Source organism: Gallinula chloropus (genome assembly GCF_964237585.1).
Source record: "Gallinula chloropus genome assembly, chromosome: 3".
Classification (NCBI taxonomy): Eukaryota; Metazoa; Chordata; class Aves; order Gruiformes; family Rallidae; genus Gallinula; species Gallinula chloropus.
In genome coordinates this window covers 31,197,479-31,485,836 of record NC_140087.1, presented here as the reverse complement: position 1 = coordinate 31,485,836, position 288,358 = coordinate 31,197,479, and the positions used below count along the sequence as shown (strand labels likewise).

Below are 288,358 nucleotides of genomic sequence, written 5' to 3'. Positions count from 1 at the left end.
TTTTCAGGTGATGAGACCTATGGATATGCATGTGGGTTATGGAGAAGGGGTCTCTTCCCCATGGACCTGTGTGCTGTTTCGATAAGATAGGAGCTGTGCCTGCTTTTCAGGAAAGAATTCTGGAAAAGTAGACCCACGCCTGTCTAGTTTGCTGTCTCCAGAAGAAAAGCTGGTCATCCTCCTTTGTCACTGAAGATCTGTTGCTTTCTAGTCTCTTTCATCTCTAGGAAGCAGTGCTTCCATACATACCCGACAGATTTGTCTGCCCACCCTGGCTGTCTGTGTGACACAACTGTTGGAGCTTCCAGGAGATTATGGGTGCCAGGGCTATTTGAAGGCCTCTCTGTTGCTGCTCAGTTGTAGCGATGAGTCTGACCACTATATGGTTCTTTTTTTTTTTTTCTTTTGCTTGTCTCTAAATCAATTTTTGTGCTGCACAAAGAGGTGGGATTTTTTGTTTGTTCGTTTCTTTAATAGAGGATTAGTGATGTCTGTCTTCTGGCAATTTCAGAAAAATGCACTAGGCTGGTTTCTCTTATTTGTTAATTATAAATGTTGAGTCATATCACCAGGTGATTAGTTCTGGTACCTGGGTTAAAGTTACCTGTCTATGCCCATACTTGTCCAACACTGACTTCTTTCCTCTGAATGATTTGAGGTCATACCAGGGATGGACTGGAGGAGTTCAAGCAAAGATTCGCTCTTAGCTGTTGACCTCGTGCAATACAGCCTTTGTGGTGTTCACTGTTGTGAATAGGTAGAGTGAAGAAAACTCTAGGGGTGCTGTGGGTACTCTAGCCCATGAATCATATCAAATAGTCTTACTTTAGTCCTTGTCTCTGGTGATTAAACCTGCACAGTGGTTTGCTGTCTGACACATGAACTTCTACTAAGAATCTTATTCATAGCTTTTCTTAAAGGATCCGTAAGGGGAGTTGTTTGGCAAAAGTATTTATTTAAAAGTACCTCAGTATTATGTTGATGCTGTTTTATTGCATCAAATACACAGCATGATCCAAGCTGTAAGGATGGAGATGTCTGAATGTGATTTAGTATGGTTGGGGACCAGATAAGACTAGGGGTGACAGTGAATGGAACAAGTGTCTTGATACTCTGCTTGTAATTTCAGGAAATTCCTACTTGTAAATCAGTGGAACACAAGTAAATCTAGTTGGGTGGCTTTGGGTTATTTTGGCTTCTTCCCCTAGCAAGAAAGAGCAGAGGGAAATTCTTAAAAAGCAAAGATTGCAAAGATTTCAAAACTCAGACCCATGGTTTGAAGAAACCAGTTTGTTGGAGTAAAGTGGTAACGTTAGCTTTTCATCGGAAAGACTGATAACGTGACAGTGTTAGCCTGAGCACCTTGGCCTGGGACTGTTAGCATGGGGCATGGAAAAGTCATGTGTCACTTTTTAGGAGAAGTGAGGTGAAGATGATCTGAAAGACTCCTCAGAGGATGACATAAACCACTCATCCTGTTACCAAAAATTATTTTGGTTCCGCCCATACAGGGTATATCCAGAAGAGAACCTTGATTTTACTGAGTTTTGAAAGATAATTTTCAAGTTTCTGGGCTTTTTGTCCAACGTAACAGTAAATCTCCACGTGCCAAAATGTTTGTTTTTTTCTTGGGACAGCCAGTCATTATGGTTCAAGTCAACTTAAATATTTGAATGTAAGTTTCTTTGGGGTTTTTGCATCATGAACTGTTACTTGCTTGATGTTTTAATCATATACGCTTTCTAAAAGTGATCAAGAATGTAAAGCTTTATTTATAACTATGATATATTTCTAGAATAACAAAGGCTATTTTAAAACATGCAAACTTTCTAAAGATAGAACAGGAATTGTAGGACAAAGGACAGTATATTGATTAATAATTTTCTTTCAGTGGACATGCACATAATTTGTGATGTGTTCCCAGTGTAAGAGCGCGAAGTATTCTTACATTGATGTTTGAGAAATTAACTGTCTATTCAGGCAAATTGGTCAAAAAATTCAGAGAATGAAAAATTAATTTTCCTTATGGATTTTTCTGTTATATAGTGTGATAGTAGCGAGGTCTGTAGAAAACTTTATTGAAAGCGTTAATGAAAATGGATAGAAGACAACTCTGCAGCATCCAACAGCTTGTGCTTCATGGATTTGGGTGTGTCTATAGGACCCTGTCTGAAGTCATTGATCCAAAGGCTTTGTAAGGCCATTGGGTGCTCTGGGAATTAAAAAATATCACTTGGCTTTAGGCCGATAATTTTACTCTGGAACTAAGAAACTGTTACTGATGAAGTCTCAATCAAACAAGTGTGCCTCTATAAAAAGAATTCAGGCTTCTTCAAGATTGGCTTCCTAATTTTAATTTATTTACACATGCATACATCATTTATGTACACGCATACATGAGTACACATACATACCTATGTATACACATTATGTATGTTTAAATACAGTTATGGTTGTGTTGCCAATCTGTTTCTTTCTCGAGTTCTTAGAAATGGCTTTCTTTAGCAGCTGAAATGGAGTCCTTTGTCTTGGAAGGATTTGAGGCTAAGGAAACCTGCACAGGCTAAATGGAAAGAAGGATGGTAATTACAGCTCACTTTGTATTTTTGTTTCGCTTAACTTACAATCTGAGGTACAGTCAGGTGGTTGGGCATTTGAATGTTACAACTGTTGCAGTCTAATCATGGAAACCTGGTAAGATTACTCACTTATTTCCCCCTTTGGATTTGTAAAGATGTTAGTGGGGGCTATTCTGTGTATCCAGTTATGAATAGGGGAGAACCAAAGCAGCCAATAAAATTATTTTATAATTGTCACTCAGTGATACCAAAAAGGAAAAAAAACCAAAACCAAACCCACTCTCTTGATCTATGAAATTGCCTTGTTGTGTTGACTTATTGCTGTAAATATAGCAACTGAAGTTTTTCATTTATAAAAAAAATCAGATAGTTGTTCATGTATTTAAGTCATCTGTAGCTGAGCATTATGCCACATTAGAAAAACTGAATTAATTGTATTACGGTTAGAGTTGAACACAGACCGATATTTTATTTTTTTTTAACTGGGTTTTTGAAATATAAAATCTTGCCTGTTTATGGTTTGGTTCCCCTAGACCAAATTAACTTGGACACTCAGCAAGGATTCTATTTATTCTGGCATAAGAACAAGCATGGGGCAGAGCTTCCTGGTCTCAAAAAACTGGTGATGGTAAGAGACCTCTGTAGTGTTCCCAGCCAGCTGAATGCCTGAGGTATTTTGCCATACAGGAAATCAATTGCAGCTGAATGTGCGCTGTTTTCACTCCAAGTATATAAACAGGCCTTATGGTGATATAAAAAAAAGAAAGAAAAAAATTCTATCTTATGTTCAATATCTTCTTGAAAGTTCAGAGCAAGAACATTTGATGTTTGGTTTCTGTGGATTCTTTGCTGTCCTGTTTGGCTGAGTTCATAGTACAGAAATAGCCAAGTAGGAGAGGTAAATTAATCTCAGGGTCCTCTAGAACAGGCAAATGTAAAGCAATGGCTTAGAGAAATGAAAATAATAAAAAAAAGTATCCTTGTTCAGTTCCTGGGTAATGTTCAGGTTGATGTTCTGAAGCTGTGAATTTAGCAAACTTAGCAAAGAACTTTCTTGATTTAATAAGGGAAAGAACTAATTGTGTGTGGTTTAGGCTTCAAGGTAGAAGGTAGATTAATAATTTGCACTAGAAAAAGATGCACCCCAGTTGTATCTAAATAGCTGTTTCTTTGTGAAGTGGATGTTTATCTAACTTTGATCTTGTGAAAATATCCAGATCAGATGTTGGTACCAGAGAGATTACAGTGACCCGTGGCTCTGATTTGCTTTAGCAGCTAGAGATGTGTCGTGCTGTTGCTCACCGGGAAATTGAGGGTTCATTTGGATAGAGGTTCCCTGGGCATTTAAGATAATGAAGTTTAAAATCAGGCCAACGATTTCCAGAAGGAACATGGCCTGAAGCTGTTGGGGTTTACAGCCTGGGAACCCCACAGCACTGCCCCGTTCTTTCGTAGATGTACAGTGCAACCATAGGCAAGCTGTCTGGTCTAGATTTTTGAATCTAGGTAGTAGGTAGGCACTCACAGAGGTGGTAAGACTCTTAATGGGATTTTCAGAATCACATTAGTGTCTAATTCCTATTAAAAATCTGACCCTTTAGCCTGACAGAACCGGATTCAGCCCATGCTATGTTTTATTCAGCTGCTCTTCAAGGCAGAATGGGCAGGCAGTACAGCAAGCGTGGTTTGGAGGTCATAAACTGAGGTGAGCACAGCCGTTGTGTTCCCTTTCATCCTTCCTCTAATTCTGTAATTTCACCCTCCTTTCTGCAGGATGCCAGAGATTCAACAGAGGAGAGAAGTGACTCTGCTTTGCCTCATCTAACAGTGATTTAGTTGGTGAGTACTCTACCAGGTAATTATTTTTAATTGTTATTTTAACTTTTATTTATTTTTTTGTTAGATAGGAGTTGATGTTGGCTGTGCCTCTGGCTGAGGTGATTAGCGTTGGTGTTCAGAGAACATACCTCAAGTAACCGTGAGACTGCTTAGTATGCAAATCCACCATAGTTCACTACGATTTAGGCCTGAAATGCTGGCTAGCAAGGATGGTAGATTTTCTTGATGTACAGCGGGGTTTTATGCTAATTAAATTAAAATTTTGGGGCACCTAAGCAGTTAGGTGAAGCTAAGTCTTTAGTTTTAGTGTGTTATTCTGTAGCTGAAACTTTGTTTTGTTGCTTGATTCCATCCTTTTGGAGGTAGAAGTGCAACTTTCATGAGGAAACAATTGTGTCTCTATGGGGTTGGGGAGATCTGGGACTTCTGTGTTCTGAGATTTCTTACATTACTCATTATGTCATTTTGAGAAGAAATTGATCTTTAATAGTTCATTGTTTTTAGGGGTTTAAATTTGTTTGCATACTCTCGCTACCTGAAAGTCTTGGGAGAACCTGGGGAACTTGAGAGGGTAGAAAAAGCAGGTTTAGGTGCAATGAAAATGAGTTGATTGCAATAACTGATTTCACTTGATTCTATGATTGTCTGAAACAAATTGGCACCCCAGAAGCTTTTGTGATAGGTCTGGCAGAAGATTCCACAGAAAATACTAAATAAGAAGAGGACTTTAGACAAGGTCCCCTCCTCCCTCCTCTCCTCCTCACTCCTGGTGCCAACCCAAAGGAGTCCTTTCTTCTCTCTGAAGAAAGCTGGCGTTCAGTAATGGTGCTTTGTGGGTAACAGCACAGACACTGCTATTTGGAAAAAATGGCCTATAAATAACCTACTTCCAGTGCTGATGCTGAAAGCAGCATAGCATGGACTGGTTTTAAATAACAACAAAAAAAGTAGTATGTTACGTTAATTGTCACTCTGGCTTCTGTGACCTGCAGAGGAAATACTATATGCTGTATTAGAATGCTAATTATTAATATTTATTACATTACTGATAGTGGGGCTCGTAATATAATTTTCTATTATGTATCAATGATCCAGGGGTGTTCAAACGTTTATAAAATTTTGGGAGAATAGCAACATTTGTTGGATCCAGTGCTTTGAGATTGCATAGCTTTAATGGACACTAGCACATTTGCACAGTGTTGAGTCGAAGCTTACATCTGAAAATCATTAACGAGATCTTACTTTCTCTTGGATCCAAGGGAGAACAGCCTCTGGAAGTAGGAAAACATTTTGCAGAGGCCGAGAGAAAGACAGACCAGAAATTCCTCTTCAGTGTTTTCTAAAAATAGGAAGATTTGAATAAGGTTGTGTGTGTGAAGATACATTAGAGAAAAATAATTGGCACGACCTAAATTCAGTACAGTAGGTGTCTGTGTTATTTGGAGATAGCTAATCACTAGCATATTTTTTGTCCACAAATGTGGAGGAGCTGTACATTCCCAGGTTTCACACAGCAAATGATTTTATTTATTTAGCTTGAAATTTGTGCATATCCAAGTGCATGGGAAGTATTTACCTAGTAGACCTTAGAAAGTGAATTACTTGCACAAATTCCTCCTCCTCTCTCTGATTTCCATTTCATTTCAAATGTGCTTCTTGGCCTTGGTTTTGAGTTGCAGTTGTCTTAATGCGTTTTTCATGATGAACAGAAAAGCTAAACCAGACCGTCAGACTCAAATAACCTCTTCTCTGCAAGCTGAGATGACATGGCCTGTGCATGTGTCCTTAGAGGCAGAGGATTTCCTAAGATTCTTTGGGATCCTTGGCAAAAAGTGTTCACTGTGAAATGCTTTAGAAAACTGTTGTATCAACAAAGCTGGAGTGTGTGGGAATGTATCAACTAACAGGAGAAGGCATTTGAGGGGTAGATGAAGTGCATTTAGAAAGGAATTAATTTCATGGGGGAAAAAGGAAGAAACCTAAAATACGTGGAGTGCTGTTCTGTATAAAGAATAGCTTAATGGTTTGGGCAGATACAGCTTTGAGGGACGGATGTTAAATTTATCCTGAACAACCACCAGTAATTTTGCCAAACTTACTTCATGTGCCAGACTTAAATCTGGAGGTTTTAAGAATAATTTTGTTGTGCAAATCTTCTGGGGGTGGTGGTGGAAATATTTTATGAAATGTGTTAATGCTTTGCTATTATCCATATCACTTTTAAATAAGAATATTGTCCAGTGTAATTGTTTCAATAAGTTGGTGTTTAGAATAAGCTAATCTTTGGAAAGAATGAAAATGGGCTTCAGCAGCTCTTAAAATCGTGACATCTGTTGCAGCAGAGAAGGAAATATCAGAGCAATATACTTTGTTTTGACAATTCAGGATGAGTTTTGATACGCTGTGTATTTATACCAAAAGTCACTACACAAAAAAAAAAAAAATAATTCCTGGAGCATCTGTGCATCACTGACTGCTTTGTTTAGGCCATGTCTTTAATGGTATGAGGGTTTGCAAATCTCTGTGGGGGTGGAGAGGAATGATGCATGCCTATGTGTGAGCTTTTCTGTAAGTCGGTTCTATTTTAGGTATGCGATGGAGCAGAGGTACAGGGCAAAAATAGGGGTTCAGTTGTGATGTGAAGGCCTGTAAGAGCTTTTCTATTGCAGGAAGTGTCTATCAGACCCATAGAACAGTTGCATATCTATGGGAATATTCAGGGTTTAATTTAGTGTCTTAGATAAGGGCCTTAATCAAGGCTAACAATTTTTAATACGGTTTCCCCCAGACCATTTGTGGCTAACTGTAGTCAGCCTGCAACAGGCATAATACAAAGGGCATCTCTAGGGTTTTCTGCTGTTGATGATTTTTTGAAAGCTGTCGTTGTACTTCAGCAGTAAACCTGATGGGTGAATATGATCTTTAACAAAAGGATCCACAAATCTGGCTAGACTACTTAAATTAATACAAAGAATTTATGCCACTGACATACTGAAAGTCATTAGTACTTAGTACACTTAGACTAACAATTTTATAGAAAATCACGACAACTGTTTAAAAAAGGGGCTTTGTTAATTGATAAAGCAGCATCTGGAAAGCTGTTTTACTCTCATCAGTATGCACGTTTGGGATTTTCTACTGTAAGAATAATTAATTGGGTAAATTCTGGAATAACAAAATTACCGATTTTTATAATCTATAGACAACATGTTTTATTTCTTAAGCACTTATATATTAAGGTGTTGAATAAAAAAAAGATAATCTTTATTTTAAAAAACCTCCAAAAAGACAAGCTCCCTCACCCCTGTCTTCCCCCTCATGCTTGCTCAGAGTGGTCAGTCCTTTCCCGCTGCCATCTCCTATTGTTATGGTCAAATGACCAAGGAGAAGTGTACACTTCCTTTTGTGTCCAGTAGATAGGGGTTCTTAATTGATGACTGCTGCTTTCCTTCTGACAGAAAGGAAATGAATGGGCAGTAGTGATTATAGCACATCTGTTGTTTTCTGGTGAGCATCCTGTATGGCAGAGAAACTGTCTTGAAGACTACTTTTTTCTTTTTCTCCTGTTCAGGACTAGTTATCAGAGCGGGGTGTGGGTGACATGTATGACAGTGCTGTTCCTTTCTCACAGGTGTAGGCAGAGCAGAAAAACAAATTGCATGCTGGAACAGAGCAACTTGTTTATATCTTCCCAATTAAGTGTATTTTGAAAAAACAAAAACCAATAACATTAAGACCTCAGGAATGTACTGGGATTTGATCGTGTCAGGTAGGTAGTGAGCCCTGTCTGCAGAGCAGAGTCCTTGTATTGTAGGTGTAACACTCCAAAATCACACTGACTACAGCTTCTATGGGTGAAGGTGGGTGGGGGGGAGACGAAACGACACAAAATAGCTCTCTTACCAAGGACCCAAAAGGTGAAACATTCACACAGCTCTCACTACAGTTTCTAGGATGCAGTTTCTAAGTCTGTGATGGAGTTGTCCGTCTCCTGCTTGAACATCCTGTGCTTGATGTGTTGCAGCATAACCCTGGGAAGTGCTGAGGGCTCTGTGGTGTCCTCCTGGCATCTGGGAGAGGGGCTGGAGCCAGGAGAGCTCCTTACCTGGCTTTGCAGGTTGCAGAGAGGGAGGTTTTTAGGCACAGATAAATGATCAAGTATAGGAGAGGGTCTGTTATGAAGGAAGAAGGGGACTTGAAGCTGGGGAAGACGTTTGCCTGGGGAAATAGCTGAGAGAAGCCTGTGAAGTAGGTAGAGGATGGGGAGATGTCTTGTACTGGGGACCCCAGAACTGGATACAATAATCCAGATGGAGTCTCATGTGAGAGTAGAGGGGGAGGATCACCTTCTTTGACCTGCTGGTCATGCTTCTTTGGTTACCACCCACATAATAGAGGAAAAAACACAGAATCAGTTGAAATCTATTTGCCTGAGTCTTTGTAAATTCCACTTTCTGGATCTCTTAATGCGTTGTGGTAAGTTTTCAGAAAGACAGTAAATTGTTCATTTGAGATTTTTGCAATTCTAAGTACTACCTTGATGCATTGCTTACATGTATTGCACCTCTTGCATAACTCATAAGAAACATTAGAATGTTTGTTTGACTTATGTATTCAAATTACTATTCGAAGTTTGCGGAAATGTTTTCTTATGAAATCCTGACTTTGGGAACAGCTGTGACTTCTTTCATCCTGAGCTAAAGATGCTCAAACAATCTATAGTCCTGCTCTACAGGTTTTTCAAAGACAGGTTTTTGGGTATTGGTGCATTGATGACTGTGCACAAACCAAAATCCAATTAAAAATGTAAAAATACTTATTCTGTTCTGGAAGATATTCATTGAAACGTGATACATAGCTGTCCAGTAAAAGGAAACACCATTGAGAACTTCAACTTCTAAAAGAAAGATTAGCTACTGCTTTTATCAGCATGGACATCGCTTTGAAGATATTAAACATCTGTTTTCCTTCTGGGAGAATTCTGTCCACTTGACCCTTTGTAAAAGTAAATATTTTTATTAGTTACATTATGTAGGAATTTGAAAAAATATTTAATACATAAAAAAAAGCAACACTCTGCATACTTACAGTTGCATAAGTACAGTACATCGAATGGTGTTTTGCTCTTGATTCATGAGTTTCTTTTATAATTAAAAATTATACTAGTATGGAATTCAGTAGGAGACATAATTGATTTTCCTTTCTTTCATTGTTTTTCTTTAAAGCAGAAAATATTCCTCTTTCCCTTGCTCCCTTGTCACCTCCCAAGAGTGTTTGTCATCCCCATGGACATTTCAGCCCAAACTTCTTGCCTTCAGCTGTGGCTGTAAACTGTACTTCAAGGGTAAATCCAGCTTGGATTATATTTGTTTACTATGTAATTCTAGATGTGTTGAGGTTATTTATTGAAGGTAATTGTGTATTTTGTGTTTGCATATTGCAGTCTTCTGTCATCAAATGCAGGTTAAAGATTGCTGGAGATGTAGCTTCAAATCCTGTTTTCAAGGTAGAATAAAAAAGACCTTAAAATCGTAGTGGTTACATTTGTTTCTTTCATGTGGGAATAGATTACTTAGGAAAATTGTGTCAGTATGGGAATGAGTGGACATCTTTTAAAATGCACAATGTAGCCTTTTAAGTAAGGAAAGGCATTGGGCTTTTAAAATAATTTCTGAAGTGGAACATTTCATAAAGTGAAGCCAGTTAGAATTTTTTTCACCCAAAAGTAGTTTGTTGGAAAATAACAATTTATTGAAAACAGAACATTTTGCATGGTTTTCAATGAAAATTTTGTCAAGAGAAGTTTGAGATACAGGATTGCAAGAAAATGCAGTTCTATAGAAAAACAAGAATTTTAAACTGAAGTCAATACTGTCTTTTTGAAAAAAATCTGGGTTTTTTAATTTTTTTTTTTTTTTTAGATTACAGTCCTTCAGTGGTCTCTACCTCTTTTTCAAAATATGTGGAAATTTTCAAAATTCTACTTTTTATTTTTCCCTAAATTGGAAACATATTGCTAATTGCTTCTACTGTACCTGTGTTCAGTTTTGCAAATTTCTATGAAAAAGTTTCTTCTGTTGTTTTCATGTGAACAGGCTGACAAATGCCAAGTACCACACGGCTCAAATCATGACAAATTATTTCCTCTGTTCCTTTTTGTTCCCCATTTGATATCCATTAAAACTCTTACTGATGACTCACCAATGAAGTTAAGACCTATTCCAGATTCTTCCAGATTTGATTTGTCCTACCTTTTATTAGTCTAAATTGTGTTGCTTATGTGATGGGCACCATGATTTCTCATCTCTTTCTTGGATGTACCAGTGTTGATGGTTTATTAATCTTTGGGGTGAAGTGAATCCTTTTGGGAAAAAAAAAAACAAACCAAACTAGGTGCCACTTTTAGTCTCAGAGTTGAGAGCTTTTCATTCAGTACATTGCGGGATAATTGAGGACACTAGTGTCAAATCTGTTTAAAATCTGAACCAAAACCACAGAGTTTTCTGTGTTTAGTTTGGGAATAGCTTTGTGGTTTTAAAGTTTTCTCATAAATATTGCTGTGAGGCAATGACACTGAAATGGACTTTAAACAGTAAATAGTAATTTGAAATGTTATTGTCTCTCTGAAGCACGTCTGGTAACGTAAGATCTAGAGCTATTAACTTGGCCAGGACAATGAGTTCTTTATGAATTTGAGCTAGCCCATTGAAATGAGTTTGCTCCTGAATTAATGATGATGGAGGGTGGGGAATTTGGAGTAATGACCATCTGCTGGGTTGTTAAAGTCCAGCAGACTTCGAGATGCTGTGACTCCAGTGGCAACATGCTTGCACTAACCTTAATGTCTCTATTGGTAGTATGCAAAGAACAAGGAAACAAAACCTGGTTGAAAGTATAAAATTCATGTAACTTACTATTTGTGTGTGTGCGGTGAGTGTCATCCAGGGTGGGAAGCTTACTGCTCATCCGGTAGACTGAGAGTGTTCACCAAAAAATAAAGTTAAAAAAATCCCCGCTAAAAAAATTTACCATTCAGTGTTAGTTTCTGTTTTCCAGTTATTCTCCATCCCTAAGAACAGTTGGATTTGATTCCCCTGCTCCCCAGGAGGACTGGAGGAACCCCACACAAGTGCTGTTGTGGAACAACAGGGTGTGTATGACACTGAGATGAGTCCCCAGCTCTTTTTTCTTGTTGCTACTCATTTCATGTGCCTAGATTCCAACCCAAGACATGATTTAAAGTCCTAAAAGGGTAATTCTCATCAAGCCACTTTACAGTGAGCTCACATTTTGTTTTCTCATACCCTTAACAAATGTAAGGATATAGATACTTCAGTAAATCCTGTAGAGTAAATAACCATACAAAGGAGAGGCATGAAATTCCCCTGCATGAGCAATTTCCTTCCCTACTTGCTTGGATATTGGTCCTCAAGGTGTGACACAAACCTGCTGCATGCTTGCTGGAAGTTGATACAGATAAGTAGCTGGGGAGTTTCCCTTAAAGTGAATTGGCACTATTGATAGAAAAATACGTGCTTCATTCTGTGTATGTGGAAAGCATGATGAAAACATAGGTTTATTTATAAATACGCATATAATACAAATACTTTAATATCTCTGTAGTCTTGTACTTCCTCCTGTTGATCTTTATCATTAGAAGTAAAACAAAGCTTTTTGCCTTGATGATTCTTACGTGTTAATCTGGGGTTGCAAACCTGTGCTTCCAAAGGCATTGTTCACAGGAGATATCCTGAAGGTGCCAGTGTCCGCAGTGTTTTGGTACGATGGGATGAATTAAAGGGTGGAAGATTTCCAAAGTGTGTTTCATCTTCCGTAGAAAGTGTTAGTGTGTGACTCATGATGTTTGAATACACTGCAGTTACAACAGCAGGCTCACATTTAGGAATCAGCAGGGTGCATGGGGTCTTTTTAGTGTTCTTCCTAAGTCATGTATTTTTGCTCCCAATTGTTTCAGGGGAAGGGTTGAAAACCTCTATTTCACCTGGTGTCATTTTATAGTCTGGCCAAACAAGCATTCTGCTGTATCTGTTAAAGTAGATCTTTAAGTCCTGGCAGAGCAGCTAAAAGAACGTATATATAAATTCTTATATAGCTTCAATAAAAGCCCACAAAATATGTATGGGGCTGACATGGATTTTATTAGCTATTTCAGTTTTAATACATGCTTATACTGGAAAGCAAAAGTAATTTTTTTTGTAATTACTTTTCTGAAATGGGGAGCAGATCACTTCCTTAGAGAAGTATATGCTGAATCTTCAGCTTCAGAGATTGGGAACTGGTAGTTTTACAGGTAAACTGTTTTATGTGTTTTAAAAATTACTGGCTAAATTAATCTAATAGTTGAGTTTGTGTGTAAATTTTGCTGACAGAGAATGCTGGAAAAAAGACAAAATCATTCTAGACACAGTATAAAAGTTATATTAATTTAACCCTCCAGGGCTTTTGTGATCCAAGCCTCATTCCTTGTTTTTGTTTGGGGTTGAGGACACACACACACACACAACACAACAATTTATTTTGCAAATAAAGCCAAATAGTAAGAATGACTTGGCCGATGCACCACATGTGTGTACGTTTTAAAGATACTTTTCTTGTGTTTAGGTGTAAGCCTCTCAAAACTTTGAAAGATAACAGATTATTTTGAAGTTTGGCCGTTACTTTAATGTTCACTGTAGTTAATTATGTCAGGTTCCTTTTTTTTCCACAAATTAGGGGTAGATGCTAAAATGACTAACCAGTTTTGAAAAATTTGGCCTTTCTTTTGTAATTAAGATTTATTGCAGTGTCTCCCCAAACTTTAATGGCTTTTGCTTAAACTGTATTTTAGTTGGATTTAAAGAGCAAGCCCCAAACCCCCAGAAGAGCCCCCAACCTACAAAAACCCTTCCCTTCTATTAAGGGCTTACTTTACATTTCATGCCGGTGTCAGCCTGCTGGCATCATGGGGATGCTCAAACCTTAGGCTTGTGTCTTGTACAGCCAGAAGAGAACACAGCTGAAGGAGGCATCCACCAGACCTGAGAGGTTACAGAGAAAGGTGTCCACAGGTAGAGAGAGAGAAAATGATGCTTCTTTTTTAAAGGTTGAATCTGATCTGCTTTAAAGGTCAGTACTGAAAGGTAGAAGTGAACCCTGCCAGTGCATGTGCACCAGGGAAGAGTAGTTCAGTTGAAAGTAATTATACTTTCTGCTTTCCAGAGAGTATGGTTGGGTTTGTTGTGGTGGTGTTGGTTGGTTGGTTGGTTGGGTTTTTTTCCCCCATCTGCTCTACTTTTTATGCCAGTGTGTGTGTGTCTGTCTGTCTCGGGCTCTCCATTCTCAGTCCTTTAAAAATGTGGAGCTTCTGATGTAATTCAGTTAAGAGAAAAATATGCCCAAAACTATGTTTCAGAAAATTTGTGAGGATAGGTGGCCTGTGAGGGGTGTCCCTGTAAGGTTTTATCTATATTAAATTCAAATGGGCCTATAAAAGTTGCCAGGCCTGGAAGAAGATGGTCTATGATGGTCATGTTCACTGGTAGGTTTCTGGGGAGTTGTGTCAAGCATTCTCCCAAGGTTTGGCTCAGTCCCTTGACCAATTCAACCATCACTCACAAAAGATGTTTTTCATGTCCCCTGTTTTGGAGTCTAAACTTATTGTGGGCTTTTCTGTCACAGCTTGTCTTTGTGCCCAGGAATGCTTTTCAGGTACATCTAGTGCATTAATGTAAGTATAGTCTTTATGATTCATCAGAGAATCTGTAAGTTGGTCTTGTGAATGTCTTCACTGTGGGTAAAGTCAAAGTTTGCTTTTTATTTGATGTGAGTGTATCTATCTGCTCCTCAGTCAGTGTTTTTCTGCTGTGCAGACTTATTAGTCCTTTGCACTGTGTAAGCTCACTCTGTCACATCGATATAATTTATTTTAAATAACTTATAAAGAAACAGCAGAATTTGAAACTGGCTTGGTGCTCATTAAATTAACATGTCCTGGTGGGTCAGCGCATAGCGGCAACAGTTGAGCGGAAAATCGGCAGTGGTTTGATGGTACCCCTGGGAATACCACACAGCCCATAGGGACAGTGAAAAGGGTGGAGAGTTGTAGGAGCTGTCATCAGACCTACAGTGAGCAAATACATCTTCCTCCACTTACTCCTGTTGCTTAAATGCAGCAAGCCTCAGAGGGCTGGAGCATCTCACTTGCTGAGGAGATGCAGCAGTTTCCTGCTTTTTGTGGTAATACACATGGCCCTTTATGTGTGTCCCCAGCAGGGACTGGTTGTTTAGGTTTGGGTCTTTTTTTCCCTGGTCCCTTGCTGAATAGGCTGACATCATCTCCGAGCAGAGGCAGGGCCAGGTGGTGTCCTCTCTTAGCAGTCCCTCTCGCCAGATCCAGTGGAAACTTGGTGTCGTTAGTATGCACCCCGTGTGCCCGTGTTCCTCAGAGTACAGAATGTGGGCTAGGCAGCAAGAATAGAGGAACTGGGTTTTTTATGCACCAAAGATGGAATTACATAACTTGAAACAGCATTATTGGAATACCTTTGTGTTTTTTGGTTCAGTATTTAATGTTTGAATAAATGGTTAAGGTTTATAAATGCCTTGTTGCATGTCTTGGCAGTGCTTTAGGTTTGTTCCCCAATTGCTAAACTTGGGAGGCTGTTTTGCAGAAGGTTCACCTAAATTATTTCTTCCCTTAAAAGTGGAAGAAAAGGAACTTTCATCAGAATTCACTGGGCTTAGCTCAGAGAATTCAAAAGGCTTTGGAAACTGGCTGAAACTCTCGGTACTGACTTGAGTGATATCCCCTTGAATATTTACTTTAGTCAAGCCTGTTCAGAAATCCCCCTCCCACTCTGTCCTTATTTGCATTTATTTCCAGTACTGCATCAAATGACCAATGAAATAGAAAACTTTGCCTCTTAAAACTGGGTTCTTCAGGAGTTGCCAGTTGTATTCCTTTGGCCAGACCTTCTGTTCTGTGTTCATCCCAAATTGCAGAAACTGGAAAGACATACCCATCTGTATTTAATATGGAGTGATTTGTGAAGTTAACTTAATTGTGTCCCTCCACACTTCTAATACAGTGCATGCTATTTGCCTGTCTTTTGAAACTTCTTGACATAATTTCAGGAATTATATTGGTTTTAACTTTCTTGAATTAAGGAGAACTGGATTCCTTTATGAAGCTGTTTGCTCTTTTTCATAACCTTTAGTTTCTGTCTTGAAAGTGCATACTTCATTACCCTTCATGCCTTCTAGTGTTGCTGAAGTACATGTGATGCATCTTTCACTCTAAAAAAAATTTATTTGGTGAGAATAGGGACATGGGTTAGTGGTGGACTTGGCACTGTTAGGTTTACTGTTGGACGTTATGTTCTTAAAGGCTTTTTCCAACCTAAATGATTCCTTGAATAGATAGGAAGAGAGACAGCCCTTTATCAGTAATTCTGGCGTCCTAGCAAAAGCAGGGAAAGCTGACTGCATGATTTATTTGTGATTCTCTACTAAGCTTACAGAAGAAGAAAAAGCTGCACTGTTCTGTGTAGTTAAAATGGTAAGGTAGGAAAGGTGTCCTTACTGGTGCAAAGCATTTTGGGCTGGAGAAGGTGAAGAGAGTTTGGACTCCTTGTCTAGGTGAAAACTATCAAGTGCAGAAATTGAAAAGACCGTTGTAATCTTAATACCTTCTATACTATAAGGTAAAGTTAGTGGAAACAGATTATTGACCACTGTTTAATAACGTATGTTCAGACACCACAACATGGTGTTTCCTAAAGATCACTGTCCTTGAAATACCTTTCAGTCTAAAACACTGCTGGTTTCAGCTGGGATAGTTAGTTTTCTTCCTACTGTGGTGCTGTGTTTTGCATTTGGTAGGAGAATAATACTGATAACACGTTAATGTTTTAGTTTTTAGTAAGCAATGTTTATAACAAGTCAAGGAATTTTCAGTTTCCCATGCTCTGCTAATGATGAGGTGCACAAGAAGTTAGGAGGGACACAGCCAGGATATCTGACCCAAACTGTCCAAAAGGATATTCCATACCATATGACATCATGCTCAGCATATAGCTGGGAGGAATTGGCCAGAGGGAAGGGAGGATTGCTGCTCGAGCAATTGGTGAGTGAGTGGTGAGCAATTGCATTGTACCTCTTCTGTATAGTTTTTTTTGTGGGTTTCTTTTTTTTTTTTTTTGCTTTTCTGTCCTATTAAACTGATTTTATCTCATCCATTAATTTTGCTCCCCTTCCTCCCCCCACCATTCTCTCCCCTTATCCCTCTGTGGGGGTGGAAGTGTGAGCCGTGCGGGTTTGGCTGCCTGCTGGCTTAAATCACAACAGCACCAAGGCATTTTGGGATCTTTGTCCTGTCTTACTGAAAGTTACAAAACAACATGCAGTTCACCAAAAAAAAAAAAAAAAAAGCACAAGTTATGAATTATTAGAATCTCAGAAATCTGTAAGGGATTTCCAACAATTGCATACGCTTTTGTAAGCTGTCCATAAGGTAATGTCAGACGACTATTATTTTAGTATGAAATAGGTGTTTCCTTCTTTCTGTGTTTGAAAGCAAAGTCTAAGTTTTTTCTTTCCTTTACTCTCTGAGAAGTTGAATGGAAGTCTTGTCAAAATGCACAATGACTCAAATTCTATGCAGATGTTGAGAATTACTTATAAACAACTAATCTTTAATTTTTGCTAAAACCACATCTCTCAGTCTGATGTAGAAAGGAGAAAAACGTTCAGCTGGAGGAAATCGCCTTTCCAACTATAACATTTATAAGTTAAGTTATTTTTTCCCCATGTTTTTTTGGTTGGTTTTTTTTTTCCCCTGAATGGAACTAGTGTTCGCACATGGGGCCAGTAAAGGTTTGTGTTTGGCGATACAATGTTTAGTAGTAACTCCAGCTTTTCTGAGAGCGCCTGTTGGAGATAAGAAGCTTTGTACATTTATGGCATTACGGAGGGAGTTTCTCTCTAGAGAATACTGTATTTTAACCCAAAAGAAATGTTTGTTTAGCAGTCTGTCAGCTTCTTTATCAGAAATGGCCATGCAGGTTCCTTTGGAAATTGTGGCAGGTTAAAGGTTGTTACTGTGTGTGGTTTCCCATTTACCAGTTTTAGTCTCCTGCGCACTGTACTTGTGTTGAGGGTGTGAAATAGTATTTCCATTCTCTTTCTATTCGTATATACTATCCCATATTCTTTATAGTTTGTCTATGTGTAAGCATGCATTTATGGACATATGTACAAAACCTATGATTTGCCGGAAATTAAGCATGACTGTAACTTTAAACTCTATAGTTTCTCTAAGCTCTGCAATAAGGCTGTGCATTTCAGTGCTGCAGAAGGTAACAGGACTGAGCTTGCAGTTATGGACCTCCGCTGAACTGGGGACATAGTTTTTTCAAAGCCAGCGTACAGTGAGAGGGCCCTGGCCTCTCCATCATGATTAGTCAGGCTGCTCTGTAGATAACTGCAAATTCGGCTCTGGAAGATAGGTTGTTTGCAAGCTGTGCTTCAACAGTTACAGCCTGGGGCGGCTTGATCGATAATGTAGTGTTTTTAAAGGAAATGCCCCAATCTGAGTTAGGAGTCCGTTCATTCAGACACGTTACAAGTGAATGTGCACAGTGCTGTTTAGTTTGTTACTGATTTCCTTTGTCTTTTCTCCCCATGTGTATGCAGTATCTCTGTATGTGTGTGTGTATGTGCACACAGATGTATGTATCCTCAAAGCAGGGAGGAGGAAAAGCTGGAGGAGTAAGTGGTTCCCCAGTCTGCTCCCTGAACCAGGCCCAGGGCGCAGCCAGGCTCAGCATTTGGGTGACTGGAACATGTCAGGGTTCAGAAAGCTTTGACAATATTTGCTGTGTTGGCTTCCCAATGTTATGTACTTTGTGATGAAAACAAAAGCCCAGAAATTTGCATTAATCATACTCAAGTGTAGTCAGAAAGTGTGGGCTTTTTCTGATGGCTGTGGGGGAAAAAGCATTTCATGGGGTCTGTGTAAGTAACTTCATGCACTTCAAATGCAGCTTCTGGAAAAGCCAACTGAATCTCACTTGTCTAATAATGGTAAAGACCCTGTCTAAACCTCTCATTTCAGCAGTAACACCATGCTCCAGCAATTGCAGTTGCAGGGAGCACACAAATGGGCTTTGAAGGAGCCTTTCTCCTGATGGTGAATCTGTGCCCATTCCTTTCCTTGCAAAAACTAACAGAGTACCTGAGCGTTACAGAGAGAAAAGCAGTGAAGGATCCATGTGTGAAGTGATAATTCTCCTTATCCTGGTTTTCCCTTTTCTGAACAAGTGTCGGCAATGCCAAACCAAACATTCTTTTGTATCTCTCTTTTTCTTTCCAGCTCTCCAAAAGCGTTTACAGTTGAGGGGAAAAATATCTTTCCCTTTTGTTTACTTGGAATGACTGTTGTTTAGGAAACATTTTAACAAAGTAAATGGACCTTCTAGACAGTGCCGAGGTCTTTGTCTGTCTTCAGTATGATCTTCTTTTGGAAGGTCTGTGGGTTTTTTCTTTTATGAGATCTGAAGTTATCGCTTTGAAAAGCCAAGCATGTTGTAGGCATTCTTTACAAGAGGTAGAACAACTGATTAGAGTTGTTGTGTACCAATTGCTCATCTGGTGCAGAGCAGCATTTTGTATTTTTCCTTTTTCTTTCTTTTTTTTTAGGGGGCTTTCAGAAAGGTGTATTTAAGTAGCGAGAAGAGATACCCCTAAAACAGCTGACTGAACTAGGCTTGTCTGTATTTATTCTCTTAAAAAACATTGGGCAGTTCTGTATGTAGTCTTTGAATATTTACTCTTGGATGTACCTTATCTCTTTGTCAAGTTATCCACGAATGTGGTTTCAAGGTTTGTATCACATACTGGTTATGTGAGTTTCAGATGTTATTCCTTGTCTCAGTGTCTTGACTCTAGCCCTACACAAAGTTAAAATACATAGAAATTTTGTTTGTCCCATAGCCAGTATCTTTTCTATTGACCTTAAAAAAAAAAAATCATGTTTTTGTATAACATGGCTCTAAAACTTTCATTTGTAACAAAATAAACCCCAGAAAAGCCTCCATTGTTATCATAATTCTGTGATTTTGGGAGAAACTACCCTGTAATACGCACAATCTGAAGTCCTTACTGAGCAACAGCAAGGTTATTTCCCTTTGTCTGGAGAGTAAGTCTGGCAGCGTTAGTGAACTCTAGCTGGGTGTCAAGAAATTTCCCGTAACAGAAATGGAAATGCGAAAGGGAAGTGTCAGGAGGTGAAATGGGCACAGGCACAGCAAAGAGGCTTCTCTCACACTAACAGAACTTTTCAGACGCGTTTGAATCCATCGGTACGTTATCTGTCGCTGTAATATTTATTCAGCACATAGGACTAGTTTCAAGTTCATTTAAGGCTTTGTGTGTTGTAATTCACTTTCACTGTTTGACTTGCCTGCTGTGATTGGATTCCTTCTGCTTCAGCAACAGCTTCACTTCCTCTCGGTCTGTTTCTATTTTATTTCCTCCAGTACTTGAACCTCTGGTGAAATGATGAATTTGGATGGCAGTGTTTTTTTTCTGAGCCGGTGTGTAGTGATAGTTTAAGCACAGGCATGAAGCAAAATGAGATGTATCTTAAAGTCCTACTGCACATCATCTCTAACAGAAGAGTGATTTTGCAGGACACTTAAAGCCTGTGAAAACAGGTATGCCTTTACTATGCATACAAGCCACAGAATTCTGAAGGGTGTTTTGGTCTTGCTTGTTCTGAAATGGGATTGCAAAATCACTGCTAAGATGCTAGATGGGTTATTTCCCTTATTTGTTTTTTTTAATTGTTGTTGGGTTTTTATTGGGTTTTTTCATGTCCTAGAGGGACATGGAGCAGCAGCAGCAGCCCCTTGCCCTCAAACAGCAATGTAAAGCTGCAGCTGCAGAGCACCACAGGCTCGAATGTGGAAAAGGCAAAGAGGGAAGCTTTGCGTGTGCATCAGCGTGATTGCTCGTTAGCCAAATCAGCATCTCTTGCAATTGTAGCAAAGTTCAGAGCTTTCAAAAGGAATTTGAGTAATTCAGAGATCAACACTGCTGAAACTCTTTCCTCTTCAGTTTCCTTTCCTTACCCATGTGCACTATAAAAGTAACTTTTGTTATTGCTGAAGTTTGACAGGTTCATATCCAGCTGTGGAAGGTTTTTCTAATTTATGAAGTTGGAATTTTTAGCCCAGTAGTGAGGTTTATGTTGTGCATTTTACTAGAATTAAATCTACTGGAAGGGGATTCCTAATGCATCTGTAGTTGTTTTTCTTGAAACTTTTCTCATGAGAAAATATATCCTGTAAGAAGGGGAGATGCTGGTGACCAGTGAAAATACAGAATGCAGATTAAAAAAATAAATATTCTTTAATTTTATCCTTTTTTTTTAAAGCAAAGCCAAGACACCAGTGAGTGTTTGTTAAAAGAGTGAATGGTGGGCTAAGTAGAAACAGAGCTGTAGAACTGATGGGTGGACACTGTATTTGGCTGTAACTCCCTGAGGTGACACCAGCAACCCTGTAAGTTCTTACGCTGTTGGAGAACTTGTCAAGGAAAAACTTTCATGCTGCTAAATGTCATGTGGCCTCTTCTGGCAGCTGTCATGGTTCTGGATATGGGTTTGACTGTTTTTGCAATGTGAAGACTTGTATCTTAAAATCCTTTAAGTCTCTTTGGTGCTGTAGCTAGTGTATGTGCATGAATCCTTTTTGTGCTGGTTTAGCCCTTTGTGTGAGCAGTACTGAAGAGTCACAATTTAATGGTACTGGAAATAAAGTCTTCTAGTAAAGAAAATACTGACCTGTGTGTTCTTGTGTGTGCTGAGCCATTTGAATGGTTTTCTGTTCAAATGGTTTTGTCTCAAAATTAGTTTTATTTTTTGTGGTCCTGTTAGCTCTTAACTGTACAACTAAGATCATCTAAAAAGTGAAACAATGTAACGGTTGCACAATTAATTATTAATATGCACCTTTGTGAATTTCAATAATGAAAATTATGCTGTTGGTTGGTTGCTGCGTAGTAAGAAGTTGTAATGTGTGACATTATTATTCCTTAAATCACCCCGGAAATGGCTTGCATAGAATACATTGCCTGTTGCTGCTCTTTGTTGATGAGCTGATTTTGTTGGGTACCTGACAGCAGTTATTTCGGCATACCATAGCCATGCTCAGCATCTATGACTCGCTATACTGGAGCTTGCCTATAGGTAGCTAAGTATCTTGGGACTGACCTACAGCCCTGCTCTTCTTGCTTTTCTTCAGAGTGTGAGGCACTTTACCCAAGTCAGACAGTTTGTTCAAGCTTAGTTTAAAAAGATGGTGTCCAAAGCATCAGGCCTACTGTGTGGAAGCAAACCAATCTTTTGAAGGATTTTTGTTTGTTTGGTGTTTTGTTGTGGGGTGTTTTAACTTTTGTGAAGACCTGGGAGGGCTGCTGAGATTACCCAGGCTGAGCAAGGGCCCAAGAGTGTCAGTGTACATGCGTGTGTGTTTTTCAAAATGCCCGGGGGTTTAGAAGAGACCTGTGATTTATTTTGATGATACCAAGTTTTTAAATAAGCAGAACCTAGAGTGTCTTTGCTCTTAGACTGTCCAACCCCCAAATCTGGGTAGTACTACTACCAAGGTACCTGGAGGTTAGAAGGATCTGTACAGTGCTTGGCACGTTTGCCAGAAGGCTTGGCAGTTTCTGCTGTGAGTGCTTGGGTTTGTCTGCAGGCTGAGTGGCACCGTGGGGAGCAGCTGGTGCCACCTGCGGGACCTTGGCTGGAACAGGTGGTGTCAGAGCTCAGAGAGGTGTCATCGTTGTGGGAAAGCACTGATTTTCTATCCCCACGGGGGAGAGGTGTTGGATTGTTTCCTGTCACCTTCCCTGTAGTACAGTGTGGTGATGGGCAATGCAGGGCTGATCCAGAGCAAAGCTGTGTGTGTAACAGGGGTCATCTTCAACACTGCCCATTGACTATTCATTTTTGCAGAGAGAAAAATAACAGTGGTTAATTATACTTACTAGTGTTGCACAACCTGTACTGGAGTGGCTGAAGTTTGAAAGCTACTGCTGCTTCTGGGCTGGTAAATTGCTGTGATCAACACGGGGGTTAATACATAGGAGTAAATACATGTACTTCACCATTAAAAACTGACATCTTTCCGTCCAAGCTTTGAACTTGTGCTTCACGAGGGTCTCTGGGGAGTGTCAGTTGAGGTTATGATCCCTCCTCCTCCCCCCAGAAGACCCCGTGGGGAAGGTTTCCGCTTTGTTTCACTTGGCATAGTAACAGCATATGTTGTTAAGTAAGGAGCCTTGCAGCGTGGTTGGACACTGCCCAAACCTTGAGTAAATCTCATTGTTTGAAGAGGTTCATTCTATACAAAGTTTGAAGAAGATAATGTGTTGTGGTCCCTCCTAGACCTGGTATCCTGTGTTACTTTGTAAAAAGATGTGCTGTCTTGACTTTCAGGCTGAAATACAGTGATTAGTTGCTGAACTTGATCTTTTAGTGGGTTTGGAAAACCATGACCAAAGCTGTGGGGTAGCACTGGGAATGGATTCAGAGCTGTTGGAGAGGCTGGAGGAGGGTGAAGATGCGTGTGGAGCCGTTAAACCACAGAGCAGCCAGACAGCTCATTCCTTATACTAGAACATTTGTGATGTTTTTCACATTCAATCACAGTGAATTACAGTAAGCCAGAATTAAAGTGACAAAGGGGTTCTGTGATTTTGTCTTCGATGGGGGCAAAAGTTAGGGGTTGCTTTTTGGGGTTTCATTGCTGGGTTTTTTCTTTTTTAGTTTGCAGCTGCAGTATGGATGATTAGCTCCAGAAACTATGCAGAAGATGCTGTAGATTTATGTTGTTTTAAAGAAGGGGGCAGGAGAGGGTATGATTTTCGCTATGACTTTAATTGATGTGGCGGGCAACTTCATGCCAATATAGCTCAGATGATCTTGTTTGGACCAGCTCATCTCTCAGGGCATGTGTCTTAAGTGCCACTGTTACTGTCATTTCTGTGGAAAAGAAGGTATAAGGATGACCTTGCTGGGGAAAAGCAGGAAAATATGTAGCATCCTAAAAAAAAAAAAACCAAACCAAAAAAGGAAGGAAAAATTAAAGAAAAAAACTTGGAACATTTTGGTATGTGTGGATGTGCAGGGGAGAAAGGCTGAGAGATTTTTTGTGGGACTTTGAAGGAGAAAACTGTTGGAGAAGGGGAGGTGTGACTCACCCACTTCCAGAGCTCTTCTGGAAGGGAATGAAAGGAGCCATTAGACGTCTGTGCAATTTTGAGGGATTCAATATTAATTTGAAATAACACCTTAAACAGGAATGGCTGTGTTTCTTAGAAGGGCTGAGGGGTGGTGATGCATAGGAGCAGCAATGAGGCCTGAGGCCTTGGTGTCCTCCTAACGTCTGTCCTTTCTGTCCATGTTATTTAGTGTCGCTTCTTGGTTCATGTGAAAGAATTGTGTTAGTGTTAGTGTATGAACTTGTGTTTATGGTTTGTATGACCTGGGATCAAAGCTATTCTCAGGGGGTTGAGAGTAGCAATGCATCTGGTCCAGAAGGGGCTTTGTAGGCAAACAAATGGCAAAAACTGGATCTGGGACAAATGTCTCTACTCTCTTAAAAAAAAGATGTATGCTGTATCTAACAGCCACATGTCAAGTTCTGGCCATGTTAATGTGGATGAGAATTTTGCCGTAGCTTTCCTTTGGAGTCTGGAGTTCATCCTGCAGCCTGAGACTTTGAGTGCTGGTTTTGGGGCTCTCTGAGCAGTTCTCATTCAGAAACACAATGTCTGATACCATCCACCTAAGTGTGACAGTCTGTCCAGGCTGCCTGTGGGCACCTGTGTGTCCTTGGTTGTTTGCAAAATATTTTATGTCGAGAAAACTACTGATAGGCATTTTCTCCCCACCCACTCTTATGCTATGTTTTTTTTTTTAATTACAGTGGGAAGAGCTCCTTCAAACACTGTTTGAAAATAAACTGGCAGAGGGTTCATTTATAAACAGCACAGTGTGCAACGTGGAACTTCAGGGCTATGTGTATTGATTTGTATTCGTAAAGCACTGGCTGTGTAATTTGCAAAAGCCAGCAATTAAAAATGTAATACAGTGTTTTAAAGGAATGCTTATGTTGACTGTGAATAAACCAGCTACAGCAGGAGCAGCTCTTAATGTTGCTGCTAGTTGTGCCTCTGGAATATGAGATGGAAATGCAGTGTCTGTTTAAAGCACTGTATGTCAAGAAGCTGCTTTTTTTTTCTTTTTTTTTAAGGAATCCAACCAACTTCATTAAATATGATCACTTCCAGCTATTTGGAACAGATGTAGACTAGGAGTGAGGGATTTGACACAAAAGAGGAGGTTCAGGTTAGATTTTGGTTAGTGATGATCGTTGTTCAACATAAATACATACTTGGACTCCATAGTTACAACTCCAAACAGCCCCATGATGAACAATAGTTTCTTTCACACTGCTTGAAGCTTTTTTAGAGTACAGCGATAAATTGCTGAGAGAACAAAAATGGAACAGAAGTCTTTTCTCCAATTAAGATGTTTCCATAAAACTTTAAAATTGAAAATTGTGATACTTCAATTACTACCTAGTTTGAATAATTGGAATCCTAATTTATTTTTTTTAAAGTACAGTACAGTTAAGAGGCAAGGTTTGTATTTGTCTGTGAAATGCAGGTAATCCATATTTTTCCCTGAGCATGCCTTTTTCTTAAAGTATTTTTTAGCCACTAATGGTGCTGTACTTTTGAATGTTTTCACATTAATTCAGCTCTATTGTGCTATTGATTTAGATCCTGTGTTTAAAGGAGCTGAAATCTTATTTCAGTTTCAGAGGGGTTAAAGCTGCTTTGTGTTTTTAGCAGCTCAGGATTTTAAAGGCAAAGCAACCTACTAGAAGAAATGACCTTGAACCAGGACCTCCCAGTATGCCCATTTGGGTGGCCCTGGCTGATTATGGCCTGTGAAAATGCATGGCCATACATCTGAATGTTTTTAGTTACTGCTGAAGAGTTTTGCTTAATTATGAAATGTAAACACTAGGGCTGTGTTTATTCATAATTTATGAATGCACATGTATTTCAAGTTCTCTTATTGGGATGCTCTGTGAAAGAGAGCTTAGAGGAGTAAGCAATAGGTAGGAGTGCAAGGAAGAGCTTGGAGTGATGAATACTGTCTACCCCATGGACACTAGAATAGCTGAGCCTAAGATGCGTAAGCAATTTAAGCTATATGAATAATTATATTGTGAGAGTCTAACAGGACTGGTTTCATACCATTGATCTTGAAATTAATAGCAGTAGTATCCTAAAGTTTGAAAAAATATTGTTTGGATAAGTGGAGATTATTTGCATAGAAAACAAGCAAGAATTACTTTTTTTTACACCTTCCTAGCAAGCTTATACCCTAAATGCTGCTTCTCTGCTGGGTTTACCATGAGTCCTGCTTAGCTTTACTGCAGAGAGATATTTACTTTCCCAGTCTGATTAATAGTATTTGTCACAGATTTCCTTCCTAGATTAAAATTAGGAACTTTATAAATAAATACATGTTGAACTTTGATTTCTGGTGTTGGGGTTTATTTTGTCATTCAAAACTTGGTCTGTAACAGAAAACAAGTGTATAGTTCTATATTTTGTTTCTTAAATCTTTTCTCCTTCCCCTGGCTATGGTTATGCCTCTCAGAGAAGAAAGGCAAAATAAATTTAAGAATTAAGTTTATCAGTGTTACATGAAGAGAGATCTTAATTACTTGTTGATAGGACTAGGACTAATGAAATGGGCCTTTTTAAAAGTGTGGACCTTTTTGAATAAAGTTTAGTATATCCTTCAATTTCTACCAACAGTATGGAACCAGTTTGCACTAATGAGAGAGAAACTGTAGTTTTAAAATTTTGTAATACATGGATTCCCATGCTTTATAAAAGAAGTCACTTAAAATACTATTCTGTGCCGTGTAACTGGACCTTAGTAATTAGGTGCGATTTCTTGAATTGACAATGTTATGGGGAAATTTTGAAGGCTCTGTACTGGTCCTGTCGTGTTGGCACCTGGTTGAGCTGTCCCCGTACTATGAACCTGTGAGACTTAGAGAATGCTAGGAAACAGCAACACTTTTCACAGGCTGTTTTGTTAGTGGAAACCATCACGGAGGGTGACGTGTTTCTGAAGGTGAGCTTTTCTAGGACCGGAGGGTGACTTTCTTCTGTCTGCTATAATTATGTTCTGCTTCCCTTGTTGTAATGCAGAGCAGCTAGATTTGTAAATTCTGTGCAAAACCATTATGGGGACAGTAGGGTTTTTTAATTGCCCTGGAATATCCAATTGAGTTCTTGAAACAGAGGTGATGTAACTGTGGAAAGCCCGAACCTGTTCAGTAAATAGCCTGGTGTGTGTGCAGTTATTGAGTGATCCAGCTTACAACTTACCGTTCCAATTGTTAAAAATGCCAAGGTCATTCAAGACCCACTTGAATTCCATTTGGTTTTTGTGCTGGGAATGCCAATTGGCTGTGCTCCAGCAAGAGGGATGAGCACAGGCACTCTAATGTTAAATTCCAGTGAAGTGACTGTTGGTAGGGCTCTGCCTGTAATTGTTATGCTTTCTGGTGCTGAGTGTTGGTAACACATAAACAAGCTTATCACTTCTTTAGAAGGTGAAGGAGAAAGAAATATTGGCTTGTTTTAGACAAGAAAAATTGGACTATAAAAATAAGGGTGGAAGAGGCCAGGAAAAAAAAGTCGTCTTTTCTTGCTTGTGTTTTGTTGATATTTACAAAATGTCAATAAAGAAACCTAAAATTATCTGAGTCTACCAATTTCATGTCACTAATGTGTGACATTGTGAGTTACTTCATAAGCATTTTCATGGTGAAGTTTACTTACCTATTTATTTTAATGCTGTGCAACTTCAGCCAAAACTGGAAAACAAATACATGGAAATCCATGTTTAATTATTTTGCACTGTAGTTCCTTGAATTTACAATCTCTAATTATTTATTTAAATGGCAAGATTTATAGAAAACACTTTCTTGGATTTTGAAAGGAATCACAGAAGTATTGCATTTATTGATGTAATTTCTTGATTCAAATGGACTATGTAATTAACTTGTTCCTATCCATTTTACTAGTAAATGACTGTGTAAGTGGAATTTTTTTTTATTCAATTGGTACAATGTTCACAGACAATATGTAGAGCATTATTGAACACAGAAGGCTGATGTGAGCTTGCTGGGTTTTAGAACTGGCCAGTGAGTTTATTCTAGCCAACTGTTTTGTGCTGATAAGCACAGGTAGTTGTCTGAGTAATCTGTTTGAAGAACAAATTTTTCTTTTTAAATGTCTTCTGGAGAATAGTTATGTTTTACAGCAAATTCAGAAAGTATTTTGGAGAGTGTTCAGTGTTTATAGTTTAAATCCCATGTCGAGGGCATACTTGTTTGTTCAGTTTGTGACACCATCCAGCTGTGGTTTATGAACTCATGGGCACAAGCTTTCAGGTGGATAATTGTTGTCACTGTTAATTTTAGGGAGTTGAGAGAAGATTTTCTGCTACTTCCAAATCTTCAGTGTATGTAATGTTGTGTGGATGAAACATCTATGTTAAGGAACAAAATAATTCCTGAGTGAAGATCTGGTGGATTTTATCTTGAGTCGAGATGAATTGGTTGATGTAGGAATTCGTATGTAGTAAAGTTTCCATCAGGTAAATAAGGATTGCTTTGTGCCCCAGATTGTGCTAGTGGATTGTACCTTCTAATGTGTATTTGTAAGACTGTTACATAGATGTCAATAAATATGACAAATGTGCTTGCTCTGGATAGCACACCTGAAATACTTTTTGAGACTGAAAATCCTTGAGAAAAACCTACGTATTTTGTATATTCTGGTTTTAATGTAAACAAAGCCTTTTATTGGATGCTAGGGCAAAAATTCTACATCCAATGATAGGATTGAAAACAAGCCGTGTGAATTTGAGAGCAAAATAATTTAAGAAGGGGGAGAAAAAAGGCCATTTACTTGTGTTCGGTCTCAATTCTATTCCAGGGTGAGACAGTGAGGGATCCCATAACTCTGGGTCTGCTGACCATCTGATACCTGCATGCCAAATCAGCTTTTTTGCCTCAGTGTTGTTAGGAAGAAGATGATTTGGTGACTTCATTAATAATTAAGCCTGTACTGTTAATACTTCCAGTGCTGTGTGCTCTGTATAGTGCTATATGCAGCACTGTGTGACATGACTTGTCAACTGAGGTGAAGTCCCTGCCCCGCTTGGTACACAGTCTTCTTTGGGCAGAGAATCCTGCTTTTGCAGCGCTGTCTGTTCTTGATAAATCCTACCCGATCTTGAGGCTTAAAATGGAGCCAGCCATTCTGTAAAGTCCAGCTGGTGATTGGCAAATACTCAGAGGTGCTAAAAAGAGGATACAAAATCCATGTCAGTGTGTGTTGGCCACATGTTGAGCATCTGCCAGTACCACAAAGGGTACGTAACACTGCTGTAAGAGGAGATGGGCTGAGTGCCTTCCTGAGAGACCTTTTTTTTTTCCCCCTTCTGCCCACTGCTGTGGTGAAAGACATGTTGGTGCTATACAATCCAATAAAGCTCTAAGTGAATGGGATTTTGTTTAATGTAGGCTGACGTGACTGTCAGCACGGCCACTCTGTCCTTAACTTCAGCAGAATATGAATGTAATCAGCTCTTCCAGCCTAGTTCATAGGCCTCTCACTAGAAATTCACAACGGGGGCAAAAGTACCCAAACTCAAGACAGGAGTTCAGCAGATGTAATTAGCACTTTTGTTCCACTGCTGCAGTTTACTAGAGGGCCCTTTTGTCCCTGCCTGCCTGTGGCAGTACATGCAGGCGAAGGTCTACCGAGAGGTGTTGCAGTTCATCTCCAGGGAGTTTTGATTGTTTACATAGCTTGCCTACAAACACGGAAGTGATGAAAGCTCAAAACCCATCCTTTGCAGGGGTCATGGGGCAGAGGAGTGTCCTACTGAAGCATACTGGTTTTGATGGAGAACGCTGTCTTTGCTTTGTGCCCATTAGGTTTTACTAAGCCCGTGGCTGCGGAGATGCCAGATAAAACATCAGGTGGTGCAGAACCTGTGCCCGGGAGTGAAGGTTAGTATTTTGCTTTCATTCTTTTTTAATAACTATTGAAGAATAAAAGCATTGTGATTTCTTTGGTGAGGAAAGTTTTGAGTTAAAAAATTGAGTTTCCCTTACTTAAGGCAGACCTGAATTAATTTTATGTGTGCATACTTATTTAAATAGCAGGAACTTGCCACTTTTTCTTTTGTCTGCGTGTAACCTTTTCCCTTCTCCCTAGCCCACCATCCATGATAGCACTGAAATATATAATGAGGGAGGAAGACCAGTGGGCTGCTAGGATTTTAGCTTTGGAGAAGATGTTTTGTCCCCTTTCAATAAAGATAATTTGTTTACTGGGGCTAGTTTTTCATATTTTGTATTTAAGCCTCATAGAACAAAACCTGACGTTTAAGATGTGGGGTGAGTGATACAAGGGGCAATTGAATATGTGGGATATCCACTAAAATCAGTGGAATCTTGAGATGCTCAGTGTCTCTGAAAATCCGACTGTTTTATCTTCCAGGTCCATTACCTGTAGATTCCCACATCTGAAAGTTTTGTGCTTGTTTTCAGGGCAACTATGTTTGGATTTTTTGTTAAACAATTGTAATCCTGCTAATTTGAGTCCTCCCTCAGAACCACTACTGAAACACTTTATAAAAAAATTGCCATTTCACATACAGGTTGTGAGGTGTTCATGACAGTTTTGTGGCAAAAATTGTATTAGCTCTTGGATACTCTTGCTTTCTAGATTGTTGCTGTCCTCCCACAAGGGCTGTATTCATTCCATCGTGTGTTTTGAGTGAAGCTTGCAGCTCAGTCTGGTTTATACTGCTTTGTCCTTGAAGTTATATATCTCAAAATTTAGTTTTAAATAATTTTGTTGTTTTTCACATTTAAAAGGCATGAAGGAACTTTACTGCAATTAATAATAGTTTCAAAAGTTCCTCAGTAACAGCAGAGAAACAGCTTTCCCTGTAAAGGGTGTTAACTGCAAAAGGCCTTTCTGTTTATTTTTAAATTTCGCTGTAAAGCTTAATACATGTTAAAATGGAGAAGCTGTTACAGTGAGTCCTTCAAGGACTGAGCGCTCTCTGATTCACGTGTTGTGTACCCCTCCTCCCCATCAATAAATCCTGACGCTAAAAGCGCTGTGGTGAAACCAAGCCTATGCTTGAGCTGTGGGTTAGGATGTGGAGCAAATTGTCACGTACCTTGCTGGTTGCTTCTCTACAAGCATCCTACATCATCGCATCTGTGGCTTTCTTGGGTATTAATGAGGGCTAAATATGTTAAAATTGCACTGATTACATGTTTATTGAATTTCTTCTCTGGCTATGGAACAGTGGCAGATATTGTCACATTTCAGCACTGGTAAATTGAGTCATAGGGATGATGCAAAGTTTTCAGATTAAATCCAGGGAAAACTCACTCTGTGAAAGGTAGCTTTATTTTCTCTTGTTGCATTTTAATTTACTGTGTCAGCAACTTCCAGTAGGTGAGTTATAAGGTTTGCTTTGGCTTTGCATTAGGAGTTGGAGAGGGTAGGACTTATGGTTGGACAGAGTTGTAGATGGGATGGGAGCAGGGGGAGGAAGGGGAAGGAACGGAAGATTCCTGTGGAGCATCATTAATGTTGGAGCCATTGATGGCATCACATGGCCATCAGACATAGATAGATTCTCCTCCTTATGCTCGTGATTGGAGACTGATGCCTGCGAAGAGGGATGGGTGAGGACTGTGTGTTAGTATGTGCTTCTGTTAAACACCAAAAAGACAACAGTCTGAGTTTAGGATGTCCCAGGTACCATTTTCCAAATATTTTTCCTGCTAGCTCCATCTCAAAATTCAGAGAGTGAAAACTGAGCACAGGATTGTTCATGTCTAGGTACAGGAGAGGGACGCAGGCAGCGACTAGTTTCATTTAGTTTTTGGAAGACTGATGAAGCCTTCACTGTCTCTTTGCTTCTGTAAATGTGACTTCATTTCACCAGACAAAGAACAGGTTAAAAGAAAAAAAAAAAAAAAAGCATTCCAGAAATGTTTTTACAATTAAGCAGGGATCCAGAAACTGCCCTGAGGATCTTGTTCAATACATTCAAGGTCTTTGTGGGTTTTTTTCAGAACCTTCTGATGTCTGTCTGATCAAGCAGACACATACTGTAGTGTTCTACACATGAGCAAGGAAAGCTGCAACTGGAAAGTCTTCAGGCCTCAAATTTGACTAGAGCATTTAGGGATACCACAACTGAAAATCTTCTCCAGTTATGCTTTGTCCTATGTTTTGAGGGTGTTGGCACATGAAAGCTGACAGTCTGGGGCACTAAGGAACTGCGCATATGAAGCTGTGTAATGGTTTATGTATGCTCACACATACAGTATATAAATGTATATACGCATGTAGAAAAACATGGACATGTAGCCTTAAATCATGAAGTATAAGGGAACTATTCCCATGGTGAGTGCCAGCCTCCTGAGGTGTGCAGTGTTGGGGGTGGGCATGGATGTGGCAGGGCCTTCCCTGGGATGCTGTGCTTCAGCTTTCCTGATTGGACTTTGGAAAGAGCCTAACTTCTCCACATTATTCTTTTTGCTTCCAGATAATACTGACCTTCCCTCTCTAACCTAATTTGTCAGGGTTTTGATCCAGGTAGGAGGAACCTGAAAAATAGATACATTTTTTGCCTCTGGAAATGAGCTCTGTAGGTTCTGAGGTGCAGCAGGCACTTTAAGTGAAGCTTGCTGCAGAGTGTTGGGTTTCATGACACTTTTATATACCACTAGCATGAGGAAAAGAAGCTAGATAACTACTAAAAACTTGAAACACTTCTCTAGATTGTAGCCACACATCCTCAGGTGCTTACATGGATTAGTAGTGATGTTGGCGAAGACAGAAATTCATACGATAAAATACAGCTAATAAAGATTATGAGATAATGCTGAGCCTTCATTGTCAAATTACAGTTGTCATTGTATTCTGTTGCAATAAGAGCTTATGAAGGTCTTAAACCAGTTCATTAAAAATATGCTGCAACAGATAGGAAGTTTATAAAACAAAACTTGCTTCAATGATTGCTTTGTTCTTAGTCACTCTTCTGAAATTATTTTTTTAGATGCTAAAAAAATGTCTAATCATGAATACAAATGAATCTTCACTTAGAGATCTATTCTTCTGTCTTGATGAAAACATTCTACTGAAGACAGAACATGGTACTGGTGTTTTCTAGTGGTACTAAATCCTTTGTGCTGGAAGTTAGAACTTTGAGATGTTTTGTTGGTTTATTCTCACAAATGTTCTTACTTTCAAAAAACATAAAGGTAATGTTTACTGGAAAGAATTGTCAGGCACATGCCAGTGATTGCTCTAGCATCATTTATAAGCTAAACCTCCATGCATATCTCACGGTTTATACAGTTTACTGCTACATAGAAATGTTTCACTGATATGACGGAGTCCAAAGCAAGTGTCTAATTTCTTATGTTTAAAATACTGTTGCTACTTATGTGCACAAACATGTATGTGAACTTTCTTAATTATTTCCAGACATCTTATTGCTGCTTTTGGTTGGTTGGTTTTTTTTTTTTGGTTTTGTTTGGTGTGTTGTTATATTTTCCCCCCAAAATAAATACTCTTGATATCATTAATTTTTTTTAAAAAGGTTTATTTGTTGTTATGAACTTGTAATAATTAACTTTTCATGTTTATAAAGTTTGAGCTGGATTGAGCAAAGTGTTGGCAAGATAACTGATTATCTGGAAACTTTTAAAAATCAGTGTTGGTCTAACCTAGCAGTTCCCCTCTCTGCCCCTCACCCACTGACCCACTGCTCCATATACTGGAGTTAGACCATGAAGCACATAGAAGCAGACAATTGAGAAACGAGTTTCCTGTAATTAAGTTACTGTAACTTTAGTCCTTGACTCAGGGGTCCCCTGTGAGCAGGCAGTCTATTTGCTTTTCTGCTGCCTCTTCTGTTGAACCCCTTAGAGCCAGCAGCTAGACTTATAAATGTCCCTGCCTGCTTTGTGCAAGGGTCAGGGGGGAAGACATAAGACCCGGAGAATAGGTTGTTGCAAAGATGCAAGTGTGTGTGAGTATGGCACACATGAAAAACATTTTTCAATAAGCTTGTGTAGCTATCGAGGAGTGGTAGACAAACAAATTAAAACCCTGACCATGATCCACATATAACTGCTTCTTAACTGTTTTCCTACGGCAAGGCTATTATGTTCTATTTACAATGGATGCATTTAGAACAATGTACTGTGTCAATACCAGGAAGCGGATTGAGTGTATTTCTGGTTTAGCTTGCAAAGGAATTAGCATTTGTTCTGCTCATGTTTGCTGAAGAGTGACTCTTAAACTTCTAGCATAGTTAACCACTGGAAATAGGGCTGTGCCGGGAGTATCCCATCCACTGGGGCAAATTCCTCCTCTCTCTTGCGGAGAAGACTGCTGTGGTTCACAGCGACCACACCTGATGGTATCTGGAGCTGGGAGGTTGCCAATTTGCAGAAATTTAGGGGGATGATTGCAGATTTTTTTTCAGTATGAATTATCTACTTTATAAGATTAGAAAAAAAATTTTTTTGATAGCTTACCAAAATTTTGATGATACTGCATTTTCATAAAAACCAGGTGCTTCATCCTGTGGATTGTTGATTAATTTTTTGGCTGTGATACCTTTGGACTGCTGTTCACAACATAGCCAGGCTGGACTGAAAGAAACCAGATGATGTTTACCTTAGTAGCCATTTGGAAGGCTCCCATACTCAAAATTTTGGGGGTGTCAGCCAAGTGCTACTTTAGCAGTAGCTTTATGTAAAATGCTTAGAAAAAGTGTACAGATGCAGGAACCCCAGTCAGCTTCCCCCATTGTTTTTCTGTGCCTTAAAAAGCATAAGTCTTTGAAGAGAAACACGTAAGGGATTTAAACTCCTCCAAACTCTTCCTCCTTTCCCCCTTTCTTCTCCATCTTCTTGCACTAAGCAAGAGCCGTGACTTCCTCCAGCTGGATCCTCCCTTACTGACTTGGTGCTTCACACTCGCATCCTGAAGGAAACAAATGTTACACCTGGGCTTTATAAACAGCCACTGACAAATCCCAGTAGGCACGCTGATGTCATTGTAAAATATCCTATAGTAACAGCAGTGTTTTTCCTTGCATTGTGTACCTGCTGGCACTAGTGGGAGCCTACCAGCTGTTACTGTTGTTTGTGATAGGACTCATTTAGCTTTATAATTCCTCTGAACTGTGTTTGCATACTATTTCTGATGTAATAATAAGTAATGCTGCACACAAAAACATGCCAGTGCAGCCATGTAGATCTGTAGATTGCCCAATGGATCAAACCCATCAGATGCGTTGAAGCATCAGTATTTATACCTCCGAATTCTTATTTTTGCCTGCAAAGACTGTTTCTTTCGTGCCAGGAGTGCCAGGTACAGGTGTTCTGGTTAGTAAATGTTGTGTGCTGCCTTCTGCAGAGGGCTGTGGGGGCTTGCAGCAAGTAGATAGCAATGTACTGTCATGTGCCTTGTTTATGGTGAAAGTTATTACACTGTATTACTTACTACACCCCTTGTAAAGAAATGTCAAAGTAGACGAGAAAATGAAACATCTTTTCTAAAGCTTTTTCAGATCTTAAGTGCTTGTGAAGTCACCGATAAGTCTAGTAATAGTGTACCTGTGGGCTTAATGGGGTATCATTGGGTTGAGATAGGTGTCAGGAGAATGGGGTCAGTCTTTTCTCGGTGGTGCCCTGTGACAGGACAAGAGACATTGGACAAAAACTTGAATATAGGAAGTTCTGCCTAAAGATGAGAAGGAACTTCTTTACTGTGAGGGTGGCAGAGCACTGGGACAGGCTGCCCAGAGACGCTGTAGAGTGTCCATCTCTAGAGACATTCAGAACCCACCTGGATGCTGTCTTGTGCAGCCTGCTGTAGGCAGGGAGGTGAGACTAGATGATCACCAGAGGTCCCTTCCAATCCCCTATCATTCTGTAATTCTGTGTGCTGAGGGATGATGTTTGCATACTTCGTGTATCTGCTCCTGTTCCTCAGCACTAGTTTCTTGCTCCAGTCTGTTTCCTGCAGCTTTTTGCTGCCGAACTGGAGGGAAGCGATACCGGGAATAAACAGTGTGTGTGAAATGTGCTGTTTTATGGACAAGAGCTTGTGGCTGTCAGGTGACACTAGATGCGTGAGATTCAACATAAAAGGTCTTGGCTATTTATGCAGAAGTTGGTAGACATTGTGGCCTTTGCTACCAAAGGATATTGTGAATGTAAAATAAAAAAATCACGTGACTAGAAGGGGAGACCAGAGAAGTCTCTGGAAGACAGCTCCAAATAAATGAACCACTGCAAACCAAGGAAAGCCCTTGAGCTGAAAATGGTTGGAAGCTAGAAGAATGTGAGGGAAAAATATAGCACATGCTTGGTATGTTTTCACTGTCCCCAGTACTACAATCTTCCTGTGCTGGGTTTCTTCCTTTCTTACTAGTCTTAGCCTAGTTTTGTAGCTGCTTTTAATCCTCAAAGATTCCTCTCTTGAAGGAGGGGGAAGTGCCTATATAAAGATGGTATCTGAAATTCTTAACCCTAGTACTTAAAAGAATATGGAAAAGCCTAAGCAGACTTGAAATCTGATTGTAAATGTGAGAAAAGCAAAGTGAAAGGGTGGTGAAATTGGATATTCTGACACCTAGCCTAAACTTGTTGGACCCAGCATACTCTGAGAAGTCTTTCTTTGAAACGCTGTTTGTAGGCTGTTGTCATAATGCATGATGACTCTCATCATAACTCTCTTGAGAAGTTCAGGCTAGCTCCAGTCCACCCAAGCTGAGTATCAGCAGTAGCCTAAGCAACTGTTGCACCGTGCAAGGGCAGCAGAGCAGTACTTGCATAGGACTTGATTTGCTGCAGCCCCTGTGCTCCGCAGCGCGGCTCAGCTTTTCTGATAGTGTTGTGATGCACAAAACTCCAGTGTTGAATCAGTTGGGTTTTTTTTCTGACGGCATTTTGAAGAACCACCATCGTCACTGGGCTGCGATGGTTGGGTGTCACTTCCTTTCTTGGTTGCCCCCAGGCTGTTAACTGGATGGGCTTTTAATCTTCCTTAGCTCAATGGAGGAGGGTGGTGGCGGTGACTCCCTGGATCCAGGGCAGTGAAGGGTGGTGAAAGGAAGACTGTTCTGGACATTGTGATATGTCTGAGTACAATAAACCCTGCTCCTCATCAGAAGTGAAGATGTAAGTGCTGTAATGTAGTTGTGCTGAAGTCACAGATTACAAAGGTTGGGCTATTAACAGGTGGAATAACTTGTTTTTTAAATGCCAGTCACTTTCCCTTGTGTGTTCGCTGGCTGGTGTCCTGCCAGAGATCAGCGTTTCAGTCATCTGTAAGTTAAAGAGAGCTTATGTGGCCTGAATTGCTTAAACTTGAGGAAAACTATGGAGCTTTTCTGTATTGATGATCCTTTTAAATAACTAGTTCTGCTTTTCTGTCTGTGTGGTAATTAATTCTTAGTTCTGAAACAAGAAGTGTAGTACTTGAGTTTTACACACACTTTTGGTTTTGTATAGATAATTTTTACATGATACAAAATTCTAGGTATAAATAATAAATAATGTGCATGTATTATATGACCAGTTATGTGTAGTGCAAAATAGGGAGACTAAATTTGGCTTGTGTGAAGCAATCAAACCTGATATGTCTTGATGAAAAACAGCTTGCTTCTTTTAAAGCACTTCTGAATGCTAAGAGTCTAATTTATTTCTAAATTGATGTTCCAAGTTGGGAGAAATCTAAAACAATTTGAATATTTCTGGAGGAGTTGCTTGTTAAAGCAAAGGAGCAAGTGGTGTAGTAATCTTCTGTGTATTCTAGTGTAAATATTCCTCTCAGTTGGATGCTGTTTAAAACTGGTTGAAGATGGCCCTCTCCTAACCATGAACTTTTTCTAAAAAATTGTTTACATTTTAGCTGCAAACTGTAATTTGACCATCAGCCTGACTTAGAGCTGAGCTTGCTTATCCAGAGCAAAATATTGCTAGTGAAATTTTTAACTATATGATTCTCAACTTTATCACATTTACATAGGAAACAACCCCACCCCAAAATTGCTCTACAAACAAGGCCGGAAAGTAAAACACAACAATGCCATAAACTACTTCCCAGTGTTTGCCTTTCTGATAGGAGCAGAAATTTTAGAGCTCTGTTTTGTATTGCTCACAACTGCTAGTTGAGGCAGCAGGGAGCTGTGCTGGGGCACAAATGATGTGAATCTGGGCAGGAGGTCCCAAGCCTACCCCAGCTTTCTTCTAATGATGGCTCACCCAGGGTGCCTTCCAGGTGGGATGGGAGAGGAGGGAGCAGTTCCCTTTGGTTGGACCAAATGATCTCTCGAGGTCCCTTCCAACCCCTGCAATTCGGTGATTTGTGGTGGATGGCCATCAGGAATGATAAATGGTGTCCAATTATGAAATGTATTAATTACTTTGCACTTAGCTACATATATAGAAAACTTTAAATCAAATGATTGATCAAATACTCCGTTATAAATAGTGCTGCTTTTCTTAATTTGTGTCATGCTCAGCATCTGTCTTGCCCACTGTCTCAGAAATGTGCTGTGATCCTAAGAAAGCTGTTGCAGGTTTAAATTGTTTTCATGTTCAAAAATAATTTTGAGTACTGTAACAATAGTACTTGGAGAAGAACTCGGACAGCGGGTGTGCTCTACTACCTCTGTAATATGGTAGTCCTAGTGCTCTACATGACCTGGAGTGAAAAACACAGTACTAGTCTCTGACTGCAGATGTTTATGGTGTCCTTTACTTACACTTTTTCCATGTAGGAAATTATAACCATTGCTTCTCTTGAGATTTTGTCTTTGTCACCAAGCAAAATGGTTGTTTGTGTTAACGCAGTTACTCTGGATTAAATTACTGTTCAGCAGTACTTAGAGCATCCTAAAAAGATGTGGTTAGGGTAAAATTTGTCATGTTTGAAATCATTATTTAAGTTAACTTCTTTTCCTTAACTTCCTGGTTTCATGGTGGGTTTGGGTGGTTGGGATTTTTTTTTCTTCTTTTCTTTTGCCTGTCGTATGTTCTAGGGTTTTTGCTGTTCCCCATGTTTGTTCTGTGGAAACACAGACAATGGCAAGAACTCCAGACTGCGGCTAACTGTACAAAGTTAATATGCAGAAAATAATAACAGTTAATATTTTTGTCAGTGTTAATACAAGATTTTGCTTACACTAATAGGCTGTAAAATACATTTAAGTACTGTAAAGTCAACAGTTTCTTAAATTTAAATCAGCTTTCATTCCAAAAATTGTGGGTTTTTTTCCCCTTTTTATCTTGCTGCTTTGTTCAAGTGACATGCCAGAAATCTGTTTTCAGATTAATTGACTCCCCCTCCTCCCTGGCCATATTTCTTCCAAAGCAACCTAAAGGACACTGAAGGATAAGAGGCAGAAATTGATTACTTACCAGCAGTTTAAATAAGTTACAGTTCTTAAGATAAATTAGATTCTCAAGGTTACGTTATTTCATCGTGGGCTGACCGCAGCCTTTAAACCAAAAGATCCAAAGCGGTAAAAATAAAGATACAGAGACTTTTTGCCCTTTGAGTTGCTGAGGTGTGCAGCAACACAGATACCTCCCAATTAGTCGCCACTTAGGCTCTGAAGAACTTTGACAGGTACTATACAGTAGCAGATTCAAGCCTGCTAATATTAATTATCACTCAAGAGTTGTAGCTGTCTATATTTCTGTCTTTGAGTCACCTAATTACATGTCTAGCAGTAATTTCAGACTATGCTGCTGACATTAGAAGTGAGCCAAGAGGCCTTGATATATTCTAAATTTAGGTACATTAATAAAGAGGTTTTGCTTTTGTAATGGGCTCCCTGTAGTTTAATTTTGCTTAAAAAAAGGGGAAATTGCTGCTTGCTGATAAACCAGAAGGAGAAGTAGCTTTGATGTTTTACAAATGATAAAATATTAATAGAAACTTTCTACGTGTTTTTGAGCAATATGTCAATCTACTGGAGTCAGCTTCTTGAAGAGTCACCAAGAGCGGGAGATGAAGGGAGTAAAGTGGGAGGTTGCTTCTGTTGTGTCTGTACCCAGGTCCATTAGCGGCCCAGGCAAACAAACCTTGGAGACCTTGGAATTTAGCATGTTAGGAGGCTTTTATTCTTTAAATTAAAACTACATTATGTTCTGGTAGTCTCTTTGGTCAGAGCATGCTGTGAAACTGATCGTGCAGTTCAGGACATTAAAAGTTACCAAATCCTTTGAAAATAGTAGAAAATAGTAGCTGTTCTTAGTTGTGGGTTTTGTGGAACAGGGCTTAATATAAATTCCATTACACACAACTTGGCAGTGGTCCCCATGACGTATATTTTATAGGGTAATTAAAAATGGACACAACTTCCAGGTGCCATCTGCAATTTTCTTCCCATATGCACACTAAGTAGTTTGTGCTTCAGATGATGTAAAGACAGAGAGATTGTTGGAGGTGGTAGGAAGTTGAATATAACTTCTATTCTGGCAAGTCTGTACTTTCCTCATTGATCGAGAAAGTCAGGCAGTCCAAGTTATTTGGGTTCTGTTATGTCTGTTTTCTTTCAAGATAGTTAGGAACCACATGCTTTCTTTCAACTGCCCTTCTTAGAACTGCAGGCTTATCAGTTTGTATATTTGTAGTTTTCACTGTATAAAAATTTCATGTCAGTGGTTAAGTCTTATCTCCTGAGAGGGGTGTATCTTTCATGGTGGAAAGCAATCTTTGAAGAACCAATTGAAGTAGGAGGCTAATCATGAGGGAATTTTGCCTGATGTCTGGCCAGGAGGTGGTTCTGTCTGGTCAGGTCTGAAGTAAGCCAGCGTTTCTAAAGATGGGATGTCCTGTCTTGAATGTTCTTTTTCTTAAATACACAGTTAGTAGGCAACAGGAAATCCTTTAGGAAGATATGTCTCTCCCAGAAAGAAGATGGCTGCATTTCAAGGTTTGTGCCTGATTAGGATCCCTACCCGGTGGGACAGTCGTGGTATTAGATGCCAGCCCTAGGAGCTCTGTAATCATTCACAGTGAAACACAGAGCACACCTTCTTAGGACTGTAAGTATAGGCACATGTAAATGGAATGTTTTATCTTGTGTCTCGCGTCTTTAATGATTCCCCCCCCCAGCAATTGAGTAATAGTAAAATAAGTTACTTTGATTTATTAAAAACTGTGTAAAGTTTTTAGAAACCATAGGCTTTCAATTTTCAAATTGAAAATTTCTGTAGCTCCTGGCACTTCAATATGAAATGGAAGGTGCCCCAAAGCTGCCCTCCTCAACCTGACCACACAAATATTTTGCGACCTGCTAAAACAGGCAGAGTATTTAAAGGCATGTTCCACTTACAAATGCTAGCTAGAAAATCCTTCCAGTGACAGAAGATTTTTTTTGAGTGTGAAGCCTGCCATGAACTTGTTGCTCAGTTCTCTCCCCAGAAAAATTTCTGAAGAATGTCCTAATTTTATTATAAACCCATACTTGTTATTAAAGGTAATTTTTTCAGTTTTGCTACTTGTCATTCCCTCTCACCTCCACCTCTCAAGAAAAAAAAATTCACACCTATGTTTTCTCATATACCTGGACCCAGTTCTCCAGACTTTGGTGTTAGGAGAGCACTGTGCTACCAGCCTGGAAGGACATACATTCTTGTGATTTATGGAGTAATGGGTGGGTAGAAGGAGCTACATGCTTGAGTTGTGTTACAGGACTGAGGCTTTAGGTTGCATCTTGAAATGATGATTTTGGGATATATAGATAAACTTATTTGGTGAGTTAAATATGTCTTGTCAAAATTGGGCATTTAATGAAGTGCTCAGAGTTGTTTTAAACAGAGTGTTTCATAAGAGAACTGTTGAAGGAAAATAATGCCTGTATTTCATACAGCTGAGACTGCTAATGCCATTGAGAACTGGCGTTCTTATGTTTGTGTCAGAGTTCCGCAACTCTTGCTGTGAGCCCTGGCTACAGCTAGAGTAGCAGGGGCTGAGGGCTTTTGAACAGGCCTTATGTTTATGCCTACTGTTTTCTAACAATAGTGTTTATCTACGATGCAAGGTTGCTGGTTTGGAAGTGTACTGAGAGTATTGAAATTTTGACCTACGCCCAAAGCTAAAGGGGCTCATGATGATGTGAGAAGCTTCATCTGATTTGGAGAAGCAGCGATGGGAACTCACAGTGCATCCTTTGTGGCAGTTCTGAGAAAAACGCGCTGTACACCACTTCTGGAAACTCCTATGTTGGGACTGGCTTTCTCACGGTGAACAATTGCTTCTAAATACAGCTGTGTCTCTGCAATCTTTTATCGCCAGCTAAACTTTTCTAATATATACGGATGCCCTGTGCATCATCAGGATGCCTTGAAGCTCATCGCTTCAGGCCTGGCTGGAGTCCATGTCATTAATACAGCAGGTCCAGTCTGTTTTGCCACACATCTTTCAGACAGATGAGAGCTCTGGACATGGTTCAGACTATGCCTTTGGAGCCATTTTGTGCTCTAAAAATGACCGTACCAGTGTGTTACTATGACTCGTGCTGCACTGAGCTCTCCTGGCCAGGGAGAGGAACTGGACAAGCCAATGGAGCCAGCTTCGGCTCCAGCTGGGCTTGTGTAATCAGGGCCTGGGAGAGTGAGCCAAAACCACCCGAATTACCATGCATTTTTAAGCACTGAGCCTTCCTTTTTGTAAACAGGCTGAAGATGGTGGTTGAGAGTTTATTGGAAGGCAGGTAGGTTCTTCCTGTCTGTGCTCTCCCCAAGCTTTGATGGCTTTTGATTATTTTTGGGTTTTGGTTGGATGGGGTTTTTTTATGAGCTCTGCTGGGGAGGACCTGACTTACATTTTTACATTCTCTAGGAATGTACTTTAAGTAACAAAAAAAAAAACCAAACCCAACAAAAAATCCCCAAACAAAGTTTGTTTCCTTGTGCTTTTTTTTTTTTCCTTTGCATTTTTCACTTTTCATACTCTTCAGACGTGCTGAGCCTTTATTTAGATATTTCATGTTTTTGGAAGATAGCTTTAAAGTGGATTCTGTGGGCTCCTTCTTTGAGAGGTGGGGAAATCAAAGCTTTGCTGAGAACAAAAATTGGTGTACAAGCTTTTAAAGTTCATGAATTTAAAAGCCATAGAATTACAGCTGTGACTGAAGTGTACGATACCCAAATCCAAGTTTGCACTTTACCTATGGTGGGAAAATGTGGTGGTGTTGCGTCTGAATACAAACAACTGCCTTTTATGAAATTGTCAAAGTTTATAGCCATATTTACTTTACAGCTACTTTTATAATTTGCCCACACCCTTCTCTACATGTGAATAAAAGAGCTGGAAAGGCCACACTGATAATGTCATACCAGGAAATCTTTAATGTAAAATACAGAGAATGGGGGGCGGGGGGAGGGAAGCTAGATAGAGAGGAGGGAAGCTTGGGGTTCAGGGGAGATCATATTGAAGGTAGTATATGGAAGGGAAACATAATGCTTTTACTTATCTGCTTTTTTCTTTCTTTTGGGTTTAAAGACATAAGCCAACAAACATGTTTGTAAACACTGATACACAGGGAGACTCCTTGGTTCTATGTTTGAGCCTTTTTTAACGCTTCTTGAATGCAAAGTAAAGAAAAAACCAAAAATTCTGAGTCTTGCAGAGCTGAAAATACTGCTCGTTGACCAGACTAGATCCTGCTTAATCTTTTTCTGCCAAGTTAGATATTCTGGCAAGTTTCCTCAAGTCTGGATGCATTCAAGTACTGTATTTGGCAGACTTAGTTTGTTGCTAAGTAAAGATGTATGAAAATCCCAGTTCAAACATTTCAGCTTATAGTTGTTTTTACTATCTGTCAAGAAGCACAACTAATTGATATTTCACTTTATACAACGGATATAATTTTTCTTGCACTATGATACGTATCTGGAAGTAGATTTTTTACTTAAATAGCAAGTTGTGTTACTGTGTATTTCATCTGAAACACTTCATAACATGTAAAGTTTTACAGAATATGTGCTTTTTCTACTCAACAAAGGTTACTATACATTGCTAAATCACTGATGAAAGCTTGTCACATTTTTTTTCAACTTAATAATATCTTCCTAGTCTTGGATTCAAAGTGTTTAACTTAAATGCACAGCCTGTCCCCACAGAGGTGACATCTTCTGTGTCTTGAGTTTATGGAGAACTGCAAGATAATTACATGTGAGACATTTTGTATTGGAAGGGGATTGTTTGAATACCATGATACTTTTGTATCTAGTTTGCAGCTAAAATTGAGACAGAAGTAAAACTAAGCTTTCCATAGTTTTGATTGTAAATGTTAATTGGTATTTCTTCAAAATCCATTGCTAGATTTTGATCTTCACAGCAGTAATTCTGCTTGCCAATACAAGTATTACATTCTGGATTTGAAGCATGGGAAGAAAAGTGGACTTCTGGTTTTAAATGAGTTCTGGTTTAGATGGGGAAAATATGTGGACTTCCTGACAGGGAGAGTAACCACTAAATCTGCCCCTAATGGGGCAGTCACCAGAACTTGCTAGAGACTGGAAGGATTTCAGTAGGTGTTGAAGCTCATCCTCTTGAGTCTTTGGATGCTGAAGGCCTGAGTTGCAAATGGTTTGCTTCTGATATGTCATCCTCTTTAGAAAGGGATTTACTCTTTAAAGCAGGAACTTATGTTGGAGAATCAACCACAGCAAAGAGACTTTATCCTTAATTATGCCAGCAGTTCAGTCCTGTTTCTAGACTGAACATGTCTGTGTGCTCAGTTCCCAACATTAAATGTTTGTTTGACTGAAGAAATGGTTGTCATTCTGAGAGGTACCTATGGATTGTGCAAGGTGAATAGATCAAGCCTATTTTGTCTGTTGATACAACTGTAGGGTTTCTGACAGCAAATGATTCTTCTGCCTTATTTTGCAGTTTTCATAATTTCTTCAGTGATCTTTTGGAAGTGTGTCAGGACTTGGCTGTATTTGAATCCTGCACCTCTTACTCATCTAAAAGTAGGCATTATTTCCCTGGTCCTACTTGATTTAAACATGATTATTTGTAAATAAGGGAAAACTGGCCTCCCAACAACTTAGAATTAAACAGGTAGAAACCCGATGCGTTTAAATATTGCTTTGTTCCTAAAATAACTTGAAAGGCTCTATACAAGAGGCACTGTCTCATTAGTAGATTACACAGTGTTACACATAGGCACCCAAATAAACCAAAAGTTGATTTTCTTTATTTCTCAAGAAATCCTCTTGAACAGCCTATTTTGTCCTTGTAATTGATTCAGATGTCAGGAATTCTTTTCTGCTGACATCGAATAAAGGCTAATCCAGGTCAGTCAGTACCTTGTAATTAATGCACATTCTTTTCTTTTTTTCCTCCCTCTCCTTTTTTCTTTTTATCTTATGTAGGAAAAAGGGAGCAATCCTTGGTTTAAAGCTCTGAGCTGGTCCAAAGTGATTCTAAAGGTTTTGAATGGAATGCGGATTACAGAGCAAAACTATGCTAAACTACTAAATAGCAGAGAACACTTAAATCCAGAGGTGTTTTTCTAGGGCTTCCTTTTTTTTTTTTGCTTTGTTTTGGTTTTTTCCTGTTTCCTTTTTCTTTTAGCAGCTTGCAGACAAACAGTATATAATGCCACTGTACATTGGCTGTCGCGGGGTATTTGAAGGGTTAAGGGGAAAGGAAGATAAAAGCTGCTTTGAGATCACTTTGTTACCTTGAACTTTGGATGCTGTTGAATAGGGCAGTCATCTGTGATCGCAGGTATTGTAGCAGCTGTATAATCAAAAACTGTAAATGTCCAGATAGGAAATGATCCAGTAATTAGAGGAAACAGTGCTGAACCTGATGACTTAAAGTCACTTTCGTTCTTAAATCACAGGGTTGGAGCTGTTAGACTTTATCCTGTGATCTTTTCTCAGTACTTTGGCAGAGCACTTGCAAACCCTGATAATCAGATTGGCTGAGGGTTAGAAAGGAGAGAAGGATTCAGTGTTTCTGCCTTGCTTTTTGTAGCTTCCCACCAAAGAAATACCTCCTGGCTGAGAGGTGTTGCTGAAGTAGCCTGGGAGGAGGGTGGTAGAGGCTGGTTTCTGTCTGTCTTTCTTTGTATGCATTGCATTTCAAATATTAGTAACGATGCAAGGGGTGGCTCCTGAGTGGTTTTTTTATATATGCCACTGAAAATTAATCACCAATGTTTGAAAAAGAGCTCAGAATTTTAAGTCGGTGGGGTTTCAGAAGGAAAAAAATCTGTGGCCTACTTACTGAACAGATGGGAAATCTGTGTTTAGTTCCTGTGTGTAATATAACCTTGAATGTTGGGGTGGTTTGTGGTTTGTTGTTTTTTGTGGGTTTTGTTCCCTGGCATGAGAACTTTATGAAGCTTGTTCAAAAGTGAAATGGGTTTGTCTAAAATTAAGTGGGATTTTGAGGGTTAGGTTTAGAAGTAATCAGTGAAGGAATTCCCAAAAGAGTATCAGAATCACAGAATTATATGGGTTGGAAGGGACCTCTGGAGATCATCTAGTCCAACCAGAACTCTGTTTTCAGAAACACAGCTCCCTCCCCACCACTTCGGTAATGTGGAGTAGTTGCTTAGTTATATGTACACATTGTGTTATCTACTTAAAAATATTCAAGTGTGTTTTTGCATGCCATGTCTATGTTAATAACCTTGTGCATTTGACTTTGTGATCAAAGAAATAAGTTAAAATAACGGCTCATAAATTTGCTTGTTGGCTCAGTCCTAATTATGACTTCTGGTGCTGGAAGCTCCCTTGTCATCTCTTTAGAGTCTCCAAAGAGATTATTCCTGCTAAAATGTCATGATTCCTCTTTATCAATATTGGATAGTGAAACCAGTGTAGTGTTCAACAGTTTGTTGCAATAAAAGTTGATATATAGTGTTTCATGGGCTTTATTTACCGATGTGGTAAATAATCACTCAAATTTTGATAAAAAGTTCTGAGGACACTGCATTGCATTTGTAATTTCTTGTTTAAAAGGTGTCCCTTTCAAAGGATTAATATGTTGCTTTGGAAGCTGAGTAATTTAGGCTGATCTGATAGGTGGGCCACCACCTTTGAGAACAACAGAAGGGAAAAAGGTGTATTGGAGCAAATGAACACACACAAAAAATTATTTTTGTCTATATTGGGTCATTAAGCAGCTGGTAAGCCAATTGAAAATGGGCATTTCACAGAATCACAGAATTGTAGGGGTTGGAAGGGACCTCAAGAGATCATCGGGTCCAACCCCCCTGCCAAAGCAGCTCCCCAGCTCATATTGCACAGAGAGGTGTCCAGACGAGTCTTGAATATCTTCAGAGAAGGAGACTCCACCACCTCCCTGGGCAGCCTGTCCCAGGGCTCTGTCACCCTCACTGTGAAAAAGTTCTTCCGCATGTTGGTGCGGAACTTCCTGTGCTCCAACTTGCAGCCATTGCCCCTTGTCCTGTCCCCACAGACAACTGAAAAGGGGCTGTCCAATTCCCCCTGCATCCCATACTTAAGATATTTATAAACACTGATTAGGTCCCCCCTCAGTCTTCTTTTCTCCAGGCTGAACAGCCCCAGCTCACTCAGCCTTTCCTCATGGGGGAGATGTTCCAGGCCCTTAATCATCTTAGTAGCCCTTCTCTGGACTCTCTCCAGGAGGTGCCCATCTTTTTTATACCAGGGAGCCCAGAACTGCACATAATACTCCAGGTGGGGCCTGACCAGGGCAGAGTAGAGGGGGAGGATCACCTCCTTAGACCTGCTGGCCACACTCTTCCTGATGCATCCCAGGATCCCATTGGCTCTCTTAGCCACCAGTGCACACTGCTGGCTCATGGCCAACCTGTAGTCAACCAGGACCCCCAGGTCCTTCTCCATAGAGCTCTTTTCCAGCAGGTCATCCCCCAGCCTGTACTGATATGAACGGTTGTTCCTTCCCAGGTGCAAGACTCCACACTTGCTTTTGTTGAACTTCATCTGGTTTCTCCCTGCCCAGCTCTCCAGCCTGTCCAGGTCTCTCTGGATGGCAGCGCAGTGTTCCTGCGTGTCAGCCACCCTCCCAGCTTTGTATCATCAGTGTACTTGCTGAGAGTGGATGCTATTCCCTCATCAAGGTCGTCAATGAAGATATTAAACAGGACTGGACCCAACACCGAGCCCTGGGGAACACCGCTAGTCACAGGCCTCCAGTCAGATTCTGCTCCACTGATCACCACCCTCTGAGCCCGGTCCAACAGCCAGTTCTCAACCCACCTCATTGTCCACTCATCTATCCCATGCTCTCTCAGCTTTGCTATCAGGATGTCATGGGAGACAGTATTGAAAGCCTTGCTGAAGTCAAGGTAGATGATGTCCACTGCTCTCCCTCCATCCATCCAGCTGGTGATGAGATCATAGGTCATTTACATTTGTCTATATAGAACCTGTTCTATTTTCAGTCTTATTCAGGTGATTTTTGAAGGTTATATAGAGGACCTGAAGGTGTTTTGTGTGGAGCAAGGAAGCTTTTGCTGTGTTCATCTGCTTAAGATTGGGGCCCTGCCTAAAACCATGTATAGTGCTTACATTATTGCATCCTGTACTTCCCTCCTCCTGTATTCAGTAACACACTCCAGTAGCACAGCTGGATTTTGCAGAGGTACTGTCATGGGCGAGGAGACATCTGAGCTGGTGCTGAGTCACAGCCCGGGCACTTGGGAGGCTCAAATGCTGGTGGGCAGGCAAATGATGCCTCCTCCTTGTGTGACCTTGGCACATCATTTAATATCACTCTGCTGTGTCCTGGTACCTGCAGTATAATTGTGACTGGTATCATAGAATAGTCGTCTGAAGTTTATTTGGTGTATTTTTTTGAGATCTTCATGTCAAAATGTTACAGCAATGCTTTGTATTTAATCTGCTTAAAAAAATACCAAAAAAAAAAACCCAAAAGAAGAGTTTTGAAACACGTCCCCTATGTTCTGTTGCCAGTAACAGTGATTCTAATGTTAGCATAGAGAAAATAAAACTGCAAAGTGCTTGTTGCAACATAAATCAGCGTATTTGGACTCAGTACTACAAAGTTCTTGGAACAAAGCATTTAAACAAGCGATTTACTTTAAATGACGTGCTCATGGCTAAGTTCTGTGTTATCATTTCCACCTTTTAGGAGAAGAGCTATGATTTTGTGGTACAGCTAAGCAGATTTATTATTAGTACCATAAGAAGAGGACAGTTGTGTCCTCTCTCTAGTTATATATTCATCTACCTATGCTTGCTCTCACCCAGCATGTAAACCATGATGTTTCAGGAGCATGACAATCAGGAAGGTAATTTTTTTTTCTAGGTTTTGAGTGGAGGTTTTTTTGTTGTTTTGGGGTTTTTTTTTGCATCTGAACTGTTTAACCATCCCTGAGCCAATTTACTGTGAAGTCTTGTTGCTAATCATCCATGTTACGTTATCAATATTCTGTAGGGAAAATAATACTTGGGATTTGCCCAACTTTATGCAATGTGAAGGCTGAATTAGAGTTTAAATCAGCATTTAGTGAGCTTTTCTGCTCTGTGCATGCTGAAGGAGGGACTGTAGCTCATTTTCTCTCCTCTGTGGTGTTAACTCCATGCTAATGAAATAATGGGGCTTACAGACTCAGCAATAAAATCATACTTCACCTCTGAAGTAAATGAGGGGCTGTTTCTCTTCCAGTCAGGGCAATATGATACTTTGAGCCTCAAGTTGGGAAAGGATGTAAATGATATCTTTACACAGAGCAACTAGCACAGCTTGCAGAGGGAAAGCGGGGTTTTTGTTGGCTCTGGTGTAAGGCTTTGAAATCTGTGTCTGTATTTCCTTGCCCGTAATACTTCAACACACCCCTGACTTGCCTAAGGAATGTGATAGGAACTTGACTGTGTTCTGGGCAACCCATAGGTAAGAATTTTAACCTGTTATCTCAAGGTAGGTTTTCTTTCTTTTTTCTTTTCTTTTTTTCTCCCACTCTCTGGTTTAATGGTGTTTCACTGCCCACCACCCTTCTCTGTTCCTCTCCTCCCAGATTTTCTACCAAGGCAAAAAAAAGAAGCTTGCTGCCAATCATATCTTGATAAAGTAGTAACTATCCGTTTGTGTGGCTCTTTAATACCTGTTATTAGAGGGCATGGTTGTTTGCAGTTGGAAGGAGGTAAGTTCTGCCTGGAGGAACTGAGGCTTGGTGACTGGGTCTTTTTCAGGTAAAGTTTTGCTTGCACTGTAACACAGTGAGTTTTTCAAAACCTTGTCAGTTTTGGTTGAGAGATTAAATTGCAGTCTGTTGTTTCGATGGTAGTTGCTCTTTAATTATGTATTTACAAAAGGTGGTCTTCATACACAAATATAACATTTTAAATATTTTTACAACAGTGACAGGATGCTAGAGTTCTCAAGCCCTCACAGGTCTCTTCCACTTGGATTTGAGGGATGTAGCATCGTGCTACAAGAATTCAGAAGGATCTCATGTACTGCAAGTTGCAATTCAAAGCAGAAAGCATGAAACCTACTGGATTTTTTTAAATAATAAAAAAGACTCCTTATTATGACCAGCAGAAAGGCAGGTGTCATTTTATTGACCAATTAAATTATCCTGGTTTGGAGATGTCAGTGTGCAAATAAACACCAAGGAGACAAAGAAAAAAGTCTCTGGGGGGTTCCTACCATATCTGTAAAGAGTGGAAGAAAGGAGACCCTGCCCTTACTTTAAAGATTGGGAACTGATGTAGAAAAAGGTATTTGCCTGTAAAATTCAAGCACAAATGTGTGGCTAGCTTGTTCTTTGTAAAATGGTAATTAAATAAAACCTGTGATTATGGCCTGTGTTACCCAATCTCTATTCTGTATGAAGCAGAGCAAACAGAAGCTGTGATTTTAAGGTATATTCTTGGCAGACTTTCATTTTAATTTTTTTTAACAGTATTTGCTCAGTGGTTGGTATAATCCTGTTTAAAAGTGTTTTTTTGCTTACTGGAACAAGTTCTGTCTGGCTGCCATTGTGTCATCCCTCATTCATAACTGAGTAACTTAATGCTGAAATCAAACAAGTTCGAGTTTCGAACCCAGACAAGGTTTTTTGTCATTCCATTTTCATTTTACTTTGTGCAAACAGGTAGTACTTTTGTTGGCTGATCTGTAGCTAGCAGTCGTATTGAAAGCATTTGAAGCCAACTTTTGTAGAGAGTAAATATTCTGTGGTAAGAATGGCTTAATTAGCTCAGGTGCCTTTACTGCTGGTATATATCTGCTTATCTTGAAAGTGGTATCCACCAACTAATCCTTTATTTATGTTGAGCTTTGGAATTTCCTATGAAATGCCTTTTTGTAACTTCTCCCAGTATAAATGGGAAGTGACCAGACTGTCGGGTAAACAGTGAGGCTGCAGGTAGGCAAATTAATAATACACATGAATGGAAGTTTCTTCTCACTGGTGGCAGGTTGGATGCCGGTGGTTTAACTTCAGAAGAGTGGCCGTGGCATGCTTATTCCTGCGATATGGTTTGTTACCTTTTGTTGTACCATTTTACAAAGGAATCTTTTCTTGTGTTTATGCATGGAAGGACTGAATTTGTTAATCAGATGTCCAAGGCTATGTTTTCAGCGCTCAAAAGAAGGGAATTGTTAAACCACAATAGCTGATTTGCAATAGCAATCTCAATGTGAAATCCTAGTGGGCAGGTAGACTTTTATTTTTTTCCCCCCCTCTAAAGAAAGCCGAGATCACAGTGTATTCTCCAGTTCAGTGTGAACAAAACAGTAGCCTATTTCCATTTTACAATGATTGAACTGACTCAACTTTACTCCCTTGGCATAAAAAGGTATCGTTTTAGTTTGGTTTTGGTAGATTCTTAGCCCCATTGTGAAATTGTCTTTCTGATTACAGGATTAAAGGTAATCCTAGAGAGTCCTGATAGAGTTGACAGAAAAAGAAAATCTGTAAACCCACAGCATTCTGTTTCTCAGGTTTCTGGTTTTATAATAGTGTATGATTGCACTGACAACTGGTTAATTGAGAGTATCCCATCATAGGAGAAAATGGAACGTGGCAGAAGTTACTGTTTTCTCCTCTCCCATATTGAGAGTAAGTGTCCAGTCTGACCATTTTTCAAGGTAATAGTGATGGGAAGATGAATCAGCCAAAAGTAAAGATACCTTAATTTTGCCTTAGCTGTACCATGTATGGTAAGAAAGGCTTGTTTTTTCATCATAACTGGAAAAGCTGCCTGTCTATTCTTTCTTTTGGCTTTTTTCCCCAAGAACCATGTGTCTTGCCATTTTGGATTAGCTCATGATGTATGCCTTGACTATAAGAAGAAAATGAATTCTGGTTTGGTTTGTTTTTCTCACCCAGGATACTGCAGCAGCAGCAGTATCGCTGTTAGAGTGCGATGGAGAAAACTGGGCAAGACTTAGATGTTATTTCCCTTGTGCAACAGAGGATAATTGCCTCTGTTTTTTTCTCTAATACTCTTTGCACTCAGGGTCTGAGGGAAGCATTATGTATGCCCATATTCAAAGACTTTTTCTGAGCTTTAGGGGGATTGGTGGGAATGGACCCTCAGGCAGGTGTCGTGGTCACGGCCGCAGATGTTTGAACTGCAAGTGATCATCCAGGCTCCAGCTGGCAGACGAGCGCAGGAAAAACGCTACTTCAGCCCCAACAAAAGCAAGAGCTCATGAATATGTTATTTCTGCTGCGAGGTTAACATGTAACGGTAATACAGAATACGCCCACTCAGAGGCATGGAACACAGAATTCAGGGTTGACTTGTTTAGATCAAAGGGGGAATTCAACCGAAAGACTCACTCAGATTTTGGGAGATCAACATGGAGGGTTTGGGGGGGAAATTTTTTTTTTTTTCTTAAAGAATTTAACAACCCACAGATATGAATGCAGTGCTGATTCTGCCCAAGGACAGAAATCTTGTTAAGAACAAACCCAATTCCAGGGGAAAATCTGAAGCGTTCATTATTTACTCTCTTGAGGAATGGAGACAGATCTTTATTTTTCATCAGAAAAGGAGTCATAACTGCATCAAGTATTCTTCCATCCCTTCCTCATCACTCCCAAAAGGTGCAGTGCTCTTAATTGCTTTTGGCAGAGAAAAGTTACGAGGAAGTCAGGGAATACTGTTTTATATAACTGTCTTTAGTCTGAACTAGTTGCTAGCCTAAAATTACAAGACATTGTTTTTAAGAATATATCTACTGTAGTTTCTGTTTGTTTCTACTCCTCTAGGTTGTGTAAGGCAAACAGCTGAGAGAGCTGGTAGTCCTCCTGATGCTGCATTTGCTCCTGCATGTTGTAAATGCATGCTAGGTAATCAATAGCTAAGCTTTGGGGGTTGGACCCGATGATCTCTCGAGGTCCCTTCCAACCCCTGTGATTCTGTGATTGTCACGTGACTGTATCTGTCTCTTCCTCCATACGTCAGTAAGTGCCGCCTTTTAACATGCTGGCCTCTGGCCTTTCTGTTTATTTTGGGGAATCTGTTTTGTATTTTTACTCGGTAACATTACCCTGTCAAAATGAATACTTAGAAAAATATGCAGTCTGCAGTAGAACGGTGATATAATTGCAGTCTGGGTGAGCTGTGTAATTGTGATGGAAAATCTTTTAATTAAAAAGAAAAGAGTAGAAGTGTCACATGTGAATTAATGAACATATAACTTCTAAGTAAACTCATGCAGGATATGTTTAATATTAAAGTGAGGAACTCTGCTTAAGGAGGAAAGTGAGATTGCTCTGACCATTCTTTGCTCACACGAACATAGTTGAGTGTGTGTGACAAAAGTGTGCCTTGCTGTTTACTGAATTGGGTCCATTATCAATATTTGGATGTGGTGGCTAATTCCAAGACTGTTAAAAATAGATGAAACTTGGAACCTAGCCAGGTATTACCAGACAAAGGTTCTTCCCTTTTTCCTGTGCACAGTTAAAGTGCAAACCCTGCTTCCTCCAAAATACTCTTTAGGTGTGTTAAAAGGCTGCATGAAATATGTCAACTTGTTTTTAAACAAGTGTGATATAAACTCTCCAAATTCTTGGATGCAGATTACAGTAATGAAAGGAACAAATCTTTTACGGGTTGTAGAGGAAGGAGCTGAAAACACAAACCCTGTATATACTTGTGAATTTGTGTTCAGGAAGATGTAGCTCATTTGCTTAGTGCTGCCTGAGGGAGAGAGCTGGAAGATGATTAAATTAGTTTTCTATTTGTTTGTACAGAGGATTGGAGTGTTATCACTGGGTCAAGTTTATTTTTCTCTTTTGATCAAAGTTAGGTGAAGAATTGAGAAGTTAAAAACTGCTACTCTGGCAGTGAGGAACAAACTGCCTCCTTTGCTCCTTCCTCTTTGCTATCCTGTCTCCTTTCCTTGCCATCCAACCTTAAAACCTTCAATAATTACTTTGATGATTGAAATTATGGAAATGTTCCCAGTGGTCCAGACCTGCCAGGACTAATTAAACCTCGGGATTTGACAGGTTTTTTTCAGTTTCAAATTGAGCTTTGTAAAGCCTATCTGAAGACATGATTTCCATTATCTCTCTAGGGGCCCTGACTCACTTCATACTTTAATACGATTTCTCGGGAGTAATCTTACTTTATCTTTAATTCACACGGCTCTGAAGTTTAAACAGAGTTAGTGAGCAACCTGCATTAATTAGGCTTTTGCCATTTGCAGCTTCTTTGTTGCAGACTCTGGCCTAAACCATGAAAGGATGAAAGTGTGGTTTTCCTGAAGCTTAAATGAGCAGGGTGCTGGCCTCCACCCGTGGAGTATTTTACTTGGGTTTGTTGGCTGTGTTTTCATAAACGTGGGGAAGTGCATAGCTGGTGATGTTCATAGCTGCTGTAGTCAATTCACTGCATTTTCCAGGAGCTTTCTCTTGAGTTTTACTGTTTGTCATGCACAGAATGACATAGGTGCTGCTTGACAAACGTTGATGAAGCAGTAAATTGTAGCTGTTACTCAGCATAGCGCTTAGGGGTACAGCTCCATCATAGCTAGAACTTCTCTTCTAATGCTAGGATAATTTCAAGTCACATTTTGACTTTTTCCTGAATGTTTTACTTGGGTATGCATCATACTAAAATTAATATAAGCTATAATGAACATGACCAGTGATAGTGAGCACTAGTAGGTGTTTTAGAATATGCAGTAATTGCACATCTTGGTGTGCCTTGCCCACTGAATAGCTAATGCATGCTTCTAGGACCTCAACCTTGGGCTTTTTAAAGTTTTAAATTCTATTTATTGGAAAGGTCAGTGTTTATTATTGCCATGCATTCAGCAAATGCCAGTGTCTGGTTCCTTATTATGCACAGCTCTCTACCCATGCTTTATTGACCTAATGCAATAACCATGAGTTTGTCTTTGCTGGCAAGGAGTGTTATGTACCATCGGGATTTCCTCAGTTAATTAAGATCTCGCTTTTGTTACAGAGTTAACACTTTGCTCCAGATTGTGGCTCACATTTAAATGTTGCTTTTGTTCCAAATAGTCTTAGGAAAAAAGGAAAAGACTCTTGCTTGTGTAGCAATGTTTTCTTTTTCTTCTGGTTTCTGTTCTTTCTAAAGATTTGCAAGCTTTCAATTTTGGGTTAGGTAAAATAGTACAATATTAATACACCAAAAACCAGAAAACATCTCTGTCTTTCCAGAACTGTGTTGGGGGACGGGGGGATGGGGGGGGGGGGGGGGACGGGGGACGGGGGAGGGAGGGGAAGAAGAAAAAATAGTATTCGTACATACCTTGGGCAAAAATATTAGGCTGGTGTATTCTACTCAGTTTTTACTAAAGAGATATCCATGTACATGGCTTCACTAGTCAGGTTATGTCAGTCGGTGTAAGTTAGTGATGCAGTGTGTGCGTGGTGGTGAGGATGCTACTATTTTAAGAAAGTCTTTTCCATCAGTCCTTTATGCAGTCTGTACAGGGAATTGGAGTCCCAGCCATAGTGCAAATTTGCCAAACATCACTTCCCGCTATGGAAAGCAATTCTGGAGGATTCCCAAACTTAAATAGCTGAAAGATACTGCTTGGTGTGCCTGCAGCTCTCTAGAACTGGAATGTAAAACTGGCAGTGGAATAAACGCGCTCCCCAAGGAGGCGGAAGATGCTGCAAAGCAGCAGATGGGGAAGAAGAATTTTCCCGAAAGACACTTGGGTTTTTTTTAAGCCATATTCCTGTTTGAGGCCTGCAGTGATGGCAGGTGTCCAGCTGTGGTATCAAAACTGCAGTTTTAAAATTGGAACGAGAGGATGGCTCTTAGCCACTCATTAATCCTGCGCTGAACGTCTCCAAGAGAGTAACCAGTTACACGACTTCAGAAGAGCAGAAGTAATCACTAGGGGTGTGGGGTGGGGGGGAAGGAACTCTGCCGGCATGTTTCTGGACAATGTTTCTTGAACGTCTGAAAACAGCACCAGCTAATTAACTGTTATTTGTTGGGCTGAATGGGAAGCATAGTGTGTATAGAGCTATGCCTCCAGTGAAGAGGAAGCTGTGTTTGCTGTAAGTTTCTGGGGTAAGCCTTTCCTTTTACCTTTTCCATCTTTCTCACTTTTGCCTGCTGCTTCTAAAAGCTTTTACCAATATTTAGAGCTCCTATATGACCCTAAAACCAAGTAAACCTTATTTAAAAAAATTCCTGCTAATGCTGTTCTGTAAAAATGATATATGGCATATTTTTGGTTTGTCATTTTTGGTTATGGGTCAGCTGTACAATGTAATACAGTAAGCACTTAGTGACTGTTGAGTAACTTAATAGGAAGTTTACTTAATTTAATTTCTAAGGTAACTTTAATTTTCAAGAATGACATAGCAAGAACACCAACAAATACTCATACCCTGTGTTTTCATGCCAAAAATTTTCAGAGGTGTTTTTTTTCCTGAATTGGTTGTTTAGTCTAGCATAGCCAGCATCACAAGTTCCTTTGGCCACTGCAGCTTGTTCTTCTCAGTATGCATGTGTCCTGTCCTCTCAGTGATATACCAGATGTCTTGAATTCACTCCCTGAGTAGCAAATATTAAGTGCTCTGAGGCTGTTTTGACTGTCATCATAATTGTGCTTTGTGGGGGTTGACGTGGCTGTGTAAGAATGAAAAGCTCTGTTACACTAAATATCGTTGTTTGTGGGTATTTCATTTGCCTTTTCTCTTTGAGATGGGAATGAGGGGGGAAGAGGAAAATACAGGGAGCAACAACAGAGTTTGTGCTTCAGATATTTTTTGCTGACGTTTTACAGAAACCATAGAAGTGCAGAGTACTCTGCCCAATTTGAGCAGAAGCCTGATGCAGGCAAAAACTGAGCTGGGTGGCCACAGGAACATCACTGCTATTGTGAGCACTGACGGGGCTTCAGAGTATCTAATCCAGTGCGAGGAGACAGGCAAGCCCACAGGTGGACTTAACAGGGATTTAAAGTGACACTGAGAGTTCCCTGAGACCAGGCTGGTCTGAAAATGAAGAACCTAAATGTATTTTGCTTGTTACGTATGATATCCTCGTTTAATCCTCTTGCATGTAAGAGAGAGAACTATTTTATTACAGCCTATCAAAATAAGTAATGAAATATTTAAAGACTATTAAAAATATATATTAAAAAAGTGTTGGGCCTTTAGAGAGAGAAAAAGCAGCAGATGGAAAATGTATTATATGATTGTTTCTTTTGAGGGTTAGACTCTTGAATTACAACTAAATATTTGGGGAGATGTTTTGCTTGTGTATGATGTGGTTTTTTCACAATGCTTATAAATATACTTCAATCATATTTGCTAGCAATGTCAGGATACCTAGTGTATTTCTTCTACAACCATGTCTGGCTATTGAGAACTATCTAGAGATTGCATGTCCAGTTATTACAGTCTTGGGTAGCTTTTTTCTAATTCATTTATTTTTACAACCTGGGGCTTTCCACTGCGCTGAATACTTGCTGACCTTTAATTTCGTTTACTGGAGGGTGGGGAGGAAAGAGGAGAAAAGAAAGGCTTTAGGAAATCCCTTTCCCCACCCTGCCAAAGAAGTTAACTTTCCGTGTAAGTCTTTTGGGTGCAAGCAGAGGAAAAAATACAGATCGCTTTGCATCCTTTGTAAAAGCTAAATGTAGAAAGCAGTTTCAAATGTTTAGGAGCACTTCAAACTTGATACAATACCTGTAACAAATGACTGTGTCATGTTTATAAAGTGTACGTAGTCCCTGCTGAACAACCTTTTTTTCTGGTAAGTGATTATTTACTAATTCAATAATGCTTACTTAAACTGGGTATTTATGATAATGGGCTTTGCTTCATATTCATAATGTCTATCCTATATCATGTATCTGTTAATATGCTTTTCTTCCTACTTAGAGATCATCTGGTTTTGTCAAATTGAAACTATTCCTTCATGCAGTTGCTAACTTTTTTTTTGCTAGATTTATTTAATCCACTCCTTTATTTCCATTTTAAATCAATACCAGACTTTTGGTTTAGTAATGCCTCTATCCTGTGATCTGGAGGGTTGAGTTCGTCAGCTACTTTTCTGCAGCTGGAGCGAGTCTATTTGTTCATTTCTTAACCTTTTGACATGTCTGTTTTTACAAGCCTGGCTGTTTTTGATGGGGGACTGAAGTATAGAGTAACAACTGCAGAAGGAAACAGCTTTTGTTATGATCAGGGTGTAAACTGAGTAATGAGGGGGCAGTATGCTTACATAAAAGATTTTTACGCACAGACAAAAAAAAAAAAAACCAAGACAGACCTGCCTCTTCCTTCATGTGACTGCCCATTGAATTTTTATCTGCTGTAATAAAAGGTGAATTTTTAGATGTTTTATTCACATATTCTAGGCACGTGACTGTGAAATTGACTCTAAATTAGCTAAACCACTGATTCTTCACTATAAAAGCAGGTTCAACAAAGCCGAGACTATCCTTTCCTGCTGTTCATAGCAGCAAGTGAGGCAGTTCTGAAAAGTCAAACCACTGACCTCTGTGTGAAAAGCCTAAAATGCCCTTACTGTTGTGACAAGCAGGGAAACACAGGATTTTAAAGCGTTCAGAGAGGAATTGTTTTACAGGACCTGCATGCTGAAGTGCTTTCTGATGGCATGCTCTCTCTGACCCCAAGCTCAGGATTGTACCAAGTCACTGGTGCATGTACGTTCTGAATAAATAAGTTGTTTTATCGGTCTTCTGACTCAGGGTATTATATCCATCAAACCTGTGAGCTTCAGCAATTTAACACCAATCTTACTTCTGTCACACTTGGAGATCATAACAGTATAGCAAAACTACTTAACCTTTTCCATATTTTTCCAGTAAAAGTAGATGGTTGTACTAGTGTGGTATGGTCAAGTTTTCATCCTTCTCAAAATAAGTTGTATCATCTGGTAAGCAGATGGTGATTTTTGTATCTCTCCATATATAAACAAAGGCATAAATATATGCATAAAGTTGAAAGATTTTTTTCTTTCCTGTGTCACAAAAATTGTGATTGAGTATGCTGCCAAAGGACACCACCATGATTCCCTGTCATATAGACAGGTATGAGATTAGTTTCTGTGCTAAACCTAGGAACAGGTAAGTGCCTATTTACTGCAGCAGAAGTGTCCAAATGGGGATAATGCTGTTCCTGACCCTGTGGACTGAAAATGAAGCTTAAGCCTGTGTTGTCAGCAGGACTGGACAGCTGTGCCAGCGGAGAGTTGGCTGTGCCCTACCTAGGGAGTGCTGGCAGAACCTGAAGCATCACCTCTGGGCCACGGTGACAGGGTCACCTCCCAAGTCAGAAGGCTGAGAATGGCTTTCTATCTAAACACACTGCATTTGATGTGTGTAGACAGACTTTTACTAACAGTGTTAGGCATTAAACTAATCTCACAGTGGAGCTTTTTAACTTTATTTTTCTTCCTTTTTTTTTTTTTTTTCCCTGATAGCGAAGTGGGTCGTGGCCTCAATAGGCTTTTCCCAACAGAGCCAATGAAGACCTATGGCAGAAGAAAACTGCTCTGCACTGAGCAGCCATTCAAATTTTTTGTCAGCTGTGAAAGTCATCGAGTTACGGTTATCTAGCTCCAGGGCCTGTTTTCTAAAGTTACTCTACTCCTCCAGCTTCCCCTTGCCTTGAGCACTGAGTGCTTAACATTGACAAGGGGACATCAAATCTGGAAACCCTAACCGAAGAGCTGTTCTGAAAATTGGGGCCTACTTCCCTTGCTGTGACAAAGAGCTGTATACAAGAGGATCATCAAAGTTACCAGATTAACTACAATGCTAAATTGTTGTTATACATAATCTCTGCCTTCACTGTGATGCTTTGTTCCTAGTTTTTAAAATTGCACTAAATGGCATCCATTTCAAGTGCATATTTCTGAAGAGCTACGTGGTTGCCGTCAATATCAGTTTTTCAGTTAAGGGCACACATAAATTATGGCATTGGATAATCTGGAGAAGCACACCTTGTCATTTTTTTTCTTCACTGTGGGTTATTTTCATCTAAGCAAGCTCAGAAGATGGGCCCTGGGGTGTCAGCTGAGGTGTAAAGCTCTACACTCCTCTTGAGTCAACTGACTTGTGAGGATGGGAAAGGTTAAATAGTTCACATTAAGGGCTCAGGACTTACATGCCTAGAGAAAATAGGCCAAGGCCATTTCACTTCTATTGCAGGTTAGAATATAACTAATTTTTTGGAAACTGTTTCATTTTAAAGCTCTAGTTGTAAATATTGCTGGAGTATCAAGTGAACCTTTTAGGTGGCCTTGCATGTGATTGATGTGGTGCAACCCAGTGACAAAGAACGGCTTGTCTTTTAAGGGGGTAAAAAATGATTCTCTTGGGCTACTGATACCTAGTGTCAGTAATAAGTATGATTATTTTTATTAACATTAGTAGGATGGCTATTCTAATTTCTGATTTAAATACAATGAATGTTCCTTAATGTGGGAAAAGCCCACGATAAACACTGGAAATTTGAAAACCCTGGCATGCTGTTTGCATATCCCTTCTGTTCTGCTTTGGCAAATCTTTTCTTAAAATGAGTCTATTTCAGATGAGAATGTGGAGTTGCCAGGTAAATTACCTTTATTTAAACTAACAGTATAATGTGTCACTTCCCATGCCCATTCATCTCAGTAACAAAGAGGGTTAAATGGACGGAGCAAGTAGGAGTGCTAAGGAGGGATTCCTAGCTACATCACTATGTGCAGAATAATACTACAGGCTCAAAGCAGAACCAACAGTATCAGTGATATGTTCCCTAAACCAGCTATGTTAGTTTGAAAAGAGAAAAGCAAACATAAGAGAAAGGAATGTCAATACAGAGGGAAAATGGTGGGCCCCAGTGTAACACACTCAGAGCATACTCATAATTGTTTTCCTGTTTGCTAATGGTGATTACCAGTCTTTTATCTTAAATATGCTTCTTGCCACCTCTGGATGTGAGAGACAGAGTACTGACATAGTGGGACTTGGAGTTTGAACTGTCCTTTTCAGGTTATATGGATCCCGATAACAAAAACCCCGTGGTCCCTCCAGTAAGAGATCTGGCAAATCTCCACAATATTTGTTTTGCTCCCATCCCTGTATGTTAATGGTAGCATCTGACTGTGAAGAAAATCAATAAAATGGAAGACCACAACTCAAAGGCCTGTGCATTGGCAGTGGTGATTGGATAAGAGTATTGAGTGCATAGGACTTCCAGTCTAGCTTTCGGGCTTTCATCTTCCCACATTCCTCCCCATACAGTCTTTTTCTGAGAGAGAGTTATTGGCAGATGCAAAAGTATAACAAATACAAGTATATAACAAATTATCTGCAGCATCAGGACTTTGTCTTGAATATTCTTCTACCACAGGAAATCCTTCTTCACCTAGACATCCATAAGTTATAAATAAAACACATATGTAACAAAACCAAGATAAGTTAAATGTGATGATTAAACTGGATTAGAGTTTGTGCAGTCTTCTGGTAAGCTAGATGCCTTACTCTTAGAAATACAGTTTGTGTCAATGCTGTTCAAGTCCTAAAAAAGGGCTTTATATTGTTGTACCATAAAAGGCAAAGGGGAATATTGATGTTGATAATTCCAGTGTGTGGGATATGTGCTGTGCTTGTTGAGAGGTGCTTGTGTCCTTACAGCTGTATCTCTAGTAATTTTGCCACAGAAGAACTCGTATCGGTGGTGATCTGTTGGCAGCTTCTCTTCTGCCTGTCAACGTACATTGAACGTCACGGTTTGGCCATGGAGCTCTTTCAGGTTTTGATGTCGCATTTTCTGAATTGAGGTCAGCCATAACAATTGCCACGCAAAAGGCAGTGATATGACCACAATCAGTTTGGCTCTTCGTGCTATATAGTGTTCAGGCCTTCAGAACTAGATGCCTTTGTTTTTGAAGAACTTTGCTCTAATTTCATTAGGAGGGGAATGTTTCTCTCAGATTGTTTTTCTAACCTTGAAAATGTTTTGCAATGAATTTATAATTGGCTAAGTCTGTGCATAGCTTAAAAGTTTGAAATGTTTCAAATTCTTTAGTTTTAGATTATAAAGAACATGTATTCACTGAAAAACTATTGGAGTGGAAATTTTAATATCTTGTGGTGAACTGATCAATTGCAAAAGGGACCTGTTTTACTCTTCTCGTGCTACTTGTCCTGGGGGAGAATATAGCCAGTCTAGTGCTTTACTGTATGGAGAGATAAATGTGTTTGAATGAGGAAATAAGTATAACTGATTTAATGCATGGCTGTACATAGAAAGTGGTGCAAAAGAAGAAAAAATTGACAAGGAGAACCACCATCCTTTTGTTTCACTGAATAAAGTTAAAGAAATTATTTGCAAGCCCAGATTCTGTTCAAGTGTTTTACTGAATAATTACAGCAGACCATCTATCTGTTTGCACTCTGTTAATGATTTAAATTACATGAACTTCACAAATCTTTTGCCAAAAATCTTTGTTAATACAGCACTTCAACAGTGACAGAATTTCTACAGAACTGTAAAAGTGAGATGCTTCTGGCTGAAATTCTGCCTACGAGTAATATGTTATAGGTAATGCCGAGAGGGAGAGTAGGAAAATGCCCAGATAAACTTCTTTTAACCTGTGCCTCTTTGTAATAAAATAATGGTAGTCAAGGTTTCCAAAGAGATAGGGATTTGAAAAGTGAGCATGCCAGCTAATAGCTGTGGTAACAGGCTGAACGTAGTGGAATAATACCAGTGTAGTGGCCTCTCAGTGTGTCGCTGGGCCTCAGACCTCAATGGTGAATGCACAGCATTGTTCGTCCATGAAAAGTCTCAGCTCTTGGGATGTCAGGGCAGACCGAGGGAAACCGATTTTCAGCTTGTAGCCTCCTTGTTACTGGGCTGGAAGAAGCCATGGGGAGGTTAGCCGTTCCTGCCTGCTCTTTTATGGTACCAGCTTCATGCTTGTAGGTGGTTAGTCCCCTGTAGGGATCTTACAGCTCAGTAGTCTACCTATGGGCGAGACGAGAGAGGGAGGGAAAGGGGATTTTTTCCCGTCTCCTCTTTGTTTGATGAGTTTCATGGTTGAATGTTAAGGGAAAGCTTTCCCTAGGCGAAGTTAGAAGGTGACATTTGGATTTAAGGAAACGCATGGGCGTACAGAAGATTTGCAGCTTAATGTCCTTAATTTGATTGCAGGTTTTGAAAAAGAAATTAATTTTACTGTGTGAGGTTTTTAAAAAATAAACAGAGACTTGTTATTTGTGAGAGTGGCTCTTAAATGCTACACCATGCACGAAATTACCTTGTAAGTGCCCACAAGTATAGGGTATGGAGATGGAATCCTTTGATGTTCTTTATGAAAACAGGCACAACAAAAGGAATTGTTTTCTAGCTGGGCTTGTTGGGAAACCCCTGCACTTCCACTGCGGAGTTTATACATCCTCCCCTCCTCACCTTCCCCCTCCCCTCACTCATTTTAGATCACAGTGTTTGCCTTTGTAGCCGAGTTCTCCGAGTTTGGGCTGTGTGTTTTGATTTTGAAATTTTGGTTTGGATCCCAGCTCTGATACTTAAATAAGGAGGGATTTGCTACTCCTTTCTCAAAGAAAACAAGCAAGTGGAAAACCCAAACAACAAGAAAAATTGTGGGATTGAATGTCCCTATCTGGAAGAAAGATGAAGAATGAAGGAGAAATCTGAGAAAAATAACTCCTTTTGCTGTGCTGAGAGGATTTAAATGGGAGCCTAAGTTTCTGTTTTTTCTGTCTCTGATCTAAACACTGAGAAAGCTCCTCTGAATTGTTTACTGAATACCAGCAGTTGTTTGGGCCACATGGATGGATTTAGATGTTGTTTATTGTAGTTAACAAGCAGTCTGAAAACTGGCCAGTGTAAGAGTGTTTGAAAGCTGCAAAAGAGAAGTAAAATGGTAATTACTGTAAAAGTCAGGAAAGCAGAAGGAGGGGGTAGCAGGCAGGTGTTTTCATTATTTTTTTAAATTTCTCCTATCTATCTGTAAAACATGTAGCAGTACGTTTTTGTTTTCATGCCTCCTCTTGCTTGTATTTGTCAGGTTTTTTCCTTCCAGATTGAGTGGGGTGGGAAGAATAAATCCAATGGTCAGTAGAAATCTGAAGATCCCTTCTTGCTGACTTTATTTCTAGGCTGTTATATGTGTATAAAATTCAATTAAAATACCTCTGAACAAGAATGTTAGAGAACTTTAATACTTTTAAGTCCATAGGATTATTTTTCTGTAGCTGTTGGTAAAGAAGGCATAGGCACTCTGCAATATGTACAGCTTTAATAAAATGCCTATCTTTCTGGTTCAAATTAAGCATGTTATTGTTCTAATAAGAAGAATGTGTGGACAATGACTTATGACTCAGTAAGTCAGTCTCTGTGAGTTACACACCAAATGTTAACTGTTAGCAAGTCCAAGCCTCTCTGTTTCCTCCTTGCCCTGTGGCTTCTGAAGCATGACTCTTTGTGCTGTTAATCTCAAATACTGATACATCATATCATACAGGCATTAATACTGTCTGTACATGGGTGCAGAGGCTACCCTGCTTTGCACGCTGATGCTGCAGTGACCTCAAATCATCTCAATTTATATGCAAGAAGCAAAATAGTAAAGCTCTAAGGGAAGTATTGCATGTTTGAGACAGGAATTTTGTTGTTTGTAATGGCTTGTCTTTGTAAAGTAACAGCTAAAATGTAATAGGAGGTATTGCATGCACCATAGAATGGCCTTAAAGTAACTCTGAAATACTTGTGAAGCCACTTCTTCATCACAACCATGGTTCTTCTGTCAGAGTGGGTTTCACAGAGATTCCTTAAAGCTTAATGACAAGGAAGGGATGGGTGGAGAAGGACCAAATCAAGGTGAACAGCAGTGAGGATATGATAGGATCACCAGTAGAAAGTAAAATATGAAGATTTGGAGGTCACCGTTTTTACAGATTTCTAGTATGTGGCAGTAATGAGACACCTTGATTATCTGCTGTGACCAGTTATTTTGTCACTGATTAACAGTGATGGTCTTCTTGACCTTACTTATGTAAAATACCATACTTAGATATAGAGGCAAGATACTGAGAAGGGCTGTGGTATGTTTGAACTTGAATATCTGCTTAGTTTCCTTCTATTTATTTTCATTTAAAGTGCTGTGAGGTTTCACAATACTAATAACTCCTCCCCCCTTTTAATAGAGCAGGCATAAGAAAATGACTGATGACTTGAAATGCAACAGCTAGTCCATTGTGGAGCCAGTGTTAGTTACAACCTGCATAGAATTGAAGGATTTTTCTTCCCAAGATGTTTTCTGCAGTATTTGTTTTTAGTCAAGAGAAGAAACCCAGGAAAAAAGTTTCTATTTTATTGCAAAGGTGAACATCTGTTATATGAGTCTGGTGTTACTATTTTGTTTCAGAGTTCTAGTTGGTAAACTTCCTGAGGTGCAGAGGAGGTTCCAGTAAGTGCCTCCACTTCAAAAGCAAATGGGAGAAGTCATTTAGCTGGATTTAAAGAAAAACATGAATTATTTAAAGTTTCTGAAACTCACTGCTATTTGGCATCGAACAAACTCAGCTATTCCAGAGAATGGCCTTTTACAAAATGTGGGTTTATTTCAGGCAGGAGTTTCACTGCAAAGGTTTGGAAGTCAATTCAGTGGCAGAAGTGAACAAGAGACGGCTAAATTGAGTTTAAAAGAACTGAACTGCTTCTGCTAGATATTGTAGTTATGACTTCTTGTTAAATTATGAGTTATGTAAGGTGAGTTGTATGAAGATGACTTCTTTATGGTCACACGATTAGATTTTTCAGTGTAACTATCAAGAATGATCCCTAGATGCTGTTTCCTTCTTCTGAAACTGGGAAGCCCTCTTGAAAGTTTATTTTGCCTACTTTACGTTGAGATATTGTTTAAATCAAGCATCCCAGTGTTCTTGGTAAAGCAACCAGCATCTCGTGCTGTGTTGGGGATGATGCCTGTCCAAGACCTCCAGCGTGCTTGTGCTGCAATGGGCTTTGAAGGGTTGTGCATTTTGGCAGCAACGTTAGCAGGGTTAGATGAAGCTGTAAGCTTGCCTTCATAGTAGTATGTTGGTATGACAGGACATTTGCTCAGTGTAGTAGGCTGGTCTGGGAAGAAGTAAAAAGCAGACCTGGTATGAAAGCATTGTTGCAGTGATGGTAGTGTAGGATGGGAAGACACTAGTAGTGTGCCAGCAGCAAGGTCGGATGGTGCAAGTATGGTGCTGGGTGGAAAAAAAAAGAAGAGGCCGTGTGGATTTTCATTCAGATTAATTCTGAAGTTTAAATGTAAAAATACTGAAAAAATACAACCAGCATTATGTTGAACACTTACTGTTTAGTCATCTTTGCTAAATGCCAGTATGGGCAGAGACAAAAAGGATGTAAAAGCTTTGGTTGCATTGTCATGTAGGGTATTGTTCCTCCATAGGCACTCATATCTATGTGTGTCACTGAATTTTCCTTTGCTCTGATTTGGAGATTTATTTACAGAATCGGACCCTTTTTTTTTAAGGGAAGAGGGAAGCAAGCCATCAAAATTAACAAGGAGATGGAAAATAATCCTTTTAAAAGGCCTATAAATGGAGCATTGGATCCATATGCTCTGTTTGTGTTGCAGTACATCAGCAGCATGTGATGGCTTGTTCTTTTGTTAGGTGTCTCTGCAGTACTGTATACAGATTAAATAGCTACTGCATTGCAGAGAGTTATTAATACATTACATTGCACTCCCAGTGAAGATGTCAGTGTGTCCTTAAGCCTGAATGTACTCTGTGGTTGAGTTACGTCTTTTGGGTTTTTTTAATTTTGCAGAGGTTCGCTTATTTCTTCAGTATATTCTTAGCCAACTGGGAATGACTGAATAACATCATTCTTAACCTCTATAAATTCCACTTATTGTTCAAGTTTAGAAAAATCAAGGCTTTGTTCCAAACCTAAACCAGGTCACTTTTCTCAACTCTTAATCCTGGTGTATTAATAATGTGGTTTTACGGCACTCAGCATGTGGAGGGAGGGAGGAGGAGATGGGGCAGAGGAAGGGACAGAATTCCAGATGCTAACTGATAATGCAGATAAGCAGAATACAAACTCAGGGAATGTGAAATGTTAGAAAATGAAATGTGGGGTAAACCCATTGTTTTTCTGGCACATCTGTGTACTGTTTCATTGGCGATACACGTTAGATGGTAAAACAGAGAAGGATGAGTTTCTAGTCCCCTGCTCTGATAGCTCTCCGTGTGCATTCTTAAAGTGATAGGGAGGGAGGCGTTGTTCTTGGGGAAATCCTCACTTGTGGGGTAAATTTCTGCTGGCTTACCTGTGGGGATGTAACAGAGAGCTAAGGCCAAATATGAATGTGCAGAGATAAAAGAGCAAGGCAGAGCAAAGTAAGGACCTCAGCTCTGTCTCTCCCCCAGTAATATTCATGAGTACTCACTGTGCTTGTTCAGACCAGCACCTCACACTGCATTGCTGCAACCTCTGCTTGTACCTAGATGAGGCAGATGTTGGAAGCTCTGTGTCACCAGCTGCCTCTGGGTCAACCTGTCACCAGGCTTGATTCAAGCCTTCAGGAGGTTTGGCATTGCTGAATGTTGCTGGTACTGTGTGTACACTATCGGGCTTCACAGAAGTGACTGTGCAATGCCCTCTCTCTGGTTGATGCTCTACAGGTCTGCCCAGAAGTCAATAAAGAGGAGATAATAGCTCCATATCATAGGCAAGGTGGGCAACACACGAGGTGTGGGGAGCAGAGGTCCAGAGATGTGAATCATTAGCTCCTGACAGAAATGCATATGAAAGCAGAGCACAGTAAATGTATGGTAAATTTGCCACATTCAGGTTATTTGATGGAGTACTTGGGTGCTGCACAGTGTGCAAAGGAGAATGGGACTGGTGTTGGCTGTCTTGTGTCTGTGAGTCTGTCTAGGACTTATAGATACACAGTGGCTTTGAAGTACTGCACAGATCTTGCAAAAGCTTGCACATGTGTCTCATAATGTAAATATGTAAGTATTAAAAAGAAAATCCTCAAAATCTACAGGAGAATGTGTTTGAGTAGATCTTGGTGATGTCAGACATGGCAGTGGGTTGTAAACACCTGATCTTTTAGCCTGGATGAAAGGGACTTTCACCCCACCAGCCCTGACGCTACAGTCAAAGTGTTTGGCGGCTTTGCGGATGGTCTCAAGGCTGTCTGTGCTTCCTTTTCCGACCTCCAGTTTCTTGCTGAACGGCGGTGTTCAAGCACTGCGCTCTTTAGGAAAACTCAGAAGGAAGCTGAGGCCATGTTAGGCGCAGGGAGAGAGGGAGTGAGTTTCAAGTAGGATTTTAAAGATAGGGTATCTCTTTGTGGGCTTGGTTTGAGCATGCAGCCGTGAGAACACACCTGGAAAGCAGTGCCAGCAGCTGGGAACTCTGTTGATGACTTCTGCCTCCTGGCTCCAAGATAGAAATGCATCGCCCTCTCCGCACACTAAGAGACCCAGCAGCTTTCCCACCGGTTGGCACCAAGCTATATCAATTTTTCTCCTTTTCTCTATTTCTTCATCTTTGCTTGTTTCTATTCTCACTAACCCCTTCCCTGCCAAACACTTTTCTCTTTTTTTCTTCCCTCACCACCCCCACCCTCCCAAGCCCCATTGCTTCATTTTGGTTTAGCACAGAGCACTTGGTTTGGCTTTCACATTTGCTTGTCAAAGTCTTTCCTCTCTCCCTTTGAAAAAGCAAAAGCCTATTCCTGTTTATGCTCAGCCAGAATAGGATCCAGAATGGTCCTATTGCCGGGGATCACCCTGTTATGTCACAGGTTCATGGGAGTTTCTACTATAAACACAGGAGTTTCACAATACCAGCAGGTGATTTATTTGCTTCACGTGCTTGTCGATACTGCCTGCAAAGCAAGGGGCAAGGCGTAATAAATGCTGTGGAAGCGGGAGCTGTGTTTGATGTTTTCAGAGTGTTGTGCCTGGAAAAATGGAAGTGGGTGTTGCTCAGTGAAGTGTGCATTTTAAAGTTACCCACAGTGATGGCCATTGTCCTGTCTCTGAATTGCATGATGTCATGTTTCATTTAAGGCTCTGAGCGATGCCGAAGATTGTCGGTGCGCTGGGAAAAAGGCAGCGAGAAAGTTGTGAATCAGGTTTCTGTGAAGCCTTTGTGTTTAGGGTTTTGATAGATAAAAGCTGACTCATGCAATATTTCTGGCGAAGGAGCTGTACAGACTAGTAAGAGCTTCTCATTTTACCTGAGTGCCCAATGAGGTAATTCGGGAACAGCTGAAGGCAGAGCGCACGTCCCTCCTCTGCCGCGCAGGTAGGTTGTGAGTTGTTCAGAGAGAAGACTGGAAAAATAGAAGGGACTTGTTCGTCCTGGGTGCAAGGAGACAGATACATTCCTCAGTGGTGAGATACTGTCGGAGAGGATTTTCCCTTGCTATAATGCTCTCGGACATTAGCGTGCTTTGCTGTGACACAGGCTATTCTGCTTTAAAGCGCGGAGGAGGAGGGGGAGCAGGGCGGAAATGGGGGGACGGGTAGTAATTTGACAGACAGAGGCACATTAGTTGGTGATTTTTATTTTTTTTTCCCCCTTGTAAGATTTCTAATAAATGGGATTTCTGTTGGTTGAAGTTCAGTTAAAGTACTTGGCAGCATATCGTTTGTGACAGTTCAGACTACAGAACTAACCCTGCAAACGTTGCAGCTCTCAAATGTGATTTTTGTTCTCGGGGTATGTTTTAGAAATGATATGTGTTCATACGCCAGATTTCGTAATTAAAAAATCTGCTGACCTTCATGTGAACAATATATTCAGAGCAGAGGATAATGCGGAGTGTATTTAAGATCATGTTTGGATTCTTGTAGTTGAATGTATTTTAATCTGTCTTGGTCAGGCAGCTGTTTAACACTTAATGTTTCTCAACTACAGTGCTGAATGTAGAAATTGTTCTAAACAGCTTTGCCTAATTGTATCTACCATATGAATGCTTTATTTGAAATAAGAAAAATATCTGAAGGAAAATATGGGAAAGATTTCTTGTAGTCTCATCACTTTTATGTAGCTAAACTTCCAGAGGATGTAAAGCCTATAATTTCTGGTAATGGTGACTTTGTAGATAACATCTGAGGTGCTCATTTCATGCCAGGAGAAAGCAACAACAGTACTAATTATGAATATAATTTGACTTCTGAGTTTTTAGTCATGCAGTAGGTATTAAAACGCCATGTGCAGTAAACAATGTGGAAGAATAAACACCTATATTTAGATAGGGCTTGGGGATCTTTGTATTTAGATATAAAACTGACTTAAAGTGCTGCAGTTAAACCAAATGTATGCTCCATAATTAGGGGTACAAAAGAATGCATGCCTTGGTACAAATCATAGAAATTCAATAAGAAAAAGATTTTGTAGGGGCCTGAGCTCTCTTACATTGAAAGAATGATATCTGATAAGGAACATTTTTTATGATAAGAAAAATATGATGTGGCTTTCTTCTTTTTTTGCCTGCTTTGGCAGAGGGATTGGACCCGATAATCTCTCGAGGTCCCTTCCAACCCCAATGATTCTGTGATTCTGTGATCTCTCATTGTATGCTAATGTTCTAGCATAGCCAATCTGCAGAGGTAATGGAAAACCATATATCATTACCAGGAATATATAGAAAGGAGGTTATCTGTTAAAGAAAAATAAAGGAAAGAAGCAGTATATGCATTTTTGGTGAGAACCTTTTTATGACTGGACGCTGAAAACATGAGATGTGCCAAGAGAGCTGCTTTGCATCTATCTGCCCTCAGTGCTGTGGCCAATATTACAGTTGCTGGTTGGGATGAAACTCGAGCATTTCTTGCCCTTGAACTGCCGCAGAGCAGGGCTGTGGTGGTATTCTTGCTGGGGAGTGCCAGGGGTTGTGCTGTGCTTCTTGAGGGGGTGTCATGGGGGACAGGAGGGAGTGGGAGGTCTGGAGGGTCTGGGGAGGGTGAGAGGCTAACTGAATTAATGCAAAAGCACAAAGAAGAAATGACCTTGTTTGGGGAACGTGTTTCCTTCTGAGTAGGGACAAGTAGTAATTATCCTCCTTTCAGTGCTGAACTAACAAGTAATTACTGTTATTCCTTAATTAGAATATGCAAATTGAAGATTTATTTTGTCTTCTCATCTCCAGACTGAGTTAAATACCGTTATTCACAGCTCACAAAAGTTCTCAATATAACTCTGGTTTGTGAGGGTAAAGGTTCAGTAAGTGAAAGACAGCCTAACACAAAAAGCAGTGAACTGGGCCAGATGTGGGTCAGGGTGTATGAGACTTGCTCAGAGCGTGTGTGTCTCCCAACAGTCTGGGGGGACCTACATTATACAAGACATTTGCAGTCAGAGTTCTGGTGAATGGTCCTGCCTGTGGGTGCTGCTGCTGAAACTGCTGGAGGAAAGTGAGATGTAAATCTGTGTAAATCAGTGTAAACTGTAAATCAGTCTGCGGGGTATGGGAGAAATGAAGTTTTTTTTAGTAAGCTGATGTCAAAGACGGAAATTTGTAAGAGGTTACAGGGTTTGTAAAGGCTCTGGGACAGTTATGATACACAGAGGGCAATCTTGGGACAGGCTGTTTCCCTGCTCCCTTTGCTCTTGTTAATTCCCGTGCATTTTTTCACGGGGCAGTCAGTACACACCTTCAGCAGTTAACGTGTGAGGGAAATTACTTTGCAGTAAAACTACACCAGAGGTCCAAAAAGCCAAAGGCTGAGCCTGACAAGAGAAAAGAAGATGGGCATGTGGCTGTGGCAGTGAACCAGATCTGGCTACTGCCTTTTCTGATGGACTTGTGACTGCAGAAATTGTATAAAATTCCCGCTCCTGATTTCGACAACAGGGTTAGTGCTGCCTGGACTCAAAGGGGCTTCTGAAGATAAAACTGAAACCTTGGAAGCTGTACAGATCCTGTGTTACTGGGAAAATGATATAGCTATTTAACAGCTTCCCTGTAGCTGAGGCAGAAATACAGGGCTGGGCAGAGTCAGGGCTTCTCCACAAACCCCAACTCCCATGGGCAAGGTGAAAAGAGTTTGGTATAGGACCTAACAGCTGAAGAAAGGAAGAGGCTTCCTGAATTTGTGCCACACACTGAAATCCTTGGTCCCTGGGCCCTGACTTTCTGCTGGGTTCACCACAGAGAAGCCAAATGACCAACTCGCACCTGGCTGGGAAGGAAGTAATAATGGAGTGAAAAATAACTTTTGAGGCTAGCAGTCAGGGTGAGGCTTTGGGGACAAAACAGACCAAGACCTTCAAGTAAGAAATAGTTTGCATGGTGTAAGTGATGTAGACATACACAGGAGTAGTCATTTGTATAAGAAATGGAGGAAGCACTTGGTTCAACTGTGTTGCATGCAATTTATTAGCAATGCTGAGAAGGTGCCTGGGGTTGGCCAAGGCCAGTGGGAATGCAGGTGTTAAAGAGCAAGCCCATTTTAACTATTGCAACTAATCCTTGGCATTTTTAATAAGAAATTATGTTGTCATTAAAAAAGAAAATAGAGGGTCTGTGTGTTTTGTTTGTCTAAGACATGTTAAGATTTCCCAACGCTTCTGGCTACAAGTATGTCTTAATGAAAAACTGCTTTTCACATTTATTCTGACTCCGATTTCATTGACCTGAACTATGTTTTGTTTGGTTTTTTTGTATTAATGAGCTTGACAATGTTTGTGAAGCAAATATTATGTATTAATGCCTTCAGGTTATCTGAGAGGCAGACCGCATATCAGTGAAACAGGAACAAAAGAGCATGGAGTAATGGAATGTCATGGGAACCCTTTATTTCCCTCCCTAAAAGTGGCTAATCAGGTGTTTCTTTGTCATGTAATTTTAGTAAAATATGTTGGAGTAAGGTAGCGGAAGGGTGTCCCTGTTATCTTGTTTATCCTGTGCGTTTTTCAAGGGGGTTTACATCTGCAAAGCAACATTGTGCTTTCTAACTGAACGTGAAAAATGATCTGAAGCTGATAACAAAAATACATTCTTCCTTATCAAAAATGCATACTTTCTTATCGCAAGCAATAGGAAGGTAAACATCTTTGTCCGTACCCATTTAGAAAGAAGGGAACTTCACTCCATCCTTCAGCTTTAAATATTTTCCTGGATTATTGCTCTAGATTTTATTTTGGGCCTTGTACTTGATGTGGACTTATTCAAGAAGGGTAAGAAAATAGGCTTATGTGCTGCAGAAACCTGAAGAACCTGGCACAATAAAAGGCTATAGATTTTCAGACTTAAAGGTAAAACATGGGGTACAGAGGTGCCAAATTAGATTTTTAATCTAATGGCTAATTTCTGACCCATGTAATGAGCACATTACTCTCAGTGTTAATTCCAGGGGTTACCTTGAGGGCAATACTTTTCTGTAACAGAAAGGGAATAATGCTATCATCACTGAAATGGCAGTATTAGTTACTCGTGCACAAACAAAATCTTAGGCATTCAAGGTAGACCAAATAAATGTTCTTCTCTGCGCTTTTTGTTGTTTGCTTCGAAACTTTTTGTTTTGTTTTGTTTTTTAAATGAGCAGTAGTGTTTGATTTTGAAAAAGGAGAGAGTGGCTTTCTGCTTGGATTGAAATTCTCCTTCCCCGCTCCCCCAGATGGGGTGCAGCAGGAGTCGTGCCCGGGAGGTTTCCCCTTATGATTGCACAGCCAGTCTGCCTCAGTGTACGAAGGGCCACCTTAAACGTTGGGTGGGTTTAATTGGAAGTTTTCTGGCTTTATGGTTTCTTTACTGAAACTGCTGTCTAGAGCTGTAATTGCCTGTATGATTTTTGAAAAATTACGTTGTTGCTGGAGTAAAATACGGACTGAGCTACCACTGCGTGGGTAGCTTCAGTGTTGCTGTGCTCCCAAAATTGTCACAAGTTTCTCTTTTGTGCAGGACAGGTGTTCTGAGAGTCTTTGACTTTGAGGGGAGATTTCTTTTTTTGAGTGGATGCTTCTTGCTGAAACAAAACCTTGAACTGTTGAGTTTACCTGCCGCTGCTTTTGCGGATTCTCATGGTGCATCACATGCAGCTTGGCCAGAGAGAAATCTGCGCCGCGTCGTGGGCAGTGTCCTGTGGGGCACTTGGGCAGCAAAGAGGAAGTAGGATTGAAATGCCGGCGGGAGGACAGACATCTTACTTTGTTGTTGCCCTGATTCGAAAAACATCTTTGGGTCAGTTCAGCAGGGGGTAATATTCTGGCTTGTGCTGAACAGTTTTAGAATGACTTATGTTCCCAGTAGACAACAGAGCTATTTGGCAGCATTCTTCCCTGTGGGAACGCTTTTTTTTTTCCTTTTTTTTTTTTTTCCAGGATCTACGTTATTTTCATTGGGAAATCATTCTGGTTTCAGTGTTTTTGTACAAGCCACAGAGCTAGTAACTGATAATGGCTTTTAGTTTTTGTTTGACTGTTGGCCTTACAGAATTCAGAATGAAAGATACTGGCTGCTATCACTGTGTGATTCTTGAGTTTTCCAAGGCCTTCAAACCAGGGTCAGTGCTCAGCTCAGAGGCAGCAGGGACTGCCCCCGACAGACAGGGTTTTTTAAATCTTAAGGAAGGTCTTTGAATCTTATTTCTCTCTGGTGCTAAGCCTGGGCAGCACGCACTCTAGCACCAAGCACAGCACCCTGGCACAAGGAGGAGGTGCTGGACACATGTACCTGAGCAGGAGGTGTGCTGTGTAGAAGCCCCCAAGGGCGATCCCCATCACCTAAAAAGCATTAGAGCCACAGTGACCCCTAAATTGTGTCCTTGTTGCCTTCTAGTGTAGAGTTGTGGCAGTTTTGTGTGCAAAATGGTTTAAAAGTACCTGTTGTCAACTTCTGTATGTCTTGGAGGAGCAACAGTAAACCTATGTCTTCTGTTTATTTTTTTAGATGACTTCCACTTACCTCTTGATGTTTTACCAGCTGTGACAGAGGCCCTTGATGCCAAGACGAAAGGGGAAGATTTGCACAAGGAGAGCAGACCTTTCCACTACTGTGAAAAAAAAACCATGGACCTCTCGGACAGTGACCGCCCCGTCAGCTTTAGCTCCACTTCCTCCTCTGCCTCCTCCAGGGACAGCCACTGCTCCTTTGGAAGCAGAATGACCTTGGTTTCAAACAGCCACTTGGGTTTGTTCAACCAGGATAAAGAAGCGGGTGCCATCAAGCTAGAGCTGGTCCCAGCCAGGCGATTTTCCAGCAACAAGCCACGTAAAAACTCCTCTGCAGAGCAAGAGGATCTTGAGGAAAGCCTTGAAAAAAGAATAAGCACACCAAGGAAAACAGAAGTAAAAGGAGCAAGCAAAAACTGCGCAATGTCCCTGGTCACGGAGCCCACCAGTCCCAAGCTCCTCTACGTAGACAGAGTCGTCCAAGAGATTCTGGAGACAGAGAGGATGTATGTGCAGGATCTGAAAAGCATTGTGAAGGTAGGTAGGAGTCCTGGTTAGCCTGGTGTTAACTGCTCCATAATGCTGTTTCATACATTGTTTGGTTTCACAGCAGGACAGAGGGACCTGATAATAGAGTTGGCATTTGCTGGTCTTTATAAATGAGTACAACATCATTGTTCTTGTGTGTTTCTATTTTTTATTTTATTAGCTAAATCTAAGCTCTTACTCTGTGTTTGTGAAGAAATAAATGAAAAAAGCATTCTGTAGTTGACAGCAGTAGTGAACAAAATGTTGTAAAGTCTTTGCAGTAATGTTTATTTTCAAGAAGAAAAAAAAAAGTACAATGCTCAGTTTCCTAGAATGTATAGCAAGAAGTAAACAGCAGACAGTTTGTTTGCCCTTTAAAATGCTTTATCTGAAGGGTCTCACTTATGGATTCACCAAATCCTGGTCCTGTAAGTTCTTTCCTGACATTTCCTCTTCCCTTTCATGTAGCTCACAGCTGCAGCCTGTTTTCTCCATGTCTTTGACCTGTAGTATTGAATATAGCATGCATATTTGTTGAAAATCCCTATTATTTGGCTGTTATATGAAGGAATTATATTTTCATTAGTACTTATTCTGAATGGGTGGCGCTAATAAATACTTGTAGCTTTTATTAGCAGCAGTGAAGTTTTTGTCCAATCTCCAGATGAATGGTATCTTTCATTTTCCTTTGCTAGTACAGGGAAAAATACAGATGAATCTTTCTGTGGATTGTGCTGATCACTTGTAACTGTGTCATCAGAGTCGTGTTTTCTTGTGTTGACAGTTAAGTCCCTTGGTATTGTTTGTAGTCTACATATTTAACCTATGTGTAGGACTACCCACAAAGAAGGATTTCATGGAAGGCATGTGTTTGATGCACTCTTTATAGAGTAGCTTTAGTAGCTGTATGAGGTCATCTGCAAAAGGAAATATCAGCCAGCTGGAGGCACTCTGCCCACCCACAGTTCCAACCTGCTTGGTCTCCCAAAGCTAAGGCTTTGCTAACACATCATGATTAAACATGAGTTCTCCCAGAGAAGGCTTTTTCTGCAGTACTTCATTGGTTTCTGTAGATGCTTCTGTTTCTCTGCCTTAACTGTTGCCTAAGTTTCCTTTTGGAGTGTTTAAGGTTGACATGCTGCAGAAGCAAGCCAGCTTCTGTGCATCGTCACCGTTCATTAGCCATGACCTCCATGGTTTTGGAAAACTTAGCTTTGTCATCCTCCTGTGCAGTAAACTATACAACTTGAGAAACTTCACACTCATTAAAATCATGAAACAGATTTTCCATCTATAAGTAGGGAGGCCAACAAGTGCTTGCAAGAAATACTTTAAGCATTGCTACAGTAGAGTAAATGTGGAAGTTATGAAAGAACTGGAGGCATTTATTTGTGAAATACCCCAGCATATTTCCTACAGCAGTTGATAAATAATGAATCTTAAAAGCTTTTTGTGGCAGTACACAGCCTATTTGTGAGATGGAGTGGTTGGCAGTGGGATGTGTCTTAGGTAGGCATTGAGGATCTGAGGGCTGCAAAGGAGCTCCTTCCCGAATGGTGAGGACAGTGGGGAGCCAGCTACCTCAGGCTGTGAATGTTCTTTGCTTGGTCTTAGGAGAGGAGGTGTAACTGGAAGCATCTTACAGAGGAACTGGTGGTATATGTTTCTCAGGCTTCTTTTTTCCACAAGTTACCTCAGCAATGCTGCAGTGGGTGACCTTATCAAGGGCCATGGTCGTGAGAAGGACGGCAAAACTCCACAGACTCTGTCAGAAGTGTCGCAGCATTACAGGATTTGATTGTCTGGACCTCTATGGCTTGAGGCCATTTAGTTTGGCAGCCAGCTGTCTGGTGTTGAGCCAACCTAAGACAAAGGAAGAAGGCTTGATGTATCTTATTTTCCAGATAAACATGGGTCAGATTTTGGTAGTTGGTTAGGAAATGGGATGAGAATAGGAAAGGGGGAGTTGGGGATGGACCAAATGACAACTACTGCCCAGGAAGCACGTGGGAACTGAAGAGTTAGTTACATGAAAGAGGGAGGTGTTGAAGGACAGCAAAATCAAATGAACCAATGCTAAGTGGAGAGAGAAAAATCATTAGAGGGAAAACAATATGAGGAAATGAGAGAAAATTTAGGAAGTGGAAAGAAGCTTGAAGGGAGCATGATGCTGTTTGGAACTGGAGCTGTCTAGAGAGTTTTGCAGCAGACTGCAATGCAGCAGCTTATGTACACAGCCTAAAAATAACAAGAAGGTGGTTTTGTTGTGGGATGTGTTGTTTGGGTTTGGGTTTTTTTTTCTGCAGGGGGAGGGAGGAAGCGAAGCAGGGCAACCCAGGTACAAAGAGCTAAAAGCTGAAGAGACGTCAGACTGAGTGAGCATGGCATCAGAACAAAAAGGGGGAAATTAATAGGTACTATTTTCACAGAATCACAGAATCATAGGGGTTGGAAGGGACCTTGAGAGATCATTTTAGTGGCTCTGTGCTGGGCTCTTTCAAGGAGTTCTATGATCATCTTGAATTAAGGGGCCCAGAACTGGACACAGTATTCCAGGTGCGGTCTCACCAGGGCAGAGTACAGGAGAAGGACCTTTCTTGACCTACTAACCACACTCTTCCTAATGCACCCCAGATGCCATTGGCCTTCTTGGCCACAAGGGCACATTGCTGGCTCATGGTCATCCTGCTGTCCACCAGGACCCCCAGGTTCCTTTCCCCTGTGCTGCTAATCCACCTGGTGGTGGGCATTTGCTGATGCCACATTCTCTGTAGACAGGGGAAACGTACTTAAAAAGAACACAGTCTTACTGTTATTTCCAGGGCTTTGAAATTAGTTCTAGAGCTAGAATTAGAGCTAAGCTATCTAAACTCAGATCCATCAATCCAGTCTTTCTGGTGTAAAGCCTGTGATGCACAATCAAGCTTTTCTGGGGGGAGGGGAAGTTGTGCGGTCTGATGTTTGGTTTTAGGTTTTGGGGAGCATTGTTGGGTTTGGAGGGGCGGGGTTGGCACTTTTTGGTTTCCTTTACATCAGGATATGCTTTAAAAACTGTTTTCTAGCCCATACAGCTGTTTTGTCTGTGGCCTGAAAGAACAGTTGAGTTATGGTTGTTTTGAGGCATGCTGCTGTAATTCTTGCACGGGCAAGCATTGTGACAAAGATGGAGCGAACCTTTCCATTGCTTGGTGTGTTTGATGAAGTCAACAGATCATATGATCTGTTAAATATATTTAAATTTTTTAATTAGTGCAGCTTGAAGCATGTTTTGGGCAAGTTTGTGATGAGAAATTGGATACCTTTGCTTCCTGCTTCTGTCATGCTGACAGGTGTTCTGGCCAGGGCAGAGCCTGCAGACCTCCTCCCTTCAGGACCCAACCTGTCCTTTTCAAGTAGTAATTTAGTTAGAAGAGGCATAAACTTCAAGTAACTTACTGAAGTAACTCTTCTTCCTAAGTAAAACGCTGCCTCTGAGTTAATAATAAAAATGTGTCTTACTCTTGCAGATCATAGGAGCCAGAAGTCCATATTCATTGTACAAATGCTTGTAGCTGTAGAGGACATCCACACTTAGCTAAATGAAGGAGTAATGGGAATGTGCTGTTATAATGCATGCATCTGTCATGTTACATTAAATACACTCTCACAGTGGTATCATTGTGTTGAGAACATCTAGATCCATTGCATGAACCTCAGCCATTTGATGTAAGAACAGTAACTAGAGGGGAGTGAAGCCTGTGTTATCAGTGCATTTCACAGATATTTGAGGCAAACAGAGGTTGACCTTCAGGAATCTTGAACGTCATCTGAAATCTGGGAGACTTTTTATGTGAATGACTTCTAACCTTCCATTTCAAATGTGACTCTTTTTTCTTTTTAATTTATTTTTTTAAACCATCCCTCTGGACTAGTTGAAATCTCCCTCCTGTGTTCTCTCCAGATCTTTTGTCCATGGCCCACCTTTTTTTTTTATATTTAAGACTCCTCAGTCAAGTCTTTTGCCTAGAAAGTTCCATTCTCCTCTGCATAGTCTTCTGCTTACGGTCTCCCACCCATCTGCCCTAAATCTTCATTCAGTAAATGCCATCTTCGACCTCGGTCAGTCCATATTATCTCATTTCCTAATGTGATGTATTACTTTTGAGTCTCTCTCCTGTGTTTGTAGTGTCTGCTGACTCCAGATCTCTCTCCATAGCTTGCTTAGTTGGTCTGAAAATACTGTCTTAAATAATAGGCTTTTTGCCAGGTCTGTTGTAGTTCTTCTATACCTCAGCTTTTTATTCAGTCTTTTCTTTCTTCTGGCAACATTTTCATCACCATTCCTGATTTTTCTGCTGCCTTACGTTCTGCTAACATTCAGTCTCCATCTTCTGGTGGGCATCAAGCTTTGTTCCTGTTTCCTCCTTCCCATTTTTCTGTAGGACTCCTTTGTGTCTTCTCTGCCCTGGAACGGCACAGCACATTGCATAAGGTTTGCAGAGGTCCAGTGAGACACCGAAACAACCTTTTTTCTGCTCTTGCTTCAGTGAGGCAGATCTGAAACAGATGTGACTGTCGGCATTCAAGAATGGCCTTTATGGGTCAAGACCTTGTGAAGCCTGACCTGAAACATGCAAAAGCCCATTGCTAAAAGTTCCTGCTGAATTTGAGGGGTCTCTTCCACTTCATTCCACATGTACCCTCCTCTCAGAATGGTCAAATATGTGGAGATTTGGAGAAAGTCTTCATTATGCTCTGGTCTGCTGCCACCCCTCCTTGAGATGTGAGGGTATGGTTCATGTCCCTGCTAATCAGCCTGGGGGTGCTTTGTCTTCTGGGGGAAAAGGTCACCAAAGTTTTTCAATGTGAGCAAAGGAAAAACAGGGCATTCTTTCTCAAAAAGGCCTGGGGGAATGCTCTTGCTGTAATCTCCTCAAACAACTGAGTAAGGAGGCAGGTTTCTGGCATGGAAAGCTTCATCCAAGGTGAGCATGTCTGTCAAAGCTATATACTGCTGCAGGGGGTTGGGGAGAAGCCTTGCAAGGGAAGATACTGGACGTTTGCAGTAGGCACGTCTTATGGCACCAGTTGTTAAGGGAAGCTCTTCTCTGTTGGAGTGTTATTTCTCCCAGGCCCCTGGCTCATGGTGCTGTGGTTAGAAGGTGTCTCTTTCTACATTTTAGGCAACTATTTTAAAAAGACAAATCTGAAGATGGCACGTACACATTGTCACTCCTTGCTGTGTGCTAGTGAAAGCGTAGCTGCTTGTGCACTGGGTTTTCAGGTAGTGTAACTTAAAGAAAGCAAGTTCCTCCTAGTTTCAAAAGGTGAGAATCCCAATACACCTAAGGCATCCAAAATGTTTGTTCTGACATTATATTTTGTTTCCATTTGTAGCCTCTTTTTCTGTTATTGTTAACCTATGCGCCTGAGGAAGGTAGGTTTAGATTGCTGATGTAAGTTGCACATAAAGATGTTACTTGGGAAGAGTGTCTTTGTTTTGCAGTTGGAATTCTGGCACCAACCAATAAGAAATGGTTTGAGTAGCAGAGCTGCCTGCCTTTTGTGAGCTTTTTGTAGATGAGAAGTTTCACAGGGTGCTTCAATGGAAACTTTATGGAATGCTGTTGAGAAGATAACTGCAATGTGAGAGGATGTACCTGTCCCTCCTGTAGAAGCATCCTGAATTTTGTGTCACTGCTGTAATCATCAGGCTGTAATGATGGCATTCTTCTGAGGTTTTTCATTGCTTTTATTTTATAGGGACCACTGATGTCTGGTCTGATAATTGGTATTTTTCTTAAAAATAATAAGGCCAGAATTTAGCATACCATAGCAGTGGTACTTAATTTACTTGTAAATCTTTGGCACAAAAGAGAGAATGTAGGTGGTGAGTGCCTGTTTTTTAGGCATTTTACTTTTAGCTTCCTTGTGAACTGTGTGATGATTTAGAACTGGGGCCAGCTACAGAACATGTCCCATACAGGAAGAGGTTTAGTTTAGATTTAAAGTAAGACAGTAATATTCAGAGTGAGATTCTTCCTCCTTTGAAATTTATCTTGCTGTGACACCAAAAAGCAGTTAAAAGCTGGTTAGGACATATGCTGTTATTTGTGACTCAGGATTGATCCTTATCCATTTAGAAAATTTGGATGAGCAATTTAAACTACCTGCAAACCAAATATGTCATCGCAACAAGCTTAACTGTGATTAGTATTTTGTAAACTTTTGAGCCAATGAACTTTCTCAGTCCTTGTTTTCTCATCCATGAAGGAAGTGCTGTGTCAAATTCTGCTTGATCCCCCTCAGGGAAAGCCTGGCTTAAAAGCAAGGAAAAATTTCTCCAATAATATTGACATATGGTAGCTGAAACAAAATTGTGCTTGAGGATCTCAGTACATATCTAAGAGGTCTTCTTGAAGCCCATGAAGTTTAAAGAGATTTACAGTAGTATAAATGGGAGTAGAAAAAAGGTCCCACTTAAAAGTACAATAAAAAAACAAAAATGAAAATCACACCTTCTCCCCTCTCCCCAAAAACCAACAAACACACTCCCCCCCCGCCCCCAAAAGAAAAAAAAAAGGCAAAATCCCCACAAAACCCCACCCTGTAATAAATTTTGAAGCAGCTGTATTGGAGAATGTTAATGTTTTTGTTTCTGGAGATGCTGTTTAAAGATCAGGACCAAAATCCATATTGGATATTGAGAGGTGAGGTGTCTAGTAACATAAGTATGTTACTGAACAGGCGTAAACAGCCATTCTGGCTGCCCTTAAAGAAATACCTAAAGTAAATCAGACTTCCTTCTTCTGAGTCTGTAGGACTGTTCAATATTCCCTGCAGACGTCTTGCTTCCTGTGTGTGAGCCATATTCAACATCTAAAGTGATGGAAGTATACACAAACTGGTGTTTGAGTTATAAGTAGCTTTAGGTGACGTTATTTCTGAAACTTGATCTTGGAGACTTGAAGATTTTGATCTTTGAAGATGTTGAACAAAAATATTTTGCCAGCTATGTATGCTTTAAGCTTTTCATCATCTGAACCCTTAAATGGAACCAAAACAACAGCAAAACAAAAGTCAAACCTTGTTTTTCTGGGCATATGAGAGAGATTCTGGGCTTTGGAAAAAACCGTTTTGTAGTTGTACAGTAGGACTATATTTTATTGTGAACAGCCAGAAGTAACCTAACAAACCACGTATGTGGTGAAGGCAACTGCCTGTGTTGTGGCATGAACAGGGAGCTGTTTGTAAACTCACCATGCAGGAAATATGCAAGGCCAGGGTTAAATAATACTGGTGCTATTTTTCTTCTTGTATCTGCACCATCTCTACTTGACCTTTTTTCTGCTAGTAATGGAGATGTTTGTAAACTAACCTCATAGGAAACACACAAAGCCAGGGTTAAATAATACTGATTTTTTTTCTTATCTGCATCATCACTACTCGGTTTTCTTTCTGCTGGTAACATCCATAAATATCTTTCACTCAGAACATTCCCGAGTATTTGAAAGACACAGAATGAAATGCCATTGTTGCCTTGTTTTCTCTACCTCTGCTTTGCATCCAGTTCCGATCTTACAGCAAGGATATAGAAACTTGTTGGGACAGGGACTGCCTTTGTCAGGTGATCGCCGAGCTTCAGCATGTGGCTGCCGACTGCATTCATTCGGACAGCGCAAACACGTAGCCACAACTTGGGGTTTGCTTTCAGGTCAGCTCTGTGTTTGGACAGCACAAAAGAGTGAGTTATACTGCAGTAATAAATGTCTCTAACCATACAGTGAACCTTTCTCAAGTTCTGGGTGGGTGAGGAGCGGCAGGGGTGACTGCTGCTCTTCCAGGGAACTGCAGAATTGCCTGAAAGCCCGACTGCCGCTGCTCTTGTCCTTCCTTTTCTTTCAGTAGGGTGCAAATCCCTCAACTGTGCTATTTGCAACACCCTACCTGCTTTCTAGATGGGAATTAATATAGATAAAAGGGTGAAAGTCAATCTTCTGTACCGGAAAGCTGTGTTCTTTTGGAAGCGGGGGAGCAAGGGGGAGATGTTGTTAAATAGAGTGGGCCATTTAAGAGTGCTAATGGCGGGCAGAAGCCTCCGGGAGTGAAACTTTGCTCCTCTGATTGCACTGAGGCAGGAGCGGGAGGTTGTGTCCCTGGGGGAGTGGGATGCATAGAGCCCTTCTGCAATTTGGAAAGTAGCAGAAGAGAAATCTGTTCACCGCTGCCCTGGGGGCTGCTGTTCCTCCCTGGCAGCGAGTGAGGGGCTCCACAGAGCCACAGGAGCAGCACTGGGAATGCAAGTTTGTTAGGGGGTGGTCAGCCAAACTGGGAGGAATAACTCCAAGAGCTGGGAGGAACTGTAGCTTATGCTGTGAAATTTCTGGTATATATTTAAAAGGTTTACTAAGAAACATATATATTTTTTTTTTCCCCTAGAATGATACATTTTTTGCAGAATGGTTTGTTTTTCTGTAAAGGAGTATCAAAATTTGGAGAGGTAACTTAAAACCAAGAAAAATTTCTGTGTTTCCAGGCAGACCATCATTTCTGGAATTTTATTTGCTTATTATAGCAGTTTCCATTTTCATTTATGGAAATATTTGACCACTTCTGAATTTTTTACATTATTATTATTAAATATTACTTGTCAGTGACCTTTGTTCTTCTAGCAATCCATACCTTTAAACCTGAAGCTTAATAAACAGCATAGCAGTCTGTCTCTCTTCCATTCTCCACAATACCATGGATTAAGGTTTAAGGAGGTAGCTGATATTTTTGTGTTGGTTTTTTCATGGGAAGGCTGTTTTGTAAATAAGACACCTTTTAAAAAAAGAATTCCCTTGCAAACCTCCCACAGCTATAAGCTTCCATTTCATTGCTGTTCATGTATTGATAATAAAAGCCACCCATAAGTCTCTGGACACCATGTGGTTACTCAAGTTAAGATGAATGTGTGTTTAGGATGTGTGCAGATTTTCTCCATTATGCTGTGTTTGCATTTTCTTTCTTTGCAAAACAGTGCCTTTCAGTTTCCCTTCTTGTGTTTTAAAATAAACATTTATCTTTTGGAATGTCTCCTTTAACTTGTAAGCATATCAGGATCTCCTTTAAAAATGTTAACATCCATTTGCCTTACAAATTGGGGAAAGTTTATTTAACAGGGCAGGGGTCTATAGCACAAGACTCAGGTTCCTCTCCTGGATGTTTCATACATACAAAGGCAAAATGTGCCTTAGCAGTTCTCTGTGCCTTGCTTGGTTCAGTAAGGTTATAATTGGACCAACTAAGCTGTGTTGTGAGAATTAATTTTTACATGTCCTGATGAACTTTGAGATTAATTATTAAACATTTTCAACTGGTACTTTTAAAAAAATTCTAGATTAATGGATGATGATGTTTGATGTCAAGCCTCAGTTGCAAACTTGGATTTAAAAATCTTTGGAGTGCTTGCTTCATCTGCCCAGCAGTCTCAAACCTATTGGACATCATGATTAATGTGTTCATTTTGCTGTTTTCATTACTGTAGCTTATATCTTCTGTGTTTCCTCTTCGCTTTAGGAAGTTGGTTAGATGGGAGCCTCACATGGCTCTTTAATGAAAGGTCAGTAAACTACTGATAACATTTGGTTTTGTCCCATGATCTCCATTCGCTCTCTGAACTTGCCTCTTGCTGCTCGGAAGTCCAGCAATTCCAAGTGCCAGCTTCTGGGAAAAGTTCCTGTAGCTTTGATTTAGCAGTGGCTGCTGGCTGGTATCTGAAGATAAACATGGGATGTGGTTTTAATCCAGAGGGCTGCAACTTCAATAATTTAGTGTGCTAAAGCATCTAGCTGGGATTACGTGTGATTCCCAATGGCTTACCTATATGGTCCACAGATGATGGGCAGTTTATGGGGCTTGTCTGTGTACAACCCCTGCATTCCCAGTTTCAGTTTATGAGCGCTTTGAGTGCAACTCTTTCAAATTATGGTTTGATTTAATTGACAGCCAGCTTTCCAAGGTGTCTTTTTAAGATGGAGGAGATAGCATGAAATTCCTGCAGTCAGACAGGGGAATGCTATTGAATTTTGATCCTGTTTCATTAGAGCAAAATTTCACTACAGCAAAGGCAGCGAAATCCATGAAAGCAGCATGGTCAGGCAGGCTGGCGGTTCAGTGCTGCGTCAACATGGCTCATGAGACAAAGAAAACACAAGAGGAAAGCAGGCATAGGGCAAATAGAGGACACAGAGCCCTATGTCAGCGGAGCAGGCACTGTGGGACATGTGCTTCATCCTACTCCAGTCCTCGGAGGGAGCTGTAGGGAGGAAGCTGAAGTGTGCATTTTCTGACACTGGGGCAGGCGCGGGAGGGTGTGCGGTGCTTGCTTTAAGGGCTCTGAAGGACTGAGGGGGTACCCACAGCTGCAGAAAGTGATGCTGCCACCTCCCAGCTGTGTGTAGTGGTGAGACTGTTGTCAAGCCCAGGGACCCTATGGATGAGCTCAGTGCAACAGCTTAGGGAGTGTTTAGGGACCCCTCACAGGCAATGTTTTCCAGGGCTAATGTTTTGGTTTGGCTCCTGGGGATATCTGTGCTCTGACAACTTGAAGCCCTGGGACATCTCCTGACTGCCGTGTTGTTGACACTGACATGCCCTAGAAACTTCTTTGTATAGAACACGTGCTCATGTTCTGTATGGGCACAACTGTTCAAGGGCAGTCTAAACCAGGGAAAGTGCAAGTTTTAGAGGTGTTAGGGCTCAGGAATTCTTCACTGCTAATTTCGGCTGACATATATACTCCCCCTGTGGCTTTGCACGCATGCAAGTGAAGCCAAGGGTACCTACTAGGAGTCACTGCTTCCCATCCTTAGTATCTGTACATGGGACGGTGTTTTAACATCTATAATATAGGTGAGGAACTCATGTTGATTATAGAAGATCTGTCACTCAGGAATAGCTGCATGAAAAATGATATATTTTTTCCTTTCCCTTCTCTAGGTAACATTTAAGTTAATACTTTCAACTTCAACTGTCTATGGAAACAGAACCCTGTCTATGAAAGCAGAACCCTGTCTATGGAAAGTGTAGGGAGAAGTTGGTCATGATCACCTTACTCTGAAGCGCTGAAGAGTGGAAAGTAAACTTAAATGTGCTTCTCTATTTTTAGTCTTTCTTCATAACATGTTCTCACGAGGGCTCTCACCATCAGTCTTTGCCCTTTCTACATGCAGTCAGCAAAATATTGTCTTACTGTATCACACCTGCTTTATTGCTGCTATGCACAGGCTGCATGTGAGCTGACTGCACGTGTGAATTGGGTAGCTCTGAGGAAGTTGGTCATAAATACAGGTGAGTGCGATACACCTTCCTTCACCACCTCCACCCAGGCCTGGGGAGAGGCTGATGCCAGAGAGGTGGCCTGCTGCCAGTTCAGAGACAATGTTCTTCTGCACAGACATCAGTGAGGAGAGAAAGAAGTCTATCATAAACCACATATAGTAACAGATTGTATAAAGCACGTGGATTATCTCAGCTGTTCCATTTGGAGGCTCACTGGCTGGTGGTGGGGGGAAGTGTTCTCCTTGCCCTTCTTCTTTGATGGCAGGGTCAGTACTCTGCAGACACGTGGGGTGGGTGCTCCAGAGTCCACCTATGCAGCCTGATGGATCTGTTTCCCACAAGGGCAGGGCTTTGCTCACACTGACAAGTAGCAATCTTACCTACAAGATACTGAGGGGTGTAAAGCAAATGGAAAAGGAAGGTAGGAAGTGCAGGGAACCAAAGAACTTTCTGCTCCCACTGCTGATGTGCACAGATGAGCCATGTCTCCAAGTCTGTGCTGTCCTCAGAAGGACCCTGGCTTTGGATGGTTGTGCTGTGCCCTGCCTAGTCTCAGATGGGTGCTGATATTTTGGATCTGTCTGTGCTTTGGCTGATGAGAGAGGGTTTTGGCTTCAGATGTCTTTAAACACCCCTGCTTTCCCTTTTCCACTACACATAGGAAGTGGAAAAACATGCTCGCAGCAATTTTTGTCTTTACTTAAGTTCCTGTTTGTACACGTCGAGAAGCAGCATGGTGGACAGCACAAGCATATTTTGATGTTTGATTTGGAAGCATCATTAATGTGCAACTTCTGTAGTAGAAATAAAATACTTTATGGCACTCAAACTGCTTCTGCAGCTAAAAATATGTCTAGTAGCTGAATACATGTATTTAGCTCTATTAGCCTACTAGTCTACTGAGTTACTCGCAGCCTGGGTCAGTGGTTGTGTTAGTTGTGTGGCAACTGGAGATCCTGGCTGCTGGGCAGCAAGTTCTCACCATCACAGAAAAAGAGTATTTGTCAGGTTCCCCAACTCTCCGTGGAATCAGTGCAGGTAAAGAACAGTGGCAGAGCTGCTTCTCCTACAGAAGAGTTTTGGAAGTGTGAGGAGAAGGGCGCGAATTATCTTGACAGGCTGGGATTTCTGCCTGCCACGTGGGAATATGCCAGCCTGTCTCTGGGGGGCTGAACACAGCAAAGGCTTTGACATGGGATGGGAGGTGGGAACTGGTTCTAGGAGGACTTGGACACACACATTTTCACTCTCAGAAGGATGGTTTCCATCAAAATGAGGCTGCCTGTAGATAGAGATGAGACCAGTATTCCCTGGTTACATAGAAAGAAACAGAAAAATACGGACGATGGAAGATGAGGGAAGGAAAGCATTCAGAATGTGTTAAGTTTGGCTGCATGAAATGTTTTGCTCCAGCCTTCTCCAAGTAAACCACTGTGCAGATTGTAGGACATCTGTGCTTAAAACAGTGGGCTTGTCGTTTTACATCTCAGAAGGTGATGGCAACAAAGGTATTGCCAACAATTATGTTTTAGGGAGAAGTCCCAACAAAAAGATTTGATATAATAGGGTTATAGATTGAAGGCTCAATCAGTCCTCGGATTCATATAACTGAAGGAACCAGAGCAAGAAAACAAATTTTATGTTTGGTTTACAACTGCACCTTTGTTTTGCAGGGTACAGCTGTACTGTAAATAATTGAAAAGAGCTGCAGTGAGCTGCTCTGACCAGAATTCAGCATCCTGGGCCACCTGTTGTGGATAGTATACTGTTTTTTGATCCACAGAGCTTTGGAATATGTTGCTGTAGGTGCCGGATAAATTCATAAATAAAATAATAAGGAAAAAAATAAAATCAGGCAAAAGGCAAATTGGTATATTTTATAATTACCTATGTAATGGGCAGATTTAGCGATGGAGCATGTTATGGCAGTTACTCTGTTGTATAACTGTTGCTCAGCTTTTTCTTTGCTTATGAGTGTGTGGGTAGCTTGGTCAGCGTGGCTCTAGCTACCAGGCTATCAACAGGACCTAGTTTATGGCATGTTTTTCTTCTGGCCTGCAATCTTTTCCTCAAAGTGGTATGGAAGTAGTATTTAGGTGACCAAGGATGCTGAACCATTTTAGTGGCTCCTCTTCTACACAGCCATCTGATTTGGGCCATGTGCATCTGTGCTGGGTGGAGGGGAGTCAGTCACAAAATATGCCCATGAGTATGGTACAGCATCTAGTAGTAAAAACTGCCTCAATGGTAGCACAGATCTAGGGGGTATCAGAAAACTGGGGTCTGAGTGATGTTAGAACACTGCCTGGATTACGTCCCATTTGGTTTAATATTACATATTCCTACTCAGGCTGCAACACTAGACATTACTAGAGTTTTGATAAGTATCTGCTTTTAAGTGTTTTTTGGCCAGACTGAGTTTTCCTGATCTAAGTCCCTAGCTCTTGAGCCAAAGAGCCTGTTGCTGAAGCCAGAGACATAGAGGAACTTTGCTTTCTCCTGCAGTCTGTGTTTATGCATTGGAAAATTTCCTAGTAGGTATAATTTTTTTTTTCTGGAATTGACATTTAAACAAATTTTCAGTCCCTTTTATGCCTGCTTCTTAGTAAAGGTGTATAGCAACACTGCTCTTTCAACAATTTGGCTTCTCTTTAGTGCTATCCATATAAGCACAGTCCTGTACTGTATATGGATTACTAAGAGCTTCTACAGTATTTCTTTCAGGGTGGGATAAAAATTGATTCCTGTTTTATGAGGTACTGTGGCTCTTATCCATTTATATATATATATATCTCTTTAACATTACCGTTACTCATTTTAATGTGTAATTTTAGTGTTGCTTCATTAATGGCTGACTTATTATCGTTCAGCCTGTAATCTATTTTTAAAGCTAAGTGTGTGTCTGTCTTCAAAGGAAATCCTGAGTGTCTAGATTAAAACGTCCTGCTAATTTGCATTTACCTTCTAAAGTTTGTTCATGGAAAAAGTTAGTCAATATACAAAGATATTTTGGCCCATTTTGTCCTCACCTTGACAGTATTATCTCATTTTCAATTAATATAATTACTTTCTGGCTTCTGAGGTTAGGGCTGTCATAATTTTGTTCCTCTAGAGATCTTTCTTGTGTGATTGTAGGGGAGGTAGCGGTACTCGGGATATGCAGCTTCCAGCAGACTCTCCTTCTGATGGATTCGGCATGATGAAAGAGGAGAACTTCAAGCCCTGTAAGGAAGGCAGGGCAGTCTGGCAAGGCTGCTCTAGTTTTTGAAGAGTTTTCAGGAAATAGGACAGAAAAATTGTGCAATACCATTAGTGCAAACCTTGTTCCGTAAATCAACCTGAGGACACTGGCATTTGGGTTTGTTTTTTTCTCCTATAAAGTAAGCTAAATGTTTTGCCATAACTGCAGAGAAGCAATAAAAGACTAATGAAGGCAAAGGTTATAAACAAATCATTCAGTGCCGACAGAGGGTCCACAGATGCTGACAAGAAACAAATAAAGGGAATAAGGCCAGCCGGTCCTCTGTTCTGATAAATTTCATTGATTTCTGCACGGTGTCATTTCGTTTCAGCCTGCCCTGTTATCTTGTAGCTACAAACCTTTCATTAAGGCCTCGGATGATAACAGCTGTTGATAGGCTGCAGGAGGTTGCAGTGACTACCATGGGGGTAAAGTACCGTTTGCTCAGAAATAATTAGGAAAAAGCCCATGGCTGGGCAGCTTTGATCTGCCTGTGGTGGTGTCCTTGCAGAGGGCTTTATATGCCGATACCGCATCTGTTTCCTGGATGAGCTCATGAAGACTTCATGCGAACACACGTGCTCTATAAAGCAGAATAACCAGAAGCGCCCCAAGTGCTGTGTCAGTGCAAGCGCTGTGCTGCTGCATTGGGTACTGACTTCCTCAGACCACTGTGTCAGGACTGTCCAATGTCCCCCTCTTTCATGTAAACATGAGTATCTGAAGCTTTGTGCTGCTGTGACCACCCTACTGTCAGTGCCACGTTAAAGCAGTTTGGGTCTAGCTCGGGTGTCCCCTTACACATGTAATAGCAACTTAAACATGTCTGGAGCTGTCAGAGGGGCGCAGGCCTCAAGCCAACAATATTAACAAAAGTAGGAAGGTAAACATGAAAGCAGTACCCTGAGATAGCAGGTACCTCTGAATCCCAAGCATCTTAAGCAAAACACCCCCTCCCTTTACTCTAGCTAAGCAGAGATCCAACCACTTGTTTCTGTTATGTTTCTGATCTGATGCTGGAAGAAGAAGGGGGCCTTGAAGCACAGTCTTAAGGAATTTTTAGCACACAGGAGCACAAACTGTGCGTGTGTGGTATAACCTGACACTGGCATAGGCTGTGGGAATGCTGGAGAACTGCCAAAGCACCTGCAGGCTGCTGCTTGGCAGGGCTGCTAGAAAGCCCGTAGTTCCCTCTTCTTTACTGAGAGCTGGTAAAGGACTGAGAAGAAAATGCGTACGTGGAGGAAAAACTGGGATAAGAGGACAAAAGAGGCACAAACCAGGTCATGTTTGCAACTATTTCAACAATACTGGAAATGACTGTGGACTGTTTCTTATTTTAAAGAAACCCCAAGCTCCTGCCATGCCGAGGTGAATGAATCTGAAAGGAACTCCTCTTTTGTTCAATAAATACATTGTATGGAGGGGCTTACTGGAAGTTTTCCATTCCTCTGCAACCTACCTCATCGTACCAACTCGGGCTGCTGCAGTGCTCCTGCAGTGCTAAAAGTGGTTTCAGAGGATTACAATGCCACTAGAGCTTTTCTGTTCTTTGCTTTTACATGCAGCTTTGCATTAGTGGGCAGAAAAGGTTAGTTATTTACTGCCACCCCTGGAGCAGTCCTGAATCTATCCGCCTTTGACCTAGCATATTGCTTGCTGCTGTCCTGTCTGACTCACCAGCTTGAACCTCTTACTCTTCTGCAGCTTCTGAGTATAAATAAAAAGCCACGGACAACTTCAGGGAGTCACAGGGATGTGGTTCCAATGACTTACTGCACAAATACATTTCAAGGACAGGCTTGGGCTATGAGACCACTGTCAGCTAAGAGAGAGAGTACAGGATACATGCCATCACAGAAGAGATGAGGTGCCTCTTCGAGGACCTTCTGGCTCGGCTGCCCACAGCTGCTTGTTGCTGCTCTAAAAGACACAGAGATTGGCTTGGAATAGGCTTGCTTGATTGCTTTTCCTTGATAAAAGATACTGAGTTTGTGGGTCTGTGAGGGCCACCTTTACCTGAAGGTGTTGGATTATTGTGCATTAGGATGAGGTGGAGGGGTTAGGAGATCCTGATGGTGCCTAAACCTGAATCTTGGTTACACCCACTACTCTGCTGGCACTATTTCAGTTGGAAAGAAAAATAAGGGGATGGAGACTTGAGTGCCGCAATTCTTAACCTGCTTTATGGGTGCCCCTAAAATGTAAAAGTCAGATGGTTAATCTAACCTCTTTGTCTTTACAGGATTTACACAGAAAATAAATCTTGGCCAATGTATGTGTTCTATAATGCTTTCTTCTTTATGACTCTGGAACACAGTTATATTTTAGAAGTTTTCATGGTCTCTTTGACGTTTTGCAGGGCTCCTTTCTTGCAGCACCGTGGAATGCTGTGTTGCTTTTGGGAGGTTGCCACACCACGTTGTCTAGCCCCAGGCTAAGGGATTTTATTTATTTTTATTTTGCATTGTTTCAGCTGTTTTCACTTGTACTTTATTTCCATCCTCCAGCAGAATTTCTTCACAAATGCAGCAGCACATTGGGTTTCTTGGTTTAGGAGTTGTAGTTAGTTAAACAGCCTGCTGGATTTGTTTGCCTTTATCTGAGAAATGTTAATACTGCAGCAGCCGCAGAATGAAAGGTGACACTTCAGGAGCTGAGCTCTTATCAAAGCAAGCAAAGAGATGGGAAAGCTGTTCTCCTGGAACACCGCTGATGGGAGTTTTTTCTAGCTGGCTCATTCTTAACACTGTCACGTTTGTAAATGCAAAAGGAAATCTTTGCTAGAGCATATAGCAATGCCCTTTGCAGTGTAACTGTACGTGTGGCTACATTGCACACAGATACATACGTTGAGACCTGTCATCTACAAATTGTGCATTGTTGTCTTAACTATGGTTTTTAAAACAACAGATTTGTAGTGGTTGATTTCCTGAGCCTGTGTCACATGTATGCTTTCTGCTCTTTATTATATAGGCTTTCTGTTACTTAGAACTGCATTAAATTGCATTCTTCATCTCTTATTTTTATATTTTTTTGTCTTTGAGCCAGTTAAATGATCAATTAAACTGTCACTGTGAAGGTAATCCGAATACATTTGTATGTCAATACCAAGAGGAAAGTTGGCTGTCCTGTCTAAGGGCTATAGCTTAGCATTCAGTCTTTTGTTATTTTCTTGGTTTCAGTGAACAGATTAAGTACTGTTACCTTTCATAATGGAGTGACTGTTCACAGAGGGGCTACTGCAGGCTTTACTGTAATAATAAGGTGAAAATGATATGAAGAAGCTCATCTTGTATGGTAAAGCATAGCTCCTCTTACTCATCTAGAAAGGGATGAAACATCTGAAGACCTCTTTTAATTTCTCTTGTAGGATTACCTCGACTGTATTACTGACCAGATCAAGCTCTCCCTGGGGACAGAAGAGCGATCAGCCCTGTTTGGAAACATACGGGATATCTACCGTTTCAACAGGTAAATTCATATTGAATGGAATGAAAAAAGTTCCATAACCTGTGTTAATGGGGAGGGAGCAAGCCAAGAAAATACTCTTTTATCCCTTTCATGCAGTCAAGCTAGACAATTTCTCAATGTATATATCTTTTATTTTCAGCAGGATTATTTCACTGAGGTCATATATTTTAGCTGTTTGTTTTATGACTCAAATGTGGTCTTGATTTACTTTTTTCATGTTGGATATTTCTATGAATTTGAGCCTAACCTGTCCTGTGCCCTAACTGAGCCTAATGGAAGACCACTGTGAATGGAATTCTTGCCTTACTGAAAAGAGGTCACTTTATTCCTTCTAGATTGGGGCCTTTTGGATCTTGATACACTTCAACCAGATCAGGATTTTGTAGTGTTTTATACTACCAGGGATTCCCTGAATTTCTCAAAACTGTGTTCAAGTACTTTTCTATTTATTGAAGGCTTCCGTTCAAGGTCTTGACAGCCTTCTCTCAAAGTCTGCAGAAGGATTCTAGTGTATACTGGGGGGCTAAAGTAAAATTTCTTGCTTATATAGCTAGTGCCACATTGTGTGGGACCTCTGCAATATGTGCAGTTTTAGGACCTCTCTTGCTACTGCTACTTTCATCTAAATCCACTGTTACTATAGGAAGAATTAACTTCTTCAGGTTTTCTTTAAATGCTGAATGTTTAGTCAAGGCAAGAAATACGTTGGCATAAAGTTCTCACATCTTTCATGTCCCATCATGCCTGTAAAAGTTCTCTTAGCTTTGCTGTAGTTGACAAAGCATCTCCCAAAACACTGTGTTCTTTGAGGAAAAACATAATTTAATTGCATCAAAAGAGGCCTCTGAAGTGGAGTAAAGTCAAAGAGCATCTTCAGTGTTTTTCCATCATCACGGAAAGTTAAAGTGCTTCAGCTGCTGGATTGTTGTTTAGTATCTAAGGGAGGAGTAGGCGTGGATCTATTCAGAACTTGTGGACAAAGGTGAAACCTAAAATCTTCTCCTGAAACTTAAAACAGCTACTTCAGAATAATGGAAATACACTTAACTAGTAAACTACTATATCCTGCTTCAGCTACAGCAACTGATTTGACTGAATGTGTAACATGATGGAAAATACATTGTGGTATCCTGATCGTGTGTTTCAGAGGCATGAGACAATAATTGTAAGTTTACAGCTTTCTGGAAGCCACAGAATGGAGAGAAAAAAAAAACCAACCAGTCCTGGCCATTATATTTTCTGGTCCTTCAGAAGATGTAGAAATGGCAGACTTGGTAGCTAGGACGCCTTTATACGACTGTCATTGCAAATATTAGCTAATAAAAATACCTACAAGTATGATCAGTCATTGTGTTGAATAATCAAGTTGAAAAAAAAGAATTTAAGAAATTAAAAAGAAACAGGCAACAAAAAAAGGCGGGGGGAAACACCACCCCCCCAGTAATTTTTGGCAGCTTTGAGATAGATATGTTACTGTTGTTAAAACTCACTGTAAAGTTGTCCAAAGCTTCTAGTAATTTACTAAAGTATTTCAGGCCTTCTAATTTAAAATTCTGCATGGAAATTCAGAGCTTTTAAGACTGAACACTCATTTTTAGATCCCACTATAGCTTCAGGGATTAAGTTCCCTCCTGTGTGAAACTTGGCAAGTTGCTTCTGGGTCCTAAACATACTCTAGAGCCTTTTTATTTATTTTGCATTTGAAAAAGGTCCATTTGGCAGTTCTCTCTTAGTAGTTTCAGATGCTTTTTGTGAACATGATTTTATAGTTTCAGAATTACCTTGTTTTTCTCGACTTTGAATTTGACCATTAATCTATGACCAAACGTTGTAGTCTTGGGGTTTTTTGGGACTTCGTATAAATCTGAGAAATTTCCTTTCAGCAAATAGGAATTTTCAGCTAAGCCACTTAAAGTTTTTAGATGTTGTGTTGGCTAGCAGAAATGACAGTCAGGATGGTAACTGCTAGACCTGTGACTACTACCACTTTTTGGAAAGCTGTTTCCTAAAATAGAATCACTGGTCCTGCTCCATCTGTTTGGAAAAGCTCCCCCACATTGTATTTATTTGGAAGGGGGAAGTGTCCTCTAAGTCAGCATTTTCTGCTGTTCTTTCTTGGCCTCCTTTTGAGATTCTTTGCCATGTCAGTTTAGGATCAGATTTTCTACCTGACACCTTGACTTGATTCTGAACTCTGCATAGAAACGTGCTCAAGTTTGGTAATTCCGACAATGCTCAGATGATCTTAGGAAAAGCCAAGATGAAACCTTTGCTGCTGACACAGATCATCCTGCACAGTCCTTGTCCATCAGTGATCACTTGAAGCATGCAAAAACAGGGCAGGACCATTTTCTGTAACTGCTGTATTCTGCAGTTCCTCTGCTCTGAGCTTCATGGTGATAAGAACCAGGTTTTTGTCTGGAGGAGCCTTTGTAAAACCTGTTTAAAGCTCACCTTTAGTGAAAAAGTGGTTTGGGTCTGGGGGTTTTTTTTGGTTTGGTTTGGGTTTGGTGTTTTGTTGAGGTGGGTTTTTTTTTTTTAGTGGTTTGTTGTGTGTTTTGTATTGTGGTTTGTTTTCCCCCTGAGTAGAAAGAAATGAGCCTTAGCCACAGGATTTTGATGTCAATGAAGTTATACCAAGGCTGAATTTCTCTCAATTGTTTTTCTCTTTTTAGTGAAGATCTGAATTTTTCAGAGCTATTTTTCTAGACCTGTATATGGTGAATGAAGACCAGATTGTGCCTGCTGTGTCCGTTTTTGGTTTGAATGCTGTGATCTGTCGGGCATTGAGAGAATGAAGTTTTTCAGAGATTCTGTTACTTTAGCATTTATGGCTAGACTATGCAGTACTTGGTCATCAATGGGTTTGGGGTGTTTTTTTTGTCATGGGTTCAGGACAGACCACTTCCTGTGTCTTTCCATTCCTTCCATTCCACTGAATTTGTCTGTCTGACATCCTGTCATTACCATCTCTCACTCCAGTTCAAAGTGGAGGAGAAAAATACTTAGTTTTAAATGGTGTGGTGATGGCATAAAATGACTAAAATGTAAGAAGCCCCCCACCTGAATTGTGTGTCTAATTATGGTGGTTGTTTGCAGACTTACAAATCTGTTTCACTCTTGACTTTCTGTGGTCAACAGCTTGATACTAAACCACACTTTGTCCTGTTGAAAGTTTTCACCCATGGGGGGAAGAGAAGTGTATTGTCTTTTAAAATAATTCATACTCCAAAATATCAAAGCATCCTAAAAGACATTGTAATGAGACTGTTATTCATGGACTTGAGAAGGTAACGAATGGGCTGTCTGAAAAATTGTCAGTCTTGTTTTTGCTTACTTCTCTGATCCCAAAGGAGTTAGCATTAACTACTGAATACAATCCTACAGATTCAGTTTTTTCCATCCCATAATAACCCAAGCTGTATAACTCAGTATGTGGTCTGAAATGGCACTGACACTTGCAGCATGCTTCTATCAGAGTCTTGTTAACCATTGAGCTGCAAGAGCACGGAGCTTCTCTAACGATGCTCCCTCATGCTGCCTTCCTGCCAGGGTGGTTGGCAGAAGCAAGTTGCAGATCGCTGCAGTACTGTCCCTGGGCAGCCTAAAACCTCTGGAGGTTCAGGTGAAGGGGACTAATGCTTTTCTCTCTTGATTCTTTGGTCTCCTGTCAGGTACTTAGATGTAACCTGTAATAATGTCCCTGTTTTTTCTTGTGTCAGCTTGGTATTATAGGGAATTTTTATTTTTTAAAATTTTTTTCACAATTCCAGGGCATGCCAGATTTGTTATTTGTGCAGGGGTAGGCTGCTCTTACCATTCCCATTCTTAACAGTGGGGTGAGAGAGAAGAGAGTGTGGTATGGGTAACAAAATCTTTCAGAGCAAAGCCCTTATAGTATGGGTTTGGTCTAAAGACATAAGCCACTGGCATATTTACCGCATGAACTTAGACTCATGGCAGGAATATATGAAATCTTTTAAGTCCTGTATAACTGTATCCTCTAGGAAAAATAATGTGGTATTACAGGAGACTGGCAGGAAAAAAATGGCAATCAGGGTGCTATGTACTAAGGATTGGGAGAACATCACCTGCAGGACAGTGAGAATCCTCTGAGCCTGTTCGGTGTTTTGGATGCTATTCCCAAAGCTTGTGAGGAACACAGTCATTAAAACTAGTGGTCGTGGTCATGTTTGCTACAGCTTGTTTCTTTTGCTGATGTAAAAGAGCTTCATGAGTGTAGGTTAGCAAGCAAGGGTGATATTTTTCTTACTTTTTTGATAAGGGGAGGTGTGGAAGTTAAATTATTGCTGTAGGGTGGTTTAGTTACCATGAACCTAGAGGTCTTTGTCTGTCTTTGTTCCTTGTGACCAATTGCTAATTTTTTCCTTTCCTTCCTCCAGTAATTAGAGAAGCAAAGAACAATTCAGGAAACTTCTCTGGTTTACTCCTTTTCTTACAGAGGGAAATTGTGCCTGCTTAGAGGGGAAAAGGGTAGCTCCCTAGATATGGGCATAGCAACTCTTATGCAAAACTTGTTCAGGGAACCAGCTGTGAACTGGGAGAAAAGTTGTCTTAAATGGAAAATCGTCTGATGAGAGGGGGGTGGGGGGAGTTCTGTCAGGGAACAATTTGGCAGAAAACTCAGTTTCTTCTCTCATTTTTCTGAGTACATCTTTCAGTAAGACTAAAGGTGATTTGGATCAAGGAGAGACCGTTGAGGTTTTCTTCTTCTGCTTCAGCTCTTATTTTCACTGAATTGGCTTGCGAGAGCCAAGTGTCATACAACGGTGAACATGCTCCCTTATTCCTTTGCTCCTGTTACAATGAATTCATTTCCTGCTTGGCATGTCAAAATTGTAAAATCCTCTCAGTAAGGTTTTATTTTCATGAGTGTAGAACTTGTGTATTCCCGTCCAGATTTTTTTTTTCCAGGCTAACCATTTTTCTTCAGCAAAGAGACCCACTAAAGGTAGACAAGTTTTCCTTAGTGAGATTATTACCATTCTTCTTGCATGTGTAATGCATCCCTGGTTCTCATCTGTGCTTTTTAACACCAGGTCTTCATCTCCCTCAGTCAAGTAAAGCTCTTAGAATGCACAAAGTCTTTATAGGACAAGCTCTATCTTTTAAATTTTGTTAGTTTCAAATTGCTGATATACAAGCTACACAACTGTCTGACTGAACCCATATGAGTATCATAGAAGGGCTGCTGTCAATTTGAAGGAAGGGCTTCAGCTTTGCTTAGCAGATCAGCAATCCATGGTCATTGAATTTTTAGGTACATGGCTTGAATTTTTAGGTACATGGGAATGCCCTTTCCTTAGAGTGCTCCTCTGGTTTCAAACAGAAAAACCCAGCAGCTGTACACCTGGGGGAAAGCTGGGGGATGGGGGGGTGAGTGGGTTCTTGTTACCTTTCTAGGGCTCTTTGCATTAAGTGTTTTGGGCATCACTGCCATGAATGATGAAGCACAGTTTGGCTCTGAATATTCAGGTGTGTCTATTCCAACGTGTGCCGTAATTGCTTTTCCTGTTCTTTGTTTTAGTGAACTTCTGCAAGATTTGGAGAACTGTGAGAATGATCCTGTGGCTATAGCAGACTGTTTTGTTTCCAAGGTAAGTGGCTGCTGCAGGACTCTGTAACATAACATCAACTGCAGAGTGATATGGGATAATAAGATTAATTTACTACCTTTTGAGACCTAATTCTGAGAGCTTGTGTAACTTAAATAAAAGATAGCAAATCTATGGAAAGGGAAGTAATTTCTGTGCCTCTGATTTGCATTTTGAAAAGTAATAAAGAAAAACATGTTATTTTTCCTCAATAACTGTATATCAACAGGTGGAGCTGTTAGATTTAGAGTTCCTTTATAGATCTCTTTTTGCGTAGTATTACAAGGATGCTTTGTTTTCATCCTTTTTTTAAACACAGGTGATCAAGTGGTGCTCCAGTTATGCACTGTCATCTTAAAAGCCACTAGAGATTACAGTTTGGCTGCATTTAGAAAAGACAATAATCTCAACATGCTCATGGCCATATTGTTTTCTGAGGTGCATTTTTTCCTGAATCCAGCAGCCATGCTTTTAATTTTCTCTTTAAAAGGGATAGTCCAAAGTCTAGCCTTAAGATTCTCTGAAACAGTTTGAACTTTGTGAACGTTGCTCTGACATCTTTATTTTGTTGGGCAATTCCAAACCCAAAAAACATGGAGGACAAGTTATGAGGTGCAAGAGAAATACAGGGAACCAGTGTAGGTGTCCTTCCTTTCAGGACACACAGAGACCCAGTCAGGGCAAAGGGGAATGGGTAGGAGAACAAGAGATTAAGTAATTTAGGTTACACGTGACTCTAGTTTGCCGCAGACTTGGGAACCTACACAATGCTTTGAATATTTAGTGCCCAGATGTTTCAAAAAAAATAATGCCATCTTCCTGTTTTTTCGGGGGGGTAGGGGGTGGGGGTGGGGGAAGAGGAGTGGAAGAGGGGGAATGTAGTTATTTAAGATTGGATATTTTCTCTCTAGGTGTGTTTTCCTTTGCCCGTTTAAAAAAAAACACAGACACAATAAACCACCACCACCCAAAAGTGAAACCTTGTCACGTTTTGTACTTTGTTCTGAGCTCAGTATTGCCCGCATCAAGCACTCAGTGTAATAGTTTCTAACACAAGGATTTAGGATTAACTGGACCACCCTCTCATGGTGGCCGAGTAATTTGTTTGGTATTGTTGTGACACAAGGGATTTTATTGTAAGGGGGAGTGATGATACCAGCTTAGTGCTGCTGTTTCACCAGATCACTTGCTTGAATTGAGTTTGAGAAAGCTGTTATTTATCTAGGAATTATTTTTTGTAAGCACTGAGAGATCTTAGCAAGGAACGTAGATTTTATTTTCACCTGTTTCATCTCATTTTTTCAATGGCAGTACTGTGGACGAGACACAGGACTGTACTGTGATGAACGACACAGCATTTATTATTATTACTAAAATTCTCAATAAATGTTTGATTCCTACACCCAAAATGCAGTAGTTGAAACCAAAACTACTACATAGCATCTGTTTCAACTGATGTCCAGAATCAATATTGTTTAAATTTTTAAGGACCTTGAGCTGAGAAAGAAAAGCAGTCAAACAGTTCCAAACTGAAAGACTTCATTTTTTTAAAATGACATTTCATTTTCCTGCTTGCTATAATAACCTTTTTTAAGACAGAAAGAAACACAAATTTATGAAATAAAAAAGCCCCAATTGATTCAACCCAAAGTTATAAGACAAAAATTATCTTGGAAGTTTTGGCTTTTGCTTTGATTCAGGAAAATACTTTCTTTCCATGGACATACTAACTTGACTGGAGAACTTTATCTGCCCTAATGCTTTCTCCCATTGCATATCTCCCAGGATGAGATAAAAACCTAAGTTCCCTGCTTGAGCAAGGGTTGGACCAGATGATCTTGAGAGGTCCCTTCCAGTCTCAACCATTCTATTTTTCCCCATTGCAACAAGGTTTATGGCGTGTTGTTATCACACCAAATAAGCCTGTATCGAATCGAAGGAGAGAGAATGGGATAAAGGCAAGCACAAAGTCCTGCTTCTGGAATGGAATAACCCCATGTGCACACTGGGTCCAGCTGACTGGAAAACAGATTAAGAAAAAGGGATCTGGGGTCCTGGAGGATAAGAAATAAGTCAGCAGAGTGCCTGTACAGTGAAGGCCAATTGTGAAGCCCTCAGGATATCTGCAGATACCACAGTTTGGAGCGGGTAGATCCTTTTGCTATGTTACTTGCTTATAGCTGGGACTGGTGGGACTACTCCTGGCAGGGACGTGAAACAGAGGTGGTGCAAGTGATAATAGCAAGTCCAGGAAAAAGCTGTGCTCTCATTCATATTGGCCAGCTGAAAAGAGCTTTCTGGTAGACTTTCTGGCCATTAGTTCCAAAATCCATCTGCTTATCATTGCTTGTGCTTTTTGTTCCCTTGTCAAATGCTTTTAGCTTTTGCATTATTGGCAGGCAACTGCCTGATGGCTCAGGAATTGCTAGAGATGGCAGTCTTAAGAAGCCTTTTTCTGCTTCATCCAGACAAGTGCAAACTTTTAAAAGCAAAATCAAACAATACAAAAATACCCCACAGTTCTGGTTTTGGCTGCGACAATGGCATTACAGCAACTGCTGACTGTCTTAACAGACTCCAGTTGTCCATTCTTGGTTGCTTGTATCTTTCCAGCATTGAGTAGTGGAAATAAAACTGCCTTTTTTGGCAGTATGCAGCCCTTCAAGTCTTACGGGACTTTGGCCATTTATTGTTTGATTTCTTCGAGCGTGCTAGATCTTCTCTGTGAGTTAAGCTTGGGGATAATATCCTGCTGAAGTCATAGCTCACAGCCTTAGCTAATGGATGTAGCTCTGCTGAAGCTTCTTTAATGCTTCCAGTGGAACTGTGCTTAGGTTACATGAGCTCTGGCTGTAGTGCCATTTTTTTCACCCCACTGGTTCAGCTGTGAACACCATAGCTGTTGGGAACTGAAGCATATGATCCAGTTTTCACTGTAGGTGCCGTGTTTACTTTTTGCATTTCATGAAGCTCGGTAACTGCGTAAAGTAATAAACGTCTCTTCCTTCAGGATTCACGTGGAAGGACACAAAGTCGGTTTGAGTGTGTATCAGAGCAGTTGTGGTAAAAGTAACTCTGGAGCTGGTTGGAAATTAAATGGTTTTGATATTCATTAAAACATCTAAGAAGCTTACTGTCTGAAGGTCTAGTTTGGGACTGTATTTGATACACTGGTTCTTTGAACTTCACTTTGTTATTTGGTTCTGCTCAATAGAATTTGTCGTATACCATATTATACTTCCCTAACACAGTCCTACATCACTATGTTTCCTGTGTATAACTTCCATGCTGGAATAGTAGCCAGCCTTTCAGCTTTTACTTTTTAGGGAAATACAGTGAGGGTTATCGAATCACATTAGCACACTTTGATCAAAACCTCATAACTGTGGATTTAAATCTTTAACATCTGTTGTGCTGAATGCCCAAGAGAAATAGCTCCTAAAATGGCAGATTTTACTTGTTAAGAGACTTCAGCAAGATGTCTTTAGTGTAAACTAGACAGTCACATAAAACTAAGAGCTAAAATAACCATGCAAAGCTATGGCTTATATATTTAATTATACACACACACACACACATTTAATGACAGCTTAAAACATTGAATTAAATCCTTCTGCTTCCAGATATTTTAGTTCATTAATAACTCATAGGCAAATAGACACAAATGCAGAAAATGCATGCTTTTTTTAAAACCTACTTTTTAATCCTGAATTACTACCCTTACCTTTCTGCCCCAAGATGCAGATGGTGCGGATGGGTATTTATTTTATAAGTGTGGGATGGCTGCTGCATGGAAATAATCGGCCATTGAGGGTGTAGATGCACTAGTTTAGTTTCTACCATCTCTGGTTCTGGCCTCTTTTTCTAGAAGAACTGTATCAACTCTAGTGCATTGAATGTCTTGGAGACATTTTGCTCGTAACTGCAATCAGAGGCTGTAAAAGGTTCCAGTGCAGGCTTAGCTATAGCTTAATTATTCACATAAAAGATTGTTTATAAGTTTTATTGCCAGCTCAGTCTTTCATTTTCATAGTAATGATGCCAGTGTTAATTAGAAGATTGACTTCAGTGTTGTACACGTTTGCATTTAAGTGAGTAGTTGTAAAGGAGAGCTTAATAATTCTGGCACGTTGCTTTTCTCACTCAACACCCCAGAATTCATAACATATGTTTTCTGGAGGACATACCAACAGCTTAACTAAGGAAAAAGGGACAATTATTCTAATCTAGCATCTCATTAATGAAGAGGAGATCCAGGCAATTGGCTTCAGCTTACATTCTGACTCAGCTCATTTTCTCAGTCTCCATTTTCTTTTAAAGTGCCTTTTATGGCTATAAAAAGGCACAGTGCACCAAGAGGTGAGAGAAAATTGGGGATGTAGCCACATGTTCAGCATTTCACTTTGTGTGGAGAAGATGCGCGGTGAATTGATTCAGCTGCAGGGGACAAGTCAAGTATAGCTGGGATCTGCTTGCACTTGGTTTTGCTCTTGAGGGTGATGTAGTCAGTGCAGATGAACTCTCAGCTTGGGTCTCAGTTTCTGTACTGTCTACCACAACAGCCCTGGGCACTTGGATTGAATCACAGAATGTTAGGGGTTGGAAAGGACCTTGAAAAATCATCTAATCCAACCTTCCTGCCAGAGCAGGACCTGATTAGGTCACACAGGAACATGTTCAGGTGCGTTTTGAATGACTCCAGAGAAGGAGACTCCATAACCTCTCTGGGCAGTCTGTCCCAGTGCTCTGTCATCCTCAGAGTGAAAAAAATTTTCCTTATGTTCAATGGAACCTGCTATGCTTCAGCTTATACCCATTGCCCCTTGTCTTGTCACTGGACATCACTCCATCCTCCTGACACTCACCCTTTAAATATTTATAGACATGAAAATGATCTCTAGAGCCGTTCTAGTCTTTCTGCAGAGATTGATTAATCTGTTTTGGAGGCAGTTGGGGTGAACAAAACAACTTTTAAGCTGAGGAAGCTTAGGAATGTACAAAGAAATACTGATGACCATAGCTGGCGTTTTGCTTGCAGTGCAACAGTTTTGATAGAAACGTACAAAATCCATCTTAGTCCTGTTTCTCCTGTTGCTTCTGAACATAATCCACAGCACTGACTTTAGCCTGCACCACTTTTCCCTGAAATGCTCCCAGTAAGACAGTACTCTTGCAGGGAAGTACAGAAGACCAGCTGGGTGTGTGAACTCCAAGACCCTTCTTGGACTGTGCAGAGCTGCTGATTAGCCAGACAGGCAGTGGGAGAATGACTGTCCTGAGTAGTGTGGCCTCCTCAGGCTGAGGAAGAGCCTCTCTCAGAGGTGCCTCTCTTGGCCATTCTCCGCATGTGCTCACATGAATCCTGCTGAGTGCCTAGGCAAGTTGTATGATGTTGATTCATGCCAGCTTCCCATTCTGGAGGCAAAACACATGTTGTTAACTTTGTCCTGGCATCGTGCTCACATAGCTGGGTAAAAGTGAAGGCTCTCAGCAAAAGTAAATGATTTTGTGTGATGAAATGAGCTGTGGTGCAATGAAACAAGTACACATGTAAGTCAGTATGAAATTTGGCGTCACGTCTGTTCATGATTGTGAAACTGTTCTTGAGAGTTTTTTCACACAGTTCACAGAATGGTAGGGGGTGGAAGGGACCCCCAGAGATCATCGGGTACAACCCCCCTGCAGGCTCCCTAGAGTGTTCCCTACCAGTTCCCTACACTGGTAGGCATCTAGACAGGTCTTGAATATGTCCAGAGAAGGAGACTCCACACTCCCTCTGGGCAGCCTGTCCCAGGGCTCTGTCACCCTCACTGTGAAAAAGTTCTTCTGCATGTTGGTGCGGAACTTCCTGTGCTCCAACGTGAGACCATTGCCCCTTGTCCTGTCCCCACAGACCACTGAAAAGATGCTGGCTATTTCCCTTTGTCTCCCACACTTCAGATATTTATAAACATTAATCAGATCCCAAGAAGTGTTTAGAAGTGTTGAGGGCATGAGAAACTACCTTTTTTCTTTTTTTTTTTTTAATATGAGTTTGTTCCATTTAATAGCGACACTAAAATTCTTTTAAAACCAAAAATCCTATTGAAAGTAGTTTTAATCTTGTATAAAATCCAAACCAAATCAAACAAAAAAACCCCCAAACAATCCCCCCAAAATAAAACAGAGAATGTGAAAAATCTTCTGAGGATTTTGTAGTTGCTTTTGATTTTGTGGGGAATGTGCGCTCACCCGCTCTGAAACCCTGAAGTGTTTGGCCTTGTTTGTTTTACAGACCAAGCTTTCGTTTGTTAAGATCTCACAACAGATATTCCTTTCCTTTTTGTTTGAAAAGCAGAAAAATCATGTGACTATATTTATGAACTATATATATACATATAAAAATAAATTGGCACAAAATGCTCTTCACCTTATGAAGTAGTTCTATTAATTGCATTATTCTGTGATTGTAGTTGCAGAAATATATTGCAATTTCTACTGAAAGTCCCTAAACAAGCCACTTGTATTAATATATGCATGTATAAACTAAATCACCTATTTTTATCACACTGAATTTCATCCTAATCTTCTTTTAAGCACCCTGACTTATTAAGTGCGAGCTAGTTCAGTAGTTAATTGCCGTAGAAAATTACACTGTGTAATGCGTGTGGTGCTCTGAGGTTTGTTAATTCTTTGGTATGAGTGGAGAGGGTTTGGAGCCTTTCCCGGAGGTCCCAAGTGTGGACATGGACAGGCTGTTTGACACAAGCTCTCTGTCTTTGGGCAGGTACACAGGCTGCATGCAAGCCACCGTAGAAACTAGCTGAGACAGCAAAATAAGTCTAAATGTGAAAAAAACAGGGTAAATAGTTTAACTGTATTTGCATCAAGACCACCTCTGGTTGGTTGGTTCATTGGTTTCTAAGTGAAGAGCAGTTTAATAAGCCTACAGCCCACTTGTGTGTAAATGGGGATGGCAGTTCCCTAGAGAAACATTTATTGGAAGTTTGGCTGAGATGTTTTTTCAGAACAGCTGATACTGAAATCCAGTAAGAAATACTGAAGTGGACTAGTTACTTGTGCTCAGGCAGAGTAGTACCTTACTTTGTAAAGCATCCTTACACATCACTGCTCGTGGGAAAAATGAATGGCACCATCTGCTTTACCCTTGTGATGGGGGGAAGGGAGCAATGCTGTTAGAAATGGGGAAAGGTACTGCCTGTGCTCTTCAGGCATCTCTTTTAGATGAATAGCCAAAAAAACCCAACGCCAACAATAAGAAACAAAAGCCAAAGCCTGTGTCAGCCCTCTCCCCAAATGCTGTTTCTCCTCAGAGCACCATTGCCTTCTGTGAAGGGAGATATTTGGTCTTGCCATTCACCAGCGACTACCCCTCACAGAGCACAGCTATTGTGCTACAGGATGCCAGAGTCTGTTCTGGAGATACTTTGAGTAGAAGCTGAGGCCTTGTTTGCCACCAGAGGATTGCTTTTTATCAGTCTAGTGCTCAGGAAAGAAAAAGTAATTCATTTTAGGAGTACTTTACAGTTCTGCAGAGCTTTCTTGGTCTTTAGGGCTTCAGCAAGCTGCAGAAGTGGAATGCTATTTGGGACAGAAGTTGATAGGCAGATGTGATTTTAAAGTACGTGGGAATTTAAAGTACAGTTTCGGGAAACCTGTTCTTGCATAGACTTAAATTATGATGATTACGAAAAAAATCTTAGGCCAAGGAGGAAAGAAATGAAACTCAAGCTTTTGCTCCAAGAAGCTTGTCAGCATTAAGTGTGGGTAATTTCGCTGTCACAGGCAAATGCATAAACCCACCTAAATCTAGTTACGACTTGTTTGGGTAATAACTCTCTGCTTTCACAGAGTCATAATTTACTTTGGGAAAAAAATAAAAATCACTTTTGTGGCTTCTAATTTTCACGCTTAGGCTGTGCTCAAATGTGAAAGTATTTATAGTTGTTTGAAAACTGCACACTGAATATAACCTGTGAATCTTACTTCTCTGACTAAGCAGGTGTGTGCTTTAGCACACACAAAACTAAGTGTAGGCAAGCCAGTTGTTTGAAGGGGAGGGGTGTGTCGATATGTTTTGTGTTTGCTTGGGTTTGGGGGTGTTGTTTATCTGTTTGGGTTTGGGTTTTTTTGAGATGTATAGATTGACATAAAGTGCCGTGGAGGCTGTGTGGCAGAGCTGCTTGCTTTATATCTGTGCAGTTTCTTGGTGTTGCCATTCAAGTAAAGGAAAAAACCTCCAATACAGGAAAAGTGAAATTCAGTTAGTAGGTCTGTGGTAGCATTAGGACTATCACAGTGAATTAATTGTTTAGGAACTGTAGGAGGTGTTGTCTTGATGTCATAATTGCTATCTTGCACATGTGTTAGCTGCTCATTTGACAAAATCTGAATATATGTAAACATTTCCTCCCTGTGCAGAGTGAAGATTTCCACATATATACACAATACTGTACCAACTACCCAAGGTAGGAATACTGGGCTACCTTTCTTTATATGTCCCTTTACCTGTTTATGTAATGCAAGTTGCAGTCTATGGGAAAAAAGTTGTGTTTTTCCTGCCCTGAAGATTGGAGAGAGAATCAAGGAGTTTACCTTTTCTTCTTAACTTAGAATAAATTAAAAAAAAATACTCGTCTGAAGTCTTATTCTGACTGTTCTTGTCCTTCATTGCTATTATTGCCTTTTAGAAAATGATGGTCTTATTCTGCATTGTTCCAATTACTTGATACCCAGTAAGAGATTGGTTGCATGTCAAAAGATAATATAAAAAAACCCACCTACACACAAACAACAAGAACCAGCAGCAGTGATAGGATTAGGATCCTGCTGCCCCCTTTTACAAAGGAAAGAAAGAAACAATTCTTGACTTCACCTACAGACTTACTGAGACAATGTGCCTTAAAGCTGTGTATTGATGTTTCCAGGTCGGTGGCTGTGTTGACAGAGTGCATGAGGAACAAGATGCTGGCCAAGTTCTTCAGAGAGCGACAAGAGGCTCTGCATCATTCTCTGCCCCTGGGCTCCTACCTTTTGAAACCTGTCCAGCGCATCCTTAAGTACCACCTGCTTTTGCACGTAAGCACCCATTAAAAATCCATTTCATTTAGAGCTGCTGCACGTCAAAGTTCCTGCCTCTGGTATGAGGATTGATGGTTAGAAGTGTGTGTGGGGGGGGGATGTTGTGCTCTTTCTTTTTGGGTTTTGTTTATTTCTACATATGGAGGTTCTTCGTCATTTCACAGCATATGTGTATATTTAGAGAGGAGAATTTATGGTAATTGCTTTAGATGTAATGAATCAGTCTGCATCCAAATTATTGGCTTTTTTTTTTAAACTGGTCTGTAATACTGAAGTTATTTGGAAGATTATTGTCATAATCAAACACTTTTATACACAAATTTATTGTTCCAATGAAAGCCAGCATTTTTCCACATGTTGCAATGCTGGGGGTGGTTGAAAGAAGGATTAAATATGTATAAACACCCTGATTGGTAAGAATTTTGTGGAGAGGAATGACTGAGGAAGCGGGAACTCTTTCCATGTTCAGTGAATTGAGTTAAGCAAGTTTTGGAAATTCCTGCTTTATTGTTAATGTTTTCCACATATGTTTTCTATTAGAGAGTCATGTTTTAGTGAAGTGCAAAGACACTGATCCTTATTTAAAATGTCTGGTGTTTTTCTGCTTTCCAACTGCAAAGTAATGCCTAGTGTAATTCCATCGGGGTTTTGTAAGTGTGTAGATACATTCTGCGTTTTAAGAAAGCCATTAAACGCTGTCTGAAAAGGTCTCCTGTCAGCGTGCTGCGCTTTCTTTCTGTGCCTCTCTGTTCACATCAGCTGCTGCTGCAAGTATAGTCGCTGCTAAACTGACCATGAAGGCCTGGCTTTGTTAGTCATCTTGTGTTAATCAAATTGATAACTACATGCAATAGTAACAAAGGCGGGAACGTTGCATTTGGGTGATTGCAATGTGGAGGCTGAATAGTACTGATAAAAAAACCATAGCAGTGTGTCTGGCTGGGAAAATTAATTTTAGAAATAACAGGGCTTTTTTTCGTATTTCTTAGGAAATAGAAAACCACCTTGACAAGGACACTGAGGGCTACGATGTGGTGCTGGATGCCATAGATACAATGCAGAGAGTGGCGTGGCATATAAATGACATGAAGAGGAAGCATGAACATGCCATCAGGCTCCAAGTGAGTTCCCAGAGATTTTATGGGTGTCTGTGAGCTGGTTTTGTCAATATATATATGCCATTAACGTTTCTTTAGTTTATCTTTTCTTTTAATCTTTGTCAGTCATAATTTAGACTCCTGATGAATATGCCTGTGGCTGTTTGATCTTAGAGACCGTGGTCATGGCTGCTGCAGGAAAATCTCAGACATCTCTGCCCTGCAAGCAGCATCCTGTAAAGCAAGTTTTTTGCAGGAATATGGAACTTAAGACAACTTTTCTTTCTTCCTCTCCCTCAGTTGTACAGCGCTGCTGTACAGCCCTAGGGCATGGCTTTGTTCAAAAATCCCGTGGTTTCCGATTTCTTCCCTTTGTGTTGATTAATTTTGTTTTGAGGCATTTCTTGTGCTGCTTCTTATTTAAGTACTTTCCTCTTGGGCTTTTGAAGCCTCATTATCCTTTGCTTTGTGAAAAGTATAGACCTAGAAATACGATACCTAGAAAAAGGTTAACTTTGCTTCAAATGAAGAATTTTTGAGAAGAAAACAAAAGCTACACCCTGAGTAACTTTTGGCATCAAGAGCAAGCTATTTCACTGACATTTTAGAGAATGGTCATTCTGTTACAAACTTCCCAGTGAATCACAGTTTTACGTTACGTTTTCATCATCAGCATTTATATTGCTTCAAGATAACTGGGAGGATGTTTTAGTTTATAAAATGGAGTGATAGGTTTATACCATTCAATACCATTCCAGAGATCTGTGTCATGTTACTTTTTGTCCTTCTTTTTTTTTTAACATAAATGGTACTAATTTACCTTCCTTTTTTTTTTTTTTGGAGGAGGGGCGGGGTGGTGGGTGGTGTTTTTGCTGTTGTTTGTGTATGGAGAATAGGGTTACATTTGGTAATGTCTTACCTGAGGCAGTGTAACTTTTTGCCAGACGTTGCTGGAAATACTTGCTGATGACTTACCAACAGTCTATTAGAAATCTGAGTAATGATAAGCAGTAATATATGACAATAAAAAGGGTTAAATGCTTTTGAAAATATGTGAGAGAGGCTGTTGGTTCTTTGATATTTTATTAATTTATTTGGCAAATGTGTGGGGTTGTGGAGAATGTTTGTGTTCATACGTACTCTTTTAATAAGTAAAATCCACTTCTGGAGCTGTAAGGATAGGTCTTTTGTGGGCTGTCATGCTGCCATTTGTTCCTAATGCTGCAAATACTATGACAGCAATTCCTGTGCAGTATCCCTCAAAAGTGGTGGACATGTTCTCTGTACCCCCAACTTATTTACAAGTTCCTAGAGACCCTGATAAAATAGCTTTGTTTTTTTCCCCCTCCTCCTTCCCATTTGTTATGTCTTGCTTTGTTGTTCTTTTTTATAACAACCTTGTGTATAGTCCACAGTGTGCTGCTTTTGGGTTTCCTTCCTGTGAATTCTGTAGGTTGCATTTGTGTGTCAAATGTACTGAAGATGTTTTCTAGCTGGATGCTGTCCGTATTGAAGTGTAATGTCCTAGAGAGCTCAGCCTAGGATGAGGAAAGCTGTCTCTGCTTTGCTAATGCTTTCAGATTTAAAGGCTGATGGACATTTTAAAAGATTTCCCTACTTAAAGTTTAGTCTGCTCTTAAACTTCCCTGTACCATTCCTAAGGGCTGTGGTGTTGCTACTGAGAGAAAAATACCCAAGCGATTGAAGTAAACAAAAGGAGCCATAGTTAAGCTCCGTAGTCTTGTGAATGTTTTTCCAGACTTTTTTTTTCTTAGTAATAAAGAAAGCGAGAAATATATATGGTTGGTATATAAATCATTACAAATACAAATAAATCTTGGCATCTTCAAATGCTCAGTTGACCAAATCACTTCCAGTCATCTGTTCTTCTGAGAAACATTTCTTCAACCTGGATGCCTCACAGAAGTGTCTTCGGTGATGGCCCTGCAGGACATAGAGATGCCTTTAGAATTCATCCAGTGGGGGGAATCACAGGACAACAAATGCTAAGAAAGACTGGTTAGGGACAAGGCATCAGGCACAAGGAAGACTGATGACTGAACTACAGACCATTCTCCATTTCTGTGAGCCCAGGGACGTGGGGTTGTGCTCTCTTACCGCAGGCTGCCCTGAGGAGTGCAGGGCTTTCCTCTGCATCCATACAGAAGTAACCAGTACTCAGGAGGGCATGTTTTAGTCTGTGCTTAGCAATGAATAGGCCTCCAAGCTCCTGACTGCAATGTTGCACATAACCTACCAACCTCAGTACCCATCTACGGTGACTTCATGCTGTTGGATGCTCTTCTTCATATAGGAGAGTGAGAACGGTCCCAACAGTTTTTGTGTGAGTCTTTTTTCTTAAGTGAGATCTCTGAAGTGAATGTTGGTTGTTCTTTGATCTGTTGCAGGAGATACAGAGTTTGCTCACTAACTGGAAAGGGCCAGACCTCACAAGTTATGGTGAGCTGGTGTTAGAAGGAACTTTTCGTATTCAGCGAGCCAAAAATGAGCGCACGTTGTTCCTCTTCGACAAGCTGCTGCTAATTACGAAAAAGAGAGATGAGATGTTTGTGTACAAAGCTCATATACTGGTATGTTAGAGAGAAGGTTGGTAATGTGATGGTTCTGGGTCTCCCAAAACTCCTCTGTGACTCACATCGTTGCCTCTCTTTGTTACAGTGTGGGAATCTCATGCTTGTTGAAGTAATACCAAAGGAACCACTTAGCTTTAGTGTCTTCCACTACAAAAATCCCAAGATGCAGCATACTGTCCAGGTATGACAGAAGTCTCCCTGCCTGCTGGGCCACCTGACTAATGACCGTATGTTATTCCTGAGCCTGCGTAGCAGAGTAATGCATTTTCTCATGGTGCTACCATTTTCTTTTTATCAGGCAAAGTCACAGCAAGACAAGCGCCTTTGGATTCTTCACCTGAAGCGGTTAATTCTAGAAAATCATCCTGCCAAAATTCCTGCCAAGGTAAAACTGAAAATTAAAGAAACCCAACAAACTAACAACAACAAAAAAACAACCCCAAAGCCACCATCTTGCTGTATGTGCATTGTACTTCAAGCACTCTTGTTAGCTTGTTTAGACTCCAGGATATTAACATGGTGTGTTTTCATGTCTTTAAAAGTGTCTCACAATTAATAGGGAAGTTCCACTTAAAGCAGCTACAGGAGCAGAAGAATTCAACTGGGCTAACAGCATTGCTGTCCACATTAGGATTGGCTCGCTAGGACATGAGTAACAGAGATGCCATGTCAGTAAGCTCCACTGTAAGAGCATACCATGGCTTGATACTGCCTGTCTGCACAACACCGAGGAACGCTGACTGCAGCACGTGTGCACATTACCAAGCTAGGTTTAATCTGTCTTGCTTCGATATCACTGCAGTGAAGTCATTACCAGTGCACGTTCCACTTTACAAATACACATGCCCATGCTGAACCCTGCATCCTTAGATGGGACACCTGAGCCCTTTTAAGTGAGATAGCCAGCAAGCTTTATGCCAAAGAAAATTATGCCCTGATATCATATCTACCTACAAGAAAACTGGAGAGGAACTGTTTACAAGGGCAGGTAGTAACAGGACAAGGGGCAGTGGCTTTAAACTGAAAGAGGGGAGGTTTAGATTAGTTGTTAGGAAGAAATTATTCCCTGTGAGGGTGGTGAGGCCCTGGCACAGGCTGTCCAGAGCAGCTGTGGCTGCCCCCTCCCTGGCAGTGTTCAAGACTAGGTTGGATGGGGCTTTGGGCAACCTGTTGTGGTGGAGGGTGTCCCTGCCCATGACAGGGGGTTGGAGCTAGATGGGCTTTGAGGTCCATTCCAACTCAAACTGTTCTGTGATATTCATAGTTGCAATGTGTAGGAGTAGGGAAGCCTGATCCTTTTATTTATGAAATCCTGTCTTAGAGCTCCAGGTGATGTTCCCCAGTGTAACATCAAGGGGGTATAAACCCTAATTAACTCTTGCCATGGCACATCAGCCATGTGGAACTTGTGTGGAAGCAGGGTTTTTTCAATTTTTTTGTTTTTCCCACTGAATTTTACTGCTGGGTTGTGGGGTTTTTTTCAGTATTGGTTTTACTGATCAATGAGATTTTTTGTTCGCTGAGTTTTATGATGTAATGACTAAAAAATGTTACCTGTGACTGACATACACAGTGTTGTCCTAACTCTCATTTTCAACAAAAAGAGATTTATGGGAGAAAAAAGCCTTAGCAATTGTTCTATTACTAATTTTTCTCTTATCTTTTTGTTGACAGAGTTTATCAAAGGCATAATGTTAATGCTGGTGTCCATGCTTACAGTGTAAATACTCATTGCAGTTTATTAGGTTGTAAAAAGAAATACTACAGCATGATCTCAGCCTTTGTATCAAGACTTATTTTCTTCTTACTGGGAATTTTTTTATCTGTGGAAAAAAGTGTAAACAAAAACATAATGCCATTTCTGCTTGAAGAAGTAGTTCCACGTGAGAAAGGAAAAATCTAACTAAATAAATCTCGGAGGTTGTCTGCGCTTTTTTTTTTTCCTTTTTTGTTTTTTGTTGGGTTTTTGGTTTTTTGGACAAACTGTTGGTTGCCAGTTGCGAGGCATCCCTGAAGATTTTGCACTATTTACTAATAGTACACATGTGACATCTGGTGGAACACTACTGAACTGCAGCTGTAGAAGTGCAAGCAGGTTATGTAGGATGTTTTATTTTTGGTTTTCTTGCCAGCTGACATGCTTGATAAAACTGTGACACATTTTAAGCAATCTTTTTATCCTGATTCTATCTTCTTTAAACCAAATTATGATGATAATTCCTCAAGGTAAGACTTAAAGGAAGCAAGGTCGATAGTGTTTTCTATGCCAACAACTTCAGAATTGAAAAATAATTAAGGAGTTAAACTATTTGATTTTTAGGGAGGAAATGTTCTGTGAAGCACAAAACCCTTGTGTTTCCCAGGTACAAGGGCCAATTTAATGTCCATCCCAGCAATATGGAGAGGCGTATCAATAGCTTGAAGTTATGGCACTTGTAGAAAGATCTCCAGAGGCTTGTGGCTACATGGAGGAGACACAAGAATGTGTAGCATGATCTCAGCACAGTATAACTCCAGTCTTTGAAGCCACAGTAGTCTTTGCAGTCAGATGTCCCATCACTACATCCTCCAGAAGTACCTTTCACCAGTGGTGCTGTGGGTACGCACACCTCCCCTTGCGCTGCTGGGAGGGCAGGTGGGCATGCAAGGCAGAGTTTCTGGTGGCAATGAGGAACAGTGGTTTATGTGAAGCCCTGAAGATAAGCTCTGCTAAGCTCCTCCCAGCTGAGTTGTTCTTCCCACATATAATGTGTCCAGCACACAGAGAAAGAAAATAACACTGCTAAGCGTATTTATTAGTCCCAAAATTAAACTTGCTTTTGTTTACATGTAAACTTGTGGCTTTCTGTAACATGCAATGTGCTTTGTCCTTCTAGTTTATCTTTTTTATTTGTTGTTTTTTCTCTTTCAGGCCAAGCAGGCAATTCTGGAAATGGATGCCATACGTAAGTTGGTTCTTTTTCATTTTAAGGTTTAAAAATTAATAAAACCATCTCCAGAGGTTTGACTTTAACTGATGGATTTCATCTGAGATGGAAGAACGCTGGGCTTTTGTTCCTTGAGTTGTGATCATACTGAAAAAAGCAAAACTTGGGTGCAGATCCTGTGGAGGTTTGTAGGCCTTGGGCTGACTGACCTGCAACCAAATTCTGTCGCATGATGAGCAAGGAGGGGGCAGAGCAGACTTTGTTTTAACTCTGGCCACTCTCTTTTGCTTATTCCATGCTGACTGAACATACAATATTTCCTGGTTTGTAGCATAAGGTCCTTCTGGCTAGGGCACACAGAAGGGCTAGTAATAAGCAAATGCAGCTTCAAGTATGTAGCAGTGTTACGACTTATTTGTGGTGGCAAAGCTGCAGCTGGAGGACAGTGATAGAAGCTGCCAGCTGCTTACTGCAGTGTGCCTGGCCTTTCTGGGAAGAAATGAGGAAGCCCAGCACCCCTGCAGCAGCAGCGCAGGCGGCTGCTCCAGGTGTCCTCCATCACCCTGCAGTCCAGTTAAGGACAGCAGCTGCTCTCCTGGCTATGGCAGAAAGCAACAGCACCCACAGGACAGCCCCAAGAAAACCTTGTGCTGGGACCCAGCAGGCTTCTGCTTGGCTCTGAAGAATTTGCCTGTGTGTGCCTCCCAGGAGCCAGGGCTAGAGAGAGCACTGGATGCTCCTGTCTGCACTCCAAGTGCAGTCCCATCCGTGCTGTCTTTGCTGCTCCATCTTCTGCTGCTGCCTTTGCTGGTGCAAGCTCTGTTAGTTCCTCATGTTGCCAGTGATCTCTAGCAGTGTAGGGGTGTGAGAACAATAGTCCTGTGATGTAAATACAGATGAAGTCTTGGAGTAAAGCAGGCTTGTTATGTACTCACGTAGTTGTAATGGTCAGGAAGGCTCTGACTGAGAAACTGGCAAAGAGTTAACCATGATGATGGTGCATGAATGTTTCTGGGTTAGCCATCTGGAGCAAGGCATAGGTGCCCTACAGGTACACTACAGCCCCACAGCTCCTCAGTGCTGTTTTATCAGTCACAAAGGGAATGATGGCACTGCTTCCCTTGTGAAGTGACACCCTCGTCACTCTCTTATTCCTTGTGCTTCTGCTTGTTCCACAGATCACCCAGGCTTCCACTATAGCCCTGAGGGAGAAATGAAGTCATCGTACCAGCCTAAAGAAGGCAGTGCTGCTCACAGAGTGAGAAGGAAATCAGGTGAATAAACTCTTACCAAGATGACAATAGGGAAAGCAGAGTTGTTTAGGGTTGGGCAAGGCAGGGCACTTGGAATTGGTCTTTAGCCTGTACTCCAGAAAGATTGAACAGCAGAGTAACTCTTAAGATATGGGCGGAGTAGCTTATTAACCATTTATTGTGTGAATTAGGTTTTTTTATCCACTGTTGGCATTTAATTTCATGCATATACATTCCTAATGATGGATGCATAAAGAAGTTTGTACTTCCTAGTGGATAAAAGAATGCATATGCAGAAAAAACAGTCATATAATGTAAATCTGACCTTCCCCCCCAACCCAAGTAATTACTCTCTCAGAAGTGGTTCCGTCCTGATTGCGATAGTCTTGTTATTTCAAAACATGATTACAGTCTCTACTTAGTGTGATGTCTGCCTTGAACATACTAGAGAGGTGGTTATGCTGACTTTCCATTGTTTTGGTTAGGCTTTTTTGTCAGATCAAACATACAACTGTAATTTCTGTTAGTTTCCTCTTGAAGCCATTACAAATGTGTATGTATTTGGGTGACTTCATACTGCAGTCACTTCTTCATCTACTTAAAGACCTTTCCAATTTGGAGTTTGTAAGCTAAGAGGAAGGTGTTCCATTCCCTTAATCATCTTGATGGCCCTGTGCTGGACTCTTTCAAGGAGTTCTATGTCCTTCTTGAACTGAGGGGCCCAGAACTGGGCAAAGTATTCCAGAGGCAGTCTCACCAGGGCAGAGTAGAGGGGGAGGACCTCTCTTGACCTACTAACCACACCCCTTCTAATACACCCCAGGATGACATTAGTTCTTAGCCTGTCTTCCAGGACCCCCAGGTCCCTCTCACCTACAGTGCTCTCCAACAGGCCAGTCCCCAACCTATACTGGTACCTGGGTATGTTCTTCCCTAGATGCAAGACCCTACACTTGCTCTTCCTGTGTTTCTGAGGTGAGGGATTGTGTTGGTGCTGCTTTACCTGTAAAAAGAGTAATACGACGTACCAATCAAGTGGCCCCCTATGTAACATTCAGTTTCTTAGACTTTTAAAGTCCTGCTAAGCTGTTGGTACTTCACATATATTTCCATATGGTTACTTCTAGCAGCTTGGAGCAATAACATAGATGACCTAGTCTTTTGAAAGCAGGAATCTTAACATGAGATGAAAATTTACATGTAGCTCTGGTTTGGATGGCAGCTTTTGTTGTATTAAGAAACATGTATGCATTTTGGTAACAGCTGTAGGCTTGACACTTCAACAAATGCTTTTTTTGTGAGGAAACTGGGTGATTAAGAAATTAAAACCTGGCTTCCCTGCATGAGTACAGAAGCTTGAGTTTTGGGCTGTGTGTTGTAAAAAGTTGATCAGGATGCCCATAACATTTCTTTAGGACACCAAAATGCTTAAATATGTTGTTATCTTTTCCAGAACCCTCATCTAGAGCCCATAAAGTTTTGAAGTCAAATGGTAAGCTACTTTTTCTACTGTTTATTGACCCGCTGCTTCTGTACTTTGTGAAGTGAAGATGGATCTCCTGTAACTTTCCCTAAACACATTTCTTGTGGGAAGGAAGTGTGCGAGGAAAACAAAATGCTAGTGTTTAATATCTGGTTTTGCACATTTGGGTTCTGGTCCTGTAAACACCCTAGCAACTGGGAACAGAACACACAGAGTCTGGCCATTGTGAGTAGTTGCCCATATCATATCAGTGTTGCAAAGTCCAGACCTGAAGTGCAGTTCGAGCTGTCTCATGCTTATTGGAGATATCGGAGTCTCTTTGCTCAGTTGCTGTTGTATTTAATCCTCCTATTGGGAATTCACAACTGGGATATATGCCTAGTAAAATGGGCACAGACTGACACTGGTTTGATTATTCATTTGTGATGAAGTATGTATTTCTGTTTTCAGACATAAGTCCGGATATGCAGAAGGTAAGCCGTTTCTTATGTCTCTTGGTTTATCACATTCAGATGACTTAGAGCATGGCATTTACTGTACAAACTTGGTTGTGTTTATTTTAAGAATGGAAACAAAACCTCAAATGTTGTTCAGTGTCTCTGATAAGGTTATTGAAATGAAAGCAATGGAAATACAGACAACTATGTGAGGAATTTCTAACAAAGAAAGAAAAATCCCTGATCTGTATATCAGTTATATTGTGTAATAGTATAGAGTAATTAAAAATGCCACTCTAATTGCAGAAGTTCTGTGTATAAAGATAGCATTTATTCTATGGAGCATGTCTTTGTATTAAATAAGGCTGGAAAGTTTCAGCTTATTCTGATATATGTCTAATACATTTAAATCATGATAGATGACCAAATAGAACCAATACACTGTAAGCAGATAGAAATGAACATTTCCAATTTTTATATTTTCTGTAAGAATTTGTAATGAAGTTCCCAGTGTGATTTGAAAGTGTCATGTTGAATTTTAGGGGCTAAGCTTTTATTGGGACGGAATTTAAAGTAGGGTTGTATGGAATGCTTATAAACAGGGTACCTTAGGTATGACATCACTGCGATGCCGTAACACTGAAGCTATGATGCAAGTGGGGTTTTTTGTAACTTTTTTTCAGTTGTAAACATTTTGTGGAAAAATAATGATTGGTTTACTTCTTTATAAATATCATTTCAGCTAACTGAACATAGCTTAACCATATCCTATAAGTCTGATGTAAAACAGTGTGTTACTATCTCTAAATCTGTAAACAAAGTTTTGTGATTTTGGGGTTTTTTTTGTTGTTCTCTTTTTAAAGCGGATCAATATTGAAGGAGCTCTAATAACTCAAGCCACCAAATTAGGATCAAATGAAGCTCTGCTGAATTCTAGGAAAAAGGTTTCCTTGGAACCCAGTGGTCTGGAGAGCCAATTTCAAGAGTCCATTGAGCCAGCATACAGCAGCGATCAGGACGAAAATCTCCAGACTTCTGCTACGGAGCAGATTGATGCTGATGATGAAGAGGAGTCTGAACAGGTAGGAAAAAGGTGGGGAGAGGGGGGAATACTTTTTCCTGAGGATGATGGAAGAGGGATTGAAGTTATCTGTAAAACTGCAAGGAGGCAGGAATGTGTTACAAGTGTTTGTAACTTTTCCCCCTTAGAAATATTTTTATGTTTATTTAGATATCACGCAACACACTTGCATTTTAACAGAGAAGATGTAAAATTAACCCCTTACATACATTTAAATCCCCACTGCCTGAAAGAGATTTTGCTTAGCCATTTACAGTCATCAAGCCTAGTTTTAACAGCAAGCTATTGTTCCTGTCAGTTGTGCACAACTGACCTTTCCTTGCTTCTCCAGCTGATGCCAGGACAGAAGCCTTTTCTTAGGCCACATGCAGACAGCATCTTCAGGTATCTGTAGCAGGGACTTGAATATTCAAGTTAAGATTCAGGCACTGCCACAAGTGATGTGGTGTTTCTTGACCTTCAAGCTGCTGGCAGTAGATAGGAACATGTGAACTTTAATATGAGATGTTGTGTGAGTAGGGTTCTTGACAGTGAGATTCTTTTTCTCTTACTATTGCATAGGCATTTGACAGGTGGTAGTTTCTCCCACTCTGCTTGATTCCACATTTACATGAGACTTATGAAAGACAGAAACCCTTGCTTTGAAATGTGATTGTGTTAATGTAGATTTTCAGTTCGTTTGACATGGTTGATGTGAGGTCTTATCTTTGTGTGGTCCATTCATTTTGTGAATTTTCCAAAACCTATTATTATTGAAGCTTACTGCGTGTTTCCTCTTTGAAATCACAGTATTTGCTTTGTAAATCTCTGATAAAATAGCATCTCATATCAGTGTAGTGCAGTGTTTTGCAATTCTCCCTTTTCCTGACATGAGTAAGTACAAAACAATGAGTAAATGCTAAAGAATACCACTATACATATGTATAACAGTTGCTTACTGTTTAATCCCAAGAGTAGCAACAATACCTTCTCAGATTCCTCCCGTTCCCACCATGCATGCCCTTCACTCTGAGTTCATTTGGACACTGTTCAATGTGTACCATTCTGGTCTTCTTTTTGGTTTTGGTTGGGGTTTTTTTCTGGAAAGTTGGATGACTGCTTATTTTTAGCTTAGAGCTGTTTTCCTGGTTTTTAAGGCTGGAAGTGATAGCAAGACTATTCCATCACCATTTTAAAACAAACAAAAACCTTTAAAAATTGAATTTTTGTGTGACCGCCACTTTCTGTTATAACTATGGCTGTGAAATAGAGCCCTTTCCCTCATCCAGTTTCCACGTATTCTTTTACATCTATATTTTTATACACAGATTCTGCTTTCAACCCCATTTTACAAGCTCTATGGATTGATTTCGTTGAATTGGTTGTTACAAAGAAAGTTTTTTTGGTCCGAATCATTCCTGTGACAGTGCTCTGACCACCCATGAGCCTTTTGTCCTCCTGGTGTGGCTACCTGGCCTGTTGTAGCTGCTAGAATTCTTCTGAACAAGGTTGTACAAAGAACTGTAGATTTTTATCATACCTCCCTTGCTCTTTCAAATTACAGGGGGTGCAGCAAAATTCACTGCAGAAATCAAAAGGGGGAAGGAAAAGACTTAACAGTCAAGCTGCTGAAAATGTGGAAAAAAGGCGAAGTGTTAATCTCAAGTGTGAAACGCAGGTATGGAGATACTCTTCTTCCGCTTCCGGTTTGCTATGCATCATAGACATGCCAAAGAAATCTCTGGTTTTCCCAGATAGATAAGTCATCTTCTGTTTATGTTAGGTGTTAATATTCATATTGTTGAAATAGTCACCCATATGATGAAAAACTTATTTTGGGGTTAGGGGGGAAAAAACCCAACCAGCCAAACCAATCAGCATTCATTTAAGACAAAAGGAATTATCTTTTTCTCTCTTGGCCAACCTCTAGCCAGGCATATCAACAACATCCTTCATGTCAGCATTAGCAGGAATTATGGCCTGGCTTTAAATTAGATCTGTTAGCTGATGTGAATGAAAAGTTACTCCAAAAAGACAATGAAATTTCAGTGGCATGTGCTAGAGACCAAAATGTACTTTTCTGCTGGGGTTATAAGGAAGGGGATAGGGAGAGAGCAAAATTTTTGGCACAAGCCCAGAGTCAGATTAGCTTAATCCCGTTGTGAAACTGCAGAGTTAGCATAAAAGATTCGATCTAAACCCTGCCAAACAAATTTACCTTTAATTACTCATGCGTTAGCATGAACCAGTCTCCTGTATTTGAAGTAGGATGTTATTAAATGTCAAGAGTAAACTCTGACGCCGTGGTAAGGATTAGGAGGCAAAGTAGTCTGGCATTGCCACCCTGGCTGCCTGGCTCTCTAGCAAGGAGGCTGCTCACCTTGCCCACGTCCACCCGGCCTTGTGCTGTGGGACCACTGGTGCTGTGACAGTGCTGTGAGTGGGGGGGATTGGTGCATTATTGCAGGGGATAGACTAATGTGTATTATTCCAATCTCCACAGAGCTCAAAGGACCCTTCAGATGAAGAATCTACACAACTGAATACTGATCTTCCATTTTCCTGTGCCGCCAGACAGCCACAGCTACCTAGGCAATTCAGCACACCCCAGAGCAACTCGCTGATCATGAATATCCTGGGGGGAAGTACCTCTGTCAGAAACATCTGGACTGACCATCAGATCAGGCAGGCATTGTTTCCCAGCCGGCGTCCACCTTACGAGAATGAAGATGACGAAGACGATTATCAAATGTTTGTACCATCCGCATCCACATCCAATGCTAGTTCAGCTGTCAGTGGAGAAAGGAGGGGAGGTTCTGGGCGTCCATGCAGCTGGCACTTGGGGGTAGTGCATCAAAACGAGACTTCCAGCCCCACTCGTCACAAAATCGTCAGGCGGGCCAGTAGTGCTGGCGAAAGTAACACGTGTCCAGGCAGCGCAAGGTATAAAATCGGGGAGCGCAGTTCTCGAAGGGAAGTGAAGAGAGAAGAGGTGAGCAGTATGAATGCATATCCTGAATCTTCAGAGGAGCTGACCATCGATGATATTGAACATGTTTATGATAATATAAGCTATGAAGACTTAAAGCTGATGGGTTTGACCAGAAGGGAGGAGACAGGCCGTGGCCCCCAGAGATCTGCTAGAGACTCTCTCTATGAGGCTGAAAACAAAAGCAGCTTAGATTCACCCTCCAAAAAGAGGACGGCAAATCAAAACAGGGCCTCCATTCGTGCTAGTCGGGATGAGATGCTACTCGGTAGAGAAGCACCTGCTTCAAGTTTGGATGAGCTCAGGATCGTTGAAGACAACATCTATGACACCATAGTGCTTCCAGAAACACCACTATTGAAATTTAAATGCAGCCCCGTAAAATGCTCTAAAAGGCGGAGCTTTCTGGGCCTGGAAAAAGACTTTTCATGTTGTGACAATCTACGGCAATTTGTTTCTGAAGAGAGTCTTCAGTTCAGTGAAGATGAAGGTCCTTACCACCATGTTCCTGTCGACAATGACTACTTTAGCTTTGTAGACAGCTCCTCCAACTCAGATTCACTCTCCCATAAGTCTGCAGCAGATAAACTCTCGGAGGAAGTAGATGAGATTTGGAATGACCTGGAGAACTACATCAAGAAGAATGAGGAAAAGACAAGAGACCGTCTCCTTGCAGCCTTTCCAGTTTGCAAAGATGATATGCAGGAAAGGTTGCATGCTGGTAGTACACCTGCACTGAGTAAAGATGTAGAGTACTCACTGTCTACTCTCTCTCTGCCAGAAACTCCTATTTGCCCTAAAGCTGTGAAGCCCAGGGCTGCCACCTTAAGCGAGGCTAATCTCAGGCTTGAAGACACTACACCATGCAAGGAGAACTCCTTCATGAGTCTGAACAGATCTTCCTTCCCCAGTGAGATGCCTTTTGTAGATAGCCCATATGAATCTGCCAACAGTGTCCTGTCCAGTGCGCATACAGAGGACATGGAAAATGATTTGGCTGTTGTGGATAAAACAAAGAACAGAGTTTTTATGATGGCAAGGCAGTACAGTCAAAAAATTAAGAAGGCTAACCAGCTTTTGAAAGTTAAAAGTCCAGAGCAGGAGCAGCCAGCTAGCAGACAACAAAAACTGAAACACAAAGATCTTGCTGCCATTCTGGAGGAGAAGAAACAAGGTGGTCCTGCTATTGGTATGTGAAAAATGTTTCTATACAGATCTATTTCTTCAATAACTTTCAGTGAAATTTGTGTACTGAATTGGAACATTATGAGTTTTTCCTACCTTGTAAGTTGAGACTTGGGATTGTGTTTTCTGTGTCAACAGTGAAATGAGTTTTCTATGACTGCTTCTACAGTGAGTAGTCCTTTAAAACGCAATAAATTCTTGTTGTTATTTGATAGAATTTGAGATAAATAGTAGGGGTAGTGTCAGGAAAGTCCAGTTTAGCTTAGGCTAGAAATAGAAATTATGCCTGAAGCACTATTGGCCTCGTTACAGAAGAGCAGTCATTTCCTTTAATAATGTGATCTTGACTACAAAGGTGTCTTTTCCAGGTATGTCCACCTTTTAACAAGCCATGTAGGTTTACTGAGGTACCATCCACATCATACTTACAAGCATAACAAATGGGGGCAGATAAGAAAGAGCTGGTGGTCTTGCTCTTTCTAATGAATGTACAAAGTCTTGGGCATGCAACAGCTTTGGAACTGTTTTTGTCTGCAGTCCACTGAAACAAATTGGAGACCTGGAGCCAGCAGGCTCCACACACTGGTGTCATTCTTGCTTTCTTGCGATATTTATAAAAATCCCAAAATATTTTATTTACAAGAACGTTTATTTTTCAGAACGTTCTTTTTCACTTTAATGTGAAACAAGCAGCGCATTATTCAAACCATGTGCTGCACAGTTGTCCTGTATGACTGTTCACTCTTGCAAGACACTTTGTGCTTCTTTTTTCAATGCAGTATACTGAAAGGCAAAGCAATGCGTGACTCTTCTGGCCTCCGCTGTTTCAGGGTACTGTGTTGAGGCTTGAAGACGTTGACACAGCTGTAAACTTTCCTCTTGACCAGTACAAAGTGTTTTGGGGTTTTTCAATTTTTTTACCCCACTTGTTCTCATGGATTGCTTGCCTCTGCTAAGCTAATTCTCTCTCTTTTCTAGGTGCCAGGATAGCTGAATATTCCCAGCTTTATGACCAAATTGTCTTTAGAGAAAGTTCACCTAAGGTCCAAAAGGAAGCCTGGTCCACCCCTCAGGAGCCATCACCCGGGAAATATTCCATGCCTGTGGCTGCATCTCCTCCCCGTTCCCAGGCTGCCAGCGAATGCTCAAGAGCAGAAGATTGGCTTTTGCATTCTACATACAGTAACGGCGAGCTGGCCGACTTCTCTCCGTGGCCTGAATCCCAAGACCCAAAGCCCAAGAGCTTGTATACAGAAGCTGGGACAAAAAGCAGTTCGAGGCAGTTGCCATCAGCTGGCTCGGTTCCTTCCCTTCAGATTTCTAACCGTTTGCATGTCCCAGCGCAGAGGTGGAGCGCCATTATAAGCCAACCGAACAAAGAAAATTTACACCAAGACCACATCTATAACTCCCTTGGGAGAAGAGTAAACAATGTAAAACCACAGGCGTACAGCAGGTCACAGTCCTCTTCTTCAATTGTTGTCAACAGGTCTGGAGAAGCAATTGTGTACCCTAATGAAATAGACAAGAAAAAGCTCCATTCGAGTAAGAACTTCCGATTCAATGGCCATCAAATGCCAGGTATTGCTTCGGGGCCTGATACGAGAAGGCAGATCCTTGAAAACTGTTCAGATATGATTCTGCAGGATTCTCAAAAGGTCCTGAGGGTGAACAGGCCCTCCCCTCTGACGGCACAGATGGCCACTCAGAACTATTTTTCTAATTTCAAAGATACTGAAGAAGAAGGGGATGATGATGATTACGTTGAAATAAAGTCTGAAGATGAGGGATCTGACTTGGAGACCTCTCAGAACCAAACACGGAAAGTGGATCCTAAACTGCATAAGGCAGACGCTGCTCCTTCCGAAATGCTTTGCGGCAAAACTGTCTCTTGTACTCCTGCAAAGTCTGTCAGCAGCAAACACGTGCTTACCCCATACCTGACTGCGTGTAGTGATTCGGATAAACTGAACGACTACCTGTGGAGAGTACCGTCTCCTAATCAACAGAATATTGTCCAGTCTTTAAGGGAAAAGTTTCAGTGTCTCAGTTCAAGTAGCTTTGCTTGATGCTTCCAGTGATTTCTAGCTGTGCTGCCTTATCACGGCAGAGTATATACTAGGACAGTCAGTACTGGCATCATGTATTTCCACAATACTACTCAATCGGGCATTGTATCACAGTAATATTGTACATAGATGTGAAATGTATCTTTTTTAAAATGGTTTAGAAGCCTGGAAGTGAAAAACACCATGTACACACTGTGTATGGGGGTCTCACTCCATAGCGCAGGTGGACTTCTCATCTCCTCTTCAGCCTTTGCATCTCTTCCCGTATTGGTTGTGATACCCTTTGATTCTTACCATTGAAGCAGGTGTGATGCCGTTTGGTTCTTAAAACCATTTTATCATGTGGAAAACTTAGGATTTGGACTTTGGAGTTGGTGGCCAGCGTTCTGCATCCAAAATACCCACATGATTACTCTGGTTACGTACAGGAGAATTTAGCTGAGCAGCTGCTCCTGTGACTGTGCAGATTTCTGAGCAGGGTTGTGGTAGTTACACCAACGTGCTCTGTGTGCGATTGCATATACTTTTGCACGTTACTACTTGGCAGACAGATTCCAAGTGTGTGGGACCAATGCAAATGCTATGTTACTTTGGAACAGGCTGCTTCTGTTTCGAACAACATCTAGTCCTAGTTCTTGTGAGGGCTGCCATGGCTACTGTCTCTGCGTCTGATGCCTTATTTGGTTTTTGTAACTGCATAGTAGGCAGAGGACAGCCAGTGGCAGCTTTTTATGTGGGTGTGACCCAGTCCTTGCCTGGAGGATGTTTTGGGCAGTAGAAGAGGAGCTCCACTTCTTGTGAAGATGGCTAGATATGGGTTTGGTACTTCCAGTCATGGTGGTGTTCATTGACATGCAGGCAAAATCTGAGTATCTCATAACTCAGAGCCCAGCTGGTGAGAGCTACTGTGTGTGGTATGATGAAGCAGCAGTGTTTTCTATGCAGTAGCCTGCTTTGAGTCCTGAAGTCAGTGACCTCCAGAGAGAAAAGGGCTTTGCCAGGTGCATGGATGAAGTATCAGTCATGCAGCATGTTGGGCCAATGGGTTATTTCTGCAGTTAGTACCAGCTGAGTGACAACTTCAACTTCCCTTCCCTGGGGAATGCATCTCCTGTCTTAGGAAATGACTCTTCCTGGCAGAGAGAGATAAAATATTTTTTTTTCCTTAAACTAGCCAGGGCTGAATTGAATCCAATTGAAGTAGCTTAAAAATGATAACACATTCCATTCTCTTGCAAATAATGTACAGAGTAAGTGTACAACATTTACAACAAGAACAGGCTTTCTGATACAATCCACATTTAATCCCCTTCATCATCTTTGTTGCACAGCTTTGGATTCTGTTACTTGAAAACATTGTACCTAAAGGAAAGCCCGAACACATCTACACTGATCATCTTGTGTGACTGTTGTTCTTTTTTTGGTGCTTAACTTCTTCAGATTACCTGGATAAAGCCAGTACCGAGTTAAACATATCACTAAATAAAGGAGCTTAATTGAAGCACTATTTTTACTAATCACATATCATTCCCCACAACTACAGAGCACTGCGCTTCCAGAGCAGTCGACTGTCTGCTACACTGGTTACCGTGAGGAAAACCTGAAGCTATCAGTGTACAGCTAATTACTTGTAGACTAAGATTTGAGGACTTGAATTCGTTAGAACGGATTAAATTATTTACCACACGTATCTTGCATTGGCTAGGAATTGCTGTTTTGAGGGCTGGTTGGTACCTAACTAGCTCGTACCACAGGGACACTTGTTACAGTCAGCGCATCCACTGTGATAGGGCCCGCATCTGTCCTGGTAAAATCCGATCGAGAAATGTTGTTGTACATATTTAAGACGCTGAGGTGTAGCAGAGCCCGTATTTATTTAATATAGCTTGTAAAGTATTGTAAATACGAATAGAAGTTAAATCTGTGCTTTACCCGCGCACGCCTAGATTTGTTTAAGCGGCTAGGGGAACGTTGTTTAACTCGCATCTCGTACAGTCAGTGGAGTAGGGCGGGGACGGGGGGGTGTAATGGGATCCAAACAGAAAAAAAAAAAGGGACTTTACTAGAGTGTAACTTCTACCAGGGACCATTTCATACTATTTTTAATAAACGTTGAGTATGTGCAAAAGCTTTGGGCTCCGTTCATATTGGGGTCGGGGCGGTGGGGAAGGAGGATGTTGCCTTTATGAGCGGGGGGAAGAAGGGAGACGGGCATTTCAGCCGGGCGCAGAGGATGCTCGGGGCCGCTGCGTTGGGTTGGTGGTTGGCGGTGTTTCTTCCGAGTAAGCGGAAGCGAAAGGGACGGAGCGCCGGGACAGGGCGAGGGCGGTGCTCAAAGTACCGCCTTCCCCCCCCCCCACTCTCCTCCCCCTCGCCCCGCTCACGGTGTCTGCCGCCTCGGAGCTCGCCGGAGAGATGAGGACGGCGGCGCTCCGGCGCTGCCTGGCTCCGGTCCTCCCCTCCGTGGTGCCGCCGAGCCGCGGGCTGTGCGTGCGACAGCCGCGGCGTGACGACGACGGCGGCGGCGCGGCGGCGGCGCGGTAAGCGGCGCACGTGGGGAGGCGGCGCGGCTGATGCAACCGGGGGGGGTGGCGGGGGAAAGCAAAGGGGATTTTGAGGGGTGGGAGGCGAGCCCACGCTAAAATACGCGTCCTCCCTCGTCCCCTCCGGTTATTTTTACGTGGCTTTTGCGTTACGGCGTTTTGGGGGCGAGGGGAGCGGGCGTTACGTGGCGCTGGTTCAGGTGAGGCTACGCAGGGACGCGTGCCTGGAAAATGTGTGGTGTGTGCTGTCCCCTGTCTCCCCCACCCCCCCCGCCTCCTTCAGCCTCAACAGAGACGGTTTGTCGGCCGCGGCGCTGCCCTGCGCTGGGCACTGGCCGCTGCGGAGGGAGCGGCTGTGGCAGCCAATAAACCGCTCTAGGCTGGGTCCCCCCTGGCAAGATTTGCCTGCTGGGGGGACGGACAGACAGACAGACAGACAGACATCCTTCAGGGGAGTCTCCTGCTTCCCCCGCTGAGTAAGCAGCATCTGCATGTGCAGAAGGTAACAGAGGCAGCAGCCGCTTACACAGAAGACTTTCCCAGTGGGTTTGCCACCGGTTTTTCCAAGAAGCGATGCAGCAGACAGGGCTCCTCTGTCTCCTTGCCCACGGTCGTGAATAGCATCCCTGAAAGAGGTGGCTGTGCAGCTCTCCGGGCTAGGGATGCCAGTGTTAGGCTGCAGCGGCCCCAGGTGTCAAGGCCTCTGTTGCTATCACCGCCCCGGCACAGGGCAGGGAAGCGAGGGGCTTGTATGAGCCAAGGGTTTGGGGTGAGGGGTCCCTGCTGTGCTTCCCAAGGGGGGACTGGATGAGCCACTTTATGAAATAGTGTAAGCTAGCCATGAAGTTCTGGGCGTGCTGGAGGGGTGACATAGGAAGCTGTAAAACAAAGGTATTTCGGCCTGTTAAGTTTTTCTGAACTGACTTGCTGAACACCAGCAGTCACAGTTCACATCTGCCTGTAATTTTGGTGATTAAAAGCCTAGCATTTATTCCATACTGCTGATGAAGAGGTTTCCTCTGACTGCTGTTAGAAAGGTTTATTTTGCTGAAGATTTACTTCTTGTTATTGTGTTGCAGCAAAATCACTGAGAATGCAAAGAAGTCCTTGGCCTCTCTTAAGAGAGAAAACCCTCTGCTCAAGCCAACGCTTGCCATTATTCAGGTAAAGTGTCTGTATCCTCTCTGGCTGCGAGGGATCCTTGTCTGAAACTTCAGAAGTGGGTGACGCAGCAAGTTGCTTTTATTCAAGCAAAGTGGAAGTAGTTTCACCACACCATAGATTGCCATTCTCCAGGCCTGCAGCTGCTGCAGCAAACTTCAGGCTGTGGGAAAGATTTGCAGAGGAAAGGGAAGGATTTTATCCCTTCCTCCTTTTGCTAATATAGTCTTCCCTATTGTAAGTACAGATGGCTTTTTCTCCCAGGTTGTCTAAGTTGATTGACATAATTGAGTTAAAGCGGTTGTCCTCAGCTTTTATTTAGCTTGAAGCTTTTGTTGTAGTCCTGAAAAAGTGTTGATGTGCCTGGAAACGTGGGCCTCTCTTTGCCTCCCAACCCTGAAATAACCATTGCCAGGGTTAAGGAAAGACCCTACTGCTTCCTGCTGGGCAGCCTTGCTGTCTTTAGGCAGCTGTGGCTTATGACTGTGTTACTGCTGGCCTGAAGAGACGAAAACCACACTGAAAGGTCCCGGTCAGCTCAGAAGGGCCTGTGTGGAATAAATGCTCTGAGTAACATGTCAGTATCCTGTAGAAGTAGCAGCACTAAGGTAAGGCAGTCTCCTAGTAATTGAGTGCTGTTGCATCGCTAATGTGGAGAGGTTTACTTTCCATCCCACTGGTGCTGCTGTCTTTGACATGGGCAATCAAACTCACAGATGAGGATTGCTATCCCTGCAAAGCTGACAGCTGTTCCCCTTTCAGTTCCTTAAGGTTTCAAGGCCAAGAAACAAGGGATGTTTGTCATTCAGAGTGGGACTTGGAGCTGTGCAGGCAAGAGTGGTTTTGTCCTGTTTCCTAGGATGATGTTGGGTTTGAGTGGGTGCGTGCCGGATCTCTGACCCAGTAGGTTTTAAATTTAAAACCCAACTACAAACATTTTCTAAGTACTAATAGTGAATCTAAGAAATGCAGCACTGATTTTATTTCAGTGGATTTTCTAGCATGGCTGACTGAGCAATCTCTCCTGTCTCTTGCCCTCCCTGGGGAATTGCGGCTAATGTTTCCAAATAGCTCTCCAAGGCTGTAAGTTTAAGGACTGCTAGAAAAGCAGTGACCCAGTGGATGTAGGAACATGTGGCCTAGGTCCTTCTGGATGAAATTAACCCGAACTGTGCCCTCCAGGTGTCAGCCACCCTAGCTCTAGTCTGGTTGTAAGGTCTGAGGCAGAGCTAATTTTAAGCGTGTATTTGTTGGTACAAAGGAGTCTTGTTTTAGTCTACAGATGCTTGGGTGATATGCTGCTCTACTGGGTAATGTGGGCAGAGCCTTAGGATTGATGCTGCTCTCTACGTGCTGCATTGTGCCCAGAAGAGCAAAGGGAGGGCAGTAAAATGATCTTTGCCAGTCAGTCATGAGTAACAGCAGTTGGTGTAATGTGGCACCAGCTCTGCAGCAGTACTGGGAATGAAGATTTGCAGGCTGAGCCTGCTCTGGAATGGTTTTAGATGAATTTTTTCCCTCTCGAGCCACCTGAACCTGAATCAATACAGAGATGGATGGCTGAATAGCTCAGTGTCTGTGCTGAACCTCAGTTGGAGCTGCACAACAGCAAAAAATGATTGGTGGCTGCTTCTTTTGTTGAAGCTGAAAGCTAAAATATGGCAGCAGGATCCTGCTTAGCAGTGGAGTTGTTGCCCAGCAAAGCTCAGCAATGCACCGCTGGCTCCCCTGTATCCCCATCCTGCCCCTGCACTCTGGCAGCCTGCATCCTGTGCCTGTGCAGCTCTGCAGGCTGTGGTGGGAACCAGTACAGGGCAGGGACTTTCTACACCCACACAGGATGAGCATTCACCAGCCAGTGCTACAGGAGCAGAGACTTTGCAGGGAACAGTGTGGTTCTGTTGGTGGCTCCATCCCAGTTACTCCTCTGGAACAGTCCTGGTTGTTATGTCAGCGTGGGGTTACAGTTCCACATGTACAAGCATAGGGGACCAGCAGCTGAGCTGTCCTTAGTCCTACAGCTTCTTCTCTTGCCACAGTGTGAGCTCCACTCCAGATTGGGGGAGTGTGAGACTGGCAGTGCGGTTCTGAGGGATGCAATGCAGTGCTGAGGGAGGGAGCTGGAGGCTGGAGGGCAAACTCATCCTCTCAGGAGCTGCCTGTCTCTGCATAGCCTATCCTTTTAAATGCTCTTTTTTCATTGTCAGCACTCTTGAAGCATTTGGGCTTAACAGGTTGGTAAATTGTTACAGGCTTGAACCAAAATAATTTTGGGTGATGCAAGTCACAGTCAAAGCCAGTGCTGGCAACTCACCACAAAGTGAGCAGTTCAGCTTTGATGGGAAGTCACTGGCAATGACTCCTGTGGAAAAAACTATGTAAAACATATTCATGAAATTGTAACAAACCCTTTTAAAGTGATTTATTTTAGTCCTGTTGGCTGGATTGGAAGACAGGTTTTATATGTGATCGTGTTGCTGTGAGAAGTGTTTTATAAATTTTGTTACAAAGCCTCTAAAACGTTTGAAGGTGGAACCCTCACTGATCTGTTCATAGGAGGTTTCTAGTCCTGGATATTGAATTCTCAGTTTTATGATTACAATACATGAAAATATTTGAAGAGCCTCCTAAGATTCAAAAGGAACTTTATCTCAATATCATAATATATATGATGCATAGTGGTGTAGAGACCTCAGGAAGGAGGTTTCCTGAGTGAGATGGTCTCTCAGGTGAATCTCCCACGGAGGTGCTTCTGCCCCAGCACAGGTTCCTACTGGCTGCAGGGAGAAACCAGTAACTTCTGCTGCTTCGGTATCATACAGAACTTGCTGCAACATACAGTGACAGTGATTTGCCCCAGTTTTGGTGGGAAGGCTGACCAGTGTTGTCAGGTGATACAGGGACACTGCAGGAGGTGCTAGTATTGCTGTTGCCTATTTCATCCTTGCTGCATGGTTGGAAAGAGAGCGGTGCCTTTGGATACAGCCTGGTACCTTTCTTAAATGGTAAACACTAAGGAAGTCATAGAATCATAGAATGTGTAGGGTTGGAAGGGGCCTTTAGAGGCCATCTAGTCCAAGCCCCCTGCCGTAAGCAGGGACATCTTCACTAGATCAGGTCACTCAGAGTCCCATCAAACCTGACTTTGAATATCTCCAGGTATGGGGTCTCCACTACGTGGAGGCCACTCTTGCTTAGGAAAACCAGGCTAATACAAACACATGCTTAAACTAATAAAGCTAAAATAAATTTACCGGATGGCCTTCCACTTCTTTCTTAGTATTGCCAGGCCTTTTATTTGTTTGAATATTAGTAGACACAAACATCCTCATGAGGTTTCTTGCATAGAGCTGTGCATTACCACACTCACATTTTTAAATGTAAATTTATTATTTTAAAACTTAGTTTCTGTTTTTTTTCCCTAAGGCACATAACGATCATTTGATTCAAGAAATAAACAAGAACTTTGCCGAAGAGGTAAGCTTTAGCTGTTACACACGTTATTAATCATGAGCTGCTTGCCTTGGATAATTGTAAGTATTTCGTTTTGGCAGGTTGGTCTGCGTGTTATTCACATCCGTCTCCCTGAAGGCAGCAGCAAGGATGAGGTAACTGCGATACCTGAAGGACTCTTCCTATTTCACTTTTGTCGTAAACTTGTATTTATTGCTGACATGCGTTATGCCTTTGACTAACCTCTGTTAACTCAAATTAGGTTTGGGACTGCCTTAGTTCAACTAGCAAATCCTATCCTCCTCTTGGCAAGCATGTGAAAAAAGGGAATTAATGGGCTTGTTTGCTGTCCCCAGGCAAGCTGAGGCAGACTCAGCAGAGTAATGTTTTGGTTTCATGTCTGGTATTTAACTGCAGCTTTGCCTCATACCATCCTATTTCCCACAGTTGCTCTTGTGTCTGTCAGGGAAATTAAGGATTAATTGATTGGGGGTGGAGGCTGAATTTATTTGCCTGTTTATTAATCTTGTGATGCTTAAAGTATGCAATAAAAAAAAACATCCACGCCAAATAGCCAGGAGTCTGAATTCTTACCTTATCGAAGGCGTTAGGTTGGAGGCACAGCACTAGTGTCAAGTATGTTTTAAATATAGCAAACCATATTAATAAACACAGTCCTGAGCCATCTGAAATTGAAACCAGCAAAGGAACATGCGGGCAAAGATGCTGCTGTTCCCAGCTAGCCTCCCTGTGCCTGGCGAGTTTGATAGTCCTGCAGGCTCCTGGCTTTTGCTTACCGTGAAGAACTCTAGGAGTCCTATTTTGTGGATGGTGAATAGTCAGCTACCCATTTAAAAAGGGTGGGTTTTTGAAAGGAAGACCGAGTACCCTTTGCCGTTGCTAAATGCGTTAAATCTGCTGAGGTACACATAGTAGGAAATAGGTAAAATACAGGGAGTGTGCAGTGGTAGCTGCTGGTACTTGGAAGTAGTGTTGTAATGGTTTGCTTAGTCACTGTGACAAAGGGTTTTTTTCATCTTAAAACCCTCATGCTAACTTGCATTCCCTGCCTTGGGAAGGTGGGAGGGATTTCCGAACTGAGTGCTTTTCGTCCTGCCCTAACTGCCTGAGCACAGGAAAGGCAAGTTTCTGCATGAGTCATCAGTGTCTCAGGTGCTGTGAGGATGGAAAGCTGAATTGAAATAAAATGCAACAAAAATGGGGAAAAAAATGGATTATTTTCCCAGGAATCAGGAATATAGTTCATTAGATTCAGGCTATTTATGAACTTTAGCTGCTGTATTGGCTTCCAATGTTTTGTAGCACCTCAGGATTTTTTGAGTAAAATGTGGATGTTTTTGCTTTCCTATTCTGGTGCATACGCTCACCCTTACTTTCTGTTAGAACGTACACCGGCTTTACTGTTGTCAAATGGCACAGGGTCATAATATATATGCATGTCTCCATCTCAGAAGTCAGCAAACTAAAGGGGCATTTCTGTACCACTGATCAAATTCCCCTCACTCAATATTGATTGCATATCAAGCATTTGGGCAATAGAGCTCACAATTATATTGAATATTTTACATGAAAAGTGTTTTAGGAAGGCATGGTATTAGCTAAGGAGAAGAAACGCTTTATGCTCATTTTCTGTTGGGTATTAATCCAATTAAATGATGCAGCTTTGTAGTGATTACACGCTGATTCTGTTTATGTGATGGAAAGACGTGCTCGCGTGGCATTTCTCATGTGAGAGCGTTCAGTGTGTTCTATTCCATTGTATTCTTCATGGTCCCAGCAGAACAGCGTACACCACTATGGGTCAATCAGCATCGTAATTAGAGACAATGGCAGGTACTACAGAAACAAATGACAGACAGGACCAGCTATAAAACATTGGAATGCGCATCTGGTTCAGTACATGAAATTCATAAACTTTTGTGCATCACCTTTTCAAAATAACAACTCTTGACAAGGTGACTGTCAGCTCTTAGGATCAGGGTGTTTTGAGAAGGAAAATTGGTGACAATACGTGCTGGTTTAATAGAGTGAATTTGCTCTCGTATGATTGTTTTATCCAGTGTTAGGACTTTCTGTCCATGTACTGTGTTGGAAAGTGATCTGGTTCTATTTTGAGCTAAGCTTTAACCAAGGCTTCTTATTTCTAAGGCACCTTCTGATATCATCACAGTGTTGAGCTTTTGCTGAGATTTGGAATGGTGAAAGTCAAAATGCTTCACCATCCCTGGATGTGTTTAGAAAAAGGGTAGATGAGGTACTTAGGGATATTGTTTAGTATAGGACAGGAACAGTTGGACTTGATCTTAAAGGTCTTTTCCAACCTTGTGATTCTGTGCTTTTGGCAGTGTAAGGTCACGTAATATGTGTTGGCTTTGCAAAATGTTTAAAGATGAGACGGGGTGGCTTAATCGGGTAAGCAATGGGAATATAAACCAAGGGAAGTGAGTTAACTGCTTTTTCATTTGGAAGTTGTACCAATATGTGAGGGAGGCAAAGGTGGCTGTTTTAAAATACAGGTGATGTTCCCTTCTAATTAGATTCTGCTTTTGTCTGTTCTGATTTTTAATGCTTTCTATTAACTTCCTAGGTTGTTGATGAAATTTTGAGACTTAATGAGGATCCTAATGTGCAGGGTCTTGCCCTTGACCTTCCTGAAAGCCTTTATACCAGTAAAGTATTAAATGCTGTGAAACCAGAGAAGGATGTGGATGGGTAAGTGAAGCACCAAGAAATATTATTAGCAGATGCAAGGCTGATGGCTCTGTGAAAACAAGCTTCCCCTGTGTTTCATTAATGGATTGCTCAGTCAGTGTGTCTAGCTGTTCTATTGAGCAGGGATAAAAGATGCCACTGAGTCAATGAGAAGTCTTTTGCTGAAGTCATTTTTGATCATTATCTTTTTAATCTTTCTATGCTGTATGTTCAGGACATGGTCTTTTCAAATAAATCAAAAACAAAGTTCAGATTTAGTGATGATGGTTAAGGTATTTCTACTTCAGTTATACAAGTGGTCATCACGAAGTACCGAACACAAATCCCCAAATTCTCACAAGAAGGATTGGTGGAAAAGCTGCAGAGGTTGTAACTTCCTCGCAGCACGCTCTCGCGATGGGAGAATAGGCTATAATGGTTTGGGCCTATTGGTGCAACTTCCCAATCAGTATTGCATTAAATTACCCTCTGGAGAGAACACTGGCATAAAATACCATTTTGCTGCTCTTGCAGCCTTCCTGCTCTCAGCTGCAGACTGGTACCTTTTTTTTTTTCTTTTTTTTCTTTTTTTTCTTTTTTCCCCCTCTCTTATGTTGGATTTTTTTTTCATGTGGGGAAAAGAATCTGAAAATCTTGCAAATTGGTTACCTTGCTGTTATTTGGAGTACCAGGGATTGACAGAGAATGGGCAATTCAGAGCATGTTTGTGTATGAGAGAGAACACAGTGTGGTGTGGAAACACTCGAGTTCCACCGCCCCACCCCCCACCCTGCTCCCCGGCCTCAGGAAGCCAGCCTGAGCCTAGGAGGATGTACTGCCTCTGTCCCAGCTTGGCTCTGGCAGCACTGGTCTGGTTCCATGCCAGCCACTGAGGTGTTTTGGTCCAACGTGCCGTGGGTAGCCCCCTGTGATGAGTCGAAGAACTGCCTGTATATTGTGGGCTTGTGTTATTTATTTGAAATTGCAGATCCCTTTCTTGGCCTCTGTTGAGTTTTGGTGTTTGTCTAGTTGGGATGTGGGGTGACACAGATTAGCCACAGTATGTAACTGTCAAAGGGTTTACTTTTGAGACGTGTTTGCTCTTAGGATTAGCTGTTAGCCATGTTACAGGCTTTACTGAGGATTTATGTTACACAAACTTTTATTTTTTTAAACTGCCACATTTTTCCACTGCAGATTGTCTGATGTAAACCTGGGACGTTTGGTACGTGGTGATGCCTATGACTGTCTAGTCCCTCCTACAGCACGTGCTGTGATGGAGCTCCTCGAAGACTTAGGTGAGACCTTCCATCACAATTACTATGTTCATTTTAGCATAACTAACTCTCTTAGTTTTAGTCCTCAATGCGACACACAGTCTCACCTTGTTGTGTTCTCTGGTTTGTGTGTTTTCCCACCTGACACGCATTTGTCACCTGCTAGTGAGGAACCTCAGTGAGATCTGAATGTACTGTTTGCAGAAGTGGGTCTTGGTCCTACAGATTTTGGAGATTAGGCAGGGATTACCTGCCATCAGCAGAATTAGTCTTGCTGAAGCCACCTGAGACATTGGAATCTTCAAAAATACAAACACCACTCAGAGATTTCACCTGACGGTTTTGATCAGTATGAACAGCTGGAGAAATCCAGGTCTGCCTGTAAATAAGTGACAAGTGTATTTTTGGGATCGGGTGGTATCCTGTAAGTGCTAACGTGGAAACGGCAGACTGAAACAAGAGGCTTTGCAGTGTGTGAAGGCGCTGTTAGTTGTTAAAGGTAGCGTTTCAGACATAGTCTTTCTTACAGTGATTCGGAATTGTTGAGACAAGGGTTTCTGTGACAGAACTGTAAACAGAAGGTCATTGGTACTTAGGAACAGGTATGAATTAAAGGATTTGTGCAAATAAAATACTAGAAGGACAGTGTTTGCTTAAAACCCTGTGGTTTGTCTTACTGTGTGGACTCCAGCAGAGCTGCCCTCAGTGCCCCAGCTGCTGTGGTTGTGAAGGCACATGGTGCTCTCGCATCGTGAGCCGCTTTGCTGGCTCTTCCAGGGAGCTTTGGTAGTGGGTGGCTTGGTAAAAGTGGGGGGGTTCATGTAGATGCTCCAGCTCTGTGGCCCATCGGAGGCTGGTGCCAGCGCCTTTGCAGCCAAGGCTGACTGAATGACTTGCCTTGTGTCCGCAGGTGGAAAGACGGTGCTGCTGGTGGGAGCCGGTGGGGCGGTGGGTGCTGCCTTGCAGAGCATGCTGCAGAGCGAGGGAGCTGCGACCCTGAGCTGCGGGTGGAACAACCCTCAGCTGCAGGCAAAGGTGAGCATTCTTCCTCTGCCCAGTGCCTCTGCATCCCTGCCATCCAGGCATTGCCATCCGCTGCCCATGTGGCACTGCTCCTCCTCGCTGACGTTCCTGAGAGGGAGACTCATTCCAGTCATGGGCAGAAATGAAGCTTGCTAGTAGCCAGCATGGGTTTGTATCTTTTCTCTTCTCCATCCTGCTTGCTCAGAAATGGTGCTTGGATGAACAGGGGGGCCTCTAGCAGAAAATTGTGTATGTAGCAACAGCTGTTACAGCTTCATTAATTTTTACCAGTAGCTCTGGGAGAAAGAATTCAGTAGGCACAGATTAAAGGAAATGTGTTAGATCTCGCTTTTTCTTTCCCTCAGTGCAAGAGAGATGCCTGCTTTTCTTTTTTTTATCCTGTGACATGGTCATCTGTATGAGATTACTTTTGTGGAATTTGTGTCTTAAAGGTTTGCAAATTCTGCCCTTTTTCGGACAAGGGGGGATCATGACCTTTATCTTTGAAGAGAGCTGTAAAAGGATGTGGAGAAATTCAGGAGCCTTACTTCAAAGGATTTAATATACACCGTCCTCCTGGGTGCTTCTTGCAGAGATCTTAGCAACAGTTTAGAAGTTGGTACAACTTCCCATCAAGCTTCCCACTTTGTTCCTTAATCCCAAACTTCACCGAGTAACACAACTGGGAACGTGTTGTCCTTTGGAGATGTGCAGAGGGGTTCCTGATTCCCAGCCTGTGGCACGGATGCCAGGCATTAGCTGTGGAAGAGACCCACTTTGCTCCAGTGGCTGGGGGAGGTGAGGGGCAAGGGACAGCTCTTGCTGTTTGTTTGATAGCACATGCCACAAGGTGGCAGGCAATGCAAAATGATGGTGTCCAACCTCTACGGTTTGAAGGCAAGGACAGGAGGAGGAAGTAAGTTCCTGCAGCTGTGGTAGTTAGAAAGTTCTCTGGCAAACCTGTGTTTTCACAGCTGCGGATGTTTTTGTCAGGCCTGCCTGAGCTCTGCGCTTTAAGTGACTGACAGCATTTCGGAAACATATGTCTCTCTTGGAGTTGGGAGCACTGTGAACTTAATACCAACCATGTCTCATTTGAGGACTGCTTTGGGCTGGATGGGGTGGCCAGAGGTATTTCCACACAATAGGGTCACAGCAAAAGACTTGAACCAGAGCAGAGCTGCTTGTGCAGTGCTGTCTGTATGCTGGAGAGAGGTCTGTTTCCTTCCATCCATCCAGATGCTTTCCCATAATCGTGCTTGGCTTTTTGGCAGTCCCCATAGGTTACCTCTCACATCAGGTCACTGATGGGAAACAGAATAGGAGGCCTAATCAGGAGGCAGTTTGAGGCTTTGCGCATCAGTCTTCCCAAGTTCATTTTAACTTTAAACAGTAAAAGAAGTTTCAACCTTGCCTGGAGGACTGTTCAGCAGAGCTTGGGGAAATGTGCCGCCTTCTTCCACGCCTGTTATCCTGGAGCAGTGTGTCACCAGTAATTCTCTAAGTGCTGCTGAACCTGGCTGCACGTTACTCTGTTACAGTTAACTCTGGATCCCAAATGATAGTCAGAGACCGAGCACAGATTTCCTGCTGCACAAGGCACTGCTGTCTTGTGACATCCTTTATTTGAAGTACAGACAGTGTTGTTAGATACATGCTTACAGTTGATAGGATGCTTTTGGTCATTTTAAACACAGATTAAGTGAAAACAGTTTAAAGGCCTAATGTGTGTTTTGTTTTTACTGCACAATATGCTAACTTTAGACGTGGCTATATACTTTTTCTCCTTCCTCTGGACATGATACCTTTATGGTAACAGTCTCTGTGCTCTTGTTTGTAAGTGAAGTTATCATGTTACTATAGGTTATACTTCCAAAGTGAGGGATGAACTCATGAAGAGTGTGTACTTTTCGTTGGGATGCATTTGCTCTGCGGTATATACCAGGAAAGGAAAAATTGTTCTTAAGGGTAGGTGTATCTTATTTGCCTTAATCTGTTGGCCAGACCTGTTTGTACTGAAGCATGAATGCCAAACCTAACGAAGTAATGTCTGTCTTAAGCAGGTACTACATTTCCTTTAGCTAGCTCTGCTGATTTGTTTTTCTTTTTAAAGGGTGGCATAACAACAAGTGTTTTCTTTAGAAATTCTATCAGCTTAAATGAGACACACAACACTGAGGTTGTAGGGGTTTTTTGGATCACGTTTTGTATTGCTGTAGACTTGATATTGCTTCTTTTATTTTGCACTTTTGCAAAAATATTTTTAAAATAATTGAGAGGACAGTATGATTTCATCCACCTTAGAAAAAGTCTAATAGTGTAGAGGTAGTTCTGCTGACAAACAGCATAATACCATCTACCATCTGACTTAGAGTGCTCCTTTAAAGCAAGTTTTTTTTGTCCTACAATAGGAAAAGGCAATAAGGTAAAGAATAATACATGTTCATTTCTTTGTTTTGACCTGAGTGAATAATGAATGCACTTTGCATGGGTTTTTCCCCCTTCCCTCTTCATATTTTGCATGGGTTTTCCCCCCTCCCCTGTTCATATTTTGTTCCATTTTAGGTTTGTTTGACTTTAGCTCTTAAAAACAATCCTCATGACACAGCTGAGCTGTGTACTTCAACACTCTCGAGCTTCCTGGATTTTCAAATAAAATCACAAATGAAAGCAAGCAGTATATTTCAGAAGGTTCTGGCACAGCTGTTTCCTTGAAGAAATGCATTGATAGTTTGGATGTAAAATCAATAATGAATTAAGACATAAAGACTTGAGCATTTTGGTGGAAATAGGTAAGGTGTTACCACTCTGTTAAGCTTTGCATAGAGGACCTGAATGACCTGGTGACATATATTTAGGAACATCTCGTTTGGTAGTCCTGTTCTTAAATGAAACCAAAAGTGCAGTTTGGCACTGCAGGTAAAGAATGGGAACTGACGTGCTTAATACTTTATTATGTTAGAGCTAGGCTATCTTTCTAGCTTGAAAGGGGGCTATCCCATATATTCAAACTCAGAAATACAGGTTGTTGTCTTGCCCAAACATGGGTAACAGTACCTATGAGGAAATTGAATTTCAATTCAGTCCAGTCACAATTTCAATGCAGTCTTACACGTTACCTGCATGCGAACCATGTTAATGCTGGTTTGAAGAGAGCTGCTATCCTACAAGCTTCTTGTAAAAGAACTGGAAATCAATCTGTCTAGGTGTAATTAGGAATGGAAAGCTTGTTTGTAAAAGCCTGGCTGGAAAGTAGGAGAGTGGTTCAGCTGGAGCAATGAATGGGGAAGGTTCTTTGCCAGATTTGGTAAGACTCTCTTTTGGCTACAGTATGTTCTTCCCTAGGGTCAACGCTTAACCTTCAGCCTATTAGACATCTCGTAGTCATTTGCTACCCTAGTTTTACTGTCGTGATAAGACCAAGAGTCTTGGTACCATCAAGTTTTTATGCAGGTTTCATGGCAAAATGGATTTTCAGTGATCTGAGATATGGAGTTACTTTGTACCCTTATCATTAAATACTTGTCTGGAAAGTATTTAGTGTTGTTTTAACATTTGGTGTTCTGTCTTGGGAATGGGTGGTGCTTCTTAATCTGCTTCTACTTAAATCTTGGTGGAGAGTCATATTTTGTAATGAGGTAAGGTTTCAGATTATTTATTGGCACAGCTCTTCTCAACTGAAAAAGTACTTACCGGTGAGAAGACAGGGTACTACTGGAGTATTAGCTTACTCTGTCTCCAGCCTGTTGCCTAGTGCCTATGGGGTGCTTTGGCATGATGCTTGCCATTCCTTCCTCTGGCCTGCCTGGCAGGACACAGCACCTCTGTCCGGGGAGCTTCCTGGGCAGTCAGTCACCCTGCAGTTGCGTGTTCCCCTTTGAGGGTATCCCCTCAGCCTTTTGGCTGTGTCTGCCTATAGCATCTGGTTCCTGGCAGATGTGTCTTCTGTCCGGGGACTTTGCACTGCATTTGCTAGGGAGGTTGCATGTGATGATTTCATACGTCTTTTCCATCTCTAATATCTGAGATTTGTTTCTGATGTAAGAGTTAAGCCGGCATGTGCCTCCCAAGGCTTGCTGCTTGCTTTAGTGATTTATAGGAAGTCAGAGAAGGAGGCTATGGCAAGAAAAAGTAGGGGAGCATGGGCATGACTTCTTGTGAATGAAACCAAAACACCCAGATGGAGGTCGCATAAATCTCTTCCAAGCACCCCCACAATTCTGTCTCACAACTACTTTGCTTTCCATGGACTCAGTCTCCCAATCAAATAAGTGGATATAATTTTTTTTTAATACTCATGGGGTGGGGAATTTATAAAGTGTTTGCGATACTTTATTGACTCTCCAGGAACTTTTTCAATAATATCATATAAAATTCTTGCTTGTAGCAAGAGAGTTTCAATTATATCTGTGCCCTTGGGTTTTTTTGTTTGTTGTTTTCATTTGTGGTTTTTTTACATTAACTTTCTTTGTGAAATAAGGAAAAGGAAGTTGTGGTGGGGAAGGAAGGCTCTGTCAGTGTGCCTTCAACCACAGGACAACTGTTCTCTGCCATGTGATGCAGCTTTTTTTTGTGGATGAGGTGGAGTGGGACAATGAGATGAAAGGTTCAGCTAGTTTTCCTATACATTTATGGGTATATGCAATGTTAGCCATCCAAACTAGTGTTAATATTGGCATCAAAATTTATTGTGTTCAGCTGTTAATAACATTTTTTAACTGTATGATCAGTCGTCATAGAGATGAATATTTGGTCAGGTCAGTTGTTTTCTGGCATTATAGTTACTTTGGATCACGTCTGTCATAAGTATGTTTGGCTGAACACTGTCAAAATTATTACTCGTTGCATAGAGCTCTCAACTGGTTCATAGTTTCACGATGCTGAGTGGTGTGCAAAGCCTTTAGTCCTTGTCCCAGAGGCTTTGCGTGGAAAGACATACGTGACTTCAATATATGAATTACAAATGCTAGAATACAAGGCTGCCTTCATGTAACTGAGAATAATCACTGTTTTTCTCTATGTTGATGGTGCTGACAGTAATTGCAGAAACCTCTCCCTTTTGCAGGGGAAAGTGTGTTTTCAGGGTAATATTCTTGGTATACAAGTCACTGCAGCATCTCTTTATCCAAATTTTCTTGCAGATTCCTCAGTACGGTTTGACCTGATAACTGGTCAAGCACTAGGACTTACATGGTCAGCTAGGAGTGGCATGTAAGTTGATATTGGTACCAGACACAAGACCATAAGCAGTTTGGATAAGGCTGAATGACTGTTGTGACTGTACGTTTGGAGGCAGTCATGGGAGTGTTGCAGGACTTCTGACTGAAGCCTGCATCAGCTCACTGCATTAGTCATTTGTCAGGCAAATAAATCTTCTCCCACACATTTGGCTTTATTTCCACATGCATATCTCTAAGGAGGGCTAGGCCATCCTCATGTCCTCTGAGGAGAAGATGGAGTTTCTTTAGCTTTCTGCCTTTTCCACCGCAGTTATGCTCTTCTTCCCTCCTGGATGCTCAGCTGTGCCAAGAACCTGCTATCCTGACAGGATTTGTAGCTGTTGTTTCTTGGCAGGAGTGTTGGGCAGGGTTGCGTCAGAGCACTTTTGGCCAAAAAAGAAGCTGGAACGCTTGTCAGTCACAAATCAATTCATAGAGAGGCTTGCCGAGTTTGTGACAGTTGGCATTAATTTACATTTTTCAAAATATTTCCAAACTCATTGTGTATCTGAAATAATTCTTGCATTCAGGCTTGAGGCAGTGCTGATGCCCACGTTTTGGTTTTCAGTAGGTCTTTATACATTTGCCACCGGTGCTGTCCCTCTCTCATAGTGACTCCAATAATCGGTGCAGGGCCCTGTTTCAGAGGAGGGAGGAAAGGCAGACACTGAAGCCTTTGATCAAAAGAATTTTTGTAGTAACCACTTTTGCTCCACCACCTGTCAGGTTGAGCTAGAGCAGAAGCACTGGTTCGCAAACATGAACTGTGAAAAAATCAAATGCTTTAATTGGTATTCTTCAAAGGCATTGATGTTTGCAGATCAGGTCATCTTGTCTTTCCCTCAGTTGGCCTGTTTTTCTACTGTCAGATAATCTGACTGTACTCTTTATAATTGCCTATTTACTGTCTTTCAACCCCTTTCTTTCTTAAGTCTCTCCAAGTTATCTTGTTGGACAGGACTTTGGACTTCTTCTTTGAAAGTACGTAATCCCCATTAAATATTCTTGGTACTGACTCTGACCCTGCTTGCCCAATTTCACAGTTTGTTTACCTGACTTCATTTTAATTGCTATTGTTCTTAAATTGCACGTGTGGCAAGAACGAAGCCGTCAACTTGGATATTTCAATATTTTTTTTCCCTTCAGTTTTCTCAAAGGGTTGCTGTGTGAGTCTGAGTATATTTATGTGATATTTCTAACATTAAATGCTTGTTTTGTTTTTGGGGGGGATGTTTTGGTCTATCTCTAGCTTCATCATGCAGATGTGGTGGTAGTTGGCAGTAAAAAACCCGATGAAGTTCCTGTGAGCTGGATAAAGCCTGGAACCACCGTTATCAGTTGTTCTCCTGACTTGCTGCCAGGTAAGAGGCCTTCAAAGCGAGCAGTTCTCAAAAGTGATGTATGGTGTGTCTTTGAGATAAGTCTGTGGCATGCTGTTGACAATGCAATGCGGTTAAAAGCTGCACCTTCGGGATAGGGCCTTTAAAAGTGGGTATTTCTGTACAAAGCATATATAATACTTACGTGTCCAATATATAAATAGGGAAAAGATGTTAGGTGAGGGAAGAAGAGCTCAAACAGATTCTTCATACCAGGACAGTTAAATAAGTTTTGATCCTATGGCTTCTAAGAATTCAGAGGGGAAGACACTGTGGGATGAGCTATTATTTAGCGCTATTTTGTACAGTGTATTATTCTGTGACTTCTATAAACTCACCTGGAACATGGGGAAAAGCGAAGAAGGGAAAAAATACCAACTGCACAGTGCTATGAAGTTGTGTGCAGAGGATGGTGCAAGAGAGTAGGGAAATTGTGAGTAGCTAAGAGCAGGCAGAATGTCTCCTACAATAGTGACTCCTACAGAAAAAGTTTGAATTCCCTTCCCTCTTGCACTGACCAGTTGGGGAGAGATTGTAAGTTCATTAGTTTCTCAGTTGAAAAAATGCTGCAGAATTTTACTAGGAATAAAACTAAGAAAGCTTCTCAGAAGTTATTCTGTTCTCCTGCTAGAATTGCATTTCCTGTAAAAGTCTTCAAAGTCCTGTGAAGATTTCTAGATATTTTTCTAGATTTTTCAAAGGTATATGGATTTGACTGTCCACTGGCCAGGTGGCGTTATGCTGTGAATGAACAGGAAAACAAATACGTACACAGGTAGGGTGATTGGTTAATGTGTTTCTCTGGGTCTATCACAATTGTGCTTATTGACATCTGTTGATACAAAACTGGGGAAATGAGCACAAGGCCAAGGAGAACTAACTGCATGGTTCTTAAACTAGGCATATTGCCTAAGGAGAAATTAAGCAGACACTGTGCAGAGCTAATGCAAGATCAGGCTCATAATAAAGCAGCAGCTGTTCCCATGCAAAGCATGGCCTTAGCAAGAGATTCCTTTCCTTGCCTTTTGTGATATCATCTTGATTTAAACACACTGTGGGCTATTGTTCACTCAGTTGACTAAAGGCATTTGGGCATTCTACTTCCACCTCCCAGAACAGTGCTTTGATCCTAATGGGGATCTGAGGGCTGGGAACCAAGCCTTATCCCTCGCTGGTGATGCGCAAGTTGCCAGAAAGTAATTCAAAATTTCCTAGCCTAGTAATTAGAAGGCTCCTTGCATCTTTAACACAAGCTTATTTTGCATAGGGATTGTTGGATGTAATTGTTAAATACCTGTGGGGCAGGGTTTGGACCAAAGGTCTTTTCAGCAGGTACCTAACCTATTAGTATAACATACTCCTGTATGGAGGAGAAATGAGTGAGAAAGCAAAGAGGGCAGAGAGGGGGATGGTGGTATGGCAATAAAGTCTATAAATAAATAAATAAAAATGAAAGTGAACGGCCCCTCCTTGTCCTAATCCTTATAAGCAGAAGCTTCTGAGGTATCGGGCTTGGTTAGAGGTGCAGGTCTCTGAGGGCATGGTGAGGGTAAGCCAGTCCTTGTAGCCTGAGTGGCCACCTCTGATGACTGAACTCCGCTAGCTCTGTGTGCTGTCTGGTGCAAGTCCCAGTTTCAAACACGTAACTCTGTCCTTCCATTGCAAAGGGAGTCAGGTCTTCACATACCTACTCAGAAGTTGTACAGTATAACTGCTTGCCAGGTCTTAAGTATCTATACAGTTACAGCTAGCATTAGTGTTTCCCTTCCCCAAAAGAGCGCTGTTAGAACTGCATTAAAGTACCCCACGTACCACACCAACAATTGTTCTGACGGCAGGAAATGGAAGATTTGGCATAAGCATATAGATATTTCTTCTTCATTTTTCAAGTCGTAGCAGTGGGCTGCGCTAGGTACAGCACTTGTTTGGAAAGTCAGCATGAGATTTTTAGCAAGATAATTTAAATAGAACTTATGTACCAAATGTCCATCTGTTTTTGTGCTTACACTTTTGAGATTGTCAGTATCTTGGAGAAACTCTGCAAGAATAGCAGAAACGCCTTCTAGCAGCTTTCCAAAATGCTGGCCTTAAGACTTAGTAAAGAGGTACATGAAACACAGGTGCCTGTTTGACAGGAAGAATGCACTTAGTTTAATTGCAAGATACTTATTAAAAGCCTATTGTGGAGCAGTCATGACCTTGGAGAAACAACTGAGCTTTACAACTGACTCTTCATTTTCAATATATGGTAGAATCTGGCTGAGGAGCTTGGAAATTGTTCTGGGGTTTTTTTCTTGCTTTAGAAATGTGACCCCACAGATGTTAGAGTTGGACAGGAACTAAATGAAGCCTGAAAGCAACAATGGCCATGAAATTGCCTTTATTCTTGCCAGGTGATGGCTAGATTTCATTTTTTACATAGGTACCCATGTAGTCTAACTCAGTTGCATGTTGTAAAAGCGTTCAAAACTTGCAAGGGCATGTTTGACTTGGCCAGTTGTGATGATGTAAGCCAGGAGAGTAGAGCTAGAAGTGCTTGGTCCAAAGTGACAGAATTCTTCAAGTATGTTTTTAATCTGATCAAAGATTTTTTAGATGGTAATTTTAAAAGAGTCTGCAATTTCCAACAGCACAATATCTTATTCTGCTGCACTAGTGATTTTGGAATCAAGTGAGCTCTGGTAGGTTCTTGCAGGAAAATGCTTTATATGTAAATATATAGAAGTGAAAATAGAGTCTCTGAACAAAACTTAAGAATACCAAAATTATTTTGGGTTTTGTTGTCCAACTCCTTTGTGGTCACTTAAAAGCTGAAGTCCATATGGTTTAAATACATTAATGGGACATTCAGCTGTTTTCCCACCTTTCTCTGTTCTAATCTGCGTGAGCTGACAGGTAGTGCGTGAGAGCATCTCTCACCCACCCCCCACAATAGAGTGCCAATGGATGGGTGGGTGGACCACAATGTCTGTATGCTGTTCAGCTGATCTTCTGGCCAAAATCCAAAGCAGAGAGTGCTGTTCCGGCTCCCATCTGGAAAATTTATCCCAAGAGAGCTGTTGCAATCCTGTGATTGTTTTGCTAGCTCATGTGTGCATGTCTTTTTTCCCTCTAGCTTCACCTTCACCCCTGTAAAAGCCTGGTTAGTCATTTGTGGGTTGTGTGTGTAGCATAGGCAGCCTGAGAGAAGTAGTTTATTGAAGGGAAATGTCTAATTCTGATATGTATTTACACACACACTAACCCTGCTCTGATAAAGAAGTCATATTAAGCCAAATAACATAAAAAGTTGAAATGTTTCTGTAAAGCACAGCTGTCTGAAAGGGGATTTTATATTTCATTCTTCCTACTTCATTTGTCTGTTTGGCAGCTCTCCCAGCCTGATCTCAAAGCAACAACAGTCAGCTTATGACAGTGATAGACTGTTCCAGTAAAAGTCCTCTGTCTGAGTCTAAAACTGAGCATCTCCAAGAGACCTTTTTTTTTTTTTTCTTTTTAATTGGCAAGTGCTAATATAAGTAGAAGGAGTTCTCAGGCACTTTCTTAATTAGAATTCAATGTCAGGATTGTCACCTTCTGCTTGGTTGGCTTTGAAACTGATGTACAAATGACTAGCGACAGGAAAGTTTGACAGAGGATTAGAAAGCATACTGAATGAGGCTGAGGGTGTCTGCAAAAGGGGTGCCTTGCTCTCTTGGTGATGGGTGTGAGACTGGGCTGGACATGGTGTGGTGGGTTGCTGTGCTGACCCCTCTGTATGCCACTGCCTGCCGCTCTGGCTCCAGACAGGTTTCTGTGCCCTGCCGCCGCAGGGACCTCTGTCAGAGGGTAGTTGTGCAAGGCAACGTGAGCATTTTGTGATCAGTTCATCTGGGATGAGTGTGAGCTTGATCAGGTCAGGGTTTGCACTTTGGCTCCCCTGTGGGTGAAAGGTTAAAGCTGTCAGTGTACAGTTGTTATTTTTCATTTCAGTTACGGCTACGCCCTTCAGAATGTGGCTGGGGCCTTGATATGCCCAGAGAGACCGGGATGTGAATTGCAGAGAGGCTGTGTCTAGAAAAAAAGTCAATAAGCAACATCAGAAGAACAGGCCAAAAGGAGGATTACAGGAAAAGGACAGAATAATATGTTTCATTAGGGTAGCTAATACATGGTTATTGTATGATATATTGCTGCTAGAAAAAATTATAACTGTCTCTATAGTTGAAGGCACTCTAAATTGTGCAGACTCTTCAAAATACCTCTTTTTAATGTCACACTGATGAAGATGACTTTTGCTACTTAAAAAATGTTGCTTATTCCAAATTATAAATCCCATTGGATAATACTCCTATATAGTATTCTGTGATTGTTTTCATTGTTCTGTTTTACTGTCATGGTTGTATGGAAAACAACAATCTTTACCGTGTTCACTTAGGCATTCAGTTCAAAAATACATTTATCTCTTCAAATCCTCACAGCTATCTGGCTTTTTGTTGGTTTGGGGTTGGTTTTGGTTTTTGGATGTTTTCATCCAAAAGCAGTTGTTTGGGTCCTGGAATTAATCTCAGTGTTTCTAGTTTCTTTTTTCAAGTGTGTGTATGCTTTTTTATATGCATGTGTGTGTTTACGTAATATGTTTGATAGCACACAGTTGATCTCTGATTTTCATGCTATCTTCATCTTACCGGGTGATTTAATTTGAAGTATTAAAGAAGCCACCTATAACTTTTTTCAGTGATGTTGTTCAAAACACGCACTTCCACTCACAAAAGCTTTGTGATGTATTAGTGCAATACTTTTTATTTTACAGAGAAACACAACTATGGGCAGGAAAACAGCCATGCTGTCGGTTCCCTTGCAATAGCACTCCGAATGCAGGTCAGTGTAACTTCAGACATTGTCAATGTGCTGTTCTTTCTGTGAGTTGAAGAAATTACTTCTCCAGTTTGAGTTTTAATTTTTGTTTTGCTGTTTTGAACATCTTACCTTCCACTGTATAACAACTCTTAGTCAGTTAGGGTGATTCATGCCTGGTAAATTAAAAAATCAAGCATGTCATAATTCTGACGATTACAGTAAAGCTTGGCAGAAACACTTGCTATCAACAGACTAACGTTACTTACTCTGGAAGGACAACAAAGATGAATTATATCCATGCACATTTTTGTGGTGTGATGGATAGACAGTCCTCAAGTTTGTTCCTTTATGTGAAAAGAACACAAATCAGTCGGTGAACAATTAATACCTTCCATTATTTTAAATTGTGAGAGATGAAAAATTCTCCATTTTACCAGAATAAGATCTCCAAGTGCCTAATCAGAGACTTTTCTCTGCCAGTTACATGTTAATAGCTCTTTCTGAAATGTAGACAAACAAGAGGGCAGTAATCCTGCCATGTTTGGGTGTTCTTTCATCCTAAACCCATGAAATGGACAGATTTTTTAAGCTTGTTTTTTGGTTAGCCTTTACTGTAAAAGGTACTTCAACATACTCCTGAGGTGGTTTGAAATTAGTGTTCAGTATTTATGATGCAGCTGGTGTGTGCTGTGTTCTTGTTTAAAAACAGAATATGGTGAAAAACATGGAGCGATGGATCTGGTCCCGGAAGTACAGGAAGTGGGACCTCCGCTGCTTGAAACTGCAGCCCCTCTCCCCAGTGCCCAGGTAATAAGTGTTGGGTTTGGTTTTTTTTAAATTTAAAAAAAAAAAGGCAAGCATTAAATGTGGTGATGAACCTAAAAATGGTCCATGCTTACTTATTTTTCAATCTGTTTATGTGGACTACATGTTCCTTTTGGTGGTATGCCCCTTTGTCACCGTGTCCTTCCGTTTCCTATCAGTTTTTATTTTCATGATGTGTATTGGAGCCAAGATTTGTTTAATGAAGATTTAGAACTGGGAGTTTCACTGAGGGAGGGAGGTGAAACCTTGTGTAATGTCAACGGGAATGCAAAATACAAGAAGTTCCTAATTGCTAAACCCTAATGTGGGAAGGATCTGTGTGGTTTCAGAGGCATTTGATCTTGTGTTTTATTTTCTTTCCTCAGTCAAAGTACTTTCTTCTTCATTAGACTTTTAAATTCCCGTGTAGATGGAAAAAGCAGGAAGTATATTTATTCTCCTAGCCAGAATCTTTTCAATCAGTTCCTGTCATTCACCTCCCAAGGCCAATGTCTGGGCTGTAGGGATTTTAGGGCAGCCTTGGCACAGTTACTGACACCTGTGACATTTAGAGCAGCCCAAGCCCATCGGTTTGCTATGTGTAGGTTGTGCTGGGTGATGGAGAGAGGAACCAACAACTTGAAGTGAGGTTCTGCTGCAAGACAGCTTTTGAAATTTTTGTGTGCTGCTTTGCTGCATGCTTCTGGGCCACACAGATGATGAAGGGACTGGAGCACCTCATGTAGGAGTGAAGATGGAGAGAGCTGGGATTCTATTCCAAACCCCATCCATGACATGGTGTGTTTAGTACATAAATATTTACATAATTTTTATATAATGACCTATAATATAACCAGTAATAGGACTCACATTTATTTGATAACCCTGTAGCTTTATGTCTTTTGTCTTTTAAACATAAAATAACTCATCGTCTGGAAAGTATCCTGCAATAAAATGTAATCTTACAGTAATATACACCACGTTGTGTGGAAACAGATGGAGTTTTCATTGAAAATGAGGCAAAGCTGCTTAAGCACTAAAACTGGGAACATCTGCTTTTTGATTTCTGTGAGATCTGGGTGTTAATTGATGTATTTCCAAAGATATTGGAAACGGAATGGAAGATTTTCTTACAAATATGCAGTAAAAGAAAATTCTAGCACTCAGGCTGAGTGGATGTAGAGTTTTCTCCCATCTTTTACATTTTCCTGCATTTTGTAAATTATGAGTTACCATTGTCAGTGGTGGACTTTTTGCTTAACAGTTCTCATTCATGCAGAAAAACCGCTCTCGCACATTTCCAGCAATATGAAATAATGTAACTTATTGAGTAATTCTGGTATTTCCAATATAGAGAACACATTGTCAAACTAGTGCTGGAGCTAGCTACATATGAAGTCTTCTAAATGCTAGTTACAAAATCTTTAATTTCCTGTTGTTTAGAAGATGCTTCTACCAGAAATAATAGACAAGATGCAAATGTTTTGTACGTAGTCAAGGTATAAATGTCAATTAATTGTGAAATTGTGCCTTTTATCACTTTATTGTGTGAATCAGTGTGCAATCTGTCATTAAAGGGTTTCTTAGTTAAAACTCTTAGTTAAAACTCTGAAGGTTCTTTGGGGAGCTTCAGATGGGAAAATGATGACAGCAATGGTTTTACCACTGGAGAACTGTTAGCATCCACTTTTCAATTGTACTTGACTTTTACAAATAATTTGTAATTAGTAATGCAAGAGGATGTGCTTAGTATGTCTTTGAAAGAAAGCAGATTCCAGGTTAGTATGTGCAATGAAATTGTTTGCAACCCAACTGTTGAGTGCTGTGATTGAGTAGCTTCTTGTCCTATGGTACTGGATTATATCAATATTTGGATGAATGATTTCTGGGTTTCACTTAGATTCTACAGGGTGTGAAAGTGGGACACTTGGAAATTAGAAGGGTGCCCATTTAGAATATCCTCAAAGAACAGCAAGCAATTAAGTTGGCACGAACTAATTACTCGCTGGTGGATGCAGAACAGCTGAAGTCCACACATAGAGTTGAGATCTGGCAGTAGCTCTGGGTTCATCTGTGGATATTTGAGGTCTTGCAGACTGTAAGTTCAAGACACTAGCTTTGATGCCGTTGCCAGATTCTATCTTAAAAGTATTGTAATCAACTCAAAATGCAGGAAGGAGTTTAGCCTGGTTAAAATTAAAGTAATTAATCTCTTGGTAAATTCTGACTTGCTCTTGTAGTGTTGTGAGCAGTTCAAAACAAAGGAGACAACTCCTCACATGTGTGCCGGGCCCTGGACTTCACTGTCTCAGGAGCTTGCAGCTGCTAAACTGTGGACAATAAGGGTCAAGCTCACAAACTAAAAGCCCATGAAGGGGTATTAAATCCAAAGACCCTGGGTGGTCTAGGTCAAGAACTGCAGATACAACCATGTCCCCCAGCCTACAGCCACCTCCTCTCAGGCAGTTCTACCATGTGTGCTTGCTCTGTGCTTGTTCTCTTGCTTTAGCTGCCACTCACAGTCCCCCTGGAAATAGTTTGTAAGGTCACTGGACTTGTGGCCTGAGCCCTGTGTGTTAAACTCCTGCTATGTGACCATTTTCAATACAGCTGTGTTTTAGAAGTGCATGGGTTGGTCTTCGAATGCCTTGCTTCCTTTGGTACCCTCATGGGGGAGCAGTGATGCTCAGCTTACTTGGTGGTACCCTCTGATGAAAGGTGCTACACACGCAAGCATCAGGTTTAGTTGATGTGTTTACGTGGCGGTTGGCCAAGGAATGTATGCACTTTTTAGTAAAGTGTATGTGCTGAAATATACTGGGAGGGAGGAGAAGAAAAACAAACCCAGAAACATCCATTCCAGTGGGACATGCCTGAGCATCCAGCAGACACGTCTGTAGTTTGATATGGAAGCATTATGTAATACTTGGAATCTGATTAAATGAGACAACTCTGTGAAACTGTAACAATTAAAAAACCCAGCACGTGATTTTCAATATTAGGTGTTAGCTAATATTTATGTTTGGTTAATAAAATGTGAGAGAGGATTGAAAAACTGATTACACTAACCCCATTGTTGGAGTATTTGCTGTTGTTTTGTGATCTGTTGTCGACCACCTAAGCTGAGAGAAATCTCCTGGCTCCTATTTGTTTTCTTTTCCAGTGATATTGAGATTTCCCGAGCACAGAGTCCAAAAGCTGTTGATGTACTTGCCAAGGAGATAGGATTGCTTACAGATGAAATTGAGATCTATGGCCAAACCAAAGCCAAAGTACGTTTGTCCCTGCTGGAAAGGTTAAAGGATCAACCAGATGGAAAATATGTTCTAGTTGCTGGGTAAGAATGCACGGTAATGTCGTTAATGTCCACCCTTTTCACTCATATTAATATAAACATGCAACTTACATCGTTTTAATATACTGCACTAATAAGAGCCCTGAATGTTCTCAGCTGTAGGATGCTCTCTTCTCAAAGTGAGCAGTTTTGAAATTTTGAAGCAATACAACTTTTCTTCTGAACTGTTGTTACTGAAGTAAAGTGTATTTTGTATAGGGAGTTTGTTCTAAGCTTCTTAAATATTATCTATTGGTGTGTCGAATTTTTCTTAGTGTTTTATCAGAATTTTAAGCATTTAACTTGAATATTCAAGTCTGTGTGTATTCTGCTTGTTTATAAATAAGCTTTAACAGAAGCTACATGCTAATCTGTTGATATTAACAATACTTTTTTTAATATATTGAAGAACAGATTGCAAAGTTTAAAAGCCATGGTTTTTCTCTGAAATGTAGACATGTCTCCAGGCAGGCTTATCCTGCTCCCTGTTCCCACGATTTTAGCAAATGCTGTGCTCAGTGGGAATTATGTGCTTCTCTTCTGAAGAGCTACAGGGTTTTGTTCTTCTGCATTCAGAGACACAACATTTTTTCAGTCACCTGGCTTGCTAAGTGGAAACTTCTCATTCTGATCAATCATTTGAAGGTTCTACTATTTAAATTGCAGTGTGTTCTTTATGTCCTTAATTAATCTATATTACGTATTCCTTGTAAGTAAAAGTGGTCAGGTTTAAAATACAGCTTTAGGCTGATCCAGAAGAAGAATGCTGCCTTGATCTACCAATTCCTTAGTCAGGATAATGTTCCACAAACTGTTTGTTGCACTACCTTCCTATGGAGGGAGCCTGGTTTTCTGGCACTGTCTGAGTTGGGGCTGTTCCAGACTGACAGACCTGATGTTACAAATCTGAGGCACACTGGTTACGAAGCTGCCTTCAAAGCTACAGGCAAGAACTGCAGTCTATAAGCATCTTCCTGGAGGATGTTGGAGCAGTTGTTTAAGAAAAGAATATAATAACTGTTGAGCCTGGTTTCCTTTGGCACAGTTGTTTGGGTTGTTTTGGGGTTTGTTTTTTTTTATTTTGCTGCTTTGGAGAAAGAAAATCAGATTCAGCATTTGGCTGAGTTTGAGAAAGTTGCTACCACATACTTTCAGGCTCCTGTGGTCACTGGGTGCCATGCTGCAGGCTGTGCCCGGCTTCTCCAGCAGCAGTGTCTCACAGAAGCAGAGGTTGTTTGCAAAAATCTAGATGCCCATGATGCAAAACCCCATTCAGGTGGAGTTTAGCTTTCATGCACCAGCGCGTACATTTCTTCACACCGCTTTGGCTCCCACTCTTCTTCAAGGAAGGAATCTCAAGCTGAACGCTGTTTTGTTGGCACAGACAGAAGTGTTTATGTGTGTGGAAGAAATGGGGAGGCTCTGACTAGCAAGATGAGAAGCTGGTGACAAGTAGAAAGTTGTATCTTCTGAAGATTACATAACACCTGTGGAGACTGACCTGCATTTCACAAACGCTGTGTTTGGTACCTATGCAACTCCATGGTGCAATATTTGTAACTTGTCTGAAGTCACTGCATCTGGTGGAGTGAGCATGCAGCCACATCTGCCATACAAGGAGTGGGAATGCTCCCTTCCAAGAGAGTTCAAGTTTTTCCATTGAAATATTGTACAAACAAAAAAAAAAAAGGGAACCCATGTAACATTTATTTAGGTGTTCTTGGCTGTTCTCATTTGCTGAAATGCCTGTAGTGGACAATGATTTTAACAAAAGGGGGGAGCTGCATCTGGTAGGGAAATGATCAGTACAGTGAAAACTGAATACCACTCAAGTGTGGAATGTGGGGAGTGAAATCCTCAGTGGCTGCCTTCATCTGCTCGCTGCCAAGGCAAGGTCAACCAAAATCTCCATTTGGATTATGATGTTAGTTCACAATAACTGAAGATATTTAGAAATTCTTTTAGAATGATGTGGTATAGGTCTGCAGAATAAGTTTTCAGTTCTTCAGAGGAAACATTTAAGTATATGCTTATACTTCAGGGTATTTAGTCTGATGGAAATATTTGTTAGGTGTGATTTGAACATTCTGTATGTGAAGGAAGTGAAAAGTGTATGTGTGTATTCAGCAAGCTGCAAAATTTCCAACTTCCATCTATGATCCAGCCTGTGACATTTGTACCTGGAATTGCACAATCAGGTTTAAATGTTTCATGATGTCTGGGAATTTACTGCTGTCATGCTAGATCCCAAACTTGTTGCTCTGAATAGAAAAATGCAACCAAATGCACCTTTTATATCTAGGGGTAGTTTTATTTATGATTTTTTTCAAAAGTTGCTATTAACTGGGAAGTCTTCCTCATACTTTCTGAATGCACTCAAGTACATCTAAATGCCTCATGTAATACACACTTTGTATGCTGAAAAATTGCAGTTTGATTAACAGGTTGTGTCACTGAAAAATAGGATCATAGAATGGCATGGGTTGGAAGGGACTCCAAGGATCATAGAGTTCCAACCCCCTGCCACAGGCTGGGCCACCAACCTCCAGGCCTGGACCTACACAAGGTTGCCCAGGGCCCCATCCAACCTGGCCTTGAACACCTCCAGGGACGGGGCATCCACCACCCCTCTGGACAGCGGGCAGCCTGTTCCAGCACCTTACTGCTCTCTCTATAAAAAGCTTCCCCTGAATATCTAATTTAAAGCTTCCCTCCTTTAGCTTTAGTCCATTCCCCCTTATCTTGCCATTATCTACCCTTTAAAAACATTGATTCCCCTACTGTTTGTATGCTTCTTTCAGGATGGAGGCTTAATTTTCTTCATGATTTCCATTTTCTTCATTCTCTGTTGATTTTTTTTTTTTCTCTGGTGTCTGTGTGTGACTTGTTACAGGATGTTGGGACACTGGGGTGGCAAAGCCAAGAGTGATCATGGAGCAGTTAGCTCTTGGGCATCAAACACCTGTATACAGGCTTTTAGCATGCTAAAAAAAATACATAGCAGGATATGTTGACTCAAACTGCCTCCTGTTCACTGCAGGCTGAGACTGTGCAAAGGAACAAAGCTTGCACATGTAGCTAAGTTTAGTACCCAGGGTAACTTAATCATCCATTCTAGCATGTAGACAGGGTATTTATGAACACAGTATGAAACTACTCCGTTCTTAAGGAGTCTGTGTGTGTTCTAGCATGTTGTTTTTAAATGCTCCAGTGCTGGGGCTTTTACCAGTTGATCCTGGAAACTTGTTCAGTTCAAAAATGCAAGCGGAGGAGTAATAGAATATGGAAAAATTATGAAATATAGTGCTGCTTTTGATAAGAAGCATGTCAGGGTTTGAAATGCTGGGAAGTTTAAAATAAGTACTTTTCACCGAACTTTAATGCATTGTGATTAACTACCTTTTGGTAAAATAAAAGTGGCAGAAAAATACTAAATTAATGCTCATACAAGTTGTACAGTGGTAAATATCTTAGTGACAGAATTCTCAGGCGTGAGATTGGATTTTTAATGGGTACACATTGGATTATATTTTCTGTTCACTGAGTTTCTTGGGCCACAAGGTGCTTAAAAGAAAAGGAAAATGGTAGACATAAAATAAGAGGAAAAATACAGGGAGGAATAAGCAGGGAAAACACCACTGCGTTGATGCACTGAAGTATCCGACAATCCACAACAAAGTCGTGGCTGAAACGGTTTGTCATGCATTCGTCGTGTTGGTGCACAGCTCCTGATTGGGTTTTGGATGGGCCTTCATTGTCTTTTGAGAGTTTGTAGTTGTGAATTCCTCTGTCTGTTCCCAGCTTTGCTCAGCTTCACAGTGGTCACTGTGCTTTCATAGCTGGAAGCTCCAGTTCCATTGGGAGGCTTCCACTGCAATGTTGTCATAATCTCACCTTGATGAAGCAACGGGAGTTGCAGTGCTTCTGTGTCCAGAAATAAATCTCTGACAGTTGCAATCTTGGATGGGAGATTGTTTGACACTCCAGCCAGGGTCAAATCACCACAGACATATATATAGGTGAGGCTGTCACTTGTGGGAACTCGGGTGCACATGCCCTCCATAGCTTGGCTCTGCATGTTTCCATGTGGATCATGGGAATGGTGAACTCATTAAAATCTTTGAAACTGCTGATACTGATGATTTGAAGATAGGATATTTGAAAGAGGAGAATTGTCACACATCCAGTAAAGTTCTTGCTGGAGTCACAACGGCTGGGGTAGCTGTGAGGAGGTTACAGCTGGTGCAGTGTATCATCTCACTGTTTGTTTATTTTCTCTTTGGGAGACCTCATGTAGCTTTCCCACAGAAACAGCTCTGCTCTAAGCTAATGTGATGTATAACAAACAAACAGAAAGTCTGCATATTCTTATCTTTGTTTTGATATACATAAAGAGAGAAGGCTTTCCAATGTTATGGAAGACTTACTTTGCCAAGGAGCTGGTGACTGCTTGGTAGGCGGCAAAGAAGTCTTAAGGAGAAAAATGATTGTGGGGTTTCAGTGTTTAGATTGAAAACATTAAAAAAATTCAAAGAAGAATGCAAATGGGTGTAAAAGTCTCTCGAAGTTCATTAAAATTTACTGTGTTTTAAAGGTTGGGTTTTTTTCCCTAGATTTGCATAAGTCAAAACACAGCGTTGCACAATTGAGCTAAAGTTAGCCATCGGCAGTTGTAATTTTATACTCATGTGAGCAAGTGACCTACGCTGCAAGAGTGTAGGCTCAGTAGTGTAGCCAGCAAAAACATCTCAATGTCCACAAAACAGCTTAAGTGGATTATTTATTTGTAAAACCGATCAAAGTAGGCCAGGTACAAAAGGGAAGCTTTTAAAAATAAGCTTTCTAAGGATATTATCATAATAGAAATCTCTCCATTTCAGGGGGAGGGGTGTTGTGGGGTTTTTTGTTTGACCTTTTTTTTTTTTTTTTAAACTAGTATTTAAAACTGAGGTCCTGGTAGCTATTGCAACTATTAAACACCGGTTTAGCTCTTAAGTTTTATCCTGTAGTCTCTAGGCTGCTGAGAATCAAAGGTGTCCTGCCAGGGCGTCTCATGTAAGATGAGAAGTTTGGGATAGGGAAGCAAATTGTCTCTACCAGTCTGGCTTCACTGAATAGTGTCATTTGCAGAGTGCTTGTGTTTTGTTAATTCTGTTAGGTGGACAGAGATTGTGAAGTCAGGTTCCTGGTTTTGACTCCTCAGGGGTTCGTGCATGTACCTGCTGCAGTAGATGAGGTTTCTTGGGAGAGTGTCATCCAAGTGCTGTAGACTGTTTATGGAAGGCTAGTTCCTGGTTTTCCTACATTCCAGCTGCTTTCAGACATTTTGAGCTGTTGGATATTCATCTTGAGTAACTCTAGTTCCAGGAAAACTAAAGATCACAATGCTTCTCAGAAGGGAGCGTACAGATTAAAATGTACAAACACATCTGAGGAACACCCTGAAAGTGTAGGCTATTAAAGCCAAGCAGATTCAATGAAGCCAAGGTCCTGTCTGCAAAGACATGTCTGTTTAATGGTGCAAACCATTGTCTGCTTGTCTTTCTCCCAGAGTCCTGCATTCTCAGTAGGGACGTGGCTGGTGCCGAGTGTCAGCGTACCAGTAATTCAGCAGAAGCAGTATCTGTTCCTACCAGTTTGATCAATAAGCAATTGTGTGTTTCTCGTTTTGTTCTCTGGAAAAGGGGCTTTCTCATAGAAAATTCCCAGTGCTTTCTGGCTCACTTTACATAACTGTTGTAGAACACTCCAGCTGGGCTACCAGAACAATTTTAGTAATGTGGCGTTTGATTACTTGCATCTTCTGCAGTGGGTAGATCACAGAATCACAGAATCATAGTGTTGGAAGGGACCTCGAGAGATCATCGGGTCCAACCCCCCTGCCAAAGCAGCTCCCTAGCTCATATTGCACAGACAGGCATCCAGATGGGTCTTGAATATCTCCAGAGAAGGAGACTCCACCACCTCCCTGGGCAGCCTGTCCCAGGGCTCTGTCACCCTCACTGGGAAAAAGTTCTTCCGCATGTTGGTGCGGAACTTCCTGTGCTCCAACTTGCAGCCATTGCCCCTTGTCCTGTCTCCACAGACCACTGAAAAGGGGCTGGCCATTTCCCCCTGCATCCCATACTTAAGATATTTATAAACGTTCATTAGGTCCCCCCTCAGTCTTCTTTTCTCCAGGCTGAACAGCCCCAGCTCACTCAGCCTTTCCTCATAGGGGAGATGCTCCTGGCCCCCAATCATCTTTGTAGCCCTTCTCTGGACTCTCTCCAGGAGATCTCTGTCTTTTTTATACCATGGAGCCCAGAACTGGACACAATACTCCAGGTGGGGCCTGACCAGGGCAGAGTAGAGGGGGAGGATCACCTCCTTTGACCTGCTGGCCACACTCCTCCTGATGCAGCCCAGGATTCTATTGGCTCTCGTAGCCACCGAGGCACATGGCTGGCTCATGGCCAACCTGTCATCAACCAGGACCCCCAGGTCCTTCTCCACTAAGCTCTTTTCCAGCAGGTCATCCCCCAGCCTGTACTGATACAAGTGTATCCTTCCCAAAGGAATACCATTCTTCATGCAGTTACCAACATGCCTTCTGGTTGTTACGCATTTGCCTTTTAAGTCATGGAAGGTGGGATGACCAAACCATTCACTGTGTTGGGTTGGAAGGGACCTTAAAGTTCATTTGGTCCCAGCACCCTGCCACAGGCAGGGAATAGTTTGGATAATAACTTATTGATGGTGCTTTAGAATGTGGCAAGCATGGTGTTATAAAGGTGGGGTAAAAATGACCAAAACAAAATGCCTAAATTAAGTAACCCATGTAAGAGGTGTTCAGAGTTATCAGTAGACAAAATACTATTTGTGAAGATTCTCAGTGTCAGGGAATCTTATAAATGTACCAAACCCCATTGATTTCACTGGAACGTGAGGTAAAACATTACTTTTCTGAATAGGAACGATCTTTCCTAGGAATATATTAATTTGACTTGCTTCCTATTGCCCAAATTTTTCCAGACCTGTCTAACAAAGGTTTCTTATTTTTAACAACAAGCCCGGAATCTGATGGTGATGATAGAGAAGATAGATAGGTGACAAGTTAATGTTTTTCATGTGTTTGCATTTGTGGGACAACAAAGAGCTTTTGTCAATCTGGGAACTAACTGAACTAAGCTGAATCTCAAAGGCAAAGAGACAACACACTTGTCTCCCTGCATTTGACAATTTTACAAATGTTTTTATGCTGTTTAACTTGTGATCTGAGGATAGCAGTATCCTGGAAAAATTGCTAGTTGGAAAAGGAAGTGTTGCCAATTGGAACTTGGTGTTTCCAATTGGAACTAGGTCTTTTAGCTCAAGTTTGGAAGAGGCCATAGGAAAAGGGTTTCTCTTTGACTAGGATGTGTTAGTTATGTGCTTGTATTTCCTCGGGAAAGAACATTAGATCTTAACATCAGCTTCACTAAGGTACTTACTTCTCTGCAGGTAGTGAAAGCAGCAAAGATTTGAATGGTTCCACTTTGCCAAAAAGTAGGACTTGTGTGAGTGGAGCTTTCTGCTTTTGCCAGTCAGGAGGAGAAATGCTGTGACTTGAATCATTTGAATGCATTGTGGACATGTGAGATGTGTTCACACTTTAAGGGAAAGAAAAATGAAAAAGAAAAAAAAAAAACAAACCAACCAGCCCCCTGGCATTTAACATGGGTCATAAACAGATGTGCTGACCTTGAGAGTAGGGAGGACATCACTTAAACTGAGGTGTCTTTCATTCACAGAAGGCTGATGCATTTTTCTACTTGAAAAATCAACTGTGTCCCTTCATTACAGGGAGAAGAATAGAGTGGAGGTTATAGTCTCTGATTTGAGATCGGATGCCTTTCTGAAATACTGTCCTGGTTCAGTCATGGTCTAGATGCGGGAGTTGTAGCATGAGGTTTTTGAGCTTTGGTATGGGAGGTCAGTCTGTGATTCTAACTGTCCCTCATCACCCTTACCTCTGCAAAAATGTCATGAAACATAAGTATAAAATCATATTCAGTTGAATATAGTGACTTTTTGTGTCCTGTTTTATTTAAAAAGCAGTTGATCTGTCACTGTTGAGAGTTATGAAGACCTGGAAACTGGAGAGGGATAGTTGAGTTTTACAAACAGAAATGTTGGGATTTTAATTTAAATATTCCATTGTTTCATTCACAGTTTGCACAGTGGGAATAAAGCATCTCGTACATTATTACAGAAAAGTATTAATACAAGCTCAGAATATGTTGATAGATGGTTTGTTAATGAAACTGGTGAGACTTTTGTGCTGTAATAAAAATGTCTAAATTCAATATATTCTTTTCAGAACTTCTGCCAGAATAATATTCTCTTTTTCTGCTATCATAGTAAATTGCTTAAATAGAAGACACATGTATATTAGCATTCCAGCTTGAGCTAGGGGCTAACATTGTGGCAGTATTTTTGTGGAGATAAAGTAATCTTATTGAAATTTGCTGTACAAATATTCTTCATTGAAATCAAAAGCTGCAAGTTCTGACATCCTTGGCCAAGCTGACATCAGCAAAGAATTTGATTAATCTTCTTTTTTTTGTTTTGCTAGAATAACCCCTACACCCCTAGGAGAGGGAAAAAGCACAGTCACAATTGGTCTTGTTCAGGCGCTTACTGCACACCTTAATGTTAATTCTTTTGCTTGTCTGAGACAACCTTCCCAAGGACCTACTTTTGGAGTTAAAGGTATGTAATATTTGCAGACTCTATGACCTCTTTCAGATTAAAAGAAAAGCACGCTTTTTTTCTTTCTTTCTTTCCTTTCTTTTTTTAAAAAAAACAACAGAACAAACCATCCTTAGTTACTTCACTAACTCAGTGGATTGTCTACATGGTAGCATATTGGATTTTTTGATAAATTATAACTAATAGATAAAGGTAAGACTCATATCTATGCTCATGTACTTTAAGTGTATTGATAATGCAGACAAAGCCCAAACACAATGAAGAGCTCGGGGGTGAGTTAGCCAGGAACTTTGTGCAAATACATACTCTTCCGGCCACTCATTTGCTTGGAGACTGTAAAGGTGTCTCTACAGGTTACTGTTTAATTCTTCCTTGGGAAGGTGTTCTAAATCCACCCATATCAACGTGCAATATCCAAGCTAAGGTAGTTGCAATTATGCGTGTAGTTTGGCTGTGGCTGTGTCGTGCAAAAAAGAGGTCACAGAACATTAGGAGTTTACACCCGAATCAAGGGTTGCTGCCTTTTTGCCTAGAAACCCTTTTTAAGAGTGTGAGGGCCAGGTGAGAGCCAGCCAGAGTTCAAGCCTTTCTTCAATGCCAATAGGAAGTAATGCAATCTTTTTTTTACCATTTCTCAGCTGAGGTTGGTGCCTAACTGGGCAAGCACTCCCCATCTGCTCTACTTTGCTTTGCTGAAGTTTAAGTTAACAAGTTTGATTTCAGCTGGAAGGCTCCTGGTGCTTGGTGCTTCTCAGCCAAGACTGGTGCATGTGAGTGCTTTAATCCCTCCACTCAACTTGTGCGAAGGCAACAGCAAACTCCTTTGCCTGTACCCTGGGAGGCAGTGGGGAAGGAGCGCTCAGGCGAGGGTGTGAAGGTTTCGTTCAGAAGCGGTGCTTGCTCGTGACTGCTTTCTTTCCATCCGACAGCTGCATGTGCATGACTATGTCCTAAATATGGGCAGGAGCAGGGGGTGACCCTTATCTAGCCAAAGTCTGGGCCAGCCATTATGTTTCCTTTAAGTTCAAGAATTATCATTTTACTGCCTGCTGAAAAAAGCCAGCAAGGTTTAAGGAAGTCTTGTTCATTTGGGTGCATTATTGATCCCCTAATAGAAATTAAAATTTAGCAGTACTCTGAGTTTCACTTCATGTGTTTAAGGGTGGTGGTGTGTTGGGTTGGTTTTTTTTTTCAAAACTGATGTGTGTCTGATGTGACCATATGCTTCCCTGTGCAGGTGGAGCAGCCGGTGGTGGATATGCTCAAGTGATTCCTATGGAGGAGGTGAGGCAGCAAGTCCCTGTCCCTTTGGGAGGAGTGAGCAGGCCAAAGAGGCTGCTCCAGTGCTTGGTCGGTGGCAAGGGTCTTCCTGGAGAGATGGGGTGGTCCTTGCCACTTCAACGTGGTTCTTGCCACCTCCACCTGCCCGCTGTGTGGCATGGAGGGACTGTGGAGTAGGGTTGCAGAAATATTGGACAGTTACTGCACATTGTGTTGGTTTCCAGAGTGTAAAATGCAAGCAGATTCTCTGGGCACGTAAAGGTAGTATGCCTAAGCTTCTGCATATACTCTAAGTGCTTCTTTGGAAATGCATGATGGTTTTACTCCAGGCTCAGCAAAACCATTCCATGGCCCAGACTGGTGAAGTGTCAAGAAGACCCCTGATGCAGTGCTTAGTTACAGTTTGGATCCCTTAGTGCATGTGAGTGTGAGCACAGTTGAGGGCTTAGAATCTTTTTGACTGGAAAAGACTACTAAGATCCAGCTGTCAGTCCACTACCACCATGTAAACTAACCACGTCCTAAGTGCCATGTCTACATGGTTTTTGAACACCTCCAGGGATGGTGACTCCACCACCTCTTTGGGAAGCTTGTTCCAATGCCTCATCACTCTTGCAGAGCAGAAATTTTTCCTAATATCCAATATGATCCTCCCCTGATGCAACTTGAGACCATTTTATCTTGTCCTATTGGTAGTTACTTTGGAGAAAAGACTAACCCCCACCTGGCTAGGACATCCTTTCAGGTAGTTTTAGGGAGTGATAAAGTCTCCCCTCAACCTCCTTTTCCCCAGACTAAATGATCCCAGTTCTTTCAGCCACTTCTCATTAAGACTTGTGCTCCAAACTCTTCATCAGCTTCGTTGCCCTTCTCTGAACCAACTCCAGCACCTCCGTGTCCTTGTAATGAGGGACCTAAAACCGAACACAGCACTCAAGCTGCAGCCTCACCAGAGTCGAGCACAGGGGGACAATCCCTTCCCTGGTCCTGCTGGCTGCACTATTCCTGACACAAGCCAGGATGCTGTTGGCTTTCTTGGCCACCTGGGCACACTGCTGGCTTATGTTCAGCCGGCTGTCGACCAACACCCCCAGGTCCGTCTCTGCCAGGCAGCTTTCCAGCCACTCTGCCCCCAATCTGTAGGGTTGTATGGGGTTGTTGTGATCCAAGTGCAGGACCCAGCACTTGGCTTTGTCAAACCTCATATGGCTTGTGTCAGTTGCTGTCAGTCCCCCTCTGCCATCAGTGCTGCAGTGCAATTAAAACTGACCTCCTGCCTCCTCCGGTCAGATGTATAGAAACACAAATCCTCATCTAATCTAAAGTGCTGATTTCAGATACTGCCACAAAACTTTGTCGGACAAACTGTATCAGCAAAGTTCATGCCTGATCAGGTACAGGCTGTGCTCCCTTGCCTAGCAGAGAGCTGGCATGCATCCCCACCGCCAGCATGCACGGCGCGCTCTGGCAGATTCAGCAGAAACTTGCACCTCTGGTCCAGGTCAATTAGTAAATACTGACAGTAAACTGATTTAGTATTAATGGTCTGGAACCATAGCTTTTGGCTTTTCGTTCTTGGATCATTTAGCAAAGAATAAAGACATTTTTGGCTTTGTTTGGCTAAACTAAGGGTAATTTACCATGGACTCAGGGGCAAGCCTTTCATATAGCTTGGTGTATTTTCAGCCTGATAATAATTCATCTCTTCTGATAGGTGACTAATAAGAGCTGTAACATCAAGGAGATAGCAATGGTTCTTGCTGCTAATCTGTCCTTTAGAAAATTGAATTAAATGGTTTCTTCTAAAAAGATTGTATTGTTTTTACCTTCTAGTTCAATCTTCATTTGACTGGAGACATTCATGCTATAACTGCTGCAAATAATTTGCTGGCTGCGGCTATTGATGCTAGGATCTTGCATGAGAACACTCAGTCTGATAAGGTGAGGATTATTTTCTGATACAGGCATGACATTTTTCTTCACAATTTTTCAATAAACTGCATTTCAAAGCAAAATAAGCTGATTATCTTTTTATATTTTCATGGTGTGAAATTATTGCTGCAGCCATTCTGTGTTCTTCAGGGAAATTTTGCTTATAGAATGTATTCTTCTAGCAAATAGCTATCATAAGGTAGTCTTTAGGGTAAAGATCTTGCACCCAGAACACTGCTAAATATTTCAAACTCTACTAGATAGTCTGATAAAAGATTGTTTTTAGATATATATATAAACTTAGTCTTTTTAATAATGTTATACTCCTTTTAATGTTGAAAATTATGCTTATGATTAGGGTTGATGTCTATAAAAAGAAGGGGTTGTGGGGGAAAATAAACTAGAGCCTCTTCCCTCTGCTAAATCTGTTGTGATCTTAACACAAATGCTAACTTGAGCCTTTAAAGGGTAGGGAGAAAGTAAAGGAAGGAGCCTCTTTTTTTGTTTGTTTGTTTTTGTTACAGTGTTAAAACTGAGCAGGGGTATTATATCTCCTTTATTTCATACAGCACAAATGTACTTTTAGGCCAGTTTGCAACTTTCCCGGTTACAAAAATAATACAAATTCTTTTAGGCAACCATAGAAACACAGTAATATTGGTAATTGGACTTAAACTGTTAAATCATAGGTGTTGCTCAAAAGCTTATCGCCTTCTCAGAATTGTTTTTTTAAATTGCTAACTGGAACTTCACAACTGATGTGGTTGGAAAATTTTTACTGAAATTACTCTGAACAAAAGAAAAAAAAAAGAGCTTTTCATTTAACTTATACTGGTTGTAAGCTTTTTTCATTACCTTCTCGTGTTTATTTTCTAGGCTTTGTATAATAGACTGGTTCCAGTTGTGAATGGTGTGAGAGGATTCTCTGCTATTCAGCTTGCCCGTCTGAGAGTAAGTTGTTAATGTAATCTCTCCTCAATTATGCTGCCTCTTCATAAAATGTACTCTCTTACACAACTTGTTTAAAACTGTTTGATGTATGGGACTGAGTTTGTATAAACCTCAGTCATGAATTTATCAAGCCCAGATTTTTTTCTGAAAGCATCGTCCCTGAAGTAACAGGATCTGGGCCTGATATTATTTTCATAGCTATCATTTTTTGCTCTTCTCCTGAAATAAACCAATAATGTTTTTAAATGCTGTGTCTTTCCTGATGAAATATTAGAGTTTAGACTTTTAAAAATACTTTTCCTATTATGGTAAAGTCCTGTTTGAAAGCTCACATTCTTTGGTTTTGCAATATTTTCTGGGTTTGCAAGTTTACTATAGCATATACTTCTGAGGTTTTATTGATGTCAGCTTGGCAGTGTCTTCTTTCAAGGGGTAGAAGTACATTTGTGTGCAGCATTTATTTATGCATCCTATCTTGCTTCCTGAATGCTTCCAAAAGAGCTTCTAGTTCATGAAAAAATTAAGTATCTGGATTCGAGGCTGCTGTTCTGAAAAATACCTAGAGAGCAACACAGTCCACTGGCGTAGGGGAAGGAGAATCTGAATCCCCTGAAGATGACCCTTAAGGACATCTTCAGTCTTCTGCATCCAGTTCCATGTTTGTTATTGGCTTGAGTCCTGATCAGTGATATTTTTAGAGTCACTGGATGGCAACGGATAGGTGCCAAGTGTGCACTTGGAATTAGGGGGTGGAAGGGTGGTAACACCAGATTCTGTTTAGGAAAAAAATAAATGAATTAGTTTCTCATTACTTTTTAAGCTCTTGTGCTGCTCATTTGAATGCTAGTAAGCTAAAATGCCTGGTTGACACTGTGGCAGAACGGATCTCAGACTTTTCCATCAGAGTTTTGGAGTATTTTCATTCTGTCCTTGCCTACACTGTATGTAGAGTAACAGATAAGGGAGGAGGGGAGTGTTTCGGTTATTCATGACATACCAACTATCTCTGCAGTTGAAATGGCTTCTCTCTTTTCACATGAGCTATAACTCAGTAGGAAAAAAAGTCTGGTTTTATAACATTTGATATTTTGAAAATAATCGAATTATTTTGCTGTGAATTATTTGTTAAGATTCCTTAAAACTAAAAGAGAAATAAAATATAAAGAAATATCTTAATTGGGTGGGGCTACTTTTTTTTTTCCAAGAGGATTATTAGGATTGAAATCCCTCCCTTCCCTGCGTGATTTGGACCTGTAATTACAGAAGGTCCCATGTGTGCTTTTTTTCTTTTTTCTTTTTAAACTCCTTGTCTGATGTCATGAGCTACCTTTTTTATCCCCCTGCTCCTCAACCTTTTTCCTTTTTTGCCAGTAATCATTAGCCTAAGACCTTCTTACCCTACCTCTTCTCTTTAACTGCTTCTATCCCACTGTTTTCTTTGTCTCCTTCTCTGTCAGCTCTGTGTCATACTTCCTCCCATCTGGATCCAGAGCGGTCAGCTTTTTTCTTGCTGCTTAGATCCAGTACAGATGTTGTTGAGACCCCAGGAGGAACATGCTGCTTCCTTTGCTGTCCCAGTGCCCAGCCCTCTTTGCAGCAGTTTATAGTTACTAAAAAAAAGCAAAAAAATACTGAAAATTCTGCTGTCGACCCTCTGTAGTACAATGCTCTGGAAAAATGTTTCTGGGCAAAAGACTGATTGATACCCCAAGCAGGAGGGATGAGCACTGAACTCGTGCTAGTGGGATATTGCTCCTTTCTCAATCTACCTAGTTTCATAGAATTTTAAAAAACTGTCTAATTAATGTTAGAAAAAATTTAATACAGGACCCACAGTTCAACGCATAGGCCTTGCTTCATTAACCTGGGATGAAAACTCTTAGGGTACCAATTGTCAAAACCTGCCCTTCTCAGCACAGTGGGAAATGCCCCAGTGCCTGCATCTGGATTTGAAAGCATCTGTCTGTCTGACACACCAATCTTCAAAAGGGAGTGTTGCAAAAACAGTTTTAATGCCCTGAAAAGGATGTCCCCGGGTCTCTAGAAATAGCTGTTGGTTTAAATAGGGAAGTAACTGTGGTAGGTCATTGAAATAGAGTATTTTTAGACTTCTAGAGTTGCTTTATTTTTAGCCCTGAAGTGTAAAGATGTTGGTTAATTCATTGACAAATGCTTTCTAATGCCAGAGAAAGTTATGATTTTTTTTTCTTTCTTTTTAAGGCTACAGTTCTTAAACACTGTTTTCTGATCCGTCTTTCACAAAAAAAATGTTTGGTGTTGCTGAAATAGTCAATCTGTAAAAGCCAACAGGTATTGGCTCACTTATAATAACTGACTGACTTTATGGATGATGAACTCTTAAAGCAGAATTTTTTATGTCATTCAAAGATGATTTTACGTAAGACAATGCATCTGTCTTTCAAAGATTTCCACAAACTAGAGCAAGCAATTATCTTTTTATTAGTAACTGATAATGTTGAATTTTCTTTGGTTTACCTTATGAGTTTTTTCTGTGTAAGAAAGAGATTGTTACTTAATGGCCTATGAGTACTTGTTTTTTCTTTCATTTCTCCACCTGCATTTTCCCCTTCATTTTGTACAGAGGCTGGGAATAAACAAGACTGATCCTGGGACTTTGACAGAAGAGGAGATCAGCAAATTTGTGCGCCTTGATATTGATCCATCAACCATAACATGGCAAAGAGGTGTGTAGACTGAAAGACTCACTTCAGCTTGTATTTGATCATAACTTATTTCCTAATTTGCTTAGTTTTACCTGAATCAGAGCTGTTTCTGCTCTCTAACACTAAGACCAACTCATTTGCAAGTGGGAAGTGTGTGTGCATAACAAATTTGGGTGCAGTATATTTCTCTAAACTTGGTCAAATATCTGCAGTAACTTAAGATACTTTGCTAGTATTGGGAAAGATAGGTTACTCTGACAGTTTGAGTGCATCCCATGTGTCTCACATTATATAATACATCTTAAAACATACGAACGTGGCTTTTCTGTGCATTTTACAAACCTTATCCATTCTTTTCTTAACTGTGTCTATTATGGTTTTATATTATTTGTACTTTACTTAATTTTGGTCCCTTATCCTGTCCAGTTTAGCACTCTAGGTATATCAGAGATTGAACAAGTCTCAGGGACTGTGTTCTTCCTGTTATTGAAGTGTCTTGAGTTTTTTGCTTTGTTAGGAAGAAGAGGTAAAAGATGTGGTATGGCTTCAAATATGTATGCCAATATTGGGGTTTAACCCCAGCTGGCAACTGAGCCCCATGCAGCCACTCGCTCACTCTCCCCTTGTAGAATTGGGTAGGGAATCAGAATACTAAAAGTGAGAAAACTCACGGGCTGAGATAAAGACAGTTTCATAGGTAAAACAAAAGCTGGCCATGAAAGCAAAGCAAAACAAAACAAGGAATTCACTCCCCAGTGCCCATGGGCAGGCAGGTGTTCAGCCATCCCCAGGAAAGCAGCACTCCAGAGTGCATAGCAGTGACTTGGGAAGACAAATGCCATCACTCCAAACGACTTACCCCCTTCCTTCTTCTTCCCCAGTTTTATATGCTGAGCATGACATCATATGGTATGGGACATCCCTCTGATCAGCTGGGGTCAGCTGTCCTGCCTCTGACCCCTCCCAGCTTCTTGTGCACCCCCAGCCTACTCATTGGTGGGGTGGGGTGAGAAGCAGAAAAGACCTTGGCTTTGTGAAAGCACTGCTCAGCAGTAACAAAAACATCCCTACATTATCAATGCTGTTTCCAGCACATACCCAAAACACAGCCCCGTGCTAGCTCCTTTGAAGAAAATTGTCCCAGCCAAAACCTGCACAGCGGAGCAAACAGCTCTCCCACACCCGTAGCAACTGCCCCTTGCATTTTCCAGTTTTAGTGCAGGATTTAATTTCATTGTTTACCTCAACTTCTGTACCTCTCTTTTTCTTTTTTAAGCAAGTGAACTTTGCATGAAGTTTTGAGCTAAATTCCATTGGATTTTATTTTCTTCCTAAGTTCTCAAACACCAAAGTTGTTAGTTCAGAGTCATTGTTAAATGCAATGTGTTGTGATGATCAGAGATAAAAGGTGAAAATTCTTGGCCATGCTTTACTGTGCCCTTTGTGTGCACGTTATCTCTTGGGATATTTTTCTCAAAGTAATACTGAGAGATGTGGCAAAAGATGGTTTTTATTAGTCACACAGTGTGTCTGGAGGCGACCCGTATTACAGTGAAGGAAGAATATAAATATTTAGTGTAATATGACTCATCGTTTTTATCAGCACGGTTTGGGAGGGGGCAGCATTACTCAACAGCTGTTAACCTCGAGGTATTTAGTTCATCTCAAACAATGTTAATGAAAATTCTATTCCACACAACTCTATATGATGTTCATATCTTAAAAACCTTCAGGAAAAAAAAAAGGTCTTCATGTTTTAGATAACTTGGAAAATGTTTTATTTGGGTCTGTTTCTGCAGCCTGTGTGTCTGTGAAGCTTGTTACGTACCAGGAGTTTGTAAGGCAGAAAGGACAGATATCAGACTATGTGAAAATTAATTTTTGAAAGTGTCACAAACTTGAATTTCATTCTCACCTTATACTAATGTGAAAAGGTAGAACATACCGAAAAGAAGGAAAGCTTCCCCTTCCTTACTCTTTTCTTGGTATCTGGAATCTATTTATATCTCTAGAGGATAAGTAACTACTTTAAACCTAACACTTTGTTGAGCCTAAATTTTCCAGAAACATTTACTCAGGGTATGGAAGAGGGAGAATTTGGGAAGGAGAAATTGCTTTTGTGGCAGAATTAATAATTTCTTATTGTGCTACTTAGAAGTGCAGCTATTGAAATTTTCCTGGAGAATGAATTTTGACAATGATGAGAAAGCCAGTGTATCCCAGTGACCAGAAGGAATTTCAGGGGTAGTTGTGATTTCATGGTAAGGCTGTTCAGGTTACACAACTTCACTTGGAAGGGCCGGACAAAAAGCAGCCCACTCTCTGTCCAGGCTGGTGGGAAGGCCAGTTCCTGCTCTCAGCAGTGCCTGGCAATGCAGCACAAACATTTACATTTGCTTAAGGCTGCCTGTGATACTGAGCTTCCTAGGAGGAGAAAGGGGTAAGTTTGTGGTTGTGATCTGCTTGCTCTAGGGCTTCACAGTGGCATATGGTACCACAGCTTGGTATGAGGCTACTGCTTCCGTGTACCAGGCTCTGTTCTGCAACGTCTGCCAGAACTGTAGTGTTTTAGAGTATGACTGTGTATAAATGGAAACCAAAATGAATTAACCAAATCTGTGTTGCCTCATCCCTTAAATGGAATTCCTGAACAATTTAGGGAAGAAGGCATGTATGGTATTTACAACAGCCCCATGAGAAATGCCCAAGAAGGGGAAAAAAAAGCCTTGCTTTTTTCCTAGCTTGCTCGCAATCCCAAATTGGGATTCCTTAGGATTGAGTTTGAAAGTCCCCCTTGTTCTTGGGTAATTATGTCATCCTTAAATTTGTTAATTTCCAAAAGCATCAGGAAAAGTGGAGGAGGTGATTTCACTGACCTTCAGTACAGATAGCTTCTCCAGTGGTTCCTTGATTCTCTACTTGTAAATGAACCGGGCTCCAGTCTACATCTACCAGATTGACCTGATTGCCAAACCACAGACTGAATGGATCAAGAGTACCTTCCACCCTGTCTTTTAGAGTTGGTGCAAATTAAAACATTTGTAGGGCTAAAGAGCCTGTGAGAAGGAGGGAGCCTCTTTTTGCATGCTGTAGGGATTTCCATTCCTGAGAAGGAGAGGCCTTGGACTTCGGTCTCATTTTCTAACAAGCAGAAACATCCTCATAGTATTTCTTCCTGTGAAACATCCTTCTCAGTTCTCAGCAGATGAGAGACCTCTTGAATTACTCTCAGTCCTTCTTTTTGGTTCCTACAAAGGCACATTTGAAGTTGAGTGTTGTCAGTGCAGAATTGGAAAACTTGGCTTGTGATGATTGTTAGTGAAGTTAGCAATCCCGCAGGGTGGTTTGGACATGCCCTTGCAATACCAAAAGCGTTTCCAGGTTAGAAATACAATTGTCTGAAATTGAAGTTGTGTTAAATAGCAGATGGTCGATCTTGGCAGTTGAAAAAACCATTCCTTTGAATGCTGTGCTGCTGAATGTGGAGTTAGTTACTGTGATGTGCAAGAAAGTGACTTGTCTGAAAGAACTGATCTGACAGTATAATCATCCTGTAAAAGGAAAACAGACCAAGTTTAACCCACATCATGTAGTCTTAAAAATCAGTTCTTAACAAGTCAGTGGTGAAGCAAATGATTTGGAGTAGGCCTGAGGTGCACTGTAGGTCCTTGCTAACATGTTTTGCTTTTGCTGTTCCGTTCTTTCAGTGGTGGATACAAACGACAGATTCCTGCGCAAAATAACAGTTGGGCAGGCAAATACCGAGAAAGGCTTTGTCCGTCAGGTATGTAAAGGCAGTTAATACATCTCAGTCTGAACAGACTTTGCTTTAAAGGCTGAGAGATGTGTCTGCAGTTCTTTCAGTGTACTACTTTGAATCACAATGCTAACATCTGTTGCTGCTGTATAGTATTTTTGCAGCGGAACTGGTTGTGTTCCTGAGTAAGTGACTCTGAAGTTTCAGAAACAGAAACCAGCACATATTGCACAGTGTGTTGAAAGCACTTGAAAAAATGGCATGTGTTAGGGGTTGAACACTGTCGTCCTGTTAGTGTAAACTGTGCCCTTATGCCCTCATAATGATAAATTGTATGATTTTTCTTACTTTTTTTAAGTCCCTCTAACTATTTATATAGTATTTATGTAATTTAAATTCCATGAGACTGCTGAAAGTTTATTAAAGAACTTACTGCTGAATTGAAAGCCAGACTTTTCCAACACTACCTGAACAGGTGTTCCTGGTGTCATTTGGGTAAATGTGTTTCTGAAATAATGCAGTGTGAACCAGCAGTGGTAGGTGGAACAAACTCATTGGGATGACATTGATGTTGCCTCTAATTCGATGAAGATACTGTAAACTAACATTCTGGATCATGATGTTTGCGTGGTTCTAACTCTCTTAAGGTGAATAGCTATTGTGGTAGAGACAAGCCTAATTCATTTTGGAAATCCTATCTTTAATTTTTCTTTATCATTTCAGACCTCTTATAGGCTTTGTGCCTAAGTAAATAAACCAAAAAGTAGTGTGCTCGTGGTTTTGCTCAATTCAGCTGGTAAACTGGTCACATTGGAGAGAAGAACTAAAGAGAGAAATCACAGATTGGTTTGGGTCAGAAGGGACGTTAAAGATCTCATTCCAACCCCTATGTCATGGGCAGGGACACCCTTCTGCTAGGAATGCTCACTTGTTTTGCTTTTGAACACATAGGGTAGAGAATTTTCTGACTATAACTTACAGAAAATTCAGTATTAGCTAATACTCATCTCTGATAATGGACTGGGACTACAAAATATTATACTTGGTGTAAGTTCCTTCAACACTTGAGACATTTTCCTATGTTTAGATGTGTTTTCATGACTCAGTGTGATTATTAGCTTTGAGCCAGGTTCTGCCAGCCTTATTACACAGCATTTTACCACTGTATTTATGCTGTTAAATTAAACGTGGGTTGTTTTATTATAGACTACTAGTTGACATGTGGCTGTCAAATGTTGCTTCTCTACTGTTTTGGCTAAGACGGCCTTGACGCTTTCAATTTTGATACATTGGACTGTTGCACATCCATTCATATTTTACCATGGGCTCAGGGCTAACAGGAAAACTCATTTCAAAGCCTAGCCGGAGATCCAGAGAAAACAGGACTTCACAGTTAACAGATGCATTTTATAAATATTTGGAGTGATGTTCTAGCACTCCTACAATCAATGCCACCTGTGGAAAATGGCAGAGCACAGCGGGCACAAAAGCCTGCATTTTAATGAACAGGGATGCTGTGGTTTCAAGAGAGTATTACATGACTGATGCCCTTGATCCTGCAATTGAATCCATGTGGGTGGATCCTTTCATCAATAAAGAACTGACTTTACAGCTAACGCTTCTGTCAGCACTTCATAGGTGTATAAAGGTTATTAGAGTTAAAATAGCACCTGCTACCACAGTCTTTTTCGCCTGTTTTTTCAATTAAATATTATGTCACTCTTTGGGCATCCATCTGGGATCGTTTTTCCTGTCCTTTGGGGTTTATATAGTAACAATGGTAATAACGCAGGGAGGGTTTTTTGTTTGGGTATTTTTTGGTCTCCTTATAAACATTCTGATAAAGGTAGATACTAATCCAGCATACGGGCAGCCCATAGAATTTCACAGGCTTATTTTCCGTCTTAGATATGCCGCAGTGACTTACTGGAGACATTCTGAACTTCAGAAAAGATAATAGCAACCACGTTATCGCAACACTGACAGTGCTCAGTGTGTACATATCTCTTCCTTTCTGTGCCCAGAAGCACAGAGAAGTGCTGGAGCATCTTCAGTAGTTTAGACCGGTGCGCAGGTACTTGGAGGTCAGCCCAAAGAGGGCTGCTCTGGGCCGTAGCTCTCCAAGCAGAATCTAAAAGCAGGAACACAGGTTTAAAAAGAGCAGAAGCTGTTCAAAGCATCAGGCAAACGGATAGGAGTGGTAAGGTAAATGCTGAACAATTTTCTATGTAGATGCTTCCTAAAGAGGCAAAGCCCTCGATTTGAGCAGATTCCTCCAGCACTACTCAGTATGGGATATATCTGGTAGAGGTCTGATGTTGAAACAGTCCTGGGGGCTTTTTTTACATAGCACTAGGATGTCAATTACTACGTTTTTGCATAGATTTTAATTGCTTGAGATGGAGAGATTACTAAAGAAGCTGTAGTTCTTGTTCAACCCCATCATTGCATTCCTATCACGTAACACATAGTAACTTGGTCTTTCTTCTTTATTTACATTCTGACAGTATGTGGCCTGGGCTTTACTACTGCTAAATTAGTATAAATACTGCTGATAGATACTGCACGCTCTTAAAGAAAACTAAGGATCGCAGCTTATCTTGTGCTGAAATACTGCACAATACAGCTGTATATCTACAAGAGCAACAGAATTGATGGCCACATACAGTTCTTGGGGTGTTTTTTAACTTACATGTTTGTTCATTTAAAAAAAGAAAAAAAGGAGGGTGAAGATATATTTTACGTTATTGTAGGTCAAGCACAAGACCTCGCAGCATTTTGAATTTATGTAGAAAAAGAATGATCAAATGTAACAAGAATGTTTTTGAAGCCAGAATAAAATAAAATTAAAAAAAAAAACAACCAACCAAAAAAACAACTTTTGGACAGCATTACAGGAAAAAAACCCAAACAACCCCACAATGCTGTGCTCATGCCAGTAAAGCTCAAAATACATCTGGTGATTTTTTTTTTTAATTTTTTTTTTCCGCAGAAGAAAATTCTTGGTTCTTCAGGGAGTTCTGCTAAGGGTAATACGAGCCAAGGGGCTAAGCACTCTGCAAGACTGGTCCTCAAGTAAATGAAGTGTAATGCAGAACATTAACAAGGGAATATAAACAAAGTGGTCGAAGTTATTGAAGTCTGAGTAATCTCAAAAGCTGGGGGTTACAGTTTAGAACTTGCTTGAATTCTAGAGTGAAATCTGTCTTTCCTGAATCTATTCCTGACAGTTCCCTGTGCATATTTGACCTGACTTTGATTTGGTTCATGATTCTCATCTATTTTACAGGCTCAGTTTGATATTGCTGTTGCAAGTGAAATTATGGCCATCCTGGCACTTACCACCAGCCTGCAGGATATGAAGGAGAGACTGGGGAAAATGGTGGTGGCTAACGACAAGAAAGGAGGACCAGTAACAGCAGAGGATTTGGTACGTTCAGTGCTGTAGACCCGTGAATAACCTCTGATGCCTTTGTTTTGCCTCTTGAAGCATTAAAAAAGGCAGGTGCGTGCCAAGGATTTTGCTTTGAACAGCTCACTCCGATATCGAAGAAAGATCATCTTCTGGGCCAAAACTGGCTTGAAATGAGAACAAGATGCAGAACTTGTTTCTCCAACTCCTTGGTAACATCTGGTTCAGGAAGTCTTTGGTCTCTGTAACCTACTTGGATAGTTTTCTGTACTTAAGCCAAACAAATGTGGTGGTGGAGGGGAGTCAGAGTGTAGGCTCCTACTTGAGAGCACTGGTAATGTTTGCTACTGTACTTGTGAAGTGTGCTCAGATGTTACTATGATAGTTACCACATAAATCAGAAGGGAAACTCATACCACTAAATTAGAATGGAAACAAGCTATTCATAATTCATAGGTTTGTTATTAGTGCTTGGGGGACAGGGTTAACTCTTCACATCATTAAGACTTTTTCTTCCTTGCTTTCATTAGTGTGCTGCTGTTTCCTCATTCTCCACTTCAGCTTTTCAAAGAAGTCAATGTAGTCTTCCTTTATATCAAATTCTAGTCCTTATAGCCAGGCTGTGAGTCGGAAAACAGCGGTGAGAAGCACACATGTCTGTATAGGCAGGTTCTGGTGCAGTCAGAAGCTACCAGTTAACCCTTGCAGTCCAACTGCATGCCAGGAGTAGGCTCACTCTGAATGGCAGTAGTTTACAACAATATTAGATTATCTGAATTCTGAGGCCAAATTAAGTTCATATATTGCAGACTGACAGCACACTCTAAGTACAATAAATATGATAATGCTTTGCTTTTATGCATTTTTTTTTTTTTTGTCATCTAAAACATCCTTATAGCAGCGTCTTGGAGCCGTGCTGACATGCCACCCTGCTGGCAGTGACTGCCTGTATCGCACAGAACGCGTGTGTGTGTTCCTGGTTGTCCCTTTCTGTGCAGACACCCACATAACTTACTGGGGTTTTAGAATGAGCGAAGGAACTGGTATCCTGCCTTATCAGCAAAGACAGTGAATCCACAAGCCAGTTGGATTCCAGTTTAATAAGGGAATGAAAACAAAAACTCTTAACTTGCCTGGGTTTGAGTTTGAAGATACGATAAGTGTACAAAATTTTGTAAATACAGTCACCATTAAAATTCAAAGTGAATCTACTACTTCCAATTATTCAAAAGAGAATGTATTTAATATTCTGGTTGTCGAAGTTTTTAGTTTTCCTTTTCAGTTGCATACTTTTGTATTGGCCAAATGAGTTACCTTATAAAGCATATGCAAAAATTTTGAAATAATTATCAGAATTAAAACTGCATTTGTAATACATGATCTCGATGCTACTTTGGTATAAAAGTACATTCATGTATTAATACTCAGCAAAAATATTAAACCTGTTGTCCACCACTTAATGCTAATCAGCCTGATGAATGAAAGCAGAGGCTTTTCCGAAGGCTGGTTCATCTGTATCTGGTTCAAAATACAGTGTTAGGGCTGAAATTATGAACAGCACACAAACCTTTAAATTTTTCCACAATTTTGTGCTCAGCAAAATGTCTGTTACTAATCCAGTTTTGAACAAACTTAGCATCTCAATCATTTGACAGTGTCACTTGTACTGAATATACGTTTCTATTTCTTCTTTAAAGCCATGTAGAAGCCACAATAGAAGAACTGCCCAGGAAAAAAAAGAAATATTAAAAAAAAAATTCGTCATGGTGTCAAGGATATGTATTGTGACCATCTGCAGTAATGCTGCTGCATTCTTAGCCTTCTGTAGGTTCCCTTCTTCATACCATGCACAGGGAGGCCTGTACTGCGTGACTCACGTGTGAAGTGCAGGAAGTCATACCTCCTTGGTTGCAGGGTGTGTTACAAAAGAGGAAGAGAACTGTGGGAAAAATAGGAAGGAGATTTCATGGTTGAGGCAGAAGAGTGCCTTTTGCAGAGTTGAATTCTATTCCTGTGTTTTTCACAAAGCTTATGTGTGATGCAGTATCTGTATGAACTGAGAGTTTGTTACAGTACATGAGGAGTTGTGCTTTCCTTGGCCTGGCTTGATACCCAGGAACTGAGCAGCTGAAATCTGTGCAAAGAGCGAAACACCATCAAGAACTTTGAACTGTGAGAAATTATTTTATGTTGTGTCAGTATGGTTGAGCATCCAAAATTGGTGAATGCTTCTTAGTTTGATCCCTGTGTGAAGCCAGGTGCTGTGGTGTTGGGATTTAAGAAAGGCTGAAAAAGGAAATTGGTAGTGGGTTTTCTTGCTAAGATTTCTTTATCAAATTAAATAGTAATTGCTTTAGACAAGGGGAGAAATCTTGTGAATAACTGCTGCACTTGAAGTGTACTGTATAAAATTGAGTCCTCTGGCAACAACAGGAGATGCATAATCAAAGGACCATATCATAATTCATACGTAAAAAAGAAGATAAATTTCAGTTCTGTTCGGTGGCATTTAGTCTCTGTTCCTAGTTCCTTTCCACAGGTGGTCAGCCTGTTTGAATGGCTTGCAACTAACCCTACTGTTTCTAGACTTTAAACACAGTATCTATTCTTTCCCTGTTTCTCATAGTGCCTATGTTGGTACTGTGCTTCTGCAAGCCCAACTTTTGACCTCTATTCATATTTGGACTGCACAGATAATATCTCTTCCTTCTACATATTAGAAAAGGATTCCAGTAGGATCCAAGAGAAGAGATCTTTGCTTGTGGTCCTGGTATCCAGACCCAGGTCAGGTCCAGCTTGGTGCAGGCTGTAGATGCAGTGGCTACACTCTCAGCACAGCACACACTGCACCTTGCGGCTAAAGCTTTCTGGGCAAGATGAGGTCAGGCTAATTATTTACTAATGAGTGTCTCTGAGCTGTAATTTTCATTTTTCCCGAGGTTTATATCTTGAGAAAGTTGTCGGATAGGGTAAGAGATGTGATGTGAAGCCGTTCTCCTGAATTTTCATTCTTCTTTTGAGTCAGGGTTAGCGAGAGGTAAAGCCTTACAGCCCAGAAAGGCAAAATCCCAAGACAAATGTACATAGGAAAAACAATACACACAATATATGGCTTTTGAGTACTCTCAATCAAGAACAGGTCAATCATTTTGACTTACTTTTTCATAAAGCAAAATCAATTTTAAAAGCTTGAGTCTGTCCTAGCCACTTGACATGGAATGTTTTAACCCAAGGAACTACAATTGTATATAGTTTTAAGAAATTTTAAAGGCAGCTTAATCATGGGAAGTACCACACAACCTGAATAATGGGTGGTGGTCAGTCCTACCTGTCACTTGTAAAACATGAACCTCAGAATTTTTCTGGTATATTACCCGGGCTGAATTTGTGCAAGTTTAAATGCTTGACAGTAGTCTTTAGTTCATTACAATCTTTGTGAGCCAAAACCACTAAACCTTTTCTGTGATTTGTGTCCAGATGTACACAGAATATACTTCACAAAAACACAATTGTTCTTAATTTTTTACTTTATGTGCAATATATTTATAATAATACAACAGTAAAACCTTTAAGTACACATCGGCAGATACAAACCAGATGCAGAGGCGGGCTAGGACTGGTAGAAAAAAGATAAATCAAATATTTCATGAATTGAGAAGACTCCTTCCACAAGAGTAATGGATTAAATATCTATGCTCTGTAGTGGAACATACAGCAGTCTTTGCCAAAATGTGGTGCTCATTGTATGGCATTTTTAAGATTGAATTGCTTTTTGGCTTTTACAGTGTAGTAGAATTTTGATGGACACATGCCATATCTTTATGTGAAATTAAATGAGTATGTATGCCCTAGATCAGTATTTCAGCAGCTATGAAAAATATTAAAAAATACATTGCTTTTTTTTTTAAAGTAAGACTTCTTCTCAGCTTACTTTCTGTGCCATGCTGTTAGATTTCAATAATTCTGTGACCAAAAAAAATAGTTTCATATTTACTTTTATAAATGATCTGTCAGCTGAATATATTTCGTTCTCTGATTCATCAGAAATTGTGCCCATACTTCACTTTAAACACAAGTGGTTGCAGTTCTTCTGAGCTTATGGTTTAGAGTTGAGTTTTCTACAGATCTGATACTGCAGAAAAATATTAACATTTTGTCAAGAGACTGTAGTTTCAAATACAGGGACGTTCTAAGTACTGCATTTTTCTTGTCAAGAAAAGGGTTATTCTCTGCCTTTGAGTCTTTATAACCCTTATTCATTTCACAGTAGTTACTCTCAATCACCTTCCTTGTCATCTAATGCTGGCTTTCATTTCCAGTCTTGCTGGACATCAGAGACTGCTCCACTGGAAGTTGCTTTGAAAGTATTTTGGGTTTTCGTCTAAATTTGCCTTTCCTGTGTCCCGTGTACAATTTATTTTGTGGTCTATGATCTTTGCTGTCCCAGAGTGCATACCTGCCCCTACGGCTGGTGCATAGATGGAAGGGGTATTATTTTCAGAAGTGCTTGAGATCAGTTCCAGGAGGGAACCCATGAGAGTTCAGTGTCCGTATGCATTTGATTTGGAGTCTGACTTCTTTTCTTCTGACAGTGAGTTAGTGGAAAGGTAATGATCCTTGGGCTCTCAGATGCTTAATTGGTGTGTGAGTGTCTTAGCCTCTTAATTCTTTTACAAAAATATTATCTACCTTCTCTGAATTGCAAATGGGAACCTGATTCCTTGAATAGCTTTGAGAATCTGGTCCAGGACTTTGAATGAGCTGTGGGAATTGTTTGCTAGCTGCTTGGAGGAGTGGGGTTATGAAGGAATGAAAACTTAATTCCAACAGAATCATGTCAGGGAAGATACGAAAACTTTGCTGGCTGTTTAGCATTGTTGACATCAAACCTGTTTAAAAGCCATGGAAGGCAAGTAGGTAGACATGATTGGAGTGCTAATTGGAATCTTTTAATCACTTTTTCCTTACTTTCAACTTCAGATGCAACTACTTGTCATGTCCAGAATGCCTATGGATTGTGTCCTGATCATATTCCATATCTTACTTCTTTCCCAAAGCCTTCTTTCCAATCAACATGGCTTAGGCCAGAAAATGGCTGTATGCTTAATTTGAATGAGCTGGCAGTATCATCCAACACTTAAGTAGACAACAGAAACCCCTAATTGTGTGGCTACAGTTGGTATGAGTTAACATTTGTCATTCCCAAGAAACCTTTTGCCAGGAAGAGTGGTAGGGCTGATCCATGGCTGCTCAGGCAGTTAACCTCGCCATTGACCAGCTAGGGGATGTGATGAAAAGTTTTCCATTTGGATTCTTTTCTCCAGAAAGTTGAATAGCTGTTACAGTTGCCTTTTACATGGTAAGACTGCAAACTATCTCAGCATTCATGTGTTGAAAATTCTCTGCAGCTGTTTCTCTTTTAGCATAAGGATGAATAGCTTGTGCTATATCATGATGGAAAAACTGAGATACAGGAAGAAAATGAAAAATCAATGAACCTTTTGTTTCAGATATTTCTGTTGCCTATTACCTCCTAGATAGTGTGTGAATGTGGTTCTGCTTTCTGCCAGACAGAACATAAACAACTTAACTAGCTGTTACAGTTTTCTGTTGCTAGCAACTAGTGCCGAGCATTGTTTCCTTCAGCTGGGGTTGGAAGGGGAAGAACTGTGCTTCTGGTCTGAGGAATTCTGTCCTAGCTGGCCACTGAATTGATCAAACAGCAGGAAAAAAACCCAAAGCTTACAGATCTATTGAATAAGTATGTTGTAAAACCTTATTTTTAATTATATTTTTAAATGGAATAAAATTCTGTGTTATTATCAACGGGGAGAAGAATATATTTGTTTTAATAAATACTAGGGTTAAAAATGGGTTTAATGAAGAAAGGACTAGGATTGAAATTTGTTCCATTTAATTTTAGATTCTTAGAGCTGGGACTGGGGAGTCACTGTCATTTTGGAAATGCTTCAGATTTAGAAGTGAACGGAATTAATTTTATAAAGTGAGTTGTACAATGAACAGATTCAAAATTTAATGTTTTAACACTCCCACTTTAGAACAACATTTACAGAATTACTAAATTATAAGAAAGCAAAGTCAGTAGCAGTGGCAGTTATTTTTTATATGGTTTCAAAGAGAAAATGCATTTATGGATATAATATTGAAGTTACATTTTATTCTAACAGCAGGAAAATTTTATGGGATGTTTGTTAAATGAAATTTTATGAAACATTGTTTTTGAGATCTGTTCTGCATTTTTATCTAAAATAATTAGTTTATAATCTTACCAGTTGAAACAATTTGTAGTGATAAAGTAGTTTGTGGAAGAGAAAAGCAGCAATTTCATTTCTCTTTTTAGTATATTTTCTATTTTCCTTCTATTTACACCATCAGCATTGGATTCAAATGGGAGTATTTGGGTACAGGTAGCACAAAGCACCAAACCTTGAATTTGTGTAAAATAGTGACTGATACAATGACTGTGTGCTTTTATGTCTCTCATATGTCATTTGGATTTTCAGAATTTGATTGTTTAAATTTGGGGTTAATTGGCAGGAGCTGTGATGGGAATTATGCAACCACTGTTTTCATTCCCTTTCTTTGAATGTTGCTGTTCAACCCACAATTGGCTACTCAGATAATGTATCTGATAACATTCATTTTAAGCTGTTTACTGCAGCTGATATCTTTATTTGTGTCATTGTCTCTTTTCAGCACAGTAATATATTAAAATAACTTCTTGTGTTGTCCAGCAAGCCTGTGAGCAACTCCTCATAACACTGCTGAATGTTTTCTGTCCATCATCTAGTTCTTTCAAAAAACCCCACTATTTCTTCTCAAAATCAAATTAGTTTAGGAATAAATTGAAATATAGACTTATGGTTTCTAGATGGCACTCTGTATATAGTGCTGTGCACACTCTATAGTCAAGTGGGGTATTTTTTCTAAAACAGGCATTGAATTTTAGTGTAGAGGGATGTCATTACTTACTCTTATTTTAAATTCAGTCAGTGTGAACAGAATTTTTAGGGAGGAGTTACTTTTACAACTAAAAAGCAGCAATTCACTTGGCTCCCTTTGTCCTCTTATAATCACAGTAAGGCTCCTCTAACTTTTAATCTCATGATGTATTCATTATCTACCCCTAATCAACTCTGTGTCTGCTTTCATCCTGTGTCTATGAGATATATATTTGTACAAACCTTGAAAAATGCCCTCTCTGATGGTTGCTAGCAATTGATTCATGCTATTGATTCTGTCATGAAAGAAACACATCTGTCATTTCTTTAGGCAGCTTTAGCAAGTTATTGCCTTCTTGCCTTCTCAGCTCTCCGTGGCCTTTGCTTCCACTTCATCTTTTGTTCCCATGAATGTCGTCATGCCGATCATTTAATAACTCTGTTTCTGGTCTCTCCGTGAAATGGGAAGAATATTTGCCCTGCTGTATTTTATGGGCATTCAGAGCAAAATCGCTGCTATTTCTGGCACATTGTACATACAGTATGTTAGAAGGTTTATAGTAACATCTAAATAAATTCTTTGTGTAAGACTCTAGTACAGCTTACCCATCCATCCATTGTGGTTTAAGAGCATGTTTTGGGGTTTTTTGTCTCCTTCGGACTGTAAGATTCCTCCCCCCTCTCACCCCACCCATTTTAACTGTAAGCTTAAGTATAATTTTGGATTTTGCACCTTAGAACTGACTTCGTTAAAACGTGGACTCTCTTGTGTTTTTAGGGAGTAACAGGCGCTTTGGCAGTTTTGATGAAAGATGCAATTAAGCCAACACTAATGCAAACACTAGAGGTGAGTATCACTTATGATGCCTGCCCTTCTTCTGTATTGTGCTTGTCCTGCTTTTCTCTAGCGACCCTACTTCACTTTCAAGGTTCAAGCCAGGGTCAAATCCATGTTCATTTGTATATATTAACTTGTCAAACCTAGCTGCATTTACACCTTTTTGGTGGGTGGGTATGTTGTTTTTCTTCCTTTCTTTGAGACTCTGGTTTTAGTCATAACTTTGTCTGGTGTTGCAAACAAGGTTTGGTACATTGTTGAACTGCAGCTGAGTGCACTGGAAGGCAGGTTGAACTTCCACGTAATAGATTTCTTCCAGTGGGTCAGAGGAAACAGGATTATTACACTCTAACTTTGACTAGCTACTCTAATACTGGCATTCAGAGTAGCCTGAATGATAAAAAATATTTGTGGGAAGAGGAAGGAATTGAAAAGGGGGAATAATCAAGTAGTTTTTAAAACTGTCCTAGGTTTGGCTAGGATGGAGTTAATTTTCTTTCTAGTATCTAGTGTCGTGCTGTGTTTGGAATTTAGGATGAGAACAATGTATTTGGAGAAAAATTAATGTATCTTATTGAAAGTTTGACCATCAAAATCACATAGCTAGACTATTTCACAGTTCCCAGTATGGTGAAAATTTGATGACTGTAGAAGGATGCCAGTGCAGTCCTTAGTTGGTAAAAATGTCTCGTTTTCTACAGCGTGTCAAAATAACTACCCTTTTGCTTTTGTGTTTGGATGGGGACAACTTCCTACTCACAGGGAATATTAGAAAAATAGAAGTCACATGATGTGTTATTTTACTGTAGCCAGTTTAATTGGTTTCTCCTGCAAAGAACATCCATTCTTTCATGTGAGGCTATGAAGAATAGATGTGTGTGTCAGAATTTAATGTAACATCCAATAACAGAAACTGGAGGTCACATAGGGTCAAGAACGCCATGGCCAGAACTGTGTATCAAATCAGCACTTGGATAACATTGCATGCATTAAGCATCGGAGACAAGGTAGCTTTGAGTCTTGGTGTTGAGTCTCTTTATGCTTTGCATATCTGTTAGAAAACAATGTGAATTTGCTGTCATGTCATAAAAGACTATTAACAAATGTCAGAAGAGTTTCCTTTGATCGATAGGCATTTGGTTCTGGGACTTGCATGCTTTTCTTTGTACATTGTATTTCTTTATATTCATGTTTCTATGCAATAGGACTCCTGTCTTTTATGTGGTTTTCTTTTCTAGTCTAATCTATACTATTGCTGAAACATCTGCCAACTTTCATAAAATGTTGTTGCTGGTTAGGAGAACCCTGACCACAGTACCCAAGGATATTGTTCCCAAAAATTCTTCGTACTGAATTTTTTTTTTAAATGGCAAACTAAAGCAGCTCAGAAGACTACTTCATTCTCCACCTCTGCCATTTGAATTCTCAAAGACAAACTTTTAAATACCTTTTGGCTTGCAGGCTAATAGGATTCACCTGTCCAAGAATGGAAATCTCCAGCTTGTCTAAATCCTTTCCAAGATAGTGGTGTGCTTCAGCCATTATGTGCCTCTTGGACAGTGTCATTGCTCTTGTGGTAAAATCTCAAAATGGAAGATGTGAGGCATTCCACCTACACTATCTGTAGGCTTTCACAGAATCACAGAATCATAGGGGTTGGACGGGACCTCGAGAGATCATTGGGTCCAACCCCCCTGCCAAAGCAGCTCCCTAGCTCATATTGCACAGATAGACCTTCTCTCCAGTGCTGTAGAATTGAGATGACTGTTTGAAATGTATGTAATGATTTCATAGTGTTTGTTGTGGCAGATTTGTTCCTCTGTGAGCTGATCCCATAATGTTCAGCATTTATTTATACCGTGTGTAACACAGCAGCTGCTCTATGGGACATCTCTTTGTAGTTGCAGGCTGGCTGCTCTGGGATGGTCTGACCGTGTTATGTTTGAAGTGCCACTCACAGTAAAGACGAGGGAAGGGTGGTAATAAGTATTATAAAGAGCCATCTAGCAGCTGCAGTTAGCTTCAGATATTTATTGACATTCTAGGTTTATTTTCTTTTACTAAAAATTGGATAATAAAATTTCCCGTACGGAAAATAGTCAGCAGAATGCATCCCTGTGCCACTGTTTGCTTCTCCGTATAGTTTATTAAGAGTGTAACAAAAATAAGTGGCACTCAGCTGAATGGGATGGATGATGCCACAGCATTACTGAAGCTGGCCCAAGAAAACATCCCTTGTTCCAATGTGCCTGAGGCTCCCAAGGTTCTGCTGGAGGTCACTCCATTTAGTTCCTACACGGTATTTTTCTTCCACTGCTGCCCTTGTAAAAAAACCATTCAAACAACTCCTGTTCTTCTGGTGGATTTCAGAGCTCCAGGGGAGCTTCTGTCTATGCCGGTGGTTTAGCAGTATGTTCAGATTTCAAATTAGTGGCAGGGGGACTCTTGGCTACTTCTATTCTGGAAGTTGGACCCCACAATCCAAATTTCCTTTCCATCTGTGTTGTATGGATGAACTTTTTCATTGTATGGATGTACAATTTCAGGGAAAATGTGGGACACCCTTCTGGCCCCCTGTCTGCATAGCCATCTCAGGACGGGCTGGGCTGATCTCATCACCTGGGTTTGTGTTCCCATATATCACATTTGCCCATGCATGTGCTGGGTTCTAACGAGAGCAGCACTGGAGTTGCTTGCCACAAGAAACTAAGGGTTTGAAAGAGTAAAATTAAACTTAGTGACTAATAAAACACTTATCAGAATAAATCCCAGTGGATTCACTCTAGTAGCTGAGAACTGCAGCCTTAACTTATTTGAATGCCAGAAGAGTAAAGAGCGAGTTAAAGTGAAAGTAAATCTTAAGTAAGTGTAAAACTTAGGTGGGTGGAAGTAGTTTGCATTTTCTTTTGTGTAAATTAGAAGATCTCTGGGATAGGGGTACTCTTTTATTTTGCACAGCACCTCCCATTAGATCGATGCCTAAATACTCTAAGAGGCTTTGAAGGTGTACATAGTTCAAGTTACATTTTTTGCATAAAGATATTAAAGGCCGATTGATGCTGCAGTACCTGGTCATTAGCAGATAGAAAACAAGAAAAATTCTGAATCATCTCTATGAAGTCAGTGTGGTGTTATGATGATAATCTGCATCATTCCTTTTGTAACGGGGCATGATTTCTGGTATATTTACTTTTTCTGCTCCAGTTCCACCATTTCTACTCTAACATGTATGAGGTAGAGTTGTCTCAGGATTGTGGCTTAGTTGTCTAGTTTTTGGTGCATAACCCTTGCCCATATGTATGAATATCCTCCTTTTCCACTCTTGATTGAAAAAGAAGGAAGTAAATATCCTCTGTTTTGTTAGAATAAACCTGAAATTCGATGTGCCAGCAGATAAAAAGTTACTCATCTTTGCTCTGAACAAAACAATTCATTATGTATAATTAACTTCTACAGGAAGCAATAAGAACAGATGCCTGCTGTTGATGTATTTTATGTGATTCGTATTCAGTGTTACTGAAACTGGAAAATCTGTTTTTCTATAGTAGCAAGTATTTCACTACTGTAATCCAATTGTTCTGGTGTTTTATGGAAAACATGGGACATTTTTTCTATGTAGGCTGTTTTCTTAAGACACTGGTAGTGATGGAGAACAACCAGCTTTTATTATATGCTTAATAGTTTCCAGGTTGTGGTTCATGGGGCTGTTGAATGTGGCCTGCAGCTGATCCATGGAATATTGTCCTCCTTAATTGGTGTTCGTGGCCAAAAATTGAGGATGATTGCCTAGTGTCTTGCCTGAAATTTTGAGGGCTGGCAGTAGCTCCTAATACTGAATGTGTGAAGAACATGGATGGAGATAATCCGAAGCTGTCTGCTTACCTTCTACTTAACCAACTGAGGTTAATTTTTAAAAGTATTAATACAACAATGGGAATTTGTTTGCATAAGCATTTTGTACTAAGACAGCTGAAGTGACATCTTTCTTGTCTGATTGTGCATTCTGACTTGGAGGAAAAAGAGCAGTTAATATGTCTCACCTAATCCTAATCCCCTTCTGTAGATGCTAATTTTCTGATTTCTCCTTTCCTTGTGACACCTGCCGAAAAAGTAACAGGGAAGCTGAGATTTCCTCACTATCTGACAAATTTCCTTATGCCATTACTTTGTTAACTTTTTGTCAGTCCTTTTTCTGGCTTAGATTGCTCCCTGCTACGGAGTCTAATTTCATTGTGTATTTGTGTGTTATCTAGTGTAAGGGAATTCAGCTCAGCACCCGCAACTCCCAGGCGCTCGGCCAGCAGCAGTGAATGCTTTTCCATTGTATGTCAGCATCCCTACTGCAGCCCAGCTGTGTCCCTTCCCTTCTCTCTCTCCAGCTCCTTAACCATTGACTCTGGTCCCTTCTTGCTTGCTGGGTGCTTTGCTTGCACAGGAATGGTACAATTGGTGAAGAAATCGGGAGCAGTAAGGGATGGAGTAGGGCAGGAGTTGGGCTCTGTTGGTGTACTGTCTGTGGTGCTGTACTTAGTGCTGGCCATAGCCCATGTGCTGGAATAGCATGCCATAGCATTGGGGCAGTGGAAAGATGAAATATTAGTACAAGGTTGGGTGAGAAGTTGTGTGAGCTACCTACAGGTTGCGCTGCTGTCTGTTACCTTTCTGTGAGCAAAGCAGGTGCTGACATCTAAGGCTGTCAATGAATGAGGTCTCAAGCACCTGAGATGTACCTAACCCTGCCAAATTATCTAACCATGCTTATTCGTTCTTTAGATTTATATATTATTGTGATTAGTCTGCAAGAGTACTGAGCTTGTGTTTTTACCAATCCACTGAATTAACGATACATATTTTTAATCATGCAGGGAACACCAGTATTTGTTCATGCTGGACCTTTTGCTAATATTGCACATGGAAATTCTTCTGTTTTGGCAGACAAAATTGCCCTTAAATTAGTTGGAGAGAAAGGATTTGTAGGTAAGTAATTATTTTGGTTATTGTATTATTCTTTGTTGGTAAGTTAGCAGTGATGTAAGTGAATGGATAGAATAGCAATGAAAGGTAAGAATAATGCTTCAATTTATGCTAATATTAGTATAATGATCTTAAATAATTGTAGAATCATAGAATGCTTTGGGTTGGAAGGGACCTCAGAGCCCATCTAGTCCCAACCACCCTGCTACAGGCAGGGACACCCTCCACCAGGCCAGGTTGCCCAAAGCACCATCCAGCCTGGCCTTGGACACTGCCAAGGAAGGGGCAGCCACAGCTGCTCTGGAAAGCCTGTGCCAGGGCCTCACTGCCCTCACAGGGGCGAATTTTTTCCTCACGACTAATCTAAATCTACCCTCTTTTTGTTTAAACCCATTACCCCTTGTCCTATCACCACGTTCCCTGAGTCCATCTTTAGGTATTGGAAGTCTGCAGTAAGGTCTCCCTGGAGCCCTCTCTTCTCTGGTCTGAACAAGCCCAACTGTCCCAGCCTGTCTTCAGTAGGGGAGGTGCTCCAGCCCTGTGATCACCTCTGTGGCCTCCTCTGGACTTGCTCCACCAAGTCCATGTCTTTATTGTACTGGAGATCCCAGAGCTGGATGCAGTATTCCTGGTGGGGTCTTAGAAGATTGGAGTAGAGGGGGAGAATCACCTCCCTTGACCTGCTGGTCACACTGCTTTTGATGCAGCCCAGCTGCAGTTGGCTTTCTGGGCTACAAACTCATATTACCACATGATGGTGAGCTTACTGTCCACCAATACCCCCAAGTCTTTCTTCTCAGGGCTACTCTCAATCCATTCTGCACCCAGCCTCTAGTTGTGCTTGAAATGGCCCTGACCTGTCTGCAGAACCTTGCACTTGGCCTTGTGGCACTTCATGAAGTTCACATGAGCTCATCTCTCAAGCCTGTCAAGGTTTCACGTTCCCATGAAAGCATGTGGGCAGGTGGACATTAAGAATTGAGCATGCACAAGCAACATGAGACACATAGAACATACTGTTACAAGTGCAGGCAAAGTAAACTTGTGGCTGAACGGAGAACTAATTTTCATTAAAATTATCGTGTATATTTAACTTTTATAAATAATAAAATGAAAGGGGTGTGGTTACTGTGCAGTAACCATGCCTTTGTGCTGCTATAAGCCGTTCTCTGCTGTGTTCTGAAGGTCTGGGTTGGCCTCCATTAATACTAAAGTTGAACTTTGAGTACCTGTGGAACAATGCTTTTGAAGAGGTGTACTAATGTGAAACATGAGGGGTTTTCATTCCAGTGTCCTTAAACTAGCAGAGAAGCACCTGTGTATACATTTATCTCATACCTACATGTAGCTGTAAATTACACAGAGAACCAACAGTAATTACTGTTTCTATTTAAATTCATCTGTAATCGTAGAAAGGATGGGAGAGTTGTTTGCATTGTTACAGAATGTATGTACTTTTTGTTGCGATATGAATCAACCGATATACTGGCAGATCGCGAACAGAAAGATTTCTTGTACAAAGTTGTTGACTAGTGAACAAGAAGATAGAGGGATCCCTTCTTGCAGAAATCTTAATACCAAAAAAAATTAATACCAATAAAAAATAAAGCCTGGAAACCTATTGTGGGTCACTGGAAAAAATAAACAAATACATCACTTTGGTGTTCTCTAAATAACAACAAAAGGGTTGAACAGGTAGAAATTCTTCCTATATGTATTCCATTATCTTGAGGTCTTTCTTATTTTTAAAGAATACTTATTAATTTTCTATTTTCTCAGTTTTGCATGTTCATCTTAATAGATGTAAGTTTCTGATCTTCTGAAGCATCCTGTGCCTAGAAGAAATGTTCTCGATCCTTTTTTTTTTTTAAAGTCAGCAGCAAAGTGGACACAATGATTTTTAGATCAACATGAATTCCTAGAGTGAGGTTTGCTAACCTCTGCCCTTCTGGTTCAATGTATTTTGCAAAGATGGTTGGATGTTTGCATGTAGTATTTTGTTAGCAAGAGCATTCTTCATTCTTGGGAAAGGTTTGATGCAGTATTCTGACCTCACTTATGCTTGGGTAGGAGTAACTTGGGAAATGGTGATCTGTGTACAGATTGCAGTAAGCTGGTGAAACATGAGGTTTTCAAGGTATTTGGGGCATATGTTGTGTGTTTGTGTTTCCTTTTTAAAATGCATGATCGCGTCAAGGAAAAGGGTTGTTCTCTGTTACTGTTGTACAGCTAAAGAGTCTGTTAGTTTCCCTCTAATAATCAAACATCCATTCTAAGTAAGAACATTTAATGATAATAGAATCAATATTTAGCTAAGCCATGTTTGTTGTTACATGGTTTTGTGGAATGAAGAGCAAAAGCATTTGGGGTAGCCAACACTTTTCATGGGCTGGGGCAGCTTCCACAGTGAGCAATCCTTTCAAGTGGAATCTTTGCTTTGGATTATCTGAATGGAAGTAGGTTGGCTGCAGTCTTGAGTCTTGATCCAGATTTTGGAACCCAAAAAGTATCACCTTGGATGTGGGTTTCCCTCTGTTCAGTGCTTCCCTCAGGCACTGAGACCATATCCTTGTATTTCACACTTTGTTTTGGTCTTACCCACCTGTTCGTCTTTAGCACTCTTTTTTGCTTTGTTTGTCTTTGGCCCCAGTTTCTCTGTTGGGAGGTGAAGCAGAGTAGCTGCAGCAGAGGAAAACTGCTGTGTGTTGCCAGCTAATGGCTCTTGTTCAGATTTTACTCCACGGAATGCAAATCCCCATGAAACTGGCTTCCAAATGAGACTGCCTTTGCTCTGCTGAGCAGAGAACTTCAGCATGATTTTTAGATCCTTGTTAGATTACTAAAAGCAATAGTTCCTGGAGTGGCCTACTTAAATAAACTTTGCAAGTAGTCACAAGTGTAAGTGGTTGTTCTAATGGTTGTAATCATTGTAAGCCTTATGGCTGAAAAAATGCGTTATTTCTGGTAACTCGTCAGACCATGTGGGCAGAGACTACACGTAGCATTTGCTGGTTTATTGAATACTGATCTATCCTACCCTATGCAACTGAAGTCTAAAAGGAGAGCTACAAAGTGTGCACCAGTCTGCACCAAGGTCACAGCCGTACAGGCAGAGAGGCCAGCGCCTCGTGAAGCCACACAGCAAAGCAGTTAGCAAGAGACTGCACCACGTACTGCTGGGTGTGGCGGTGTGTGCCCAGACCCCACACAGCCATTGAAACTCAGTCCCCTAGTTAATTCAGATGGTAGGAATGCAGGACAGCTATGCTGCGGTTCTGTACCTAGCTGAACGAGTTTAGTTACTCTCTCTTGCCAAAGTATAAAAGATTTCACTGCACCATTTTTCTCTCCTGCAGCTGTTCTTGTGCAGTTCATCCTTTCCCTGTCTTGAATCTGGCACTGATTAGGTTTTTGTGTAAGTGATTGGACTTGCATCTTTTGCCATGTAGGTTAGTTGCATGCACTCATGAAAGAGTCCAAGAGGTGCTGGAAGTAGCATAAGGTAAGTGGCATAATTGCATGGCTGGGAGAGGCATTTTAGGGGCCAACAAGGCTTTTCAGCCTAATGCAGCTGCATCCAAAACAAGAACATAAGAAACCTATCACAGGGTCTGCAATTAAATTAACTTCATGTATCGTAGAATAATTAATGTTCTAGCTCACTCACTAGGAGATGGATGATTACATTTATGTATGTGTATTTATTATTTTCTATGTTCATCATTTTTTTTCTGTTATTTTCTTTTTTACCTAAGCCGTAGTTATTTTAGAGCAGAACCTCCTGCTAAGTGTATAGACAGTACTAATGAGAATTGCATGGCCTGAACTTAGAATCATAGAATCTAGAATGTGTAAGGTTGGAAGGGAACTTCAGAGGTCATCTAGTCCAACCCCCCTGCCATAAGCCTGACCCTGAATATCTCCAGGGATGGGGCCTCCACTATCTCTCTGGGCAACCTGTTCCAGTGATCTGCCATCCTCATATTGAAGAACTTCCTAATAGCCAGCCTAAATCTCCCCTGTTTGAGTTTAAAACTGTTACCCTTTGTCCTACTGTGATGTGCCCTCATGAACTTGCACCACAGCTTCACAAATACAGGTATTTCTTATTTTCTGTCCTGGCTTAAACAACCTTTTTTCCTTTGGCTGCTTGTTTCCAGCCCTGCATAACACCTCACTTGCCACCATATGCGTGATTGATAAACTAAACTGGATAGCCGGTCTTGATTGTAAGATAACAACAACAACAACAAAATCCCCTTCCTTCCACTGACAAGCAGTGGCTGGGCAAGCAGTTAAATGAACGACAGGGGGAAGATGAGATAATCCCACATAAGATGGTGCTTCAGATGAAATAAGTATTTATAATATTACATCTTCATTCAGAGCTTTACAGTGCCAGCAAACCCACTGTGGATGCACTACTAGCTAATCAGGCTGAGCCCACATTGCCGGAGCAGCTAAGCCTGTCTCCTTTCTCAGCCTGTGCTCAACTGTTTTTGCATGACATCCCGGCAGAAACCTATTGCACTTTTTGTTGGCTTAGTTTTCTGCTGACTTAACACAGAGGCAGTTCAGCCCAGAGTCACAAAAACACCGGAGCTGGTGCAGGGGAGGGTGAGTTGGGACAGCCAGCAGCGAAAAAACAATCAGTTGTGTAGAGCCTGCTGTTTGTGTGACCGTGTGCCACTGCCAAGGCAAAAAAAAAACCCCAAAAAATCCTCCCAAAATGTTCTTTTAAAATTTATTTTTAAACTTTACTTTCTGTCTCTCTCTGGCCTGCATTGCCTGTTTCTCTGCTCGCTCTGCAGCTGGAATTGCAACGTGCTGTGCCTTTTGAGTAGTGTCCACTAACAACGGTGTGCACAGTCTGGTTTAAAAAATAAATAAAATCTTAGCAGAGTTTACCCATTGAGTCCTGTTGTGAACTCTCACTAATTGAAGACATTCCCTGCTTCAGCTTTGGGTATCCAAGGGAATCACAGTTCCTCATTACAGTCAAGATAACCTAAGCCTTTGAGCTCAGCTCATCCATTCCCCCTTCCCTGGGCCTTGTTGCTGCATACAGGCAACCCAGACTTTCAGTTCTAATCTTGAGTAACCTTGGTATGAGTTTTGCCACTGAAATTTTCAGTGCAGTGTCTTGGCGAGCACTTGCTTGTGAGTGAGGCCCATTGAGGATGTCAGCGCCGCACGTGCATTCTGGCACGTTCGTTGTGCCGATCCTCACAGTTGCTGTCAGAGCTTTGTGGTCTCTCACTCATCTCTTTAGCCTCTTTGGCAGCAGCCTGAAGCCTGTTTCTAGCATTTTATTTTCTTTTTTTTTTATCACAGGTTGGCTAAACTGGCCTGTTTAACCAATTTACATCACTTGCTTTTGGTTCAACTCATTTGTTAAACAGCAAGGACAGCTGACATCTTGGCAGCGTCAGGGAAAGGAACATGGACTTCTGACTGAGTCCTGTGCTATGACTGAGCAGGGAATCGCATCTTTCTCTGCGTTTAGGCTGTTACTTTTCTGTTTGTTTTGTGATGTTAACCTCTTTCATTCCCCTTTTTGTTGTTCCTGTCCTCTGAGATAGGAACATCAAACTCAGGGCTGACCCGCACAAGCTGGTTAATACTGAAGGCTTCACCTGGTGTACAGTGCAACTGAAGTTTTTACAGGCAACCCTCGGGATAAATTTGCTGTTTCTGTAAAGCTTTAATTTTGCATAGATTTGACAAGCTTGAGTTTGTTTTTCCTCCTTGTGCTGTTTATTTCATAGTTCAGGGGAGCGTATTTTGATTTGCTAGGAGTCTCCTCCTGAAATTACCTCAGTGCCTCATCTTTCTTTCCTCTATAGTTTCCCACCATTACTTTGAGAAAGATTTTCCTTGTTTCACAAGTGTCACGGCAGTTATTGCAAACAAGAGCACTGACACTTCTCAAGGATTTGGGAAACAGTGAATGGGATTTAACCACAGTGCAACTGCTGCCACTTAAGAGACATCATCATAAGCACTATGTGTGTGCAGAACAAAAAATAAGGTCCTTGTCACAGAAAGACTTGCTAGTTACTCAAAGGCCAAGAGGTGACAAGTGCCTACTGTGACAGGCAGGTGGCAAAGCCCGGGGAAATGTGCCTTTATCACAGTAGTACTGCCATCCTGCTCACCTGGCAGGTTTTGGTTTTCTGATAGTTTGGGGCAGGGGGAATTCTTGGTGTATTTTACAAGTAGAGAAGTGGTGAGAAGTTTTGTAGGTTTCAGGAGGCACATCTCAGGTCAGAGAGCAGAGGAAGGGGTACAAAGAAACAGCAGCGAGATGTAATTTATTCTGGCTGCTGCTGTCTCAAATGTGTCGCTATGATCAAAGGTTTGTTAAGAGAGAGGCACCTTGGACTGCACGCAGAAATGGAGGGGACTGGACTACAGAGCCCATACTAACTTGTCACCCTTCAGGCATTTTGGTAACTTTATCAACACAGAGTTCAGCTAGTCAGTCCTCGTTAGGAGTCTGGTACTTGGGTCACAAAGAAGTATTCACTTAAACATTGTGACATCTCTGCTGCTCATGCTTCCCATGATGGCTTAACGCAACAAAATACCCTGTAAAACTCAGGGTTCCTTCTCGGCATCAGTCAGATTGTTTCTTAATGCTCTATTAAAGTGATGAACTATTAGGCTTTTAAAGTCAGTGAATAAGGACTGCCTAAGAGGTGTTTTGGAGGCTTAAAGGATGAAAGAAGAAGAGTCATGAGCTTTCATATTTGTCAGTGTGTCAGAAATAATTGCAATAAACAACTCAGTAGATTGTTCCATCCATCTCTCTAATCCCTTGAAGACATTTCAGCTGAGGAAAGGCGGCATTGTAAATCAGAAGAAAAGTGAAGCATGAATATGTTTTTGGAATCCTATACCAAAGTTCTTCTGAAGTTTGTTTTTCAGGCTTGGACTATATTTTGGCGGTTGCTTTCTTACCTCCTTCTGAGAAGCACGTCCCTTTTAATGCTGAGAGCACGCTGTGCTAGGCAAGGTGGAGTGTGACTGTCTTTTCTGGTGTCTTAGCCAGTGACAGGAGGACCCTTATTGCAAGCTGTTGGTGCCTTTCTTAAAAGAAGGTTCACTTTCTGTTTCTGTTTTCAGTTGGTCCAGTTGGTGTTGTTGGAAAGACTTCGCCACATGTTTTTAATGGTGTAAGCTCAAGTAGAAGCAGTCAGTTTTTATATGCTAAGTAACTGACACTTTTTTGTGCTGGTACTCTTGTTAGAACTGTCTGTTTAGCACACACAAAATTGTATTATGAAGAGTATCGAAGAGCAGATGTTGTATAGCAATGTTATAAACCGCCCTATGAAAATTGGGTTTAACACACTAAGTGAAGAATCGTCAGGAGATTATTCTTTTTATGTCATAAGAATCTTCAAACTGTTTTCTTAGTAGTAGTCTTTTTCCGAAAAAGGAAATAAAACCCAAATACTTTGGCTAAACTTCTTTTGGCACCAGTAGTACATGCAGTATTATTACATTTAAAAACTGAGTTCAAGATTTCTTTTAATTTTTTTTTTAATACCACTTAACACCGCTGGAAAGGGGTCCCATGCAGTGAACCTCCAGAGAGCTTTAATTTTAAGGTTCTCTCCAGAGTTTTTCTATCTTGTGTTATTTCATCTCTGACTTCTTCACTCCTTATTTTCACAAGAAACAGACTGTAATGTGATTACATGCCAATATTTTGCCTTTCAAACCAATGTGTTATTTCTTGCTTAAGAATTAAAGCAAGGCTAAAGGTATCATAGTGCAAGGCGGTTGACAGCATTGTCAGCATAGGTGTAACTGGTGTTACTCAGAAATGTGTGTGCTACAAACTAGGTAAGGGATGTTCAAAACTTTGTACTGTTTCCTCTGATCCCATAGTGCAGCTGCTCAAGCACCTTGTAGTTAGTGCAGCTGTGGCAGTGGGGTGTCAGAGAGGAAGGTGACACTGTGTTAATACTGCTGCAAGGTTCTTAAAATAATGGTGTAACAGTACAAGGTACAGTGCTAGCACAAGCTGCAAAATAAGGCACCATTACTGCTCCAAGACCTGTGAATCTCTGTTTCTTTCTTCACATTTGCTGAGATAAAAGTTAATTCCGTTTCTTTTGCCTGTTGTAAAGTGGAAACAAAAAAATGCATCTTTTCTTTGATTTTAAGTTCAGTAAACTTTCTTACCAGTAAGCTGGAAAGTCTTCAGAGATGAGATGTTGTGCAACATGTTTTCCTTCCCAGACAGGAAGCCAAAGTTCCTGAAAGCTGAGCTTGCTTACTGCCTTCTCAGAAATAATCTGAGTGCAAACCCTGCATCCCTTCCTTATGGATTGCTGCCACTGAAAGTCAGGTGACAATGAGTTAAATGACTTTCTACTGCAGAAAATACTTAAACCAACCTTGAAATAGTTTATGAATTCTTATGCCAAATGAGAAACGTTTTCTCATATCTTCAGAGTCATAGAATCACAGACTGGATTGGGAGGGAAGTGACCTTAAAAACTATCTAGTTCCAATCCTCTGCTGTGAGCAGGGAAACCCTCCACTGGACCAGGTTGCTACCCCTGTCCTTGACAACATTCTGAATGACTCCATATTTTCACTGCAGAGCTTTTGAAATTTTTTCTTCTCACAGTTCTGATCTTCAGAATACATCACAAAATAAAGCTTTTCAGAGGAAGATTGGGTGGAAGGAGCTGCCCGAGATGTTTTTGTGTGTCAGGAAGAATTCTAGCACGGACCTGGGATATTACATGTCATGCTATTTCAGAGTTGGATAATTGTGGGAGTTTATCAATTGTGCAAAGCCAGACTCAAAATGGAAAGTTGATACTGATAGTGAACTATTGAGTTATGTCTAACTAGTATTACACTTCTCTCAGAAAGTGGTGTTTTGCCCAGGAGAGGTGATACTGTTTTGAAGAAAAAAGCTCCCAAATTGTGGATTGTCTTGTACTGAGATTTTTACTTTTTTTCCCTTTAAAGAAAAAATACATTTACAGAGTGTTAGAAATTCAGTTGGCATTCCCTCCCCACAAAATGTATTTGTAAATGTACACTCCCAAATCTGCTGTTGCTATCCAGAATGATGAAGGGCAATTTGCAGAAATAAAAGAACATGTTATTATAAATCATCAGCCATTTAGCCGAGTTCTCTGCTTTGTCTGACAGGCATATCAGATGATCTCCTCCATAAACTAACTGAGCTCCAGTTTGAAACTAGCTAGGATTTTTAACTCTTGCTGCTACTGCTGGAAAGCTAGCTGGGTTTCCATGGCCAATTCGGACTCATTTGCCCTGGTTCTGTACTAGTGGGTTCCAGCTCAGTTATCCTTTTCTCAGGTGATAATTTTATGCTGACTATCTAACTGACCAAGTACAGCTTTTCTAATGTTTCTCAATTAATGCTAGGCTTGCCATTTCCATAACACAGCTTATCTGCTTTTCTGTTTTCTGCAACTTGTTACAGTATTCTCTTTCTTCAGCAAAGGTGCATGCACAGAGCTCTGCAAAGTCACTTTTAACCCTGCTGGCATTTATCTTCAGGTTTAGCACTTTTAAACCTTTTTTTTTTCCCCTCATTTTCCATACATCACTCCTCCTGTGATTGGCTTAATACTGATAGGCTCTGATGTTTGCAAGCATGAAGTTCTGAAATTGTAGGTCAGATTTTTGTCATTAATCTCCAGTGGGAGTGGTTGATTACTGATAGCTTTCATTGTTTCTCTTATTTCTAAACACCACAGCAGCTTTTTTTCCTGTGGGTTATCTTAGTCCCTCTCCACCTTTACAATGCTTTTGAACTTTAGCATTGCTAATGAAGTCCATCAGTGTTACTCAGGTAGTCAAGCAAATAGTAAATGTGACCCCTCAGGCTGGTCCTCTCTCCTGTCCTCCAGTTCTCCTATTGTGGCAGGCTATTATCTCTCAATCATGTAATGATCATTTTTTCCCTAGCCTTGCTAACACATTCCTACATATTACTGTGGCAGGTTTGAGTTTCCCCACCCCCGCCACGCTGAAGGCCACATAGATAAGATGTTGTCACATTTTTGTTACTGTAGAAAGGTTTGTTTCTGGCATAGCCTGCCTCTGCTAGGCAAAGGTTGTATTTCCTATCTCATCTTTTAAAAAATTATTCTTTTCTTTAAAATCTGTTTGAAAGCCATTAAGTAGTCACACTTCCCCCCACTCCTCTTACATTACTTCGCCTCTTACATTACCTAAATGCAGGTTTTCATACTTTTCAGATATACAGCACTGATAGAAAAGGAACTTATTTAAAATGCCAATACATGCTTACCCCCACTCCAGGATTTTGAAATTCATTATTTGCTCTTAGTTAAGAGTGGTCTATTCTGATCTTGTGTATTTTATTTTTTTATTTCCATCTTTAATACAGTATGGTGACCTCACTTTATTAGCTTCTACTTTTTAATTTGTATGGCTGGAGACCCTTGTTATTTGTTTTAATTTCCTTCACAGCCTCTGACACTCACTCCCTAGTGTAGCAACTCTGTAATGAATAGTTACATGTCTTCTGCTGAAGGATAACGAAGCTATGTATTTGGCTGCCTTTCCTCCTAGTGACTAGGATGTGGTGTTAAGAGACCAGGCATGTCAATTAGCCCATAAAGAGGAGTTTGAACTGGTGGGTGAAGTCATTTCAGTGTGATGAAAGCAATTTAAAACACAGCAGTGACATGATAGTAAGTAATGGCGAGATAGCACGGCCTTTCATGGTTGATTTCAAGTTTTTTTAAAAAACTTTGCTGGAGGATGGATTGTGCTCTGTGCCTCACTGGCAAAAGAATGGAAAGACCTAAGAGCTGTGATGTGGCCTGTGTGTAATGGTGTCACACTTGGCTGTCTGGGTCAGAAACAAGGGGAGAACTGAACATTTATACCTTATTTGAGAAAGCCATGCTTCGTTTTCTTCGTATGGCTTTTCAGAGCAGAAGGGAGACGGTGTTTGGGTTGGCATTGCATGCCAGGGGGATTTGCTGTGACAATGATGGTGAGGCAGGAAGGGTGGTGTGTTCCTGCTGGCTGGTAACTGGAGCAGGCTGGCTCCTGAGGAGCTGGTGTCTTGGGGAGACATGGTCCTTCTCCTTTTTCTCACCTGCTAAAGGATGAGGAGACAGAGCTGCTGAGTCCATCACTTATCACCAGCAATACATATTTTCTGAGCTGCTGAGTCCATCACTTATCACCAGCAAAGCATATTTTCTGTTTGAGAGCACCTGGTCTCATGGGTAAGGCATGAGACTTGTCATGCATGTCAAGGAGGTGTGCTACATCTTGTTACTGCCTCCATCCTTGACTAGCTTTGTGGCCTGCGCAGGTAATTTCAGCCTCCATGCCTGCGTATGTGATCTCATTCTTCACAGTTTGTCAGTTTATAGACTTTCTTAAACTGTGTCCCCATAGCAAGTGGGAAGATGCCAACCGCTACAGGAGTCAGAACTTTAAGGCAACAGGGCTTTTGTAGAACCATGGCAGCTGCCAGTACTTAAACATGTGTCAGGAATTTACTGACAAGCTGACGTGGTATTTTAATGCTCTGTACGCTGACCTCTTCCGCAGTGTGTTAGAGCTGAACACAGCTCCTTCCTTTGTCAATGACATTCATAAATTAAAAGTGTGGAGCTTACAACTGTTAAGAGCTATCCATTATTCTCAGCCTCAGGACACTTATCCAGGGGTAAAAATAGAGAGGAAGGATCTGTCATTCATTCAGAAAATAGAGGCACTGCCCAGTTCCTGATAAATTAAATACCATTCTACAGAGTAGAAACTGATGACATTGCAACTTCTGTCCTAGTCATTTTCCTTTCCCTCACCAAGCTAGCAATCTCACCTAGTTTTAAAACTTGAACTAATAAGAAGCAAACAAGCAGTTCCTTATGTTCTTTTGTTACCTACTGGTTGTGGGACTTTTGTTTATAAGAAGAAAAGAACCAGAGGTTAAAAAAATGCAAACAATAAAACATCATATATGCTAGGAAGTCCTCCTAATTCATCACTTGGCAAAGGAAGTAAGAGCAGGCTCCCCAGCTAACAGCATTGCTTTTGCTTAGGGTTATTTGGCAGAAAATTCATCATCCTCTCTCCATTTGTGAGTATTTCATATTGACTTACACCCTTTAGCAAGGGTCAGCAGGGTAGAGTGCGCATAAAGAGTTCAAGTCCCATTTCAAAGACTGAATTTTAATTGTAATGGATGGTTTATTTTTAATATCATTTGAAAATGAAAGCTCTTTATTAGATTTTTTGTTTGTTTGTTTTACTGGCTTTTGGATACTGAAATCTAATGTTCTTCTTATGGACTACTTGCATAAGAACTAGTTTTGTTCAGACATTTCCATCATGATGGAGAAACCATCTTTTGCTTTTTAGTTTCTGAGTCATTGTTCTGAACCTTCTGAACCATCAGGCAGGAATACTTTGTTTTCCAAAAGCTTTCATAATTGAAATTGTTAATAATGTCAATATATATATATTTATATATATAATGTCAAAATATATATATCTATATATATAATGTCAAATGCATTGTTTATATGTGTATTTACCTTGTGAACTGTAGACTGAAATCTGATTTTATGACCAGTGGGATTAGCTTTAAAGAAAAATATCAAGTATTCATGATGAGGGATATAAATATGTTTCTAAACATGTTAATTAGATTTCAAAGAATACTAGGTTCTGTATGCCTGGTATGATTTGTTAATGGGAAGAGTGTTACTTTGGCACATAGCCAAAGTGCTTTTGAAGGTCAGATGTTGACAGTATTTGAAAGTGTTTGGAGTCTGTTCGCTGGTTATAAGAAATACTGCATTAAAAGAAAAGATTAATATCCTAAATGGTATATCAGGGTCAGGCCATGTAATTTTACTTCTGCAATTTAATATAACTGCTGTGTAGTTAATCTGATTAAGATTGAGAAAATGCATTAGATTCAAATACAGTCATAGCAAATGCTGGTTACAACTATTTTTAAATTTTGGATGGCCTATCTGGGCTTTATGTGGTAGGTCTTTCTCTTTATGCTTAATTTGCTATGCTGACAGCTTTATTGAAGCTGACAGTCTCAAACTCTTTAATTTTGCTTCCTGCCATAATAAGGCCCTTGCTGTAGCCTGTTTTCATCTTAGCCCCAGCTGCAAGCTCTGAGGTAAAATGAAGCTTCAGGGACAGAGAGGATGCTTTACATGCATGAGGATGCTGCATCTATCTGCTGCCTCCATCTACTGCATCTCAGCTCCCAGGAGGCTAACAGCTTTATAAATCAAGGGTTGCAGTTTAAGGTTTTCCTGCAGCCAATTAGGAATTCGGTGTATGGTTCAGGGTCCTTCACTGCATGAGGAGGGAGAATGAGAAAGCGCAAAAATGCAGGGGAGGGACAAGGATGAAAGAGTGGCTGGGATGACAAGATGATGGGCAATTACGAAGAGGAACTGAAAAAAAAAACTCAACAGACTAATAATTTATATTTTGTAGTGAAGGGGGATCCACTAATAACTTAGAAATATTTCAGAAATGGTAATGAGTAGTTTGCAATGGCAATTCTATTGCCTTGGTTGCATGAATTGTGGTTAAGTGGAGAAATTCGCATTAAAGGCATTAAAGAGTTGGCTTAGTCATGAGCAGTTGAAAGGTTTTGGCTTGTAAACTATCAGAATTATGGATTGGTTTGATTTTGGTTTTGGTTGTGTTCTTAATTGGGAAATCCATGTAGGAAAATCCTTCCCCATGTGGGATTTGTTGGTGTGTGACCTTAGTACCTTCACTTTCCTCAGTTTGTAATTCTTTCGGTAAGATGGATTACACATACGCAGATACATATGGTTCAACAGACATAGTTATTTTCCACAGCAATTTTAACCAGCTGAGTCCTTTTTCCTCATCCAAAAATTATAGGGGAAACAGTAAATGCATATTAATAAGTTTGACACAAGTCATCAATCTTACGCTTTGAGTGGAGGTTCAAATACTACCTTTGTAGAGTTGATTTTAAAACTTAGGTGATTACAACCAAGCTAATGCCTGTCTGCAAAAGGTATTGGAGGGCTGACTTCCAAAAACCGTCCACAGTTTCAAAGGTTGCTCCTGCTTCATGCAGGTAGCTGTTACATAAAGTTTGTTCAGCACAGTGAGCGTTACACGTCACCTTTTTACCCTCATCAGCTCCTTTGTGGCTTATGCTGCATGTTCTCACTGTTAGGCATTTTTTTTCACCCCATCTCCTAAAACACTACTAACAGTAACTGGCCCTTTCTCTATGGAAAGTCATTCTGTGTATTGATAGATATCTTAAATTCTTTATCTGTTTGAAACATGGATTGTGCTCTTCATAGAATTTCCACCAGTACAGAGCTCTCCAACTAAGCTCTTGGGGTGGGTCTTACAGAGAAATTTGCATCAGATGTTTCGCTGGGCCATTTTTTCATTAAGGCACATGGCTAGTACAATGGAGTACTACTTTTACAGAGGATGCATAACAAGAGATCACAGAATCACCGAGATGCTCTTTTCCATGAATTTCTAAAACACGGCTCAAGAGTTCTGTCAGGAATAATGCTGCTGGTGTCCCCTCCCAGGCCAGTCACGAAGGGAAGGCATTCTGTCTCCAAGCAAAAAATAAATGGAATGAAATAAAACCAGACCTTATTCTTCCTCCTAGGAGGAAGATTCACTACATGTGTACACTGTAAAGACAGTGCCTAAATCATGGAGAAAATTGTCACCATCATAAGCAAGCACTCCCCAGGATTTTAGAAAGGCAGAGGGGGGAGTACCTCTCAAAATGTGTGCCTTGGTGGTGAAGGCTCTGGGGGAGTTTTGACAAGGCGGCAGCCCAAGGCAAATAGCTGCATGCGCTATGGGGGTAGGCTTACACTGCTGTGATTGATGATTCTGTGCCTGGCATGCCTCGGGTGATTGCGCCAAGTGACAGGAGCATTGATCATCCTGATTCGGCGGCAGCTCTTTGTTGTGTGGCACCTGCCGTAGCCTCAGCCGACGCCACTCTCCCACCATCCACGCAGAGAGGCTTTTGTTTTGTGATGAGAACAAGGAGGATTGCATGTGGCTGGCAAGGTGGTTTCCTGGCCTTGCCACCTCTCACAGCCGTGCCCATCTGAAGGCATGCAGGAGTGTGAGAACACAGCAGCACAGTGTGGAGATGGTTGGTTAAATGGATTTTCTCTTGGAACTGAGTCTGAGGGATACAGACAGTTATGTATTTGGTGTTTGCTACCTTTATCACTTACTGCCTGATTGTATTTTTGCTGCTCTTTAGAAAGTATGTCATCTTCTGGGGCACATGCTGAAGTGGTGTTCTGGCTTGAGTATACTTTCCTTTGTGTCTCCTGTTTCCTTTTTCATGACTCAGTGTGATGTGGGTGCTAAGGCAGATGTTCCTTCATGGCCATTTGAAATGGGTAGAACATTTCCAGGGAAGAGGCCTCCAGGTTCTCTGCCTGCCTCCTGAAGTCAGCGTTTTCCAAATGCTTGTAATGTGACTTCCCAAAGCATGTTCAGAGCCCATTTTCCTTAGCCCTTCCTGGGGAGCAGGAGAAGCAACAACATGAGAGCTCAATGGAGCTTCAGTTTGATGGAATAAGTATTGGTGGCAGAAGCTTCAACCAGCTGGTTCTTTTAGAAGTGAAACTCTGGTAGTAAGATACCCAGAGAGAAACATGGTTGTGGTGTGATGACATTTAATTTTAAGCGCTGAGGGTAATACTGTGGGTACTATAAGTTAATGTACTCATTGCAGTTGGGAACTGTGGAAGAGCAGCCTTAAATGAAGATCCGTCAGTGCTGCTGTTAATTATTCCTTCCATGCAACTCCAAATAAAAATGTGAGGTTTTAATTATGTAATTACCAGAAAGCTAATAATTTCTTGCCAAAGGCCGTGATGATCTCTTAAGTATGAGATAATGTAATTGCCTTATTCCTGTGCCATTAATTGTGCTCCATTTTAAAAAATGTGGTCATCTGTCTTCTGAGCAAACGATTCTCAGTTACCTCAGAGGAAACGTGCTGTGAATGGTGAAAGGATGCAACCTAAAATTCACCGTTCTTTTCTTTGATTTTTTTTTCTAGTTAATATTGTAACAGAAGAAAGTTAGAAAAGGGCAAACTGTGTATATTTGGTTGGTGTATTCAGCTACACATTACAATTAAAGTGTGGGTGCAGTATTTGGCCTATGAGTTGTGTGTCTTTACATGACTATAGGACACAGGAGTTAAGAGAAAGTGGCTGTAAAACCGATCAGGTTTAGCAGAGGCGTGCAGAGAAACATGTAGCCGGTGAAGCCACACACAGCTCACTTTTTCTATTAGAATGAATTGTTTGTGGTTTGTAAGACATCTTCAGGTTTTTAATCTGTAGTAATAAATCTAAATTACGAGCTCATTACTAGTGAGCTGTGAGAAGATGTCAGATTTTACACTCAGAATACCAGAGCGTGGTTTGACAAGGTGGCTAGGGATGAATTAAGTTTGCTGCTGTTGAAATGTGTCTCCCTTCCCCTGCTTCTGCTTGCCTGCTTTTGCTGCCTGCTTGAACATGTTCAGACACTTGTCTGGTCTCACTCAAGCTGATTTGAATCTAAACTAGTTGGGGGGGGGGAGAAGGATTTTTATTTTAGTTCTGTGCTTTTCTGTTTGTTTGTTTTCTGTTTAGCAAGTTCCAACAGTTTACCTTTCAGTTAGATGAGTGCCAAAACCATTGGGAAGTCTGGGGAGCAGGGGGCAAAGCAAGAATTGCCCTTTCCACAAAGCTCCTTTGGCTCCACCATGGCCTTAAACCATGCCCTAAATTGGTGCTTCATGGGCAGGAATTACTGCTGCTGTGCTGCTGTGCCTTTTCAAGAGGGGGAGGCAAGCTGAGATGTGCAGAGCGTGCTTTCTGTCACGCAGTGCCACTCCTGTCAGCTCCTGGCGGTTGCGCTCAGGTCCCCCCCAGCTCTGAATTTCAAACCCTACATATGCAGCACACACATCTAAGTAGGCCTGTAAAGCCCACGAAGAGGAATTGTGTCCTTAATTGTGAGAGAACCAAGATTTAAGAGTTATCTTGACGTGTAGTAAATGAACTCTATGCTAGGTTTGCTGGGTTGGGTGGGTTTTGTCTCTCGTCTGGGAATAATCGGTATGAGTCATTGTGCCTATTCGTTTGTTTAATGTATGGGATGCTCTTGGAAAGCTAAGGGCCATTGGTATTTATAGCGAGTAACAGTGAGAGGTTATGCTGTAACCTTTAGTTTCTCATTTAAAGCTGCTCTGCATTTCAATGGTGAAATTCATCTCTTAAGGAGGAATTAATGTTTCTGAGCTTGTTACAGGGTCCGAGGTGAATCAGCACTTAGCTGAAGTGTGTTCCTGGGAGCTGAGGTCCCCATGGAGCCCTGGGAGCCAGGAGGCAGTGACAGTCAGCTGAGGCCTCGTTGGAGGAAGGCAGCATGAATTAAACCGCCTCTGTCATGGGGTATGATAGCAGGGTGTTTGAATGTAAACTCTGTTTTCAACTGACATGCTTTGTTCATGAGTAGAAGTTGAAAATTTCCAGTTGCTGGTTGTTTCTTTTTTGTCCAAAGAGACATATGTTAGGAGAAGGGTCTTAAGCTGCAGAGATGGAGTATTGCAGCTTGGAGGACACGCCGGTGGAACCAGAAACCAGGCATTTATAGTGTCTCTCTGGGGGTGCTTGTCCAGGTGGGCTGCTCTCTGTCTGTTTGGAGAGACTTCCATGCAGAGAATCTACCGTTGAACCTGACCTCATATAATCTCCTTTCTGAGAATAACATTTATTTTGGTCAAGACTCCTTGTGGAAGAAAACCCATTAATAGGTGTAAGAAGTGGGATCCTTTTGGCTTAAGTAGTCAGGACTGCTATATCAGCAGGTTCAGTTGAAAGCGTGGGTTGGTGGTCAGCAGTTGCAAACCTCCAGTGCCCGTAACCTCTCCAGACCACATACTGCCCTGGCATCTTTCTCTAGCAAAGGGTCAAAAGTACGTGTTGCCTCCAGTGAGGAGGTAGAAACCTTGATAGCTGATGCAAACCCTTCTGTTCATGGCGTGAAAAATGTTCAGCCACAATAAATGCATGTGTAGTTTTCTGCTGGACTTTGTGTCCAGCAGTGGTAGCAGTGAGTGCCTGTGTTGCATGCCATCTGAGAATGCATCAGAAGAAAAATGAACAGGAAAACTCCCTCTGTTGGGAGGGGGGAGGGGGAAAAGTATCTGTTACATTCCAGAATCAGTCATAATAATGGAAGTTCACATCAGATAAATTGCCAGAGTCAGAATGGACAAACATCTGGTTTATTCATCCTTAGCTATACTAACAAAAATATGATATCCCGTTAGATAAATCACTGATCATCTTAGTTTATCTTGGCGATTGTGCACCTTGGTATTTTTCACTTACACAAGAATGTATCAGTACTTTACAGCTAGCATGCCTCCAGCTCCAGGTTCACAGTTCATGTGCTTCTGTGACTTTGAACTCTTCTTTTCCTGAGTTTACCATCAGACAGCTGCACCAGAACAGCTATGTTTACATGGGGGGAGTAAATGGCAGCTTGCAGCTCAGAGTTTCCATTTCCTTTTACATTGTTCTGGAATCCAGACTCACATTTCGTGTCCTAAAGTTTTGCCTCATGTGTATGCATCTGCCTTGGCCCTTGGTAGTACAAATGTTGTATTTTGACATTGATTTGTTGATAGAAAAGACTGACTAGGGAGAAGCTACTATCACTGGAAATTACCCTCAGTTTTCATGAAGTTCAATTGTGAGTGAAATAGCTTTTTAAAAAAATTCTAAACATCGCTTTCTGTAAGGCTTTTAAGTAGTATGTAAATGTAAGGCTAATGTGGAACCACTTAGTGCAGCTGTAGCATGATAGATGTATTTTTAGGCAGAGAAAAATTACATTTTGTATTAAGCATGACGATGAAATCTGATTAGCTGCTTAAACCATGACACTGACTATTTAAGCTATTGTCATGCACAGGTGATAAAATATTCCCAGATGTGCTTGGCAAGGCAGTAATTCCATGAAGAGGTTATGGTAATTAAAAACAAGAAACAAAACCATCAGAGTGATTTGTTCATTTGCCTGAACCCCCTGAAGTGGAATTAGAGGCTTCAGTGAAGAGTATCAGTTGCTGACTGTACGTCGCCCAGACGTCTCATCATTGCTATTGCCTAGTTCCATGTTTATGAGCTTTTCCTTCCCCTTTTGTACCTAATTTGGCTATTTTGGGTTCTTCCTCTGAACAAAAGCTGTGGTTTATTGGTTATTTTGGTAGCTGAACTGAGGTAGATGCTATATAAATGACCTATAGGGAGACTTACAGTAATTAATTCTGTGTTGTGTTTTGACCATTGGTGTTCTGAAACAAGATTCCCCAGTTACTCTGATGTGTTAGAATGAGCCTGGCTTTTGATCCTGTTCACACGGATCTTTTTTGAGAAGCAGCCATTTGAACTTACTGAAACGTGGTGCAGTTTGCTTCTGATCTGTGTGTGTATATTAATTGCTAGATTTGACCTGTGCCCCACTATCAAAAGGAATGTAACAGTAATGCACAACTGGCGCATGAAATTTTAATTTTTAATCTTCATTCTAACATTCCTAATGATACCTGGGCTATAAAGTCGAAGCATAAAATCAAACAGCAGAGTATTTGTAGAATTAGGTTTTGTGCTTTATATGACTATGCGGTGTGAAAGTCCGCTGAGCTGCACTCCCTGAAAATTGCAGCCAGAAAATAATCTTGTCCAGATCATTGTCCAGTCTTACCAGTGCAAGAAAGGGATACAGAATGCAAAGTGAGGCCTAGGGACTGCAAGCTATCTCATTTAGGTTGGCATATGTTGCCATGTGGTTGTGTCCCAGGCTGGAAGTTCAAATACCTGTATGTTTTCTGTGAGCTCGCTGAAGGCAAGTCATTTACCCCTTCACTTTCATTAGAACTGCTCTATTTGTGGTCGGGAAATCAAAGCAAGCAGTTAACATCATGCCAGCATCATCATATCTGTTTACCACCCCCCTGCCTGCTTGCAGGGCAGACGTCCCATAGCAGGGATCCATGGGGCTGGCTACGGGCCGCTTGGCAGGGACAACAGGATGAAGAGACTTTTGGGAGGGGCGCTGTGTAGGCAGGTGTTAGTGGTTGCACCATAAACTTTCCTTCAGCCAAAATACAGCAGACCACATCTGCTTAGGTACAGGTTTGTTCCCGTGATCTTCATAAGTTCACCTGTAATCTGTAATTTTCTGCTGTTGACAAGTCAGGTATGAGAAATGATAACTGAAATAAATGAACACATGTATTACTTTAAGTTTCTGTTGCTACATTTAAGTGATTAGCTGTTTTATCTCATAATTTCTAATGCAGACCAGCTTGAAACTTGCTGTTTTAATGTCTGTGTTTGGTTTTCATTGATGCTTTCATTTGAGAGCAGGAAACAATCTGAAAATAATTGTATTAAGTGTTTCAGCACAAAGATTTTAAAAATAAGAGCTTGGCATATGGCTCTATCTTCTTACTGCTCCTTGGAGGAAATAAAACAGAGTTAGCAACTTTCATCCAGGCAGCTTTTCTACTACATCCTGTTTCCTTCCGCACACTGGAGAAAGCACCGACATTCCTTTCCTCCGCTTGAAATGAAGAAATCCCACTCTCCATGTTGTAGCACTCACTCTCGGGTGTTGGTTAGCTTTTCAGACGTCAGGGTAGGGTTTTCATTGTCCAGACAAATGGTCGTTTTTGCCCTCAATACCGAAGGAAAGCATTACAAAAAGTAGAGGAATATGGACAGCCACCCAGGTACGTGCCCCCGCACAGCTTTCCTGGGCATTTGCCCTGGCCGCTCAGACTGCCCGAAGGGTGCCGAGCACATCCCTGGGAGTGCTGAAGCACTGTGCGTGCTGTTGCTGTGCTTGCTGAAAGCCTGAAATCTCTGCTTTTCTCTCACTGAAAGGTAGACTTTCAATCCCCCTTCCTCTAAGGCAAGCTGACCCTTGGAAAGGCTTGGCATGAAAAGGATTAGCTCCCTGGAAACTTTGTTTGGAAATGTTAGGAGGCTGCTATGTGTATATGCTGGCAATCTCCGTAAGAGACAAATAATTTTCCCACCCTCTCAAGTACTTGGTAGTTTATCTGTTGTTTATATTAAAGATTGATCGTGGTTATATGTTTCTGACTCAGTGTTCTCATTAATCACACTGTGCCACATAAGAGACTGGAGAAGAAGAATGGGGGTTACTGGAAAGCAGACATGTGATCCCTGGCTCTGCTTTTAATATGACTTATACTGACATTAGCTTTGTTCCTGTGAATGATTGTGTTTGTGTAAACCTATTTCTTTTTTCTTTTTTTCTCTTTTCTTTCTTTTTTTCTTCCCCCCCCCCCCCCCCGTGTTTGGTATGTCTGTTTTTCTCAGGGCTATTTAAAAAAAAGAAAAAGAAGAGAAAAAAAAAGATAATATACTTACTACAGTGATTTTGGAGGATGTTAATCATGACACTTGCCATGTCACTATTCAAGAGGTCCCTGCCCCCACCGCATGCCCACCCCCTTGTTTGCTAGCTCTTGCTTCCTCCCCCAGCCCCTGCAGCCATTTCCTCCCTCTGAGCAGAGCTACGCAGGCGATTGTTCCAGCCTGTGCAGAGCAAAGGGCTGGAAAAGGACTGGTGGGGCGAGGACAAATGCACAAAGGCTGGGACTTCCTGGAGCACGTTGGCTGCCAACAGAAAGAGACTTTCTCCCACAGCATCAGAGCTGAACTACACCTCCTCTTCCTCCTTGACCCTGGCTAAGGTTTCCAGCCCCAAAATGTTCAGTCAGCTTTTCATGGTCCCCTTCTAAGCATCAGAGTCAAAACTACTGGCAAGAGGAAGAGGGGGAAAAAAGGGAATTTACTAGTATCTGCAAGCTGATTGGGGTTACAGGGGTAGATTACCAGCCCTGCTTGGAGTCAGGTCCAGGAGCCTCTGAAGCAAGCTATTTTTCCCACCCTGACTTGTTTGGCTAAAAGTCCTTTCACATCTTCCAGAGGCACGCATCAATGCCAAGTCTTCAGTACATTCTGGTGGCAAATTTTCAACCAACAGGAGATTGAATCCCTTGAATTTTTTAATTGCTGTGTGCTTGTGTTTACCTAATAAAAATAAATTATTTGGATTTTAAGAGAGGCAATTTAATATTTGTCAAATCAGAGCAAATTAGCTCTGAAGAGACTGTCATAATTTATTACAGATTATCTTTTCTCCTAGTTGTAGCTCTGCTAGAAATACTTTGCCAGGCGTATCCTGTGCAGATTTTTTTTCAAGTCACGTTAAGTCAACGTCTGAGTTCTCTGGTGCAAAATCCCATTACAGAATTCACTGCTTAAGAGTATCTTCAACACTGAGACATGACTGTTAACGATGTTTTGTGTTTATAATTAATTATTTGCTCAGCAAATGCAAGAGATGCTCAGAAGTTCTGCGAACCTAGGCAAATTTAGGTCTATTAATTATGATAAAGGCACAGCTTCAGTGAAATCAAGGGAGGAAAAATAATGTGGGGATGTCTCAGATCCATAAGAATTTTAAAATTTTAAATAAATACAGTTACACAGAAATAGCTATTTTAGAGGACTAGATGTTTTTAAAAGACTTTGATTCCAACTGATTTGGATTGCTTGGGGTTTTTTCCCCATGTGACTACTTTTGATGACATATTGTACGTATCAAGAATAAGGGAATTTATTTCTAAGTTGGGAATAGTTTTTTAATCAGCCTCAGTAATGTAAATAGACCTCTATTTGAAAGTTCATTGAAAACTCAGTACTGGTGTATATTTAAGTGCCCTGTATGCTAAAGTAGAAATATCCCCCAGTGTTTAACCGACAGCATGTTTTATGTGTGGTTTTGTTTTGTTTTTCTAACGTTTAACAGTAACTGAAGCTGGGTTTGGTGCTGACATTGGGATGGAGAAATTCTTCAACATCAAATGCAGAGCCTCTGGCTTGGTTCCCAGTGTGGTTGTACTTGTTGCTACAGTAAGAGCTTTGAAGATGCATGGTGGTGGGCCAAATGTAAGTTTTTACACCTTTCCTAGAAAATAAAACTGTCGCTGATATTTAAAATAAGTAAAGTAGCTTGGTTTAAGCAATATTTGGGGTGGGTTATATGGCAGTATTTAGGTATCCCTCCTGAGTTACTTCATTATATGGAGGCAAGCTCCAGAGCTAATGCAGGAGTGGGAAGGCACAAATAAAAGAAGAGGGATGAAAGAGCTCTGAAGTAGTACTAAATCTTATGGAAGGAGGGAGGTTTGCCTGAAAGGGAAAAAAAAAAGGCTGTAATTCTTTTCCCTGCCCTTAGAAATAGTGTGACTAAAGCAGTCACAGCCTGGGAAAGTTGGCAGCTGAGGTGGAATGAGAAGAGTTCGGGTTGCAGCATGTGAGCAGAAGTAGGGATTATTGGTAGGGAAGTTTTTGCGGTGTCTCTCACTGCAATAACAGGAATCCCCTTCTGTCCTTTTAATATGGTCAAGTTAATTCCCTCAGGGATGCTAAGGTAACTGATAAAATTGTGCGGGTGTTTTCCCAGTGTACCAGAAGTCACCAGTGGAGGGTTTGGGTTGGGTTTTTTTTTGCTATTTAAGCCAGGAAGAGACTTGTGCAGTTTACTGATTGCAGAAGTACTCCTTGGTTATATAATCAGATTGGGCTCTGCTAGCCAAGCAGACAGGCACCTAACTCCTAAAACCACTTGCATCTGCCCAGCAGCATGCAAGTGAGTGATGCTGCTAGGGAAACAGTTTTACTGGGTGAAAATACTGGAGCTGTTTCCACAGCCACAAAGTTTTGGAATCCATGGTCTCACTCACAGCTTCCTAGAGCTAGGGCTGCACTGTCCTTTTATAGACTTTTGGGTTAACATAATTATATAACTTTTCACCATTTTAGTCCACTTCTAATGCAAGTTTCATTATCTTTAATGTTTCTCCATGTGTATGGTGGCAAGTGTAGTCATGTGTTATCATTCAACCTAGCAAGAGTAGGACTTAAATGCGTCTTAACAATTGACTCTATTTCTGACTGCCTGTGTCTTCAAATGTACAGCGCTTTAATTTGCTTATATAATGCATCAGAGAGGCATATGGAGTGCCAGATACTTTCACTGGGAGGTTAACTATAAAATGGACCGAGACCAATGCTTGAGACATAAGTGTCTAATTCCACTGCCTGGGATTGATGTCTGTGGTGGTTGAATACTCGATGTAGTATTCTGGTGGTACTCTTTCTTTGTATACCTTTATGCTTTCCAGCAAAGTAAATTACTTGCATGCAGATCCTTGCCAGGGGTGGTAATCGAGGGATGCACAAAGGTGACATTCCTCTTCTAGTCATCTGTGTTACTGTTAATCCTTCAGCCAGCTATCGCAGGTTGCTGCCCGTTGTCTTTGCACTGCTGGTGCACTGCTAAACATGTGAAACAGGATCAAATGACCTCCTCTGTGATTAAGTCTGTGATGACTTTGGTTGTTTATTATTCCAGGTAACCGCTGGTGCACCCTTGAAGAAAGAATACACAGAAGAGGTAAAAGGAACTATTACAAAACTTCAGGAGAAGGTTTTGTTTAAAGGGGCAAAGTAGCGAAGTATAGGGAGAATTCGGACCTTCTCATTCCTCTGGCTGGATAGGGTGCAGCGTCAAGTTTGACAGTAGCATATGTTAATGCTGACATTCAGTGAACACCTTTAACAGGCGTCACCAACAAGTAAAGCCATCTCATCTTTCCCCAGACACTTAGCATTATCCCTCTTCTGCGTGCTATATGTGCATGGTAAACTGTACTGAGGAGCTGAGCTAGCTGAAAACCAACTTTTTTTCAGTAGTTTTTCCAGGACCACTGAGTTTTCAGACTGGTCAGCTTTTCATTCTGAGTCCTGGTATTTATGCCAGTGCAAGACTGGAGTGGTGCAGGGGTCAAAACCACTCACTGAAATTAATGATAACTTAACCTGTTTATCAAACAAAAGGTTCAATCTTCACATCTGGTGTTGTATGTCATGTTTCAAACGAGTGGTTTCCACAGGCTTGTTTCCTTTGTCTCTTCATTGTACACAAATTCTGGTCTTTTGTTTTTATCAGGCTGAGGATATGTGTGTTGTTGCAATTAAAACAAGGCCTACAAAGGGTGAGATAAAAGAGTAAATAAGGAAATTCAGTAGTGTGCTTTGGTCTGGGATGTATATGAATGCAGAGATTAGACTACGCATCTAACACATCTGTATGTCAAACCCCCATTCCGCTACTGTAGTTGGTTTATAAACTTTCCAAAGAAGAGACTAACAGCCCTTTCACAGTCATGACAGGCAACCAGTCATCAGCTGCACTGTGTACTTGTGTCCCAGTTACTTGTGTCCGCCTAGTTACTTAAATACGTCTGTTGCTTATTAATTGGAATAAGAATTAATAAGATAAATGCCAAAATATTTTTTGCCTGGAAGCGTTTTATTTCCTTGCAGCTGTCATGATCAGCAGTGTTTATGTTCAGTTTCATTTATGGAAAAAAATCCTTTGGCTGGAGAAGACTCAATGTATCTTACCATTTCCATTCGTTTTTATTTAATTGCACAGAACCTCCAGCTGGTAGCTGATGGCTGCTGTAATCTACAGAAACAGATTCAAATTGCTCAGCTCTTTGGAGTTCCTGTTGTGGTTGCTCTAAATGTCTTCAAGTAAGTCTATACTTCCATTACTCTTGCAAGTAAATGCACAGTTCAAATTTCAATCTTTTCTTGTATTTTAAATGAATCTATTTTGGCATGAAGAAAAGAAGCTATGAAATAATTTCTTTTTTTCATTGTGAATACAAAGACCTTTAGATCCTTAGCTTGTTCTTAAGGTTTTAAAACCACCAGAAAAGTATGCATTGTTATGGAAATATTAATATTCCACATTAATGAGCTGTAACAATTACAAGAAGTGTTCTTGAAGCATGTAAACACATATGCTGTATACGATCGCACTACGTATGTGGCACAGTTACTATACAGAGTTGCTGTACAACTGCTAAGCATATAAGGTTGTAAAAGAGAACTAATTGAACAAAATAATGAGGTGGAACTGTTTGGTTTGCAGAACTGACTCTCCTGCTGAGGTTGATCTGGTGTGTAAGATTGCGAAGCAATCCGGAGCATTTGATGCTGTACCCTGCAATCACTGGGCAGCTGGCGGAAGGGGAGCAGTAAAATTAGCCCAAGCCGTGGAAGAGGCAGCCGGTCAGAAAAACAGTTTCAAATATCTCTACAACTTGGAGGTAAGAGTTTAATCTTTTTTAATGAATGTGTGCTGCATTCATGTTGGATTTAAAATGAGAACATTGTGACAAAGCTATCTAACATAGTGGAAAAGGGGCTTGACTTGGCTTAAAATCACAAAAGCTGGAAAGAACAACCTGTGGCTTAGCGAATCAGAGGAGCAAGACATTTGTTCGTAGTGCTGATTATTTAGTGCATTGAATGATGTTTCTGATACTTTCTTGTTTAATATAAAAATATGCCTATAGGTGGAGTATTCACAAATTACTATGGGAGACTTCACCGTGAAGATCCTGCAGTCATGATATTTGTCCTGACAGTCAGCTAAAATGAAATGCAGTTACTGTCTCACAGTCACTGGTATTGCTCCAGATTGTGGCTCCCCTAAGCATCCCTTCTCTGTACAAGAAGGATGTTAGAGGTAGCCAGTGCATGCTCATGCAACACATCTGCCCAGCCAAACAGGACAACTTGGAGTAAAAGCACTGCCCTTATCAGCACCCCCTTACACATCCACAGCCTCAAACCAACATGAAAAGCACTGGCAGTCGGGTCCTGTTCCTGCTTTCCTAATGATGTATTTTGGAGTCTGCTAGTGGAATACAGGGTACACAATACCTTGATTGCTCCCTTTCTCCATCTTTGGTTCTTCTAATAAATATATCCTAACAGTCTTAACACATTCCCACAATACCTTTCAAAAACCTCAGTCCCAAAATACTCTTCTCCCTGAGTCACGTGCTGCTGTAGGCAATCGCTGCCGTTTGTGTGCAAAGTTTTCTGATTAAAGAGTTTCCCTGTTGACTCACCTTGGTGCATTCATACCAAAGACAGTGGTCTTACCCTTCCCCTTGGATGGTCTTAGGAAACAGTTTCAGTGTGCTCTGATTTTCACTGATTAGGTTTTTCGTCTGATTACTTTATTAGGTTCCCTCCACCTATCATTGTTCCTCTCATCCTCGCTTGGGCTCTGCATGTAATTTGCACGGCCCTGAGTCAGATAACCTAACAAGGAATAGCATGGTCCAAGTTTCAATCCTTTGCCTGACAGAGATGGTGACTCTTTCTGTGCCTTGGACTTCATTATGGCAGTCACCTGCAATATAACTTCAAAGCATCGTGAGCTGTGAAGAGGAGCAGCTTGCAAGTAAGGGCTGTTTGCACCCCTGAAAGCACTCTGCTGTGGTACCACTGTGCAGGCAGAACATCTGGAAGGATGGACTGCTGAGAAGGTTATACAAATGATTTCTCAGGACCTTCCTCACTATCCAAATGTGGGTGGGTTAAAATTTGGACAGCAAAATAGACTTCTCTGGTACCAAGGAATCCCTTGTCAAATCTCAGATCCTGTGCCCAACTGCTACTTGTTTCTTTAGAAAATGTTTGAATACTGATTTTTAACAGCAGCACCTCAGTCTCACCCTCTTAAATGGATGAAAGTTCTTGTTTTGATTCTTCTTGCCAGAAAAAAGTTCAACCTGAGGTAGATATGCCCTACTGTTGTCTTTCACTCTCTCTCCTCCCTGATACGACCTCGTATCTGTTGCACCCATTTTATTTCTTCTTTCCACCTCCCCCACTGTTTCCTTGAATGTTGGTAGTCCAGCCAACTCCTATTAACCACTGCCTTCACAAAGCAGATGGAAATACCTTGGGAATACAAGTGCTGCAGCATCTATTCAGGGCGTTTTGCCCACAGAACATTTTTACAGCCGAACAATGCAGAACATATCTGCCTTTCTGATTTTGTCTCTAATGAGATGCTCTGGGAACTCAAGATACCGTTTTATGGATTTTGCATAATAAAATGGGGAAGAAATTCTTTCAGAAATAAGTGATTGTTCTCCCCATAGGACCTTGGTGTTACAGAGATTGCACGCTAGTGTTTGACAAGTTCTAAATTTAAGCTCTGATGTTCCTATTTTTTATGTAGTTTTCAATGTTGTGGCATGAATGAGTAGAAGAGATTAGTAGGGTTGGACTCTGCCTCAATGAAGGAAGAAAATGAGATTGATTTCTGCTTTAATGTGTTTCCCAGACACTTCTTTTTGTGCTGAGTCGCACAAGCAGCATGATCTTAAGCACAAAGGGAATTAATCACATCTTTACATCGACTTAATATCCCATAACTTAACAGAAGTATTATCAGCCTGAAAAATATGTTGAAGGGGTTTTATAAAAACATATAAAGATTTTAAAAAACTGTAAAAAAAAGTAAATTTGGGCCAGCAAAAACAGTAAAGTGTAAAGTTCAGGCTTCTGTTTCATTCTCACTGTGCAAAGGATGGGGACTGAAGCAATTGGAAATAGGAGAGTGAACCAGCAATGCTGTCACTTTGTACGGTGTGGTCAGTCATTTGGTCACTGGGCCTGTAGGAACATGAAAAAATGCCACCTCTTCCAAATGAGCCTGCCTAGGTAATAATGAAGGTTGTAGGAGGATTTTTTTGATGTAGCAGTTTTGAGGTCTGAGCTCCACTGTTCAAAGAGGTAACTATGACAGAAAATTAAGAAAGGTAGTCAGATGAGATTCAGACAGATTATTTCCTTCCTTCATTGTACCTAAAGGGCCTGTAAGTGAAAGGATGTCATTCCATCCCTCTTCTTTCCTGTGACTGCTGGATTCCTCCAGTTTCTTGAATACTTTGAAGTCTTGGTTGCTTCAGGTTTGACAGGGTTTGCTATGGTGTGGGTCTTTGGTTTTTTTTACTTTCCCCTCTGTATAAACCCACCCCACCATTTCATTAATATCTCTGTCTTTATGAGACTACTCTTAACCTTACTGCATGTCTCCATTTGGCCCTTTGATGTCTGCGTGTATTATTTTTCACAGTCTGTAAAACTTCATCAGAATTGACTTTAAAACTGGCTATAATTAGAAGGACGTCCAACAGTCGGGAACGCTGTAGCCATAATAGATTCATTCAGCATTCTGATGTTTTGTTAGAAATCATTACCCCAGGGATGTAAAAACAAAGTCCCAAAACCCCTGTGTGTAAAACTGGTTTAGATCCTTTCTTACTAGTTACTTTGCAGCAATCTATATTGTTAGTGTACAGTCAGGAATCTAATTACAGGGTGGTCCAGGTCAACTGGGCTCTCTTTGGGTGTTTCCCAAATGGCATGGGTCTCTGCAGCGCTGTGTGTAATTTCCAACTGTGTACCCAGAAACAATGACTCCCTTGAAAGGTGATTACAAACGTGCAGAGTTCGAGAAGATCAAGAAAAGTCTTTTCAATGTCTGTCATATACCAGCAGAAAGTTGAGGATCAGCAGGGGTTTTTTTCTGGCATCCCGAGGTGTGTTTACATATTTGTGCATCTTGTGCAGTGATACCCAAGCACGTGCTGAATGAGTGATCTGTAGATGGTGGACACAGCACAGTTGTGTCCGTTCAGGACTCGGGCTCAGCTGAGTGGTCTGTTGAGTATCATAACAAATGAGTCTAATCAGAGACTGTGCTAATGTGGTTATGTTCCTTGAAGCATCTCATTCAGTGCGTTTAAACTTCCTCAGGTGTCTCTACATGACACAGTGTTCTGTAGTCCCGCCTTTAGCTTGCTTCACAGGTTCTGTTTCTTTGTTTCTCTAAGCAGACAAGCTTTTGTTTTTATCCTGGTAGCTGTTGCTTGTACTCTTCTCTTTTTTCCTTTTTTTTTTAATACTACTTGTTTCTATCAAGAGTTTGTTTGACATTTGGTATTAGATGAACGAGTATTTTACAAGAGTTGAAATAAGAACTGAGTGAACTTCAAACATACTTTGGGTGCAGTGCGCAGGATAGATGTGTATGTCATTTCGGGACTGCATATGTGGGCCAGTGTAATTTTATGGATCAAGTACAAGAAGTGACCTCTGACAAGTAACCTCGGTATTCTTGTCACTAAGGCAGTTTAGGAAAAGGACATGAACAGATACGATATACCATGAAATGCTTACACTATTGGGAATTGCACAGAGTGGGAAGGGTTTGGGGGAGGGATGGGTTTTTATATGACAGGCTCCAGAGTGTATAACATAGTTGAGAAGATTACTGGCAGTAGTAGTGTGTGGTTTTAATATGGATTTTTGCCCCCACTGCACACTAACCTCTCTTATTTTACTGCTGAATTGGTTTCTTGCTGAGCATTTTTCTTCAGTGTTTGGAGGATGGGTTTGTTTTAAAGGCCTCTTGAACTCTCTATGAAATAGTCTGTGGTGTTTTTTTTTTCCTTAATATATATTCTTGCTACATATGGAAAATATCAAAATATCAACTCTCTTATCACTGTTGACTTCCTTTCTGGGTTCACTTTTCTTGAAGTATGGGTCTTTAAGTTGCAGCAGAAAGCTATTACTCAAAATAAAGTTGACTGACCCATTAAAAGTAAGTTTAGATAACTAGGGGGAGTATAGGAGAGCATGGAAACATAGGCATCCCATTCCCAAATATTTCTGGCTTTAGTGCCTGTCCTTGGCAGGGGGGAAGCTCTATTCCCCACTAATGCATGCCTGGTGAGCAACCTGCCTTCTTTCACTACCCTGGTCTCCTCTCTTCTGTGGTGAACACTCCTGTGACTTACAGCAGACCTCCTCAGCCTGGGGGAAGGAAGCATAGGTCTGAATGAAGGCAGGCACTAGTTTTTTAGGAGGTGCATTACCCCTTCCTGCAAGGCAGCTGGAGGTCAGTGGGCTAACACTCCAGGAGATAGAGCAGAGGACAGACATATAACTTGAGACAGGGTCAGCATATCTGGCCAATTATTGTGCCCTTAAAAGATATGATGTGGTAACATGATTGAAGAGCCTCAAATCACCTGCTTTATGCTGCATTGGAAAACTAAATTGAAGAGTGTAAAGGTCACAAAAGGGAGGGAAGAGAAAGGAATGTTCCACTCTTCCACATTTGTTGGATGACACCTGTTTTTGCCAGTGCTCTGCTTTTAGGTAATATCACAGCCGATGAAAATGTTGTACTGTGGAAGTTGGTTGCACAAATATTTTGGCTGTGATGAGTTTCCTGGCCAGCCTTGCAGAACAAAGGAGAGCTTTCTCAGCTTGGGGCCATCCATTGGGACTGAGGTTGAGTAGCAGGACTTCCCAGGGGCACATTCGGGCAGGTAGCAGCCTCAGCGCCGGTAGTTTTCTTCCCCTGCTGGGAGCATAATAATAACTTGGGCAAATCTGGAGTGTCTGAGACCACAGTTCTGGCTGCCCCTGCCTCTGTGGCAGTATGGTGTGGGCTGCCACTTGGCCCATTTCTCCCAGTGTTAGCTTCAGCTGTCAGATGATGCGTCACTCATCAGGGTTCAAGGGTAGCATCAGAACAGAGAAAGCTCTGCCAAGCAGCATTTCTCTCTAATCTTCTCTTCTATCCACTGCCCACCATCTCCAATAGCAAGAATGAGCTATGGGTAATGAAGGAGGGAAGAGACCAGTCAGTGGAAGAGGAGGCCCCTGGGTGTGATGTGCTGGGAGGAAGGCAGAGTCAAGAAGGGCTCATGGAAGCTGACTTTGAGGATGCTGACCTCCAGAGGAATGACCTAAGGCACAGTGCTTCTCTTCTTTTGTAAACTGGTCATCTTTTCAATCCCAGGGTGATTGAAGGGGAAAGGGATGTCAGGGATATTTTCTATTTTCTCCACTAACGCCATGAAGCCGCTAAGCCATGAAAGCCATCCATCATGTGTCTGCTGTCACATCAGCCCAACACAAGCTCAACACACCTTTGTGTTCTCTTGCCTTAGGAGCAACACTTAGAAGTGTTTTTCTTTATACAACACAGTCATGTATGAACCCAGTGGTCCTACTGGAGTAGGAATACATAAAATAATACATGCTACTTACTGAAACTTTTCTTAATAAAAAATGGAGACCATTTTTCACCTTGAAATGCAGGCTCTGCTGACCTCCAGGGTATGCTGGTCTTTGAACTATTTCCCCCCACTGTAACCATCTAGCAATGAAGCCACACTGAAGAAGAATTCCACAGGGCTGTACCAGCCTCTCCTCCCACTCCCATCAGAGATGGAGTCTGGACACTTCTTTCACTGAATTGGGTGTTCTGGGGTTGGAATCTATCTTTCTTCCACTCCATCTCTTTTTTGTGGATGTAGGCTCTTGTCAGCACTGCACATGTTTTTTTGTTTTCATTATTTGCCTGTTCTTTGCATGAAGTAATTTTCTCAGGCACAGCTGGGGTTTCAGAGTTGGGGAAATGGAAAATAAATCTCTAAGGCCACAGGCTTAGGTGTTGATTCACAAACTCTTTAACTTGACTGAATATACTTTTCCGTAAATTAAAAAACAAACTCTTGTCCTGTGCCAACAAAGGAAGAGTTATGCTAAGGATTTGGGAATCTTTTTGTCAGCCACAGACCTTCTGGAACCAGGATATATGGATACTTTAATAAATGTATTTTTATTTTGTCCAGGGGAAAAGCTAGAAGCAGGAGTTCAAATGTGCAGAGTCAGCTATTGTTTTAGCACTGCACTCTGTCACCCCACACAGCACCTTCAGCCATACTCCTATCATATGTTTTCGTTTGGCAACCTTCCCAAGAAGAGGAATGAGTGATGTCTGCATGATCTTTCACTTAGCCAACCAGCAATTCTTTATTATTGCTTTCAATGAATGCAGAATTTAAAATTTTAAGAGTGCCACTGCCTTGAATTTTAAAGTATTTTAAGAATTTCTGTTAAAACACAAGCGACAATAAACCCAGTTGTTGGTGACCTCATAATTAAACTAGTGATCTCATAATTAAAAATAGGCAGTGAGGCTCAAGTGAATGTTTAAAGAACTTGAAGTATTAAATGTGTAAGTTACAAGTGAATAGTGCTTTTGTATATTCTCAGTTAAATGTGTGTTTTTCAGCAGAATCTTAAGTTTTCTCAGAAAAGGAAGCAGTTAAATATTTATGTTGTGTAACTGTGAAGACATCCTTTCAGACAGGGCTGCACCAATGGGCGTTCACTTAAGGTATTTGATTTAAGCTAGGCAACACCTGTGCTTCTTATAGTAGTGTGGCATTGTGGCAACCAAGGAGAATGAAGACTGGCTTTTCAGAGACGTTTTCTGTTGAGCTCTGTTTTGGTGAGGAATTTAGGGTCAGTATTTAAAAGCAGAAGGATGGAAGAAGGAAAGGAACAGGGGTTATTTTCAGCAGTCTCAGGGATTGGCCGTGGGGATTGAAAAGATGAATTGCTCTCTCCGGTGACTGAAGAGCTTAAAGTCAGGTGTCCAGATTTGGGTGCAAAAGATGGGAATCTTGAGTACAGTCCCAGACCAGGTCCTTGATAAGATGTACATTTCATTCCATGTCATTCTGGCTGTTTCTGCTGGTACACTGCAGTGGTCGGTTTTGAAGAGTCTGAACATTCTTTCTGTAGAGAGTGCCTTTAGGCCATCTCTGCCTTTCTGCTTTATTCTGGCTTTGCCTTTGTGGTGAACTGGATGTGTGAACTGATCTGGGTTACAATAGCTGCTTTTTTCCCCCCCCCCCACTGGGTTACGTTTTAGTCTGGATCACTTTCTCTGGTATGTGCAGCTGCGCAAACAGAGGTGCTGCCCTCTCGTTTGCACTGGCACATGGGTGAGCATGAGCAGCAGAGGAAGGGAGAATAAGAAGGGTATGGTGAAGCTGGTCTGCTGTCCATGGAAATCCTCATGGAGGCCCACATGGAAAAATCATATTCTGCATTCTTCTATTATAGCTGAAGGAAGAGATGAAGAGTAAAAGAAATGTGAGGAAAAGATAGCAGAAATGAAACCCTATTAAATTATGTTTTGGTAAAAGCCTTACTGTTGATAGTATTGGAAGAAAGGAAGTTGAGTAACGAACAGCAGTTTGTGCTAACATCACATCTTGCAAGGGGGATGGTCAGGAAGTAGTAGTATGGCTAGGTGACAGCACTGGTGTGATTTCATCTTGGATGATCAATTCTGTCTTGGGATTGCCAGGCTGACAAGCTGTCTTCTTTATCAGTGCTGATTTCTGCGTTTAACCGTTCTCTATGAAGTAATGAAATGCACAACTACACAGCTACTGGTTTTATAAAAGCAGTTTGCACTTTTACCGTAGTACTTGTTCTACTTTAGCCAAGGAGATAATCCTGTTTACGGTGTGGGTGCTTGGCAGCCTCCACAAGCACGTGTGTTTGTGCTTGCCTTGGAAGCAGCATGTGGCTTTGGTAGCTCTGAATTTGTGAGATTTCAGAAATGCACATTGTCTCTGGCGGGGCTGCGAAGAATGGCCATTTCTCAGAGAAACACCAAAGCTAAGTAACTGTCAGCAGGTATTTATTTATACTGTGTGGCCCTGTTGCACCTTCTCATGTTCAGTATAAATTTACATTGAGTGTTCCATGCAATCGTTTTCTCAGGGAGCTAAAAGTGAGTGTGGAATGAATTCTCTAAAGCTGCCATAATCCTTCAGCATTAGTACTAATATGCAGTTGCGTATCTATAGAATTCAGCTTTTCTTTAAAGCCATCATATCTGTTGTGTATCTGTCACCTGTTCTCTCCTTAAGCATACTTAGTTGTGAAATATTCACAACCTTACATAAGGGAAACAAGAAGAGGATCAGCTTTTATTGCTGATCCTACATCTGCCCTGCTTTTGATGTTTTCATTGTCTGCACATTTTATAAATATCATTATCACCATAGCTGTCTACATAACAGAGGTGCTGTGGAGCCGAGTTGCTGTTCACAAGGGCGCACTGACACACACCACACAGACAGGACTTTCCATCCTCCTTTCACTGACTCTGTTTTACCAAGGGACTGCAGGCAGTTGTGTCGGTGCAGGCAAGGATGCTGCTTTGTAGCTTGTGAGTGTGAATGAATAACTGGTTCAGGAATATCTCAGGCAAAAAAAGGGTGAGATACTCAAACCAACACACTTTTCCTACACGCTTCTGCTGGCTGATATTTGACCAAGGTGTTTAAGATACAAATAGGTAACTCACAAGGGATACCTCATACAGCTGGAGCAAAAATTCTAACTAAAACCCCTCAGTAATTTAGGTACTTAGTACAACATGTCGCTATTTTTCAGCCCCTTTGAATCCAGCTAAGCACTTTTGCATACTTTACTATGTGTACTGGATCCCTGCTCCCATCGGTGAGACTGTTTCCCTAGTGAAGTCACCAGCAGATTTCATTGAAAACCTAAAGCTAAACTTGCTCTTAAATAACAGATAAGAAAAAGTTAGGGTGTCTTGTAAACTTCCAGGCTTCTGCTATGGAAAATGTGTAACAAGTCTCTTGAATTACTAGAGCTTTTTTTCTGATAAACACCATTAGGTTATATTCAACCAAAACAAATTTGTATTTCTTGTTTAAAATATGAGGTGACTTTTCTTTGGAAAAGACTTCTTGAAGTTAAATTAAAATGAAATTTCTCAGCAGTATTACTTGATAATTCAAACACAGGAAACTTCTTAACTTGAAAGCTGTTACACTGTGATTTGAAATAGATAATCCCTTAAAAATCCCACTAAATACTAGGAAACAGGTGGATCCTTAAAATGGTGCAGTGTATTCCTTTCCCTACTCCTGAAAGGTCAAGAAGGAAGCGTGTCTGTGTGCGCACATGCATGGGCTGTGTTAATGTGTATAGAGCACCTGTCCCTCCCTCCTGGTTTCTAGCCGAACTGGGCTCAGCCAGGACTCACCTGCCCGTGTTGTGAGATTAAAGAGGCCTAAACTCAGCTCTGACACCATGAGCGTTGCCTCATCTGTTCGTATGTGTGTGCCTTGCAGAAGCATGTGACGGTCTCAGAAAACCACTTTTGTTTGCCATTCGCATTCCCACAACTGCTTCCCACTGGTGATTCTTCTGAGGAGACCTTTGCAAAATTTGAGGTGTTGCAACTGGCCTGAAAAGTATCTGAAATTCTGGTCCAAAAAAACCCCAAACCAAACATAAATCTGTAGGGATGCATTTTGACTGTCCGGCTCAGGCTGTCGTGCACATCCTGGGAGTAGCAAAGTGCAACTGCTGTCATTAAAGCAGTCTGATGTTAGCAGAGCCCTGCTAGGTTTTGTTTGGAAACTGCAGCTGTGGTCACTGGGAGGGGGCTGAGGGCAGAGTAGTTACACTGGTGTCAAATTAGTTCAAAATATTTCGACACAGATACAAGTTGAATCCAAATGAGCATCTCCATCGCAATGAATTTACAGGGGTTTAAGCAGAAAGCTGTTAGTTTTGATGTTGGCCTACTGACAGTGGGGAATGGAAATCTGTTTGCTTGACTGTTGCTGTTAGTCCTTGACTGCAAGCAAGAGCCAGTTAACCAACACATTTTGCCTTTCTTTCATGTGTTCAAAACTGACTTTGATAATAACCAGCCTGGAAGAAGTTTCATTCTGTAACAGCTATCGATATCACCAAGTATTCTATTCAGCTTAATGCTTCCAGGAATCATACTCCGGATATTTGCAATCTGTTATCTCCAATCCTCATTGGCTTTTTTTTTTTGCACTGCTGAGGTTCCTGTGAAAAGCCTGAACTCAGGAATGTGACATCATTCTACTCAATTAAGGTGCAATAGTCATATAATCAGCATGTTTAGAAAGTGTCTTGTGGAATATCTTTAAAATTCACTTCGAAGTTACATATCCAAGGGGTTGATTTTATTTGAGCCTTAGTAGCTTTTAACTGCTTTATATTAAGCTACTTGAAAGTCTAGCAAACTTCTTTTCTTCTGATGTCTGTTACTGGAGTTCTTTATTAATGTAAAGACAGACTACTTTAAACTTTATTTTTTCCAAAATTCAGTCATAAATACAAAAAAAGGTCTGATACAAACTCTTCAACTGATTTATATTTGCCAAAAAAGCATTACTTCTAGACAGGCATTGCAAAAATGCGATTAACCATGGAACTTCCTAGAAATGAACCAGATACTGTTTTGTAAATAACAAACTCTTTCTTGCCTTTGTTGGAAAGGAATTAAATACTTCTGGTTCATGTTCTGATGCTTTTTATATTGATTGAGATTACCAGGTCTTCTTTCCTAAGTGGTATCTCTTTACTTTTTTTTTTTTCAACAATACTTCCACATGTGTTGGTAAATAAATATGCTGATAAAAAACACTGGTGGGACATGCCCTGGAGTGTTACACACATCTCTAGCCATCTGTGCTCAGCACTGATGTAGCTGAACTGGTAGTATGATCCACCATCATCCTGTTCCTAAGGCAAAAGTGTTGTCTTGTTTGAAATAGGCTGTAGGAGTCATAATTGCTGTCTCCAAAGTCATTCAAAACAAAAGGAGAGAAAAAGAGTAAAGAGTTCCTTACTCTAAATAAACAGAAACGATGACACAAAAAGTAAATGCCTGATCTGACCACAAAAAATTGTCTGCTGAAAATCTGTACAAAGCTTTCTAGTAGCCTGAATGTGAGGGTCTGCATCTGCCTTCAAATAGAAGCCATAAAGGCAGATGAGCTGAATAACATGACATGAATACTCATGGAGACTGAAGTTGAACTTGCTGGCTTGTGAATTCAAAGTGTATCCTAGAATACTTTTGTATTCTTTTTTAATTTTTTTTCCCCTAATTGTCCAAAGTGCTTTACAATATCAGTGCTACGTTTCAAAATACATGTGTTAAGAAGGATAGGAGGTGAGATTTAAAAAAAAAAATCAAAGGAGCAGTTATGGGTCGGGAACTTTCTGCTACAAATGCCTACTTCTCCGGGTGGGGGGTCCTGGCTGTCGGCTACCTTGCCTTGTCCACTCATTGTATAGGTTATCTTTATTGTGAAATTAAATTTATTTGTCTGGTGATCCCTATTAACCTAGTGGAGCTTGCTTTCTTGTATTTGCAGTGTACATCAGCTCTTGACTCTTAAAACTATGGGGCAGTAATTTTCTTCCCCCACATTAGGCAAGAGAGTAAACACATGTTGTCAACTATGTAGTGCATAAATCGTGCAGCTCCTAAATAATGGAGTGGCTGAAATCATGGTTGTAGTTCACGTACCTGTAGCTGAATATCATATCCATCACCAGGGCACTTTAGTTGGTTTCATGCTTTGGTAAACGCGTTTAACAAGGATGATTCTAAATTCATGTTTCTCAGCAAACACGATCCTTGTTTCTCTTGGCTTATGTTCATCCTCGTATTTTTTCCTTGTCTCTGCAGCTTCCTATTGTTGAAAAAATAAGGATCATTGCTCAGAAGGTGTATGGAGCTCAGGATATAGAGTTGTCTCCTGCTGCACAGTCACAAGTTGATCGCTACACTCGGCAGGTAAGAACACCAGTGAATTACGCAGTCAGATACCTGCTGGATGAGAGTCTTAGGAAACCTCAGAGTGCTAAAGCTTCTCAGATTGGAGTGTTTAGCCAAGCTTTGCTAAAAGGCGTGAGCTTTACCCATGGTGCTAAACTGTGGAGGTCAGTAAGGATTGCTTTAGATTAGATTAGATAGAACAGAATGGTTTTAACCTTGAAAGCTATCTCCTGTAAGATACCTCTGGTGTTTAGAGCCACCCTGAGATTGTTGATGAAACTCTGTACTTTCCTTGCAGAGTGGTAAATTTGGGTTACTGCCTTAAATGTGACAAGCAGCTAGTGACAAGCAGATGTGACTAGCAGCTACTGAATGTGCCTGATTTTAGCCTGTGTGTTCATTTGTACCTGCAAAATAGGAGTTTACAAACACAAAAAGACCTGTGCCACAGCTGTGCACATTAATAACAAAGCTCCCAATACTTGTAAAATCATTTGGCTTACTTCTGTTCCTTTTATTTTCAAGGTGTTAGAAACGCTAGAATGTGAAATAGATCACCATTCCTAAAGCATGTGGGAGTGGGCTTTGTTACAGTTTGAAAACAGTGTCAAAACCATGTGGAGAGACGAATTTTCTGTACTGGAAAAATTTCTGTGTGTAGACATGGCTGGAACCTTCCTATGAGGAAAAAAAGCAGCTGTAGATGATGCGTGGTGGAATAATTCTGGAATATACTTCAGCAGCCTGGTCAGACAGGCAGAAATATAGACATCTCTATATTGCAAATCTGAGAACAATTTGATTTTCTAGATGGGGGAAGAAAAAAAAAAAAAAGAAAAAGCTTACTTAGTGTACTTGAAGCAAAATAATCCATGTCTTTATCTTTTCCTTCTGTCATTCTCTAATCCATTTTTTAGTCTAGATGATAGGAGTATTGGGCAATGTTTCACAATGTCATTAGAAGATTGTCGCTGGTGTTGGGCTGCAGAGGCGATTCCCTGCGGTGCCTGCACTTCTCTTGGCCTTGTGAATTGCATCCTTGTTTGTCAAGGAGTTGAACAGAAGAGTTGAAGGTGCTTGACTCAAAGTTAATCAATAACCTGGGAGACAGATAGTGTGGGGGGAGGCCCTGGGGGCCTTTCCTCAATTTTCTCCTGTGTTTTTAGTACCTACTGCACTGTCATTAGTGAAGCGGGTGCCATCACCTCATGCAGTTTTTGTCTTGTTTCAAACCAAACCAAAGCATCGTAAGCCATTTGTGTTTACCCCCCCAGAAGACAATAGTACCATCAGAGAGTTTTGGACTATGAATCCTGGTCTCACACAGGTATCTAACTAGGTGACTAAAGCCCACGGGGAAGTGCTGCACTGGAGTTTTATTGAGTTGGTGTAGGTTGCTTGTTCAGCATGATACTCGTGTACCCATTCTCAAAATACACTTTAGCTGTTGTATAGGCAATTTTTGCACCTAACTGTAGGTTGAGAACCAGCTCTAGAAGCTGGGTGTCACTATAGCCAAGTGTCTGGAGATAGAGACCTGAGCTGAGAGAACAGCATGTGAAATACATTATGTTGTGCATTTCTGAAATATTAGCTGTATGAATTTTAGGATTTCCAGAAGGTACTGATAACAGTGAAAAATATATTTTGTCTTTACAATAATCTTAGAAACATTTTTCTTTTTTTTTTCTTTCCCTTTTTTGTTAGGGATTTGGAAATCTTCCCATTTGTATGGCAAAAACTCACCTATCCCTCTCCCATCAGCCTGAGAAGAAGGGTGTTCCCACTGGTTTCATTTTGCCAATTAGTGACGTGCGAGCCAGTATTGGAGCTGGATTCATCTACCCTTTGGTAGGAACGGTAAGTGCAGGGTATTCAACTCAATCGCTCCTCTTCCTTTGACCCAGCTTGATGGGGAAGTGCATTTCCTGTTTGCCTCTAAAAATTATGTTTAGAACCAGGCAAGTTCTTGGGTTTTGTAATAATATTGTGCTCACACTTCTTCTACCTCTGCATTGATAGGGAAAGACAATTAGGGGAATGTAATACTGTGTAAGAGCTTTGACCACAGGGTCTTTCAGAGAATGATTCTTCCCATTGGTTCTGTTTCTGATGTTTTTCAGTTAGGCTAGGATACTTAGGCACCTTCTTTGCCACAGAAAAATGAATTTACATGTCCGTTGCCTTTCCTTTTTCAAATTGCAGCCTGTAAATAACTGTAGTTACATGATTATATTCTAAATGTTAAATCTTTCATCCATCATTACAAAGCATTTTATATTTAGATGAAAGGAATTTGTTAGGGAAAAGCAAGTGATTAAAGTGATTGCTTTTCCCAGTCCTTGTGAGCATCTTTGCTGGTTCTGTAAAACTAAATTATGGTAGGAAGAGATAGCTTTCTAACTGTATAAGTAGTACATTATTTCTTATTTTTTAGAGATTTAAACAATGAGGTGCTAAAAAGAGGTAGTTGTCATTCTTTCTTCCTACAGACCCAGATTAGGAAGCTCCTTGATATTTTCTTCCCTGCCATGCCTTATCAAAGTAGCTGAGAAGCTAGATAGCTCACGCCTTTTGTCATCCACACACATCTTATTCCAAACAGTAGTCTAACAGCATCTGACATCTCATAGCATGAATTATTATGTGTATGCAGCTGATTGAAGGGATGGTGCTAGAGAAGGGATGCAAAAGCCATTTCATTTCCGGAAAGAGTACTCCCCCAGCGTTATCTCATCTTCCCAGAGCATGGCCTAATTTCCTTGTGTAGCAGTACACTTAGGAAAGGTTGAAAGTTTCTAATCTATTGTTTTGAATTCCCTCTGAAACAATCAAGTGTTTGAAACAAGGAAGGAAGTACTCTCCGACCAGGAGAGTTCCTGGAGTTCAGGATACTGTGTGACTGTAGATCGCTGGACTTGGGGATGTGCTTTCCTTCTGCAGGGTCACGTTATGTGCATCCACCAGAAGTGAAGCACAACTGTGTATGTAAATCATTTAAGACCAATTTCGATTACTGGTGACAGAAGTTCTGGTATCTCTTTCATGGCCTGAATTCAAGTTTGCGCTGGAAGTTGCATGTCATAAAGTTGTGAGAAGGAGTTAAAGTGAAGAATGGGCAGCAACCACTTCAAATCCGTGAGGGTGATATTCTGTAAGATGTCAGAGTGGGTCAGTTCTTGGGTTATATGCTCTCAGAGGTTTTGTAGCACAAGGTACTGTATAGGCATAAGATCCCTACGTGCTAAAAATCTAAGTAGGCAGGGACTAATGATTAGTTCGGAAAATATTGCTACTGCTTAGGAATGTGGGGCAGAACACTCCTTAGAACTATCACAATTGCTATAAATCAAACTTAATGAATGAATGTGAATGTACTCCTAATAATTCTTTCTCTAGAGTTAAATTTATCGTAAGGGGTCTAACTTTCTGCCTGTCAGAATTGAGACGTGTTCATTGAGAAATAAACTCTTACAATAGAGTTGTGCCACTACTTTTGAGATCACTTTCTATTTTGCCACCCTCAGATCTGTTGTGTGTGCATTGCTCTCAGCAGCTAAATCTTAAGGCTAGTGGTACTTTTTAAGTTGTGCAGGAAGGAATATTTTTGATGTCAGTTTCCAAAACTGGGAGTCTTCCTTTGACAGTTCTCTTACTAATCAAAAAATGTCTACAAGAACAAAGCAAGTATAAAAGGGCATGTCCTGAAGGCTTGAAGTGGCTGGAAGTCAGATGCTTTGAGTAGAGGGATTACAGAAATCCTGGTGACAGCGTATGGTGAAAGCATCCAGTCATGACAGTGCTTTAGATTTCTTTACATAGGACAAGAAAAAGGAGGAGAAAGGTTTTACTTTCATTATTTGCTGGTTAATTGTATTCATGGAAGAAGAGCCTTAATATTTAACCTGTTTGGAGCCCTCTTACAGCTGTCTGATGACACAATAAACGCTATTGAACAACACATTCATTAAAGTAGTAGTGATAATTCTGATGCTAATTAAATGTCAAACTCCATTCTCAAAGCATATCTTTTACTGGACAAGGTCCTCTCACTCTAACCTGACTTCTCGGTGGTTAAGCAGGTTGTTAGAATCCTGCTCCAATTCAATCAGGACGAGCATTACAAATGAAAGAGATCAGTACTGCTGAAAGATAATAAATTGTTTGCAGGAACTAGCATTTTCAGCTTAACCTTGTCATGAGCACATGTAAATTAATGAGATTTGTATTTACCCCAGCAATGATAGGCAAAGATTATTTTAAAAAAAATAATAATGATTCGCATGTTGTCTTCATATTCTCTGAGCAGTTTTTGTTTTGTGTTATGGTTGGCTCTGTTTCCCTTACAGCATGGAGGTCTTTCCAGGAAAAATGGGCTGAGCCTTATCAGAGGAAATCAGCAGTGAAACAAGAGGTGCATTTAATTAACACTGGCACAGTTTTTATCCAAGTTCTCTGTGACCATGACCCAGAGCGCTACATCACTCTCACAGGTGGACTGTTGACATCATTGTTTGGCTCAACAGAGTGATGGCAGGAAGGCTGCTGGAGTATGTGTCGGAAACCAGTGAGGTCATTCGCTAGCAATGCTTGGGTGGAGGATTACTAGATTTTTGTAGTATGTGTGTATCTCTCCACCCCCGCCCAAAAAAACATTGCAGTTCGGTGCTTTCTCACAGTCAGCCACGTTTCCGTTGTTCTCTCTCATGTGAAGTGAGACCGGCTGGTCACAGCAGTAAAACCTGTTTCCTTTGTCTCTGTGAAGTGATGCCACCAAATCACTGGTGCAAGTAATAGAACTATGTTTGAATTACAGTGACGTTTTAAGTACATACTACCCTTTTCCAGCCATACACTTTTGTTTTAATGGGTTAAAATTACAGACAAGGTCCCTTTGAAAAATATGTGGAACTGTTGGAGGCACACCAGCTCCCAAATTCTCACGATGAACTGGTCTCCTTCAGATATCAACATACCTGAAGACAGGTCGGTCATTACAGAAATGTTTTTCTCCCCATAGAGAAACCAGTTCAAGTCTCTGGAACTAATTCTGAAACTATATTCTCTGGGAAGGGACTCTTGGGGTGACCCAGTGTGACTTGTAACTGGTCTGTGGGAATGATAGGCCCTAATTCACTTGTAGATGAGAGCCCTGACTGTCCTGCCAAAATATTACCTAAATATTGTAAAGGGGGAAAAGACCATGAAAGTAAATATTTTTATGAATACTTTTAGAAGGAAAATACTGTTCCCTGTGTAACGAGTTTCTTCTTTCATAGTGGTTAAGAGCTTAACAAGTTTTGAAGGTGTCCTTTGAACACAAGCTGTAGTCAAGGCCCACCTGAAGTGAAATCCCAGTGGTTAATGAGGCCCAGGTTATCTCCAAATGGTCATTTTGTCACTTCTTTCAGCCTGTTTTATGGGACAGCTAAGTAATTATTGATGGATTGCCCAAATCATCCTGACAATCTGTGTAACACAGGGTGATTTTTGAGATTTTTTTAAAAATGTGAATTATGGTGACATTTATGTTTGCCTTCTAAAGCATCTATCTTCCAATGCAGCCTTGTATCATTTACAAAGGAGTAGTTCTCTGCTAGGTGTTCTGACCTCTCTCAGTCCAATAAATGTCCCTGGTGATGTGGCGTTACACACCTGCTTTTGGTGTTGTATGGGTGTGTGGTGTATCAGTACTCAGGTGGCCTTCAACAGCTAGCTGTAAAATATTGGGTGCTGATCATAGACTCCACAGGCTGGTTTTGAGATAACTACAATAAGTGTAGCAAAAATAACAAAATACTATGAAGTTAAACTCACATGGGAAGTGTAGGTTAGCAATTGTGTAGTTCTGAAGTGAGAAAATGCTAACAGGAGAAGAAACGCCCCAGCTCTCCTCTGTTAGATGATGTGTCTTTGCATTTCTTACAGTAGGTGTAATTGTAATCCCTCTTGGGGAGGAGAGAGAGGGCTTCTTCATTCCTGAACACACCGTTCAGGGTGCATCATTCCTGAATGGTGACCAGGTTGCACATGCAGTAATGCTGATTGAAGTTGTAATTGGTGGAAGGCTGATGAACTATTCAGAGTGCAGTTGATGGGACAGGAGGTGAGCACAAAAGTAAGATCAGTGGCTGGAAGAGAAGGTGAAGACAATCGACTTTGGTTCAGTGTGTTTGAAAGAAGGAAATAAGTCTCCAAGGAGACCTTACTGCAGCCTTTTAATACTTAAAGGGGGCTTATATGAAATACGAAGGCAAACTTCTTAGCGATAGGACCAGGACTAATTATTTTAAACTAAAAGAGGGTAGGTTCAAACTGAATATAAAGAGGATTTTTTTTATTTTTTTTTTTTTTTACAATGAGAGTGGTGAAACACTGGAACAGACTTCCAGAGAGGTGGTAGATGTCCCATCCTGAAAACGTACAAAGTTAGATTGGACAGGACTCCGAGCAATCTGATCTAAAGATGTCCCTGCTCATTTCAAGGGAATTGAACTAAATGTCCCTCCCAACCCAGACTGTTCTATGAAAATCTAGAGGCTGAGAGATGGTTAGTGTAATAGCAGTAAATCCATCTGTGTTCCTTGGTGGATTGCCTGATGTGGTTGTGGCAGTATTGGATTGGCCAGAGAGGGTCTCTCTTGATGTGGCAAAAATAGGCCCAAGTGAATAATTTAGCTGAGGGTGTGAGGAAAAAGTTGCAGATTCCAATGAAAAGGAGTATGTAACAGCCTTTGGAAATGTCCCAGGTGTGTGGACTAAGAGGCAGTTAAGAGTCAAGGATGATTATGATTATTTATGGTGGGAGGATGAGAATGGAAGATTGAGGGGAGGATTGGAAAGGTGATGTTGGTTGGAAAGGAAAAGAAATTAAATGCAGAGTTACATTACTGGGAGGAGATACCTGTGAAATTATTTGAAGACACATCCAAGATGTACATGGAGAACTGGAAGAGGACACTGAAATAAAAGCCACAAGGGTAAAAGAGATTTGAAGATATTCCAAAAGCTTAGTTGAAGCAATGGCATAATCAAAGGTCCAGTGAGAAAGAAGTCATGGAAGTAATTGATGGATGCAATTACAGGAGACCAGACTATGTATTGCTGATGACTAAGGATTTTTTTTAAGTTGGAGAGAAAATAAATACAGGGTTTAGCTAGCATGAAAAATGTATTATTGTCTCTGTAGCTTTCGGAAGTACATAGAAAAGAATGTATTTAAGTGATAGTTTAGAAATTTCCATGTGTTCTGAGCTTTTGCTGTTTATTTCAACTTTTTAAACTGATACAAGTAAGCCGGTGTTTGTTGGAAACACAGAGTAAATATATATTATTTCAGGTCATTGCACCTCCCTGCCATAGCTGTGACACAGACATATATATGGTAAAATACACTCTTTCACCTTCAAAAAACCCCATCCCAGTCCTCTGGCATTTAGAAGTATTTTGACAGATAACAGAGACAAGGCACTTAGATTCTGTGTAATTCATGCTGTCTCTCCTGACTGCTCTATTTGTTTGCTGGTAAGCATTATTTAACCTAGATTATAATATACTACAGTGTACTGCCTTTTCTAAATGAAAGACCAGGTACTGTTGCTGGCCGTTATAGGCAAAATAAATTTGCAGCTTATTACAGCTACCTTCAGTCTAACCTTATGTTCCTCGAGGACCAGCACGTGTCGTTAGTGGAACTAAAGGAGTTAGGTTGCTTTGTTTTCTATTGAGAAGAAAAAAGAAGTTGTGTAGGCATGGGCGTTGTTTCAGCAAACTGAATAGTTGGGGGAGGACTTGTTATTTTGAGACAGGTGAAACCATCATTCAACTTATCATAAAATAGACCCTGTGATTAGTAGGCTATTTAATGTTTAGTTAGGTGATATTTTTTTCAATGCAACCTCCATTATATGCCACTTCAGTATGACTATTTTAAAATCAGTTTTGGTATTCAGCAAATTTTGGTATTATCTATTTTCCCATTTTACCACATTTTAAGCCTTGTCAGAGAAGATTTTTTTAATGCAAATGTTTAAATTTGGCTCTAACCACTTGAAAATGAACTTTTTATTTGCAAAAATGAGCCTTGTATCGATGAGGTTTCCTTGGTTGTCTTTTCCAAAGATATTTTTATTAAATACTTCTGTAGAAATGTAACATTGCATTCAAGCTCTTAGACTTAAATAATAAACACGTGCCACTGATAACTTAAAATAGTTTGTCTCAACAGGTCCCTTAGAACAGATGCTTATTTACAAGTACAGAAAGTTACTTTCATGTTTCACTGTCATAAGTGATACCCTGAAAACGCATTTTGCCAGCGTCCCATCCCTTTCATGGGAGTTTTACCTAGGCTCTTTTGCTTTATATATAAAGGGGCAGAGGACATGGTCAGCCATGCTGTGTCCACAGAAGGTATGGTGGGTCAGAGCTGCTGCAGAGGAATTTCTGCCTAGAAATTCCTATGCCTAGATCACAAGTGTTTCAGCACATGTTTGCAGTTAAGATTAGCTGACTTGACACATCAGGCCAGGCAATATGGATTCATTGATCAAGGGTAGTGCCTGGCTGGTGTGGACAAGTTTAAGCAATGCTGGAACAAAGATAACTCATTATGCTCTGAAACAGTTTTCTTCAGCGAGGTTGTGAATGTCTTGCCCTCATCAGACCTGTGAAGTTGTGTGTAATGAACTCGGTGCAGCTGTCACAGGCAAATAAAATGGGAATCACCTGTAGGCAAAGGGGGCACCTCCCTGAAACTAGTTCACTTATGGTCTTCAGAGGGTCTAGGAGCCATTAAAGTCCTTGCTGTCTGGTCTAGTAAGACCTAACCATGAGCAATTGTCTCTGATGGACAGTCCGTGATCCCATGTGAGAATTAATATAACTGCATCAGTTAAGAAGGAAAAAACTCAAGAGACTGATACTGCATATGGAGATAAGGGCTCTTTGACTGATGTGCATCATCCTATTTGCATGCAGCTTTCTATGAAGACAGTTGCAAATTGGAAGTGCTGTTTGGGCAGAAGCCAGCAGCAATTTTGGACCGCTGCCCTTAGATTTTACATGTGACTTCAGACATGAAAGGGGGACATTGCAGTGGAAACGTAGGCATGTGTGATTTCCAGAAGTTGGTGAATGCCTTGCCAGGCTTTCTGCAGGGCAAAGGCAGAAGCAGGTGGCTGAATTGTGTGGCTCATGGTAGCTTCTCCATGGTGTGGCAGTAGAAATTTAGAGATTTTGCCATTTACAAGCAATAGTTAGGTTGTCTACATGTGTGGGTTTTTTTGTTTGGTTGTGGTTTTTTGAGAGAGGCTATTTTATGGTCACTTAAAGTAAAAAACTTTGGCCTTTCAACATTCTTCCAGATACATTTTTCAAATGCTGATTTGCAGATTTTAGAAGTATTGATCCCTTGGTAAGCAGCAAAAAACTGTACAGTTTGAGGTAACTGAAATTCTTCCAGACTGTCCTGTAAGACATACTAGCAGATGTAGATAGCTGTATATTTAAATTTGGCAACTTATTGCAACTCTCAAAGTGATTTAAGGCTAATAGCAGGAACCTAGCTGGAGGCTGCTAGTCTGTGACTGAACAGTTTTATTGAGTTCTGGATAAATAAGTTGAAAGATATTTTGAACTTAATAATAATGTCCTCAGCAACTAGCTTGCTTTCATTAAATAGTGAAATATAGGATGAATCGTGTGCTAATTAACATTAAAGAGGAATGAATATTTGTGCCCACTGGCCAAGGGATTATCCTTGTTAAAACAGGAAATGGACTCTGATTTCCTGTTTTAAAGTATTTTCTTCATAAACTTTGCTTGAAAATGTGAGGTTAAAAATAGGTTATACTTTTACATAGCAAAATATGCATCTATTATTAGTTTTAAAATAACATATATGAAAGGAAGAGCATTTTCCAAATTGTTTTATATTGAAATAAATACATCCTCCACAGACTTCATAAAATAGCGTTTATCAAGAAATACAAAACAGAGCTCATTTGATGATGTGAGCTTTATAGGAATTTTAAAATAATTAGCATTTACATAATATCACTTTATATTAGTAGCTTGTAAGACAAGCAAAATTTTGACACAGCTTGTATAAAAAGGAATCCAGAGGCACAAACAGTAAGGTCACTTTACAAATTCACAATTGCCTGGACTACAGAATCATGAAATGTTGTGAAGAATAGGGTTGGGGGTCTTTCCATTGGAGTAGACTGACCTACGTTCTATGGACAACACTAGAAGAAAGTTAAACAGCTACTCCTCCTCTACGCCATCTTCCCACTCAAAAATCCTAAAGTATATCCTGACATGTTCCTCATGTGTCCTTATTTAAGAAAAAAGAAGGTACAAGTATACGTGTACTGGCATACGGTATTTTGCTGTTGGTAAGTGGTAATGGTTTTGCTTTGAAAAGACTAAACTTTCTTCACTTCTGAAACTGTGAAATGTCATGAATGGAAAATTACCTTTGGATCATAACTGAGGAAGGGGTTGTATAAAACCAGCTGGACAGCCTATAGATCAAGACATGTCTCCCAGACAAAGTCCACCTTAAAAAAGTATTCTCAGCATGATACTACAGCAGGGACCCATGGGTTTCTATAGATACATCATTTTTGGTACTTGGAGAGATTAGGTGATATCTTTTGGGGTAAGAGTATATCCAGTTTTGCATCAAGATGAAGCCTTTCCAGTTCAATGCCTATTCTGCACAGCTGTGGGAAAATTCTGTTTCAATGCTTCCTTCTCTTTTACATTGTAAAAGCCAAGAACATTATTTCTTGGCCTGGAGCTGGACTCCTAAGAACAGAGCTTTCTGTAGGCCTGTGAAGAAGAAATATGATCAGGTCTGAGCTAACACTTGGACGGTTAAGGCAAGAAATAACTTCATTTCTCCTCACCATTTTGTTAACTGCAATTGCATATGAACATTTATCGGTATGAGGTGCCTTTACCAACACTAGTAAAGCTTCCTGACTGCTAACTGTGATGTAGCAGCTGCGTTAAGGTATATTTTTTGCCACAGAGGAAAATTATGTCAATGTTATTTAGCTCCCAGAACTCAACATCAGCTACAACCACCTCAACATGGAAAGGCTTAGGCTGACATGGAGCCCAAGCCACCGCCTGCCTGATTTTCCTGTGTTTGGAAGGTGTATGTTAGTTACATATTCCCAAACTGAAGTGTGAGGGGCTGTGTGATAGACCAGCTTGGCTGTGGTGGCTGTCTTAAAAGCCCGTGTCCGATGGGGTGCTGATGCCCTGGGTTTGCCGTGTGCAGGGCTGCATGTAAGACCCGTCCTTTTGCTTGGGGTTCCCTGGGGCTGAAATGCAGCATGCTGGGTAGGGGTGTGCTCTGGGACAGCCGCAAGAAAATCCAGTGAGATGCAGCACAAGATGTGTGGGTGTTGCATTTTAGAGCAAAGTTTGGCTTGTTCAAAGTGTTTTAAACTCCTGCCTCTGTAAGCGTTGGGTGGATGATGATGCCCTCCTAGCGATAGCAGTGCTTGGTGCTTCTCAGGTTAGTGCCTGGCAGATGGACATTCGCCTTTTGCTTCAAGTCATATAAAAATGCCTAACACAAACATAATATCCTCTTTAACCAATCTCACATTTTTTAATAATGGTGTTTTTTTTTTTTAATAACATGTCAAAGTTTGGAGCCAGTTGTAGGGTAAACAGGTTTTCTTCAGGGGCTTGGAATTTTCTGAAGCTAAAATCCTATAATTGCGTGATATTTTAGGCTGGAGTGCCTGACCACAGCATCTTTCTTTAATAACTGTGTTTCTTTAGGCAACATAAGGAGATGTGGTTTGGGCTTAATAAGAAAAGCTGGTGACAAGGAGAACTTCAGAATAAGCCATTCAGTTGTGTTTAAGAATGTTAGAACCAGAGAGAAGATATTTGTAAAATGTTAAAGATTTACATGTGCTATCCTACTTAGAGCTTAGAAAGGCTCTGAAGACTTTGAGTCTAAAGTTAACCTCAGAGTATATGCTTTCAGGAAAATGAGTGAGAATTAGGTAATCAGGCCATGGTTTCCTTTTCTGTGCAGCTGCCCTAAATTCGTGAGGGGCTATTCTTTATGTCACTTACACAGGCTTTTAGTTAAACTTTTAATTTGGCAATTTTAAAAAGATGGCTGGGTCCAAACCAGCTGGTTGATTGTTTCTACAAATAGACAAAATAACATAAAGATACTCTGTTTTAATCGTCATTTAGCAACCAACACGCCAACTATTAAATATATGCACGCAGGCTTGTGATAGTCACAGAAATATAACCAAAAAAAAAAAATTGCAATTTTCAAAATTTTTTTCTGATTCTCTTTAAATTCTGTTTTTATAATCAAAAGCAGTCTCCAAAGGAGCATTGTGTATGTGACGATGAGCAAGCTGCAATGATGCACGCGAAGGGCGCGTATCTAGCAGCAAGTCACCCAGCAGACTAACACCCTGCAATTCTGAATATTAGGTGTGTTTTAAGATAGCCTTCTGGTTTCAGTGCTGCAATCAAATAAGCATACTGTGAATGAAAGCAACAGAGGAATACAGATAATGTGTTTGCCTTTTAGTAAATCATCAGTAAACTCTTAACACCGTGACGCTCTGGTTTTACTACTCACTCACTTAATAAAACCAATCAGTAGCCTGAGATCAGAACTGTGTCAGTTTGCTACCTACGTAAACCTGTTATACTGCTTCTAGTATTTTTTAAGCCTCTCTTAGATAAGTGAAAATAAATCTCCTGGCCTCGTTTTACTTTCCATTTATGTCTTCCACAAAGCCGCATGAAATTCAACACCACTTAAAGTTCATGCTTGACTCCTTATTTTCAGTCTGCTGTCAGGAACAAGGGTGCTTGCTACTGGAGAAGTGTCCTTGGGGATGTCACTGAGGCAGTTGTACTCAAACTGTAACCTGAAATGTGCTTCACAGAAGCACAGTGTGGAACCCCAGCAGCGCTGATTTATCGCGGTTTTTGAGAAATGCTGGTAACACGGTGTAAGAAAATCTTACCTTGTTCATTTTTATTTTAGGCAATACTATACTATATATATATCAGAGAGTGGCAGATGCACCCCCAAAGGTGCCAAAAAGGAAGCAGTGACATCCCATGGGTGTTACAACAGAGTTGTGTTTCCCCAGTTTCATTGGCAGCACGTGGCTCTTGCTGCTCAGACATTAGTGCATTTGCACCACGGACACAAAGCTGCCCGCGCCCAGACGTGACGTGCTAACCCGGGAGTTTGTTGAGAAAGCTGTACAACTAAAGCTGTGGCTTTTTCCTCTCTTATCTATGAAATAAGCCCAAACATGAGGGTCTGTGGTTATCACACTGGAAAAAAGCTGATGGTGGAGTTGGGTATCTTGCATGCAGTATTGTTCGTACTCTTGAGACTATGAAAGTCCCGTTTCCCAAGTCACAGAGGAGTCAGTTCCCTTGCAAGCATCCCCAAGCTTTGTTCAGGCAGTGGTTTTTCAAAGGGCTGTCCTCCATACTTTTCTCATCATGCATCTCATGCTTTGGTCCAGGTCCAATTCCTGGTTTCCAGGAGTGTCGCTACTCTGCAGAATGTGTGCCTCTTTGAAAGCAGCGCTTTCACAGTGCTTCTGCTCTTCTCTTTCTACTCAGCCCTACCACGGAGTATTCAGGCTCTGGTATGCACTATACCAGTATCCAGTGGATATGTACATACTACAGAGTTCTGTTCCTGCTCAGCTTTGCCATTGAGCAGCTTTTTGACTGGTATCTCTTTCTTGTTGAAAGTGTTTTAAGAATTTTTGTGTATTTATGTTGAAAAAACAGGTTTCCACCCATCAGATTGTATGTGCGTAACTCAATTCATAATTTTATTACTGGAGGTGAAGTGCAATGAATGGAGCAGTCATCACTTTATATAAGAAGATTTTCCTTGTAAGTAGAGAGAAATTTAAATTGTGGTAATTAATTTGCCGATAAAAGGATGCAGTGAGTTTGATCATCAGTTGTTCATGGAAAATATCAAGATATCACTATAACTGAGTAAGAGATTTCTGTTAATTGTTGAGAGTACTAAGAATCATAACTCTGTTAATTATCCCCATTTTGTTTGGGTTATGGGCTGCATTGAGAACATGTTCATACACTTACCCATTGCATTAAACCATGCACTTAGTTGTGTGCAATTTTATTACACTTTATTGCAACAAATTGGTTGAATTCCATAGATGACCATCAACTCTTCATCATAGTGTTCAAAATACTAACCTTTTTCCTCCTTCCCCCCCTCCTTTCTCCCTGCCCCCCCCTTTTTTTTTTTCCTCCTTGGAGCTGTTTTGGCAGCTGGAGGCAGTTTTTATTTTGATATATTTGACATAAAGGGTGGAATGTGTCCAGTTTGGGAAGCGGAAAAGCTGGTGGAGGAAAAAAAAATTCCATCGTTCTACTATAGAAATCAAGAGTATGCTTTCTGGTCCATCAAGTAGAAACAGTTTTTGGTTTCAGCTCAGGATATATACAAGAATAAAATGCAATTTAAGGGCTTTTTTATTTAAAGGGAGAGAATTTAGCTATGTTGTTGGCACCATAAAACTTTACATTTTATGGAAACAAAATGGAAAACCAGATTATGGTATGTAGTAAAAATAGAATGTGTAACTTGCAACTTTGGGGATCTAGCCAAGAGGAAGTTGTATATTAAAACAAACGATAATCACATATGTGCTCTTATGGGGATCAGTCCTGGACTGAAAGGCACACGCATCCAAATGCGGGGTTTTTCTGTGTGGCCAAAATTTCCAAATGAGCATGGCAATGAATTATCCTGAGTTCATTCAAAATACGTAGGTGTTTCCACGTGCCTGCCACGCCTGTGCAGGAGCATGGAGTATGCATACCCAAAAACATGCACGCAGTTGCCTCCTTTCTTGTGGCTGCGAGGTAGTAAAGGGGAGGCTTGCTGGCCCCATCGCTGCCTCACTCAAACTCACCTTTTACATCCTGACTATGAAGTGTTACATCCTTTTGCATTCAGGTCACCGTGTTTTGTTCTTCCAGGGTTGCCAAAAGGGGGGTGGAGAGTGGATGTCAATTAGAGGGCTTCTGGCATCTTCCAAGGGGAGAGTGAGCCAGGGAATGTACTGAATGAAAGGTGTGTTTTTAATGCTATTTGCCTGAGCACTAGGCAGCTCTGACATCCCAAAGCTGATCTCAAAAAGCACTGAAGTCTTTCTGATCTTCAGCTCTCAGCCCTAGCTCTCCTTCCCATCTTGTGTTGCTGTTTTTGAGGCTGGTGTTGCTGACTTTGTATTCATAACTTCAGGCATAATCTCTAGAAACTGTGGCAGTTTGCAGTAGTAGACTCCTGCCAACTGGTATTCCTGGAAAATCTAATTTTGCCCTTGCCACAGAATGAACTTCCACTTGTTAATTATTTGTTTGCTTGTTTATTTTATGAAATGCACTTTTCCTTGCAGTCATCTTTATTCTGTAGTGTTGGGATAAAAAAGAAGAAAGTGGAAAGGCAATTTGTGTGGACCTGCAAGGAATTTATTATGAGAATTTATTATTTATTATTTCAGAGAAAACATTGATATATTAAGCGTAAACTTGGGGAAGAGGTTGACAAGTCCATAAAATACATTCACTGTAACTGTGGAATGAATGTCTTCATTCAAAACTTCACCTAAAGCTGTTTTAACTGAAGTGCAACAATCTTTCTCGTACTGGCCAGTTCTGTGAGTGACCTGTTAAGGTTATCTTGCATGAGCATGTTGTTTTGTATGAAGTAAAAATTACTTAGAGGATCATGTAAGACTGAAATTGGACTGCTCGCTTGGAAAGTGAGGGGAAACCACTAGGCATTCAGAGAAAGACAGTCTGTTCTCATTTGGTGGTGTGTTTAGGTCCTCTTTCCTAAATAGATGAGTTGATGGGTTCAGCAGTAAGGCAAGTCATGGAGAAGCCTTGCCAGGTACTTCGTGTTAGTTTTCTTCCATGCGTTAGGTAAGTCTGATGCAACTTAGTGCAGTGAGAATTTCAGAAGATGAATCTACTGAGGAAGGATCATATAGGAGGGTGGTTTTCTTACAAATGATGAACACAGTTGCAGGAGTCGTTGTAATCCATCAGAAAACCAACAAAACTCAAAGGGTTGTAGTTTTATGGGGAAAAAAAGTGAAGATCTGCATTTTTTGGTGTTTAAAGATAAAATGAGGAGGAATGTGCTCATTTAACATAAATACATCTTGAAACCATCCTTTTCTGTTTCTTGTAATGTCATGATGTACTTGAGCCTGACTGTAGAAGAAACTGTAGAGTACTAGATTTATAAAAGAAGTTTTTTAAAATCTGCAGAAATAAGGGGGGGAAACACATTTCCTAACAAGGAAAAAAAGGAAATTGTGTGTAAATATTTCTGCTTTTTCACTACCTCTGAAGAGTGGAGTTTTTTTACTGCCCAATTTTAACAGCTCTATATAATTTCCATGGAATTAAAGATTGATTACATTTTTAATTACCTAGCTTTCAGTACAGTGGCATCCTGATTCCTAATTCCACAGGGAACAAGGTTTAAGATGCATGCAATAAATTTTTAATATGTAGCTCCATACTGCTGTTATAAACATTTATTTCTCAGAAAACCTCGACATCTTAGTATTTGTTATATTGTTTAATGCTGGGTTCTGCACCTAAGGCAGAGTAACATCAGAGTCAAGTATAGGTCAGGAGAGAACAGCTGGAGAGCAGCCCCGCAGAAATGGATGTGGGGGTGCTGGTCGACAGCAGCTCGTTATGAGCCAGCAATGTGCAGCCAAGAGGACAAACCCCATCCTGGGGTGCATCAAACAGTGTAATCAGCTGGTCAAAAGTGATGATCATCCTGATGTGGCCTCACCTTGAGTACTGTGTGCAGTCCTGGGCCCCACCAAGACGCATGTGACAGTCCTTGAGCGCATTCAGAGAAGGGCAACAGAGCTGGTGAAAGAGCTGGAGGAATGTCCTTCTAGGAGTGGCTGAGGACTTTGGGCATGTCTGGTTTGGAGAATAGGAGGCTGAGGGGTGACCTTATTGCTGTCTTGCAGCTTCCTGAGGAGATGAAGTAGAGACGGAGGTGCTAAGCTCTCTTCCTTGGTATCCAGTGATAGGACACATGGGAATGTTTCAAAGCTGCACCAGGGGAAATTTAGACTGGTCAACACGAGGCATTTCTTTACTGGTAGGGCAGCCAAACCCTGTAACAGAGAGGTGGTTGATACCCCAAGCCTGTCAGTGTTTTAGAGGCACTTGGACAGTGTGTTAACTATTGGTCAGCCCTGAACTGGTCAGGCAGTTGGACTAGATGATTGTTGTAGGTCCCTTCCAATGGGAATAGTATATATATTCTGTTCTATTGCTTCCTTGTTTGCTTTGCCTGTTTAGACTTTGAGATCTTCAAAAATGCTACCTAATTCACAGGCACCATGGCAGAATAGGCCCTGAAGTTACGGCTGCTGGGGTGGATGTTGCATGTATCATATGAGATTGTCATGGTTTAGACCCAGCTGAGCATCACATGGCTGCTCACTTGCTTCTCCCCTACTCTTCCCCCACCTTCCCCAGTGGAATGGGGAGGAGAATAAGAAGACAAAGGCAGACCTCGAGGGTTGGATATGGACAGTTTACTGGGACAGCAGAGGGATGGAGAAATAACAACAACAAGATTTATAACAGAATATACAAAACTGGCGATACACAATGTAGTTTCTCACCGAACTGCACAACTCAGGCCATACAGCTCAGTACTGTCCCCAAGCTGCATGTCCTGGAGCCATGCACCCATCCCCCACCAGCCGTTTTATGCTGAGCGTGACATCATGGTATGGAATACCCCGGTTAGTGAGTTTGTGTCAGCTGTCCTGGCTGTGTCCCCTCCCAGCTTCCTAGGTGCTCCTCGCCTTCTGGTTAGCAGGGCAGTGTGAGAAGCTGAAAGTCCTTGGCTGCTTGGCAACAACTAAAAACATCAGTGTGTTGTCAGCACTGCTCTCATCCTAACTCCCAAACATGACACTGCACCCTCTGCTAGAAAGACAATTAGCTCTAACCTAGCCAAAACCAGGACGGAGATGCTACGTGTTCACAGGCCTGCAAGAGGTGTGATTATAAGGGCTATTTAATATAATTGTTGCCACTTCATTATTTCCATCTTTTAGCAGTTGTCTTTTGAAGGCATGTCCCTTCATTCTTTGCATTTTGCTAATGAAATATTTTGCCCTTTGCCTTTTTTTCCCTGTTAGTTCAGTTAGTCCTTCCTCTGCTCACGTGTGTTACTTTTTTTAAAATGTCACTGCTACTGTCCCTGTTTGCACAGGAGATATTTCCCCCTCAGCTCACCAGGTGCCTCTCATTCTCCCTTGTTTCTTCTCCCTGTACTGTTTTCCTGTCTGTCCTTCAGCAACAAAATAGGTTTTATGTATTTAGGGAATAATGTTGCAAATCTTAATGCAAAGTCAGGAAGGAAAACAAAAATAGCTTTCAGTCTCTCTGGCTGTCATTGCCACCCACTTACTCCCAAGCTCTGAGGCGTGCCTGTTCAGGTTGCCTCCGGCATTCAGGTATCAAGACAGGTGTGCTCGGGTGAGCTAGTCAGGCCTCCTTGCAGTGGCAAATCTCATCACCTCTTTCATTATTTGGCACCATGTGTTGGTTTTGGATGTGCTGTTTTGTACTGTTTGCCAGCTGACAGCAAATGTTCTTTTCCCTCTCCACTCCACCCTGTTGGCATCTGAGAGTCACTGAGATTTACAACTTCTAGTTATTTCTCTTGCTGTGAAGGGACTCTTAGTTACTTACCCATTTTATGTATCATTTCATAGATGGTATGTTATGTTCTCCCCTGTCTTCAAAGCCATGTTCTTATCAATGTCTTTTTTTCTTCCAGCTGCTAAATTTTAAATGTTTTGATTCTCCTATTTAACTATTTTGCTTTACCTCCCCCAAAACCAATAATGGTTTTCCAAGCAATATCCCATTTCTCCCCTGAAATAAATTTATGTATTCATTTAAATAGCACATACACACTTAAGTATTTTTTTCAGGCTTTCTCATGCATTCCCTTTGGATTAAGATTCTCTGCTGAATAATGCCTTTAGCTGATAGCCAGAAACTCTGGGTATTTAGTGCAGTTTGCAGACTCAATTACCTAATTGTAAAAGTGTTTGTTGATTTCTTACTGTGCCTGTTTAGGCCTTGAGGCATTCATGAAATATAAATAAGATACGCTGTAAATAAACTTACAGTAAGGAGACTGGATTGGGGACTTTTGCATATTTTGAGTAGTTTATTTAACCTATACCACAAGTTACTTCACATACTCTTAGATCAAGTATGTGAAAAGCATATTGTGGAAGCTGTTCATTAATTGATATAAAGTCTGCTGTCAGTAGGCAAACAAGATGACAGGCAGTAGATGTTTACTGCTCTGTGGACGTCCTTAGCAACTCCCAAATGTGCTATTCAAAATCAATTTGCAGTGCCTTTCTTCCCATTGGATAGGCTATCGTATGATGCATTTGCAGTAACACGCCATGTCTTACATCCTGCATTTTGTAAGTAACTTTCTGAAGTGGCATGGAGGAGGTGCAAGCAAGGAGGAGGACGAAGGAGGATCATTTCCTCAAGAAGGAGGACGATTTCCTTCACACAGGTACAATCTCTGTATGAAGGAAATCGTTCATCACAAGCAACAGAATTGGGAAATTACCCGAGTTTTCTGGAAATCAGGCTGGTACTGCTAGCAGTAACACTTGCTGTTTGGGGCATGGCTTGAATGGTAATACAACCTGAGTCTTCAAATCATTTGAGATGCTGAAGCTTGTTGTATTTATTCAAAAACATTCCCTCGAGCATAGTGCCGGATTAATGCATCCCTTCCGATTAGTGTCCCGCACGTTAACTGGCAGATGCCATACATATGTGTGAAGGTACTAGAAAGCTTCCCACCTGAATATGTGTGCAAATGTAATCTTATCACATCAGAGACAGATTTGCTGGCCTCTAGTTAGCTTACACAGAACTGACACAAAGGTCCTGTGGGACCAGCTTGCCTGGCCATGGGTGAGAAACACACCCCCAGAGCGGTGCTGCAGACTGTAACATGAGTATGTGTGCCTCTGCCTAGGGTAGCCCATCCCCTTCAGGCTGCGGTCTTCTCCTGCCAGAGAGGAGAGGGGCCTGGAGCCCCTGGGCAGAGTAGAAAGTTAAGTACAGGCTTAATTTTTGTACTGAGTATCTGTTCTGTAATACTGGTTTCCATCCTGCTTATGTTTAATACACATACGTCAACTCTCTCCACTCCCTGCTGTTCATGTGGTCTTAAATTTTGTAGTGCTAGGAATGGTGTAAGGTTTGTTTTGGTTTGTTTGTCTCATTTTTAATAAAATAATAAAAAATTCTGATAGCAAGAATCAAAACCCATGGGATTTAAAAAAACATTCAAAAAGAAAAACAAAAACCCCATCTGAAACTTATTTGCAAACTGAAGTTTAGCTTCTTTTCTGCAACTCCTTGGAGGGATCTAACAATCTTTCAACAAACCTAAAGGTGAAATCTCTTTATTTCCAGACACAAATTTTTAATAGCATCTGAGGTATTTGTTTTGCTTTCAGTTTGAGTACTGATCCCATGATGCATCCTCCAGGCCAAGCAGCTGCAAAGCTTGTCTTTGAAATAGTTTGCGAAATACCACTACAGCAGAGATGGTGTGTTAAGGCATAGTGGTGCTTGCTATTTTAGTTGAAATATCACTTCTGACTCTGCCAATTATTTAGTGAAAACTATCTCTCTGTCAGGTTTTTCACATCACCTTTTGGAGATTGTTCTTTATGGATGAGCACAAAGTAGAGGTAGCTGCTGATTCAGCGATGGACATAAAATGTCTCTGAATATTGTTCTTTTTCCTTGTGAGGAGAAAAAAAAAGGGGGGGGATTGTTATTTTTAATCTGTTTTGGAAGTGTTTGGAGTGGCACCTTTCCCACCCCAGCTACAGAGGGTTTGGGGGAGGTAGTTTCACTTCTCTTGGTAAATGCTCCTAGCGTTTACTTTTGAATTAAAAGCTGCCAGTAAACTGCTTAGAGGGCTTGGTCCTGTACTGATGACTCAGTGCAGAGCAGAGCCATGTGAAGAGTTACAGATACAGTTGCATTTGCTGTTTGACTATCAAAATGAGAGACATTTGCTAACTGGCTCCAGATGCCTTAACAATGAAGATAGAGAAGTATGAAGTCTGGAGAAACACGCTAAACTGAAACATACATGTGTTTGCGTAAGATCAGTTAAAGAAAATACTGCACCCATTTGTTTGCTAGAACTAATTAAATGAGCTATTGACAAAAGATGAGGCATTCCTTTTTAATTCCAGATAGGAGTTCTGTTTGGAAAGTTGATTAGAATTTCAGCAAAGGGCAGGTGCCAGCGAAGCTTGCTGTTTTAATAACCTACCCATATTTCATTTTATTTCGACAGTTTTCTCCCTGCCAAAGCAGTGATCACCTCATGCTGCCGATCCGTTTCAGTGCTCGAAACATTTGGAAAGCTTTGCTTTATAGCATAGGCTTGCCCTTCCTTCTGAAATCCCTGTCTCATGTTTGCTGCCTTCATAATTATCCACTTAGCATTTGTGCTTGTTCAGTCTCATTTCAGTAGCAGAAGGCTTTTGAGAGCTGTAAAGTGATGAGCCTCTTCTTACAGAGAGAAAACGCTCTGAAGAAAGATAACATAAAAAAGAAAAAGCAAACGTTTGCTTGGGTATGTCAGTGACTGAGAAGACCCAGCGGAGTGTCCTGATTTCAGCCTCACTTGGATAATTTGAATGTATTGCACAGTAGGTTTTTTCCCTGTTTATTGCCCACATTTTGAGTTCAGAGCTGTGCTGCTGTAGTGTGTGCTCTTAACAGAAAGGGGGAAGAGGAGCAGCGCAAAATCTAGAATTTTGTGACAGTAATCATGTTGGGTTTGCAAGCTGAATTGTCACATTGGCTTGTCACATATATTTAATGGGCTGTAAATCGGGAAATCTGTTTCTTAGATTGCTCTTTGAGAACCTGGTTTGGGTAGCAGGGTTCACAGTGCCACCAGTGTCTTACCAGGTTTCTTTCATGAGTTACTCAGGATGAACAGACATACAGCAAATGCTGCTTCCATTCACCTACAACGTAATGCACCGGATGTCCACTACTGATGCACATGCAGAGATCTAGAGTGTTAGTCCTGTGAGTAAGCAAGCACATAGCCAGGTGGTGGTAGCAATGCAGATGCAGCTAGCAGTGGCAGTGGCTCCTGAGGGGCTCTGACCGGGTGTGTGGTGACTTAGTCCCTGCTGAAATGTGCATGGTCACTGTTGCACACACACAGAGGCATTTGGTACGAGTTACATCCATATTTTTGTCCTATAGGTCTGCCTCGTGCTGTTTTAAGTGCGACTTTGGCCTTAGCAATTTTGTCTAATGAAAGCCTTTGGCAAATATGACATTGATCTGAATTTTTACATGGTTTTTTCCTATATCAGATGTCTCATGCTGAAAGCAACACGTTTTTTTCTGTGCCACAGAAGTACATCAACTTTGCTGTTGGAGAGTTTTGTGTTTAGTCTGGCTTTGGTGCTATATTTAAGATTTGTGTTTGTAATGTTGCTGGCATTAACTCATAAGTTCAAGCTGATGGATGAAAGCATTTGCTCCTGTTCCATTTCAGGCTGTGTAGGAGGATTTGTTTAAATACACCTTGCAGCTCCACCCACTTTATCCTCGGAAATAAACCCCAATCCGAACTAGATTATCGGTACCAAAGTGAAGGACGATGCTTGTGTCTTCCATAAGTTTTCTTTCGTAAAACATGAATATAAGATTTACTCTTCTACCTTACTCAGGAGATTACAACATCGAAGATAAATTTAATTTACAACAGCAAGCACATGAGTACTATCTGGTTTTGTACAAGATAACTGTTTGTTATCCTTCCAAAAAATGTGTGGTAACTAGCCAGACAGCAAGCAAATGCAGTTTCATACACCTGTATGCCAGATGTTTTACAGCTGTGCACTACTGCTGCTGAACCCATAGTGAGCGCCATGAGACAGTTGACTCGGGAAAAGTAGGGATTTTTCTCTTGGGATGGGCTAAAAAGACAGTGAAGGAGACAGAACTGCCAACTGAAAGAATTGCACAGACCCATCAAGAAGCAAAGCTTTTGGCATCTTCTTTGGGGATATCGCTGACAGTTAGGAAGATTTCCACTGGTTTCTTTAAGGCTAAGTTATTTTCCATTGAATCTCAGTGTCTAATGAAGTTCAAGTAGGAATCACTGAATTTTGATTTGGTAGCATATAGGTGAACTGATTCTAGTAATGAGCTGCCTAAAGTGAGGCTTTACAAAGCTAGGTAGGAAATAGGGACTTTTTAAAAGTCCTGTTATTTTTAAGAGCAGCTGGGTATCTGAATGCCACAAAGCTTTGAAAATCTCATTATTGAACTCTTTTTTTTTTCTTCGCCTGAAATGGACCTTTCTGTTTCTCAGTTGTTAAACCTGTGAATGATTTGGCAAAGAAAATGGTCCTATCATCACAACCCCAATCCATTTTCTTTCCCCGTGACTCTTACATTCTCCTTTACAAAATACATTGCAACATTGATTTGATGCTTGCAATATTTTGTAAGGAAGTGGGTTGGTTTTGCTATCATGTGATCTTTTACTTATTCAGCAATAATAGCACACTGCTTTGTATGTCAAAATGGAAGTTCCAGGAACTGATAATGCTGTGCGTATTCGAAGTCAAATCTCAGTGTAGTTGCAGCGGGGTTCTGTGTCATCTCTTTAAAGAGAGAAAGGGGGATATTGCAGTGCTATGGGAAGGGGCCAAGGTATTAGACATGAAAGTGGGAAGGCATATATGCTTTATGGGGAGAACAGGGAAAGGAGTATCGTCCTGGAGGTCTGCATTGGGATGGATGTCTTTTAGTTCCATCAGAAGCCAACTCAAATTTTGGATTACCATCTCTAGTTCAGTCACTTAGCTGAAGCTTTTAAGGTTTTTCAATGTCTTGGTTTTTTGAGGTGGTGGTTTCAGGTGGTTTCTTTAACTAGTGACCTCCCGATCTGGAAATGAAACAGTGTTTCTTAATTAGCTTTTCATCACGCAGAATGGGGCTGCAGGCCCCTTCAAGGGGCAGGCTATTGTGAGTGACACTGTTGTGGGTGTGTACTACAGGCCCCCTGCTCAGGAGGAGCGAGTTGACAGTGCATTCTGCAAGCAGCTAGAAGTAGCCTCGAGATCCCAGGCGCTGGTCCTTATGGGGGACTTCAATTACCCAGGTATTTGCTGGGCAAACAACAGGGCCAGTCGTATGCAGTCCAGACAATTTCTGCAGTGTGTACAAGACAATTTCCTACTACAGATGGTGCAGGAACCTACAAGGGGAGGGCGGGTGCTGGACCTTGTTTTTACCAACAAGGAGGGACTCATTAGAGAAGTGAAGGTCGGGGGCAGCTTGGGACAAAGTGATCATGAAATGGTTGAGTTCAAGATCCTGAGTGGAAGAAGCAAGCCAAAAAGTAGGATAGCTACCCTGAATTTTGGAAGAGCTAACTTTGATCTCCTCTGCAACCTATTAGGAGCTGTCCTGTGGGCCACGCTGTTAGAAGGTAAGGGAGCCTGTGAGAGCTGGGTAGCATTTAAACAGCGCTTCTTCCAAGCTCAGGAACAGTGCATCCCTTTGAGCAAGAAATTGGGAAAGAGAGGCAGAAGATCTGTGTGGATGAGCAGGGAGCTAATGAGTAAACTCAAAGGGAAGCAGAAGATCCATGAATTGTGGAAAAAGGGTCTGAGCACCTGGGAAGAATATAGGAATGTTGCGAAGGCCTGTAGGGACGCAATTAGGAAGGCTAAAGCCCTCTTGGAATTGAAACTGGCAAGGGACATAAAGGATAATAAAAAGGGGGGGGGGTTTAGATATGTGAATAGTAAGAACATGACCAGGGATAATGTGGATCCTTGTTGAACGAGGCGGGTGTCCTGGTAATGGGGGATGCTGAGAAGGTGGAGATACTGAATGCCGCCTTTGCTTTGGTCTTCACTTCAAAGGCCCCCCGGGACCCACAGATACTGGAAGAAAGTAAGAGAGTTTTGGAAATTAAGAGCTTCCCTGTGGTTCAGATGGGGGTGGTCCAGGAGCGTCTCAAAGGGATTAATGCACACAAATCCATGGGCCCGGATGGGATGCATCCACGTGTCCTGAGGGAGCTGGTGGAAGTGATTGCTGAACCACTGTCTATCATCTTCAACAGGTCTTGGAGAACAGGAGAAGTGCCTGAGGACTGGAGGATAGCCAATGTCACTCCAGTCTTTAAAAAGGGCAAGAAGGAGAATCTGAGCAACTATAGGCCAGTCAGCCTCACTTCTGTCCCTTGAAAGGTTATGGAACAGCTTGTTCTGGATGCCATCTCCAAGCAATTGGAAGAGAAGAAGGTCATGAGGAGTAGTCAGCATGGATTCAGCAAGGGGAGATTGTGCTTAACCAATCTCATAGCCTTCTACGATCTCATTACTGGCTGGGTAGATGGAGGGAGAGCAGTGGATGTTATCTACCTTGACTTCAGCAAGGCTTTCAATACTGTCTTCCATGACATCCTGATAGCAAAGCTGAAAGAGCATGGGATAGATGAGTGGACAGTGAGGTGGGTTGAGAACTGGCTATTGGACTGAGCTCAGAGGGTCGTGATCAGTGGAGCAGAATCTGACTGGAGGCCTGTTACTAGAGGTGTTCCCCAGGGCTCATTGTTGGGTCCAGTCCCATTTAATATCTTCATTGACAACCTTGAGGAGGGAGTAGCATCCACCCTCAGCAAGTACCCAATGATACAAAGCTGGGAGGAGTGGCTGACACGCAGGAACACTGCGCTGCCATCCAGCGAGACCTTGACAGGCTGGAGAGCTGGGCAGGGAGAAACCAGATGAAGTTCAACAAAAGCAAGTGTGGAGTCTTGCACCTGGGAAGGAACAACCGTTCATATCAGTACAGGCTGGGGGATGACCTGATGGAGAAGAGCTCTGTGGAGAAGGACCTGGGGGTCCTGGTTGATGGCAGGTTGGCCATGAGCCGGCAGAGTGCCCTGGTGGCTAAGAGAGCCAATGGGATCCTGGGGTGCATCCGGAGGAGTGTGGCCAGCAGGTCGAAGGAGGTGATCCTCCCCCTCTACTCTGCCCTGGTCAGGCCCCACCTGGAGTATTGTGTCCAGTTCTGGGCTCCATGGTATAAAAAAGACAGGGATGTCCTGGAGAGAGTCCAGAGAAGGGCTACAAAGATGATTTGGGTCCTGGAGCATCTCCCCTGTGAGGAAAGGCTGAGTGAGCTGGGACTGTTCAGCCTTGAGAAGAGACGACTAAGGGGGGACCTCATTAATGTTTATAAATATCTGAAGTATGGGATGCAGGGGGAAATGGCCAGCCCCTTTTCAGTGGTCTATGGAGACAGGACAAGGGGCAATGGCTGCAAGTTGGGGCGTAGGAAGTTCCGCACCAACATGCGGAAGAACTTTTTCACAGTGAGGGTAACAGAGCCCTGGGACAGGCTGCCCAGGGAGGTGGTGGAGTCTCCTTCTCTGGAGATATTCAAGACTCATCTGGACACCTCTCTGTGCAATATGAGCTAGGGAGCTGCTTTGGCAGGGGGGTTGGACCCAATGATCTCTCGAGGTCCCTTCCAACCTCTATGATTCTATGATATGAGGTGGAAAAGAGAACTATAGCTACCACTGTGACCTAACTTGATTTTGAGACATGGAATTGAAGAGAAATGTCAAATTAGCATTGTGATAACTCAGTGTGGGACACATTAGTGTTTTGAAAGAAGGTGGCCAAAATCTCCTCGCTAAATCACAAACTTATGCAAAGCTCTGTGCTTACACTTACTTAACTCTTTTTTTGATGCTTTTGAGAAGCATTGAAGCTTTTCTAGGCTACAGAGCACGAGCAGGAGCAGCCCATTGTACGCTGTGCAGCGTAGCACAGAGATCTGTGACGGAACATCATGTGGCACAGTGGGAGATGGTAAGATGGCCAAGAGCAAGGCACTGTGCCTAAATGAATACCTGTTGGTTCAATGGCATGTTCATGTGAATATACACCTAGCTTTTGCCTACAAAGCTATTGTGGGTTGCTTATGTTGAGTGCCATGTCAGCAAGGGCACAATTAATTAGGCAGGGAGGACAGCAGACCTGGACCCTCACACTGACAGGGATAGGTTTGACCCTCTGGTTTGGGGAATATTCACTGTGGTGCTGAGAAGGCAGCTCACATGTTCTGCTGAGTGCCTCTTTCTGCTTTCACATCGCAGTATGAAGTTCATTTATTTCCTGACTCAGGCGTAGTAATGCTTTTAGTGGAGGTTTTCCCCTGATGATTGTTTCCTGAGTTAGTAGATCTTCCTTCACTTTGGCAAGTATCTTCCTTAATAAACAGTCTTATCATCAGTTATTAGTTTCATATGACTGGCCTGTGAAACACACAGGATTATTGAAAGCTATAAAATTTGTGCTAGCTGTTTTCCTACATCGTGATCCAAACGATCTCACTAGTGCCTTGGTGGGTTTGATCATATAAATTTATTGCTGGTTACCCACAGTGAACCAACAAGCTGCAACTGTGCAGAGCTCAGATGAACCTACCTGCTTCTACCCAAAGCGGTTCAGTGAAAAAAAGGCTGTAAAGTAAGCATTTCAGTAATAATTGCTTTGGTTATAACTGTTGTTACTTTCAGTAACTTAGTCGATTTTAGTCAGGTTAACTTACAGCTTCATGTAATCCTGTTTTTAACCCAAACAACAAAAATGTTGATGCTCAATATTGCTTTGCAGTGAAGCGGGAAAAGAAGTTACTGTGGTAGAACACAGTGTTCTACTAACAGCACCTGATGATCGAGCTTGAAGTATGATGTAATTAATTCAATGAGCCCTTAGATCCTATAATACTTGAAGGGAAGGTTAATTGGTTGCTTACAACATAACTGTAAAGGATTATGTTTAAATGCATCATTCAATTCTCATTTACTTGAAATATCCACTTAGGAGGTTTTCAGTCCCCCCTTCACTCCCCACCGCCAATATTCTTAGCTCCTCTTGCTCTGAAGCATTTTAGGAGCCTTAGCTCAAAGCAGTGTAACTCCCAGACCGTTACATCCCTTGGAGTTGGGTATGAATCGGTGCCGTGCTGGGCACGGTCCTCTTCTCTAGCCCAGCAGAAACATCCCCGTCTTGGCTGATGGTCCGGTCCGGGTGGCAGGTAATGCTAAATGGTGCTTGTCTGAAAAGTGTGATCAGCTCTAATTCCTTTGGCATGTTTACATGCCATATTCAATTTCCTCTTGTTTGTACAGACTGCATGAAGAGCAGTGAGGAAGCGTTGTGATTTTATTTTTTTCCATTTGATTCTGTAAAATAATTTTCATCTCTCAAGAGGATGAGTGCCAGAGGGGTGGCCCAGCGTCCCTGAAAGGCTGTGTTCGACACAGCCTTGCTTCACAGGCAGGTTGAATTACTGCAGTTGGATGCCCAGGAAGCCCCTGCTACAGAGGGAAATGTGGCTGCTGAAACAGCTGTGCCCTGAGTCTTGGGAAAGCAAGCTGTGTCGAGCTCAGCCCACACGCTCTGTTCTGGGTGCTAATTCTCTCCAGAGAGCCTGAGCAGCCTTACCCAAGGTTTCTGTTCTAGCAAGACAAAGTGCTGCACTGTATATTAGAGGGAAAGTTTTCAGCTCTTTGGCTGCATCCCCAAATTCAATTTATAGTGCTGGAACCTAAAGGTGGGGCGTGCATGGGCTCTGCAGCACACACTATGACTAATGTGCTGTGAACCACAGGTACAGTGAGCCAGGAATGGTGGGAGCCTTTCAACATAGTCAACCTTGTCAACTCAGCCTGTCGCTCATCGTTTTGCTTTGGGATGGCTGATGCCATAAAGAAAGAAAAGAAGTAAAAGTCTCATATAAAATCAAATCATCAACTGACAGCTTATGTGTATGGGGGGGGGGGGGAAGGAACTCTGCAGGAAATTTTGAATAAAATAATGCAATACAAATATTTTTAAAGAGTTTACAGAAGTAAGACAATAAAACATTTGCTTCATGGCACTCAGCAGGAGTACCTGCCCACACTTATGGGCACACCTGCCTACCTGCACGCCTACACCCCCGTGGTGGTAGGGTACAATTATGGATGCTTCCAGTTCTGGACTTGTATTTTCAGGATAAATTAAGTCATTTAAATGAGACTTCAGAAACATCCACAAGTAGGTTACGTTGCCAAACGTGCGTATGCTTTGACTACAAACAAAAGAAGCGAGTAGTAACTTCCATGGGAAGAAAATTCCTGCGTGCATCCACACATTCATTTTGATTGTCAAATAAGTTAGTCTTGCTTCATAGTGGCTGTCTTGCTGATCATTAGGCTGTCTTTCGTCCTTCCCTCTCCTTTCTTCTCCTTCCCCCCCACCCCAATATATTGGATGTGCTGGAATAAAGTACAGAAGCTGCATCCATATACAGTGTAATGAGTTTGAGGATTTTTGCAGCTTTGCTGGAAAACAGAACACTTCAGACAGTGGGAGAATTACTTCTCTGATTAAGTGTTGCTTATTTATTTATATGAACCCTCCCTTGACTGCCTTCATCCAAAGCATTTAGTCTTTTTTAACCTTCATTTGTAGAATATTTTACACCTTTGTTACTCAAAACCCACCAAGATGTTCTTTTCATTAGGAATAAGGAGAAGACATCAAGGATTTAATACTTGCATCCATTTTACCTTTCTGCTTCCTCTTTTTTTAGCTTCCCTTTTGCCTCATTTAGAAAGCAACAGCTGTTTCACACTGTGCATCATATCCCATTCTTCCTAACAAAGAACTTTAAAGCATTCTTCCTAAGTATTTGGAAGGACACAGAAGACTTACCACTACTTTGCTGTTTCTTTCTCATTGCTCCATCCCGAACTTGTAATATATCATCTATGTGGTGCTGCTCTGTGTTGTCAGAGGACTAATTTAATTCATTTTCATTAACTGTTCCTTAATTGAATTTTTGAAAGACAGATACAATTACAAACACAGCACAGGAAGAGCGTAGGAAGAATGTCTGGCACAGCTATACAAATAGATGTATTACTTCAAATATTCCCCTGCTGGTGGAGAGGACGAGTAATCTGTACAGGATTATACGTAAGAGGGAGAAAGATACTCAGAGTGACACTGAAGCTTATTGAAGTGGTCCAAACCAGTATAAAACAGAAAAAAGTCTCAGACACATCAAATGACATGAGTGCCTCCAAAGTGCAGTGGCTAGTCTTCCTGCTCAGGCACCCAAGTCAAAAAGGAAATAAAAATTATCCTGATGCTTGTGCTCTGGCCATCGTTTCGGAAGAAAGAGCCAAGGTGGCATTGCAGGCCACAACCTGGCATCCCAAAGAGCTGGTGAAGGTTTGCCTGCCACCACTAAGGTTGAACAGAGGCACAGGCACTGTGCAAGCAGTTCTGCGTTTTACCATCTGAATTGAAGTCACCCAGAAGCAGAAGGAGATGTGGTGATTAAAAGCCCTAGGTTGTTCATTTTCAAGCACTTATTTTGCTTTCCTATAGGGCAAGGCATAAAAAAAATGGGCACCACAAGTCTGCACAAGCAAATAGGGCTTCCTGAATAGCTTAGGTTGGTCAATAATGCAAAATGCCCGTGTGCCAGTCATAAGGAACGTCAAGTCCAAGAACTCTGTTTCCTCTGAGCTGGAGCTTTGTTTCCATTACAGAGTTGCCAGTTTGAATGAATAAGCTAATGAGCCAAGGGATGGGAGCTCTTGAAGACAGGCCACGTTGACTAAAAGGCATGCTTTCATGGTGTTTCAGTGTGTTTTACCAGTAAGGTACCCAAGGTTGAATGTAGAAAGGACGTCTGCGCAAGAAGCCCTGTGACCAAGCCGTTACAGTGAGTGATGGCGCATCCTGATAGTCCTGCTAAATGTGCCTGCAGTAAGAACAGACTCTTTCACTGCTTCTCTAGAGGAAACGCCAGCGATCATTTCAGATGGCTTAAATGCCTTTTACGTGTGCTTTGCAAAGTGGGCACAATGGGGAGACTTGCTTTGCTCCCTAGTGAAAGAGAGAAAAACTTGGGTGGGAGAATTGGCGAGCGTATACACAAATGCCCACCACAGACCATGCACAGGTGTCATGCTGGAACGAGGTGTCGTCAAATTTTCAGCAGAATGTCTGTTCTAGTACATCTCTCTGTGAGCATTCTTATTCCAGGGTAAATGTGCTTTTTTTTTTTCCTGGGTAAACTGAATCCTCTCTGAAATGCTAGCCAAGCCTGTGCATACCTTGAAACTGGAAAACATTTGATATGCTTTAAAAATTACATTTTTCTAAAGGGATAGCAACTTTTTTGTTTCCTTGGATTGTTAGGCCAAATGGACCGTTTCATTAAAGATGTGTTCTGAATTCCATTCCCCAGATACAATAGCCATCTTAATCCAAAAATGTGCTTTCTTGTAGCCCTTTTGATATGATTTCCAGTACAGTGTGTTTAAAACAAAACAATAAAAAAAGTAATACACAAGATGAATCCCAGATAACTGCAGTGTAATTCCTGGTGGTTTCATGGGGTACTGTTTTATTCATAGAAGTTCAGTTTTAAGGGGATAAGTCATCTTCATTTTATGGGGCAATTAGAAGCTTCTGTTTTGATGTTGTCTGGTGTCTTCTCTGCAATTCATTCAGAACCAAATAGATACTGCAGAGGAAAATTCGTCATGACAGTTTGCTGCTAGCATTCTTCATAAGGAATTGCTTTATCCTCCCAGCTGGGAAAGAAATTTACAGGGGAGTTTTGTTGGCTTTTTTTAATCTGCCTATGTTATAACTATCCATTCTTCTGCTTATCACCACAGGTACATGGAACACTGCCTGGTTTTGGAGTCTTTCCACTTTATAAAGTACAAAGTTATGTTAATATTTTTTGACACTTAAGTAAGAAATAATCTTAAATTTTCCCAGATTCAAGACAACCGACTGCTCTTTGATTCTTTCCAGACATATGTTTAATATCAGTCACAAAGTTAATATAGTACGAGATTTAAGGTTCTGACAGACATATGTCTGCAAATGAAAATCATATTGCTGAAGCAGTATCAGCCCCTGGCTCGCTGGGGGAATGGGGTTCCCTGAGTGCACAGATGTCTGATCTGCTTGTGAATCAGCTGCTCGGCCATTAGAATTAACTACGTTTAGTGTTGTAGTGTTTTGCAGGTAACCCTCTGTTATTTTCAGCTTGCCTTATATCACTCCAGGGGAAAAAAATAAAAAGTAGCTGTCCAGAAACTGTTTGAAAAGCAACTGAGGTGTTTGGGCAGCGAGAGCTGAGGAAGAGCGACAGTGGGAGCGTCTGTCTCATCTCTTGCTCCAGGCCCTGCTCTTCTTTCTGGTTAACCAGGGTCCTAAATCTCATGCAGCCCCTTGGTGAACTGGAGCATGGCCAGACAAGCGGGATTGTAGTTGTGCCCCTCTTCGCAGCAATTTGGATGCAGGTGCTTGTGCTCTGGGAGATGTAAATCTCTGCTGCCTTGGGGAGGAGGAGCCTGGGCTCCTAGGCCCTGCCTGCCACAGCCCTTGCTGTGTGGTGTGAAGGGGCTGCCTTTGGCTTGCTGTGGCTTTTTAAGGGGTTTTCACTTACAAAGAGACTGTAAGCTTTAAATATCAGAATGAGCTAGGCAAAGGTCAAAAACTAACAAGAGGAAACAAGTAATGAAGATGTCGCAGAGCATCTCCTAGGTTATTTGGAGTTGCACCCTGGATATGTCATTGTTTCCCCTTCTCTCTCACTAAGTCTGTTTTCCTTGTCCTTTTTTTTTTTTTAATAGTACCCTTAACAACAGTGAAATGGATCTGAGCACAGTACTTGTTAAATGCTAGCTTCCCTTATGTGGCATCCATGGCTGTGAATGCAACTAGAACAAACGTCTGTTCCTGTAAATGACTTCCTGACCTGTGCTGGCTTTTTGTATCTGTCAGGCTCCTCATCACCCTCCCCAGTAATCCCAGCAGATCCAAAAGAAAGATCCTTATTTGTGTGGCATTGCAGACATTTCAGCTGGTTTGTTGAACCTCAAAAGTTATCACTGGAGGACCAATGCCATACTATGCACAAGCAAGAGAAAGTTTTTCAGTTGTGAAGGTTATTGCATTCATTAGGCGTACATAATCCAGGTTACTTTTGCATCATAACCTGGATCCCACAAAAATGAAAATTAATATAAAGTATCTTTTTCAGCTAAAATTTCGACTAGTGGGTAAGTAACTAGAGAGTAATTTTGTAATGGAGAAGAATGTTACAGAGACTATAGTACAGCCCCACACTAATGTGGAGGCATTCCCTTTTGAAAAACAGGATTCTGAATTTGATTTTAAACATCAGTTTGCTAACAGTATGATGCATAGCATTTTGTATAGGCTCGCTGTCTTAAAAGGTGTGCTTGAAGCTAGCTGCCATCATCAGAGCTCTCATGTTACCCCCGAGTCAATTTGGCAGTAGGTTTATATTCTTCAGCAGTTTGGCCGTTTTGTTTCTCTCTGTCTAATCAAAGCTTCTTGGATCAGTCGCAGTTTCTTCACAGAAACTGTTTTAGGATTCTTGACGTGCTAATGTGTTTCTGATATTAGAAATACTGAGAAAGCCAAGATTCTTTAAGTTGCCTTGGTCATATAAAATTTGTGTCTGTAACATCTGAAGTCCTGTGAATTTAATAGACTTGGATCGACACCTGTGTCATGGCCCTGTGCTGCTGTGGTTATCTGCACCTCTCTCCATAGTGCCTGGAAACCAGTTTTTCTTTGAAATATTTCTGTGGTCTGTGAAGAGATGTTTGCAGGCATCTAAATTAATGCCTCTGTAAAAGAAGGAAGTATTTTCTCATGTGTGACTAAAACATGGAAGTCATTAACACAGGAAAGCCACTGAGGCCAAGAATTTAACAAGACTTCTAAAAGACTATAGCCATCAACAATATGCAGGGTTGTAATTAATGTAAGTAATTGGTTTAGAAAAGGCGCTAAACAATGGCGTTCAGGGGTTTGGTCAGTCTTCAGCCATCAGCTCCCAGCATCGGACAGAGGCTGCTTTGTCAACCTCCATAGCTTTTGTCCATAAAGCTTCTGGCACCAGCCACTCTGAGACAAAACCCTGGGACACGCACATTTGCTGTGACATGCTACGGCACGCTCCCTGCCAGCCTTCTAGACGATTTAAAGCGTGAAATCACTGTATTAATTGATCGCACTGCACCGGTTTTCTGTGTGTACACAGTGCCCCGCTGCTCTGTACATGCAGAAAGCCAGGCACTAGGAGCTTTTGTTACTAGCCCAAATCAAATGAAGATGAAAGATGCTGGTTTACAAACAAATGCAGGTGATACAGATACTTCCCACCTTCCTCTGCCCTTCATGGTTCTTTCCTGTTCCCTGACTTCTCAGTTGTGGCCAGCCACGTGCTCTGCGCTGTTGTGCAGGCCTATGTACGCGTGCAGCAAAGCAGCGGGAGCATGAGGGCGAGCAAGCATGCAGTGGCACACAGGGAGCAGAGCAAAGCCCCTTTCGCACGTGCAAGAGAGAAACACCGCCGTGCTGCCGGCACGGTGTGCATCAGATTTGCTTTTCTGCCTCAGACCCTGAATGAGTTGTGCTGACGGTAGAGCTCTGATCCAGTGCCGTTGTATTTAGCACCTGTAGTAAAGATGGGATACAGAGGGCAGACATGGAAACCAAGTGCTCTGCAGCTAATCTGTCCAGAATGGGATCGAGGCATGTTTGCAGCAGCACGAGTAAGCTCCCTCGGAATTTGTGAAGTCTCTTTACTTTTCTCTGGGAAAAAGAAAAAAAATTCTTAATAACTGCCACAAAACATCAATTTAAAAATAACTTCACAGTCAGTATTTAAGCAGTCTGACAAAGGAGACGTGAAGCGTGGAAGTAAAGATAAAGCAGAGTTTTCCCACAAATAAACAAAAAGTAGTTTTCCAATGAGAATAACTGTGGGGATTCCAACTGCTGGAGGGGATGCTGCTGATGAGATGGCGGCACGATCTGTCGCTCTTGCTCACCAGCAGCCTCTCTTCAAGAAAGATGCCCAGGCAGGTGGGCAGTCCCACTGTGGGGACACTGCAGCTCTTCAGGTGAGTTTGGTGTGCTGTCATGGGGGACTTTGTTCCTGGGGTCCTCGGGAGGGGAGGAGGCAGACTGAATATCAACAGATGCGTTGTGGGTTGTGTTTGTTACTCCTTTGGCTGAGCAGTGGAGTTGTGAATGGTTTGCTTGCCAAAAATGAAAGTTCATGACAGACTGGTCTTGTTTTCATTAGGAGGAGCCGGGGGGCTATACCATACGAGTAAATAAAGCTTATGGCTTTATCTCCTACTTTGTTCACTTTGGCATTAGAGAGTTTCTATTTGAACTGGTCTTTAATTTCTATGTTGTCGTTTTATTTTGGGGGGTTTTATGATTTACTCTGTATGTGCACAAATAATCTTCCTATTTTTCATTGCCGAAACCGTGGTTAGAAAAGTGACTTGCTCCAACTTCATACTGAGCGAAGTGTCAGAAATGGAGAAAGTTGAACTTCACTAAATGCTGGTTCAAAGGCTTCGATAAGGAAGAGAAAAATGTTTTGTGCAATGTAGCGTAGTTATTTTTGAGCTTCAGTTATGTGAGACTACGATGAGATTCAGAGCTACCAATTTCAAGTTCCGTTCTCCTGGCAGCACCTCAGCTCCTTGTGGCAAACCATGTAACCTTTTCTGCCTCCTTTCTCCCTCACCTTTTGAAAGGGAGATCTTCTTTCATTTATTTCCCAGATGTACTTAATGTAGTTAATTCATATTTGTAAGTACCTTGAAAATAATTTTATTTATAAATCTAAAATTATAAATCTTTATGATCTTATGTAAGGGCACACGTTTCTAGGATAAAGATTGTACTCTCCCGTCAGTTAACAAATTTTTTTCTGGTTTCCTTTGATAATTAACTCTATCTGGCAGTTTGTTAACTCACGGTTCTCTCTCAATGAACAGAAATTAGGATTTTAGTATCTCCTTAGAGAAACTGAAAATCAGTACTGCCACGAGACAGTTAAGTCACACATTTGTGGCTAGAATTTTTTCCTTTCTCCTTGCAACTACTAGTGCAGTTCTGGCAGCTTGTGAAGAAGGTGGCTCTTCTGAAGGTACTAGTGCATCACAAAGTTGGGAGCTTTTGGCCTTTTTCAAAGCATTTCTGCCCTCCATTTTCAGGAGAAGTGTGGGCTCCAGCACAGGTTATTCAAGGTTCACTTTTCATAGCAGCCTTTTAGAGACCTTTTAAAATAGTGGTTCAGTAGACTATAGGATGAAAATCGCTCAACTAAGTAAGATACTTTTTTTTTTAATTGTTTGCTTCCTTGTCAAAGGGAACCACAGTACATCATGGTATGATTTTAGAGGACACGCTGTAGTGAGTAATGCATACTGTGGTGGACTTGTGACCGAGAATATCTGATTTGCACAGCTTAACAATTTGGCATCCTCCTATGCAGCCAAACTGGATCCATTCTGGATCTTCTTGGTTAGGAATAAATGGAAAGGAAAGGGTTTTGTATTCTTCACTGTAGCTAAGATAACATTGACCTAACATATCGAAACACTAATTTGCCTGGAGAGAGATGGAGCTAAATTGAGTATAGATAGAAAGCAGTTGCATCTGGAATTACAAGGTGCGTGTTTGTAATTGTCTGTTTCCCCTTTGCTTCAGTCTGCCTCAAAATAATGTGTGTTATGGGCTACAAAGAGCAAATCATTTGAATTGTTCAGCCAAGCAACAAGTGACTTGGGAAAGCAGATGTAGAAACTTGAACTGATGAGATTAGAGATGCTGACAGGAGAAGGTTGATACATAGTAATGATACGGTGTTAGTGATTGATGCTGTTGATGACCACCGCAGCTGATCATTCTTTGGAGACAAGTCCCCAGGCTCTTCGTTCTGACATCTCCCTGATAACTACAGACTGGAAAGCTGAACTGCAATTATGTAGTGTATGTCCTTGGTTTTATTGTTTCACGGTACTGAAAACTAGATCACATCTTCTCAGACAGGATTAGCAAAGTACAGTCACCTCCTCTTAGCATTTTTTTTTAACTCTTGTTGCTTCAGGTGTTTTCCAAAATTCTCATACCCTTTCATATCATAAAGGGCACCACTGACATTTGGTTTAAATCAGACCAAGCCACTTGGGTGATTTAACAGTTTAAAAGAACTAATTTTAACGGATCCTTTGCTAGAATCTGTCTCTTTTCTTTAGAAGTGGTTCTTCCCATATATATATACACACACGTATACATATATACACAAATATATATATCTATGCACAGACATTGTCTGATAGAATGTTTCATAGGGAACTTTAATTAGTCTGATGTCAGTGGATCTAGTTAATTGTAACCAAGAGGAATAGTATGGTACCAGTTAAATGTGGCTTTATTCACTATAATTAGACAATCTCTTTTCTCAGTGTTTTAATTTGTCATTGAAATGACTGGATGATGCTCCTGATGCTCTTCCATAGTCTGCTGCTGCCACCATCTCCAGTTTCTGGGCTGTAATTGAGGCTCTGTGCTTTCTGGTGTTAACATGGCTGACCAGCAAGGCAAGTCTTGTATGAAAGTTACAAAGCTTTTAAACAAAATGAAAATTTTAAACAAACTTTAGCCTGAAGGAGGCTGAGGGGAGACCTTAACACTCTCTACAACTACGTGAAAGGAGGTTGTAGTGAGGTGGGGGTTGGTCCCTTCTCCCAAGTAACTAGCAATAGAATGAGAGGAAACGGTCTCAAATTGCCCCAGGGAAGGTTCAGATTCAATATTAGGGAAAATTTCTTCACTGAAAGAGTGGTCAGGCATTGGAACAGGCTGCCCAGAGAGGTGGTGAAGTCATCATCCCTGGAGGTGTTCAGAAAACATGTCGACATAGCACTCCAGGACATGGTTTAGTTGACATGGTGACCTTAGACTGACAGTTGGACTTGATGATCTTGCAGGTCTTTTCCAGCCTTAAGATTCTATGATTCTATGAATAATGGCAGAGTGAAGATCAAGAGCACAAAGTGGGACGTGCTCCTGGTGTTTGAGGAATGGCCCTTCTAGAGAAACAAATGGTAAAACATACACAGGTTCCAGAGGAAATTAAGAGTGCCTGTTCCCTGGGCAAGGCAGTTGGGATGGGTCCATGGAGACCTCTCCTCCCCAGATACCACAAAACCTGCTCTGCTTTCAGCAGAACCTGCTATGCAGGTTGGACACCTCCTGCTCACCAGGAGATCCAAGCACTGTACAAAGCAGGAGGATTATGGAGCCAGGAACGTCAGATATTTCAGATAATCCTGTTCTTGAAACAGCAAGTGAGAAGAATGCCTTCACCCTCTGGATTTATTCCCTCAGAGGCATGTTTCCAGTGTCTGATATATCAGACAAGAATGGGAACAGCCCTGGGACCCTCTGACATCAAGAATGAGCTGGAGGGAAGGATTTCTTCCAGCTGAGGAGGTGACTTTGTATAGGAGGCAGTGAACAAGAATCCTCTGCCACGGATTCTGTTGAAAGCCCACATGAGAAAGTAAAATCAGGATGGAGGCCTTGGCCATGGGAGCAATTACTCCTGAAAATGGATTTAAGTGAGCTGGAATAGAGAGGTGTGTTTTGGAACAAGTCACCTGGAATTTGTAGCCCTGTTTTTCCTCCACCTTTATGTCCTCTGTGGTTGATTGTTTTTCTTTTGGGTTGTGGGGTTATTTGTAGCTTTCCTTTTAGTAGTGGTTGTTTTGGGTTTTTTTATCAATTAACCAATCTAAGGGGAAAACAGCTCTGAATAAACTGTAAAACATAGTGCTGTGTTGTGGATGGTATGAAAAAACTGTGTGCTGAACTAACACCATCAAATGTGCTACCTTAGAGAGAGAGAGAGAGGGAGATGTATTTTTCAAGTAAATTTTGAAATATTGATCCTACTGTGCTGTTAGGGGGATCGTTGTCTTCTGCTTCAAGTATGGTTCTGGAAATTTTAGGTTGAAAATTAATTGAGACAATTCTGCTGAGAGGAATTGCAGTCATGTATGTGAGTCACAAATGTTTCACTTAATTGGGGAAATTGCTCATTCTTTTACAGATTACATCTGTGTCTAAATATTTTCTTTAATAACTAGAAAAATGCCAATTCTGGGTCTTCGGTGCTTCAGCACATCACTAACAGCAACGTTTGAGTTCAGTGGTATTACACTGACATATTCACCAAGACCTTGGCCAATTAAGCGTTGACCAATTCCTCTCATCCCCTGCTTCCTTTGGGATATGCACCCAACAGGTCTCACCGTGAGCTGTACTGGGCAGATGTGGACTGTTGTGTGGCTTTTGGTTTCTTCCTTAGGATGCCCAGGATATCACCATTTCCACTCAAGACAAGTCAATTGTAGGGTCCTGGTTGGTAACCCCTCAGAGAATCTAACAGGGTACAAGCTGCTTCTGCCTCACTTGAGCACCTGGCATCAGGATCAATTAGGATCATATAATCAATATGCAGTACTTTCATAACTTCTTCCAGATACTGATAGCAGAAGAGCAACCTCCATGCATTTTGTTGTTGTAAATCCTTTCACAAAATCGAACAATTGCCAAGAATATGGAAACATTAAAGTAAGAAACCCTGGTAACAGAATAACTGATGCCAGTTGGATTTCTGCACCTGGTGTCAGTCAGCATGCCAGTGAAACACAGCCATCTAGTCCAAGGAATACCACAGCATATGTTGGGGTAGCATCAGCATCTTTTCAAACATTGTTTTGAAAGCTGCTAAGATGTTGAGGTTCTTACCATGATTATTAAAAGTTGCAGCAAGATCTTTTTCTGTTGAAGATTTTTTGAGAAGCAAATAGGAGCTTCACTCTCCCTACCTCCTCTGGCTATCATCACATTTGGCAAATTTTCATTAAAACCTAGAAGTAAACTGTTCTTTAAACATTGACTAAGGATCATTGCTTAGCTGTTTTTTGAAATCCTTGTTATTTTCAGGCAATGAAAAATAATGAGACAATATTTTCTTAAGCATTATGTAGCTATTAAAGTAGATTTTTAGAAATTACTGCCATTTACAAGGCTGAATTTATTAGTTTCTTTTTAAAGGTTGATACTTTTCCAAGGAAGCCCCAACTTGCCTCCATTGTGCATCTGCTTTTCCTAATGTGAGAGTTTGAGCTTTGTTTGCTTTTAAGAGGTGGTGAAAGGTCACTTGAGCATGAGTTCAGCCTTTGCTATGGTGTCATTTCCCCTCTCTAATACCTATGTGTGTGTGGGTTGGGGGTGCGTCCGTGCACGTCGACTATATTGCACATATTTTGTTGTGGCTGTTTCATTCTGCTGTATTTCTTCTGAGACAAATGATACTGTTCTCTTAATTACTCTTTTCTGTCATTTAAATGGAATTTTTTTTTACTTCTGTCATTCAAAACATGAGGTACCAGCTCTGAAGTGACAGAGCTCTGCAGAGCGGGGGGAATTTTCCAATACTGTGGAACAAACTACAAGCTGATCCTGGCGATACTTAGGATATGCCTAGTTTTTGTGCACTACTTTCCCATTTCGTCGCATGTTGAGTGCCTCTGTGCAGTGCAGGAAGGTCTAGTTTGGAGGTGAAATAAGTGACTGCTCACTGAAAATGCTTGCACAGTCACATGCTTTAAAGTGCTGGAGACCTACCTACCTGCTACCCTCATTGCATGGATGGTCTCATGAAAAATTTCCAAGTATAGGTTTAAAATGGGGAGTGCAGGGACCTTAAGGCATCCAGTAATAAGATGTGCACTCATCCCTCCAGTTGTGCGGTAAGGCAACTGTTAATCTCTTTCTCCCACTCCATGGCTTGCAGTTCCCTTGCTGCCAGCTTCCAGTGTGTGACCAAGACCTCAGGTGTCAGTGGGAACAATCTGATACTGGAGATGAAGAGTGCCTAAAGGCAAGCAAGGCTGGAGACCTGGAGGCATTTCTTCAGAAGGGAGGAAAGCTCTTCCTTTCAGCTTCATGCGCTCTGAGACTGACAGATGCACTGCAGGGGAGCAAAGTTCCGATACTGGATCTGTCTTTCAGAGCTCTAACTCACACTAGGAAACGTTATTGAAACCCTGAAGCACAGCTCCTTCATGCTGTGCCTCAGGATTCCAGCAAATTCTGGCATGTTGAATATAGTACATGCAGGTTTAGAGTACTATTTATAAATCTCTTGAGTTTCCTCTTGTATTGTTTCTTGCTGAGGGAGTATGGGGTGTGCAATTCGCCCCATCAGGTTTTATTGAGGAGTTATCCGCAGTCGTGTCTATGCTAGCTTCTCTTGAGAAACAACATCTGTTTTCTGCAGTATTTCAAGTTTGAAATGGTTGTGGGTCATCTTAACTTGTTTAATTAACAAAAGAATACAATTTGATAATGTTAATTACTTACGTTTCTCGTCAAATCAACAATTAACTCCTTAAGCTGTGGAGTAGGGGTTTTCTCAATAAGCTGCTTGCTGATTTTTTTGGTATCTTCTAGTTGTCTGTTTTCCCTACTTCGTGGAAGTACAGATTCCTCTGGTTTTCTCTCTCTATTTAGAAACTATGCTATGCATGTAAAACAGACACATCTTGTCTTATATGTGAAAAAGACACTAAACATGAGTTGGATGTATTCCTCTGGACCATCTGTTTTGTAAATCCTGACATTGTGCTAACCCAGATAAGGGGGTCTTGGGATTTTTCCTGCAGATAAATGAAAAAATATATATATTTTTTTTATATATGTATGTATGTATATACACTTGGAGTAAACGGCAGGATAGATCAACCACTGACAAGCATTTGATAAAAAAGGAAGCTAAGCAGCATAGTTCTTCTTAGGACCAAAACCTAATGGTACCTAATAGAGGCCTACAAGAGAGACTGTTTGCAAGGGCATGGAGTGACAGGACAAGGGGCAATGGCCTTAAGCTGAAGGAGGGGAGCTTTAGGTTAGATACTAGGAAGAAATTCTCCCCTGTGAGGATGGTGAGGCCCTGGTACAGGCTGCCCAGAGAAGCTGCATCTACCCCTTCCCTGGCAGTGTTCAAGGCCAGGCTGGATGGGGCTTTGGGCAACCTGTTCTGGTGGAGGGTGTCCTGGCCTGTGTCAGGGGGTTTGGAATTGGAATTAGTCTTCGTGGACCCTTCCAAACCAAACCAGTCTGCTTCCATCTTAACAAACCTGGCTAGCAGAGTCTTAGTGCTTGATTTTGCAACTGTTGCATAGACCTTAAGGCCAACTAAAACTACAAGTCAACATGTAACTAATTTAAATGAAACTTGGACAGGGAGTAAAACAGCACTTTCCTGTAGCTTCCTTAAAAGTAGCCGGGATCCTGCTTTTGTAAGGAAGCTCCTTACGGCTTTTTTGTTTAGTCATGTAAGTAAACATCTGTAAGATCATAAATGCCTAGTATAAATAACAGTAGCCTTCAGGCTTTCTAAACTGAAATTGTTTTTGTTTTTTTTTCTTGTACGAGCTGTGCATTTCCAGGAGCATAAGTGGTCACCAGGATAGCTGACTGTAAGACTTGCTGCTTTTGCCTTCAAAACACGAGTGCCATAGTAATAAATAGGCATTGTATTTTTCACATTGTCTTTCTGCAGTTGATTTGCTCTCATGGATCTGTAGATAGGTGCACAGTTTGTGAAGAAAATGCTTGATTCCAGTGCGTTCCTACAAAACCAGTCCCTATTAATTGCTGAATTATGTATTTTGGGGAGCAGCTGGATGAATTCTTCATAAAAATGTCATGTGTGTTCATTGTCTCCCCCTCGCCTAAAGCATTTATATGAATTGCAGTAAATCTTAAGGTGCAACATCTGTACCTTATATATGCCTTCTCCCAGGGCAAGTGTGATAGTAACAGTTTTGGTCAAATTAAGTGGTGAGTATTTCAGCTACCTCAGTTCAGTTTGTGGTTGTAAGTGAATAATGTGTTGTCATTCACTGCTGCTTACCCTGCTCTTTTCTCACAGCCAGGCTGTGTGATGTTCCATAGCTACCAACCTATAACCCAAATGTCATTATATTAGTGTGGAGAGTTGTGCTGATCTCCATGCAACATATAGAGGGTGTATATTGTATGAGCAAACTGCTGCATGACTGTAAATTTCTGTAAGGTTTTTTCTTGCTGGACATACCTGCCAGTTACTGGTGATTTATGTTTTTGGCATATTTTCTCTCTCATTGCTCATTCTCCTTTTTTCAACATCTAGAAATTAAGGAATTTTAGTAAGTAGTTATTTCAGAAAGCTTTGGAGGGGTGGAGGTGGTCTACCAACCACTGTGCAGGTGGTGCTGCAGACAGGGGAAAGGCTAGCATCCCCCATCCCACTCCTTGCACAAAAATCTAAGCTCCAGTTCCCTATGGCAGAGAAAGGGCTGCTTCTGCATCACGCCCGATGTGGTTAGGGCCAGCCTGGGAGTTCCCTCACTAATGCTTTCATTCAGCATTGTGGGAAACAGTGAGAGGGAAGAGAGTCATTCTGAACCAGCAGCCGTGTGGAAAGCCAGGCAGCCAAAGCCTTGATGCAGCCCCACAGCCAACTGAGCCCTTCTTTCCTGTGGTTTTGGCTGCCGCAAAGAAATGGAGGTCTGGTGAGGGAATAATCGGTAGTAATCTCCTCAGCCAGCCAGCCATCTCCTCCTATTGACCTTGAAGTAATGAAAAAGGGATGGATTCTGCTGCCCGTTACCTCTGTGTGTCCTAATAATGAGAGTGGAGAGAAATGATCATAAATCTGCACGGCTTTGCCCATTTGGAAGTCTGGGCCATGGGGAAAGTGACAGGACGTATTTTATTTCCGCTCTGTAATTCACATAGGTATTCATCCCAAAGTGTTTCCTCTGTGGGTTTTTTTTTTTGCCTTGTACTTCATTTTGCACAGCAGTAATTTTAATTCAGATGAACTCATTCCCTTAAATTTTCAATATGAGAATAGTTATATTCCCTGAACTGGTAATAAACTGGTTTGATACTCACATTTTAGAGATGTAATAGGTTTCCTTTAGTTAATACAGTAGAGTTGCACCAGTGCAGAACTGGGTCTGTTAAAACCAAAACCAAAACAAAACACACATGTAGGGCCCTTTTTTAACATTTTCTTTTAAAAACAACAACAAAAAAACCCCACAAAAAACTCCCCTAAACTGATCCTTGGGTTTATGATGCAGGGAAAGCAAAGACTGGCCAAGCTTGTAGATATGTTTAAAAAAATAAGGAAATGCAAAAAGGGGGGGAACCTGGAATTTGGGAGTTTACTTTTGGATATTGAACTGTCGTAGACAAAGTAACCAGAAAGTTGTCTTTGGCAATTTTTTCATTCCCCTCCCAGTGAAATGTAATTTTTTAAGGCAGTTTCTTGTCAAGCGTTAACTCCGAAACTGGTATGAATGTGCCACAGAAAGTAATTTAGTAACCATAATGATGTAGTAGTCCATCTAGTGTGGCCAACAGATAAAGAATAGTCACAGGGTGTTTTAGTACTTAGCTAAGGTGCCAAGACAATGTCAGCCAATAAAATGATGTCATACAATCAGTGGCAGAGGATTGTTCAATGCAAACTGACGTTTTTGTCTTTTAATCCTACTGCTTGCAATAACAAAGGATCAGGAAGGACTATATTTAAAGGCAGAGGAAATGTACTGAGTCCACTAGGAGAGCTCAATGCATTGTTTTTTCTCAGCGCTAAATCTCAAGTGAGATGGTGGCTGCACCCTTACTGACTGTGCTCCCCGAGCTCCTTTCCTCCTTCCCAACATGGAATTAACCTCTGACACGGCAGCAGAGCTCTCTGGAGTAAGTAGGATTGTGTTGGAGAGAGCTTCCAGTTTGCTTGTATCGTCACAATGGAAACATTACACCAGTGTTCAGAGCGAAGCCGAAGCGTGAGGGAGATACTAACTCAGTCACTGCACACACAGCAGAACAGGTTGACCTACAAGGAAACACAGTCTGCTCCTGCCCGAGGGAGGCCTGTAAATCTCCCTGTCTGGAGGAACTGGGCTGGTGGTCATGGGTTTTTTCCTCTTTTGAGGCCAGTTAGCCTGTTAGAGCTTGCCTTTAGCTGAAGAAAACACTCTCTGAGGCGAGCTTCTTGGGGAACTGGGGAGGATGAATGGAGGAAGCCGCACAGCCCTATGGTATCTGCTGGGAGGTTCTGGCTGGCCATGGTGTGCTCTGGCCGTTCCCTGGCAGCCAGTGGCCTGCTGGTGGTCTGGTCACTCAGTAAGTAGATTTAATTCATCAGCCAACCAACCCTGGCCACAAAACCATGGCCTTCCATCAGTTCAGTGTGTTGGATGAGGTCAGTTGCAGTAAAATGAGTTGTAGAGCCAGGTCCAAGGGGGACTTATCCCAGGGTGAAACTGTCCCGTTTCAACATACATCACAAAAACACACCCTCATCTGACCCTTTCCTTTTTTTTTCTCCCTGCTCATCCATGTTGGAAGGTTACCTCCTGGGGTCAGGTTATCCACCAGCTTTAATGAGATCTGTTGACTTGCCCTAGCTAAAATTTTGTTCCTCAGAATCTAGCAACTGTTAAATAAGATGTAATGCTTAAAGGCTCTTACCCAACAAACAGTTGAGCTAAACTGAACACCAGGTTTGTTTCAGGGGATTGTAATGTCTTTCAGCTCTTCGAGTATTAATATAGGGCCTAATATATCAAAAGGGTTTGTGATGTCTTTAAGCCCAAATGCTACTTTTAGAGTGCCTTGAATTAGTGGAAATATGGTGGGGTATTCAGGGCTTCTAACTATCATCTTAGGAAGACATAGGGTGTCAGTCCAAAGTGGTTCAGGTTGATCCAAACTGGTCCTGCCTTAAAAGTGCCCCACAGTCGCACCTTTACCCTGTGCCAGTGCTGGGGCTGAGGAAGCCACTCCTGGCTCAAGAGCTGAAACAGCAGAATCATCATAGAATCATAGGGGTTGGAAGGGACCTCAAGATATCATCGGGTCCAACCCCCCTGCCAAAGCAGCTCCCTAGCTCATATGATGGAGCAGATCAAAAAAAATGGCATTATTCTGCTGAACCTGTACTCCAGGCATCTCCTTTGCAAGGTAGAGGAGGCAAGTCCTGTGGCAGGGGAGGTGAGAGGCTGGGGTACCTCTGATTTGAGTGGCTTTAGCTGTCGTGGACCAGCACCTCAAGATTTCTATGTCTCCCATGTGTCTTTAAGTGCTGCTAAAGTCCCAAATGGCAATAATAGTATAAGCAGCATGAGCAGAACTGTGTAATTTAAGTCCATGAAACTACTTGCATGTTTAAAAGTATGCAGATGGTGGTGTCTTATGCTAGATCAGGATCTTAATTACGCATCATTTGAGATAATTGGGTTGCTTTAGCTTCATATCTCAACCTGCTAATTCTAACTACTAAATTAGGATTCAACTGTAATCCATGTGTGCTTAGTTGAACTATTTAAATTTCTTCCTCGCATTAAATTATCGGTCCTGAAAGTGTTGCTGTTGATTCTGCTCCTGTATTCTGGTTTTCTGTGAGAGAGGTCTGAGTTCAACACATTCACATGACACGGGTAAATTCAGGTAGTTGTGTCCTTGCCCTCTGCTGCATGATTTTTCCCAGTAGATATAAATGCATAAATGTTCTGGATAAATATTCCGTGGAACAAGTAAGTCCCAAAGTGTCTTCACTGGTGGGATATTTTTTTCTTAAATTGTTATACTAGCCTGTATTTTGTGGCTTTTATTTTTTCTTTCCTATCTTTTAGCAGTGTACACTTAAAAATGAATCTAAAAAGTACCAAGCTTGATATTTTTAACAGAAACAAAAAAGACGACATCTGTGGTTAAGTCCATAATGAACAATCCAGCCTTTCTCTTAAACTAAAGTTTACATGGGTGGAGTGATTAGCTGCTTACAGGTGCAGGGATATAACTTTGGTTTATTGTTCCCACAGATGAGCACCATGCCAGGACTGCCCACGAGGCCGTGCTTCTATGACATTGACCTCGACCCTGTCACAGAGCAAGTGAAAGGATTGTTTTGAGAGGGACGTCCAAATTCAGGTAGGTCAGCAGCCTTTATTTTCCTGTTCCAGCTTGGGGGAGGATGTTTGTCTCTAGGACGTGCGTTAAAAAGGCTGTCAGTCAGGGCTGTAGCTAGGCCCATGGTTTCTCTGAGGACTTGGCTTTGCTGGTGTACACTGACAATGCTCATTGAAGGTGCCTTTTGGGTGTCCTGGCGCTCTCAGTTCGGCACGAGGAGGAGCTGGCTCTGCAGTCACGCTGCTCTTGTCAGTCTGAAGAAATCATGTCATGTTAGTCGCCTCAGAAGAAATAATCCAGTTCATCTTCAATGCTGCTCTCACGTGGCAGCGTGTTTCTGTCATTACTTAGATACCAGAGATGTTGCTTAGCTTGTTTATGAGCTTTGCTTTGTTTTTTCATGTTTTGGTGGTGTTTCTCTTCCTGATTGTTGTCACCTCTCTCAAATAGTAATAAGCCTTTCAGGAACACAAATCTGTCTTCTTAGTCTGTCTATCTTTCGTGCTGGGTTCTCTCCCTTTTCCTTGAAGGTTGCAGTTCCCCTGCCAGCTCCTTCTCTTCTCAAGGCAATTAATCTTCCTGGTGTCCTGCTTTAATTTTGTGTTAAAAATCCAAGTTATTAGGAAAACGTAACCCTGAGCGAAACAAACCATGTGTGCTTGTGATGGGACTCTCTCTTCTCATTACTTAACTCTCTCTCTTCCCCCAGTAAATCAAACTAGAGAGTAAAACACTTATTTCTACACCGAACAACAATCTTACTGTGAGCTAATAGGACTGTGATGTGACCTCAGACCAGCCCTGGCGTTGAGGTGGATGTGCCCAGGCACTTCATCCCTGCTTTAGCCGTCCTTGCCTACTCTGATTGAGAGAATCTCTTCTGTGTTTTGATGAATTGCGTGGAGGAGGAGAGAGGGATACTACTGTTCAGACCACACTAACTGTTCACTTGCCTGTACTTGAATGTCACAGCATTCAGTGAAAGCAGATTCTGCCATTCCTTGTCAGGACAAGTGAAAAGCAGTTAGCTTGAAAGTTGACCAGCATGTACAGGTGTTTCTGAGCTTACGTGCAAACCATCACTGGCTGTTCTGTTGCTGGGTAATGTTATACCACTTCTTAAGCATGTATCCCATTTTTGTTACTGATATCAGCTGTCTGGCTTCATGCACACATATTGATTCATCATGTGTCAGTCATGTAATTACTTCTGAATCATTTGAAATGGCTCTAGAATCCTAATGTAAAATCTGTATGCAGATTCACATGGTCTGCTTAATCGGGTGTTTACTGCCTGCACATCCATCCAAACCATGGATTGGTGAGTTTTGAAGAACAATGATAATCAAGAAGATGAAATACTCCATTCCAACTGTGAAGGTCTTTCACTTCAAGTTGTAGATGACATTAAAATGTTAAACTCAGCTTTTAGTAAGCGATGGTGTTTTCTCAGATGTAAAAGAAGTGCTAACAAAATCACAAAACCATGTAGGAAACAGTGAATATGCCTAACTGTTAATAAATTGTTTTAATCTAATTATGGAGGCATTGATGGCATCAGACAGATGAACGATTCAGTAAGCTTATGCCTTTTAAAGAAAAAAACCAGCTTGATAATATATTTTTTCCATCGATGTAGGAAACATACTCAGGTGTGTTCCTACCTCTAACAATCAAAATAAATGCCTTGAGAGCGTTGTACTACCCAGTGAGCACCGGGCAATGCTGGCAGTGTTCACCAGCTCTAAAATTCCTCTGGCTCACGTGCTAGATTTGCACATGTCTCATGTTGGATAAAGACAAAAGCAATATTCCTTGTGAGTATTGTGAGCAATACTCACAACCTTCTGTAGAGAAGTTCAGTGTTACACTCAGCTTTCACTGAAGGGAACCCACGCCGTAGGTGATACTGTACTTTCAGGCATTTGTGTGTGTGTTTTGATGATGGCAGATAGGGGGAATTTTTACTTTTCTTCCCACTTGGTTTGAATCTTTTTCTTTGGGTTTTAGTGTACAGTGTAAGATTTCTAGTAATAGGATATTGTGCCGGCTCGTTAGGCCCGAATCAAATCTTTTAGATGTGGTAATCGAAAAATATTTAGAGGTTTGTGGAAGAGCTGCAGATGTTCCATTACAAACATGCGTGCAGAGCTCAGAACAGTTGTTTTCATGTGCAGTTTATATCCTCCTCTGCAAGGCGTAGCTTCATGAGAGTCGTGAAAGGGATACAGGCAGGAGTTCCTGCTGCTAGGGGTCCTGTGTGGGGCTTTTCCTGAGCTGAAACACTGGATGTCATCAGTCTCTCTGATTTTTCTTCACCACTTCACTGCATTAATGATGCAGGGAATAGTTCTCACAAAAAAAATTGCAGGATACCAGTCATAGCCTAAAAGCAAAAGCTTTGTCAAAAAAAGTCAGCTCTGTTTTTTTCTGTGGACAAATAGCTAAGACATGGAATATTACAGTCTCTCTCTCTTCATTAAAAACCCTGAAGCATTAATGTCGGGAAATTAAGCTGAAAGAATCTGGCTAGTTCTTTGTCACTGGCCTCTACCCTATTAAAATTACACTGCCCGGCTCATACACCAAGAAAGCTGAAATTGTTTCCTTGGGAGCCATCTCTGTAGATTGCTCCACTCAGAGTAAGAATTAAATGGAGACAAGTCTGCCAGTAGGAAGAAAGTTTGGGGTCTGTTTTAAACAAAGTATTCTTTGCATAGTGTGACCTGACCCACTCTGCAAAAGTAAAGTCTGTTAAGGACCCTTGTGAGCTCTAAAGATTCCCTCCAAATTAATCAGCAGCTGCAAGTACCTGCTCCTGCTGTGCCGGTTTGGTTTTGGGTATCTGGGTCAGTGGTGGGGGGTGGCTGTTTTCCTCAGCTGCCCACAGTCGCAGATGTATTCTTGCACTCGCCTCCTCTTCAAATTTGGCAGCACATCAGAACGATTGTAATACACAGGGTGGGCATTTTGCTTTTCTGAATCTGAGAGGAATCCCAGAGCTCTAAATGTGACCATTGTCACCTCTGTAAAAAAAGCCCAGGAGGGAAAGACACAAAAACTCATGTCCTGAAGTTGCAAACTATTTGTTAGATGTTTTGTTCTTACTTCATACACATATGGATAGAAGGTGTCTGAAGACCTGCCCTTTGCATCCACAAAATTGATCCTATGAAACAAAAATCTGGCTTTTTTTAGTCTCATTCCCCACAGAATTGGGTTCCTTTCAGCAGCAATTGCTACAGTAATGTATCAGTCATAACAGAATATGAGTACAGATTTTTGTCTCTCACCTAGTAGGGTTACACAGATAAGAAATGGGAGGTGCATGTGGTATAACAAAATGTTTTTCCTTACTACCGTTGTGGCAAAAATATCCAATTTCACTAAAGCACAGCTTCTGGGTTGTGATGTACATTGTTCTGGTTTTTTTCTTTAAAGGAGGCAAAGATGTCTTTTTTCAATGTAGAAATTCTTTATCTTTCTCATTTCAGGAGCCTGGAAATCAAGAACTGCAACTTTCCTGTTTCCTGCGAGTAGGAGACAAAAATGAAACTGAAATATGCCTGTTATGTGTCTCTGGAGTAATGTCAAGATAATCCAAAGAGCAAAAGTTTACTCTTTCTTCAAACTAGTTTTGTTAATGAAATATAGCTGTAAAGTTAAAAAAAAAAAAAGGCAAAAAAAAAAAGCAAGCTGAAGTTTTTCTTGCTGTAGTGCAGGAAGCTCTCTGCTGGGGCTTATACTTGTTTAAGGATAAAACAATATTGAAAAAGAGAGACATTTTTCACCTTACAGTTTTCATCTTTTCTCAAAGGAGTTTACAGAACTATTTCCCTTTTGTTGGCCACCTAAGAAAACTTGCATAAACACGAGTATAATGTGTGATCAAGCCCATTTCTCTCTGAAAAATACATTTTTGCTCCTGGCATTCAGAAGCTGGAACTACACACAGATTAACTGCACATTTTTGAGTTATCATTGAGCGTTGCTCTGGATGCGTTTGAACAACAGCCAGGCTTCAAGCAAGGCAGATATGAAGCAGAGAAAGAACAGAGCATGTATTTTGTAAAAGGGTTGGGGTTTTTTTAAAAATATAATTTGTTTCCCTGTTGGGCAAAGATCTCTTGAAACACTTAAGCCGTCGCTGTCTCACATCCACGGGCCTCTGTTTACCCAAAGCGTACGTTGCAGGCTCTCCAGCCGATAGATAACGTGCTGCTCGTGGTGAAGCTGGTTGTTTGGAGAGGGCACTGCTGCTTCTGAAGCCCTGTCTTTTCCTTCTGCTCATGGCTAACGAAGGCTCCTGCTGTGCTGGCTGCTGGCCTAGAGGCTTTCTTGTCCTGTCCCCAGCAGCACACAACTACCAGTAACAACAGAGGAACGTCCACCAAGCGAGGATGCGACAGGGCAAAGCTTTGTTCCACTTTGTTGTGCAGTTTTTGACCACAATGCTGGTAAAACTGGAGCATGCTTTCTGTTTGCAGGGGGTACTCAGGCAAGTCAAATCCTAAAACGTGCTTTAATTTACCTCGGCACTTTACCTTGTCCTATTTTTTCCCCTAAATCTGCAGCAGAACAAGCCTTTAGGGTACAGGATCCCGCGCTGAGCTTTTCAAGCGTCCTCTGCTGCTGCTCAGGAAACTCTCACTGGCGGACGGTTGGTTCCTTCAGTAGCAAAAAATGCAAGAGAACAATAGGTTGGATCAAGACAATAGGCCATTGTATTTTTAGGTAAAAAGCAGTGAAATAATGATGAGAGAGTTTATTTTCCTGGTGACGTTCTCCATCCTGTCGCTTTGCTCCGCTTACGCACATCACATGCTATGGGCTCCTGCCATGTAGTTGTTTTGGTTCCCTTCTACGCAGCCACATTTGGAGACTCAATTATCTCAGGACCTGTGTTGTAATTGAGGGGTTTGTTTTGGGTTTTAAAAACGGTGCTTTGTTATTTATAAACTCAAAACTATAATTACGGACAGAAGAGCAAACTGGGGACAATTAAAATAATTATCTATGCCTTCCCTGGTGTAGCACGGAAATAGCTGTTGACTGCATTTCAGATCTGTTCTATTTGCGGTGTGGTCCCCCAGCACCATGGGGATTGCTGTGAAGGTACATGCAAAAAGTAGAGCAAGTCAATATATTTTAGCCGGATTAGACATTAGAGCTTGTAACAGCCTAGACTGGGGATGCTTTAATTGCACTGTTTCAGGACAAACATGATCAGTAGATAGCAAGATGCAATTCAAGTGCAGCTCTCACAGGGGAGAGAGATTTCCAGTAAATTGTGCCCCAGAATACCACCACATTATTCAGATATGTAACTCTGTTGTTACTTAGTCCTGCGCACTATCTAGCCTTGAAAAAGCCAAAGATTTACAGAAGAAAACATGGGTTCCTGCCATGACTTTTCTAGTAGCATTCTTTCAAGAAGAATGAATTATGGTTTTCTTTCCCTCCATCTTGCCTGGAGAAATTCAGAAAACTATTACAGTGCCTTACTGGCAGCCACTGCGATTGCATCAGACTTGTCTCTGGGCAGTGTGGGATACCAGAAGGGGCACTGTCAGTCTGTCTGTCTGCCTGTGGAGCTCTTGCATGGGATACAGATGTCTGAGTGACAGGCTTTATGAGCAACTTGAAAGTACTCCTTGACACCCACACGCTTTCAGTATTGTCCCTTCAGGCCACGTGCTCTGGGCCTGTTTATCTAGCCCATCAGTCTTTCCGTGAAACACCATTCCAGCCCAGTTAGTTGAGAGCTGACAAACATCCTGTATTTTTTTTTTTCTACTGTCATGTGCATAGGATTTGTTATACTGTTTTGATAGCTTCAATAATTCAAGGAAAGCTGGAATGACCCTCTTGTTTTGTTTTTTAGCTTCCCATACACACCTGGTTAACTATCTGCAAGGTCCCTGGGGCGCTTTTGGTTCTTTTTCATTTTTAGTAGAAATTTTGTTAAAAATAATGAACATTGACACGCAGAGTTGGTCTAATATTGGCCATCATCTGCTGAGCTGCAGAATCTTCTAGATGCCTTCATTGTGAAGGGTTTAAAAATGAATTTTTTTTAAGGTGTTGATTGTTGGCTGGGTCACTTGTTGCTACGCAGATGTGACTGCCGGTGAGGGACTCCTGCCTCCGCATCCGAGCAGTTCTGTGACGTGGCACAACAGCAGCTCTGTAAGGCAGCTTGCTGTGCTTATCCCTGTGCTTGCTGATGTGTGGTGAGAACCACACCATCGTTTGCTATCAGAGGATCTGCAGTGTCTGAACGCTTCGTTATTGGCACTGCTGAACTACAGGGGAAAAGTAGCGACATTGAACCGTATCAGACTACATACAGCGGGTTTCTTCAGTTGCGTTTTAGAATTCAGAGTCACAGCGTCTCAGTTGCCATGAACATGAAAATAAAGTGCGTGTCTGTTTTGATGTTCAGTCTTGCAAAAGCCGTACCTGTCTCTAGTCTGAATTCATTATCAAAGTGCATCTGTTATTTCATGTTGTTGTCTCTTTATCTGCCATCTTGTCCATTTAGTGACCTTTTTTTTTTCCTCCTAAGCCACTTAACACACTCGGTTCCTGCCGGCTGCCCTAAGGGGCTGCACACACTAGGGCTGTCCACGGGACCTTCTCCATCAGTACAGACCTTTGAAGTCAGTTTGTGTGTGAAGGGAAGAACACACCAGACTTAACATCCTGTTCCGAAATATCTTGCTGTTGCCTCTGGTCCTTGGCGTGAAGCGCCGGATCAGTCGCAAGGGTCAGATGAACACTTTTCACTTCTTGGAGGGCAGATGGTGAAGAGTATCACAGACAGGAACATTGACCTGTGAGCTTCTTGGAGTGGGATTTAAATACAAGCAAGGCAAGAGCTTCAGGAACCAAAGGTGTTAAAACAGCTGGAGCATAACACAGCAAGAAAGCATCCTGGGAGCTGGAATAAACACAATGGGGAAGTAGGCAGTGGGGTCGGGGAAGAAGTTGAGTGTTTCAGGCACACGCTGGTCATTGATCCCATTTTCTCTATAGCTAGACGAAGTCTTAACCCTATGATTTGGATTAGTACTGGGTTTTTAACATACTTCTCACAGATAGATTTCTCTACAGGGTTCCAGCACAGGACATATCCACACATAACAAGTCTCAGGCACTTAGGTCTGCACTCCAGCAGTACTTGGGTCTGCCCTGCTGATGGCCACTCAACCAGTCAGAGCCAGCATGGGAGCTCTCTCTCCTCCACTGAATTATTGGTGTAGCAACAAGGGGTATCCAGGCTCATCCCTTCTAACATTAAATTTTTCACAGAATATTCCTTGGGGAAAATATGTCAGAGAAAAGTTTTAAAGCCCAACTAGGTCCATACTTGAGAGGATTAAAAAGGAGACACCAAAAGCCTCTCCAAGCATCCATCCTGAGAACAGGACTGCTGCTCTGTACAACTTACCTTACACTGTGGGTTTAAGGCCAGTGTTTATGTAAAGTAAGCTAAATTCAAATATTTCCACAAGTGTGGAATGAAGATATTATACTCAAGTCTAATACATTACACAGAAACAAGCACGAGGGTATACATACTTGTGCACATGGTTTTTACTGTAAAAATCGTCAATATTTGCTTCCCAAGTAAACTTTTTAACTTAAACCTTTGAGCAATGATTGGGAAGAGCTAAACTGCTCCATGCCAGCATAGGCTCGACTGAACGACACCATGAGGAACCTTTAAGTCAACCATGCATTGCGTGCTCTCCATGTCCCTTCCAAGGTAAACTCTTCTGCACACCTATGAACCGTGATGCCAGCAGCAAAAGCGCTGGGGCAGCACAGAGCTGACATGAGCACACACATCTGTAGCAACAGAAAGAACCTTTCTTTGCAGAGCACTAATTAAAAGGAGGATGTATCACATACAAGTCACGTTCACTTTTAATGCAATAACACTAAATCAAGGTTGAAGTTAGGACATTTTAAAAGCCAAGTTGTTTCCCACTGGGCAATGCCCATCCTGGCATTGCAACTTAACTACCATCAATATCTAGTTAATGCTAGATTCCTAATGCCAGAGAAGACTTTCAGCTCTTCAGGATGCAGCCTGTCAACTGCCCTTAAAACATAGCACCTGCACATTCCATCACATGCCCAATTTGTATTTGTTCTCCAAAAAAAATCAATTATGTCTGCATTTGTACCAAACATGTATCATACACATGGCATGTAACTATGCCACTATATGGATGCAGGGATATTCTTTTTTCCTTCCAGTTTCATTTTTGCCAAAATGCTCAAGGGGAACTGAGGAGAAGAAAGTCTCATGTCTGACTTCCAGCTGCCTACACAGCTTTCAGTCACCCAAAGTCTGCAAGGAGGCAACACCCCCCCCATTTGCTGGTCCCATGGCTTGGGTGTCACACACCTTCCCACCCAGCCCCAGCTCATCTGGAGCATGTGTCTCCTTGGTCGTTCTGCTGCAGTCAGAAAAAGCTATATATTTTGCCAACCTGTTTTTTCAGGTGTTTGAGGTAAGTGATCTTCCCCTAAGGAAGGTTTTGGGGGGAGAACAACAAAAGCAACATCCCGTAACTCCAGTCTGCTCTTCATGACATTACCCTAAGGTAGCAACCTAACAGACCAAGTCCTTCGCATCAGTTCCATGTGGCTGCTGATCTTTTTCCCCTAAGTTTAGCAATTTCAACCACTGTCATTACTAAATATTAGTGCTGGGCAAAAGCTTGTTGTTCACCCAGCGTGAAGCCTGGGTGTAATTCTGCTTCTGAAACACTTGAATGTCTGACAGACTTTAGCTCCTGGTTTGTTAGTAGTAATCAAGTATGCAAGTTATTTAATTCTTAGTAGTACACAGAAAATGGAAAAGAATAAATAAAAGAAGAAAAGTAATTAAAATGGAAGATGAAGGGAAAAGCACAGACGTCAAATTTGCACTTTTGGGACAGAACGGTATGAAAGCCGCAGACATAAATCAACATGAGTCTGAAAAGTTGTTTCACTAAATCTCACTTGAAAAATTCCCTTAAATTGAGGGGTATATAACTTAACACCAACAGTTTTGAAGAAGAAAAAAAAGTACATTTATCTGCAAATTCCTACTAAAAAGGGATACTCGAAGCATCAAAGCTTACTGTTAACATTAATATGATTTCAGAGACACTAAATGAACACAAATGGTGCTAAGAAATAGAGATGGAGAGATGAGCAGCAAATGAAAGATGTCATCAATTTAAAAAAAAAAAAAAAGAGGAAAAAAGAATCTAAAATATCTTCTGAGACAAGATTATACTTGGATAGTTAACACTACGGGAGAAGACCCAGATCCAATGCTTTAATTCATAGCCAGCATGCTGCTTCCCATCAATTCTTTCTCCCAGTGGTGGCTACCAGTTCCCCAGAGACAGAAGGAAGATCTGATGTTGAGTTTGTGCCTGACATCACCTTCAGCAGCTGCAGGGAATCAGCAGGGTGACAACAACCACCATGGAGCCAAGGAGGAGGCACCACTCTCGGACTGCAGCGTTTACCGAGTCTTCCTCACACGTGCCTCCTCAGCAGTGGGTCACTGCAGCAGATAACCTCCCCTTCTGCTAAATTCAGGCATCCCTCTCCCAAACAAGCCATGCCCCGGCGTGGAAGCAGAAAGGAGGAGTTATACACAGTATGACCGTATGATTTAAACATGTCTGGGAGCTGTACAGACAACCCACAATTACCCAACCGAGAGTGTCACGAGCAGTTTTTAAAAGACAGACGGTTTGTTTCTCAAACCCTTCAGACAGGACCAACAACATTGTCATCCTAGCACCATGCTAGGGGGAAGAGTCCAGTACCTGTGAGGAAGAAAGCTCCCTGAGGTACGGAGTTTCTGCTGGTACTACTTTTTCCAAGTGGTAGGAGCAAACTGACAGGAGAACATGCTTTTTAATCCTGTATGAGGGATGAGGAAATCAACCTACAGAGCCATATCCAAACATTTATAGATACAAGCCTGGATGCACAGGAGCAATTCGGCTTACATACTTGGGAAAACATGTTTGGGGAGGACCTTTTCAATTCATCACTCCCATGAAATAACTACGGTACCCAGCTGCAGCAGCTGGGGGCGGGGGGAGACCGACATTGGAAAAGCCATACCTTCCTTAGTGCGTCTGAAGTGGAAACGATCCAAGTAACCATTTACTCATGTGCATAAACTTGAATCTTAAATTTAGCAGCATTTCACCTTTTGACCTTGAATTTCACATTGCCTTAACCAGCTAGACTTGAGCCTGAACAGCTACAGAAATGTTTACAGCCGTTCACCGCAGCAAGATTAAAGAAATCCTCGCCTGGATCTTGAAACCCATGTCTAGGGACTGTTCAGAAGCAATTGGCACTGGAACCAGTTTGACCAGAGCTTCCTCACTTCAGATACTTGCTGTTGTGCCATGAAGCCTCAGAACTGGCCAGACCATCCTGCGCAGACCACCCCACCCTACAAACAAGGCAAATTCTCCTCCCCGCAGCCCATGACCAGGTGAAGATGTAGGATGCTTAGCATGTAGAGATATATACACAGCAGATTTTAAAAAACAAACCAAAACAAACAAAAAAAACCCCAACAAAACCCACCTCTCCCAAGATTTATGAACTTAAATGCTAGGCTAAAAAAAAAAACCCCAAAAAAGCCCAAACACATATTTTAAATTCTACATGTTTTGATTAAATTCCGGTGCCCAGCAGGCAACTAGATGACAACCAGAATTTATAACATACAAATACCAACACAAACTGGCTCAGCAGTTCTGTTTTGTTGAGTCCTGTACTAGCTATTAGCAGATTTACAGTCGGTTTTTTTCTTCATGTCTAAGTAGAAACTGTGAAGATGTGCCAGAAACTTGTAGCTGCTAAGCTGGCAGGTGGGGGAGGCGGGCACGGGGGACTCCCTGAGCATTGCAGTTTGTTCACTAACAGTCACCAAGGACCACCTGGCTTTGCATCCCGATCTACCTGTCGTGAACAAAGTCAAGGTTTGTATGACCTCTGCGTGTATCCCTGCACTGTACTTAGTGTGATAATGAAACACCAGTATAAAAAAAACCAGCAAGTTAAACATCAGGTATTCATTACTACAGGAGTTGCTTTCCCTCTTCAGCAGGACAAATAGCACTGTATTTTACATGTTGGTATACGATTGCTTATAAGTGGAACACTCCTATACATTCCTAGAAGAGACAGAAATCCTTCAAAATAAAGGAGGCATTTTTTTCAAGACCTCTTTGTGCCAAGTATGGTTCTTACTGAAGTAAACAGAATTCGTAATACAACCCTTCCCTGTTATTAGCTACACTCTCCATCTCCTCCTTCAAGTGCCTATGCAACTTTGCAGATGTGTTCTCCAGCATGGTAACATTTTGGTAGCTCCAGATACATTCAAAACAATTTAAAATACAAATAGACTTATAAATCTATATTTGTTCTAGTAAAAATATTTCAGAATAATTTTAAATATTCACCTATACCGCCCATTCAGATCTGATGGAGTTGCTGCCACTAGCCACACTGTTTACACAGAACCACTCAGGATGGAAAGGGCTTCTGGAGGTCCCCAAGCCCCACCACATACTCAGTGTTTTATTCATTAGTACAGAAAATTGCTTCAAGTAAATTCATACTTCCACAAAGAGTTAGGGTCACACACCACGAGGTCGCTTACCAGCTACAGATGGGACAACTTGCTCTTTTCATGCACTGAAAATCCAAAGGTTTGATGGCCAGAACCAACGCCAGCAAATGGTGCAGCTGCTTCCCAGGCCCACAGAGGCATTGCAGCTGTTTCCCTAGCACATCCCAAATAGATAACATTAAATCCACTGATCTGCTTATCCATTTGACAAGGTCGTCATTGTCCAAGCAGCAGCCTGTAGCCTTGAAGAGCACTGACTTAGCCTCTTGCTTCAAGCCACAGGAGGGGAAAAACAAGCAGAACACCTAAATGCCTGAAGGAACCATCTCCCCACTCCACCCACAGCCCTCAGATGCTTGAGGTTTCCCTAGAACAACCAAGGTCTGGCATGAGCAGGCACTGCTTTTCCCCATGCAGGTCCTCAGCCCTGCCCGCAGCACCTCAGGGTTTGCACAGGGCTCATGAAAGGTTGATTTGCTCTTTGTAAGACCCTCAGTAAATTTCATTCAACTGATTTATAGCCAAATGATAATGCTTCAGTGCCAACTGGTGATTAGAGCCTCAGGAAAACCTCCGACATACCACAGCAGCAGCAGGAGGAGCAGCAGCACACCCCCACTTTGTAAGGGGCATGGCCACAGTTCAGCCCCCTGTGACACATCAAGTAATTGCCTGCAGCCAGCCTGGGATTGTGGCGTGGGTCCCTACTCCTTCCACAGCCCTTTTCTCCCCCTGGCTTTAGCCAAGAAGAAAGCTGAGGATGAAGCTGGGGGAAAACCCACCCTACACAAGGATGGGTGGCCGCTGGGTGCCCTGAGTTTGTCTGTTCCCATGGGAGCAAGGAAGATGCCAGCTTTTCACACTACCCTAGCACCGCTTTCCTGTCCCACAGATTTCCAGCTGGTCCAGGGTTCAAGTCAGACTTGCAACAAGGTTCTCACTCAAAATACTACTTTCTCCTCATGGCTGTAGATCCCACAGTTTTCCCTCTTCCCACCATGCAGTATCTCCTCAGCCTGCTGCCAGGGGAGCAGCCATTGCCAGCCTGCAGCCATGAAAGGATCTAACACTGGTGCTGGAGCAGCCTGAGGGCACCAAAACATCCTGCGGCCCTGCCAGGGTGATCCAGAAGCTGCCAGTATGGGGGGTCAGGAGGGCGAGAGCTGGTGGTGGGAACCACAGCTGACTTGGAGGGACCAGATGTGGTTTGTGGGCTGTCAGCCGCAGGGGTGTGTGGTGAGAAGAGCTGTTCTCCCCCAGAACTGTGGTGTGAGAGAGGTTTTGGTCTCCCAGCTGTTTGTTGGTTGAAGTTGCTGGTTCGGTAGCCAGCAGTTTCCCTCACCACAGTGGAGGCAGCGAAGCTGCAGGCCCTCCACACCCGCCTCCTGCGAAAGCAGGTGGAACAGCAGCTGCAGAAAGCGCTCCATCACCCAGGAGGATGGAGCCTTCCAGCCGTCTCTGCCCACTGTCACAGCCCTCCCACTGCCAACGGACACTGCTGGACCATGAGCTACAGCAACCCATGACTGGACATACAGGTCTTAAGGACGGTGCTCCCACCACTGCACAGACCTGCCCAGTCTGCAAACGCAGCGAGTGACAGTATTTCGGTAGCGCTTGCATCCTGCTCATAAAGCCAGCAGTGCCCCCCCAGCGGCCCGTGATCACCACCACTTAGGGCTCGGGGATGGGAGCGAGGAAGGGGAAGAGAGCTGCCATTTACTCGGTGGTGTGCTTGCCCTCTGAGGTCATTACCCCACTGCCAGCTCCCTTGGCATTCGGGAAGTATCTGTGCTTATTCCCAGGTCTTGTTCAGTATGCAAAATACCTCGCCTTGAGAGGGACATAATTTAATCTCTTTTGGATAATTACTAGCAACTAGGCTAATACCTGACAGGGGTCAAGCTGTTTGTTATTCAAAGCAGGATTTCTCCAGATTTACCAAAAAAAATTTCAACTTCACATTTGACTGGTCGGCTGCAGCATGTGATTGTTTGCACGGCTGGCAATCCCTGATGGGTGGCTGTACACATATGTGTGCATCAGCATATGTATGCACCCACCTTTCATGTATGTAAACGTGAACTGGAAGAGGCCATCTTACTCAGACCAGTATGTGGTAGCACAGGTCACCTCCAAAATAGTGTTAGGTAAAATTTATATCCCTCCGTGGCACTTTGCACATATCTGCATATATTAAAGTATTCTAAGACCTACTTAAGTAGTGAAGAGAAGGGAGTTTGTTAGCTTTATTTTTGT

The 288,358-nt window shown here is 41.2% G+C and overlaps 3 protein-coding genes across 4 annotated transcripts; all 3 read left to right on the top strand.

The window, feature by feature from the left end:
• Positions 1-75,120: 75,120 nt before the first annotated feature.
• Positions 75,121-125,385, top strand: PLEKHG1 (pleckstrin homology and RhoGEF domain containing G1; the record flags this gene model as incomplete). Of its 2 annotated transcripts, none has more annotated exons than XM_084261646.1 (17): positions 75,121-75,585; positions 93,495-93,595; positions 99,144-99,213; positions 107,632-107,678; positions 108,138-108,288; positions 109,281-109,412; positions 111,797-111,979; positions 112,068-112,163; positions 112,281-112,367; positions 114,894-114,927; positions 116,088-116,183; positions 117,616-117,654; positions 118,096-118,118; positions 118,946-119,164; positions 120,716-120,820; positions 121,646-123,320; positions 124,295-125,385. In XM_084261646.1, exons 1-17 carry the CDS (start codon positions 75,166-75,168, stop codon positions 125,383-125,385), a joined length of 4,569 nt encoding a protein of 1,522 aa, XP_084117772.1. In that variant the 5' UTR covers positions 75,121-75,165. The 2 variants fall into 2 exon arrangements, with proteins under 2 accessions (XP_084117772.1, XP_084117771.1); XM_084261645.1 differs by having other exon boundaries at positions 120,707-120,820.
• A 2,415-nt stretch (positions 125,386-127,800) lies between these two features.
• Positions 127,801-162,517, top strand: LOC311189377 (monofunctional C1-tetrahydrofolate synthase, mitochondrial-like; the record flags this gene model as incomplete). The annotated part of the gene is made up of 12 exons (XM_084261047.1): positions 127,801-127,925; positions 129,008-129,092; positions 132,516-132,566; positions 135,151-135,275; positions 136,452-136,552; positions 137,442-137,566; positions 144,023-144,134; positions 148,945-149,012; positions 149,701-149,798; positions 152,959-153,132; positions 161,726-161,862; positions 162,501-162,517. The coding sequence occupies 12 exons, from the start codon at positions 127,801-127,803 to the stop codon at positions 162,515-162,517; spliced, it is 1,218 nt and encodes a 405-aa protein (XP_084117173.1).
• Positions 162,518-163,103: 586 nt separating this feature from the next.
• LOC311189706 (monofunctional C1-tetrahydrofolate synthase, mitochondrial-like) lies at positions 163,104-280,857 on the top strand. Its single transcript, XM_084261421.1, has 16 exons — positions 163,104-163,146; positions 164,977-165,084; positions 165,952-166,026; positions 168,629-168,731; positions 172,418-172,494; positions 175,757-175,897; positions 183,620-183,688; positions 188,545-188,656; positions 211,631-211,770; positions 213,239-213,280; positions 214,325-214,425; positions 214,829-215,006; positions 227,147-227,254; positions 228,944-229,096; positions 274,332-274,440; positions 277,914-280,857. Exons 1-15 carry the CDS (start codon positions 163,138-163,140, stop codon positions 274,419-274,421), a joined length of 1,506 nt encoding a protein of 501 aa, XP_084117547.1. The 5' UTR covers positions 163,104-163,137; the 3' UTR covers positions 274,422-274,440; positions 277,914-280,857.
• The last annotated feature ends 7,501 nt before the right edge of the window (positions 280,858-288,358 follow it).

Excerpts from the sequence above, each read along its gene's own strand:
- LOC311189706 (XM_084261421.1), top strand. Across the intron at positions 168,732-172,417 it reads AACCATAACATGGCAAAGAG|TGGTGGATACAAACGACAGA; the intron begins GTGTGTAGACTG and ends CCGTTCTTTCAG. Across the intron at positions 227,255-228,943 it reads TTGATCGCTACACTCGGCAG|GGATTTGGAAATCTTCCCAT; the intron begins GTAAGAACACCA and ends CTTTTTTGTTAG.